Consider the following 288,358-nt stretch of genomic DNA (forward strand, 5'->3'; position numbering starts at 1 on the left):
TTTGGAAACAACAAACCCATTTCACGTGTGAGAGAGAAATTGAGCACAGCGAGATCGGGTGTTTACTCACGGTCAGTTCGCAGCAGGAGTCCATGGTAAAAATTTGGCTATCTCGAAAACACTCGCAAAACCTTACAAATACAAAAGACTGCGCTTCAAAGAAAGTTTAGACACAGATGTTTCAATTTTCTTTTAGAATCGTTCTTCAGCAAAAGAGTCGGTTCATTGTATTCGAAAAAGAGAAGGGAGAAAGGGTGAATTTATATTTTATGTGGGGGGTAACGTTGTAAGTAGTATAAACAATACATACCGCTTCCGACTCTGTACGCATACACTAGCCGCGGAGTTCACACACACGCACAGAATCAGAGTCCTCACACACCAAGGGTGAGAGCTGTGCCACTGAGTTAGAGCGGCCACGGGGCTAGGTCGAGTCCACTTTACGTTCATAGTTTCTTAGTACATAAATGTTACGATTATGAAATAGATTTTCCTTAATGAGCTGCATAAAAACAAAAGCTTTCGAAATGCATTAAACAATTAGCTCGATTTGAGTGTGAACTTAAAGTTATATAAGAGTGTAAATACGGATACGCACCAAAGCTCGAAAACTTAATACACTATTTCTCCTATATAGTCAGCATGTATCAAGCAATCATTCAGCTTTCATTTGAGAGGATGGAAATCGAAGGCCCCTGAACAACTATGTTACTAATGTGCGGAATGTATTTATCTTACAGTGAACTGCTTTCATGCCAAGTGGCCTAACTCCAAAATTGAAATTTTCCAGGAGTGAAAGTTGAAGTTCAATATCTCATGAACAATCCATATTTCTTTTATGTTGGGAACCAAAACCATAACTATTGTATGTAGTTCATTGTTTTATAACTTAGTGTTTACAAAAATCGTTTTAAAAAATACCTATTCATACAAGTGGATGGTACTTATCTGTACTAGTTCTTGGCATCCAAGCAGTCCATTTATTGTAATACTAGCTTAATATACCCATTCTTCGCATGGGGGACGTATTTGGAAGTCAACACCTGTGGAAGTATCACCATTCATTTCAGTGACCGCGAAAACTAAGGATTTGACACTAGTATCAATCAATATGGGCTATTTATACATGTCTCGGTATTCCTCACCCGCTGACACCCGGCCCGCATACAGTAGTAGCTGAATTTGCAAGTCATCGCTGATGAAAGTGTCACCATTGATCTCAGCGACCGTGAAAACTATGGATTTGACACTAATGTCGATCAATTTGGATTACTTTTACTACATGTCTCGCTAAACGCCCCCCTGAGACCCCCTGGTTCCAATTTTGACAAAAACGCTTCGTCTTAGACTGGGACCTGGACCAAGGTATCCGTGACCAAAATTTGGTAACTCTCGGTCAACTTGTCTGGTCCCCAGGTCGGACCCAGTAAACGTCCCCCCCGAGACCCCCCTGGTTCGAAATTTAAAAAAAAACGGCTTCGTCTTGATCTGGGGCCTGGACTAAGGTACCCGTGACCAAATTTTGGGAACTCTCGGTCCACTCGTCTGGTCCCCAGGTCGCACAGACAGACAGACAAACACACAAACAAACTCTTTATTTTATTTATATTAGATAAGATATACTACGTAAAATAGTCTCGTATCATAATATGTGATGTACAACAAATGTTACATTATATATTATCCGTAGCTCGTGATATGCTGCAACATATTAAAGCCTCAGAATAGTTGGGCAAGCGAATAATCCAGAAGTTACGTAACCCTATTGCGTTCATGGGAACGAAAACACAATAATTATAACTATGCTAAATTACTATAGACTACCAACTGCTCATTCAGAGAATTTATGAAGTTCACTTTATCGCAATAGTTTTATACAAACTAGATTTAGACTACGGATAATAGTTTTATACAAACTAGATAATCAATTATTATTATTATTATCATTATATTTACAGTACAACCAAATACAACGACATTAACTATTAGCTCTAATTAACTGAATTGAGCTGAAAATTAAATCTTGATCTTTAAAGATTAACTATTAATTTTATGCGTTCTGTACCTTTCTAAAGGAATAAAAGCTGGAATTGGTTTCAAGGCTGTTTCTGAGTGAATACTTTCTTCAAAATAATATTAAAAATTATAGAAAGATTTTCGAGACATTCGAGTCGAGTCGAGATTTTTAAAAGCCGTCTCGACTCGACTCGTGTCTCGACTCGAAAATTCGAGTCGAGAAATACGTTTGTCTCGACTCGTCTCGAATTTTACAAAGTGTGTCTCGACTCGAATCTCGACTCGAATTCGAGTCGAGTCGAGTCGAGATTCGAGACATGTCTCGACTCGAGCGCATCCCTAGTAACACAAGGAATTTGCAACAAAATATGTTAGATTATTACCAATAATTTACAAAATTATCAAATTAAATATTCTCTTATGATACTGAACAATCTATTAATAATGCACTCAATATACTTCAAACTATAGTGTTTGTAAATAGAAATATGTACTCGTAAATGTGATATATATACGTTCAGTGCATGTGTAAAATAATGTCTCTGCATTACATTGTATAGACATCTTTAACATCTAATAAAACATTCTTTTCATACTAAACGATAAGAAACGGACCAGGTAGTGGATGGTTCGCCATATTATTACACTTTCAGATATCTACCCTCCTAAATTGACAAACATTTGTTTTAGTCACTAGGTTCTCTATTTCCTTCAAAATGGCAGCAAGGAATATAGAGATATATGTTATAAAAATAGTTTCTGAAGAGCGATACTCTTTAGATTACAGTGATGTTGGAGGCATAGTTGTCATTCACTTTGAAAAATACTGTCACTTTGTTGTCCTTTTTACAAGGAAATAATTATTAATGTGCATTAAACACGTATTTTTATATTTTTTATTTTCGTTACTAAACATCTGACGGCTCCCTTTACTAAGCGTACCATAGATCTAAATATCAGCTACGAGAGCTTGACGTATAAGTGAGGTAAGGTAACATTTTCATTGCATTAAGCTAATTTGCGATTAGTGCATCAAAACATTTGGAAAGAAGCAGGGATTTGCTAATTGCAATGGCAGTGATTTTTTACTCATCATAATTTGCTAACTTTAGGACTTATGAGGTGATTTAAAACGAAAAGTAACGTACAATTTGAACAATCGACTTTATCTAATATGTATTTTACGTAAGGATCACAATTGATTAATATCTTAACAACATTATACCAATTTTGGTGAATTTCATTACAATTGAAAATAGATAGAGAAACTTTTGTTACATGAACTCTCGTGATTCAGGCTCTCGTGATTCTACGTTTAGACAATTTTTTTTTGTTCCAAATTAAATTCTTTTTCAATATGGTGTTTTCTCAACAACGTCTCTCTCAACGCGGTTGTGTGGTTCAGTGTAGATTTCCAAACTTTCATACTACTTATTGCATCAGTTCTACAGGAATCACCTGTAAGAGGGTAAATTAATTCGAAGATTTCTTAATGAGTTAGTTTGCATAAAAAGGGTCCTTTATATAAATGAAAAACTTACTGATTTTCTTATCGGCAGTAGAATAAGGTGACTGAAGTAAAAGAACCAAATCATTTTCTTTAACTACATATCTACCTTCTTAAGAAATACTATATTTTTCATTTCTTTTCTTGATTTCTTTTTCCTGCAAAAATCTTATATCAATTTATTTTTCCAATTTACGGGTTCATTTTCGTCATACTTGTCATTTATCACAATTCCAAAATGCTTATATAAGAAAACTGAGGCTTTACATTTACATGAACATTGACAGGCTTTCCTTCCAAACTAATGCATACTGAATAATTCAATAATAGAACAATTTGTGGTATATGTCCTTTTCATGCTACCTGGTCACCAATGCACAACAATTTAAGCAAACGATTCATGTCCCTATGTCCATGTCCCAAACTTTTAGGTGATACGGACTTACATTCTGAATCTTAAATTCTTACTCTTTCATTCTTTCTTTGAAATTAACAACCGCCGTTATCTACCAAAACTGAAAATGATACCTCGAGAAGTGGAAATTAATATTGGTTTAAACACTTTAGTTCAAACATAGTGGTAGCATTTCTAATCGAGAATGTTACATAATTTCTAACTTCTTTCTACTGTGTAAGGATACGCACAAATCGAGATATGCTTTGTTGAATTCGATACGAGGCTTGAGACGATAGACGCTTTGTGCAATTCGAGACGAATCATGAAGAATATCTGTCTCGACAATAATTTTCGTGTTGAAACGAGACTACTCTTAAAAATCTCGACTCATCTCGAAAATCTGCATAACTTAAAATTATTTCGAAGAAAGTATTCACTAAGAAATAACTATCTGCCTTGCAACCAATACCAACATTTATTACCTTAAGAAGGTAAGAATGTGTAATATTAATATTTAAGCTTCGAAAACAAACTTTAATTCAAATCTCATTTCTCTAATTTCGCTAATAAATTTATGTCGTGATGTTCGATAGTACCTCAAATATAATAATATATACTTAAGCTTTATCCACATACCTCGTTTATATAAAAGTATCGCGATAAACTGAACTTGATAAATTCTCTGAGTGAGCAATTGGCACTCTATAGTAATTTTATATAGTTATAGTTATTGTCTTCTCGCTCCCATGAAGGCAATATGCCTAAATAATAACTTCTCGACTATTCGCTTTCCCAGCTAGTTTGAATGTGTTATAGCTTTTCGTAAGTTATGGAACACGCATAATATAAAATATTCGTTGTATATTATTTTTATGATATAGATGTAAGACTATTTTACATAGTATATTACAATAAAGGGAGCGCTTGGATCAATTAACCTAAGTCCAAAAAATGAAAAATGGACTCCTTTTTACATTCATTTGGATAGATATGAATGGTAATACCTTTTCTAATAAAAGGTTTTCGTAAACAGTAAACAGCAACATAGGTATGGTTTTTGTTCCCAACATGAATATGGATTGTGCAGAGATATTCCTGGAAAATTTTAAATTTGGAGTAAGGCCACTTGGCATTCAAGCGGTGCACGATTAGGTGAATGCCCTGCTTACTTTACTCTAGTATCATAGTTTGTTCAGAAACTTGGAGATGTTGGACTTCGTTCAGTGTTTGGTTGAGAGGATTAACATCTCCAAGGCAACACTGCTATTCATTGAATCAAAACAGGGGTACTTTCAAAATCTGCCGTAGAACTGACAATTCAGTTCGTGATGAATAGCAATGTTACCGGGTGCATGTAAGTAAAAGTTTTATCATGATAATTTCAAAGTTTCTTTTTCATTGTTTCCAGGAAATCCATAATGTAGATAGATCCTTAACACACCTTTTGATGCACTGAAACATCAGCACTGTTGCCAATTCAGAATGTTAATTTAAGAAAACCACATTTTTCCTAGTTCCCCCTTACAGAGGCCTCATCCGATTAGTAATAGGTGGAAATTAAACATTCTTTTTGCCATTCCATAGTTTCCAAGTTACTCCAACTATACAAACTGAAAATTAACGACAGCACATCTATGCATATGAGTTACGAGTCAATTTACGTGACTTGTAAAAAAAAAAAATATTTACACCTTCGGTTACATCTGGCAACACTGTGTGGTTCCTAGTGTACTCTTGAATCGTTGCTCCCTAGTTTAAAAATATATGCATGAACAAGGTTTCATTTTGGTATAACCATTATTTGTGTATCGCTTCCGGTTCAAAAGTTCTACTATCCCAAACTCCGGGTTGCATTGTATATTGGATACCCTGTAGTATCAGGTTCAATTCCAATAGGTTATTGTGAAAGTCTTATATATGAGAGAGCAAGAATGGTACCTTATTTAACCAGTTTGATTGAGTCAGCCGATATATCTATGGAAGCCAGAACGACGATTGGGGATCCAACCATCGCATTAAAGCTATACATTGACTGGCTCTTTTACGGGTTTTCACCTTGTTTGGTCTCTCTGGCTTCATCAATCCCCCACTTACAAGTGAGTGCAACGAATATACACTGCTGTGAATTTTACTGGGCGCAGCCATATTGGTTACAAACAATCTGTTGCTAAGGTGGTTTTTAAGGCAGTTTCAATGGAGTTGTATGTGGCAGTTGTGAGTCTTGTGAAAGACGAACTTAAAATTATGAATATGAGGCTACATGTTTAACGAATAGCAGTGAATATATTTACTTTATACTTACAGAAAGGCCATATTTATCATAATATGAAACAAAATTGCTCTACTTTTTAATTCCTTCAATCGCCAATAACTTGCTGAACAAGAAGTGAGTGAGAATCCCACGCATGTATATGAGCGCCCCTTAATAATAATTTTAGATTGAGTTTAATTAAAATTATTGAAAATTGTTATGCTATATACTTCTGTCATATTGTTTGTTTAGCTTCAGTGAAAATGTTTAATATGGAAGAAACTTGATTTTTATAAAATTAGTGATCAGATATTCGGAACAAAGGAGTACAGCGCTAGAATAACCAACGCATTTTAAAGTATACAATTACGAATACATAATCTCAGAAACTTAACATCTTCGTGGAAATAATTTCCTAATTTATTCTTCATCCTTTTGTTAGCGGGTGTCCATTCTTTGTTTGGCACTGTTAAAGTTGAAATGCGTCACCAGAAGTAATTAAATAATTTAAAAGGTATAACTCTCTAACTATCCTATATAATGTTCTATGTTATCTGATTTTTTTTTTTTTTTTTTTTTTTTTGCGTTTACCACAAACGGCGTACAGATTTGTAACATTCCAGACTATACATGTATTAAAATTCATAAGGAGAATACGTACCAACTTACGCTGGGTGGTCACTTCACGTAACACTACATCTATGATGATTAAGGGCAGCTTGAAACTTAAGCGCATATAAGGATGCATCTGTAGGGATCAGGTAGATCAGTGAAGTTGGGTATGCGTGAAAGAAAGACAGGTACGAAAAGCGTCCACTAGCCAGAGCTAGTAATCACTACAAGTGGATTTGTATTTCAATTTCTTAGTAACCATGGCACATTTTTAACGCTGTCTCTATGTTCACCCTCGTATAATTTTCTTGCACAGAAGTATTTTCGTAGATTAGACAAATTTTACACATACTTTTCAAAAAAATGATCCTGTATTTTTCATGCATACTTAGCGAAGATCGATAGGATCGAGCAATTATGAACGGGATGAGACAAAGTAACAAGTCCGGTTTAAACTTTACTATATTACCTGTAATAACTCTTACCAACATTCATATGATAAGGTTAGGTTAGCTTGTGATTGCTTAAATGCGGTTGTCTTACATATATGTGTAACGCTATTTACCAATTTTAAGATCATCCATTGCCTGTAAATCTCAATTGTATCAAGAGTTTCAAATTTTTACACATACTGTATATGTAACCACACAAAGGTAATATTGTTATCGAACTTACGCTGGTGAGATTCGGAAAAAGCGGAGGCAGGCGAGTATCACATTCCATACTGGGGCAGGCATTGTCGAAGATTATAGCATGCCTTTAAAGGTGTGATTCAATTATCAGTTTACTAAGAAACGATTTTACAGTGTTCTGAGTATTAATATATATTAAACAGCGAAATTAGCCTTAAAATGTCACAAACAAACGAACAAAAAAGATAGAGCAAGGGGGCTTTTACTAAAAATGTGTGTATTTTAATTTTTTTCTGGCAGAATATGCAAGAAGAGAAAGTGTTCTTCAAAAAGATTGAAATCTGTTCGCCCAATAAGTAATTAATCATTATATCGCTTGTTGTACAATGTGGCTTTGTTTTTGTTTCTCTTTAATATGTTATATAATACAATATTTCTAATTTCATTCTTGAGAAAAAAAATGCATGTACCTCTTAAACTGTTATGGTTATATCCGAAAACGAAACAAATCATTTTCATAGGCGAGTACCGTGTAAGCTTCTTCATATAACCCGCTTAAAGCTGGTTTGTTTGTAACCAGCTAGCTCAGCAGGAAGCGGAAATGACGTTTACTTCACCAGCGTATTGCATCAACTTCGAGGAGCGATTGTCTATGCGAAGTAGAGTTACTTCTCTCAAGACTCATCAACTTTATAACACTCTCAATTCCAGTGATCGGATGATTTTTACCTCTATAAGCTATATTCCGATACTTCGCAGATAAGATGGTGTTATATACAATTACACAACCTCACTTCGGTGTGCTTTGTCTTAAATAATACTGAGAAGCGCAAACGATAATCTTTGATATTAGACATATTTTATTCACTGATATAAAGGATACACTTAATACCACAAGTAGCACATTTGAGTATAGAACAAATTACGGTATATAGTTATTTCATGGTCTTTGTCTTCGCCTCTACGCGGATAATTCGTACAAACACCACTAGAAACCATAATATTATTACATTTTAAACAATAGTTGGTTCTTTTTGACATGCTTTCTCATTTTAGTGTATAGTTGTCTATAAGATAGCCCTTTTATATTGAGAGAGCTGCGAAAATTTACGAGAAGATAACATCATGTATGTATACAACGATGATTTTTGCACGAAACGTGTCACTTTCCCTCCACTTGCTGCATAATAAACAGGAAAAGTTTGCTTCTAAAATGTTTGAAGCAAATTTTAATCTCATAAGATTTGGAGAAACATGCAGTATTAAACGGCGTGACAAACATCTTGGCATTTGAAGGTGGCGCTTCAAGTTCTCTTTAAATGCTGCTAGCAAATGAGAGGCCAGCGGCATTGCCACGTTTATTTTGTACACATCCACGTCTATCTTCTGCCACCTGATCGCGCTATAGTTCGTCTGCTTAGCCATAGCCACGCCCCTTAGCATTCGCCATCATCGCCCCAGAGCTTGCGTTTTATTCGCTTAGCTGAAATGCCAAGATGTTTGCCACAGGCTTTAACACAGCATGTGAATAACTTCATTAGGATTGTTCAAGCTTGCAAAGAATTCTTCGCTAAGGACTTATCGAATAACACTATTTTCTTTGTTTATTTTGCACTATGAGTTTTACACTTATAATCTAGTTTGAGATTATGTTGTACCGTAAGTCCATATTAGGTTATCTGCTTTATTTTCTTTCTAAACCGCTGAATCATCCCAATTCTTTTCTCTCTCAACACAACATTTACACAAAATGCTAGCTTTGTGTTTCTTTTTGCATACGCCAAGCCAAATCATTTTCGGTCATGATAGCAGGTCTGAGAGTGAGAAGAAAAATCACTGATTCACATCAGAATTTACTGTTTTTGAGAATTTTGTGAAGCAACAAACTGTGTAACAACATAAAATTTGATATCTGGACTTCTTTTAAAATAATAAGGCACATGTTTCAGTCCTTTTTCATGTTCCATCTAGAAGGGAAGAAAATAGGATTTGTAGTATTAAAATTATTATAGTAAGATGGTCATATCTCGGAATGTTAAAGATATGAAATTTGATTTTTGGACTTTTCATTAAAATAGTTTAACATGTATTTCTTTTCTTTCTTTTTTTTAAGGAAATAAAAGATGTAAGAGTGAAGAAAGGTGGTCTTGTAATTATTATAATAAGATGTACGCTCATGTCCAAAATTATTGTCGCATGTCTATAAATATGTTGTTCTTGAAATATAATTTGATAACTAATTCACTCAGTATTTCTCATAATGTTAGTTTGTGTATAATCGGCAAAGACATGTATGTGGCAAATTTCATGTCAAAAGAGCAGTAAATAAGAACAATAAAACGAAAATAAAACTTTCTTGTCCATTTAGCAACATTTTGTTTTACTCATCCTAATTTTCGTATTTATAATTCTTTTCCTATGAAATTTGCCACAAGTATGTATTTTCCGATTATAAACATAGTGTCACTATTAAAAGTACCCTGCAAAATCATTATCAAACGATATTGTTATAAGAAGATAGATATAGATATGCGACAATCATTTTGGACATGAGTGTACATATCTCGAGATCCTTTAAGGTTAGAGGCAAGAAATTTAGTATTTAAAACCTTTATTAAAAAAAAAAATTAAGTATATTTGTTTGATGTACGCACTTTTTGGCATTTGTTCTAGAAGAAAAGAAAAGGGGATGAGGTTTGCAGTTATTGTAATAAGATGTCTTCATCTCGGAATTCCATTAGGAATATTGGTTCCATAAGGAAAGAGACATGAAATTTAGTGTTTGAACTTTCCATTTAAAATGATTGAATAAGGATTGTTCTGATTTACTACGATGCCATATGATCTCAAATGAATTTAATATGAAAGACACAGGAAGAACGCCAAATATTGCCCACAGTAATACGTAGAAAAATTTGCTAGTAGTATACAGGGTATTACAAAAAAAAATTGTCACAATATTTGCTAATAGATTCTTCACATCAAAATAAGGAAAAGGTTCATGTGGACCTGTGATCGGAAATGTAGAATGTAGTTTCGTAGTTATAGGAAGCCGAAACCGTGAAAAATGAAACTTCAAAGCTCCATAGTTCGACTCTATAGGACCGATCGTTGTCGGGTCAAGAGATCACTGAGGTACTAGCATGTGAACTAACCCAATATCCATCTTTCAGAAAACCTCCGGTACTTGCACAGTCATTTTTAGAGAGGCTGTTTGGGAATACTTGATCACTCTCCACCTACCTCTCTAAAAATTGGTGTGCAAGCAGTGGAGCATTCTTAAACATGGATATTTGGATAGTCCACATACTAGTTCCTCAGTGATGTCTTGATCCGACTACGATAGGTCCCATAGTAGTGGAGCTATGAACTTTTAAAATTCACTTATTTTACGTTTTCGACACCCTATAACTCCGAAACTATCCACTTTTGAGCACAGGTCCATATGAACTTTTTTTCTTATTTTGATGTAAGGAATCTGTTCTCAAAATATTGTGGCACATTTTTGTAACACCCTGTATAATAACAGAAGATACATATTATCTGAGGAGATAATAGTTTATTCCAGAAAATCTTATATACAACACCATTTTCACGGAAGCATGTGCTGAATAGGGTATGTCTTTAATGTAACTAACCTATTTCATAAAGCTTCTTCTATCGCAAAATTGTTTGTTTAGTAGGGAAAGGTTATTAAATTCCCAACAAAATTCCTTTGGATGTTCGTTATTGATTTGCCAGCGTGAGGTTGCTCATGAGCTGAAATACTCATTAAAATCCGTTTCTTCACGGTGTACGGTGTGTAACGGCTTAAGAGTCTTCATCCCGGCGAAATTAAAATACCGCTAATTTTACAGTAATTATGTGATATCTTCAAATAGATAAAAGATAATCGAAATGTGGAACAAGAGCGCCCTAGACAATATTATTTTACACAAGAAACCGTTATCACGACTCACTTATCTGCTTTCGATTTCGAGGCATTTTGAAAATCGTCATTTATTTTCGCGTTTCTAAACAGCTGAAAACGGAAAGCCACTAGGTGACTTGTGATAACGGTGATAACCTCACGCAAAATAATATTGTCTAGGGCGCTCTTGTTCCATATTTCAATTATCTTTTATCTATTTGAAGATATCACATAATTACTGTAAAATTAGCGGTATTTTAATTTCGCCGGGATGAAGACTCTTAAATATGAATAACATTTAAATCCTATATAGAGACGGAGTTGGCGGCGGAATTTTTTTTATTATTATTATTTGTAACGAAAAACATAAGGAACAAGTATAAAAATATGAACATCTTTTTTAACATTAAAATCAATTTTGAAACGTATTTGTCTTCGTAATTGTTTCACCACCCACATATATTAGTTATTATAAAGCCAAACCTGTATTACATTTCACATATTAAGCAACTTCCTTATATTTTCATAATTTTAAATATATGCCATTTATGATAGACTTTTTTTTTTTTTTTTTTTTTTTTTGTAACCTGGTGCCGATGAAGTTAGTAGCCAGCAATGGCAGACAATCATTACCAAACGGCGGACAAAAACCTCAGTTTTAGAAACTGCCACTAGAGGCGGTAGTAGTAACGTCCTCATTCCAGAGCATATATCTTCGTATATAGGTAATGAATAGAAGTAGATTTACAAATTATTTCCATTTATGTGTCGACTACGTTACAGGTGACTCATCGGCCATATTTTCCAGTATCTGTAACGAGAAAATAAAATACACTGTGTAATACAATAGTGAGATACACTAGGAGTGAAATATACAACAGTTACGTTTTTATCTGCAATGAAATACACACATAGTGAGCACTTAACATGGTGTACATAGGTATTGGGATTTTCGGCTCAACTTATACATTACTTTACCTGGGATCCAATCTTTAAGCCCAGAACTGTGCGCCTGACCACAGAGCTAAAGAATTATTTTGTAAATTCTTATGGCAAGAATCAAAGAGGCGGCGGATTGAGTAAGCTTACAAATCTACATAGAAGAGGAAATTATATCGCAATAATTTTGTACGTGACTGTACGCCTTGGGATTTTCCTTCTTTCGTTACAAGTAAGAAAAAAAGCATAATGGCATATAAAAAAAAAACTTGTTTTGTGAGTTGTTTCTTTCTCTCTCTGAGAAGCCGCAAGGGAACTGGATGAGAAAAAGGAAGAAGGAGGCGTGTGTGAGAGGGATAGCAGGAGGGGGGCGGTTAATACTCGGTTGTTGACATCATGCTACAAACCAGCCCTTGACCATTGTCGTGACATCGCTAACTCATACTCGCATCAAACGTGGGAGCGGGTAGAGAGACTGTTGCAATGAGAGAGGGGGCAGGGGCAACACTTCTCTCACATAGTGACCATCATCTGCGTTGGGCTCTTGGGACGACTGGGGGGGGGGGGACGAAGAGCAATGCTATAATACTATTACAGTGTTGCTACCTACTTGTAATTATTCTTCAGTGCCATTAAGAAAAAGATCAGGAATGTGTTTGGAAAAGCTAAAAACAAGAAAAAAGAAAAAAAGACTCAGAATTATTGAGAGACGTATTACACAAGTAATAGTACGAAACAGGGAGCGAAATCCTAGAGAATTGGGGGATGCTATGTTAATATATATTAATATTTTTGGAAGAAAATTCCCAATTAATAAGCTATTGGCGGGTGCAAATTACAGTAATATCTCTCTCTCTCTCTCTCTCTCTCTCTCTCTCTCTCTCTCTCTCTCTATATATATATATATATATATATATATATATATATATATATATATATATATATATATATATATATATATATATATATATATATATATATATATATATATATATGTGTGTGTGTGTGTGTGTGTGTGTGTGTGTGTGTGGATCCAGGATATAATCAAGGGAGGGGCTAAACCATAGTTTGCCTCATCCAGTGTATACCTGAGCGTCATGGCGAACTATAGCCTTCCCCTTGGATCCGCGTCTGTATATATATATATATATATATATATATATATATATATATATATATATATGTGTGTGTGTGTGTGTGTGTGTGTGTGTGTATGTGTATGTATGTATGTATATATGTATGTATTCCATGAGATTCGTGAGATATATCACTAAGGAAGGATTTTTTGAAAATTCGACGAGGAAGGAGAGAAATGGGGTGACAATTATTAGAGTAAATAAATATATCTCCGACTCTCTGAAGAGTACAGGCATGAAATTTGGTGTATGAACTTCCCAGTTAAAATAATTAGACAAATGTTTCACCGTTTCTTTTTTATATTTTTCCTGGAAAGCAAGCAAAAGAAAAAAGAGCGAGGAAAAAAGGTGGGGCTACAAGTGTTAATTTCAAAATTTGTGAATTCCCTGAAACTATGGAATTATGCATACAATTTCAATGCCACAAGTCTGAAAGCCCTCCTTGCTGGTATAGTGGCCAGTAAGGGTGAGTGCACTTTGTGCATGGCGTTTCGAGTTCTATTTTCAGTGGGAAAGCATCCCGAATTCAATACAGTGATTCGGATTCCACTTTGAATTATATATTTTAAAAAGTGTTGAAACAATGAATTTGTCCACACCATTATCGTTGTATTCCAACACCAAGGCCATCGTCTTTCTAGCATATCATGGGCCTAAATATCTAAACAATGAAAATGTGCATGTTTTTTTTTTTTTTTTTGCCGTAAACAGTTTTGCATGCTCTATTTGACACGTATACCAATTAACGTAAAACGGATTATATTTCCTGTAATCCTTTTACGAAAATATTTTGTGAGTGTATGCATTTTCTAACATTTATATGGGTAGAAGTCCTGCCATCTGTTGTTCTTATCTGTGAAATGAACATGGAGCACTAGGAGAGTATCTCCTTATACTCCAGAATTTAGTAGTCCTAAGAAAAAATTAAATTGAAAATATGTTAATTTCCCAATGAAGTATGGTCACATCTTTCCTCTCCCATCTTGCAAAAAAATATAAATTTAATTACTAATGCTTGCTACAGGATACATTATTAAGAATCAAAAACCCACTTTGTACCTCGGACTGTTATCAATCCGACTTGCAAGGTTAGTTTTGACTTATTAAATTTAATGCAACGGCCAGTTATTAGGATTGTGAATGTGTTTCTTGCTTATCAATATAAAAACGTTCGTTTACAAGGATCAATCTTACAATGGGTCACTGAAAGAGTAACTACTTCTTATGCCAAAGGTCCTGTTCTAGCTTACGTGAATTTGTATTGGGCAACTTCGTTTTCATGTGTTTTCTGTGAGTATCGCCTTTCCATTCTGTCATTTCAGACTTAAAATTCCTTTAATCCCTCTCCTTGAAGACCTAATCTTAATAAGTTGAAATTAAAGACTTAATTTAATTTCAGTTCACTCTTTCTGCATAGGGATGCGCACGAGACAAGATTTGAGGCTGTCTCGTCTCGAAAATGTGCTGTAAAAGCGATGTCTCGACTCGAAAAATGTATATTTCTCTATAGGAAGAGCTGTGTCTCGACTCGAATTCTGTCTTGACTCGTCTCGTGCGCATCCCTATTTCTGCAACCAGTGGCGGTAATTGAACGTTAAAACTGGGTGGGTGGGGGCAAGACATGATCTGAATATTTGTATATGATTTTTACTTTTCCTCTTTGTCTCTATCACTTTGTTTGACGAAAGGTTGCATAACTAATAGGATACTATATTTTTCAATAAAAATACCATAGAGTCTATATCGTATTTCATATTTTATTTAGTAAATTGACAAGAGCAACACAAGTCGGTGCTAGCCCTTTGTACTCTTAAACAACAAAAGTGTAAGAAGAGATTTGATTCCTTGCTCATGAACATCTTAAAATTATGTCTGGAAAATTGTGTGATCAGATTATTTAATAACAAATTTGCAAAACAAATAATTAGAAAGGATAATATTAATCATAGTAATGAATAATGAGGCTTGTTCTGTAGAAGTTATATTAAAACTGGGGATTAATGGGAAACTTATATTTTCAATTCCACATGTAGCGGCCGACCTGATGCGCCTTCGGGCCGACCTAATTTTTTGCTTTTCTTACTGTTATTAAATTCATAATTACTATTTAAAAACCTTTTAATTGCTTTATTGCCATGTAATTATTGCAGGTATTAGTCAATGTTAAATTTCTCTCTTTATATTTTATTCTTTCTGTGAAATAACTAAGCCAGACAAATACTTAAAGTTAGCTGTTTTCTCGTAAGAGGAAACTCATATCTTTTTCTCCCCTCTTTGCATCTTGAGAAACAGATCTGAATTGGTAACCTATAACCTTCAATTCGCTGCACGTGCAAGGGAATATCTAACCCTTGTGTCTTATCTGAGAGTCTGATGTTATTTTCTGAATACTCTCATTGTCCTCTGTTTAAGCCCAGATGTTCTCAAAAACATGGTAGACGTATAATTAACATTTTGGCGCCGAAGTTGACACTTCGAAAATACTAAATATGTCTATTTTGACACCATATAAAATAAGTGTCTTGGGAACACTTGTATTTTTGGTATCATTGTGAAACGATTAAAAAACCTGTAAAATCTGGATAAAGCTTGATTTTCTTTGTAATATCAAATTAACCTTTAACTTTTAATTTGGATATTATGTACCAGATGACGCTAAAGCCTTATACTGTTTGTAATAACGCGCATGCGTGACTATTCTAGTTAACACCCTAAATAGTCGTTTAGATTATCAATACCCAATCTAAACGTAAAGACTAATTTCATTGCACACGAGTATCCGCCCTTTTTGGGAAGATACCACCCTACTATACTCCCACGTACGTAACGTGTGAATAAACTCCCTGAATACAAAATAGCTGTACAAGCTGTTCTCAGGGAAAAATCATTGTGTGTCTACGAGGCACGAGCTTCGTGCTCGTCGCCGGGGGCTCCGGCCCACTCTTCGGGCTCAGGCTTCTGTCCTTCGCCCGCCGGACTTGCGTTTCTTCTCTGACTTTGTTAGAGTCATAGAGAGAAGAACTTAGTGCATTACCAGAGTGTGTTATTACACTATGTTAGTGGAGAACTCCGTCATCTCCGTTCTCCTACCAAGGACCATCTCTGTTTTCATTTCGTGTGTACAATACAGCAAGAACTTTGTTACTGTGCTGAACATTGTTTCTAGTAAGTTTACTACTACTACTTGCAGGCAGTCGTAATTCAATCTCTTCATTGAACTGCCCTTGTTTCTCTTTTATCATTGGTCATATTCTGACCCCTCTCAAATTTCACGCATACGCCACTAGGCTTGTGCGTCATCTAAAATTATCTCTAATGTATAACAACTTATTGCTTAACAACTCTTCTGCGCTGTACAAAAGCAACTTACAATAAAACTCATACTATTCTAACTCGGCGTTCCAGTTATTTAAAACGCCTATCTAAAGTTTTCAAAGTACGACCTCACCTACTCATATTCTCTCAAAAAGTACCTCCGAAGAAGCCGTTCGTCAAAGTCATTATTATCACATCTCTTTCATTCTCTGGTTCCTACGTGAACCACTACACCAGTCACGCCTGTTGAGAACCAAATTCTTTATCTTCTGTAGTTGAGTAAACCATCACCCTTCTGTGTGTGTTCTGCGACTCCAGTACTATTCCTGCATTCGCCGTGAAAATTCCAATTGGAAAAAGAACTTCACTCTCCGTAGGAAGTGGAAGCATCTTGTTGGTTTTACCGCTCAAACCAATACAAACATCTTCTGGAAATTCTTGGTTGCAACGAACATCTTGTTACCACGCTAAGCTCAACTAAACTTATACAGGACTCGACGATATCTCCAGAGGCCACTTGGAACTCTTTCATCTGTGTAGGTGTTAAATTGCGAGGTGAGTGATTTAAATTGTTTTAGTGATTTTAATTGTGCATCTTGATTCCTCGCATCGACTCAGAATCACGTCTACTTCTTTGCACCCAATATCCGATTTCAGTGTTTGTGTAAAGTAATTCTACAACTAAGGTTGTTAGCAATAACTATCTCTTCCATTTTATTGTTTTATCAATTAAATTGTTATTAGGCTAAATTATTTAAGTATAGCCAAGCCTGACCTTGTCTTGTAAAGTTTTATGTATTTGAGGTCCATTAAGTGTGTTAATAATCCTGTCTCCATTGCATTAGCTTTATTTTTAAATTCATTGTTGTATAATACGTGCCTAATTATTAAGTTGTCGTCCCGCTACAAATATTTATTTCTTTGCACGAGTCCTAGTTGTCTATTATTTTGGAGTGCTAATTAATCTCGTTGTTGTGTGGGCTTCACGTTAACTAGTGACCCCCCTTTGGAGCCGCCACTGCCCTAAAGTGCTGGCAATTACCTGCGGGACATTCATAAATCAAGGCTCCCTTATAATCTCGTAAACTCGTGCTTAAACTTTGTAATTAATTATTGTCATACATAGGCACTCATCCTGTTCTCTCTCTCTCTATCAACTCACCTTGCCAACAGCCTGGTTAATCAAACATTGTTTAAACAGGACAAACCTCCTCCCTACCATACTAATAAATTGTCAAGCCCCATAAACTGCTCAGCTCCATTACATTTTAATGTCAAGCAACCCTCTAAGTCAAATATTCTTAAGACCTTTCGTAGTCCTTTATTAACTATTCTGTTAGCTTAATTTCGGCTACCTTTGGTAAAGATATTGTCACTAATAATCTCTTTTTATGTTCGTGACCTGTGGTGGGACTCCCTCACCAGTGGCCGCAAAAGTTCTGATCGCCTCCTGCCACCGGCCCCGACATAAATTTGGTGGCAGCGGTGGGATTCGATCATTAGCTCGTCATCTAATAATGTGTTAATTGATATTAATTATAGAATCCTATGTTGCTTTTGTAAATGACAAAGCAGGAGTTATTTATATTATTACTTTCATTTGTGTTAAGTAGTTTTCTTAGGGTCACATTTATATTCTAAATGAGTTTCGTATAATTTAATGTTTAAATTGTGTTAATTGAAAGGACAGGTTTCCTATTAATTTGCTTGAAAGTAAACATTTTGTGTTGATATGTTGCGTTGGGCAAATGCCCCCTTCTACCCTGAAAGCTTAACTATCATTTTGCTTGTTCTAGAAAAGTCAATGAGGGAAGGAAAAAGAAACAGTCCATATATCAAAAGAATAGTTCGTTCCTTTTTCTTCAACACAGAGAGAAAACATCTGTTCTCTGTTAGTTTCCCCAGCTGGGCAAAACAAAACAAAAAGAAAAAAAAAAAGAAAGAGCGAGAAAAAGGAAGTGTGTTGGTTAGCGTTCCTCGGTTGTGTAATGCGTTAGTATTAAAAAAAAAAAAAAAAAAAACTGTAGGGAAAAATATCAACACAATACCTTGAGAAGGTTTATGGCGCCAAATGCGGGACGGATACTTCCTTCTCCACCTATCAAGATGAAAGCTATTCCGTTCTGTATTCAAAGCTTCTCAACGTATTCTGAGTTCGATTCTTGCAATGGATTTTCGCGAGATTCATTTCAAGAATCATCAGTCGCAAGGCTGGTGTAGGAACTCCAAGTATTCAAATTCTGCTTGTGTGATTAATGAACAAGTCAGTCAAAACAAACATCATTGAAATTTTGAAATTTATTTCGAAATTTTCATTCTGTGAGTCCTTACACTCACGCGTTGTTAGTTCTTTGATTGTGGGTAAATTCTTGATCTTTCCCCGACTGTCTTCTCAGCGTTAGTGGTAAATTAAATATTATGTTAGGTGCTAAAGAGATTCCTTACACAAACTATGCGAACTAAAGCCTTAATATGTTTCGTTTCTCAGTAAAAGTTCATAATGAGATTCATTATTGTAATTTTGAAGTTTCAAATTATTTTAAAAATCTTCTTGGAGGCCAATTTAATTTTATTGTTTATAAATGGACGTGCTTTTTGTTAATTATGAGAAAATTAAGTATACCAAGATTAAAAGTTTAAAAGGGCAATAAATTCAATTTAGTAATTTGTTTTAAGTAGAGACCATTCTTAATAAGTTGTTGTAATATTAAGCCTAACTCGTTATTTTATTATTTTAAGTCGTGTTTAAATAAAGACAACACTAATGTGGAACACCCCTGAAGTATAGTACCCTGTATTCTAAAACCGCGAAGTCCCTTGTATTTTGATTAAATGATAAGAGCGTAAAGTATTAGAATATGCGTTATTGCTTTTTGAAGTCCATGGCATCAAAGTTTCATAATCTAAATAAAGCTCTTGTAAATTTTAATTGCCAGTGTAAGGCTGTTTTATTAAAAAAGAAATACGTAAACTTAATGTAGTAGAAAAACTAATCCTAACAATTCCGTTTGTGCTTAGCTATTGTTATTAATTAAAAAAACGTTTAAATAATTTATTAGTAAACATTATTAATCAATGAATCTTTTCTTATTCATTATGTTAAAAGTTAAATTATCAATAAATTTATCACTTTCCAATCACAATAAATTCAACCGTAGTCATTGTGTTAATAATTTCATTTGTTCAGAACGTAAAACCGTGCTCTATAGTATTGTTATTAATTTTGCTATTCCTTGTCGAGCGCTAATGCCTCGAGTTATATAATTATCTTGTAAATTTTAGCGAGCTATCTAATTTTGGAACGTATCGTTGGGAAACACCCTGTCGGAAAATATTAAAACAGTAAACATACCTCTCCCTTGTTCCAGCAGTAATTCATAAAGTCTAAATTAGGTTAGGATGTGTCAATTCCCTTTCCTAAAAAGAGTACCAATTCCATCAAACGTGATAATTAACTACAATTATCAGCCCCAAAGCGTAAATTGGTCGTTTCAGAAAATTGCCGCTTGTTTCTATCGCTTGTATTAGCTGAGAATCGCGCAATCTCTAATGTTAATCCTCTGTTATATCGACCTTATTGTATAATGGTGCGTCCGCGTAATTGTAAGGATGTTAAGCCGACTCTTTGAGAAGGCTTACCCCCTTAAATGTACGGGACCCTCCTATTACATCCCAGGTCGCTATGGACCCCTAGGTCCCGCAGCTGTTTATTATCGTTCTGTTTACTAACGAACGACCAAAAAATGTTTGGTTCTTTCGGAAGAAAGCCCAGTGTTTCGTTCGAAAGACACCCTATAATATTAAAGTTTTAACTATGTGCTTTTCAAGATAGTAATAATATGTATAAAAGCTAATGTTGTATTTAAATGGTCATAAATATTCTTGCTCGCAAGTGCCTAATCTAATCAAAGGTACGTTTATGTAAACCTAATCCTTTTGAGCACTCTTGCTCCCTAATGAGTCCAAGCACGAGTCCTTAAAAAAATCTAAGGTTGTCCAAAAAGATAATTAAATTCGCTTGTCCAATGTATCAAATATTGTTATGTTTTCTAGCTTCCGCGTAAATTAGTGATGTTATAATATCATGAGTAAAAAAAATGCTTTTGCAAGTCCAAAAATCAAGTTATTTTCTAGAATAAAATTCTTATCGGGCCTAAATGTCAAATACAGCCGCCCTGTTTAGTAAATAAGTGCATTATTAATCACTTTGTAATTGCATATAAACTCTTTCTTGTCTCCTATTTAAAATGATAAATCGTTCTTTTATGCGTATAGATATTCCAAAAAGTCTCTAAAATATAAATACGCGGTTAAATTCCTCAAAGTTAAAATTATAAATAAATGCGCAATAAATGTAAGTCCCAGGGTCATATAAGTTAATATTAAATAATAGGCTAAAAGTAATCCTTATTATACCTCTCTTGCCTCCTGCCGTCCAAGTGCCAACTTAATTTGTACCTAAGAGTCGACATCATGTCTCCTGTAAGGAATTCTCGTTAAATTGTATTAATTGTTCTTAAATGTATTTAAGTAATTATAGTCTATTCCCGTTTGATTGTATTTCTATAAGATTACAACACATTCTATTTTTATCATTTGGATATATTAATTATTGTATTTACCAGGAATAGACATTTTAAGCTGTAATTCTAATAATATTCTAACGTGAATATACATTATAATAAATATGATAATGGTATTTAATATATTATGCGTTATAATGCATATGATAATTGTATTCTAATATCTTCTATATATTACAATTAATATAAATTTTGGTAAATATCCAGGTTCAAAAATTAAAATCTACCAATTGAATAATATTAATATTTTACTGTAAAAGGTAATTGTTATCATAGTAAGGCAACAAAATAATTGCCTGAGGTTATAATTTAAATTCATTGTTAATTTCTAAACGTCAGTACTTCAGTTATATTGGTTCCTTTGTTAATAAAATAACGTAAAAGCAAAGTACCTCTGTGCAAAGAGTACAATTAAATATATGTTAATTTAAAATTCTATATTGTAACTCTACCTCTCTTATCAATTAACTATTTGTAGCAGTTCATTTTATAAATTAAAACGATTTATTTGATTAAGTTTATTAAGCGTCTGTTCAACTGCGTTGATTAATTATTTGTGGTAGTTCATTCTATAAATTAAGATAATTTATTTAATTAATTTTTGTTAAGCGTCTGTTCAACTGCGTGACAATAGTCACTAAACAATAATATTGAACCACGCGTTAATTGGCATATTGTTAAATAAAAATGTTGAAAGTCTAAACAATAATTAATCTTGTATATTGGTCGTTTGCGCCATATTATAATTTAAGTATTTTTTAAACATAACTATAAAATTGCCATTTAGTTAATAAACACCCGGTATTGAGTCGTGTTCCATATAAATGCTATTTAAAAAGAATTCATTTTAAAACATTCATACGCTGTCCCGTACTGAATTCTAATTGTTTAAGGAATGAATGTTATAAAGTGTTTAAAAATATATATATATATATATATGTTCTAATTATCCCTTTCGCGCTAAAAAAAGTCAGCCTTCATTTCATTCGAAAGCTTGTATAAAAACATAAAAATTCTTCTTTTGGCCGTTCTCTGTTTAAAAAAAAAACCAGACCCTTACCAAACAGGGCTGTAGTATAATTTCTTTTTCTTCACACCACCCTGACCTCAGCGTGGAGTGTAATAGCAAAAAAAAAAAAAAATAAAAAACATCTAAGCGTCAATTCCCAACTACCCTCCGGTAGTGGATAACCTTCGACCTCAGAAAGTCCCAGTAACCCAATTTTAGTAAAAACTAAAAAAGCATAAAAACAAACTGGCTCCCTTTCTTATCGTGTAACTAATGGTTTGTTTTGACAATTTTGGAGTAAATAATAAAATATAAATTTTTAATTAATATATCAAAAAACAAAACGTAAAAAAAAAAAAATTTGCATATAGTAATAATAATAATAATAATAATAATAATAATAAAAATGAATTAAATACTTCATTAACTAATATAGTTATACTCTGTATACGGTAGTCTTGCAATTCTATGTAATGTTTATAATCTCTAGAATTTTTAGGTAGTTAATTCTTGTACTTTTAATAATATAAAAATCATTCAAATCTTTTGTTAAATTTAGTAATTCTATATATATACCTAGTAAAAATTTCGTTTAGGACATATGCAGTCCTTAAATGTATAAAGAAATTAAAACTCCAACTACCGTAAATAATTGCAAATTAATAAAAAAAAAAAAAAAAAAAAAAAAATGCGTATAAATATTTGCTATCTATATATACTTCCTTTGTAGTTATAATTAATTTGTAAAGCATAATTGCATGTTACTTAAGTTTAATATCTAACTATATTATTTTAGTATAAATCATCCATCTCCTTTACATATAAATATATCCTTTGTATATATAAAAACTCGTATTATAATAATAATAACTATAAAAACTAAATAAAAAAAAAATTTATTTTAAATGTATACTGTACATAATTAAAATCATTTGTGTTATCCCTCGCTATAGTATTTTAATAGGTATAGTGTATTTATACAAAATCAAATTGTATTGGCCTTGTTAGTCTAGTTTTGTAAATATGTAAAAACAAATCGTATCAACTAGAAACTCTGTATTATACATATATAACCATTGGTAAAGCCATATAGTAATTTCTTAAATTTGTGAGTCACTCACAATCGAAATTTTATATCTAAATAATTGGTAGTCTAATAATAACTTTATTTATTAACGTAGTTTAATAATAATTTTGGGTTCTCATATTTAATTCTAGTTATAGAGGTATATATATAAACATTTCTTTAACTTTTTAATTGTTTGGGTATAACCTAGGTATTAGACCTTTAAATAATCGTATATCTTCTTATATAAAAAAAAAATATATATATATATATATACTTAAGCTATTTTGGGATTCTAGTAAATACTTCGGTACTACTAATATAATTACTTTTGTGTCATATTATTTTATTATGGTGTTACCTAATGCTATATAATTATTTCAATGGGTTTTTACTTTATGAATTTAAGTACTTCAATTATTTAGCTATAATTGTGTATAAAATAATATTCGCTAATATAAGCAACAAAAATGTTTTACCTTTATAAACTTTACTTAAAGAATTAGTAAGTGTTGCCAACTAAAACTAAAAAATTTTAATTAAATATATCTATGTATAAATATTAAGCAGTGTTGCCAATCCTAAAAATTAAAAAGTGTTGCCAACTCTAAAGTTTAAAAACAATATTGCCACTTAATATTTTTTTTTTCAAAAAAAATTTAAGCCCAAGTAGTCAAAAAAAAAATATTCCTCAGTTCCCTCGTCTATTTTTTTTTATTTTACGCGGGAGGACTGTAGCGGCCGACCTGATGCGCCTTCGGGCCGACCTAATTTTTTGCTTTTCTTACTGTTATTAAATTCATAATTACTATTTAAAAACCTTTTAATTGCTTTATTGCCATGTAATTATTGCAGGTATTAGTCAATGTTAAATTTCTCTCTTTATATTTTATTCTTTCTGTAAAATAACTAAGCCAGACAAATACTTAAAGTTAGCTGTTTTCTCGTAAGAGGAAACTCATATCTTTTTCTCCCCTCTTTGCATCTTGAGAAACAGATCTGAATTGGTAACCTATAACCTTCAATTCGCTGCACGTGCAAGGGAATATCTAACCCTTGTGTCTTATCTGAGAGTCTGATGTTATTTTCTAAATACTCTCATTGTCCTCTGTTTAAGCCCAGATGTTCTCAAAAACATGGTAGACGTATAATTAACATTTTGGCGCCGAAGTTGACACTTCGAAAATACTAAATATGTCTATTTTGACACCATATAAAATAAGTGTCTTGGGAACACTTGTATTTTTGATATCATTGTGAAACGATTAAAAAACCTGTAAAATCTGGATAAAGCTTGATTTTCTTTGTAATATCAAATTAACCTTTAACTTTTAATTTGGATATTATGTACCAGATGACGCTAAAGCCTTATACTGTTTATAATAACGCGCATGCGTGACTATTCTAGTTAACACCCTAAATAGTCGTTTAGATTATCAATACCCAATCTAAACGTAAAGACTAATTTCATTGCACACGAGTATCCGCCCTTTTTGGGAAGATACCACCCTACTATACTCCCACGTACGTAACGTGTGAATAAACTCCCTGAATACAAAATAGCTGTACAAGCTGTTCTCAGGGAAAAATCATTGTGTGTCTACGAGGCACGAGCTTCGTGCTCGTCGCCGGGGGCTCCGGCCCACTCTTCGGGCTCAGGCTTCTGTCCTTCGCCCGCCGGACTTGCGTTTCTTCTCTGACTTTGTTAGAGTCATAGAGAGAAAAACTTAGTGCATTACCAGAGTGTGTTATTACACTATGTTAGTGGAGAACTCCGTCATCTCCGTTCTCCTACCAAGGACCATCTCTGTTTTCATTTCGTGTGTACAATACAGCAAGAACTTTGTTACTGTGCTAAACATTGTTTCTAGTAAGTTTACTACTACTACTTGCAGGCAGTCGTAATTCAATCTCTTCATTGAACTGCCCTTGTTTCTCTTTTATCATTGGTCATATTCTGACCCCTCTCAAATTTCACGCATACGCCACTAGGCTTGTGCGTCATCTAAAATTATCTCTAATGTATAACAACTTATTGCTTAACAACTCTTCTGCGCTGTACAAAAGCAACTTACAATAAAACTCATACTATTCTAACTCGGCGTTCCAGTTATTTAAAACGCCTATCTAAAGTTTTCAAAGTACAACCTCACCTACTCATATTCTCTCAAAAAGTACCTCCGAAGAAGCCGTTCGTCAAAGTCATTATTATCACATCTCTTTCATTCTCTGGTTCCTACGTGAACCACTACACCAGTCACACCTGTTAAAAACCAAATTCTTTATCTTCTGTAGTTAAGTAAACCATCACCCTTCTGTGTGTGTTCTGCGACTCCAGTACTATTCCTGCATTCGCCGTAAAAATTCCAATTGGAAAAAAAACTTCACTCTCCGTAGGAAGTGAAAGCATCTTGTTGGTTTTACCGCTCAAACCAATACAAACATCTTCTAAAAATTCTTAGTTGCAACAAACATCTTGTTACCACGCTAAGCTCAACTAAACTTATACAGGACTCAACGATATCTCCAAAGGCCACTTAAAACTCTTTCATCTGTGTAGGTGTTAAATTGCAAGGTGAGTGATTTAAATTGTTTTAGTAATTTTAATTGTGCATCTTGATTCCTCGCATCGACTCAGAATCACGTCTACTTCTTTGCACCCAATATCCAATTTCAGTGTTTGTGTAAAGTAATTCTACAACTAAGGTTGTTAGCAATAACTATCTCTTCCATTTTATTGTTTTATCAATTAAATTGTTATTAAGCTAAATTATTTAAGTATAGCCAAGCCTGACCTTGTCTTATAAAGTTTTATATATTTAAGGTCCATTAAGTGTGTTAATAATCCTGTCTCCATTGCATTAGCTTTATTTTTAAATTCATTGTTGTATAATACGTGCCTAATTATTAAGTTATCGTCCCGCTACAAATATTTATTTCTTTGCACGAGTCCTAGTTATCTATTATTTTGGAGTGCTAATTAATCTCGTTGTTGTGTGGGCTTCACGTTAACTAGTGACCCCCCTTTGGAGCCGCCACTGCCCTAAAGTGCTGGCAATTACCTGCGGGACATTCATAAATCAAGGCTCCCTTATAATCTCGTAAACTCGTGCTTAAACTTTATAATTAATTATTATCATACATAGGCACTCATCCTGTTCTCTCTCTCTCTATCAACTCACCTTGCCAACAGCCTGGTTAATCAAACATTGTTTAAACAAAACAAACCTCCTCCCTACCATACTAATAAATTGTCAAACCCCATAAACTGCTCAGCTCCATTACATTTTAATGTCAAACAACCCTCTAAGTCAAATATTCTTAAAACCTTTCGTAGTCCTTTATTAACTATTCTATTAGCTTAATTTCAACTACCTTTGGTAAAAATATTGTCACTAATAATCTCTTTTTATGTTCGTGACCTGTGGTGGGACTCCCTCACCAGTAGCCGCAAAAGTTCTAATCGCCTCCTGCCACCGGCCCCGACACACACATGCTATTAAATGAATGTTATTACTCTTAGAAAATGAAAGACAGTAAATACGACATTTAAAGTAATATGCAATTGCAATAATAATTGCTTTGAATTGCAATTAAAACGCAATTCATGTAGCTTTCTTAACTCCACGGGAACAGAAATAACCACCACATACTCATGCAACGGCAAATATTATATGGCACCATTTTCTTCTATGAACCAGTAATAAATAATAATAATAATAATAAAAACTTACATTTCCAAATGAAATGAACAAGTGTTGCAGACAGGGGTCATTTTTTTAAAAAAAGTGCCGAGCAACTGCCCCCTCTTGCCCCCCCTAATAGTCGCCCCCTGTCTGCAACACTGAAGTATAACTTTATAGCTGCAGTCGTGTCTTTTTAAGAAACATACTGTAAGAGATGGATTAGTGGTTTTTATTCTTTACTAACTCCGAAGGGAATTTCATCAGAGGGAGATGCTGGTTGTTTGTCTTCCAATTAAAAGGATGTGGGAACAAATAATATTTTTGCCCACATTGGAAATGAATGGTGTTCTGAAAGTTAAAAGATAATATTTCGTACAAAAAAAAAAGTTACTTAACACAGCTAGCAGTTGCAGTGCAGAAACTTTTATTTTTACAAGTTTTTACTGTAGGTGATGTTGGCTTGGCTCGGTTCAACTGAGCCAACATCTCAAGCTCATGAGACATTGGATTGTTGGTTCCGCTCGGTTCGGCTCGGCTCAGGTGAGCCATCGGCTCGGTTGGGTGAGCTGTTGGCTTGGCTCGGTGGTGACTGAGCCGTGAGCCGAGCCGCCCAAGTCGTTGACAATACTATTGCGCTAGAAATAAACGCCCCATCTTTGAGCTACCATGCCCCTGTCATTATCACGATAAGAAATACAAGTTAATGTGTATATTATGGTTTAGAGTTGACATGAAATTCTAGAAAAAAGGTTTTAATACTACAATCGTATAACAAATTATTCTGAAATTAGAATAATTCGTGCTTTAATTTCAGTTTCACTAATTTATCTGTTGCAATTCATGAAGCAAAGAACTTAAAATCAGTATATGAGGTCAAAAACTCTTTGGAACTTTAAATAGGACGTTGGAACATTTTTTTATGGTTCTGCAGGCTTTCTAGAAAATCGTTTGATTTGTTAATCACTCAACAAATTTATCGAGCTACCTTATTAAAAGCAATACTTAATGACGTAGGCGCCAGAATTGAAGTCCGCGTCATATGAATACCTTTAACAAGGTTCAAACAACCACTCCAATTTTATTTTCTTATTATTACTTTTACTAATTTAATTTTTTTGTGGAATCGATTATTATTTTACATTTAGATTGCAACACTTGCTGCTTTGTAAAAAGAAAATAGCAACTTGTTTTTTTTCAGCAGAAGAACAGTGAGTGACAACGGAACACACAAGAGCAGCTGAGGAGTATTGTTAGCTTCGACTGACAAGTTCGGGCAATTTTATTTTTCTTGCTTCGTTCGTCTGAGAGAGACTAGGATCAACACTGGTCCAGAAGTGGCGTTTTATCCAAACGTCGCTCAACTTCACCGGTTCCTCAACCTCACGTCACTTCGTATCTCCCTAAACTACGCCACACTCACAAACTCAAACCTCACGTAACGATAGTATTGTATACAGTGGCGGACTTGTAACCATAGGGGGTCCATCCTGCTAGATAAAACTGAGGACTCACTCTATTAATACTTTAGCTCAGTGGTAGAGCGTTCACCTCTGGTGCATGGGGTCCCTGGTCCGATCCCAGCTCGCGCCAAGTAAATTTTGTGGTAGACAAACACCATGTGCGTGGGTTTTCTCGGGGTTTCCCGTTTCCTCCCATTTTCTGCATTCCACCATTTCATTCATTTCTCATAATCACCGTCTCCTTTAGCCTACCTGGCATAACCGTGAGACGTAAAACTCAAAAGATTTCTTTTAATACGTTAAAAAATATATTTGGTACTGTATGCTTGACAAATATCAGTTTGTCTCGTAACCAGTGTTTGAAGTGGAGAAAAAGCAGAGCCGGTATGTTTTATTACGATTTTGATTCGACATACCGGCTATCTAAATATTAAAATACAGTGAGGGTATCATGCCTAAAAGATTGCATTTCTATTTACCTAATGATTCAAAACTATGGAAGAGCTTCTCCGTAGTTATGTGGAGGGAGCTGGGAGAGGCTTTGCCTCCTCCCCAACTCTAAGAAAAAAATTTAAAATATACTCTCCTGTTGTATTATAGATAATTATCTAAAGCATTTTTCACAGTCCTTTGCACCTTTCAAAAACAAACCGCGTAACATGATGTTGTATCACTGCGCACACGACTATTTGCTGATTGGTGAAGAGGAAATTGTTTCGTCTGTTTCCCGCAATATTTCTGCTGCAGCACGTGCATGTATTTCTGCTACTGCGATGTGCATTGCTCGTCTCAATCTCACACCATTGCCGTGATATAGGGCAAAATACCCAATACTATATAATCCCCCCTCCTTTAATAGCAACTGAACATTGTTATTTTTCTCCAAACTGTAATTATAGATGAAATAACAATGAGTTATGTCAAATTATCAACTGAACGATAAAGAGATGGCGCTGGTATGTAACAGCAAGCATATTTATCATTATGGGAGATTATTTCTTTTTCATCTATTACCTACATCATTAAGCATATCCATGAAAGACAGATGGTACTTTTCCTCCTTTAGTTCAATGTGCTTTCTTAGCATGCGAACGTACAAATACTAACTTCAGTACTACAAAGGAAGTAAATAAATATTCTATGAGAACATGAAAATTAGCTATTATAGGTCTTCATTTTCTTCAAGTGAATTGAACAACGTTGATATCGTTTGCTAAAGTATTTGCTTTCCTTCTGCCCTTACAGGTTTGCCTTGTTTATGTTAAACAGAATAACTCGGAGCAGCAGGTTACCTGCTGGCTTCCTTGGGCGACATCTTTAAATTGTGGAGCGCACTTCTTGTGTTTTGTCATTTGTTGTAACAGTTTTCCCTTACAAATTCGATTTTGGTTCAAGATTTCGATCCCATATAGATACATACTTTGAGGCGAAACCTAAATGTTCTTACTGTGCCTTAACAATACATGAATTACCATAATACACTGCATTTGTTGTGTACTATTTGCTCATGGAAGAATAAGCAGTTATTAGTCTCATTTTCAATATTGCTAACTCATAGTTATTTTTCAGTTTTTCACAAAGAATGGTTGTCAAACAGTTGTGTCATTTCATGAAAATGGGCTAAGAAAATGAAAAAGAGAAATCAAGTGAACTCGCTGTTCTGATTGAAGATAATAAGTTCCTTATAGTATTTCAGATCTTTGTTTGACCTTGCATTAGAGATGAGTCAATTTAAAAAAAGAAAGAGAGAGCGTGAGGGGGATAGAGAGAAGTTAAAGAGGATAAAACCTGTTTTAGTGATTCACTACGAAGTAATATGAGGCTATTTTTTCAGTTATAATTTGTATATCGCCTTTTTAAAATGAGATCAGAATAAATGACGCATTTAAAAGATGCAAAAACCGAATATTCAGTGCCAGAAATGAAATAATGTACAAAGGAATCTTCAACATTTAAGAATTTTTATAATATTGGATAGGAATGTTAATAACTTTTGAGTCTTATTTTTTTTCTGGCTGCAGTGAAATTAAGAGGAGGTACTATGTGCATGTTAAATAATGTGTCTTTATTCCTATGTAGAATCTAAAAAGTTTCTTGGAATTTGTTGAATAAGATGTCGATAGAGTCTTCATACTTTCATGACTGATATTAGTTTATGGCGTAACTTTTCTGTTAGATATCAAATGAAAGGATAAGTCACGAGGATTCAAAATATATTTTATAGGTATTTTATTACATATAACAAAGGAAATAAAATAATAAATTCTCTATTCAATTAATAAGTAAACTCAGTAGTTTTCAAGTTCTAGCAGAATGAACAATTGCTTGTTCCAAACACTCGCTCGCCTATAATGGAAATGTACAAGGAGTTCAATTTTGAAATGAAATGAAATGACATTTTTCGAGTTTTACGTCCCACGTATATGCAGGCTAGCCTAAAGGAGACGGTGATGATGAAAACATGAATGAAATGTTGGAATGAAGAAAGTGGGAGGAAACTGAAGGACCCAGAGGAAACCCACGCACACGGTGTTTGTCTACACAAGGTTCACTTGGCGCGAACTGGAATCGAACCAGGAACCCCATGTGTCAGAGGTGAACGCTCTACCACTGAGCCACTGCGGGCCCCCAAAAGCTAAATTTTGAATAGAAGTCGTGAGTACAATTGTACATGTTTCTAGATCTGATAATTAACTCCTTTGTGGCTATATGATCCGCGTACTCGTCGTAGGGCGGGAGACCCGCGTTCGATTTCCGGAGGAAGTTCATGTAGTTCGGATCACTCGTTCGGCTATAGGTCCAAATCTTTTAGAACCTTGTTGTTGAAGGGGACTATAAACTTTAATCCATCCATCTAACCATAGATCTGCTAGTAGGAACACTAAGTCATCATGTAATAGTGGCTCTGAATCCTAACATTTTAGGTAGATTCTCAGTTAGAGGAAACGTTAGGAGTGGGGATAGTAAGTTTTAGTTGTAATTTACGCTGGTAGAAAAAATTCAACATTCTGTCCTCCTTCCTCGTGATGCGTGTATGCGTTTATATAGTAGTTCAAAGATTCAGGAGAGCAGCGCGTACGCCACTGCAAACGAGAGAAAATGGTTCCTGATTCTCTTATCATAAGCCCATGCCATTTTATTTTTAATCTCATTGTTTTTCCCCCTTCAGTTTGTTTATTCATTTCTTAGCACAAAATTACATATAACATTTTTTGTTTAATTAGTTGGCAACATTTGTGCACTGCAGTCTGCATTGTTTACAAGGAGTGCAAAGCTTCGTGAAAATCAGATTAGGTATATACGAAAATGCTCAAAAAACTACTTTTATATATAACAATTTTTAAACAAATTCCTATATGAGAACTCACGAACACTCTACTCGACTAAGGGACATTCCAAACCACCGGACGTTCCACCCCACAACAGAATAACTCTAAATCCACCCATTCTCAAAACATGTCATTTATATGCATTAAAGGAAGAAGACACACATACAAAATTTTAAAACAAATGAATATGGCACAACAAATTATAAAACAAGATATAAACTAGATGAACTTCTTTATAGACACCTCATTTTTAAAACAAAAGGTTGGAAAAAGATAAAAATGTCGGTATTGGCATCTTAGAAATTATTTCTACATAAGAAAGAGCATATTTTAATATGCGAAGCTATTCGTCAATTACTGTGTATAAAAATGGATTTATTAAAAGTATATTAGCATCCACTTTCCAGTGACGGTATGTCTTGATCACTGAATAACCAGAGGTGGTATGTCTTCATTAGTGAAAAACCAGAGACGGTATGGCATATCACCGTATACCGTCTCACTTCGACCACTGCTCGTAACCCATTCACGAGCATACCAGGGGCGGATCCAGGGGGGCGATCAGGGCGATCGCCTTCCCCCAGAAGAGGAAAATTTCTTATTTTATATATATAAATAAAACCCATCCCGAAGTTTGGAGCCTTTAAAAGTAGCACTATGACAACCCATCGCCCCCCCCCCAGAAGTCGGTTCTGCTTCCGCCCCTGGAGCAAACAAAGTTCTCTAAAAGGTTTTATTCATTAAAATTAAAGTTCAAGAATACTATCATTTTGGGCCGTATGTCATTAACCATATGTCGTCTTACAATTAGTTTCAAGTGGCCCCGCGTAGCGGTCCCGGGTTCGATTCCCGGTGGGGTTACTCGTTCGAAAAAGAGTAACACGCTTTTTCAGGCCATCCACTCTGAATGAGGTTTTCCTGGGTTTTCCTCATTCACTGCCGGGGTGGTACCTAACATACGGGTCCTAGGCCGCTTCCTTCCTTCCCCAATCATTTCTTCCTTCCCTTTCTCCGGATAGTGTGCTCGCCGAGGGACGTCATCCCTCAAAACGTGACGAGCTAAATAGCCTTAGATGCCGGAAGCCCAGAAATCTAAATCCTAAATCCTAAATTAGTTTCAAGCCATGGCATTTCTTGGCAATGAAAATATCTTAACAACATTAAGAGTCTTCCTCCCGGCGAAATTAAAATAACGCTAATTTTACAATAATTATGTGATATCTTCAAATAGATAAAAGATAATTGAAATATGGAACAAGAGCGCCCTAGACAATATTATTTTGCGTAAGATACCGTTATCACAAGTCACCTAGTGGCTTTACGTTTTCAACCGTTTAGAAACGCGAAAATAAATGCCGATTTTTAAAATGGCTCTAAATCGAAAGCAGATAAGTGAGTCGTGATAACGGTTTCTTATGTAAAATAATATTGTCTAGGGCGCTCTTGTTCCACTTTTCGATTATCTTTTATCTATTTGAAGATATCACATAATTATTGTAAAATTAGGGTTATTTTAATTTCGCCGGGAGGAAGACTCTTAAGAAACAGAATTGTAACAAAAACTGGTCAATTCCTAAGGAGGTTGGTTTACCAAAACTTCTTTAATATTTACCTGTCCGTCCAACCGAGAGACACATCTCAGCATCTAGTTTGATGGATCATCATCAATAAATTTTGGCCAGGATGGTACAGGGTCAAAAGGTAAGAATCGAGGTCGTCGATGGAGGAGATTTATCTACCGGAAGTAGTAGAAATCAACTGTTTCCTGTGTTATTGTTGATCATTAAAGAGCAAAGACACGATAGATAGCAAGAACACGTTTCCTGTAATCGATTAAGCGTTCTAGGGATAATTTTTCTCCATTTTTAACTCTCTACTAAAACCGGATATGAAAGAAATCTCATCACAACTTCCGGTTCCAATATTGATGTCGATAAGAATCGATAGAAATCGATAAGCGTTTCTTTGGAATTGATTTAACGTTCAAAAAATAACTACCATCTTCAGCCGAAGTACCATCTTCTAACCCTCTATTTAAACCGAAAGTGGCACCAAAAAAATCCGGTTTATAGAGTATAAAAGGTGATAGATAGTGAAAACATATCACATCATACAAACCAAGCTTCTTCACGTAGTGTACACATGAAAAGTGCTATTTATTAACATTCGAGTGTATTTCCTACTAATGATAACGAAACAATTAGTTTCTACTAATTCTTATATTTGACATAAAGTATTTATGATATTAGGACATAAGTAACTCCTCACTTTTTTTATTTTAAAATTATTTTTGGGAAATCTTGTATCGTCTTATATATATATAGGGCCGGATTTAGGGGATGCATAGGTGCACGTGCGCCCCCCCCCCTCTTTGTAAATATACACTATCTAAAATAAGAAGCTAGCAGTGAAAATTGCAATACTTTCCGAACATTTCTGCCATCATGTTTCCGTTTGGGGCTTAAAAGAAAGCAGAGATTTGCAAAAGCAATAGTTTAAGTCGATTTTCTAAAGGTTTTCACCAAGCAAAACAATATATTTGGTCTAGGAATTAATTCGTGCGGTTGGTACGCACACATTGAAGCTGTAGTACAAACACAAAATACATAAATACCTTAAGAAAAATATTGTCCATCGCTAGCCACCACTTTCGCCCATCTGTCAGGCAATGTACGGATTCCGTGGCGAAAGAAGTCCTCATCCTTGGAAGCGATCCAGTCAGAGACCCATGTTTCGATATCTTCTGAAGAAGTAAACCGCTGTCCAATCAAATCGTTGTTCATGCAATCGAACAAGTAGTAATCCGAAAGAGCAACGTCTGGTGAATACGGCGGGTGGGGTAAAACTTCCCATCCGACATTTTCTAAATAGGTTTTGACCGGTTTTGCGACATGTGGGCGAGCGTTATCATGTTGAACAATAAGTTTATCATGTCTGTTCTCCCATTCTGGTCGTGTTCTGGCCAGAGCTTGCTTCAAACGCATTAATTGTCGTCGATAACGTTCTCCATTCATAGTTTCACCCGGTTGCAGCGGCTCATAGTACACCACACCTTTCATATCCCACCATATGCACAGCATAACCTTTGCACAGTGAATATCTCGTTTTGGTTGTGATGGACCTGGTTCACCTGGTTTCACCCAGGCCTTTTTTCGTTTAGGGTTCTCGTAATGGATCCACTTCTCATCACCCGTAATAATTCGATGCAGAAACCCCTTTCTGCTCTGTCGTTGAAGCAGCAATTCGCAAATGGTTTCTCGTCTTTCAACGTCTCTGTCTTTCAATTCATGTGGAACCCAATGTGACATCTTTTGAATCATTCCCATGGCTTTCAAGCGTTTGGAGACTGTTGTTTGATCAACGCCTAATGCTGCTGCAAGTTGTTCCTGCGTTTGACACGAATCCTGCTCGAGCAATGCTGTCAATTCTTCGTCTTGAAATTTTTTGGCTGTCCAGCTCGCTCTTGGTCTGCCAAGCCGAAATCACCACTTCTAAACCGTGCAAACCACTTCTGACACGTTCGCTCAGCTAGAGCATGGTCACCATACACTTCCACCAAAATACGATGACTTTCAGTCGCACTTTTCTGCATGTTAAAGTAATGCAGCAGGACACCCCGCAAAAACACTTTATCAGGCACAAATTGCGCCATGTTCACTTAACTACAAACTGGTGTTGTTGACGCTTTAATCCACTGCCCTATATTGTCCGTTTACTGTAGCTTGGCGCTATGTTTTGACACAAAACCTGGCCAGCGAATCTTAGCAGTCCTTCCCCTACTTTCCCCTTATAGCAGTGGTAACAGTGGCACTAACTCATCAATTTTAGCACTAGTAGGGTTTGGTATTTGCAAGTTGCGTAAATTTCGAAAGAGTTTACTTCTTCTCTAATCAGGACAGTAACTTGTGTGGGGCAGGGGAGGGGCAACTGCCCCCCAGGGAGGTTCCCCGCCGTTCGAAGGGGCCCATTTGGAGACAAAATTTTCTTAATTCATATACAATACGAACATGAAATAAGAAATGAAGCATCAAACAGTTTCACTACATTACATAAAGCAGCGCACAAAAGGTAAATAAACCAAAAGTGAGCCGTGTGCCCACTTCAGTAAGAAACGTCTATTATTAGGGGCCCTAGAAATAACATTTATTCGTATGGCTTTGAGATTTGTCAATATTGTCCCCTTAATTAATTTGTGATGTATGGAACGGGCCCAGGGGCGTAAGTAACGGGCCCGTAGACCTTGCCGTGAGGGAGGGCCCACAGGCTCCGGGGGCATAAATAGTAAGAAAAAGATAGAAAGAGGGGGGCCCAAGAATGAGAAAAACAACTTTTTCTAGGAGGCCCAAATACACGTATTAATGCTTGCCCCCCAAATAAAATCTAAGTTACGGCGCTGTCTCTAATGTGAATTTATTGGTACAGTTCTGCTAATAGTTAACTATATCAGGTTGGTCTCTTTAAACCTTGGGCCGTGGAGAGAAACAATCTTACAGGAGGATAGTGTTCATATTTTAAGAAGGTGGGGAAAGGAGAGCGAGGATGAGAAAGATGAGAAGAAAGAAAGAAAGAGAATGAAAGAAACACTTCTACATTTACTTCATAATGAATTTAAGCCCATATAAACGAAAAAGGGATGTCGGAACCCACCACCATAATATTTGTGGAAGTGTTGGCAACATAATATTCTGAAGGAATATATTTCCGGCCAATTCTGGGGCCTCGGTGTTTGGCCCAATTCTGGCCTTGCAGCAGTGGCTGATCCAGGGGGCGATCATGGCGATTGCCCCCAGGAAAGGAACCTTTCTCATTTTATATATTTAAATAAAAACCAATCCCAGAGTTTGGAGCTCTTAAAAGTAGCTCTAAGTAGCAGTATTAAAACCCACCGCCCCCAAGAAGTCCGTCCTGGATCCGCCCCTGCCTTACAGAAGCTACCATCTAGGCATTCACCTCGTGGGACTGAGGAAAACCTTAATAAGGAATACCGGCCAGAGTCGGGTTCATGCCCACGCTCGATCTACCTATTTTAATGCCTTTTTTTGTGTTGCACAGTGTCTGGTAAGGGCACCCAAACAGGGCCAATGTGTACAGCTTTAAAATGTTTAAATGTTAAAATTCGCTTTATACTGTACTTTGAACACGTAATTCAATGTGTATTATATTCTTCTTGCAGCAGCATGATTTATTTCCTAATACTTTAGGTCTATGGTTGTTAGTATTTATAATTATTGCATCATACTAATCCTTCTCAAAGCTCGTTCAATTAGTATGGAATTTTACACTTAGCAGTTTGCAACATTGCAAACCTTCACCAACAGGCAATATGTAGCGAGAATATTTCCACCTATACTCGCATCGAAATTCCCAGCCGTTGTTTACAATCAGTACGATATGTTTCTGTCGCCTTATCATGAAAACAACGCTGTCCAGCGAACCTAACGGTCTTCGCTTTCTCTGTTTATTGTTTACAACACAAACTGCCATCTTCCAATATTGCCAGGCGTACAAGGTTTTCGCACACTTTCGAACAAGAACACGTGTACAAAATTGAGTGTGCATTATATGTAAGATTGTATCACATAATAACTTACTCGATTTGTCATAACGTTAATATCTCAGTCATCTCAAAAGCAGCAATTTATGTAGTAATAGCACTTGGTCCATGACTGTGCAGAAATAGGTACATTCGGTTCGGCGATTCATGTGCCTGGCAACCATGAATTAACTATGTAGGGGTGAGAAGCAAGGTTTTGACGCTCGCACTATAATTGTTGTTTGTAAACAATCTTCCATCCTAGAGTGAACGGACAATACTACGAACGATACGCGATGACAGGGGTTTGCAACACATGTGTGGATACACGGAACTGTGGGACGCTCCGTTCGTTGCGCCATCTCTTGTCCACCCGCACGAATTAATTCCTAGACCAAATAGTATTTGTCAAGTAGGGAAGAAAACAGAAACCAGGAAGAGAGAACAATTTTTCCTGCATATCATTTGCGACCTGCACTTTCCTCCGTTCTATGCATCAGCGTTGTCAGGGATAATGAATATTGTCACATATCACATATTCAGTTTGATTGGTTATTTTGGTAGGTAGTGATGCACCTCCCCTTAGACGATCCTGGATATATATACGTCAGATGTATGGGTTGGCAGTGGTGTCGTGGCACCCGCAGCGCCGGACCGCTGGTGGTGGTGTGTTAGGTCGGTCTCCATACTACGTCAGGCGCAGTGGAACAGCAGTGTCTAGTGGCTGCAGCAGACGGAGGTAGTGTAAAATGGGAGACCTCTCAGATTTTCAAAGAGGGCAAATTGTTGGTGCGCGGTTATGTGGAGTGAGTGTGACGGCAGTGGCTACTGTGTTAGGTGTGTCGCGTGGGACAGTGTCGAAGGTGATGACGGCCTACACAACACACGAGAAAACCACATCGGAGAAGCGGAACAGTGGGCGGAAGAAAATCATGAGTGACAGGTCACGCCGGGTATTAAAGCGCATTGTCACGCAGAACCGTCGTGCCACTGCGGAGCAAGTGACGGAGGAACTCAATCAGCACCTCCCCCACTCTGTTTCCACAATCACAGTCCGCCGCGAATTACATTACATGAACTTACGTGGTCGTGTTGCACGGGCCAAACCGCTCATCAGGGACCATAACGCTTTCGCACGCCGCAAATGGTGCCGCGACCATGCAACTTGGACCGTTGAGGACTGGAAACGTGTGATATGGTCGGATGAGTCATCCTTCATCGTATTCCCAACCACGGGCCGTGTTTATGTGTGGAGAACGCCCAAAGAAGCTTATGATCTGCAGTGTCTCCACCCAACTGTGAAACATGGCGGCGGCTCGGTGATGCTGTGGGCCGCCATATCATGGTTTTCATTGGGTCCTGTGGTCACACTTAGCGGACGAATCACTGCCAACGATTATGTCTCAATTTTAGGAGACCACTTGCATCTTATGGTCCGGATGTTGTTCCCGGACAATTACGCCATCTTCCAGGATGATAATGCACCCATTCACACAGCTGGCGTTGTTGCAGCGTGGTTTGAGGAACATCGGGATGAAGTTCAACACCTCCCTTGGCTCGTCCAATCCCAGATCTCAATATAATTGAACTTCTGTGGTCCGTCTTGGAAACACGACTCCGTCGACGATTTCCACCTCCATCCTCTCTTACAGAACTGGCCGATGCCCTGCACGAGGAATGGTGTAAAATTCCACTTGCTACCATTCACGACCTCTATGCCTCCATCCCACGTCGCATCAAGGCTGTTCTGAAGGCGAAAGGTGGCCCGACACCATATTAATCTGGCAAGTTGCAATGTCGTTCAGGTGTTTCCATTTTTCTGATCACCGTCTGTATGTATGTATATATATATATATATGTATGTATGTATGTATGTATGTATGTATAGGGTGTTAATGAACTATACCGACAAACTTTAAGAGGTGATTCCTCACATCAAAATAAGCCAAAAAGTCCCTATGAATCTGTTAGGAAAAGTGCATAGTTTCAGAGCTAGGGCTGCCCAAATTCGCGAAAAAGCCAAATTTCAAGAAGCCCTATATCGAATTCGAGAAATCATGTACTGGTGGTCAGGGACGTACGGAAGGGGGGGGGGGGAAACGGGGGTCCGGACCCCCCCCGAAATTTCGACTTTTTAAAAATTTAGCCTAATTTTAGGGGCAATTTTAGCAATTTTAATATAAAATAGCTTCATATTTAGTTTGAACCCCCCCGAAATAAATTCCTGGGTACGCTACTGCTGGTGGTCCTTATCAGCGTAAAGGAAGTCACGCATACACAATGCAAAAATGCATATTTTATTAATGTTCAATGGGTGTGCCGAGTATTCCCTGCAAGACGAAATTCCCACACATGCCATCAACCGAATTTTGAGATATACTCTGACTTTATGATTGGTCCAAAGTAGGCAAACGATAAGTCTTGATAGTAGTGAACTCGGAATCCTTTGGCTTGATGTCGGAAGTGTTAAGGATTGTCAACAACAGAGTCTCTCGTACTCGGGAAAAAGCATGTTGCGATGTTTTCTTTCACGATTATAAGTGAAGAAAACGTGAAATATACCGTGACGAAATACATATCATCACATGTTATTTCAAACACAAAAAACATGGAGCTACCTGTTCCTAACACTTCCGCCTTCCCTCCAAAACATTTTATATCCATTTTTGTCAAGGTTTACCTCCTGCCTACTTTGAACCCTTCTTGAAGTCAGGATATATCTGAAAACTCTATTGAGAGCATATTTGAGAATTATACCTTGTACACAATACCCTGCACATTCATTGAAAATTGACTTAATATGCATTTTTGGATTGTGTATGCATGACTTCCTTTACGCTGATGAAGGACCACCATCCACAGTTTCTGGAATTCGAAATTGGGCCTGTTGAAAATTACGTTTTTCGCGATTTTGGACAGCCCTAGCTCTGAAACTATGCACTTTTCGCAATAAGTCCATATTAACTTTTTCTCTTATTTTGATGTGAAGAATCACCTCTTACAGTTTGTCGGTATAGTTCATTAACACCCTATATATCTAGATTATTTAGGTCTATCTATCTATCTATCTATCTATCTATCTATATATATATATATATATATATATATAAATGAAAATACTATGAATATATGAATATGTTTATGAAAATACTTCAACGATTTATGAACGTCTACAAAAATAAGTAAGTATCGTTTCATACTAGGGCTACGAAACTAAGTCTTCCAAACTATTTGAAACAGTGCACGTATAAATACTTATAAGTACCGGTTGCAGTTAGAGTAATTAAGACCAAAGATACAACCTGTTCGTCGGACGCTGTATCCATATCAAAAAGCTATTACTCACTATTCTTTACTGTTTTTGTTTTATGGCGATAAAGGTTGAAGCCAAAGATCGTTATTTCGACTACTTCCGATTTGAATAGAGAGCTAAGAGGGGAGACAGAACCTATTTTGGGGATATTGAATCGATTGCAAAAAGCCAGTTCTTGATTTTTTTAAAGCGTTTTTGCTCGTCGGAGATCAGTATTGAAACCTGAAATATTTACCTCGTAATAGTAAATTTTAACCACTCTTGATTTCGGTAGAGTGTCACTTGGTTTGTCATGGTATGCTGCTGAATCGTTTGCAAAAGCCATACTCGCTATCTATTTCTGTTTTCGTTCTTTGGCGTTGAAACCGAAAATGCCGAATTCGAACACCTGGCCTGAATAGAAAGTTAACGGAGGACATGTAACCTATCCCTGGGACAATGAACCGAATACAAAAGAACGCATCTCGATATCTCTCAGCGTTTTTGCTCTGATACGTGTCGACAAACGAACAGTAGGAAGCACAAAGCTGTTCTGTAAGATTTCCAACAATTATGCATACCATAGTTTAGATGTCTAAAAGTGATCGCAAGGAGTCGTAAGTGTTTACCTATATCTACGGATTTCACCAGCCAATAGAGCGCGAAGGTGCGTCCCTGTTGTCAACTTCCATCCATTTGAAACCTGAAATATTGCGCTTGATCACCATCTCTTAACGGTACAGTATTGTAAGATTTCCAATTTCGGTTTGTTTATTTATGTTATTGCTGTTGTCATGGTTTTATATGTTTTATGTGTTTTGTATGTTTTATATGTTTTATATGTTTTGATGTTGTTATTGTTATCATTTAATTCGCATAATTGTTAGCGTTCGTGTTGTAGATCTTCAAGTGTTTTTTTATATATATACTCGTTCGACATGTCTTCTATGTTTGGCAACATTGTTGGTGCACTTCTGCTGTTTCACGTCTTTCACTATAGTTCTGAAATTTACATCAAAGAAATGATGAACATTGGAAAAGGAGAGTTACACACTTCCGTATCTCCTCTGCCATGTTATGCAGTAGTGAAGATCACACGACAGAGGAGCGTTTATTTATTGTTTGTAACTACTGAGTAACAGCTGACAGGTCCTTATGAAAAGTCTCAAGCCGCATGTTTCACGAGATATTCTCATTTTCTAGGTACTAGTGCCGGGAAAAAAATCATTCTGTAAGGACACTGGCGGTGTGCAATGGAATCACGTAGTTTCTACTTCGCCACAACGTCTTCCCAAGCGACAGCGAATTCCACATATACAGCAAAGATATAACTTATCGAAAATTTGGAAAAGTATACTTGCTGAAGGTTGTAGCTTTTAAACTATAAAGGTAACCAAGAAAGTTCTATCGCTTTTTCACCCACCATCTTCGAACATCGATATGTCATCCTTGTATCTGGAAGATCAAAACTAGTCCCCATCAGCATCGATGACCTTCTGTCAACGTTTTGGAAGGCCACGGATTCCATCGCGATAGAATTTGGTGGGCTGTGAAGCGAAGATGGTATTAAGTGCATTTTGCACCTCTACTAGGGATTTGATCTGGCGTTCTCTAAAGTGATTGTCCAAAGAATTGAACAGGCTATAATCGGACGGTGCAATGTCCGGGAGTATGGCGGATGCAGTAATGTTTCCCATCCAAGGCGTAGAATGGTGTCCTGGGTCATCCTAGCCACGTGGGGATTAGCGTTCTGCTGTAACAGGAGGACTCTCTTATGATTCAGGAGTTCTGGCTTCAGAGTTTTGAGTTTTTCTTGAAAGCTCAACTGCTGACAGTACACAGTTGCATACACTGAGTAACTGGTAACAGTTCCGATGCACGATGCTAAGAGCAGTCCAACAAACATACAGGAGGGCCTTCTTCTGGTGCAGTACTGGGTTCGGCTGTTTTGGAACTAGTTCATGGGATGTTAACCAATGATGACGGCGCCGTAGAGCTTCGTACAGGACCCACTTCTCATCACATGTCAACATCCTGTCCAGAAATGGCTCCTTTCTCAGACGGGGCAGCAAAAATACAGGTATCTGCTCGCGTTGCCTTTTGGCCCGGAGTCAAGTAGTGAGGAACCCATCGACCCAACTTGTAGTACTTCTCAAGTTGATGGAGGTCAGCCGAAAGGTTTCTCCACGCACACTGAATTCTAGTCTAAGTCGTTCACTGTCTGGCCACTGTGCGCCTCAATTGCTGCCTGCAGATCTTCATTTTGTACATGTGTTAGTCTTCCGGCACATGGTGCATCTTCGAGTGTTTCGTTACCGTCCTTAAACTTGTTAAACCACACCTGCACTGTCCGCGTATTTACGGCACCTTCACCAAAGGCCTGGCATATCCTCTGCCCCACTGTAGCGGTGTTTGACCCAGTTTGATCTCGTACAGCATACATGTCCTTATGACGCTCTATGGAGGTCCCATGTTCACTGTGTCCTTACGCAAGTTCACGGTGTAACTAAACTGCCCCAACCAGATAGTAGGTTGGATATACGCACACCAACAACTGACCTTCGCCTTATCTTCATTCGCATTCAACTAACGGTGTGAGAGCCAATGGAACACAGATCTCTACAAAAAGCCACAGAACTTTCTTGGTTACGTTTATATACCTTAAAATACATATTGATTGGAAATGCTCCCTATTTTTGTATATACTATTCAGTTACCATATTGTCGGTATATAAGACGCACTCGGTATATAAGAAAAATATTTTCACTGCATACTATGCACATAGATTTTTCTAAAGTACAAAGTGATATTTTAACCAAAAAGGAAATGTACTGTATGTGGAATTAACATTGCTTAATTAAATGTAGAATTGTGCCTGCGTCTGGAAAGTAGCACTGCGAACCCAAAGTAAGGTTGCGTAATAAAAATGGTAAATAAAGCGATTGTATCGAAAAAATGAAAATGAAATCTTTGAGTTTTACGTCCCACGTTTATGTCGGCTAGGCTAAAGGAGACGGTGATTATGAGAAATGAATGAAATGGTAGAATGAAGAAAGTGGGAGGAAACGGGAGAACCCCGAGAAAACCCACACACGCGGTGTTTGCCACCGCAAAGTTCACTTGGCGGGGGCTGGGATCGAACCCGGGACCCCAAGCACCAGAGGTGAACACTACCACTGAGCCACCGCGGCCCCCTCGGTGTTTAAGGAATATTCCAGTTTTGGACTTCTTGTGCGTATTTTGTTTTGTTTTGTTGCATCAGTGTAAGCACTGTATAAACAGAAATTTAAAGTCCTGCCTTAAAGAAAATCTCACTTGAACCACACTTTTTGCAACCCCCGTTATGCTACGATGTAAGATCTACAAGGATCCCGCTTATTAAAAATTACGTTAAATAAGGTTAGTTCTCTGTATTATACAATAAATCTATCTTAATCTTCTTGTAGTCGATGGGGTGGATGCGATAATATAAAATTGTACTATCGTGGTAATTATATTTTACTTCGTAATTGTAGTACAAAGCGAGAGAGCAATAGGGGTAAAACGACGTTTTAACTGTGGTCGCGTGTCGACCCGCACCTCTCATTCTATTGCAGCGATAAAACTCAATTCATGATGCAGGGCGAGGGAAGAACATATGGTGCAACTGGATACCCTTCGTAGCCAGCGTTTTAAACACATTACTATTAGTATCGCTATGACTTGCAAACGCATGCAATATTCAATTAAGTTCTGCAGAACCGTTCTCAATCGACGTTGCCAACTTAATAAGCAATTCTCTACTAGAATAGGGGAAGTTGTTCACCCCAGGGAGACATTCATATACAGGGTGTTTCAAAACAACAACGATAAAGTTTGGGAAATGATTCCTGAGACTAAGGTAAGAAAAAAAGTTCATATGGACCTATGGAGAAAATTGCTTAATTTCAGAGCTAGAGCCGTCTAAAATCGTGGAAAAGCTACATTCCAACACGCGTCACTTTGAACACGAGAAACCATAGAGTGGCGATCCATCAGCGTAAAGGAAGTCATACAGATGTCATCCAAAAGTGCACATTTCAACAATTAGCAGTATGTGCGCAAGGGATCCCCAGATATGCTCGCAAAATTCTCAGCTATATTCTGGCATAAAGGTGGATCCAAAGTAGGCATATTAATCCACAATATATTTCACTTTTTTTTTTTTCACACGTATAAGTGTGAAATAATACATCATAGCATACGTTGTTCTGAACACGAGGTACCGTGAAACTCTGCGTTTCCCAGCACTCACGGTGGTCTCTGATGGGGGGGGGAGGGGAGACAGGGGGACGAGTCCCTCCAATATTTTGTGTAAGGCGTCAAATGAATAAACGAAGAAAGTACTTACATGGAAGAAGTAAAGAAATAGAAAAAATAAAAGTCAGATCAGCATCTTGTAATGATGGAATCCCACCGAAAAATAAAGCTAAGAAGGAGATAGAAGAGAACAGTTTAGGTACTGCAAAGATAGAGATAGGGAAAGAAGTAAAACTAAATTTGTTTTAAGTTTCGAAGAAAAGTAAATGGGTTGAGAGGAAATAGAAATAATTATAGGAAGTAACTGGTAGCTGAGCACTTCGAACTTTTGCGAGTATCACGAAGGTAGAACTTTGAAAATAGGGAAAGAAAAGTATGGGGGGGAGAGGTTCCAACGAAAAATGTATGATAATGTATCCAAAGTTGAGCAGCGAATCAAGAAAGGAAGTCGAGAACGACAGAAATCCACAGTATATAAAGTTGAAAATCACTATGTTTGCGACTCTAAATCTCCTGAACCGCCTTACCGATCTCAATCAAATTTGTAACATGGATGAGGTTCAAGGCTGGGCTGGTTTTAGGCTATTCACTTTGATGGTAGAACTGAGGGGCGGGGAAGGGGTATAATAAAATAAATAAAACTTAATAACTCCTGAACCACTCAACCGATCTTGATCAAATTTTCAACATAGATAAGGTTCAGGCCTGGGATCGCTTTTATGATTTAAATTTGACGGAGCAACGTAGGGGAGGAGAAGGAAGGGGAGACATATAAAAATCAATTTATATAAGACTGAAACTGACTAGTTTTGTAAGTTAAAAACTCTTGAACTATCCGACCGATCTCAAGCAAATTTTCAAGATACATGAGGTTCGAATCTGGAAACATTTTTGTGATTTCACTTTAACGGTAGATCCTACGGGAGGGGTTTACCCCGCTACATCAACTATTTATTGATTTTAAAAAGGCTTACGACTCGGTTAGGAGAGAAACATTGTACAACATTCTTACAGAATTTGGAAATTCGAAAAAGCTAGTTAGAGTAATTAAGATATGTTTAAATGAATCCCAAAATAAAGTCCTAGTAGGAAAATTCTTGTCCACGAGCTTCCGCGTCGAGAATGGCCTGAAACAAGTAGATGCGTTGTTGACATTATTATTCAACTTTATTCTGGAGTATGCTATAAGGAAAATAAAATATGGCAACCATGGCCTAGAACTAAATGGGATTCACCAGGTTATGGTGCATGCTGATTATGTAAATCTGATAGGAGAATAGAAGGAAATGCAGAGGTCTTTTTAAACGCTTGTAGGTTTAGAAGTAAATGCAGAAAAAACTAAATACATGTAAATTCGCTGAGATTGTAATAGCCTACTGGAAATTATGGATATGAAATGAAATCTTTATGTTTTACGTCTCATGTTTATGCTGGCTAGGCTAAAGGAGACGGTGATAATGACAAATTAATGAAACGGTGGAGTGAAGAAAGTGAGAGGAAACGGGAGATTCCCGAGAAAACCCATGCGCACGGTGTTTGTCCACCACAAAGTTCACTTAGAGCGAAATGGGATCGAACCGAGGACCCCATGCATCAGAGGTAGACGCTATACCACTGAAACACGGTAGCCCCTAAATTATGGATATGTCAAAGTATCAAATAATACTTTAGATAAAGTGGATACTTTCAAATACCTAGAATCAAAATCATATCCACGAAGAAATTAAAAGTCGACTGAAAGCAGGGAACAGGAGCGTCATTTCAGATTTTGCTTCGGGGGGGGGGGGCAAAACCCCTTGATATAAGTAAAATTTCGCGTATTTCACTGATTTACTACTATTTTATTGATGAAATCTATAGAAATCTCAAACTAAGGGGGGGGGCAATTGCCCCTCCCTGCCCCCTAAATGACGCCCCCTGGCAGGGAATTCGTTTTATTATTCAGTTCAAAATCTTTTGTCGTCGCGAATTCTGTCGAGGAAATTGAGTCTTAAGATATATAAAACGATAATCATTATTGTTGTTCTGTATGGTTGCGAAACATAGGTCACTTACTTCAAGGGAAGAATGCAGAGTGAAAGTATTTGAGAATTAAATCCTGAGACGAACATTCGGACACAAGAGGAATGGGAATGGTCAATGGCGGAAACATCATGATGAGGAACTGCATAATTTATACCATTTACCAAAGATTGTTAGGATCATCACATCTAGGAAGCTCAAGGGAGCAAGTCATCAAGCGAGAATGGAAGAAAGTAGGAATGCTTTCAAAGCTTCAATTGGAAATCCAATCGGAAAACGTTCATTAGGAATAGCTAGGCTCAGATGCAGTGGTGTATTTACGATTTTGTTTCGGGGGGAGGCTTTGCTAACTTTCGTGGGGCTTTGCCTGAAAATGTGAAAATTCTGCAAGATATTTCATATACTTTACTATAGTAAGTAAAATTTCGGGGAGAGCTTAAGCCCGGAAGCCCCCCTAAATACGCCACTGCCCCAGGTGGAAAGACAATAAATATTAAGGTGGATCTCGCAAAAATAGGAATACACAGTAGAAACTGGAGGTCAGTTGGGTAAGCCTAGAAGTCATTGCAGAGGCTTTATTAACGCGATATTGAATCTCCAGGTTCCATGGGCCATAGAGTTAGTTAGTTAGTTCTTTTATGGTTAAAAAAAATGTAGAATGTAACGGAAATTCAGCAAGATCCTTCTTTTAAATTTCTAAATATTGATCGATGGAGGTGAAGAATATCTTTAATGTTTCTATTTAAAATCCAAGCTATACTTTGGCTTCTACATATGTTTGAAATTATAGTAGTTTCTTAATTTCTTAATGAACATTCAGTGGCGGCCGGTGATTTGTGGTTTCGGGTGTTGCAGTACGAACGATCGGAGACAGAAGATATAAAGTGGACTCATTGACTAATCAGCATAAATTTAGATGCAAATGCTATGTGACATGTTAAATTAAATAAAAATATATTTTTTAAAAAATAAAAAATGCAGAACATTTAATCCACTTAATCACCTTATTTAATTAGTAAGTTCATTCTTCTCTCTTTGATTGGAACAAATCTGCCTAATACATGCTGGTTGAACTCTAGTATTCTTATTGTTAGGTCTTTTTCGATGGAAAGTATAACCAATGGTGATAACCTTTCTTGGGACATTCAATTTCTTGAAAGTGTCAATTCTTTTTGATGTGAAAAAGAACTTTTCTTCTTTTACTGACGCCATAGGTACAGTTAATATTAATTTCAGAAGCTTTGTAAATTCACTAAATATTTTTTCTAGATTTTTGTGAACAATTCATTCTAGCAAACTCAGTCCCTGACAGTGATCCGAATTCCTCTTCAGTGTAGACTGACGAGAGTTCGTAGCAGAGATTAATGTTATAAAAAATGTACATTGAACACGCTTTATTCACAATTTATCTAGTAAAATTTCAAATAAATTGTGGAAACGAACCTAGTGCATACAACATTACTTCCATAAGGTGTCCTGTAAACTTAAACCGTTTTTTTTTTTCACTCTCCTGAATTGCACTTTGCTTGTTTTGTCTAAGCCTTAATTGTAAGTTTTTCCTCAGTTGAAAGCTGGGCAATTTTTTCTTGTAAGTTATTTACAGAGGTCATGATATGCAATTCATTCAGAATGTGTAGGTTATGTACAGAATTAAAGCACACACAATAAAATTAAATCTAATAACTAATAACCAAAACAGCTGATACAAAAGAGATTCTAGTATATGAATTGCGAATGTCACATATTCATACATAGGGCTGTAAACTTGCCGGCTTTTCATTGGTCTGGCCGGAAAAATTGATGTTATTTTGATTAAAGCCGGTGACGGGTACAAACTACTCACCAGCCCCTTTATAACCGTTTTTTCTTTTTCAAATTTGTATCTAGTTCGAAGTATAGATATTGAAAAGTAGCTGTCATTCTGTAAACTCAAAACTGTTACCTTTCACCATGTATCAACGATTAATATATTTTGTTCACCTGTTTAGAAAATTTTAGAGAGATGACAGGGCTGTATCAGGGAAAATTTGAAATTTACTTTCAAGGAATTTTATACATTTATTAAGAGTGGAAAAGGACTTCTTAAAGTAATTTCCTATAGTTGAAGTAGAGACTATATGATTAAAGAGTTAATTTCATTTTCCAAATCCAAAATTGTCACGTAAAGATTATTATACTTTTGTTCATCTGTTTCGATAATTTTAAAGGAATGGTAGTTATTGGTAAATACAATAAATTGATCAATGCCGATTGATCAATTTCAGTTTCTCATTTATAGCTCAATGTATCAATTAAGCTTATAAGTGAATGTTCTAAGGACATACAGAATATATGTGTTAATGCACTTTCGTTCACGATAGTACATTTCCTTTCCATGGATAGGTCCGAACAGAGATACTTCACGCTGAGACCTGTATCACAGAGAATTTTGAGGAAGTATAGTTTTTTTTTTTTTATTTTAGAGTTAGCAACCCTATTCATATATCAACACACACACACACTTGTGCGTAAAAGAAAAAAAGAACTACATTCCAAATCATTCGTCTTGGTTGTTACGCAATGCACGATGAACACAATATACTTCCACTAACTAACTAACTAACTCTATGGCCTATGGAACCCGGAGGTTCAGTGCAGCGTTAACAAAAGCTCTCCACTGACTTCTATCCTTAGCTAATTGCATCCAGTTTCTACTTTGTATTCCAATCTCTGCGACATCCATCTTAATATTGTCCTCCCATCTGCGCCTAGGTCTTCCTAATGGTCGTTTTCCTATGGGTCTACCAGTCAAGACTTTGAAAGCGTTTCTACTTTCTTCCATTCTAGCTACATGACCTGCCCACCTAAGCCTCCTAGACTTGACGACCCTAACAATGTTGGGTAAACCGTATAAACTATGTAGTTCCTCGTTATGAAGTTTCCGCCATTCCCCATTCTCGTTCCTCTTGGGTCCGAATATTCTTCTCAGGATCCTGTTCTCAAATACTTTCAGTCTATGTTCTTCCCTCAGAGTAAGCGACCATGTTTCACAACCATACAGAACAACAGGCATGATTATCGTTTTATATATTTTAAGCTTCAAATTCCTCGACAGAATTCGCGACGACAAGAGATTTTGAACCGAATAGTAACACGAATTTCCTGCTTTTAGTCGACATTTAATTTCTTCGTGAATATGATTTTCGTCTGTTAATATTGATCCTAAATATTTGAAAGTATCCACTTTATCAAAAGCATTATTTAATATTTTAACACCTCCACAATTTGCCGTATTACGGTCCCGACGCACTTCCATGTATTTAGTTTTCTCTGCATTTACTTCTAAACCCATGTCCCTGCAAGCGTTTAATAAGATCTCTGCATTTATTTCTACTGTTCTTCTATCATCCCCTATTAAATTTACATCATCAGCATATGCCATAACCTGGTGAATGCCGTTCAACTCTAGGCCCTGGTTGCTATCTTTGATTTTCCTTATGGCGTATTCCAGCACAAAGTTAAATAATAATGGCGACAACGCATCCCCTTGTTTCAGGCCATTTTCGACGTGGAAGCTCGTGGACAAAAATTTTCCTACCCGGACTTTACTTTGGGATTCACTTAAACATATCTTAATTAATCTAATTAGCTTTCTCGGTATTCCAAGTTCTGTAAGAACGTTGTATAATGTTTCTCTCCTAACCGAGTCGTAAGCCTTTCTAAAATCAATAAATAGTTGATGTACCGGGGTATTGTATTCCCACTTCTTTTCGAGTATTTGGCGAATGGTAAATATTTGGTCGATAGTTGATCGATTTCGTCTAAATCCGCACTGATAATCTCCAATAATTTCATCTGCGTATGGGGTCAATCTTGCTAACAGAATATTTGAAAGGATTTTATAGGATGTTGACAGAAGAGAAATGCCTCGATAATTATTACAGTCAGTTTTATCGCCTTTCTTGTGAATTGGAACAATGATTGATTCTTTCCACTCTTGTGGCAATTCTTCCTTGTTCCAGATAAGGAGAATGAGTTTGTGTATCTTGTTCCACAATTTTTCGCCTCCAGCTAAAATTAACTCAGCCGGAATTTCATCTACACCCGGAGATTTGTGTTTCTTCAATTTCTTTATAGCGGCTTCCACTTCTATTCGATTGGGTTCTGGAATATACGGTTCTGCGGTGTGTATCTCCTTTTCTCCACGCACATTAGTTTTTGGCTGCGTGTTCAGCAAATCGTCAAAGAAATCTTTCCATCTATTTAAGAGGCTATCCGTATCGGTGAGAACTGTTCCGTCAGATTTCTTTAATATATAAGCACGAGGTTGATAGCCTTTCTTAAATTCGCTGATCCCCTTATACATGTCCCGAATATTTTTATTTTTACTATTATCTTCAAGTTCCTTAATTTTAGCTTTCAAAATATCCCGTTTCTTTGTTCTAAAAGTTTTGGAAGTTTCCCGCCTGATATCTGCGAAATTTTGTGTAGTTGTTTCATTCGGATTTTGTAGCCACCGTAATTTTGCCTGTTTTCTCTTCTATGCTAGTTTGATGCATTCTTGGTCGAACCATGGTTTGTTCCTACGTATTTCCGCGTGTCCCAATTTTTCTATTGCTGAACTTTTAATGCTATCTCTAATTTCAATCCAAGTATCCTCAACACTAGTGCACTCCGAGTCTTCTAAAACCGCGAATCTATTCGAAACTTCAATCCGGTATTCCTCTCTTACCTGGCTCTCTTCTAATTTCTTTAAATTAAATCTCTCCGTTTTCGGACATTGAATATTACCTTTATTCAACGATAATCTCTCCCGTATTATCGCTACTACCAGGTAGTGATCAGTGTCACAATCAGCCCCTCTAAACGACCGGACGTCAATTATGCTAGATTGTCTTCTATCTACTAAAACGTGATCAATTTGATTATGTGTTTTTCCGTCTGGTGATGTCCAAGTATATTTATGAACGTCGCGATGTGGGAATTTTGTACTCTTCACGATTACGTTTTTGGATGTTGCAAAGTTCACGAGTCTAACACCGTTGTCATTACTTTCCTTATGCAAACTTTCGTTCCCTATAATCGGTTTGAAAATATCCTCTCGTCCTACCTTCGCATTGAAATCCCCTAATAGAATCTTCATATGGTATCGCGGGAGTTGGTCAAATATCTGTTCCACTTCTTCGTAAAAACTATCTTTTATATCGTCACCCTTATCTTCAGTTGGAGCATGTACATTTAAAACAATAATATCACACCACCGTCCCTTAAGAGTAATAAAAGAAAGTCTGTCAGTAACAAATTCAACCCGTTTAATTGCTGGTAATATTCGTTTGTGAACGAAAAACCCTGTTCCTAACTGGTGATTTTTATTTCCTTCCCCGTAAAAGAACGTAAAATATCCGGAATTCTCAGATCCATTTCCTTCCCATCTAACTTCCTGAACTCCTACTAAGTCCATCCTCTATATACTTCCACATGAGACGAAACAATGTTTTTCAACGTTCTGGAAAGCAACCTTGAAACCCGCCAGATATAGGAACAACATGTTAACTGGGAGGGGTTCAAAGTATTTGAGGATGGTCCAATACGTCTACGTAATAACGAACCTGTCTTTTACTGTACCCGAAATGATAAGTAATTCTTAATTACTGTCACCTATATTTTTAGAAAAAATGATAGAATGATTATTTCTATAAGAAAAGAAAGAGTACATGATGAGGCGTAAAATAAAATGTTTAGCTTACATCAATCATTTCTCTGTTAAACAAGTATAGTTCGTTAAGAAAGTCTACAAATGCTAGTCGAGTTTCGAAATTTTGGGGAGGTCCGGACCCGGTGGACGCCCCTCGTGGCTACGCCTCTGAGCATTGCTAACTAGTCCCAAATTCAATGTGGCGTTCCCCACCATACAGTTCTATCAAGAGTATAAAATATACTTATTTTATAAAAGAAATATGTAAATACTAAAATACTATCCACAGAGGGGGGGGGGGATTCTGAATATTGACTTATTAATATTTGGTTCACAAATTACTGTAGAAGAAATTTTCATAATCTATATAAGCTAAGAATTAACTTGTAAATGCGGATCTACTTTCATTTGATTTCTGCTCTACTAGATATTTTCTTTTTTATTTTGTAATTCTGCTATCACTTTTTTTTAATTGTCATTATATTGATTTGCTTCAGTATAAGTACCGTAATATAAAAATATGAATGCATAAAAACAAATTCCATTTGTTAACTGCTAGTGAAATAAAATTTAGAAATTTTATTTAGCGCGAAAAACCTTCTCGTTCAATGGAAACCGTGCTGTGTTGCAGAAGCACTGCAACGACCAGTCCCTTTAACTTCTGAGATAAGGGAAAGGAGACTTAACATTTGCTCCAATTCCAGCGCTGAAGGAATCTGGTCGTTGCATGCTCGCTGCAACACAATATAAATTAGAGACTCTGTGACGGATTATTTTTCGCTTTTTAAAACGGATTAACGAAACGGACAGTTAGAGAAGTAAAAAATATGTTATTTCAAGTATATATGGGAGTATTAGAAAGTATTTTTTCTGTTCTTTACTACTATTCCTGATAATATTTTTTCTTGAAATACTTTGATCGTTGCGCAACGCTGCAACACTAACATTAGCCGCCACTGATACATATATATATATCACTGATACATATATATATATAGATGATAGAGAGAGAGAAAGAGAGATTATAAATAAATGGTAAATATTTGGTTAGATAGTTGATCGATTTCGTCTAAATCCGCACTGATAATCTCCAATAATTTCATCTGCGTATGGGGTTAATCTTCCTAATAGAATATTTGAAAGGATTTTATAGGATGTTGACAAAAGAGAAATGCCTCGATAATTATTACAGTCAGTTTTGTCACCTTTCTTGTGAATTGGAACAATGATTGATTCTTTCCACTCTTGTGGCAATTCTTCCTTGTTCCAGATAAGGAGAATGAGTTTGTGTATCTTGTTCCACAATTTTTCGCCTCCAGCTAAAATTAACTCAGCCGGAATTTCATCTACACCCGGAGATTTGTGTTTCTTTAATTTCTTTATAGCGGTTTCTACTTCTATTGGGTTGGGTTCTGGAATATACGGTTCTGCGGTGTGTATCTCCTTTTCTCCACGCACATTAGTTTTTTGGCTGCGTGTTCAGCAAATCGTCAAAGAAATCTTTCCATCTATTTAAGATGCTATCCGTACCAGCGAGAGCTGTTCCGTCAGCTTTCTTTAATATACAGATGGTGATCAGAAAAATGGAAACACCTGTAGTTGGCAACACGTCAGATGTATGGGTTGGCAGTGGTGTCGTGGCGCCCGCAGCGCCGGACTGGTGGTGGTGGTGTGTTAGGTCGGTCTCCATACTACGTCAGGCGCAGTGGAACAGCAGTGTCCAGTGGCTGCAGCAGACGGAGGTAGTGTAAAATGGGAGACCTCTCAGAGTTTCAAAGAGGGCAAATTGTTGGTGCGCGGTTATGTGGAGTGAGTGTGACGGCAGTGGCTACTGTGTTAGGTGTGTCGCGTGGGACAGTGTCGAAGGTGATGACGGCCTACACAACACACGGGAAAACCACATCGGGGAAGCGGAACAGTGGGCGGAAGAAATTCATGAGTGACAGGTCACGCTGGGTATTAAAGTGCATTGTCACGCAGAACCGTCGTGCCACTGCGAAACAAGTGACGGAGGAACTCAATCAGCACCTCCCCCACCCTGTTTCGACAATCACAGTCCGCCGCGAATTACATGACATGAACTTACGGGGTCGTGTTGCACAGGCCAAACCGCTCATCAGGGACCATAACGCTTTCGCACGCCACAAATGGTGCCGCGACCATGCAACTTGGACCGTTGAGGACTGGAAACGTGTGATATGGTCGGATGAGACATCCTTCACCCTATTCCCAACCATGGGCCGTGTTTATGTGTGAAGAACGCCCAAAGAAGCTTATGATCTGCAGTGTCTCCGCCTAACTGTGAAACATGGCGGCGGCTCGGTGATGCTGTGGGCCGCAATATCATGGTTTTCATTGGGTCCTGTGGTCACTCTTAGCGGACGAATCACTGCCAACGATTATGTCGCAATTTTAGGAGACCACTTGCATCCTATGGTCCGGATGTTGTTGCCGGACAATGACGCCACCTTCCAGGATGATCATGCACCCATTCACACAGCTGGCTTTGTTGCAGCGTGGTTTGAGGAACATCGGGATGAAGTTCAACACCTCCCCTGGCCCGCCCAATCCCCAGATCTCAACATAATTCAACATCTGTGGTCCGTCTTGGAAACACGACTCCGGCGACGATTTCCACCTCCATCCTCTCTCACAGAACTGGCCGATGCCCTGCACGAGGAATGGTGTAAAATTCCACTTGCTACCGTTCACGACTTCTATGCCTCCATCCCACGTCGCATCAAGGCTGTTCTGAGGGCGAAAGGTGGCCCGACACTATATTAATCTGGTAAGTTGTAATTTTGTTCAGGTGTTTCCATTTTTCTGATCACCATCTGTATAAGCACGATACATGCCATTATTGTTCAATGCAATTTTTTTTTATTTATGTGGCTGTAATCTGTATTTGTTGCAGTAAATCACGATTGCACTTGTGTGACAAGGCTTTATTGCAAGCAGCACCTCTTTACAATTATGTTGGTGTTTTTTTTTTGTTTTTTTTTTGTTCCTTTCCCCAAATATTTTTAATATTGAGGCGCTACCAAAAATTTTCATTCGATTCTGCGAAACAGAATGGGTAAACTTGGCAACGTTGCACACTAATAAGGCACTTTGTGAAACAGGAAGTAACCGCAAGAAATTTGTTACTGCATGTTGAAAAAGTGTTGTATTTCTTCTTTTTCTTTTCTTCTTCTTCTTCTTCTTCTTCTTCTTCTTCTTATTATTATTATTATTATTATTATTATTATTATTATTATTATTATTATTATTATTATTATTATTATTATTATCCATTCTATATTCTTCTTAAGTTTTCCTCAAGTTTTCTAACACCATTTCACACCTAATATCATAACATCGAACCTTCGATAGAGATTCCATATCAACAAACAAGAGTTAGCAACACTTGCAAAATAAAAAAATAATAAAAAATCTTTAGCCATATGGTAGTTTGTATGTGAATTTGGCTCGTGATAACTTTTTAGAAAAAGAGTGAAAAGAAGATTAATAACTCCTCCGCTGGAACCGAAACGGTGATTCACATCTAGTTGACCGTTCCCACATGACACGTGCTGGATCATTAAGAGTTGTTATTAACAGACGTCGAGCTACTCAGCATTCAGTCCCCGTTGACTCCATTCTTCCCTGCTTCATGTGACATACAAAAGGGGATAAAACTAGTACCACCCCCTATTTTCTTTTCTATTTTATTGTAATTTAGTCGTAATTAAAAAAAAAAAAAAACGTCTCATGAAGGTATATTTGTGATTGAATTCAGAGGCTTTCTTATGCGGGTACGGGGGCTTAATGGTCGAGTATTCACCGAATAGTAGGAAGGTCCTTGGTATGATCTTTGGTAACGCGAGTTTGTAGTCGAAATCAGTGTTTCTTTCGGAAAGAATGTTCCAGCGAGGCACACTTAGTATTCAGTGAGGTACTGCTGTACTATTCTATTTATTATTTTATTGTAGACGTATTTTGGTCTTCTCCGGGGGGACACTTTAAGAGTGCCCCCCAAAAAACAAGTCTGGAAGAAATACTGGTCGAAATCATCACCATGGGCGCCCGAAGGGGAAGGCAGGGTGGGGCTCGGGCCCCCCTCTGGCTCAAGAAAATGTATACGTAATATAGCAAACCACGTATATTAAATACCAGACGTAATATAGCAAATATGGAGATGCCCTCCCTCTAGAAAATTTTTTTCAGGCGCCCCTGATCATCACGTCCGTATTTTTCTGCTTACTCTCGTTTTCTCCCACATTCTTATTTCACTAATTATTCATGATAATTTACTTTTCTTATTATCCCTCTTCTTTCACATAAAAGATATAATTGTAGGACGTAAAACAAGAATTTTCATTTAATTTCATTTTATTATATCTCATATATTCCTATTGTTAACATTTGGCGTGGGAGACCCGGGTTCGATTCCCGGCGGGAGATCATGTGCTTCGGATTCCACGTTAATGAGTAGGTCCAGTCTCATGTAGCCTCGCTGCTGAACGGGACTTTAAACTCAACTCAACCTATTGCTAATATTGTAGAATTGAATAATAACACAAATTTATATATATATATATATATATATATATATATATATATATATATATATATATATATATATATATATATATATATATATATATATATATATATATATATATATATATATATATATAAGACTGGATGTATCAAAAATTCGGGGCCATAGGCCAACTTTGTTGTGAGTTAGATACGTAAAAGCGAAAAGAGAAGGAAGTTATTGGAAATAGGCTGTTTTGTTTCTAAAATGGTGAAATTTTCTCAAACACAGCAGCCATTTGGGCTTCGGACTGGTAAAACGCCGTATGTTACAGTGGCATAGTTTGTAGGCTATGGGGGCTACTGGCGGTAGCCTAGAATATTACAAAATAAAGATATTAAAATAAGAACTAATTTATATGATAATTTTATACTTAAGTATCGTCTTTCAATGATACAAGTTTCTGAACTGTATGAATTTAGAAAAACCCACTAGTTTCTTTTGCACGCAGTCTGTTTCGCTTCTTGAGATCTTCCACTGGCCAACACAGTGGAAACCGATCTTCTCTTTTAGTAGGAATCGTGTAGTTATCAGCGTATTCTTTGCTCCACCTCCAACCGAAGCTTACGAACAAGCTGCCAGGTAGCACCAGTTGCCTACAGAATAATCGGTTTCTTGGGCGTGCGCGAAGGGTAAAGGGGAGTTATACGAGTAATAACAGCGCATTTTGGGGATCGCTGTAAATTATCTCGAACATCGTGAGCCTCTTTCCGTAGAGGTTTGCATCAATTCAAAACAAATTTTGTTTTACAGTATTTTGCGATAGTGGACATAGCTGTTACGATCTCGTATAATTACCTGTTGCTTATTTGCGTTACGTTGCGAAGGTTCTTACAAACTGAGGGTCCTTCGTTGGCTAATCACCTATTTCAGCGTTCTTTATTACTTGCACAACTTCCCATTTACTCTAATGAGGAGAGTTACCACCTATCCAAAGCAAAATGTAGGGACGCAGCACATAAAGGTAGAAATGTACCATCCTTTTTTCCGTAATAACTAATAAGATGAAATAAGTATTTCTAATGAGCAAATCATATTTATCTACTTGATAAAAGGAAAATATGATCTAAGGTTTTATGTTACTTTGAAAACTGTATAATAACGTGGAAACTAAATTCCATTATTATTATTATTATTATTATTATTATTATTATTATTATTATTATTATTATTATTATTATTATTATTATTATTATTATTATTATTATTATTATATACAGGTGTTAAAAAGCTTAGTGGTAGCCCAAACCATCAAACAAATATAAATATAGCCCACTGCTATGTTAAATGAAAAAGCAAGGTTGCCAGTTCAGCAAGCTGTTCCTTTGGGCTCTCACCATACCAACGATACATAATTGTTAGTAAAGTGATTTGAGTGTTCTAGGTTCCCTTATACAATGTGCACATTTTCCGTGTCATTTTTGCGTGGCCTTATGTTAAGTCCGAACAGCTCTTTAACTGAAAACATTGATGAGAACCCATGTGCCCAAACGCAGGTGTTAAAACCTAAAATAAAAAATGAAAAATAAAACATAAGAAAAAACGCATCTTCACCATAGCTAGCAGCTACTCGTCAGTTCAAAAGCTTAGAAAATATAAGAATAAATTGCAACATTGGGGATGTTGCGCTTAGGATTTTATAAAATTTATATGTAGTACAGCGTAAGATATAGGATTTGATTTGGGTTGTATTTAATTGAAATTGAATATTGATAAAATGAAATAGATTGTGATCTTGAGAGGGTAGATATTGGTAAGGGAAATATAATTGTTAGGATATATTAATTTATTTGTAAGTTTTGGTCGTTTTTTAATGGTTTTATTACTGGATTGGTGTTTGTTTATTTGCAATGTTTTATTTTATTCTTATTATTAATATTTTGTAGATAAATGATAAAGTGGATGGAAGCTAGTATTTAGCGTGATTTGAACAGCAAAGTTGGTGTGTTTTTGATTAACCCTCTTAAGGTCCTCGTTTGGAGTTTAGACATACGGCTCTTGGGTCCATTTGGACCCATTATACATTTTCTCCCCTTTTTTCATGTATATGCTTAAATGTGGGAGCAACAAACTGAGTTTATTTACTTACGTGTAAGACATCTTGACTTGTGTACTAAAATCTTGCACATTGTACAAGGGCGTAGGAGTGAAATGTGCACATCACTACTACGCCCTTGTACAAATTTTAAGTGAGTACTTTTATATATACTCACTAGCTGAACCTGCGCTCTCTACACAGCGCATCATTCGCATATGAGCATAAATCTCATTCTCATTCTTCATCTTCCTTCACAGACACAAGTGAAAGACGTCTTGATTTTTTTTAAAAAAAAATCGGCAATGGGTATCATAAAGGGGAGATATTTGCGATTATTTTTTCTCAATATCTCGCACCGTTTGCAAGATTTGAGCCTACTTCCGGTTGGAGTTTCTAATTCATGTATGACCAGTGTTTTCTTTCTTCTTGCATGCAGTATGTAATAAGCAAATACATTACATATACAATTAATTATAATGTCAGTTATATATGGGGTTCATTGGGCAAAACACTCAAAAAATAAAGATTTATCTTACAACTCGAGAAATGGTTATCCTTCCTTTTTCACTATTATTTGGCCATGGAACAAACGCCTGAGACATATACAACCCCAATATACAACATTGTGGTGTTGGAATGTATAACACACAGGATATGATGCTTTTTTTTAATTTCAACGCTTCCAGCATATCCTTAAAAAATGTAATAAAGAAATAATGGCCATGTTTTTTTTTTTAATATTCAATTAGAACTGGACAATCTACGCAAAATTTCCAATCGATCAGTGAAAACGTCATCTTTCATAAACTTTATGAAAAAGATATAGTTAACTAATTTAGACTACTTAAAGTACAAATACTTAAAATGTTCGTCTCTGTTAAACGTGAAATCACACATAACCGTAAATGAAAGATTTGAAAGCTAAAGTTATAGGTTGAAGCTCAGGTGCTTTTAATTGCTATTGTAGCATTTTAATAGATAGATACACAGGTTGTTAAGATATTGATTTATGTAATAAACTTTCATTTATATTTCGTTCGTAGTCCTTAGTACATATACTAACATAGTAGCTTTACGTAATTACTTGCTGAAAATATTTAGACTACAGTAAAAGAAATAATGTTATACAAAATGCGTTATACAAAATATTGATTCAATATTTCCCTCGGAGTACAAGTGCGCACACACACAAAAATACAATAAATCTTAAAGTGTATGTAAGTATGTTCATAGGCAGTTGCAATATTATGGTTTATTTTGCAAATGGAAGTATTTCAAACGTACCCACGAAAATATGGAGTACTAAAAGTACAGGCGATGGAGATGACAGCGACACCCCTGTTCACATGGAGACGAGGGAACAGCAGCGCCACCACTTTACCTGAGGCGCATGTATAACCGAGATTATTTCATGGACAGCCATCGGTTTCGACAGGTCAGATGCCCTTTCTTGGGTTGCACTGAAGCCTAGGAACTACCTTCTCAAACCCATAGGTTCTTTTCCATTGTGAAATCTTAAGTATGAAATATACCGTTTTGATGAGAACTGCAAAATTGCTAACACTTTATGCTGTAATAAACGACTTCAGTATAAGTTCTAACTCAGCAGTTAAAGGTATGAAGTAATAATGTTATTATTATGCATGTGTCATACCTTCGTTTACCGTATGCACGTGTAAGATATGGACAACTGTTAAAGAACGCTTTTCAGACTTTAGCAACTGAATAACAACAGAGTGGCCGGAAGTAGTATTTTGAAAATAATCAATCAGACTTTATAATTACAAAATTGTATTAATATTTTGGGTGGCATAGTAGCTAAGTGGCAGGCGCGCAAACACAGGGCCCCAAGCTTTGTTTGGGGGGGGGTCAGTATCAGGGTTTGCCCAAGTGGGCCCAGCCCGAAAAAGCCCACCGGGTTTTTTCGGGTTGGACCCACCTGAAAAAACCCACCTTAAAACCCACCTGGGTTTTTGAGCTTTTTGTTAATATATTATTGCTACAACTAAGTTGATCACATTGAAAGTGATTTTTATCAAATTTTGGACTTTCCTCGGGCGAATTAAATGCTTTCACGTTAAGGTATACAACAACATTCTACATAAGACCTTTATAAAGTTCTGAATGCACTGAATAAATGAAAAAACCTTACCTTAGCCTGAGATAATTATAAAACAAATTAATGTATTGATTATGCTTATAGCCTATTTGAAAAATAAAAAGTGCAATTTTATATTTTAGAAAATACTTTCCGTAAATAGTGTGCTCGCCGACTCGGCTATGCCGAGGGACGTTATCCCTCATAGGGGAGACTGGGACACATTGTCACAATTTTCACGTTTTATTTTCTTGTGATGCCCATGTAAGGCCGAAAATTGTAATTTTTAGTATGCACATACTTTGTTATCTTGTGCATAACATATATTTCTCTATCCAATGTAACTCGCTTTGAACTGGACTTACGTACTATGTTTTATGATCAATACAGTTGTGACATTGTACCCCATATTCGGGGTAAGTTGTCACAATATATGGGACAAATTGTCACTTGTTATTCTTGTGGCACTTCCCAGAAATTGGTAGGTATTATTAATGCAACTATTACTAATGCAAAAAGACTGTAAATGTTACCAGCATTAAATACTTAGCGTCTGAAAGAGAATCAAAACATAATTTAATGGAAGGGGAAACTATATTAGTTAAATAGGAAAGAAAGTAGGGGAACCTGTACCTTATATTTTCTCAACCTAAGAGATTTATTGTTACATCAAGCATTGTAGGAAAACCAAAACTGTCATGAAAACAGAACTAACTCATAGCTAAGAAATCAAAACTACAAACTGAAAGGTCAGACGAAATTATCAAATCATAGCCTACATCTCCAATAGGTCTACACAAAATTAGCCAATTGCATTTAAGTTGTTTCTGATTGTAGTTTATGAATTGAAAGAATTCCTCTGATAGGACTACTGTATAGCTAGAAGAGGAGTAAATATTATTACGAAGTTTAATTGCGTTTTATTAGTACGCACCGCAAACTAGTTTGAAAATGTTTATCCTTTTGCTTCTACAAAGTACCATACTTGGAGATCATCGTCAGTCACAGTTAATACACACGTAAAACAAGTTCTGCTTCCCTCAGTTTTCATAGGCTGATTCCGTACATCGAATGCACTGAATCCACTTCTCGCTGTATGGATCGCCATAAACTAAACACAATTTATCGTCGTCCTCTAAGGAAGAATCGTAATCTTCTTTGGACCTTCGTTGACATTGTTTATAGGTGCAAAACTATTTGCTTGGGGAGTTCTTATAGCAAGATCACCATGTCTTTTCAGAAATACCGGATACCAGTCTGGGCCAGCAATGGCATTTTCATTCCACGACTCTGGATATTCCAATCCTAGCGCTTTTGCATAGTTGTAAGCCAAATCGCGAACTTCTTTTGTAGTGAGTCCAAATTATATGTGCGAAGCTTGTTTTAGTATGATACTAGTAATTCTTCCTAGTATTAGTATTACGAAGAGTAACCTAATGTAAATAAGCATTGGCCGAACTGCAGTTCGCCATCTGTAACACGTGCACAAAATTTTGCCAATGTTCTGTTGTGGACATGAAATTCTTTAGCAGCTTTAGGCCTACGTATTGATATGGGGTTGTTATTTCTTTTCATAGCTCTTGCTGCAACCAGTAGATCTTCCATTGGTGGTGCTTTCCTCTCTGTCTTTCTTTTGTATATTCTCACCATCTGCGAAACCGAGATAACCCTATCGTTTGTATCATACATAACACACAGTGGGGCACATTGTCACGGTGACAACATGCCCCGTCTTATTTGTGACAACGTGCCCCACGCGTCGCCATTACTCTTTTTACCAAATATCTATACCAAACGACAAGATTAGGTGCATTCAAAGTAGCAAATTATGAAGCTCTATTTGTTGCCTACATAACACACACAAAAATATTTGCTTCTACCGCTTTCACGAACAAACAAAACAGCAATTTCAGGACTCGGAAAATTTACATTCCGGCACTGAAAACAGACAAAGTTCAACTGACGCAGCACCGTTGTTCCCGTGCATCTCCAAACGAGTACAGTTAGTAGTGACATCTAGTAAGTAAACAAGAAAGCAGCACCGGCGCGCTAATGTTTTCGCTTTTTTCAGAATTGCTACTGTGACAAGGTGCCCCGGTCTCCCCTACATTTGACGAGTTTAAAGCCATATGTGCCGGTATTACCAGTAAATATGTAGTGCATTAGTAAAACTATTAGTATTATTTCTTACCTTTGAAGGTAGTACAAGTATTCTTCAGTAAAATTTAGTTTTCCAACAATAACAGTTTAGTTCAGTTATTTGTTGGTACTCTTCAAATAAGCATTCTTTAGAATCAACACCAACAACAGCGTAAAAATTCTTGTCAAATTTAAGAAGCTTAATGCTCAGAGTTCCGAAAACTACGTAACACTTACTACTTCAAGTGCTGAATTCAAACTTCAGTACTAGTGGAAGTTTCGATGTACAGTAAAGAAAGCTGCATTTTCGAGGGGGGAAAAAAAGTCGCGAAAGAAATACTCGGGAAATTCCCGCAATTGAACGCACAAAGCATCGGAACTGAATACTTCATCAATAAAACTATTTATTTTACGCCGGAAGATATATAATTTCATTTAAGACATTTTGAAACATTTACTTTATAAAATATGAATTATATCTTTGTTAACAGTTTTAAATTAATTTTCTGGAAAGAAACGTCTTACAACAAATGCTCGGGAATTTCCCCTAATTGAAAGTGACGTACAAATAAAACCATTTATTTTAAGCTGTTAATTTAATATATTTGGCGTTCATATTTGGCAAACGTCACTGAGGCTTCTGGGATGAATCGATATACATTTGTTCGTTCGTCTGCCTGTACCACACATACTACAGGGTACCACCTTCGATGTTTTAAGTTTAAATTTTCAGGGAACAACCACGAGACACATTAAATTTCCAGTATAGATTTTGGCGGCATACCAACGTACAATTTCAAAATGGTGGCTTAAAAAAAATAGCGGGTATCCACGCTACAAAGTGCAATTTTCGGTCTGTTAAGTTGAAATTTTTAGAATATAAGCATGAGACACACTAAATTAGCTGTATATATTTTGGCGGCGATCTAACGTAAAATTTCAAAATAGCGGCCATTTTTTCAAAACAGCAGTGAATAGCAAGTTGTTGCAAGTTGTGACAATGATAATCTTGAAATATAAATCACATTTTAACACTTTTACCCCAAAGACATTGAAATATTTCGAAAAAAACCAATTAAACCCGAAAAAACCCGATTAAACCCGAAAATACCCGAAAAAACCCACATGGACCCAGGTGGGTTGGGCTTTTTCAAAAAAACCCGGTTTTTTTCAAACCCTGGTCAGTATTACAAGCCAATACGTCTATGTAGTATTGAACGGGTATTATTCTGCACCTTACTCGAAAAGAAGACGATAATTAATTGTAAGATACTTTTACTTGTATTTTCAGAAAAAGTGATAGAACTAGATTGTTTTTATAAGAAAAAGCGTACAGATCAGGAGCGGACCCAGAGGGGAGATCGGAGCAATCGCCCCCCCAGAAGACGAAACTTTTTTTATTTTATATATATAAATAAAACCCATCCCAGAGTTTGGAGCTCTTAAAAGTAGCTCTATCTGACAGTATGATAACCCACCCCCCAGAAATCGGTCCTGGATCCGCCCCTGGTACAGATGAAGTGAAAAAATCAAATTTTCATGCTACATCAATCATTTCCCTGTTAAACAAGAATAGTTTTAACGAGAAAGTGTACAAATATATATTGAGTTAGGAAATTTTGCGGAACTTACGGTAAAACTTGGTATAGGTTTACTTTTATCAATGTTTGGAGCGTGTCTTCTTCTTCTTCTTCTTCTTCTTCTTCTTCTTCTTCTTCTTCTTTTTAAGAAATGCGGAAAAATTTACACCGAACGAGAGAACTTCTATCCGTCTTGGTTGGCATCACTGCAGAACACAGCATGCAAGTTTCTACAACAGCGTTTCCCAACCGGTGTGCCGCGAATGGACCGCTGGTGTGCCGCGAGGAAATCGAAACAAAATTATTAATTCTATAGCAACCAAATTGCAAGACATAGGAAGAAAATGTATATTTTTGTATTTCATATTACTATGAATTTCTACCATGCAAAAAAATTACTGTAATTGTAATATATTATTCTACATCTACATATTACTGAGTAGCAGACAGTATGTCGGCTCGTACACATTTCCACGGTTAACTGCTATGTTACGCTTCTTTTGAGAGTCATACTAACACTGAGAAATGGAAGCACTTGTACGGTACGCGTCATGTGAACGTTCGTAGAACACTCATTCGCACGTGAATGACAGAACAACACTTTGTTCAACAGCTGTGTTTTGACTTCGACGCATCGCAAGCTGTGTGATTGCAATAATATGCACCGGTTTTGGCTAAAACAGCACAGTTAAAAGTAAAAGACATTTGTTTGTTCGTTCGTTATTTAGTGATCTTCCTTCTTAGTGAAAGGTTGGATACAGGTTTCGAAAAAGAAAGCATATTTTTAAAAATCTGAGTCCTATATTTCATTGCAGTTGTTTTCTATTTTAAAATTAGAATAGAAAATAAGCATAATGGATTAGCATAGGGAAAAACCAGTAATCGAGCTTTCATCTCTGTGAGCAGATCAGTAATCATAGGGAAAAAAATACCATGGTATTTTATATTTGCAAATAATAATAATAATATCTATGAGTGTGCCGCGAGAATTCAAGTTACACCCGTAGTGTGCCGCAAGTTGAAAAAGGTTGGGAAACGCTGTTCTATAACATTAATACATTACTATGAAAATATGTGGGTCTATGCGCTTCGAATTAGCACTGAGAAACCTATGGTAATGCTTGCAATGACACAAAGGATTTACGGACCATTTATGATATATTATTACAGTGTGGACGTGCTAATGGATTTAAGCTTACTTTTTTCAAGGAATTGCAGTTAGTTATATTTCCTGTCTTCACGGAGGCAGTAATTGACTTACAGGTTTTAGAGACAAAAGTAAAGAATACAATTGTTACCAGTAGGGAAGCATGCACTTTTTGGGAAATTAACTAATTAATTTTAAAAATATTATAATTACTTCACTGCTACGAATTACTTATTTCCATTGTTATCTAATTCATTTTTTCAAGGTCTTAATCAACCTGTCTTGTCTAGTTGTTAATTGACACAGAATGCCCATGAAGGACAACAAGCACAAATACTCCTTCTTAACCAAGGATTTATAAATAGAGGATCTGCTCATAAGTATCTTGATCCTATTAAATCGATGAAGCCAAAAAACACCGAGCATCGGCACGTCTGATTGGCTACTCTCGTTTCTGCCATCGTCTGATTGGCTACTTTCGTTTCCGCCATGATTGTTGGCTCAAAACATTGCGATTCTATTGAGCGGAGTGGGCAGAGTAGGGGTGGCGAAATTATGACGTATGGCTTCAAGATTTTGTTGTAAGGGTATATATATCCTCTATTTTATAAGATCCTTGCTCTTAACAGTGTTCGTAGATTTTCTTAAGAATATTTCCATCGACTGTCACAAAATTTTCCCTTTTCTTTTCAAATTTCTCCTAGTTTGTTGAGAGTGCAATTCCTATGACTAGTGTTGTAAAAAAGTGTTTCTTTTCTGTGAAGTTTTATTTCAATAAAAAACTTCTTTTTCATGTTTTTTTTAAATGCTTTTTTTTGGCAACTATTAATTATTGATTTATGTTGCAGATTATTGAAATAATCAACAGACTTTGAGTCGAAGCCCTCGTAACTTACAGTTTGTTTCTTTGTACCTATACAAGCAAAATTGTGTGATTATCCCTTTCGGACCTAGGTCATTTTTGGCGTTTTCCTACATTTTCAGTTAGTAACGAATTGCTCAAAAACCATTTAACCGATTGACATAGTTAAGGCCTTGTTTTCTAGAAAAGGTATGTGGCTATTTTTTGGCGTAAGTTACATTGCAGTGTGGCCAACGGGTAAGAAATTATTGAGGAAAATGTAGAGGTGAAAATTTACAAAAAAATTCCTTACCGAATTTCAAGATTTTTTTGTATCTAGCACCACTGTTGCTATATGGGCCCAAGTCATCTAAAAAATTATTTGATGTGTAGACAATATACAGTGAAAACCTGAAGTCACTGACTTCCATTCAAAGAGAGAAAGAAAGAATTCTCTGTCATCTTACTCAAGAAATTTTGGCACTTCTTACGCCTTAGAAGCAAAAATCAACAGATATGCCGGGACTACAGCTTCTCTAATTGAAAATTTTTATGGTGCGTTCTGTAAGACAAAGAGGAGGCTTTCAAGTAGTGGTACGTTTGTTCCAATGTAGCCAGAAAGGGGGAAATAATAGAGGGGAAAAGGATTTTTTTTCTAATTTTTCACCTAAAATATGGAAATAATTGTTTTGGCTGGAAACACTGCGATCAGACAGACGCATACTATCTGAAAATAAACCTTGGTACCCAGGAATATATCCTACAAGTATCATAGCGATATCTAACAAAGTAAGCATATAATTTTAAAAAATCTCATTCTAGCTCAGAAATTCACCATTTTCTTACCATTTACAGAACATAGTTTGTTATAAACCTCAACTGTACTTCCCCTAATAAATCTACTGAAACTTTTTATGATGCGCTGTGTAGGATAAGGACGAGGCGTGAAGACAGTGGTACGTTCGTTCGAATGTAGTCAACAAGAGGGAAATAATAAAGACAGAAAAGGGAATATTTCCAAAATTTCCCCCTAAAATCGGGAATTAAAATTTTCTGTAGCTGGCAACACTGCTATCAGATACACACAAACTACCTTAAAATACGCTTTGGTATGCCTCTAATATATCCTACAAGTATAGTGACGATATCTAATAAAGTAAGCATGTCATTAAAAAATATCTCAGTCTACCTAAAAAAAATCACAGTTATCTTTCCACTCAGAGAACAAGGTCTAATGTAAACCTCAAGTGTGCTCCCCCTAATTATCCTATTTCTATAGTGTGGTGTGTAGGGCAAAGATGAGTCTTTCAGATACTGGTACGTTTGTTCCGATGTAGTCAACAAGAGGGAAATAATAGAGACGAAACAGATAATTTTCTCAAAATTTCCCCCTAAAATCTGGAATTAAAATTTTCTGCAGCTGGCAACACTGGTACCAGACAGACGTAAACTCTCTTAAAATAAACATTGGTACACCATTAATATATCCTACAAGTATCATGGCGATATTTAAGAAACAAAGCTTCTAATTACCAAAAATATATTACGGTAAACAGAAAAGTATGCAAAAATTAGAAAAATTAAGGGTTAGAACCTAATTACCCCATTGTAACTATCTCTACCCGCGTTTGTTCAGTAAGGACAAATGTTTGACTGGCGTAAGTTCACTTGCTCTCGGACGTTAGGTACGGATTTATAAACGAAAATCTCAAATTTTCTGCCCATATTTGGGGAAATTTTAATTTCCTAGTTGGCAACACTGCATGCAGGCCCGTTTAATTGATGTCAACAATTAGGTACCCATCCGAGGTATCAACCTGACAAGTCTTAAAGAAGGTATCTCTATAACGAAGGAAGCTACAGGAGAAAAAGAAATAAAGAAAATTCGAAAATTCTCGAATTTTTGGCTGGGGTGAAATTTGAGAAGGAAATTTGACACCCAGAAGAAAAAGAAACTAATATGATAAAGTATGGTCCAACCATATTTGGCAAAAAAAAATCCCGATATTTTAATTAGTTTCTACACAGGAGCGGATTAAATAAGTGACATACCTGTGTGTACCACTTTGGCCACCTGGGTTCGAAAGGATTATTATACATTTGATTACATTTTTTGACTAGTAACTCGTGTTGTTGTAGTAGATATAGTCTCGACTAATAATAATTTCGTTGTTATAAACAAGAACTTCATAAGGAAAGTTTTCTCTCCTTTTTACATCTTAGTTCCAATACTGTTGCTGAGAAATACAGGGTGTTTCAAAATGAATATCAAGGTTTTAGTCTTGGTAGTACTTATTACATTTTACGTACAATTATAAACAATACATCAAGTAAAAGAGCATCTCAAACAGTTTTTGCTACAAGTGTTCGATGTGAGCTTCATTTGTCACACGGGACACATGCAGTCGATAGGCGAGAAAAGCCCATAAACTTTCCGCCATATGGCACAAAACACATTCAATTTAGGGGTGTCTCGTTTCAACTGTACCATCTCATGAGGATAAGCAGACCGCTAGATGCGAGCATTATGAGTGTTCACATTAGCACTTAGGTGAAATGTCTATTTATCACTGAAGACGACACGAACTCTTTATTGTCATGCAGCAATATTTCATTTGCGAAATTGGCACGTAAACCGTAGTCTGTAGGCTTTAGACCTTTAGCAACTGCAAACAATAAGGACGTAGTTGTAAGTATCTCCTTAATATTCTTCACACAGACAGTTGCACTGTAACTACAGATTCAGTCTTTGCATCATTAAAACACAAAAAGCTTTCTGTTCACTAATCTCCATCTTTGCTGCTAGCTCTTTCTAACGGCAGACAGAGGAAACAATGCATGGCATGCGTCCGTACAAAACTGTTTGAGTTGCTCTTTTATACGTAAAGTTTCAAAACCCTATTATTCATTTTGAAACACCCTGCATTACTTCAAACTATGCCATCCCATATTCATGTCTTGTATGTACACTCATGTCCAAAATTATTGTCGCATGTCTATAAATATGTTGTAGGAATATAATTTGATAACGAATTATGTTAGTATGTGTATAATCGGCAAAGACATGCATGTGACAAATTTCATGTCAAAAAAAGCAGTAAATAAGAACAATAAAACGAAAATGAAACTTTCTTGTCCATTTAGCAACATTTTGTTTTCTCATACTAATTTTCGTATTTATAATTCTTTTCCTATGAAATTTACCACAAATATACATTTCTCGATTATCCACATAGTATCAGTATTAAAAGTACCCTGCACGTGTCCCGCGCCAGTAAGTATCAGCTTACTTGCATAGATTTTTCATTTTCTGCCTTTTCCTGGTGTTTTTGTGGTATAACTCGCCACAGCCTCAACCCGGTCACTGCTTAGTATAGGGGAAACCGGAGTATTCACGAACACTGGGGTAATGCTGAACACCCAAGTTTACGCTCAATGAAGCTTGTTAGAAAACAGACGATTTTGTTGCACGCTAGGGAAAAGACCTAGAAAAGTGTAGCATAAATTTGGTGACAGTCAGTTGAGTGATTTGCCAGGAAGAAGACGTTTTGTTGTTTTTGTCGATTCACTTATAAAGTTGATTCAATAATCTGGGCAAGATAAGTTGGCTCTTATCATATCTATATTGTTACAGATAGGGCTATATATTCCCCTGTATGTGAGAATTAATTCTTTGTAATCTTACTAGCTTGTATGCAGTTAACAATTAGTTTCAACCATAACAATAAAAAGGCGTCTCACGGAGTTGCCATTACCTGGGAGTGTTCGTGATCGCCCATGGTGTGAAATAAATTATCAAAAATCTTTAAATAGTAGTTTTTATTGTTAATAGTAGTTTAAGTAATAAGTTAATGACTATCGCCACGATGATTAGCGATCCACAATTAGTCAGGGTACCAATTTTCATAAATATCTAGCTGTCACGGTTTGCATATGTCCCTTGTAACGTAAGTAAACAGGAACAAATGAAAAAGAAAGGGAAATGAAGGCTTTGAAAGTAAAACGTAGACAAATTCACCAGTGTTCAGAAGATACTGTCTATAATGCAGTGAGCGAGTGGGTCAGTAGGTCAGAGTAAGTCGGTGGGTCGCAGTGGGTTATGGCGGGTTGTGGGTCGCAGTGGGCCACGCTGGGTTGTGGGTCGCAGTGGGCCACACACTGTTGACCCACTCAGAAAACTTGACCCAATGACCCACTCCATCTCTGACTCACACACCTTCACCCAACTGTCTACTTCAAGTACAGCAACAAAATTATACTAAACTTCATTTACCAATGATTGAGAGCAATAGATTCACTAAATAATTATTACTTGGAAGGCGTTTAATCTGACTTTAATTATATAGGCATAGGCTATATATACATCTTCTTGCAATTTTTTCATCTTCCGTAGGCCTATATAATTTTCGTCCAAAATCAGGCCCTAAAAACGTTGCGTCCATAGAAATTCAGTTAGTGGAACTATGGTAAATCCGGAGTAGGCATATATATGTCCGTTGGTTTGAGAGGAATATGGTGGACATGATGTTCATATTCAGTAATGCTCAGGCTGATTATGAGCGCACCGACAGGGTATTCCACCCGGTTCTGCCCCGCCCCCATTACTTCCTAACTCAACATACATTCGTACACTTTCTTTTCTTTTTTTTTTTTAAACTATACTTGTTTAACAGGGATATGATTCATATAGCATCAAATTTGGTCTTACACTTCATCTGTACTTTTTCTCTTAAAAAAACAATTTAGTTCTATCATTTTTTCCCCTGAAAATATATGTGGAAGTATTCTACAATTACTTGTCGTCTTTTGGAGTGAAGAATAATACCCGCTCAATACTACTTACAAGGAGAAGGCACACTTTGGTAAGTGAACTTCGGGGACATTTTTTGTGAGGTGGTAGTGTACATTTAAAGAGTCAATATTACAAACTGGGAGAGTGCAATGGCCAAAAATGACGGAGAAAAACCGTCTTAAAGTTTTCTACTCGACGCATATATCGTACGACGCGCAAGTTACCAAGTGACGGCGTGGCAGAGGGAAAAGAATCATCAACTCAAGTGCAAAGGGTACCGGGTTCGATTCTCGTTCGAGTCAAGCTTCTTTTTTTTTTCTTGTTTTTGCTTCAACCAATAAAGTAAGCATTTGTAACTATAAGTAAAATATTAATTCACCATATGTTTATAATGAATAAAACAATAGAAATTTTCAATCAGTTGTAAATTCTTTTGATGTTCCATGTTAACTAGGAACAAAATTTAATCTCTTTCGTAAATATTATTGTTACTGCAGTTATTGTGTAAAAAATGTTCTTGAAGCTTCGTGTCTACATCTGTTGACAGTGTGAGAATTACAAGGGGAATGAGGGGGAAATCTGCTTTCGTTATAGCAACATCCAGTATTAGCAAAGGGGATTTCCCCCTCAACTCCTTTGTAAATCGCACACTGTCAACAGATGTAGACACGAAGCGTCAAGAACATTTATTACACAACGACTGTCGTCAAGGGCGCCGATCATGGGGAGACGGGGGGCCCGTCCTCCCAAGCTCATGTGGGCCCCATGTATTTTTATGAATATGTATTTCATATGTATTTTTTATTGTTACATGTAGGCTTTTGTTGTATGTACTTTTTTATGAATGGACCCCCCAACTTTACAGAGAAATAGGCGCCGTTGACTGTCGTAACCATAATACAACTCGTGATATCAGTACATTTACGGAATAGATTAAATTTTCTTGCTAGTTAACATGGAACATTGAAAGATTTTACAAGTAATTTTAAAATTTCTATTGTTTTATTCATTATAAACATATGCTGAATTAATATTTTATTTATACTTACAAATGGTTACTTTATTAGTTGAAGCAAAAAAACAAAACAAGGATTGACTCGAACGGGAATCGAACCCTGGACCCTTTGCATATGAGTTTTACCCATTCTCCCACGCCATCACTTGATAAGTTTGCGCGTCGAACAGTAGGCCTATATGTAGAGAGTAGAAAACTTTTGAAGACGGTTTTTCTCTCTTATTTTTGCCCATTGCGCTCTCCAAGTTTGTAATATTAACTCTTTAAATGTGCACTACCTCCTCGCAAAAAATGGCCCCGAAGTTCACTTACCAATGTCTGCCTTCTCCTTGTTAGACGTAGTGGCTTGTACTAGTATTGGATTATCCTTCCCCCCCCTGTAGAGGGCCGATGCCCGTCTACATCATCTGCATATCAAAATGCAGATGAGGGGCACATTTGCATATGTATATGTAAATATGATAATTTGTGATTTAATTATTTGCTTAATATTAGTATATTCTGTGCATATTTATTGGATATTATTAGTAATGAAGTGTGAAACACCTAGCATAGTACGTAAATATTAATACAATATTGTAGTATATTGTATTTATATTATTGTGTTTTATTCCATTTATAGGCTTATATAATGTATTCATGGGTTGCATGTAATTACATCGTTGTTGCATAATGCATAACTAACAGGGGATAATGTAAGATAATGAATTAAAAAGCAGAGATGAGAATTAATTAAAGAGGAAATGAGCAGATTCTATAAGAATCATACTTGAGATTTTTCTGAACGCTTGGAAGAGAGCTAGAGCTGAGAAAAGTTTTTTTTTTCTTTCCCGACTGACTGTCGCCTATACTACAGGTTGGGAGGTCTATCTCAACTCAACACGGAAAGAAAGACCCAGAATAGAAACCAAATAAGTATCGTATACCCAGGAAGTAGCCTAGAGACTTCCTTTGGTGAATTTACACTGGGTTTGATACAATGTGTTGAAACATGGAGTTCTTATTGTTTAAAATGCCATAAACTTTTTCACGTCTACATGTGAAAATTTTGGTTTCTATACGTGTGACTTCCTATGCATCTAGCATCAGCGTCTCTTCCTCCCCCCTTGTTCACCAAAAACCAGTAACCTGACTAGCGAGCCTCTTGCTAGGTTCCCAGTATGCAACACCAATTTGAAAATGTATACTCTAATTTGACTCATTTTCAGTGTTTAATATTAATATTTACGTACTAAGCTATAATCGTTCTTGGAAAGACTGCATAAAATTCTGTTTATTTTTAACAGCGTGTTTCCCTTATCGAACAAGACACTTAGATCTTGTATTTGTGAAAATTAAATAATTTACAAAGATGTTTCCTTCAATCTCTCTCCAAGAAAGCATGGCTGCATTAGTAAGCAGACGGTTTGAACGACTGCCACAGTATTTGGGTAGAATGCTGCTTCTGAGGGAGATGACAGTTAATAAATTGTATATATATGTAATCTTTGTATCTTTAACGTTAATTTTATGTGTAATATCATATGTTTCTATGCTTTATTTGTATGTAACTAGCAAAGGAAAACAAAAGTAGGCGGAAATCATCCATAGTTTCTGCTGTGAGCAATAAGCTTCCGTGTTGTCCGCTATCAGGGTAGGGGCAGCACGTATCAGCCAAGAAAGGTAAAGTTGGCTATGGATGGTAGCTGGAAGAAGGGCATTGACACGGGAGACCACCCGCAATATTCGCCGCAAGGCATGAACCCTTTGTCAAAGGGTGCTGGAAGAAGCGAGTTTCTTCGTTTCCTGTGTTTTGCCCGAAACATATACTCGTTTTCCGTGGAGAACGAGGTAGTTGAAGCTAGACTTGTGAAGTAACAAGAGGTAGTTTTGCAGTGTTAAAGGAAGTCACCTGACTTTCAGTACATAGTTCGAGACCCAGGACACGGTGAGAACAATGTTCGGTTCCCCGGGATTTGTCCTGTGAACAACAGTATCGCGAGTGAGTTAAACAAAATTCATCAAAGAGCACGAAATAGTGCAGTGACAAACAGTGTATAACTTAACTTAATTTTAGTTATACGTCAGTGGTGCTGTTATATTCAAGTGAAAATGGAAGTTTAACATTTAAAGTCAATATTAGATATTCTTCAGTCTCTGAGTGCGTAGAACACTCAGTAGAGGTCAGATAAATTGAAACGTATTCGTAACTCCCAGTGTTAATATGGGAAAATTGCAGTTTGCCAAAATATGGGAAAATAAATATCCTTGCATATCTCAAATAGAGATATAACACCAAGGCCAGTAACGCTATTATACTGGGCCTGTCCTTGGACATTTCAGCACAAGGCTTACAAGTAACTACTTGCTTGTTTAAAATTGGATCTACTAAACATTCTTTCATAGAATGTTTGAAATTCAAGGTGATATATTTTCTAGCAGAACATTTTCGTGTGGTGGAATGAGTATCTTGGAGGACACTGTGTCATCGAATTGGAACTTTGTGTACGTCGAGTAACGTTTGGAACAGTGTATCAGCATATAAAATTTCTTTATTTTATTTTCACTCTGTGTTGTTAGTTGAAAAATAATAGTGAAATATGTTTCTTCAACAGTTTAATACATCTCTCCTCTAGAACTGTTAGAGACGAGAACTAGAAAATTATGAGGAGATAAATATTCTGTAAATATTTCAAATAAGTTTTTTTTTTTTTTTTTTGTATTTAAAGGTCAGACAGACCTTTTCAAGTTATCAGTTTATTCTCATTCATTTTATTCTTTTTTTAAGTGTGTTAAATATCAAATATATCAAATAATAAGTAACGTGTCTCATGTGATAGTGCACTACAAAGGTGATAAGAATTAGTGTATAATGAGTGATATTATCTCATCTACTATGGTTGAGATGCCTGTTTTCTTCATGGAAAATAAATCTGTCAGCTCTTACCGGAACAACTGTTTATTCAATTGCTGTAGGGTGAGTACCTGCACTAATGACAATTTTGTTTCAGGAGTGTGATTCAAGGAGACATTTTCCCCTTGATTGTGTATGTTGACCATCTCTCTGCATGGGGCTCAGAGAGAGAATACTGCCCAAAAGAACAACTAACAGCCATGAAATAGTGATATCATTTACAGGCTGCTACCTGTAAAATTTAAATTATAGATTTTTTTTTTTTAACATAAATTGAAACTTATCACAGACTCACTATTTATAGCATCCTTGAGCATGGTTGTTATGCAGATGGCCCTGAGATCTGCTGTTCTACAGAAATAAATTAATATTTGCTCTACCGAATTCATAAGGGAGTGGCGGCCCTGACAGGAGAGAACCTGATCTCCAAGAGGGAATAAATAACTACGTTTATTATAATTTTTATATTTGCATTTTATGTAAATACGTCAGTTAATTAAATATTCCCAGCCACTCACCTTCAACATTTTTTTTTATTTATTGTGTTGGTGTCGTTAGGTAAATAGTAGCTTCGGCTCTGGCCACCTAGCACCTCACAATAATAAGTGGCGACCCAGCTATCGGGCTGGAACTTCACGTGCTGTGTTAGCCACAATAAGTGGCTACCCAGCTGCAGGGCACGATACTTCACGTTTTTGCGTTAAATGGTCAACATACGGCTTGTGTAAAATTTCGGTATATGTTTTGTTTTATCTCCCCGAAAATTTCCAAGAACGTAGGTGTCTTGTGTTTGAAATTTATTTATGTTTGAATATTTTTGTCTTAACATTAATAGAGAATTCAGTTATTTTGAACTTTGGGGGGAAGAAATCTTGTAAGCCCGTTTGTTTTTTTTTTTTAATGGTGGTAACGCGAGCACAAGCTCGAAGAGAAAGAAACATGGATAACGAGTTCGTTTTTGAAGAGTTCGCTCAGAGAGCTGGGGAGCTCTCAGAGGAGAGTAATGTTATTGACGCGCAGAGCGCTAGCGTGCGTCCAGTCAGCGTAGTGGGAGACGCTGAAGCGGTGGATACGGTTCCGCCAGTTCACAGTCGGGAACCGGAAGTACCATTGCGGGAGGACAGGGAGGTGACCACAGAAAATACAGAACAATGCGAAGCTAGCCCAGCCGTTATTGTAGGTAGCTCTTTGGAGAACATGAGTACCATAAATGTAGCTGCTATTTTAGGTGAACTTGTCAAAAAACTTGAAGAAAGTACGAGGAAACAACTTCAGGAGAATGCAAGTCAGTTAGAAGCAAAATTAGAAGAAAGTAATAGAAGTTTGAAGGAAGACTTGAACTTGAAATTAGGAGAAAGTTCCAAGGGATTAGAAAAATTAGAAAGGAAAATAGAGGAAAGCAATAATACATTAGAATCAAGTTATCTGAGACTAGAACAGGCAGTTGAGTCCAGTAATGCTCGTCTTGAACTCCAGATGGAGGCTGTGAGTTCAAGACTGGAGCAGAGTGAGCGTCAGCTGACGGAGCGTCTTGAGCTCACGACTGCAGAGCTTAGGGGGGAAATACATCAGGCTAGAGAAGAACTGTCTGCGCGTGTGACCGAAACTTCTAGCAGGATTGACGAAGTTCAAGAGAATGCTTCTAGCTTAGCCAGACAGTTAGACGAGAATTACACAGAACTTGCTGACAGTGTGAGACAGGTCTCGTCTCGCGTCGAACAGACCACTCTTACCTTAAATAATCAGGTCAGGCGAGTGGAAGTGAATTTCACTTCCCAACTAGCAAGGATCCGGGGGGAATTAGAGCAGGAAACGCCACTCGATGAGATAAGGTCAGAATGTAACGGCAGCATCCAACAGATGCAAGAGACCGTTCATGACGTGTGTGCTCAGCTCGAGAAGAAAATGGAGGAGTGGAAGAGCTCCATCCAGAAAGAGACCAGTGAGGTGATAGAGGGGAGACTCGCTAACATCTCTGTCTCCGGCACACAGGAAAGACCAACGTCACCAAATGACATCTCGAGTCGCGATCTGCCTGGTTCTCAACCGGGGAACCTCGCTACATCCCGCGAGACAGAACCTGTCCCGTCGACGTCTCGCTCATGCAATCATGAGACGAGACAACACCTCGCAACAGCCTTTGGATTAATACACAGGGATGTCACCTTACCAGTGTATTCAGGGAACGAATCTGAGACCGAAACATACAACTTCCTCCAAGATCTTGACCGGTACTTTGAGGTTACTGGAGTACCGGATGAGATGAGGCTCAGCTTCATACCGCGAGCGATCCGGAATACTTGCTACCAATGGTTTCAAGTTAACAGGAACAAAATTCACAGCTATGAAGATTTTGTGCATAACTTTAAACAGTGCTATCTTAGTGAGGAGCGACTCGCAAATCTAAGGGCAACGATCCTTACCTCCCACTTCGACACCCGTGTACACAAATCCCCCGCAGAATATCTGCTGGATTTGTTACATAAAAACAGCATATTAGAGCCGAGGATGTCTGACGCTACTTTATTAAAGGTACTTCCGCGTCATTTCCCGAACTGGCTGTTTAGGGCGATAGTCTCTTCTCGCCCGAAAACAATAGCCGAGCTATTAAATCTTGTTCAGGAACTGCAGTCGTCGATGACGAATCGCGACCAGTTCTTCCAGGGTAACCAGAGGAAAGGGGTCAACATGCTCCAAGTGAGCATGGAAAACGAGGACAATAACCCCTCTGGCCACAGTGGTAAACACGCTGCTCGTAAAAAGAATAGAACGAGAGAAAACCAGCGTCCTTACCAGAGAAAGAGACAGCAAATCACGAATCAAAACAACAACCACCAGCGATCCCCGCATCGCCACCAGAGCAGCGGAAGTGGGTCGTCTGGCTGGTCACGTGGGGGGAACTCCCACTCCTCTCACAACAACAACGTTCGTGGAGCCCGAGGTAGGAGGGGAGGGATGCGCCAAACGGATAGACAGCAGGGAAATTCCTTCCGTCACGAGGACCAGGAAATCCAGCTGTTGGAGCACTATGACCGGGCGCCTCCTCCTACCAGTCAGAATCATAACATGACCAGGAGTAACCAATCCTCTTCTTCTGTTCCCAGAGAATGAGGATTGTCCGCATGTACTTTGGACAACGGTAAGATGACTATGGAGAACACGAGTACATCTGAGTTGACAAATAAAAATTCCAAGTATGTGCGTAATTTAGAAGAAAATGTAGAAAACATTCATTTACATGAAAATACGTGTGAAACTGCAGTGAAAGAGATTTTTGATAATGTAGTAGAAAAAGAAGAGGAAAATTGTAATATTTGTTCAGATATAATAGCAAAGAAGCATTTTAGTGAAGGCATGGTCAAAAATAAGTTAACCTTGTTAAGTAGGACAGGAGAACACATCGATTTAGATAGGGCTGTATACGAAGAGGCCAATGGCATTTTTAAGAATTTATTTGAATCAAGCGATGAAGAACTACCAAGTAATAACGTCATCTCACTACCAGAGATTAATGTACTTTTGTTTGGAAAGGAAGTTCATTCATTATTAGATACAGGAGCTACTTGTTCTGCTATGTCTAAAGAAATTTGGGACTCCGTCTCAAATAGCCACCCCACACCCGCATTTTTGAGTGCTAAGAATATACGGGTTACGACTGCTTTCGGAAGTAAATCAGCAACGATCATAGGCCAGACGCTGTTAGTCATTCAGATACATGGGAAGGAATTTCATACATTAGGCATCATTATATCAGGTCTGAACAGATCTTTGATTTTAGGTTCCAACTTCTTCACAGAATCTCGTGCCGTGTTAGATTATGATACTGGCCTTCTACATCTCAAACATCCTCATGATGTAGAAGTCAAATTTAGATCTGTAGATTGCGAGACTGAGGATCTAGTAGTTCGATGTTTAGAATTGAATGGTGAGTGCGAGAAACCATATAGTTTCATTGAAGAGTTAGATAATTTTGAATGTAATTTTTCCCCGTCAGATGAAGGACGGAAGGCCATACGGGTTAGTGCACAGAATGAGCATAAGACCTGCAGAGAAAAGGCTGCTCGTGCCCCGAACTTGGATGATGGTAGATTCCCAAGTGCCCAAGAAATGGCAGTTCATGTTTTCCCACCAGAAGAGTGGCTTAAAGTGAACACACGTGCCTCCCATTCAGATATTGAAGATTTTGTCGCCAACTACTCAGATCTCTCAGCCTCACAAAGAGAGAGTTTGAAAGCTGTACTTTTAAAGCACCAGGCGCTTTTTGATATCAAGCCAGGTTGCATAACTAACTACGAGCACGAGGTTGGAGTAACGGACGAACGTCCCATAAAAACTAAATTGTATCCTTACCCAAAGAAATTCAGAAATTTAGTATCGAATGAAATTTCGCGTTGGGAGGCCTGGGGTGTGATCAAGAAGATGCCTACCGCTTTTATAAACCCTCTGGTAGTGACACCGAAGAGTGATGGACGTATTCGTGTCTATATAGATGGAAGAGCTTTGGCTAAAATTTCAGGGGATCTCTCCGACAGACCTATGCCACCCCTATCTGTTCTCCAAGATATTTGCGACAACTCTTGGTTCAGCTGCGTGGATGCAACTGAGATGTTTTTACAAATTAAGGTCAAAGAAAGTGACCAGAAATATCTTGGGTTCCTACATGAAGGCATTTCATATGTTTTTCAAAAACTTCCGTTTGGGACAAAACAGAGCCTTGCTTCTTGCGTAAGAGCATTAGATATGATAATCGGATCAGAGGCTAGAGAGTACTGCGGCGCTTATGTAGATGATTTAATTTTAGCCGACAGGAGCTTTGAAGATCACATGGTACACCTCGACAGAGTGTTGGGTTTACTCACTGAGGGCGGCCTAACTCTCAGGCTGAAAAAGTGTAATTTTGCGAGAAAATCACTGAACATACTTGGTTTCCATCTTTCGCAATCCGGTATCGGCAAAGATCCGGCGAAAGTGAAGGCGGTGTTAGATTTTAGGACACCACGGAACGTGAAGGAACTGCGTTCCTTCATTGGCTACTGCCAGTACTATCGTTGCTTTAGTAGGAAGTACTCGGAAGTTCTCCATCCGTTGTTCCAACTGCTAAAGAAGAATGTTAGATTTAAATGGGAACCAGTACACCAGGCAGCTATGGACAGGATTAAGCAGATCTTCCAGGAGGAAGTAGTTCTGAAAACCGTCCTGCCTGACAAGCAACTGATTCTCGAATGTGATGCGTGTGATATTGCGTGTTCTTCGCTATTGTACCAGCGTGATGACAATGATGACATCCGTGTCATTGCTTTTACATCACGGGTGTTCAATGCCGCACAACGCAACTATTCTATAACGGAGAAGGAATTTTATGGACTCATAGATGGCGTTGTTAAGTTTAAGCAGTACTTAGTTGGTACTAAGTTCATAGTACGCAGTGACCACCTTGCTCTTAAATTTATTCTCTATTGTAGACTTACAAACCAGCGCATCACCCGGTGGGCGATGTTACTTTCGAATTTCAATTTCGAATTCCAGTTTGTCAAGTCGAATGAGAATCTGAGTGATTATCACTCTAGGTACCCTCCTCACACAGAAGAAGACCTCAGTGTTGCACGGAAGCCTATCCTCCAGGAGTCGCTGATGTCCATCCTGACGGAAATCCCATGTGAGTTGAGGAAGATGATAGCCATACTACCGGAGATGCAGTCTTCAGATCCTGTCTACGGCAAGATCAAGAAAGACGTCGAAGAGAAAACGGACTCACCAAAAGTGAATGGTGCTTGTCACCGTTTTGAAGTATTGAACGGGCGCTTATGCAAGCGTGACCGGGAAGGAGTCCGAATTTGCATCCCAGAAGTGTTAGTAGTTCCACTGCTCGATTATTACCATTCAGATCGAGGGCACATGTCGGCCAGTAAACTACTTCCGCTTCTAACAGAATTCTTCGTATGGCCAAAGATGAGAGCAAGTGTGAGGCGTTTTTGTGCTTCCTGCGAACTGTGCCAGAAGAGCAACCCCCCTCAATGTTATCGTCCGGGACCACTGAATCCCGTGGTAGTTCAGAAGCCAGGCTATTTGGTCTGTGCTGACTGGTTAGGGCCTCTAACCAAGGGAATTGGGGGAGTCCACTACGTTTTAGTATTTTATGATGCTTTCTCCAAACTAATAGGCTTGTATGCATGCAGAAAGGCAAACACTACCACGGCCATAAGGAAACTCAAGGAGTATCTGAAGGTTAATCCTAGTGTGGAACTAGTCTTAACAGACAGAGGGTCACCTTTCCAGTCTAACCGCTGGAAAACAGAATTAGCAGATCTTGGTATCAGGCACATCACATCGACGCCATATTATCCGCAAGGGGAAATGGCAGAGGTAGCTGTCAAGGCTACAGTACGTTTGCTACGTAAATTGTGCCATGATAACCAAAGATTGTGGCCCAAATACTTGGAAAAGATAGAGAAGTGCTTAAATTCCGCCAAACACCTGACCACTGGCGTGTCAGCCTTTGAGTGCCACTTTGGGCAGTCTATGTCTAGAGACATAGCCAGGCTATTTGATATCCCAGAAGTGGATAAGCGCCATGACGTGCAGTACTATGTAGAAATTGCTAGAAAGAACCATAAAAGGAATGCTGCTGCACGAAAACGCAACTTTGACAAGTCACACCGTACCGTAGAGTACAAAGTGGGTGATCTTGTTCTAACTAGAGTTTTCCCCAAGTCGGATGCTCTAGCAGGTGTATCGAAGAAGCTCTTGCTCTTGTACTCGGGACCGTGGCAGATTGTCGCCGCCACTGGTCGAAACATGTACACACTAGGGGATCCAGCGACTAAAGAAGTGAAGATGACAAGGAATGCGTTTCTATTGAAACCATACATCTCTAGAGACGAGAAGGATCAAAGTGGTACTGGTACATAGAGAAGACACAGATCACACAGTGATATGCATCACGCAACCGGAAGTGACATCGAGTGTATATAGTGTTAGTGTTGTGTATATTTCAGTGTATTAGTGTAAGTGTATATATTGGGATCTTATGTCATTTATGTTCATGTAATTCAGGGAACACTGAATTCTCTTATTTAGCTTTTGATTATTGATTTGCATTTATTATGTTTATTGTGTGTATTACATTGATTTTTTTTTAACCTTGGATGTATTGTGAAATTCGAATATTTCTAGAACAAAAATGTGCCCTCCGTATGATCTACGTCCTGTACTAGAAAGTACAGCACCTAGAATCATAGGGGGGAAATTTATGTAGAGGGCCGATGCCCGTCTACATCATCTGCATATCAAAATGCAGATGAGGGGCACATTTGCATATGTATATGTAAATATGATAATTTGTGATTTAATTATTTGCTTAATATTAGTATATTCTGTGCATATTTATTGGATATTATTAGTAATGAAGTGTGAAACACCTAGCATAGTACGTAAATATTAATACAATATTGTAGTATATTGTATTTATATTATTGTGTTTTATTCCATTTATAGGCTTATATAATGTATTCATGGGTTGCATGTAATTACATCGTTGTTGCATAATGCATAACTAACAGGGGATAATGTAAGATAATGAATTAAAAAGCAGAGATGAGAATTAATTAAAGAGGAAATGAGCAGATTCTATAAGAATCATACTTGAGATTTTTCTGAACGCTTGGAAGAGAGCTAGAGCTGAGAAAAGTTTTTTTTTTTCTTTCCCGACTGACTGTCGCCTATACTACAGGTTGGGAGGTCTATCTCAACTCAACACGGAAAGAAAGACCCAGAATAGAAACCAAATAAGTATCGTATACCCAGGAAGTAGCCTAGAGACTTCCTTTGGTGAATTTACACTGGGTTTGATACAATGTGTTGAAACATGGAGTTCTTATTGTTTAAAATGCCATAAACTTTTTCACGTCTACATGTGAAAATTTTGGTTTCTATACGTGTGACTTCCTATGCATCTAGCATCAGCGTCTCTTCCTCCCCCCTTGTTCACCAAAAACCAGTAACCTGACTAGCGAGCCTCTTGCTAGGTTCCCAGTATGCAACACCAATTTGAAAATGTATACTCTAATTTGACTCATTTTCAGTGTTTAATATTAATATTTACGTACTAAGCTATAATCGTTCTTGGAAAGACTGCATAAAATTCTGTTTATTTTTAACAGCGTGTTTCCCTTATCGAACAAGACACTTAGATCTTGTATTTGTGAAAATTAAATAATTTACAAAGATGTTTCCTTCAATCTCTCTCCAAGAAAGCATGGCTGCATTAGTAAGCAGACGGTTTGAACGACTGCCACAGTATTTGGGTAGAATGCTGCTTCTGAGGGAGATGACAGTTAATAAATTGTATATATATGTAATCTTTGTATCTTTAACGTTAATTTTATGTGTAATATCATATGTTTCTATGCTTTATTTGTATGTAACTAGCAAAGGAAAACAAAAGTAGGCGGAAATCATCCATAGTTTCTGCTGTGAGCAATAAGCTTCCGTGTTGTCCGCTATCAGGGTAGGGGCAGCACGTATCAGCCAAGAAAGGTAAAGTTGGCTATGGATGGTAGCTGGAAGAAGGGCATTGACACGGGAGACCACCCGCAATATTCGCCGCAAGGCATGAACCCTTTGTCAAAGGGTGCTGGAAGAAGCGAGTTTCTTCGTTTCCTGTGTTTTGCCCGAAACATATACTCGTTTTCCGTGGAGAACGAGGTAGTTGAAGCTAGACTTGTGAAGTAACAAGAGGTAGTTTTGCAGTGTTAAAGGAAGTCACCTGACTTTCAGTACATAGTTCGAGACCCAGGACACGGTGAGAACAATGTTCGGTTCCCCGGGATTTGTCCTGTGAACAACAGTATCGCGAGTGAGTTAAACAAAATTCATCAAAGAGCACGAAATAGTGCAGTGACAAACAGTGTATAACTTAACTTAATTTTAGTTATACGTCAGTGGTGCTGTTATATTCAAGTGAAAATGGAAGTTTAAAATTTAAAGTCAATATTAGATATTCTTCAGTCTCTGAGTGCGTAGAACACTCAGTAGAGGTCAGATAAATTGAAACGTATTCGTAACTCCCAGTGTTAATATGGGAAAATTGCAGTTTGCCAAAATATGGGAAAATAAATATCCTTGCATATCTCAAATAGAGATATAACACCAAGGCCAGTAACGCTATTATACTGGGCCTGTCCTTGGACATTTCAGCACAAGGCTTACAAGTAACTACTTGCTTGTTTAAAATTGGATCTACTAAACATTCTTTCATAGAATGTTTGAAATTCAAGGTGATATATTTTCTAGCAGAACATTTTCGTGTGGTGGAATGAGTATCTTGGAGGACACTGTGTCATCGAATTGGAACTTTGTGTACGTCGAGTAACGTTTGGAACAGTGTATCAGCATATAAAATTTCTTTATTTTATTTTCACTCTGTGTTGTTAGTTGAAAAATAATAGTGAAATATGTTTCTTCAACAGTTTAATACATCTCTCCTCTAGAACTGTTAGAGACGAGAACTAGAAAATTATGAGGAGATAAATATTCTGTAAATATTTCAAATAAGTTTTTTTTTTTTTTTTGTATTTAAAGGTCAGACAGACCTTTTCAAGTTATCAGTTTATTCTCATTCATTTTATTCTTTTTTTAAGTGTGTTAAATATCAAATATATCAAATAATAAGTAACGTGTCTCATGTGATAGTGCACTACAAAGGTGATAAGAATTAGTGTATAATGAGTGATATTATCTCATCTACTATGGTTGAGATGCCTGTTTTCTTCATGGAAAATAAATCTGTCAGCTCTTACCGGAACAACTGTTTATTCAATTGCTGTAGGGTGAGTACCTGCACTAATGACAATTTTGTTTCAGGAGTGTGATTCAAGGAGACATTTTCCCCTTGATTGTGTATGTTGACCATCTCTCTGCATGGGGCTCAGAGAGAGAATACTGCCCAAAAGAACAACTAACAGCCATGAAATAGTGATATCATTTACAGGCTGCTACCTGTAAAATTTAAATTATAGATTTTTTTATTTTTAACATAAATTGAAACTTATCACAGACTCACTATTTATAGCATCCTTGAGCATGGTTGTTATGCAGATGGCCCTGAGATCTGCTGTTCTACAGAAATAAATTAATATTTGCTCTACCGAATTCATAAGGGAGTGGCGGCCCTGACAGGAGAGAACCTGATCTCCAAGAGGGAATAAATAACTACGTTTATTATAATTTTTATATTTGCATTTTATGTAAATACGTCAGTTAATTAAATATTCCCAGCCACTCACCTTCAACATTTTTTTTTTATTTATTGTGTTGGTGTCGTTAGGTAAATAGTAGCTTCGGCTCTGGCCACCTAGCACCTCACACCCCCCAGAAATTCTGAGTGCGCTCCTGATCATTATTCATTTGTTTCCATTAGTCTAAAAGGTGTATAAGTGAGGAATTGACCTATTGGAATACATTGAAGATAAGAAAAAAAAAAAACTCTAAAGAAATTTTCACCTATGTATTTAGCTACAGAAACACTTCAGTACCCTTCAAGGGAACTTGTTTTCATTGATCACAATCTTATTGAACTCCGTCTACGTTATGGACGAGTTATAACTAGACAATAAACTTAATTGAAAAACCAGTTATGCTGGTTATATATTGATTCGTTTTAGCTATTTCGAAATAAATGAGGTTGTAATTCATGAAACTGAAGCGAATTATTAGTGTTATCAGTGTCGCCATCTGTCTGCTTAATAATTAATTAACTAGATACTGTACGTATTAATGATTTGTGTACATTCTTCGACGATCATCTCAGTACAATGAGCCTTTGCATATAGTCTACATCAATACGCAATGACATATATATGAAGGAAACATAATAAGAGCAAATTGTGTTTTGAATTGAATTGAATGGAATAAGGCTTTATTCAAGCGGGCGAGGTTCCGCATATTGCTGCTCTACCACCTAACCCTTGTCAAGGAAATACATTTACGATAGTTATACAAAAAAGACACACTCAATACAAAAGATATGGTGATATAAAACAAAAAATACAAGTATACATTAAGATGATAAAAAAAAGAAAAGAAAAAAGCGATACTTTTAAAAACACACACAAGTGAAGAATGAAAAAAGCGATAAGGAAAAAAGCATACAAATACAAACATGAAAACGAACACAAACCGATAAATAACAGACAAAATAAGGTATGCTTGTCATTGACAATGGAGGGAGTGGGTGATGAAATATTTCTACAATGCATATTATTATTATTGTTATTATTATTATTATTATTATTATTATTATTATTATTATTATTATTATTATTATTATTATTATTATTATTATTATTATTATTATTATTTTTAAGTGTGGCAATTCAAGTCTGGTTTCAGTTACGTGTTTGAAGTGATAGAATACAAATCATGGGTACCTGAACTTAAATTTTATTGGCTGAGTAAATACATTTTTATTTTTTTCTTGAAGGAATTAAATGTTTTAGCTTCTTTTACTACATTGCGTAGAGCATTCCATGACTTTGGAGTTAATACTGAAAATGCGCAGTGGTTTGCTTGAGTCTATGGATGTGGGTGTTTTACTGATATGTAAAGTGTATAACATGCATGTGCATTTTGTCTATCCACTTTTTAATGCCTCTTTCCTATCATTTGATAAGTTTCTGTATAGAAGGTGTTTCAAAACAACACCGACATTTGGGAGGTGATTCCTGACACAAAGGTAAGACAAAAAGTATAGACCAACCTGGGTGTACAAATGCTTCCTTTTGGAGTTATAGGCTGCCGAAAACATCAAAAATTAACTTTAAAGGTCCATAGCTCTAAAGCTATGGGATCTTCGTAGTCGGGTCAAGACTTCACTTAGGGACTAGTGTGTGCGCTATCACACTCTGCAATAACACCCTGCAACTCGCCTGAGGAAAACGTAATGACTCACTTTCACAATAGACCAATATAGCTGCAACAACACCTTCTGTGGGTGGAGAGGTGATTTAGGAAACCGTCCTGGACGTTAATCACGACCCAACGTTGCCTTGACTCTTTACGATTCTCCTAGCAGATGTATTTGTCATCTGAAGTGACAATCCGATGCAGGAAATTTTCCTGGTTATTCCTTACACTCAGAGAACTACAAACCCCCAAACGGCAACCTTTGCTTTCCGACGTCAACTCATATGACACTCATGAGTTCAATCCTTTCATATTACTGATTGCACAAAATCTGCTGAATTAAAGTGGTATATCGTATACCTTAACTTGATTGCAATGGCACGAATACTTTTCTGATCTATTCCCAAGAATTTCATCCGAACATGAGAATGGGCGGTGCCCAACAGACTCATTTTGCAATGCTATGTCACCGGAACGAAATTTGACAAAGCAACGATGAATGGTGTGCTCATTAGCCATTCGTGACCCAAATGTACTATTAGCGTTTATTTTTTCGGATTTGTGCAGGAAACATGGCACTCATCATGCAGATGGTAATCATTTTAATAACTTAGTCTAATAATGCTATGCCCACTATGAGAGGATAGGTGCTGACTGCTACGGGTGCTGACTGCCACAGCCAATTATTGGTGCTGACTGCCACGACTGTAGCTGATTGCAAATATGAAGGTGCTGACTGCCACGACTGCGTGCTGACTGCCACGACTGCGTGCTGACTGCCACGAGCCTGAGAGAAACTGTATTTGGAAAGAGAGGAATTAATCCCTCATACTAAATTTATGATTATTAATTAATTTAGTAGGGATTAATTTAGTAATCATCACAGCAAATCTATGTGGCATCCTATAAGTTACAAAGTTGCTCACTAAGTGGAACGACATACACTTGGATGTTTATAAACGGATTGTTTTTTTCTGTTATATGTACAATTTGCACATTTCATTGTTTATATTAATTGTTTTATTGTATTATTTAATGGATATGATGGTCTGAAGCCAGCTGACAAGGGAAGTTTGGGAGAAGCACTCGCCTGCAGAGAAATAGGCATGTCATTTGAAGGAACAATTCATGATGATTACAACAGGTAATAAAACTCCTGTACGTTGAGAACTGTTCGAGATATTCAGCTTGGAAATTTATATAAGAAAATGAGTGGATGCACGTTTCAATGCGTTAAGTATTCTCACCCATGGCGAAGCCTGATGATTTGAACTTGCTATTGCTTGATCACTGGGGTCCATTCACAGACAAATTGTCCATTACAAGTAGCATTACGGATGGCAAAGACCTAATGGTTGAGAAGATACCAAAGAATTGCACACGATTTGTGCAACCATTTGATGTGTTTTGATTCCGATCAATCAAAGATTATGTCAGGAGATTTGTACATAGTATGAATCTTCTTCATCTGCACGTTATAACGTACCAACGAAACAATCAAATAAGGTTCGTGTCCATACGAATCACTTCCGATCACCGCAATACATTGGATTGTTTCAGTTTGCGTTCTGTAAGACAGGTTACGAACAAATTATACGCCTATAACTTTTGAATCACTTGTCGAATTTGCTTTCTGCTTTGGTTCTGCGAACTGTTCTCTTGACGGATGCAACACAATTGCACATATAAAATGTTCATGGTGCAAGGGAGTATTTTGCCTGCGTAATTTCTTCATAAAACAGAAGAACAACAGTGATCAATTTCCATCTCTAACCTATGATTATTGTGAACAATGTAATGACTAATTGTATCTAACAAACCCGTTAGTTATTGCGAAACACTTTTTTTTTTTTTTTGTTACTTCCGATAGCTTTCAATTCGTATGTCAATATTCGTTACTAATTATGTACTTAACGCGTATAAATGCGTATAGCCTCATTTTCTCATATAAACTTCCAAGTTGAATATCTCGAACCGTTCTCAACCGTACAGGAATTTTATTAGCTTGTTATAATCAACATGAATTGGGACTTCAAATGGAATGCTTAGTTTCTCTGCAGGCGAGTGCTTTCTCCTGAACTTCCCTTGTGAGGTACAGCCAGCAGTGCTTTTTTGATGGAACTTTCAAGAGCTGCTCGAAACAATTTGCACAGCTGTAAACAGTTCATGCTGACATAGAGAGTTCAAGTGAGAACACATAAATCGTACCAATGTTGTACGCATCGCTCCCTGACAAAACTGAAAGTACACTCATGTCCAAAATTATTGTCGCATATCAATAACTGTCTTCTTGTAAGAATATAATTTGATAATTTTGCAGAGTACTTTTAATACTTATATTATGTGTATAATCAGGAAATTTATATTTGTGATAAATTTCATAGGAAAAGAATTATAAACACGAAAATCATAATGAGTAAAATAAAATGTAACTAAATGGACAAGAAAATTTTATTTTCGTTTTATTGGTCTTATTTACTGTACTTTTGACATGAAATTTACCACATACTTGTCTTTGCCGATTATACACATACTAACATTATAAGAAATACCGGGCGAATTCGTTATCAAATTATATTACTAGAACAACATATTTATGATCACGTGATAATAATTTTGGACATGAGTGTACATACAGAGACCTGTTTACCTTTGTTAGGTGTTGGTCTGAACAACATGATCCTAAGGATCATCTAGTTTCTTTCATGCTTCTTGGCGTCCGGTAATGTTACGTCTAGCAACTTTCTCTTAGGCTCGTGGCAGTCAGCACGCCATCGTGGCAGTCAGCACCTTGATATTGGCAATCAGCGCCAGTTGTGGCAATCAGCACCAATAATTGGCTGTGGCAGTCAGCACCCCACCCTATGAGACAATGTCCCTTCTTCCTCCCGAAAGCCATATATCATTCCCAAGGTTCCATTACCTAAAGTTTCCTGCTAGTATTCGTATTCATTATTTTATCCCTCTTAACTACACCTGCGACTCGCTGGTAACTGTTTCCTGCATATCAACAAGTCTCATAGGCTCACCGATAGTTCATCCCCCTCTGCTTCCATTTCCTGCGGCATGTGTCTGTCTCACCCTGTATATCTCCGAAACACCGCGATATCTCGTTTATATTGATATAGGCTTTTTTGTTTCCTGTACTTAGAGAGCATTTACCTATTAAAATTTGGGGATGGCTTTTGGAATTACCCTGTATACACATTTTTTTTTAACTATCTTGCGAGGCCGCGGTGATTCGGTGGTAGACCCGTTCACCTCTGGTGAATGGGGCGGAGCCCCTGCTTCGATCTCAGCTCGCGCCAAGTGAACTTTGTGGTGGACAAACATCATGTGCATGGATTTTCTCGGGATTCTCCCATTTCCCCCCACTTTCTTCATTCCACCATTTCATTCATTTCTCATCTTCACCATCTCCTTTAGTTTAGTCGGCATAAACGTGGGACGTAAAACTTGAAGATTTCATATTCACTTCATTTCAAACTACCTGTGCGCAAGTTTATTTATTTATTTATTTTTTAAATCCCCAGTCATCAGTAAAATACACAAACATGGTTGCCATTTCCAATCTCGACCTTGCTAAAAAGTTTTGACATGTCTTGATGATCATGTTTTACATTTAAAACACCGCCACTTCGGCACCATTTCAAGCCACTACTTAAAAAGATGATTATTTGTGTGATGAAGAGAGCGACAAATACTTGTATTTTCTTTTTTAAAAAAATATATAGAAACAGACATTTTAAACAGTTGCATGTAGCACGAAATTGCTACAGATTACATTCTTCCTTTGTTGGAACGATATTGAAACAAAATAGTATTGTAATGTATACTCACTCAACTGAGAAACTGAACCAGTTCGTACAGAAATGATAAATGATGTGTTTTCATTACCAGTTATTTCCTTGTAAAGTGATTTTTAATTGCTTGAAATTAAAGTAAGAAAACAATACAAATGGACATAAAAAAAGAAGCAGCAAATCCTTTGTTATTTCTTTTAAAATGAGTCTAGAATAGTCATTCGAAGTCGATTTTCTGTGACACCATTGTATCTCTTATTCTCAGCAAACCTATAGATAAGTCATTTCTTTGGAGTTAGTTTGCCACTCCCATTCAGTAAGCTCATAGTCCATTCATTGCCATCTCGATGCCCTATGACGTCATAGCTTGCTTGTCTCATTCTCAGTAAATCTATGGATAGGTCATTTCCAACTCTATTCTTTGTAGTTAGTTTGTCACTCTCATTCTCAGTAAGCTCATAAATCAGTCATTTCCCACTCGATGCCCTATGATGACATAGCTTACTTTCTCATTCTCAGTAAATGTTTTTGGACTTAGTTTGCCACTCTCATTCTCAGTAAGCTCATAGATCAGTCATTTTCAACTCGATGCTCTATGATGGCATAGCTTATTTGTCTCATTCTCAGTGAACCCATAGATACTCTAAATCACTTCCAACTGATGATTGATTCGTGGTGTCATATTTTTCTTCTCTCATTCTCAGTAAAAACATAAATCAGTAATTGTTAACTACATGTTCTGTGGGGGGCTGCGGTGGCTCAGTGGTAGAGCTTTCATATCTGGTGCTTGGGGTCCCGGGTTCGATCCCAGCCCCCGCCAAGTGAACTTTGTGGTGGACAAACACCGTGTGCGTGGGTTTTCTCGGGGTTCTCCTGTTTCCTCCCACTTTCTTCATTCCACCATTTCATTCATTACTCATCATCACCGTCTCCTTTAGCCTAACCGGTATAACCGTGGGACGTAAAACTCAAAGATTTGCATGTTCTGTGACATCATAGTTTGCTTATCTTACTCTCGATACATTCTAAAATCTGTTGCCTCCAGCTCGATGCTATCTGACACCAGAGTTTATTTCTCTCATTCTCAGTAAACCCATAGATCAGTATTTTCCAATTGTATTTTCTGCTATGTTTTCTGCATAGTTTGCTTCCCTCATTTACAGTAAATCCATAGATAAGTGTGTGTTAATTTTATGTTCTGTGTCGTCACAATTTGTTTCTCTCATTCTGAGTAAATACATATATAAATCACTTTCAACTCGATGTAATGTGACGTCATAGTTTGCTCCTCTCTTTCTCAGTAAACCATTTTTAACTCTATTTTCTTAGCCATCAGAGTTTGCTTCTCTTATTCTACGTAAATCAATAGATGAATCATCTACAAAAATATGCTCTGTGATGTCAAAGTTTGTTACTTTCATTCCCAGTGACCACATGAACAGAGAGCAGGCAAAGAAGAGAAAAGTACGCATCCTTGTTTCTATATTGCTCGCGCCAAGTAAACTTTGTAGTGGACAAATACCGTGTGCGTAAGACTCCTTGGAGTTCTCCCATTTCCCCCCACCTTCTTCATTCCACTATCTCATTCATTTCTCATCATCACCGTCTCCTTTAGCCTACCCGGCATAAGCGTAGGACGTAAAACTCGAAGATATTTGTTTCTATATTCCTCATTGAAACTCGAGTGCATCAGGCTTCACAGCGAATAGCCAATCAGGTTCGGGTAAGGTCGAGACGGAATGGTGCTATTGTTGGTGTTTCGCTTAACGTCACAAGCAGAGGAAGAAAATCGCATTTTTATCAGGTTTAGCAGCTTTCGTGGGAAAAAGTAAATAAAAAATCAGAAGAATGTAATAAGTGTATTGAGTTATCTTAATAATCTGCAGTGGCGGATCCGGGGTGGGGCGATCGGGGCGATTGCCCCCTTCCTCCCAGAAGAGGAAACTTATTTTATATATAAATAAAACCCATCCCAGAGTTTGGAGCTTTTAAAAGTAGCTCTAAGTAGCAGTATTACAACCCACCGCCCTCCCCAGAAGTCCGTCCTGGATTCGCCCCTAATAACCTGTCATATTGTGTATTTCCAAATAGATATTTTCAAATAGATTGTATGAAAGCACGCGTTTCTTTAATTTAATTCAAAAGCATATTAGGATACATTTTTTGTTTTGTGCTCATATGAAGATTCTCCTGCGACTGCCAAATCTGCACAATGATCTTGTTAATCTACGTGAATGATGTCCTTCCGGTTCTGGTCTGGGATTTTGTCAGTTTACATTGTAATATGTCGCTATTTGTATTTGTATCACAGCGCATTACACGACATTTTGTAGTTGTGTCAGAGTGCATTTCGTGATACTCATTATTATTATTATTATTATTATTATTATTATTATTATTATTATTATTATTATTATTATTATTATTATTATTATTATTATTATTATTATTATTATTATTATTATAATACTGAATATAAATTTTGAGTTTTGAAAATTTAGTTGAAGTAGGTAACAAGTACTTTGGTCTGTATCCCAAGATTTCAATAAAAAGAAGAAAAGTTTTTCGAATTAATATAACAAAACAAATTATTGATTGGGGATAAGGAAGAGATGGCGCTGTAAACACTAAGTGTTGGGGATGTTTGCTCTCAGTTTTTATTCAATTTTTACTATTTACATTTCAATATTTTTGACAATTTTGTTATTTGTTTCAATTTTAATATACTGTGATTCAATTTCAATATGCTCATGCGCCGATTATCCTTCCTTATTACATTAACAGTATGAAAAACAATTATAATTAAAACAGGCTAATTCGGCCGTTTTGTCACGAACCATCTTAATACATAATGTTATTTCAAACATTTTCCATTTAAAACATTAGTGAAACAGTCCACAGGGCTCTAAGGCCGGGACTTCCTTTACATAAATCTCCCGTAAGGGAGGTAACTGGAGTGTATAAAGTGAGTAAATTTAATAATTTTCTGCGATTTCAGCAAAACATAATATGCTAGAGGCATAGTTGAAGTAAGATCTATAATAGGTAACACATTATGTATACACACACAGAGAGAAAGAGAACCAGTTGTCAAAAATTAGAATAGCACCACTGCCTATAGCCCTTATCGGAATTTGCGGATGAGTAGCAGGTTCTTCCTTCTTTGTTTTGGTCATGGATTTTACATTCTCTGATCACTGACCTAGACGACCTGAGCAATAAAAACAATAGAACATACTTTTATGCTGAAATACCGTATTTTTTTTTTCATGTTTACATCTCATTTTAGTCTTTATTTCGGGTTTCTCATTTTAAGTCTTTTTTTTTTTTTCAATTTTTCTGTACATTTTACAATTTGTGGATCCGAATAGTAAAACTGCACCAAATTGTGTTTGAAAACCCGATTATATTTTATTGATATTATGTATACGTTTTCTGGATCCTCGTATCACAGGATGCAAAAAACTATAAAGGAAGCATGTATTTTAATGTTAGAAACTATTTAGAAATCATAACTGCATAGAGCAACCAACTTATAGACCTATACATTTGCTCTATCAATATCTGCGGCTCCGGATAGAACGCAGCGGATGCAGTGCTGGTTCACATTTGATATTTTACATCCGCGCATACCTCTAGCTATAGCTGACAATGGGTTTTTAAATAATATCGCTTCGTTACTGCAAACGCGCTAAGATCGGGCTTCTAGATCCAAATTTTTCTCTTTCCTCTACACCCTGTATATATTATATAGATATTTTAATAAAACGTTTTTCAGAACATCCTGCAGTGAGGTAGTCAAAAGTCAGCTTGAGTACTTAATGTTATTCACGTAAAGCTTTTTAAAATAAAACTAATAAACTTCCTTGTTTCTATTCGTACAAAAATCTCCTTTCGTCAGCTGTCATTTTCAATCACGGAAGTACTTGCCATACACATACACACAGCACACACAGCTAAACGTAACATGGAAATAAAAGCTGAAAACTTAGTTATATATTCAGCAATTCTTCAAACTGAAAACGAAATATTTCACATATTCGTTTAAATTCCAATTTAATGTAATGATTGCCTAATTAGAATGTTTTTATTAGATACATTATCCTTTGTCTTTGTTAAAATCGAATCTCAAATGTAACATATTTCCATATTCACTAGAGTTCTGAAGTTTTATACAGATACGTAAATCCTATGACAATATTTTCATATTATTTTCTCTCTAGCTAATTATTTTATTAGCTTAATCTTCTGTTTGATAAAGTCAAATTCAGGGACTGCTTTAGGATTTTAATTTTGGGAGGCCCGCACCCTAGCTTATGAATATACATACATATTTGATTGATTAATGACAGTAGAGAATTACTTTTACAGTAGTGGTTGGTGCTATTTGTTAAATAATTATCTACGATTAATATAAATAGTGGAAAATATATCCCTAGTAGTAGAGACAACTTGAAAACCGCTTGCTTTAAGCTTGCATTGGAAGTCGATAAGCTTTCATCCGGCTTGATTGGAAATCATGCAAGCATGCCGCAAGCTGGATTCCAGTAACGACATGGGCGTCTCTGGCGGGGGGGACGGGGGGACGCGTCCCCCCAATATTTTGAAGTGACACAATCTAAAATTCCACTGAGATACTAGCAGTTAGATCATTTCCTTTGATGTCCCCCCCCCCAAATTTTACATGCCAGAGACGCCAATGAGTAACGAAGTTACATGGGAGCAACCTTGCATTCAGTGTTTCAGTCAAGCTTGACGCAAACGTTTTACGCTGGCGATAAGTCAATAGCCAATAAACGGCCAGTGATGCTATGACTGCGAAGATCTAAAGTATCGATTGCAAATACAACAAAAGGTAGATTGTATGAAAGCACGCATTGAAAAGGCAAGCGTAGAAAGCGAAAAGCCAAGCACGCGCCAACTGGTCGAGAGCTTTCTTGCTACTTGGGACATATTTATTCTTTATTGTATCTTTTAGCGTTGATATATTTTTCAGAATTTTTGGGTAGGCCTGTGCCTACCCGGTTTATCCACTAAAATTGCCATTGGTCAAATTACAGTAATTGTTCATAAGTCTCTACCCTCTCCTAAAAAGTGTTGTCATTAGGGCTCGGATTTCTATGACCTAAAAACTTTGCATGCAAAATATGGCTCAAAATATAACCAGAAAAAAAAGGAGTCTTTGGGACTGCAGGAGTGGCGGTAATGGAATACCTTCGTGAAATAATAACTATAATAATTTATACTAACGGAAAACGAGAAATTCTACTTATAACGGATCGACATCCCTCAAACAAATGCTGAAATGGTGCTACTGTTAATAAGACACACAACTTTCTCAACTATACTCAGTGCTGACAGGTTATGTGACAAAAATCATTGCAACGTTTCTCAAATATCCTTCCTTCCCGAAAAATCTCCGTACACTCAGTATATATAAAAAAGACGGATCTTATAATCAGGGTCTAGGTCAAAACCCCCACAGCCAAAACCACCACACTCAAGAAATGTCAAAACTCCCACACGATCGGTCATAACTCCCACACAAATGGACAAATCTCCCAAACGCACGAACGGTCAAAACCCCCACAGCCAAAACTCCCACACTCAAGAAATGTCAAAACGTCCACACGATCGGTCATAACTCCCACACAAATTGACAAATCTCCCAAACGCACGAACGGGCAAAATCCCCACAGCCAAAACTCCCACACTCAAGAAATGTCAAAACGCCCACACAATCGGTCATAACTCCCGCACAAATGGACAAAACAGCCACACATAGCAACTGTCATAATCCCCACATAAATGGACAAAACTCCCATACAAATGGTCAAAACTCCCATACAAATGGTCAAAACTCCCACATGCAGAAATTGTCAAAACTGCCACACAAATGGACAAAACCCCCACACTCTGAAATGATCGTGATTGCACGTCTTTGTTGCGGCTCTTTATGACGCCACTTTAGTGTTTCTGTCATTAGAAAACAGTGCAAGAAGAATAGTTGCAACATCAGTTTAAGTGGAATAAAAAATGTTATTAAAAAGTACAAGGGCAAGACATGCAACCAGGATCATTTCAGAATGTGGGAAATTTGTCCGATTGTGTGGGGCTTTTGTCCATTTGTGTGGCAGTTGTGACAATTTCTGCATGTGGGAGTTTTGTCAATTTGTGTGGGGTTTTTGTCTATTTATGTGGGGATTGTGACCATTGCTATATGTGGGAGCTTTGTCCATTTGTGTGGGAGTTATGACCGTTGGAGGTTATGACCGATTACCAGTGTGGGGGTTTTGGCTGTGGGAGTTATGACCGTTCGTGCATTTGGGAGATTTGTCCGTTTGTGTGGGAGTTATGACCGATTGTGTGGGCATTTTGACATTTCTTTAGTGTGGGAGTTTTGGCTGTGGGGGTTATGACCGTTCGTGTGTTTGGGAGATTTGTCCATTTGTGTGGGGGTTATGACCGTTTGTGAGGGCGTTTTGACATTTCTTGAGTGTGGGGGTTTTGGCTGTGGGAGTTTTGACCTGTTCCCTATAATCAGTACAAATATTGATATCAGGAATTTCCTCCCCGGGGTCATATGATTGATTGTGTTCAATGTCAATTGCCAGTATTCTTGCATGCTACCTTCCTTCCCTGTGTATTAAAGTCTCCTTCGTAGTGGGTGGTAATATTTTCCACCAATTCGCATCCAAATAAACTGGCCTTGAGATATCTTTGTAGAGAGGAGAAAGAGATATAGGCTTACGTGTCATATTCTGTTTTAAAAGTGATTGATGCTAGGACAGGATACAGTGTACAATATTTATTGAAATCCTGTTACACAAAGCCAAATACTTCCGAGCAATAAGTGGAATTCGTCTAAAATATGATCAAAATATGTTTTTAACCACTTCGCGCCCAAATATAAGCTAAATCTAAAATATGGTTCAAGTATGCATTCATACGAGGGTCGATCAGAAAAGCAATGTCTTCCTCACTATAATTTTGTTTCTGTTACAACTACTGGACTATCTATGCATGATATTATAGGGGTAACCTTACTCTACTAATGTAGTCTTTCCTTTTTTAGATTGACTGGCTACAACCATGGATCTGAAGCAAAAAAGAAAGAGTCGTCATTGAATTTCTGGTAAAAGAATGTCCACCTAAGGAAATCCAGAATATCTTCAGAGTATTTGCGAGGACGTTGTTATGGACATTACCAATATGCAACGTTCGGTGAAGAAGTTTCGAAACGAAGAAACAGAAATTGCAGATAAACCGAGAAGCGACCAGCCGACAACATCAGTCAGAGATGCAAATTGAGAACGTGCTCATGAATTGAATTGAGGAGACAGGTATATTACAGTGGAGAATGTTCTGATGCATTGGACGTTTTGTATGTCTCTACTCAAGGAATACTTGATCACAAACTTTGTGCTTAACAGCTTTAAAATCATGGATCTAGAAGCAAACCCCTGATTTTTTTCCAAAATGGTTTTGATTCCTGGGTTCGACGATAACGGAAATGTGTTCAAAATCATATAGTCTACGTTGAACAGCATATTTCTGTAGAATACAGTTCAGGCTATGATCTGTAAAAAGTTTTTCTGTTATATATTCATTAATGCATTTTTTATGCCACAGGAGGCATTATTTTTTTTTTTTTGATCCGCCCTCGTATGACCACAAAACCCATATTTCAGGATCACAAGAGTTTGAAATGTGTTTGTATTTAACTAGACATAAGGAAAAAAGTCAGTATAAAAATATGAAATGTCGCAGAAATCCGACCCTTAGTTTATCACAACTCGCATAGACCCTACTCGCCAGATCTTCCCTTGTGACCCCAACTTAAAAGTACTAATGAAGGGTTGCTATTTTGACGATGTTTCCACCATTTTGATAGCAGTGAGGAGAACCTTAAGCCCCATTACAATCTAGGATTTCCAGGGGTCATTCCATGGATTGGGCAAGGTTGTGTATGGATAAAGGATGTTCCTGCTTTGAATGATACGAGGTAAGTTGATTTGACATATTATTCACTTATTTTTTATAGATACAGTCTCATTTCATAATTGTTTTACTATATTATTATTATGTAAGTTTTAAAATAAATAAATAAATAAACTTAATGCAAGATACCGTTTCCACGACATAGAGACACTGAAACAGTATCTTTGGAGATTCTCATCTCTTGATCTTTCTCCTTTCTTGCATTGCATCTCTGAGGAGACTACCACCTTCTATATCTTCTTTCTTTCTTTTTCTTTATTTTTTTTTAAATTCCTCATCATGATAATAATCTCCAGTCCTACGCGGAGAAGTAAGATGTACGCATGCGCCGACTCCTCCTATAGCCAAAACAGCCTCCATAACCGCACGCTGGAACATTATAATCAGTCCCTATGTTATGCACGCACGCAAGGAAAGGCTATTTGTTCAGAGCAATACCCTCGTCTTAACGTGAAAATGTAATTACGAAATTGAAGGTCGAAATTCGGAACTGATTCCTCTACTCCTGTTAAGAGGGAGCTCTTCACTATCTCTCCCGCGTTCACTACATGGATTCTCAATTCATAATTTAATGCAAATACACTGATAAAAATCCGGACAGTACAAATATACGGAATCCTTACATTTACTACGGAAATCAGTACGGAGTGTACTTTATCCAAATGGTACATACTTTTCACGCTTAGATGTTACATCATGCCGCCGCAGGATGTATGACATCTAACAGTCTTCTATATATTACACACATATACGTTTGTTACATATGCCAGCTATATGTAACATACACAACAGTATGTTGTATATTTTTACTTGTAAATTATTACTTAATTGTAAATTTGGGCCATAATGCATTTTAAATATACTAGGCTGAATCGGCTATTAGAAGAAGAGAAAGAATAAGAAATAATATAGTTACAATGTTAATATAAAAAGATATTCAAATGTTTTTTTAGGTAATCTAATCCTGATGTCGTCGTCATGACAACGTATTATAAATAGAATTATTCAGTTAAGCATGTAGACATCTTGAGAAATTTGTGTAGAAATAAAATGTACACTCCTCCATTAGATTTATTAAATCAAGTGAATGCAAGGTAATTGGTGTATTTTAATGGCTCAATATTAATGTGGTTAAGAACCAGTATCGTTATAAATTGGTGCCGAAACGCCGAGAGTGAGAAAATAAGTTGTATCGTTTAGAAGAATAGTAAAACGATCAACATTGAGCCCAACATCAATTTCACTATTTTGAGAAGTGGCAAAATAATAAACAGAAATATCATGAGTGCTAGGGATAGTGAAGCGACTGATAATCACACTGTCCAGACTGAAAGAAATTCTCCAGAGAACCTGATAGACGTCTTAAGAGAGATATCACAACAAATTAAGGACCAAGCTCGAGATCAAGCTCGAAGAAATGATGAATAGTTTGAGAAGTTAGACCAAAGAATGAATCTATAAGTACAACCTTTTGATGAAAATCTAGAGCAATTGCAGCAACGTAACGACGGCAAATGAGACCAAATACAAGAACAATTAAATCAGGTGAACTAGCAAATCGCAGCCAAATTTGGACGTTATGATGAAGAAATGGCCATGATAGTACATAGGTTACCCGAGATTCCAAATTCTGCAGAAGTTGAAGTTACAGTTAATGATCATACAGAGCTGAGTGCAATGGATCAAAACAGCGAGAATGCGGAGAACGATGGTTGTTCCCAAGAGAATCAACATGACTCCAGAATTTGTCTCAATATTCCATCCAATGATAGTTCACAGACAAACAGTAACTTACAGTGCTTTGATTCTGTTCCAGTTTTGCAAATCCTTGAAGCAAATGGAAGCAAAGAACTTACTTCTGATAATATTGCGAGGCTAACTATGGGAAGCAGAGATGATGAACACGATCGCAAACGGAGAGATAAGCTCCAAGGAAAGAGAACGAGGTACAAAAATGGAAATCAAAACGATCGGCGAAGAGAAGAATGGGTTGACAGAAAAGGAAGCAAGTCAGATAAAAATCATTCGCCTGACAGCGATGAGGTTATTTCTAAGAAGCAGGACAGAGAGATATCAGATGACCAGAGGAAGACTTCATGGAACAGAAACCGTGGTAGGACAAATTACCGTGAATATTGGGGAAAAAATAGGTACAGCCCTATTAGAAGATACGATATTTCGTCACCAATCAAACGGATGAGAACTGAACCAAATTTTACCGGTAAGATAACCAAACCTAATCCTAGTAGCAATAGTAATAGTAATCGTGTAACCAAACTTAATCTTAGTAGCAACAGTAATAGTATTTGTACTACATTTATGAAGCATGTAATCATTAGATCTAATTTCATTCGAATTGGATTTCATAGAAATTTCACAAATGACAAAAATTCTCAAAATAGGAAACAAGGAACTGTAGACGCGCAAGACTGTATTCTGGTTTATGACTTTAGAGGCAACTTAAACGAATTCGTTGGTCACGTAACAACCTAATGTAGGGGCGTCCGAAAGAATATATTCAATTGATTCTTATTTCATTTCACAGTAAATACCGTTAAGATTTCGTTTATTATTTATACTTTATTTGAATTCTATGAAGATAATATAAATAATCGTAACACATTTTGGTATCAAACAAATTAATCCTAAAGTATTTGAACTTATGGATATAAGAACTGGGAAAATTTTAGGATTACGAAATATTGATGAAATTAAGTTATGGCACCCTACCGAAAACACTAGAAAACGGTGGATGGATTTAGTCAAAACTTTAGTTCCTCCTGAAGTTATAACGAAAGCTAATGTAAAGGAAACTTCACAGAGGGAACTTAGTATTCAAAAGAGAAAAACGAAATATTTTATGGGTATGTGAGTTGATTTAATGTATTTTACTTTATGTTATTTTATCTTTGAGTTCATGTCTATAATAGTAATTACTCAATCTGTATTAACATATGTCTTAATGTTGTGTGTCTTCTTTGATATTCGTATTTCATACTATTTGTATGTTTTCTTATGATTGCGAAATGCAATGTTAATCGCATTATTCGTGTTTCATATTATAAGTATAGTATATTTGAAAGCATTTTGTAATACGAGAATATATATTGAAGATAATAATTTATGTTTTCTCTAAGAAATTGGTATTTAAACAATTCTTACTTTTATGTTTTTGTTCTATTCGAATTTTATGCAAATAATATAAATATTAAAGAATAAAAGAGGATATTTTTAATGTAAACGTATGATAGTAATGACAGTTATGTAAAATTGATGTTACATATTTTATGGAAAAATTACGAGTAATGAAAATCAAATTTATACGTTTTTCAAAGAACTTTGAATTTAAATATTATTACGGACTTAGTCTTAATTTATATTTTCTTCCATATATTCTTATTAACCTTTTTTTTTGGCCCATAATGGACTTGAGTTATGATGTTGACCGTATTTTTTTGTGCCTTGTAATCGATGATTATGAAGAAATATAGTTAATAATAATATTTGTTGTGTAAAAATAAGGATATACTTGTATACTATGATATGAGAGATATTGTATATATGAAGGGCACTTAAGAAGTATATAAAGGTTAACGGTCCCGAGTTCTTTTTCTTTTTATTGAATAATGGAATAAAAAGAAAAGTCCGTCGAGCGCCACAATATACAACAGTATGTTGTATATTTTTACTTGTAAATTATTACTTACTTGTAAATTTGGGCCATAATGCATTTTAAATATACTAGGCTGAATCGGCTATTAGAAGAAGAGAAAGAAAAAAATAATATAGTTATAATGTTAATATAAAAAGATATTCAAATGTTTTTTAGGTAATCTAATCCTGATGTCGTCGTCATGACAACATATAATAAATAGGATTATTCAGTTAAGCATGTAGACATCTTGAGAAATTTGTGTAGAAATAAAATGTACACTCCTCCATTATATTTATTAAATCAAGTGAATAAAAGGTAATTGGTGTATTTTAATGGCTCAATATTAATGTGATTAAGAACCAGTATCGTTATACATACATCCATCTGTATGTGGGTTCCAGACCGCCTATATACAGTTCTTTCGTTCATACGGAAAGTACGTTTAGTCGGAACACTTATACGGAAAGTACGCAAAATATATATACCTATTCAGTTATACGTTTGCTGTACGCTAAGTGCAACACTACAAGATTTACACATGTAACCTACGTTTTTACGTACACCACATACGTTTTATTTTTCTCAGTGCATGTGTTTTCGCGTTCCATTCGTAGCCAATTCTTTAAATGCTGTCAGATATACTGCAGGGCAGGATTAACTATTAAGTCAAGTAAGTACGTGCTTAGGGCCTCAAGGGAAGGGTACCACAGCGATTTTCCATAGTCAAATTTACGATGGTCCCATTGATCATATGGTGCAATGCTGCAAATGGTGTAGCTGAACTAGAATCCGCAGAAGGAGCTCCAACATTAAATTATATATATATATATATATATATATATATATATATATATATATATATATATATATATATATATATATACATAAGGGCGGATCCAAGGGGAGCTATATCCCCCCCTTGACCCTCAGGTATACACTGGATAAAATGGAACTTCAATCCTGTTTTACACTGGATAAAGCGGCAAACTACGGTTTAGCCCCTCCCTTGATCATATCCTGGACCCGCCACTGTATATATATAGTCTCAAAAGTCCCCTGACATAGTGTAACTTTGTTATTATGAGTTACAACAAAATGTATGGTAGGAAACCGTCTTCAAATATGACGTTTTCAATCTAAAGTGAAGGATTTTTTTTTTGTTTTGTTTTGTTTTGTTTTTAATCTGACGAGCCGTTTGGGCTGTACACTCTTTATGCGCCCAATGTTAACTGAAAATGCAACGTTTACTTTTACCTGGACTCACAACATAAATGAATTAAGTTACTGTCTTTTACACTAACGTGTCGATGGCCAGACCCCATTTCAAATAGTAACTTCATTCCTAACACCAAGATATGATAAAAAGTATAGACCAGCCTGAGTGCACAAATGCTTCCTTTCGGAGTTATTGACTGCCAAAAACATGAAAAAAAAATGAACTTTAAAGTTTCATTGCTCCAATACTATGGGACCTACAGTAGTCGGCTCAAGACTTCACTTAGGAACAAGCATATGTTTCATCCAAATGTCCATGTTTCAGAATCCTGCTGTATTTCCGCAACAATTTTTATAGAGGTACTCGTAGATAGTGAGTAATTATATGCCCGTACCCAAACTCTCTTTTTAAAAATTGTTACGTGAGTACCGCAGGATTCTGAAACATATATTTTTGGATAGCACACATATTAGTTTCTAAGTGAAGTCGTGACCCGACTACGATAGATCACACAGTTTTGGAGCTATAGACCATTAAAGTTCATTTTCCCATGTTTTCGGCAGCCTATAACTCCGGAAGGAAGCATTTGTGCGCCCAAGTTGGTCTATACTTTTTTGTCTTATCTTGGTGTCAGGAATCACTTCTCAAACGTTGTCGGTGTTTTTTTTTTAACACCCTGTATATATAGACCTAATATCTTTTACCTTGGAATAAGCATGTTTGCTAGTTACAACCAATAATAAAATAATAAAACGAAATATTCGGGGAAGCAAACTACGTGCTACAAGTAAAGTTTAAAAAAAAAAAAAACTATATAAAAGAAAGTTCAAACGTACTGGATTAGCATGTTTTAAGGTGTCCCAATTTTCATTCCAGTTTTACTTTGCAAAACACTGGCCACAAACATATTTTTCTCCACCTTTCACGAGACACATTTCGTGAGACCATCTTTTACAAACTGGACATTTTAACCAATCTTTCTCCCCTGCATTGAGCGACCACAATTTACTACAATGTCCACATTCCTCATTATCCTCATCATGAGTAGGACCACTTAAACTGTTACGATTTTCGTTCAAGTCTAGTGTTGTAAAAAAACGTTTTTTTTTCTGTGAAGTTTTTTTTCAATAAAAAACATCGTTCTTTTTCATGTTTTTTTTCAAATCTCTGTTTTTTTTCTGGCGACTATTATTTATTGATTTACGTCGCAGATTATTGAAATAATCAACAGAACTTGAGTAGAAGCCCTGGTAACTTACAAATCTTTTGTTTATTTGCACCTATATACTAGCAAAATTGTGTGATTATTCCTTTCGGCCCCAGGTCATTTTTGGCGTTTTCCTACATTTCCAGTTAGTGACTTATTGCTCAAAAACCATTCATTCGATTGATATGGTTAAGGCCTTGTTTTTTTTAGAAAATGGATGTGGCTATCTTTTGGTGTAAGTTGCATTGCAGTGTTGCCAATGGGTGGGAAATTATTGAGGGAAATGTAGGGGTGAAAATTTACAAAAAATTCACTAACTGAATTTCAAAATTTTTTGTATCTAGTACCACTGCTGCTATATGGGTTTAAGTCGTTTTAAAAAATCTTTGGTGTGTTGACAAGGTACAGTGAAATCCTGAAATTGCTTGCTTCCATCCAAAGAGGGAAAGAAAAAATTCTGTCATACACGAAATTTTGACACTTTTTACGCCATACACAAGCAAAAATCAAATATGCCGGGGCTACAGCTTCTTTAATTATGCTATTGAAACTTTTTATGGTGCGTTCTGTAGGGAAAAGAGGAAGCTTTCAGGTAGTGGTACGTTTGTTTCAATGTAGTCAGCAAGAGGGTAATAATAGAGGGGAAAAGGGAAATTTTCCGAATTTTTCACCTAAAAGCGGGAATTAATTGTTTTGGCTGGAAACACTGCCATCAGACAGACGAAAACTATCTGAAAATAGCCCTTAGTACTCCAAGAATATATCCTACAAGTATCATGGCGATATATAACAAAGTAAGCATGAATTTGTTTTAAAAATCTCATTCTACCTCAGAAATTCACCATTTTCTTACCACTTACAGAACATGGTTTATTATAAACCTCAACTGTACTTTCCCTAATTATTCTAGTGAAACTTTTTATGGTGCGCTGTGTAGGCTAAGGATGAGGCTGTTAGACACTGGTACGTTTGTTCGAATGTAGCCAACAAGAAGGAAATAATAGAAATAAAAAAAGGGATTTTTTCCAAAATTTGCCCTAAAATCTGGAATTAAAATTTTCTGTAGCTGGCAACACTACTATCAAACACACACAAACTATCTTAAAATAAGCTTTGGTATCCCTCTAATATATCTTACAAGTATTGTGACGATATCTAATAAAGTAAGCATGTCAATAAAAAATACCTCATTCTACCTTTAAAAAAATCACAGTAATCTTCCCAATTAGAGAACAAGGTCTACTGTACTTCCCCTAATTATCCTATTGAAACTTTCTATAATGCGTTGTGTAGAGCAAAGACGAGACTTCCAGATACTGGTACGTTTGGTCCGATATAGCCAACAAGAGGGAAATAATAGAGACAAAACAGATAATTTTTTCAAAATTTCCCCCTAAAATCTGGAATTAAAATATTCTGTAGCTGGTAACACTGCTACCAGATAGACGCAAACTATCTTAAATTAAATATTGGTATACGACGATATTTAAGGAACAAAACTTCTAATTACCAAAAATATATTACTGTAAACAGAAAAGTAGGGAGAAACTAGAAAAATCAAGGGTTAGAACCTAAATACGAATTTTTCGTGCGTTCCCTAATTACCTCATTGTAACGATCTGTACTTGCGTTTGTTAAGTAAGGACAAATGTTCGATTGGCGTAAGTTGACTTGCACTCAGACGTATAGGTACGGATTTATAAACAAAAATTTCTAATTTTTTCCCCAAATTTAGGAAAATTTTATTTTCCCTAATTGGCAACACTGCGCGCAGGCCCGTCTAATTGATGTCAACAGTTAGGTATCCATCCGAAGTATCTACCTGGCAAGTATAAGGAGGTCTTTCTACAACGAAGGAAGCTACAGGGAAAAAAAGAAGTAAAGGAAATACGAAATTAGAAAATTCTCGAATTTTTTACTGGGGCGAAATTTGAGAAGGAAATTCGACACCAGAAGAAAAAAATAATATGATAAACTATAGTCAACCATATTTTGCAGGAATAATATCCCGATATCTTAATTAGTGTCCACACAGGAGCGGATTAAACAAATGACACACCCGTGTGTGCCACTTTGGCTACCTGGGCCACCGAGTATACATTTGATTACATTTTTTTGACTACTAACTCGTGTTATTGTTGTAGTTATAGTCTCGACAATGGGTGCCCATCCCCCCAAAGCTGATGGCGCACTCCCCCCCAAAAAACTAATAATCTCTTCCCTCCTCAAAACTCAAGTCCTCTAAAAACAATAATTTAAAAGATTTCGCTCCTCAAGATTAAAAAAAAAAAAAAAAATCGCATCGTGTTCCAATGTTAATCTGACGGCAGCAAAATTACTTATTCGACATTAGAGTAAAATTCTTCCCCAATTTTTTTTATTCCCCCCAATTTTTTTCTCGATGGCACAACTTGCTTCATCCCTCCTGTGGGCGACCCTTCTCTCTTAAAACGAACCAACCTTTCCTTTCATACGGCTACTTGCGCGGTACTTCATTCATCGAATATCATAGCAGGGGTATGGGGGTTCACCCCGGAAAATTTTTGAAAATTAGCTTCTCAAAATCGTGTTTTAATGCTATTCCGACAGTAAAATTGCTAGTTCGAAAGTAGAGTAAAATCCCCCCCAAAATTTCTCTCAATGGCGCAGCTTGCGCCATACATCCCCCCTGTGGGCGGCCCTGTGTCGATCTATCTTTAAAAGTAAGGGAGCTAGTCGAATTTTCGTGATACTAGATGTGCAATTTTTGGCACATTATTCTGAGATGCCTGCTATAACGGTTTCATGTGCACTCACATGTGTCATCTATTTGACTTGTGATACTTGCTTAAGGTTATTAGAGCATAAAAACATTTAGTCAGATGACCTGAATATGTTCAGTAAGTCCGCCAATTTGGATTCAATATAGCGTCCAGATGAAGAGGCCAATGTAACACTTAGACAGTAATATCTTATTACAGAAGTAAGGTGGAAACTTCGTTCTTGCTAGTGTTCGATCTTTGCTACAAGTGTTCAATGTGAGATTGGAAACTTCGTTCTTGCTAGTGTTCGATCTTTGCTACAAGTGTTCAATGTGAGATTCATTTGTCATACGGCACACATCTAGTCGATAGGCGAGAAAGGCCCATAAACTTTCCGCCATATGGCACAAAACACATTCAATTTAGGGGTCTCATTTCAAGTGTACCATCTCCTGAGAATTTGATGACGGCCAGATACAAACATTTTGAGTGTTCACATTAGATCTTAGGTGAAATGTCTATTTATCACTGAAGACTACACGATCCAGAAAATCTTCATTGTTATGCAGCAATATTTCACTTGCGAAATTGGCACGTAAACCGTAGTCTGTAGGCTTTAGACCTGTAGCAACTGCAAACGATAAGGACGTAGTTGCAAGCGTCTCCTTAATATTCTTCACACAGACCGTTGCACTGTACAGATTCAGTCTTTATTAAAACACAAAAAAACTTTCTGCTCTCTAGTCTACATCTTTTCTGTTTGCTCTTTCTAACGGCAGACAGAAGAAACAATGCATGTACATGCGTGCGTACAAAACTGTTTGAGTTGCTCTTTCATTTGATATAATATTTATAATTGTAAGTTAATTGTAATAGATACTACAAAGTTTCAAAACCCAAATATTAATTTTGAAACACCCTGCATTACTTCAAATTGTGTCATCCTATATTCATGTCTTTTATATACATGTCATCAGGGCCGGTCCTAGTCAATTTGTCGCCCCATGTAATGGCATAATTTGCCGCCTCCCTCTTTCTCCAGAAAGAACAAATCTTAAAAGTTATGATTTTAAGTATGCTACTCCAGCATGAACAACAAAGGTGAGGGTAAGTGCAGTTGCGCTCAGAAAGGCTTAAATACTTACTAAAAATGCAATCCCGTTGTGCCTTTTTTTTTAAAAAAAAAAAAAATATATTAATCTACTACGTTAGTGAAAGATAAAGCAAACACACCTGCAGAGGAAAAATGGTAATCCTTTTTATAGAATTCACTATCGAGCTTCAATCTCAATGTATCAGTTTGCAATTCCAGTGCAACTAGCTCTTTTATCTTTATTTCTTAATTTCATTTCAATATCTGTTAACATTTTTTAAAAAAACTTGTTTCTATCTTCAATGAAAAGGAACTTGTTTCTGACAAAAACAAGACTAGTTATCATATCAAAACTGTGATAACTTACTAACTGGAACAGATATCCACTACTATTCGAGAACTGAATTCTCGCATTTGGCAACAATCAAGCAATTTGTGCTGGGATTTTTTTTAACCATTTGCTTTAGCATTGTCCATGTGGCCTTGACAAATGCAAACTAAACATAATTTATGAATGTAGTATTCAAATAGAAGGTCAGCTTAGTAAATGTAACTACCATCATCATGAAGTCTGTTTCCAACAAGAAATATTTAATTTAAATAATATACTTATGACAGATTTTACCGGACCATCCAAACTTGCCGCTCCACGCAAATGCACGTGTTGCATATATGGTAGAGCCGGCTCTGCATATCATATATATCTAGTCGACAAATTATTTATATATGACATTTAGAAAAATACTATTAGGCAAATTAGTATTAGTTTTTACCTTTAGACAAGTTATTTGAATTTTATACTGTTCGTGACATTATTTTCGTACTTATTAAAGGCCTGCTTTCACGAAAAAACAAAATTTCATTTCTACTTTTATTTCTTAGTTGATATTGATGAAAACTGCTGAAACCCGAATTGTTAATAGCTATGGCATTCATGTAAATTGTAAAATATTTGTAGCGTATTAGTATCTAGCGTTTAATTTATGTTGCATTTTACGGTAATTATACCTACATAAAAATATTTATTACTTAAACAGACGTAAGATGTATTAGAAATGACTATTTGAAAAAAAAACGAAATTTAGAAAAAAAACGAGAGGCAATGTTTTTTTTTCTAAAAAAACGAACATTTCTGAAAAAATACGAACGGTTTTTTTTCTATTTACAACACTATTCAAGTCACTCACTGACTGTTCGGATTTACTTTCTGACTTGTAGTCGCGTGATGTCTTTTCATTGGCTGTTTCGATTGGATTTCCTTCTGCGGGGCTTGGAAAGTTAAACTTTTTTTTAACTAGTTGCAATAATGGGGTAAAGGCCCGTTGTGATGAGGTAGAAGCAGCTTCTAAACCGTTTATGTGTGTAGTACTTGTAACTACTTTCGTCTCACCTGGCTTTCGACCACGTGTGAAGTGATGTTGTGGCTGTAGTTGTGGTAACGAACTCGCTACTTTAATCAGTACTGTGGTGCTGTTCTCTTCACTTTGCACTGACGACACGGTAGTTGGGACATTTGAACCAATAAATAATTAATAGAAAATAGGTAATGGAAAATTGTAATTTTGGGGGAAGTATGATAAATTTCTGAGGAGTCACGCCCAAGCCTTTGGGTGGAAGGGAACCTCTGAGGTTCATGACCATTTAAAAGTAAGTTTTGTTGGTGGTATTGCAAATTATAACTATAAACTAGTGCATTAACATAGAGACAGTAAGTTCTACAAACAATAAAAATGCAACGTCAGGCCACTAGGTTTCCATTATTAGATTTTGTCTCAAATGTTTTGTAATATCTCTGCACAGGGCTGTAGTCGAGGGTACACGCCGTATACCCTCTGCTTAATCTTAGTCATCAGAGTGTACCTTCTTCTTCAAAGCGTATATACTTCCTACTTTTGTTTCGTTTATATTTATATGTTGAATTGGGCCGTAAGTCCAATGATAACCCGGCGTCGGGATGTGGCGTCCCCATCACCCAGATCTTCGGAACTGCAGTCAGCTTCGGTCCTCTAGGTTGGGGGTTGTGTCGGATGGATTACCCGGCATTTAAAACATGTGATCGAGCACAGTAGAAAGATAATCCTCGGATATGGAGTACTTTCTTTGGATGCCAACCTTGCTATGGCCTGTTTATGATAAGTGGATTTGTGGTTTTAAGACGCATGGACCCGGAGTCATGGAACGTAGTAGTGGAACGCATGCATACCCAGCGGGAATGGAATGGATGAAATGGGTGCCGTGAATTGTTGGCGGGAGTTTTGAGAAGTGGTGATTTAAGTATTAAAAATAAAGTAACAAGTGTAAAGAAAATAGTATGTAATGCTTTTAGATTATAAAACAGTAAGGTATCCATTATATTTCAATTGAATTAGTACATGCGTTTTAATTGTTCATTAAAAAATCCTTCTATGTCTTTTATGACAGTCATAGATGATCACAAAACAGCGTATAGGCTACCCTCTGAAAATGTTAGGACTACAGCACTGCTTTACTATTTATCAGAGTTATGTGAACACGAGGAAGCCAATCCGAATGCTATTCGCAGTTTATTCTACAGGATGAATCAAAAGTCCCGTTATCTTCGAGACTGATTTGTTCTTCAGCTGCAAGCTCGAAGACATCAATTCAGCATAGTTTCTACAAATGAAGCATCATCATATTGTTCACTTGCATTGACAGAATATCATTACTAAATATTTTCTAACAGATGACTTGGCTGTAGCTCTCCTCAGCTACCAACACCCCTGGACAAGCCCCGGTCCAAATCGTGTGATAATTCATTGTAAGAGAACATCAAACTGAAAGTTGGTAGCGCTCGATACGACACAACAACTGAGGAACTTAGAGAAGCCATTCGAAATGCATTTGCTACGATCACTCCATAAATACTGTGGAGAAATTCTACCATACTTAGAGGCGAATAATTCTCTATTATGAAAATTATGATGTACACAGAAACAACCTGCAATATTGTTGTCTATAGCCTTATCGGATAACATGTATATTTTGTTATTATATTCTATTATTTTCAGATCCATCAGCATCTATATACGAACCACGCTTAGCGAGTAAATGGACTTTCGGCTCACCCTGTATACATCTGTGAACATAGAAAGACAATTACAAAGTTCGGTTTATTACTATGCAATTATACTGCAAAGCTAGCTTGTAGTGACCATCTAGCACAGATTGGTACTTGTTTGCATTACAAAAAGAAAACGATTGGCATGAAGCGGACCGAATTTCCCGGCAGGGAGATATTTATGAATTATTTATGAACATAAACTCAAGTCTCACTAAATCCTGAAAGTGTCTAGACAACAATATGAGACATTATTGTACTTTCTTTTTGTGTGTGTTCCATTATATATATATATCTAATGGGAGGTTAATATTTTCAATGATTTGCCTTACCGCATTTTTCAATTCATACTTTCTTCGTTGCCTTCCATGTTTCATCGTACAGTATTTCAATGCCAGCAGTAATATTAAATTATAATCTCATTGATATGTTCCTGAAAGGGAAAAAAAATGTTTATATGCTCCTCTAGTTAAAAATTTTGACATCTTTATCTATACTTACAAGTTAGTCTCAAATTTTATTTTCTGTCAGATATTGTAAACCTTTCATGTACCCTGAGGGAAACATTTAGTCGTAGAGTTTATTCTTGTTCTCTTTAATACGACATCGAAAGTGAATTTGGACATACTTTAGGATAGGAACAGTAAAAAACCTAAAATCTGTATTTTAGCATATTCTGCAGTGTTTTAAAAAACCTCCTGATCGGGCAGTATAGAGTTGATGACATTTTTACTTCATTTTCAGAATCAAGTCGATCTTGATAGAATCTTGACCTTCAGCTGAGCAATGCGAGATTGAAATCACACTGCATCGCATCGCGTCATAGCCACCACGCTCGCTTGCGTGTGGGGAAAGGGAGTGATATAGATAGACCACTTCCTGCTCAAGTCGCTTTCTTGGGAACAATTCTTCCTTTTTATATAGTAATGGCGGGGAGAGAGGGCAGTCAGTTTCTTTTCCCGTGAGTCATAGACACATACATGCACATAAGGGACCGTCTTTGTTGTAGGGGAAGGAGCAATCCAAGCATATGGGTGTGTTCAAGTTTCCTGTTGCAAAGCCGTCTGTGGAACGCAGACAAAAGCTTTTCTTTTTTTTTTATTTCCTACCTATGAATATTAATTAATCACCCACTCATTAGCGTTCTTTGAGACTCCTAGACACACTACTCTCCCAGCGAATAAAAGGAAACAATTATTTTATTAATTAATTACTACAGGACTTTAACCTTTGTACAGACATTACAATAGCAACAAAATTGTACTACGGAACACACAACATACAGATGACGTTGTTGTGTCAAACTGGTTGGTATATAGTACTCACAAAAGTGGAAAATTACAAGAAACAATAAAACGAGGCAAATAAACAAAATTAGATTATGACTATGGCATCAACATCGAAACAACTTAAAAAAAATAAAAAAAAAAAACTTTCTTAAGTCTTATTCATTAGTATCGTCTAACATGGTTTCTAAAAGGCACCGTTTTAAATTTTAACATTTTAAAATTGTTATTTTAAAGGAATTTGGTTTATCTAAAACTTCTTATACTTACCATCTCTGTACCTTGTGTTTGTCTGTCCGGGAGATTAAACCAAGTCTATTTGTCCGAGAAATAAAACCATGTCTATTCGTCCGGGAGATAAAACCATGTCGATACGCCCGGGAGATAAAACCATGTCTATTCGTCCGGGAGATAAAACCATGTCGATTCGTCCGGGAGATAAAACCATGTCTATTCGTCCGGGAGATAAAACCATGTCTATTCGTCCGGGAGATAATATATGTTTATATGTCCAGGAGATAAAACCATGTCGATTCGTCCGGGAGATAAAACAATGTTTATTTGTCCGGGAGACAAAAATCTCAAGAACTTTTAAGGTTCACCGTTAATTTTGGCCAGGACGTAGAAGCTCAAAAGTTTGGAATCGAGTTCGTTAATTGAGGTGATACTCAAACCGGAAGTGGTAGAAATCAAGTATTTCCGGTTTTAACATTGATCATAATAGGCCTACTAATGGAGCTACTATGACAATAAAACGCAGACGACCAACAGATGAGTCAAATATGACTGACGTAACTTTCTTAGTACTTCCGCCACAATAGTGACGGCAACGATTGGTGAAGCCTGGCCTCTACACCAATCATACACCAATGTTTTGAATCATATATGATACATCGGAAGATTTCCGTACGATTCGTAAAGCTGCCTTCTGAATGCACACTTGTAGAACACGTCAAACAGCAGAAGTGCATTAACAATGTTGCCAAACTTTGAAGACACAGTGAACGAGTGACCAAAAAAAAAAAAAAAAAAAAAAAAAAAAAAAAAGAACTAAAAGAACTGCAACACGAACGATAGCAAATATTCGAATTAAATGGTAACAGTCATAACAAAAATATAAAACAACTACAATAATAAGAAAACGAAACCTGACAACAGTGCACCCTCAGGAGATGTTCTTCGTACAGTGCGAGAGACAACACTGGATGATGGTTAACGACTGGGACACACTTTTGCTTTCTATTTGGGGGTTGAAATTGGTAATCTAAGTCAAGCTTCACGACTATAGTTGAGGAATTTCCGGGAAAAAAAATCATAACTTCAAAAAAATAGAAGAGTTCTAGGTGGCATCATATCTGTGCAAAATTATGCACAGGATTAAACAACCTATTTTGTCAAAAACAACACATGCTGTACTCTAGAAGCCGGCGATTCGAAAAAAAAAAAAAAAAAAAAAAAAGTATGGAACATTTCTAGCGAGAATACCACTAGTCATAGTGCTTGATGCAGCTGCCGGGACCGTTCTGCTCAACACGAGGCTCTTGGGACGACTCGATCTACATTTTTGTTCGTTTGTTTGTCTATATGCCTGTACCAGGCTACGGGACGCAATTGTCAGTCGTTTAACTTGAAATTTTAAGGGTGAAAGCAGAAGACACCCCAACTTTGCTGTATAGATTTTAGCGGCAATTCCGCGTGCAATAAGCAAATGGTAGCTATTGTTTCAAACTGGCGGGCATCCACGCTACAGAGCGCAATTTTCAATCTTTGAACTAGAAATTTTGAGGGTAGTAGGACAAGATGCTCTAAACTTGCGATATAGATTTTGACGGCGATCCGACAAACATTTTAAGATGGCGGCTTGTTTTCCAAATGGAGGACATCCACGCAATAAGATGACATTCTCGAACTTTTACTTTCCAATTTTCAGAGTGGAAGAAAGGGCACTCTAAATTTGTTGTATACATTTTGGCAGCGATCCAACGTAAAATTTCAATATGGTGGCCAGTGTTCTAAATGGTGGCATCCACACTACAGGGTAGGATTTTCGTTCTTTTAACTGACCATTTTGAGAATATAAGCACGAGACACTCAACAATTGTATAACTTTTGAGAGCGATCTGACAGAATTTCAAAACGGCGGCAATTTTTCACAATGGCGGGCAACTAGGCTACAGGAAGCCATTTTCTGTATTTTAACTCTAAATTTTGTGGGAAGAAGCATGCGTTATTCTAGATTTGCCTTATAGAGTTTAGTGGCGATCCGACAGATAATTTCAAACTGGCGGATTGTTTTCAAAATGGCGGGTATATATGCTCCGGGACACCATTTTCAGTTTGTTAACGTGAGGCATGTAGTCAGTAGGTCTACTAGTACTATATGCATTGGATAATGGAATTTTTATTTAATTCCGCAAAAAAACCCACTAGTTCTATACATTTTCCATCCTCACAGCCAGAGCATATCATTTGGTATCATTCAATGCATTATGATAAAATTACTGATGCCTACAGATTATTTAGACGCAACATCACAAAATTTGGTACTTATGGGATGAATATATGATTTCTTTCACTTTCCCAACATTGTGATTTTCGTCGTTATGGGTTTTTTGCAGGAAACCCCTCAGTTGTTTTCGGTGATTCAAAAGAAATTTTCACATATCGAGCTTATAATGCTGCTGACCTATTAACATTCCGGTGAAAAAGAAATTTGTAATTTTTTGTTGGATTACCAAAACAAGAGACTTTAAACAACAAATCGATTAAAAACAAGGAACGTAAGAATGAAAAGCATACCTCTATAAAAATAAATGTGAAATGCATATTAGTCTATCTTTTATACAACAGGCAGCCATATTCTTGCACTTTTGTTGACATCAGAAGTGACGAAATTACTTGACTAATCCATGGGTTGTAGGCAGTGGCGTATTTAGGGGGGTGGCTTCCGGGCTTAAGCCCCCCCCGAAATCTTACTTAGTATAGTAAAGTAAATGAAATATCTTGCAGAATTTTTACATTTCCAGGCAAAGCCCCCCCCCGAAAGTTAGCAAAGCCCCTCCCGAAACAAAATCGTAAATACGCCACTGGTTGTAGGGATCAAATTCAATGATCTCCCACTGTGGCCTTTATTAATTACTGGAAAAACCCTTTTACGAGAAAGAATTCCCTTTCAGAAAAAAAAAAAACATAAACGAATCCTTTTCCAATAAGTACTACCTATCTTGTGCAAATAACTATTTTAAAAACTATTGCATGTACGATCGTATACAAGAATTATCAAAATAATGAAAATATCTGTTGTCCTATAGTTTGCAACATGTTAAGATCTGTGAGGTGGTAACACGAAGGATGAATGTGTAGCGCGTGGCCATTGCAACTGGGAGGTTATGTGATCATCTTTATAGTGATCGTACGGAGTCGTGAAGCTTGACCTAGATTTATCAATTTCACCATCTAATAGAACGCGAGGGTGTGTCTCGGTCGTCAACTCCTCCGCGAAATTTTGTCAGTGTTGTCTCTCACGTTTTACGAAGAACACCTCCGAGAGAACGGTGTTATCGGATTGCCCCTAAGTTTCGGTTTGTTAATTTTTGTTGTTATTGTTGTTGTCTTTGTTTTACAATTTTGCTATATTATTGTTAGTGTTCATGTTATAGTTCTTTAAGTGTTTTTTTTATCGCTCTTTCACTATATTTTCTAAGTTTGGCAACTTAGTTGGCGCACTTCTGTTATTTCACGTTTTCTCACATGTCTATTCGGAAGGCAGCTGCACGAATCGTGTCGAATTCTTCCGATGAATCACACGTAAGGGAAAGCAGTTCTATGATTGGTGTAGCCCAGGCTTCACGATTCCTCGCGATGAGTATAGTATGTCAGTACGGACTCATGTGTTGAAGTGGGCAAACAGTTGTGATGTAGAAGCTAAATAGTGGATTTGTGTTAGCACAAATGTATCTAAGATGGCCAATGTGTTAGCTGTATCAGAGCTGAGTTTCTTGCAGATACAATACTTTGCCGAAGGACTTACACACACACATGCACTTACGCATTATTTTATTATGATCACGTAATGGCGTATTTAACAACATATACTTATGTAAAAGAACACATTTGTAACAATAAAGGACTGCACAGTTATATTTATTGTTTTAGACAAAAAGCTACAGATTTATGATGGGGTTGTTTGCAGTTGTATGTTCCAATCTAAAGATGTTCCATACAAGTTGATTATTTTAATAATAGTATTACTTTCGTGCACTTTCTACTAAATACAGAATCGTCATTACATGAGAGCTCTAATGAGATCTACTACAACGTTTGAGTAACGATTCTTTGGAAAAGACTAACAATAGAATGCTTCTGTCTGCAATTAATTTTCAATATTCCTGATTGTTTTGCGTGTTTCTTTGTATGTTGTGTGTGTACGAATGTCTTTGCTTAAGAGCTTCCGGCCTTTGTTACGAATAGCAGAAAACAGTTCTCGGCAAAATAACAAAAGAAAGATCATGGCTTCGTGTCCGCTGTCGGCCATGTTACGGAACGAAGGAACTCTGCTGGATTTACAATGTTACAAGCTTCAGGTTCTTATTACTATACGTGGCGGTCCTTAGTAGAGTTTTATACAGTAGAATGGTTAATCATATGCATACATCCTTCAAACTACTACACATTCCCTCATGGCTACACTGTGTACGAAAAGAAAGAAAGAAGAAGAAGAGAGAAAGAAAAGACAAAAATAAAATTAAAGTCAAATTAGGACAATTTTGAAAGACCAATATGAAGCTAAACTATTTGTTGAAGATGTGTTGTAACTTTTAACAAAGGCAGAATTGACGGAGAAAATTGAAGTTCTGTTGAATTGGCAACACTTTTTTCAATTGCTACTGAGAATAGGATATATGGTAACAAGCTAGGTCTTTGCACTTGTCACACGTTATGAGTTCGACCCCCGTGCTAGGTATCGTGGGAAAGCAAAAAACAAGAAGACAAGTTCGAAAGAGAAAAACTACGTAGTGCATATAAGAACTCTGTCGCCAGTAAAGTTACGAGGCCTTGAACCTTGTTCGGGAGCTGTCTTCTCATACTCCCCCCCCCCTTCAATTTCAAGAAAGAAGGAGGAAACAACGCTGTGACAGGTGTACAACATCATGAAATTAAAAAAAATAAAAGTTTAGTATGAACACTGTTAATGCTCTGGTTACGTGCAAATTTCGCACGAAACACGTCATTACTTGAGGGGAGCATATAGACAAAGTAGTGGGGAAGGGCAGACAAGAAATATAAATACGTAGTAGGATATATGTTGAGATATGCAACAATAGTCAATGAAGAACATAGAAACCTCCTCAGAAGACTCAAATAAAGTAAACGCATATTCAGGTCCGTAGCTAGATGATGTCCAGGTCGGAACTTTGTCCCTCCTGACATTATTATTATTATTATTATTATTATTATTATTATTATTATTATTATTATTATTATTATTATTATTATTATTATTATTATTATTATTATTATTATTTACATAAACATATGTTCAAAAATCAGTTAATAAATTATTATAACTTATTTCGTTGCATAAAAACAAAATCAATTAGTTGTGGGGCTTAGAAACTTTACTTGCCTTACCAAATAGTTTTACAGCCCGGGGTGGGTCTTGGCTTCTTCAACGATACGCCTCCATTCCTTTCTATCATGTATTTTCCTTCTGCATCCTTTCACATCCATTGCTGCCACATCTGATGTTATGTCATCTATCCATCTTCTTTTCGGCCTTCCATTGCTTCTTCCTCCATACATTCTCTCCTACACTGTCCTCTTTGGCATCCTATCCCGTTCTAGTCTTTCGACGTGTCCCAGCCACCTAAATATTTCCACTTTTATTTACTCCACTATGTCTTGTCCTTCTAATATCTTGTTTATTTCCATGTTGTTTCGTAATCTTCAAATGCTGTTTTCTTGTATCGGCCTGCTTATTCTCCTGATGGTTTTCCTTTCAAACTTGCTCAGTTCCTCTTCATCTGTTTTATAGTATTCGCGCCGAGTCATGAAGCTTGACCTAGATCTATCGATTTCACCACCCAATAGAAGGCGAGGGTGTGTTCCGGTCGTCAACCCCCACCCATCAAATTTTGTCAGTGTCGTCTCTCGCGCTACACGGAAAACATCTCCCGAGAGTACAGTGTTGTCGGATTGGCGCCAAGTTCCGTTTTGTTAATTGTCTTTTGTTGCGTTATATTTTCGTTGTTACTATTCGTGTTATTGTTACCGTTTTAGAATAATAGTTACAGTTGGTTATTGTTGCGCAGTGTTATTATTGGTAATTTTTTAAATACTTTTTTAAATACTCATTTATTATCCCTTCAAAGTTTGGCAGCATTGTTGGTTAATTTCAGCTGTTTGACGTTTCCCCAAGTGTGCGCTTGGGAAGCGACTCCACGAATTGTACCGAAGTTTTCCGATGCATCGGAGCTCAAACAAAATATTACTGTGATTGGTTTAGAGCCCAAGCTTCACGACTGGGCGCGAGTACTATAGTCATTGTTCATACCTCGACTCCTCAGATTATTACTGGTCTCACAAGGGTCTTAAATATTTTAATTTTTGAATTTCTTGACGATAGCTTTTTTTCGCAATAACATGATGTTTCTGAAGTAAGCCCTATTGTCTGCCTGTACTCTGTCTTTAATTGTTCCGGTGATTCTATTTTCGTTGTCTAGTGTCAATTCATAGTACATCACTTCATCAACTATCATTCGTCTGTTATTCAGAATCAAGGCACGAATTCATTCAATAATGTCATCAGTTGATACTGTAGCTGGATGCCCTGCTCTTTCGTCATCTTTCGTGCTCGTTCGACCACTTTTGAATTGTTCAATTCACTAGTAAACACTTTGCGGTGGCAACACATTGTCGCGATATTCTGCTGAAAGTCTTCTGTAAATTTCCGCTACGGGCACATCTTCAGATCACAAGGAAATAAAACCGGGTGACAGAATGCTGTTCTTCTTTGGTACACATACACACAAAGAGTGGTGTGCTCATCTTTTACTTCGCAGCAGCGTAAAGCAGACTGATGTGATAACGCTGTAACTTACTGCAGGCAAAACCAACGGTGACACCTAGCGTACGCGAGCACACAATGCCGTAGAGCCAACCTGAAAGAAATAGAAAAGTAGTGGTTAGTTATTGACTTGCCCTCGTATGTATCACAGTTAGAAAAAGATGAACAACAGATAGAATGTGTTGATTAACAGTTTACTTTTAAGCACAGTGGGACATCGATAACTCGAAGCTGAAAGGAATACACAATAATTTGAGTTATCGACTTTTTCAAGTAATCAAGGTTCGAGTTGTCAAGGTAGCCACAACAAAAACGCGAGATACCAAGATTCCACGTTCCTCATTAAAAGTGACTACATAATCTCTAAAAGTTTTATTCATTCAACCTCTATAATTCGAAGTTCTAAAAGTTCCAAGGAAGAAGAAGAGTTATTGACCTAGAAACAGGTAGAGGAGGGCTTTCAAGCCTAGACAGAAGTAAGACATAATTACAGTACACATTAGCAACAATGACGGAACTAACAATAATGACAATTAGGTAAAAGCATAGAGTTATAGACTCGAGTTATCCAGGACTCATCCAGAGAAAACCGAATTATAGAGGTAAACTTTGACTTGTAAAGGTTCGCAAATACGAAAGTTCGGGTTACCGAAGTTTTTAAATATGATTATGGAACCCTTAAAATTCGACTTATCGATGACCAACTATATATATAAAACCAGCTGAAATACCCGTTCTTCCCACTGGGGGAATAGATTTATGGAAAATGTTTTAGCTTCCTCGCCTCCTTAGAATACGCATATCAATCAAAGTGTAATAATAAAGATCTCAAATTGCATTTTTGGCATAAATTTTGAACCTTTCTATCACCTTAGGATATGTCATTTAATCAAAGTTACATGATAATTTCCCATCTTGAGGTAGGTAACAAAGATAGAGTGGGTTGTGAGTTGAGTGAGTTAGTGGGTCTTGGTTCAACAGGACGTGAAGCACTGCGACCCACCACGCACCATAACCCACTTTGACCCACCAACCCACCATGACCCACCGATCCACTCTTCTGAGTGCATTGTAGACAGTATTTTCTCAACCCTGGTAAAGTCTACTTCTATTTTCAAGACCATCATTTTTCTTCCTTTCTCATTTGTTTCTATTTACTCACCTAAGATGAGTATATCTAAGTGAAAGAAGAACTTTAGTCACTTTTGGATATTGATATTTGTAATTCTAATAATCCCAATAGGATTTACTACTTGACTTTCGAGAGAAGTCGAATTTTACATTTTTTCCCCCTTTACGTTGGCCTATTTTATCTTGATTTGAGACTTTCAAATTTCATCCCATTTTCCACCGAAAGGTATCTGCAATTCATCAAGGAAATAATTATATATGATAATTAAATTGAAATTAATCATAATATGGCCCACACTAATCATAATAATCATAATAGTCAATTAATCATAATATGACAAACACTTTACCATTTTATATCGTAAAAATCAGATCCACTGGTATTGTAACAACTGCGGTATTTGAGTGATTGACCGTAGAAATTCAAACTCTGATTAGTGATAATTTTTATACCGTAGTTTTATTACAAGCGTAAACTCTTTAATCAATGAAGCGGAGGACGTGGATCATGGGTCAGGATTGATGACGATGAGTTTTGGTGGGTGGTGGGTCAGAGTGGGTCACGGTAGGTGAAGAGTCAGTGGGCCATGGATCAGGTTTTCATTGACCCACGCCATCTCTAGTAGGTAGTAAAGTTCCACTTATTTTTATTGAGAAATTTATATACCGAGTTCATCTTCCTAACTCGAGGAATTCGTGAGATATTGTATTTTTGGCTCTAAATTTTGAATCCTCATTACCCACCTTAGGATGCGCCTTTTAATCAAAGTAAAATAACAAAAGCCCAGTTCAAGATGGGTAATAACTGTGAGCCAAAACATTTCAAACTGTTTAGACTATTTCCTCATAATGCGATCACAAAAAAAAAAAAAAAGTTTTAATGTAAAAAAAAATTACAAAAATGCCCCCTTTTCTTCTTTAAAACGGAAACTATCAAAAACGCTGGGAGATAGTTCACTTATTTTTAATAAGGAGCTTTTATACACCAGGTTTTATCTTCCTAACTTAACAAGATCGTGAGATACTTTTTTTTTTTTTTTTTTTTTTTATAAATATTGATTCCCGCTCTCACCTTAGGATAAGCATTTTAATAAAAATTAACAGTGTGGAAACCAGTTCGAGGTACGTCATAACTATATCCAAAAATTCATTTCAAATGATTTAGCCGTTTTCTCGTCATGCTATCACAAACAACATCATTTTAATTTTTATATAATAACTAAATAAATAAACAGTCAATTCGAGCAGAATAAAAATCATCAATTATATTTGACAACGAACAACAAACGTTTTCTCAAATTTGTTGGAAACTACCGGCCAGACAATTTGTTCTCAAGCATCCAATTTAATTAAGCTCGGTGTCATTATCGACCGATACACTCATGTCTCATCTTGTCTCATGTCTCGTATTTCCCAAACTACGTACTGTCGTCTTGATTCAGTGTCATAATGAAAATCTCGGATGAGGGTATATATACTTCAGTATCAATTCCGTCTTAACATTTACCATGGATATTATATAGGATCATTTTTTTAAAGTTTACGTGGAAAAAATAGTTTTTGTCGATTTACTCGAAAATTATGCATGAAAATTTACAGCACTCATATAATTTTAATTAATTCAATGACATCTTTCGATTGGTGTGCATTGTATGTTTCGACACTGATTATAATAATGATACTACTACTACTACTACTACTACTACTACTACTACTAATAATAATAATAATAATAATAATAATAATAATAATAATAATAATAATAACTAGCTGAACCTGTTCTGTCTACACAGCACTTTATTCATATATGAGCATAAACCTCCTTGTCATTCCTCACATCTGTACATGTCCGTTTACATATAGAAGTGAAAGACGTCTTGATAAAAATCGGCAAAGGATACCACAAAGGGGAGATTTTTTCTCGATTATTTCTTTTTCAGTATCTCGCTCATTTGCAAGTTTTTAGCCTACTTCCGGTTGGAGTTTGTAATTCATGTATGACCAGTGTTTTCTTTCTTCTTGCGTGCAGTATGTAATAAGCAAATACATTAAACACACAATTAATTATGGTGTTCATTGGGCAAAATACTCCAAACAATAAAGATTCATCTTACAAGTTAGACTGGAGAAATGGTTATCCTTAGTTTTTCATGGTATAATTTGCCCATGAAACAAACGTCCAAGAGTTATACAACCCCTTTACACAAATATGCGCTATTGGAATGTATATCCCGTAGGATATGATGCTTTACTTTTTAAAAAAATTTTAACACTTTCAGTGTAGCCCTAAAAATGTAATAAAGAAATAACGGCCATATATATTTTTTTAAATATTCAATTAGAACTGGACAATCTACACAAAATTTGGAATCGACCAGTGAAAACGGCACGTTTCTAGTACATGTGGTTTTCAATATTTCATTGTCGAACATCTAAACAAACATATAAACTTTTCTTTGGAGACAAACATATAAACCTAGCTAGGGCTAAGGAGGCTCAGGTGGGCATAGTGTTGTAAATAGAAAAAAAACCGTTCGTTTTTTTTTCAGAAATGTACGTTTTTTTAGAAAAAAACATTGCCTCTCGTTTTTTTTCTAAATTTCGTTTTTTTTTTCAAATAGTCATTTGTAATGTATCTTACGTCATTTAAGTCTGAAGTATTTTTATGTAGGTGTAATTACCATAAAATGCAACATAAATTAAACACTAGATACTGATACGGTACAAATATTTTACAATTTATATGAGTAGCGTACCTACTAATAATCTGTGTTTCTGTACTGTTTCACCAATATCAACAAAGAAATAAAAGTATAAATGAACATTTGTTTTTTTTTTTTTTCCGTGAAAGTAGGCCTTTAATAACTACGAAAATAATATCACGAACAGTATAAAATGCAAATAACTTGTCTAAAGGTAAAAACTAATACTAATTTGCCTACTAATATTTTCTGAATATCATATAAATAATTTGTCGACTAGATATATGATATGCATTGCTGGCTCTACCATATGTGCAACACGTGCATTTGCACTGGGCTGCAATATCTGTCATAAGTGTTTTATTTAAAATAAATATTTCTTGTTGGAGATAGACTTCATGATCATGGTAGCTAAATTTACTAAGCGAGGGGGGCTATGACGCAAATTGCGTCATTGAAATATTTGGGGGGATTAAAAATCTATATAAATATGCTTGAGGGTGTGTAAAAATTAATCGAAAAGATTTTTTTTCATGGAAGAACATCTACGGATAGACAATTGAGGGGGAGGGTGTGTCATGGACATGAGGGGGGTGGGCACCACTGACTAAGCTGACCTTCTATTTGAATACTACATTCATAAATTATGTTTAGGTCGCATTACTTTAAGTAACATGATCAGTGCTATAGCAAATGGTAAAATAAATCCCAGAATAAATTGCTTGATTGTTGTCAAATGCAGGAACTCAATTCTCGAATGCCTGTCCCCTTTGGTTAGTTATCAAAGTTCTGATACGAAAGCTTCTCTTGTCTTTGTCGCAAATAAGATTGTTATCATGGAAAGTGGAAACACTTAAAAAAAAAAAAATAACAGATGTAGAAGGAAAATAAAGAAATAAAGGTAAAAGAGCTAGTTGCACTATAATTGCAAACTGATATGTTGAGATTGAAACTCGATATTGAATTCTATAAAAAGGATTACCATCTTTCAGATGTATTTGCTTTATCTTTCACTAACATAATAGATTAATATTTAAAGAAAAAAACAGACACAACAATATTGTATTTGTAGTAAGTATTTAACCCTTTCTGAGTGCGAGTGTAGTTTCCCTCCCTTTCGTTGTTCATGCTGGAGTAGCATACTTAAAATCGTGACTTTTAAGATTTGTTCTTTCTCAGTGTTGGGTAAGTTACTTGTAAAAATGTAACGCGTTACAAGTTACTTTACTTTCTCTTAAAATGTAACGTGTTAGTAACGCGTTACTTGCCTCAAAAAAGTAACTGTTACTTTACTTCGAAAGTAACGCGTTACTAACGCGTTACTTTTAGGTCCGAAACTTTAAAAATGTGAAAAAAATTATAACTTCAATTTTCCGTACTACTATTACTACCGCTATTATTATTATTATTATTATTATTATTATTATTATTATTATTATTATTATTATTATTATTATTATTATTATTATTATTATTATTATTATTATTATTATTGCACGTTCTGAATCGCTTTATGTAAATGCAAGGACAAATTTTTACTTGATATATAAACATTTTCATATAATGTAACATTGATAAAATGCCATACTGGGTTACTCGTAGGGATGGACACGAGCGAGTTTTCTTTGACACTCGATTCGACTAGAAACAAACATCTTTGAGCTCGACCCGAGAACTCGACTCGAAAAATTTCCTCCAGCTCGTAGTTTCGAGTACATTCTTCAAGTATATTACATAGACAGTATAATTATTATCAATGACACTACTACTACTACAACTTATATTATTTGTTGTAGAGAAATACAATTTGTTATTATTACTTAATACATAATACAACTTATATTATTATTATTATTATTATTATTATTATTATTATTATTATTATTATTATTATTATTATTATTATTATTATTATTATTATTATTATTATTATTATTATAACAACACTGTATATAAAGAGAAAGATAGCTGTGGTTTGTATTTGAATACTAAAAAACTAGTTGATTGCCAACCTCGGTAGTCGTGAAGTCTAGGAGTCAAGGACATTGTTCACGAGCTTCTGAGTTTGGGTTGAGGGTCTAGGTTGAGTATTCGGGCTCGAGCCAAACACTGTTAAAAGTTAAAGGGCACTGGCCAAATATCTTCAAAACTGCTCGGCCCCTGTTTAGAATTGTCAACGACTCGAGCAGCTCGGCTCACAGCTCATTCACTATCGACCCGAACCGAGAAGTGAGCGGAGCCAACAGCTCACCCAACCGACTCGGCAAGAGCTCTCGGCTCAGTTGAGCCGAACCGAGCACATGGCTCATCCCCACCAAGCCAGCTCGAGCCGATGGTTCACCCCGAGTGAGCCGGCTCGAGCCATCTTCTCAGTTGAGCCGAGCCGAGCTGAGCTTGTTATAAAAGATCTCTTGTGGTCTCGCTATCGAGGCGAGACGAGATCCGAGCCGTGTCCCCTCTCGTGAGCAACACTAAAAGTATTCCATATTATTGTTTAGCTTACATTTCTCATGGCTTTCGTTTTCCAGTGTAATCAGACCATGATTTCAAGACGACTTAAAACGAACGAGCCATTTATCAAACTCGACTGGACTCGAAACTCGACGCGAAAAACTGAATCGGCTCGGAACTCGACTCGAGGATATTACCCTTGACTTTACTCGAAACTCGACTTGAATTCGAGTCGAGTCGAGTTTTAGCTTGACTCGTGCTCATCCCTATACGTTAGGAAAAATGGTTGCTTATTATTATTCTGTTAAACTAATTATATAATAATAACAATGTTGTTATGTAAAATTAAAAATAAAGAGTATACTGTAGAGAAACATTACACTACTCTATAATCAACGGAACTCAAGGATAAGCAAACTGATCTGAAATAACTCGAATATTACATACCATCAGCAAACTATTTTCTAGTAAGAAAATAGGCCTGCTCATCAGAACACAGTTTATTCATATTAACACCTTACTGTAAATCGTTAACTATGCCACCCTAGTTTTTGATAAATATTATCCGCCGGGGCACTTCAGACACTTTACTTTTAAATTCTGTCCACCATCATCCTTAGCTCCTAAGAAAAGAGTATTCTTTCAAATGTTCGAACGGTAAAATATTTTAGTTCTCCATCTTTATAAAAAAACAACACCAATCAAAGTAAAATAGTTGCACTCCTAGTTCACTCACTGAATGCATTGATTTGGAGCTGTCAAAATCTACAACAAAATCTTCCAGGTGCTTGCAATCAGTACACGTTGTTTCCCTAAGGCTGTCCTCATCTTCAAAAAACAGCAAGTGGCACTACGAACTTATCTGTTTCTCTGTGTGTCTGTGACTGTCGGTCACTGACATACGTAGTTCATGCTCGATTGTTTCATTCTGAAAATTCACTTACAGGAAAGAAACATTTGTTTCCGAAAAAAAAAAAATACATATATTGTAGTTACTCATCCGAAATGTAACGCGAAAAAAGTAACGCAAACTAGGTACGTTACTTAAAAATTTGTAACGCGTTACCGTTACAGTTACTTTGGAAAAAATGTAACGCGTTACTAGGAAACGTTACTTAAAAAGTAACGCGTTACAAGTAACGCGTTACTTGCGTTACGTTACTTCCCAAGACTGTTCTTTCTGGAGAAAGATTTAGGCGGCAAATTACGTCATTGCGCGGGCGACAAATTGCCTGGGGTCAGCCCGATGATATGTACATTCATGTCCACAATGATTGTCGCATATCTATAACTGTCTTCTTGTAAGAATATAATTTGATAATGATTTTGCAGGGTACTTTTAATATTACGTGTATAATCGGAAAATGTATATTTGTTGTACAGCGGTGGACACTTCTAAATGGTACACCTTAGCCGTAAATCTCCATATGGCTGTACCATTTAGAAGTGTCCACCGCTGTACATTTCAAAGCAAAAGAATTATAAATACGAAAATGAGAAAGAGTAAAAGAAACTGTTGCTAAATGGAAAGAAAGTTTTATTTTTGTATTATTGTTCTTATTTACTGCTGTTTTGACATGAAATTTGCCACATACATGTCTTTGCCGATTATACACATACTAATATTATAACAAATACCAGGCGGATTCGTTATCAAATTATATTCCTACAACAACATATTTATAGACATACAACAATAATCTTGGACATGAGTGTACATACAAGACATGAATATAGGATGACATAATTTGAAGTAATGCAGGGTGTTTCAAAATGAATATTAGGGTTTTGAAACTTTGTAGTATCTATTACAATTAACTTACAATTATAAGTATTATCAAATAAAAGAGCAACTCAAACAGTTTTGTACACACGCATGCCATGCATTGTTTCCTCTGTCTGCCGTTAGAAAGAGCAAGTAGCAAAGATGGAGACTAGAGACCAGAAAGCTTTGTGTGTTTTAACTTTGCAAAGACTGAATCTGTAGTTACAGTGCAACCGTCTGTGTGAATTGAATGTTTTGTGTCATATGGCGGATAGTTTATGGGCCTTTCTCACCTATTGACTCTATGTGTGCCATGTGACGAATGAAGCTCACATCGAACACTTGAAGCAAAAACTGTTTGAGGTGTTCTTTTATTTGATGTATTGTTTATAATTGTGCGTAAAATGTAATAAGTACTGCGAAGACTTAATTCCCCGATATTCATTTTGAAACACCCTGCATTTCTCAGCATCAGTATTGGAACTAAGATGTAAAAAGGAGAGATTGTGATTGTTTACAACAACGATATTATTATTAGTCAAGACTATAATTAATACAACAACACAAGTTAGTAGTCAAAAAATGTAATTAAATGTACACTCGTAACCCTTTCGGACCCAGGTGGCCAAAGTGGCACATACGGATATGTCAATTTTTTAATCCGCTCCTGTATGGTCACTAATTAAGATATCGGTATATATATATTTCTTGCCAAATATGGTTGGTCCATAGTTTATCATTTTAGTTTCTTTTTCTTCTGTGTGTCGAATTTCCCTCTCAAATTTCACCCCAGTCAAAAATTTGAGAATTTTCGAATTTTCTTTATTACTTTTCCCCTGTAGCTTCATTCGTTGTAGAGAGACCTCCTTAAGACTTGTCAGATAGATACGTCCGATGGATACCTAATTGTTGACATCAATTGGACGGGCTTGTGCGCAGTGTTGCCAACTACGGAAATTAAAATCTCCTTAAATTTGGGCAAAAAATTCGAAATTTTTGTTATAAACCGTACCTATACGTCGGAATGCAAGTCAACTTACGTCAGTCGAACATTTGTTCTTACTGAACAAACTCGGGTACATATCGTTACAGTGGGATAATTAGGGGAAGCACGAAAAATTCGGATTAAGGTTCTAACTCTTGATTTTCCCCTACTTTTCTCTTCATCGAAATATATTTTTGGTAATTAAAAGCATAGTTTCTTAAATATCGCCATGATACTTGTAGGATATATTAGTAATGTACCAGTGTTTATTTTATGATAGTTTTCGTCTGTCTGGTAGCAGTGTTGCCACCTACGGAAAATTTTAATTCAATATGTTAGGGGAAAGTTACGTGTTTTGTCTATTATATCCCTCTTGTTGGCTACATAAGAACAAAAGTGCCAGTATCTAAAAGTCTTGTCTTTACCCTTCACAACGCACTATAGAAAGTTTCAATAGGATAGTTAGGGGAAGTACAGTTAAGGTTTACAGTAGATCTTGTTCTCTAAGTGGAAAGATAACTGTGATTTTTTTTTAGGTAGACTGAAATATTTTTTAATGACCTGCTTACTTTATTAGATATTGTCACGATACTTGTAGGGTATATTATAGGGATACCAAAGCTTCTTTTAAGATAGTTTGTGTGTGTCTGCTAGCACTGTTGCCAGCTACAGAAAATTTTAATTTCCGATTTTAGGGAGAAATTTTGTGAAAAAATCCCTTTTTGTCTCTATTATTTCCCTCTTGTTGGCTACATTCGAACAGACGTACCACTGTCTGAAAGCCTCGTCCTTGGCCTACACAGCACACCATAAAAAGTTTCGGTAGAATAATTAGGGGAAGTACAGTTAAGGCTTATAATAAACTATGTTCTGTAAATGTTAAGAAAATTGTGAATTTCTGAGGTAGAATGAGATTTTTTTTTTTAAAAAAAAAAAATCATGCTTACTTTGTTAGATATCGCCATGATACTTGTAGGAAGTATTCTTGGGGTACGAAGGTTTACTTTCAGATACTTTACGTCTGTTTTATGACAGTGTTTCCAGCCAAAACAATTAATTCCTGATTTTAAGTAAAAAATTTGGCAAATTTCCCTTTCCCCTCTATTATTTCCCTCTTGCTCGCTACGTTGCAACAAATGTACCACTACCTGAAAGCTTTCTCTTTAGCCTACAGAACGCACCATAAAAAGTTTCAATAGGATAATTAGAGAAGCTGTAGCCCCGGCATATCTGTTGGTTTTTGCTTCTGAGGCGTAAAAAGTGTCAACATTTCATGTGTATGGAAACAGAGAATTTTTTCTTTCTCTCTTTGAATGGAAGCCAGCGACTTTAGATTTTCACTGTACCTTGTCAACCACCAAAGAATTTTTTTTAGGTGACTTAGACCCATATGGCATCAGTGGTGCTAGATACAAAAATCTTGAAATTCGGTTAGGGATTTTTTGTAAATTTTCACCCCTACATTTCCCTCAGTAATTTCCCACCCACTCGCAACACTGCAATGTAATGTACACCAAAAATAGCCACATTCCTTTTCTAAAAAACAAGGTCTTAACCATATCAATAGGGTAAATGGTTTTTGAGCAATAAGTCACTAATTGACAAAGTAGGAAAACGCCAAAAATGATCTGGGTCCGAATGGAATAATCACACGATTTTGCTCGTATAAGTACAAGAAAACAAACGATTTGTAAGTTACGAGGGCTTCGATTCAAGTTCTATTGATTATTTCAATAATCTTCAAGATAAATCAATAAATAATAGCTGCCAGAAAAAAAAACAGACATTTGAAAAAAAACATGAAAAAGAACGATGTTTTTTATTGAAAAAAAACCTCACAGAAAAAAAAACGTTTTTTTACAACACTAGGTGGGCAGGTCATGTAGCCAGGATGGAATAAAGTAGGAACGCTTTCAAAGTATTAACTGGAAGATCAATCGGAAAACAACCATTAGGAAGACCTAGGCGCAGATGGGAGGACAGTACAGGGTGGCCCAAAAGTAGGTATACAGTACCGTACTGATCACCTCATTGCATTTTATATAATTGGTAGACTTAGTTTTTTTTTATTATTATTATTTGTTCTTAATGTGTTTTTACTTATATCTTAAGGTTGGAAGAGCCGAAGCAAATAACTAGACTGTTATACTTGATCAATGCAAGGGTGTACTTTTGGGCCACTCTGTATTAAGATGGATCTCGCAGAAATAGGAATAAAAATAGGAACTGGATCCAGTTGGCTAAGGACATAAGTCAATGGAGAACTTTAGTGAACGCGGCATTGAACCTCCGGGCTCCATAGGCCATAGAGTTAGTTTAGTTAATAATAATATGGTAAGAACGTTGCTTATCGGTAGTTTCCCTTGATATTCTAGTCAGCTCTTATACACCAACCGACACACAGTGTTCCTTATCCTTTAGCGTTTCATCTTAAAAGAGCCCGTATAAATTGAAAGAACGTTGGCTAAGGGTCAACTTCGTCTGACCCCTGTTCATCATCATCTTCATCTATTCCTTCTGGCTGCTGGTTTGTTCCTATCTCAACACATCACAGAGGAAATCAAAGGCAGCAGCTTCTCTGATATATATATACCTATATATATATATATATATATATATATATATATATATATATATATATATATATATATATATATATATATATATATATATATATATAAAATGAACACTACAGGATGGTTGTAAACTGAGTACCTATTTGTAACAGTGAATATTTCAAAAAGTAAACAACCTATCACAGTTTTATTTCCATTGAATACATTATTACGGTGTAGCATTTGGTTAATAAGTTATATTTCAACGTATGCAGCCGCATTTACCACATATTTCTGGAATCTTTCAGCTTCAGGAACAGAATCTACGGTTCTTCTGACATTTCAACTAGAAGATTTACAAACACTTCACGGGTATTTTGTTCAAGTGTGTTAATATTGAGTGAGTGTTGCTCTTAACTTGTACACTTGTTCCATAGCCCAACCCCAAAGGAAGAAATTGCATGAGGTTTGATCGGGGCTGCGTGCAGGCCATTCTGTCGGTTCCCGCCGGCCAATTCATCTGCCAAGAAAATTGTCATTAATCTTAGCTCTGTCTTCTATGCTGTATACACCAGTCATTTTACGGTTTTCACTCTAATCAACTTTTGCTATCATAAGTGGTAAAGCTTACATTAATAAACAGTAGGCCTATTACACGCCAGCTACAGCTGATGCTAGTTTCTAGGATAATCTAAATTAAAACTAGGTATTGAATTTACAATCCCTCTGTATATTCCCGTTCTTGTTATAGAGTGTATTGCAATTTAAAAGAAAGAATAGCTCTAAAAAAGCAGAAAATAATTCATAATTATTTCTTAAAGTTACTCATAATTTTATTTAATAAAATTGATATTTTGCGATTAGTGTGCATTGTGTTTAGACGCTGGTTAAAATAATAATAATATAGGGCCTTATGCAGAGTCGTTTTGAAACGTGATTAGTGCTACATTAAAGAGTTCAACTAACATAAGTCTCCTGCAGTAGTCGGTTGTTTAGTATGACGCTAATCATACGTCGAAACGACTCTGCATAAGGCGGAATAATTTTACAGAAAAATATTAATTATTTAAGTAATAATTCCAGAGTCAACAATGGAGGGAGCCAACATGTTTCATGTTTCCACTTTTTCGTTACCTCAGTAGTTTAGGTAGGTACCGGTTCATGCATCTGCTGTTTTTTTTTCTTTCTTTTTTTAAAAAAATAAATTGCAAGAATGAGATATGCACACAGTTCTTTTGAATGTACTGTGGTCAACGGCGTCGACTTTCCAAAATTTATGTGGGTACATATCAATGGCGGGACGTGTTAGCCTATATGTTTTCAGGAAAATCTCGGTATTTGATTTATTTTTATTTAAAATCTTTTATGAACACTGTCATAAAGAGCTGTGCTGTATTAAAGTAAAATATACCGGTATTATAAGAATAAGTTGGGGCTGCCCTAGCTCAGTCGGTAACACGACTGACTTAAAGGAAGAGAAACGGGTGCAAACCCGGGTCCAAACTTGAAATCTTGTGGGTGCCGCGCACCCACAAGATTATTTGTGTGGGTGCTTGAGCTCTGGATCACCCACGTAGTCGGCGCGCATGACTGTAGCACTGGTCCGTAAGCTCCTTAAATAAGATAATCTCAATTTTGACAATTGTTATAGTGTTAGGTGGCAGGTTTTCCAGGCACCTTATGGTTATTAAAAAGTAATCATTTATTTTGTTTTCACCCTCAATTCATGTCAATACATGTGCTTGTAAACATGACAGTTCACATTACATACACATACGATTGTGTCTTTAAATAATTCGAGGAGGATATATAAGACTTAAGAGTCTTCATCCCGGCGAAATTAAAATACCGCTAATTTTACATTAATTATGTGATATCTTCAAATAGATAAAAGATAATCGAAATGTGGAACAAGAGCGCCCTAGACAATATTATTTTACATGAGAAACCATTATCACGACTCACTTATCTGCTTTCGATTTCGAGCCATTTTGAAAATCGGCGTTTATTTTCGCGTTTCTAAACTGCTGAAAACATAAAGCCACTAGGTGACTTGTGATAACGGTACCTCACGCAAAATAATATTGTCTAAGGCGCTCTTGTTCCATATTTCCATTATCTTTTATCTATTTGAAGATATCACATAATTAATGTAAAATTAGCGGTATTTTAATTTCGCCGGGACGAAGACTCTTAAGCTGATATAAAACTTTAGAAATACAAGGTTTCCGATCAAGGGTGACCATGTTGTGGTTTCCAAGGGGAGGCAAGTATAAGCGACATTTCAAATATAGTTTCAAATTTTGCTGTAACTATTCTAAAAATTCTATTGGGTTTTCGATATTCCGAAGTACAATTTCTTCAAGGGGGGAGAGAGTCCCACCTTGTCCCCCTAATGGGCACCCTTGTTTCCGACTATTAAACCAAGTGACCCTCTTATATATGAGGCTTCTAGTATCAAAATCCGCCGCATCCATTTCGCTTAGTTTCAAGTAATCTCTCAGTGAAACTGTATATACACATATTAAGCTTTTAAACAAAATTCTGTTTCCATGGATTTCCTTTAGATCAAACATATAACAAGCGATATATAATTCAATTTCGGTTTTAAAAATGGATTTGGCGGCTTTTGATACTAATTAGGCGTCTCATATATATATATATATATATATAAAGACAGGCATCCAACTCTTGACCCCCTCAATATTGTCGTCCCTACACATCTATCATGTGTGAACGTGAATCATCAACTAGTATTATTCGGGGCATTGTTTTTTTTTTTTCTTATCTTCTGACGGATTAGCCCGAAATATTTCCTCGTGATAACATATAAATAATTGCACAGAGCGACTCTTTGCACTCGATTGAAACATATTACATGTAGTTCGTTGAGCCTCTGGTGTGTGGTTTTTTTTTTTGTTAGATCCTCGGCTAACAAGTAGACCTCACCACTTCGCCGTTGCGTTAGCAAAAATAAACAACTACTGTCCTAATGTAGGGTTGAATATAAGACACTGACAAAAATTTTAGCTGCTAATGAGCACTAGAAACTTAGGAAAACGAAATAGAAACATGAATGTGGGAAAGCCATATTCAATATAATTTGATAGTTGCAAGACCGGTTCTTTTTTTCGAAATAGATGGAGGAACAATAGTTATGATTTCAACTATGTAAATCGACTTGGAGGAATGTTTCTATGGCATTCCGGATCAGGACCGCCATCTTGAAATCCGCCATATTGGATCAACGTCAACTTTTTCAAATAGAAAGAGGGCCATGTGAGGTATCAAACAACAATGATTTTTTCCACCCAATCGCATGCATTAATTAGTTTGTCCATATCTAGAACGGTTTACAACTTACAGTTCTTTGAATGTTGAAAAGTTCGTTGTTTGTAGGAGATAACAGATAACTACAGTGGCAATGAACATAGCTCCAGAGATAGCATTCTTACAGAACAAAATTACGGCAATACAAGAATTGCAAGTCCTCAGCTTTCATAAAGTGCTTTTGACCTAGCCACTTCGTATGTGCGTTTGTATATACATTCAAACTGAAACTACAAGCAATATGGGCAGCACTATGAAGAGAATAGAAATATTGGCTACCAATGGTACTCCTGGTCGTAACAGCTACGGTATGAGGTTGGAACATAGTGGCGTGCCATATGTGATTATGCAATAAAGGACGAACATTTCCACTCAAAACTGCATGACAGAGATACTATTTTCACTCTGCATTCCCTTGTGTACAACCAACTTCAGCCTTCTCGCTTCACAGGAATGATTCAATATACATTTTGCAAATCAGGATATATTGATGATCCGATCGAATGGTTCGAGGTGCCGAAGAAGTATGCCTTCAATATTCCTGGCGTTAACTTTGTGATATTTGAAGACTTTATTTTTTATTAGGTGCTCATGGTGCTATGCAAAATTCTGGTTTGGCCATTATATGAATGCACAGGACTTGAATTTCTCGCATTGACGTAATTGTGTCCTGTAAGAATGCTATCTCTGGAGCTATGTTCATTGCCACTATAGTTACCTGTTATCTCCTACAAACAACGAACTTTTCAACATTCAAAGAACTGTAAGTTGTAAACCGTTCTAGATATTGACAAACTAATTAGTGTATGCGATTGAATGGAAAACATCATTGTTGTTTGATACCTCACATGGCCCTCTTTCCGTTTGAAAAGTTGACGTTGATCCATTATGGCGGATTTCAAGATGGCGGTCCTGATCCGGGATGCCATAGAAACATTCCTCCTAAGTCGATTTACATAGTTGAAGTCATAACTATTGTTCCTCCATCTATTTCGAAAAAAAGAACCGGTCTTGCAACAATCAAATTATATTGAACATGGCTTTCCCACATTCATGTTTCTATTTCGTTTTCCCATGTTTCTAGTGCTCATTAGCAGCTAAAATTTTTGTCAGTGTCTTATATTCAACCCTACATTAGAACAGTAGTTGTTTCCTTTTGCTAACACAACGGCGAAGTGGTGAGGTCTACTTGTAAGTAAGTTTGTGGTGAACAACATCTTGTCCATGGGTTTTCTCGGGATACTCCAGTTTCCTCTCACACTCTCATTCTACCAACTCTTTTATCATCATTCACTTGCCTTAACGCTGATTCACATATCGTGCCGTTCCCTTGCCATGCTCCGTGCGTACCACAGCCGCTACCATTCACATATACTATGCCGTGCCGTGTCGTACCGTTGCTGTTTTCTACTTCTACACCATTTCTCAAAATGGATTGCAAGGAGGAAAACTTTGTCGCTTTTTCGTGTGTTCCAAACAAAGCCGAAAGATCGCGGCCGACGAGCCACGACCGGGCTAGTTTCTCTTCAAGGCTGCCTGTCGGGGCACGACATGGGAACAGCACACTATGTGGATTAAACTTTAATCATCCGTCTCCCCTTGTGGGAATTTAAATGAAGAATTTCATTATATTTTCACCAGGTAAGGTTGTGTTGATATTGTAACAAATATCGTGTCAGGTGTCATTCTTCAGTGTTATGGCAGACAGGAAGCTTAACGTCGCCCTTTCTTTGTCGCAGATTAATAAATGTACTTTTGTTTGGTTTCTGTTCAATAACAAAATAATACCTAAAGAGTCCTATCAAAAATAGCATACTTTTTCAGAGCATATTTTATTCTAGTCGTGTAGTTCTTGTACTATTGTGCCCGAAATAACTCGGAACAATCGAGAATAAAGTTTTTTTTTTCTTTTTTTTTTTAGATGTTACAACCATTTCAATTTAACTCGAAATGAAAATTAGAGTTGGTCATGGAAGGAGATAGACTTGATTTAAAATATGAAATTAAGAAAATATGACTTTTTCGGAACCTTTTTCTGCAATAAAAGTTGATCTTAAATGGTTACATTTTTCTGTCTGTTAAAAAAAAAAAAAAAAAAACGAAATCGATAAATGCAAGTGAATGATTCGATAGAATGAAATACGTGAAAGGAAACGAAGAGAACACGAATCCAGACAATGTGTCAAGGTTGTCCTCTACAAGCTCATACGATCAGAGATCGAAACAAGAACCCTTCTAACCAAAGATCATGACCACTGATGAGGGTGAATGTAGTTCACACTATCCTTCCAACTATAAGGACCGATACAATCACTTAAGAAGCCCCATCACGACGAAATTAAAATACCGCTAATTTTATAGTAATTATGTTATATCTTCAAATAGTTAAAAGATAATCGAACAAGAGCTCACTACACAATCTGTTTTCGATTTCCAAGCATGGCCGCAAACGGAAAGCTACTAGGTGACTCGTGATAACGGTACGTCATGCAAAATAATATTGTCTAGGGCGCTCTTGTTCCACATTTCGATTATCTTTTATCTATTTGAAGATATCACATAATTACTGTAAAATTAGCGGTATTTTAATTTCGCAGTGATTAGTCCTCTTAACCTTATAACTGAAAATAGGTAAAATTCCAGAAATCCGGGGGGAGCTCATGTGGTTCGGATTAGACGTTAAGCTGTAGGTTCACGTCTCATATAGCCTTGCTGCTGAAAGGGACACTAAACTCAAAATCGTATCGAATCGAATTTCAGAAATGAAACAAACCACAACAGATTTGAGGAAAGTCCAAAAGATTTTTTTTTCCTGATTTAAAGTTAACGAACTAAAATTTACAAAATACTACGAAAAAAAGACAAAATATAGTATTCATGTTTCTTATTACAGAGAACCAAAGAAAGTCTTAGGATACATATACTTAAAAAAAAAAAAAACTTCCACATGCATTATTTTTTTTTCTTTTGTATTCCTGTAGCAATGAACCAGAAGCAAATTGGTTTGTATGATGTTCCGAAACCTCATCTTCCCGGAATTACATGATATGGTAGGTCATATTACGGTACCCTGCGTTTACGTGTATGTTTCTCATGTCATTGACCTTCCTCTCCTCCCACCTTTCTATGAGATTTTGTTTTTTAGCAATTACAGAAAAAGAAAAAAAAGAGGAACATTTGCCATGAACACTAATTGCTTCGTGGAATTGCATTTAGCTTGAAACTACACGAATCTTATTTACCTATTTCGCGGTTATGGAACGGATACACTTCTAAAAGAAACTTACGATAGTTGTTTGGTTAATATATTAACAGACAGGGTGATTCTGTGCAGCACAATGGTTAGAGCACTTTGTGTATGTGGTCTTGATAGGCACAGGGAAAGTGTGGGTAATGAACATCCCTTCAGGAAAATCTTATCATTCAGCAGGGCCGGATTAAGGGAGTCTTAGGGGGGCTATAGTCCCGGGCCTCCACTGTGATTAAAATCTCAACTGGCTATCTAAAAAGAATCACAAACATACAATCATCATCATAAAATAAAATTTGACCAAAAATATGCAACATATTCCCTTAACTTTCCTACTGTAATTTTACAGAAATGTATTGGGTGAAGGCAACAGGGGCTACATAATTTTTCTAGCTCCAGGCCTCCAGATGGGGAATGGGCCCTGTCATTCAGGAATCATTTTTTTTAAACATGTAATCTCAATTATTTATATTGTTATAGGAACCTTCTTTTGTCTTATATACGCATAAGATACGATTCAGATTCACTAAAAGATGGCTACTCTGAAAGAAAAATAAATGACAAAATCATTGTTCATCCTCTTTTCCCGCACTTTGAAGTAATTGGGATCATTAATAATCCCACAATAATAACTGCTTCCTTTTGTTAATTTACTGTAACATACTAGATAAAGTTACGGATGTTGAAACAAATAAAGCCGTTTGTCTATATTATATATATGATATATAAAATGAAGACTGCATTTCCGTAGGAGGTAGAATGAATTAGGTGGATATAGTTTGCAGATGATACAGCGCTTGAGCAGAATCTGAAGAAAGGGCTGTGAAGAATGTGGAATGAAAATAAATGTTAGAAAGACAAAAGCCATGGTGATTGGAACGAAGTGATCGATGTCAAATATAGAAGGGGAGAAAATAGAACAGGTGACTAGTTTTCGATACCTGGGTAAGTAATTTTAGTGATGATATGAAGTGTGAACGTGAAATAAAATCAAGCATAGAAATGACGAAAGAAATGTTTAGAAGGAAGAAAATAGTACTATTTTGTGGGACTTCGAAAAGAGCTGAGAAAAGACTCATAAAATGCTTCGTGTAGAGTATTGTGCTATACGGGGCAGAAACATGGACATTACACAAAAATTATGAAAAACGACTGAAAGCTTTTTAAATGTGGGTGTAGAGAAAAATGGAAATAATTAACTGGGTCCAACGAAAAACGAATGAGACATTGTTAGAAATGGTGGGTGAGAAAAGAACAATTTTAGATATTATTAAGAAGAGAAAGATAAACTGTTTCGGATAATAAGAACCTGAATCATGAGGGACATGCTACAGGGTATGGTGGTAGGAAAGAGAGGGAGGGGAAAATAAGACTACAGTGAACGATAATGGACGATAGGTATCAAAATGAATCAATCGTACGTGAGGACGAAGAGGTTAGCGGAAAGCTGTGGAGCAAGGAAGCTTCTCAGTTGCAGCAAGTAACCTACCAATAATGGCAGAATACTGATGATGATGATGACATGCAGTGGTGTATCTGGCACAAGCAGTACCCACGGCTAACGGATAATTTGCGCCCCCCACCTTTCTCCACTATCTTTCATTACAACAGCCATATTAATTTCCTTATTTCAATCCATTATTTCAATTCTATCTTTTCGATCTAGTTCTTGTTAAACTTCGACTTTAAAAAGAAAAAAACTTTATTATTGAAAATATTTTATTCAGTTTACGGCAATCATTTACAAAATCCAAAAAATTCAAACGATTGAAGGAACTTTAACATTATCTCTCTTTCCACTGTGATTAACATATTTTTATAATATATGAATTACCCTGTTCTTTTTTCTGCTGCTATGCCCTCAAAAGTTCATCTTTTCAACTTCTTTCCTCAAAATTTAGTAGAGGAAGACCCCACTGCTATGGATACTTGAAAGTACGAAATAATTAGTTTTAATTTGCTAAATGATTTTTCATAGCACGTAATAAAAACAACAGTGATTAGCAATATTTTTGGTGGCATTCCGCAGATTGGGAAATATAATAAATATCATCTTCAGGGGTATCGGGTTATTTTCTCAAGTACGTTTTCCTCAAGTCGAGAAAATGTGGGACATTTCCTCAAGTGCCTTATCTTGATATTGATCATGAACTAGAAATCCAAGACAGAGATACAAATCTTGGCCAACAACCAGAATGGGGGGATATGATTTCTATGCGTGATAAAATAAATACAATATTGCCACTGGTTGGTTAGATAAAATTTTACTATTAAATTTTAAGAATGAAGGTCTTTTATATCAAAGGACATCTGAATATTCCTAAATTATATAGACTACACAAGCTTTCAATGTAGAATTCAATCATAGCAGTTTCCACGTTTTCAGTATCCCATTTGAATTACGAAGGCAAAACCCTGCATCTGAACCATTCAAAACAAAAGTTTCTTTAAATACACAATAAATAATCACACGTGATATTGTTTTAAATAAACTGTCCTATACGCACGATTGCCTTAGTAAATCATATTAGTTTCTTGGATTGTGTATAACATAATTCGAATAAGCTGATTGAAGAAAACTATAGTAAATTTTCCAGTATTGAAAACAAAACAATATGGTAATACACAGTGGTCGAGGTGAGACGATATACGGTGGTATGCCATACCGCCTCTGGTTTTTCAGTAATGAGGACACACCGTCTCTGATTTTTTAGTTACCAAGACAATATTTAAATGACCAGAGGCGGTTTGGCACTCAACAGGTATGCTGAGTCAAAATCATAATAAAACATACCGCCTCTTTTTTTTTTTTTTTTTTTCACTTCGAACACTGGTAATACAGATCTCGATAAAACTGAGTCACACTATTATTTTTAAAAACATTTATCATTGTTTTGACCAAATAATGTACATGCATCACAAGATCTTTTGGTCTAGTTGACAGAACGAGATACAGGATAGATTTCCTGTAAATAAAACCCTAGGATTGCTACCCATAAATTATTTATTATTATATGTTTAATAATAATGTTATGACCTCATAAATTTATCGTGTTATGCTCAGCACCTAAATATACCATATCAAAATTCTTACTATTCTATTTCTTAGTGCTTCCCATGTTCTAGATTAGTGCTATTTAACCGGGGGTACGCGTACCCCTGGGGATACGCGAAGATGTTTTTGGGGGTACGTAATGCTGCCTCTGGGGGTCTGCTGGAAATGTCCTTGACAGTTCACTGCAAATGAAATTGGATAACTTGTCAATTTGTGACTTTTGTATTTATGCTCGAAAAGAGTAAAATGAAATTAGTGACAGTGCTGTTTGACAACTTCTTCCATTCCATCAACATGTGTGTGTGAACAGTGTTTCTCTGCATTAACATCAATAAAAATGAGTCAGAGAAATTGCTTGAATCCAAAATCCGCTCTGATTCTCGCACTCTCGAAGATTCGACCAAGAATAGAGTAGTTGGCGTTCCGGAAACAAGCTCAGTTATCTTATTAACAGGCTAGGTCTAAAGTTACTTTTAGTTTTTGAATTTTTAACATTGTCTTCAGTGTACGAATTATCAGGGAGGATGAGGCGAAAATCCTCTTCAGTAGAACTGGATGTCCCCCATGTATTTTTAAATTTCTCATGTTAATTTTTTCGGATGTGCACTTATCCTCCTATAAATAGTGTTTTGATTGGCCCACAGATTGTCATTTTGTTGGGTCTCTCTTTGTCCCCCTTTTTAATCAACAAAACGTGTATTAAGTTTAATAACTTCATTTTGATTTAATTTCTCTTAAACAGCTTCAGGAGTACACAATTGAATGGCGAATTGTGTCTAGGGGTACCCGAGAAAAAAGGTTGAATAGCACTGTTTTGGATCACTATGTTCTATACAGCATAATAATGCCTTATTTTAGATTTATTTGACACACACTCATAGTCAACGTCTTGCGAATAAAATCAGAAAAATAAACACACTGCTGAACAAGACTGCACTTATTTAATATAAAAACACATTTACACGTGACGTTTCGATCTTCTAGCCAAGATCCTCATCAGACGTACACTCTAAAGAACAGTGTACGTCTGATGAGGATCTTGGCTAGAAGATCGAAACGTCACGTGTAAATGTGTTTTTATATTAAATAAGTGCAGTCTTGTTCAGCAGTGTGTTTATTTTTCTAGATTTATTTAAAAATGTAGAATATCATCAATTCTACGTCGAATGGCTTTTAAAAGAAAACTGTTAATCTCACTAGAATTTGTCATGTTTTCAAATGATGAAAATAAATTTAAATAAATAAATAGGTATTATGGAACTTTTGGGGTACTACACAACTGTAAGTTCCCGACAGTTACAGCTTTAAATCACTGAAGACATAAGCGATTTTAATAATAAAAATAATGTTTCTTGTAAGTGCAAGGTTTTAAGCGCTCAAGGAAACTTATTTACTTTCAGTTCAAGATACAACCGGAAAGTCTTTTCACTTTAAAGATTAACAAGTAAAAGAAAATTTGGGGAAAAGCCAGCCAGGAAGGTATCATCGTGTTAAGACTGAGAAAATTAGCCTGCCTAATCAGGATATACAGACTTGAAATTTGAATCCAAGATCTCACGATTGAAAAGAGCAGCGCAAACTATTTACCTCACACTCTTTTAACTTGATCTTATACAGAACTACTAGTAAGCTTACGTGTCAACAGAAAGTTTGACCAATGAAATAAAGTTTGAATTAAAATAGATCATTTCCTTCAAAAGTGATAATAATATCTAATTTATTCAACAAATATTGGAGGAACATGGTTCCAACAGTGTCAATAGAAACTCGGCAATTGATTAATGTAACTTCTCATTGTCCGTGTGACTTGTTCCATATCACAATACTTTACCCAGCACTTTTAGATTTAAGGGATTTAAAGAATAAATCCGTGTAGTGATTCTGCCTTGAGATTTGTTTCTAAAGAACAGTTCAATGAATTCATTGTAAAACAGACATTTCATACTCTGCAGACATACCTTACGTTCATTTTCAGTTGGATTAATATTATAAAACAAGTAACATTATATGCAATTTTGTTCGATAAAGTATGATTTTATTTGACACCCTGCAACCCTAGTTATCAGCAACAGCTCAAATAGCCAGCAACGAAGTACCACCCCTCTTCTTTCTTGTATTAGTTAAGAATTTCAGAAGTTGTTCTCCTTCTTTTGGTTAATGATCGTCAGATTAAGAAGAAAGATAAGCACTTGAGGAAATGACACCTTTCTGGAAAGTTGGGGAAATAGACAGTTGAGGAAATAACCCTATTTCATCTTCAGGTCAGGCCCTAGGCAATTTGCCCCCCCCCCTGTAATAGCATCATTTGCCGCCTTCCCCTTTCTTCAGAAAGAACAAATCTTAAAACCCAGGCTTTTAAATATATTACACCAGTGGCGGATCCAGGATATGATCAAGGAAGGGCCTAAACTATAGTTTTCCGCTTTATCCAGTGTAAAGCAGGATTGAAACCCATTTTATCCAGTGTATACCTGAGCGTCAAGGGTGGGCAATGGCCTCTAAGCCCCCCTTGGATCCGCGCCTGTACAACACCATCATGAATAACAAAGGGTAGGGAAAGTGCACTCACACTCAGAAAGGCCTAAACACTACAATCTCATTCTGTCTGTTCTTCTTTAAAATTAATATCTATTATGTTAGTGAAAGATAAAGCAAACACACCTACAAAGGAAAATGGTAATCCTCTTTTATAAAATTCAATATCGAGCTTCAATCTCAATATATCAGTTTGGAATTCCAGTGTAACTAGCTATTTCTTGATTTTCCTTCTACATCTGTTACTTAAAAAAAAAAAATGTTTTCACCTTTAATGATATGAACTTGTTTGAGAACAAGACTAGATTTCATATCAGAACTGTAATAACAATGTTCGAGAATTGAGTTCTTGCATTTGACAATAATCAAGCAATTCATGCTGGGATTTGTTTGAACATTTCCTTTAGCACTGTCCATATAACTTTAAGGTTATTTTTCACGTCCGAAAAGTTTGTTTCTAACATGGTAGATGGAGCAACCGTCACCAATGTTAACATATACAACTAATAAAATAAAAACAATCAAAAATGAAATGAATACCTCAAAAACTAAGCAAAAACGGATACAGTCTGATTAATGGACGTTTCAAAATCTAGGGAATGGTGCATCCCGATTTCACATATTGTTGTCAGTTTCATTGTTGGAGGCCACCATTGATAAATAAACAATTGATTTTATTGGCTAACACCTTCTACCAGAAAGTAATCAAACTTGGCACACCCATTTACAATTAAAATCTCTATGGAATGGTAAATGTCGATTTCACATATTGTTGTGTTTCATTGGGGTCCACCATTGTTAAATGAACAATCAACTTTATTTTCCAACTTTATAAACAATCGACTTCATTTATAATTGAAATATCTAGGCAATGGTGTATGTCGATTTCACGTATTATGGCTACTTTCATTATTCGACCCTACCAGTTTTGAGAATCAACTATATCTCCCACAATTCCAATCAGAAACTGACCAAACTTTGCAAACCTATTTACAATTGAAATATCGAGGAAATGGTACAAGTCGATTTCATATACTGTTGTTAGTTTCATTGTCGGAAGCCACCATTGTTAACTAATCAACTTTGTCTGCCATACTTTCTACCAGAAACTGACCAGACTTGGCACACCCATTGTATTACGACTGCAATATCTAAGGAATGTTACTTGTTGATATCACATATTATTGTTAGTTTCATTGTTGGAGTCACCATTGTTAAATAAACAATCGTTGGAGGCCAGCATTGTTGAAAGAACAATAAACATTATCTGCTATATCTTCTACCAGAAACTGACCAAATTTGGCTTATCCATTTACGATTAAAATTCTTATGGAACCATACATGTCGATCTCCTATAATGTTGTTAACTTCATTGTTGGGGGCCACCATTGTTAAATAAACAGTCAAGTTTATTTTCCATACTTTCTACCAGAAACTGACCAAACATTGAACACCCATTTATGATTGAAACATCTAGGGAATGATACATGTCGATGTCACATATAATTGCTTTCATTGTTCGACACTATCATTTTTGAAAGAGATAATCAACTTTATCTACCACACTTTCCACCAGAAACTGACCAAACTTTGCACATCCATTTATGAGTGAAATATGTAGGGAATGGTTCATGCTGACGTCACATATTGTTCCGGATTTTTGTCTGACTGCCACAAAGGAAAGTGAGATGAAACCACTGGCGGATCCACGGGGAGGGCGGAGGGGGCGACCGCCCCCTCCAAAGGTCTTTTTATATATATTTACTTCCAGCATTCATCATTGGGAAATAATATGGTCTATTCCCGACTAATCCAATCTACGTGATAAGCCTAGCAGAGTTTAATCAAAATGTGTGGTACTTAATAGTACATAACACAGACATATTTGAATAGTAAATACTTCTATCCCTAGTTTCCTTGAGGCGGTCACTACAAGCCCCATAGGAGTGAGAATATGATTCATTTGTTGGACCAACACCTGTAGAAAGGAGAAAAAGACGACTCACTCTTTGAACTAAAAATGTATATTTTAAAATTGTGTCCTAGAAGAAGGATATGGAAATGGAATTCAGGTCCCGAAACTTCAATGACTTTCATCTTGAATAAAGAGAAATATAGAATCTTCAGCGCTCTGTACCGAAAAGCTCTCTGAATCTGAGATGAGACTTTTCGGTTGGTTGATTAATTGATATGTATTTACGTCGTTTGTCAAAAGCGATGCTTTACAGAACAAGAACTAGAATTTAAAGTTGGATTTGAACCACTGTAGTGCGTTTGATGGTCACTTACCGGGAATCAAAGTACTCATGCATCAAAGATCAAAAGTACGTTCGCTAACTACTAGATCAACAAAGAGAGCCGTGACTTCTTGGAATATGTGGAAGGAACCAAGGATTCATTGTGGCTTTTAATGGCATTTCATCTTTCTTGGGAAATAACAGAAGATACAAGCTGTTATTGTAATTCATATATAAAATATGAAGTCCTGAGTGAATAACTTATCTTCGCACAGGCCAAACCGCTTAAGCTAGAAACTTGAAATTCAGACAGTAGAAAAGAATTGTGGCGTAAAGTACCACTAAGGAAGGATTTTTTGGGAATTCCAAGAAAGGAACGGTGAATGGGGTCGAAATTATTTTAATAAGATAGCCATCTCTCCGAATCCGTTAAGGCTAGAGACTTCAAATTTGGTATTTGGATTTATAATTTAAAATAATTTGACACGCGTTTCAACGTTTTTTGATAGTTTAGTAAAATGGAGAAAAAAGAGGTGGAAAGAAAAAGGGACGGGGATTGCAATTATCATAATAAGATATTAATATCTGAGAATCATTAAAGGGTAGAAACATTGAATTTTATATAGACCTTCTACTGATTTCTCACTTAAAATAATTCAATACGTATTTCAGCGTTTTTATATTTTACCTAGAAGGGAAGAAAAGGTGTGGGAGTTATTATTATTATTATTATTATTATTATTATTATTATTATTATTATTATTATTATTATTATTATTATTATTATTATTATTATTATTATAAGACTCCCATATCTCGGGATCCCTTATGGTTAAAAACATGGAAGTTGGTAGTTTGAATTTTCATTTAAAACAACTCAACATATATTTGAGTGTTTTTTGCCACTTAACGTAGAATGGAAGAAAAGGAGGGGGTGGTTCTCTAAAATTCCTTACAAGGTGTTTGAATTTCGTGACAGAGTTTTAGCTCAATGCAATTCTATATGAAAGACATAAAGAAGAACGCGAAATATTGTGCCACGGTAGCACGTAGGAGCATTTGCTGTATTGTGCGAGGCCGCATGCGGAGCAAATTGGAGATCTGGGGCCGAAGGCTAGTATAATATAGAGTCTAACTTTATTGTTGTTGTAAGCATACTGTGTTTCGTAGACCCCATACACATATAGGGATAGATGAATTTTCTTTATTCTTTATGCATGTTTACTTTTGTTATCTATTTTTGCGTAGACCGAGCCTTTTTTTCAACTATTGTCCCGGAATTGTCATTCAAAATATAAATGATTAGAGCAAATTCTACACTCTTTCGTTAAAATGAATGCCGTCGTCAATACAGTATTTTCTTTTGTGCAAGTACTGTGCAAGACAATGAATCTATTATATTGTGGTAGCCATGTGTGAAGTGAATCATGACATCACTGCGCCTCCAAAACGAAAGTGCATATTTCATTTAAATCTACAGAAAGAATATATTTCTATTAAAGAAAAAGAAAACTTACAAGTTCGGGACTCCAAAGGGAATCTGGGTATCAGGTTTACACCCCTCCCCCTTGCAGCTCCGAATTCATATGAGTCCCATTGTTGCAAATTAAAATCCTGGTCACTTTAAGGCTACGCTCATTATCCAGGAAGCGAACCGCCCCTCCCAAACGATCCTTCTGGATCCGCTAGTGGATGAAACTGATGAAAACTCCTCCACAGCATTGTTTTTCAACTTCATAAATATTTTGAACATCGCTTTAAAATATATATAGGAACGGTCTTACTCGTCTCCCCAATGTTGAAAACATTTGCGCCGCTGGTCTTACATACCATTTCGGATTAAAAATGATCTTTAAGATCTTTTAAATCTAGAGGGCATCATGTAAGTTCATTTCAGGATTCTGGAGTCACTTGAGAATCATGGAATCATTTTTGAACTCGTTTGACTGAAGTAATACGTACCTTGTTCCAAAATCAACGAAGTTGGAAATCTGTAAATAAACAAGCTTTCGTACAAGTTCTTGTTTCACTGCTTTGTTTCATCATCCACTATGATCTTAAGAACTGGAAGAACCTACTCCAGTTAGTTTCTGACTCCGACTTTAGAAACTTTAAGAACAGCAATATCCAGTTTGTGTCAGCGTTGTGTTGCATGAACGAAGAAGGTTTAGAGGACTTCGATGGTTCAAAATAAATAAATAAATAAATAAATAAATAAAATAACTATGATCAATTGGTCGTGTTTTTGTTACATGTAAAGCCACCAACTTAAGTCAGTGAGTGTCACAGTTTACACACATTCCCAGATTATATTTGAAGGGTGTGAGGCAACAACATGGTAACCCACAATTTTGCAATTGCTGGTTTTGCAGCACCCGATAGAGTGCAACTTCGTTTCACCTTGTCCGTTTAATCTTTCATGTATAGTCTTATGTGAAAAATCAACTTTCCGACTTTGAAAAGGAATTGTGCAGGAGAAAACCTCTAATTTCTTAAAATACTAAAATTGTGGGTTACCATGTTCTTGCCTCACATCCTTCATTTCTTCTTAATTCTTTAACTCTACAACAGCGGTGTCACTACACTGGGACCGACAATCCTTTACCTTAATTTCACCAGCCTCTAGTTGCTTCATAGACTTCAATCAAGCTTTCCGCATCTTTTCCTTCATTCCTCACCAAAATCTAATTAAAATGTGTATTTGTTGTGGCTCTTAAAGGGTGAACGCGACCTTTTCTAGATCAGGTTGATATCTCTTCATTCTTGCGCAAAAGGAAGGTAGGTTCGGAGAGACGCAAATCATTACCTGCTATAACATTTGAGAATATTAATTAGTTCGTACTAACCATAGGTTGAGACCAGATAATTGGTCTATTATATTGACACACACACACACACAAAAAACTGTCATCTCGTCTCAGTGAAATAATACAAAAGTTACATCGGATGGCATTTAGTCTCTCTCCCAAATCCATTGATGGCTCCAGAGTCGATACTCTGATTCAGGGGCGGATCCAGGGGAGGGACGATTGTCCCCCACAGAAGAGGAAACTTTATTTTATGTATAAATAAAACTACCCCAGAGTTGGAGCTCTTAAAAGTAGATCTAAGTAGCAGTATTAACCCCCCCTCCCGAAGTCCGTCCTGAATCCGCCCCTGCTGTGATTTATGGTGAGCCGTTGTAAACGACTTCGTTCATGGGTACACTCACCATCACTGACGCACCCTTTCGCTACGGCTCGGGCCCCCTTGCTTCGCTCCTGCCCTGACTGTTGGATATAATTCGTGCTTTTTAGTGGCCACCTAGCACAAGTTGGTTTGTGTTTTATGCACTGTAGTTTATATGCAATACGTCTATACTGTATTTATACTCATCACAATTACACATAACGAACCATAATCACTATTAAGTGCGCTAGAGTCACTACCAAGTGATTTGGGGGAGAAACTAAATAATATCCGTTATATCTTCACTTCAGGGAGCGTCCCCTTCTGCATTTGCCACTGGTAGATATGCAAAACGGGTTGGAATTCTTATATTCAGACGTAAGGTATTGCGTCGTGAAAAAATATGAACTTTCAACAAAACTGCGCTAATTTTACAGTTTTATTTCGATAAAGACGCAAACGCTGCGCAGACCTATGAGTAAATTTGTGCTGTTATGGGAAAGATACGTTATCCAAAAAACAACAGCCACAATATGATTCAGTAGCTTTCGTTCTAGAAATTCCGAAAATACTACTCGCAGTAGGTCAAAACTACAGTAAAAGTGGATGGTATTCTGGCAGAAGTCGAGCAGGAGTGGTGTACTGGAAGGTCATAACATCGCCAATGACCTTGACATCCATCATCAAACAGTATAAACTATTTGGAGACTGCTGGCTACAAAGAAGCTCGACGTTTGGGTGCCATATGATCTGACTCCAAAACACTTACTCGATCAAATTTCTATCTACGAATCTCCACTAAAAGACAACGTACTCGAGCCATTGGTCATCAGTGATGAAAAGTGGATAACCTAGAACAATGTGCGAAAAAGATTGTGGTCGAAGTGATCAACTTCACGGTCTGTGACAAAGCCCATACTGATGTCCATCAAGGTTATGCTGTTCGTTTAGTGAAATTGGAAGAGTATCGTATATTACAAACTGCTACCACCGGGAAGAATGATGGACCTGTACTGTGGACAACTAGCTTCAGTGCAATTCAGAACTGGTCAACAAAAAGAGCTGGAATTCAAAAGAAACTGACGACAGAACTGGTCAACAAAAAGGGCTGGTCTACTGGTCAACAGCTATATATCATGCCGACACCAGACCGCATATATCTTTAACGACCCGTCAGAAGAGGCAAGAATTGAATGGGAGTTCTAATGCATCCACTGTACATCCCGGACCAGGCACTGTCACACTATTATTTGTTTCGGTCTCTGCGAAATTCTCTGAATGGTGTTGAGTTTATAGAAACAACGCGTCACATTTTTTTTTTTTTTTTTTTTTTTAACCAGAAACCACGAAGTTCTATAACGACGGGATTATGGTGTTGGCGGACCAATTGCAGTAGATCGAATAAAATGGCGTATATGTGGTTTCAAAATGTTGTTTTTAAATTACAATAAATCTCTTCTCAATTTTGACCTCGAAATGCTCAAATAATCTTTAGACAACCTGATATTGCCAAATCCTACCTTACATTACTCTATCTTTCCATAACTCATAGTACCATATTCGTTACTTAAGGGTTTTCACTACAGCGAAATTAAACTACCGCTAGGCTAATTTTAGAGTTTTTCTGTAATATCTTTAAAACAAATAAAAAATGTTCGAAAAGCAGAACCGTAGAGAACTAAAAAATATGGTTTTCTATGTGATACCTTTACTACAATTCACCTATCTGCTTTTGGCATGCCGCTATTTACAGAACCCGCAAAAAATGTTAAATCTATCTACAGATGTAAATCGAAATATTACATTAAAAGATATTACAGAAAACTCTATTCTGAAAGGTATTCTGAAGATATTACAGAAAAACTCTAAAATTAGCGGTAGTTCAATTTCGCTGTAGTGAATACCCTTAAGTTGATCGGTTAATTCGTTGGGATTGAATGTCCATTGCACTATATTTCTTTTATGTGTGTGAACTTTAAAATTACAACACAAAACAGTACAAGAATTTTAATTGGAGTTAACCTTTAAACGCCCATTGACGCAACTGCGGCGTCGGGGCTTTAAACCTAATTAAGGCAGGAAGCCCCTAACTAAGGTAGCTCAGCCCCTAATTAAGGTAGGAAAATTATTTTGGTACCAATGTATTCCTGAAGTATGCAGCTTTCCGCTGGTGTGCATTTTTATGTATGTGGGGATACCACGGTGGGGGAAGGAGGTCATTTTTTGTTTTTTCAACAGGTTTTTTGGGGTCATTTCTTCCCTTACGGGTACACTCAAAAAATTGGTGTGTGAAGCAATGAAGTAGGCCATTACATGGTAATATCCTGTATTTGAACTTCTTGCTTATATGGGGGAGTAGGGAGGGGCAAATTTAGTCTTTTTTTTTCTTTTTTACGTAAATTATATTTACTTTTCAAGACAGTTCCTTCAAGTTTCTTCTATAAATGTCGGAAACTGCACGAATGTTACGTCGTTGGAATCTATGGTCTATACGCTTTCCAACGGTGTATAAATCATGACTGTGATGGTGACATGAAGGGAAGGTCACCAGAGCCCTAATGTGAGAGAGTACAATTTTGTTAAAATCCCTGGTGGTCGTCTAAAGGTTAAGCATCCTCCTTCCACAGAAATCGTGTTATACATTGTAATTATAACAATGGAATATTTCTTCATTCATTTCCACAAAAGTTGTGATTTTCCCCGTTTCAAATGTATAACAAGTGAACTATTCTATTTGCTAAAAAGATCTTGCGGAATTATTTTATGTTACAAATCAGATAATAATTGTATAGAGTTCATAGTCCCTTTCATTAGGGAGTCTATATGAGACGTGGATTCACAACTCAACGTGGAATCCGAATCACATGCACTTCTACTGAGAATTGAACCCTGATCTTCCGCACTTGAGAGGGTAACAAAAATAGTGAACATACCTAATACTTTGTTTTCAGCTATGTCATTTTGCATATTCATTTAATATTGTTTTCCAACCGAATTTAAAAAGAAAAATTGGATTTCAACACACGAACACATGATTAAGAAACTATTCACGCAAATCACTCGAGTATTTCAAATTTGTTGTGTAAAGTGGTCTTCAGTTCCACACTAGAATTTTGTTTACTATCAGATACGACTGTATTTACGGCGAATAATTAGAAGTTACTTCTCTTGCAATGTACAAATATATTTTTCATAGAAGTAATTTCCTTTTATGTTAGAACAACTAGCGTAAAACAGGTTGAAACTGAATTATAGAGTTGAAATGACCGTCAATCATAATAAAAGCATTAGCGAAATTACAATAATTACCTAAACAATAGAATTTAATGAAGAATATCAATTAATGATAATCTCTTCACACAAGCCTCAATAGCTCATCTAAATTTACATGAAAGGTTTTAAACGCGCTGTTTTTTTTTTTTTTTTTTTCTTCAACATTAAGTGATCGGCGTAGGTAACGCATTGGATTTCTATCAAGGCAGCCTGCATTCGAATCTCCACAGGTCTGAACTTTCTAAAATGCTTCAATTTCAATCCATACTCAGTATGATAAGATCTCCTGTGTAGAAGTAAGCTGGAAGTGGCCGGGAACTGGAGTAGGTCCATTGTCCATGAATGGAGAAAGATTTACAAACTTATTTCTTTCAATTGTTTGACTTGTAACTTGCAGTTAATTTCAACGATTTTTAACGTATTATTTTTTCTCTTCTTAGACGTAATATGTAGTGAAATAATACTGTACATTATACACGCAATAAATTATAAATCTCCTTTTGAGAAAATTTAAGAGAAAACATGATTGTGTATGAGCAATCTGATTCCGTTATCCAAGTTGATAAAGAACGAATCATACTGATAATCCTTTTTAAATTTCCTCAGTTGAGTCAAATGAGGATTTTAGCGCACTTCTCCGCATTTCATGTAGTACTGATTTTATTATAAAAGAATTAGCAATGGTTAATTGTGATATTCCTTTTGTACACAGGCAGATATTCAAATCCCGATTTGAAATAACTGAATTGAGTAAACTACTGACACATTCACATGATCATCCGGCACACAAATCATATGGTATTACCTGGTACAAAGAGAACTAGAATATTCAAATCTTCATGATGTACTTGATATTGTGATAATGCTAGCACTATAATTAAGGGAAAAAGCGGTCAAAGTATTCTGCAGCCAATTTTACAGGAGAATGTTACAAATTTCGAATATTTGGAAAGCGTCGGGTTTGGAAAATATAGTTGGATGTTGCGGAATACTCAACAGTTTATTCACAGTATTATAGTGAACAAAAGCACGGATCTATACAAAAAAATAAAATCAGGTTTACTGTTGAATACTCAGTTTAATGACAAAGTGACAAGTACAAATGTGAGTAAAATATATCAGATTGATAAACTACCTGTGACTGTGCAACCATCGACTGGACTTTTTAAAATTTGGATAGATCTGTTTCTCTTAGATTTTACTGGGCCTATGTATATATATAAAAAAAATCGACTAGGCTGTTATTTTACTACGCTCACATCGATTCCAATACAAAAACATTTTAAAATAAAAACAAATATATTTTATAAATTTAGAAGCTTACCAAGAATAGGAATTGTGGATATTTCGCATTTTTTTTAATTGTATAAGAAAATAATATTTTCAAAAACTTTTAAATTTGTTTAATAACAAAAATATAATTGTACAAAATCATCAAAAATATTAAAAAGAAAAATGTAAATCAGAACAAAAAAGTTTAAAATTTTGTTTCCTTTACAAAATACTTACAATTCTTTCCATTACAAAGTTTTTTTTTTCTTTCTTTCATAAACATGGATAACACACCAGTTAATACTACACGAGTAACACTGTTCTGAATTACGAATAGCACACACTGATTTTTTCAGAACACTTTTGTTGTTCTTACTATCAAAAGAACACGTAAATCATTAAATGCATAAGCACGTACTGCATTCAGTTGTTAACTTTCAAGATCTATAACAAAAATATTTTAATCCAATTTCTCTGCACCTTCACAATAAAAGGTTGCATCTTGCTTCCATAATTAATATTAAATAAGATTGCATATATGTATACACTGACGCTTTCATTGTTCCAGCTTAGAACATGTAAATTCATAGTTAACCTATCAATTTGTTTTTGACACCCTAACGATAATAAATTACCTACCACTGGTGATTTTACCAAACAATACAAATTTACTATATCATCACACGCACTCAAACGAAATTCATGAATGATAAATTCTATAAATTCGTGAATGATAAATTCTATTCTTTAAGAATTCACTAGTTTCATGCACAAAAATGGGACAGATTCCACGTCTTCGTTCAAGCAATTCAAATAATTCAAGAGAACCTTTCTCATTTGACAAATACTGAACGACATAAGCACCAATGTTCTCAAGACTCGCCATCAATGGATTTTGATATAAGTATTTTTTTTTTTCAGTTTTCATTGTCTCCCCATTACACAAAACATTTTCATTATATGTGCACAGTAGGTAGCTTCCAAATAAAAACTCACATTTAGTTATTCGCATCACCTAATGATAATTTCTTCCAATTGGACACAGTCTATATGAAATATTAAACTGTTCCCGCGTCTCTTCACTTATTATATGCGTGACAACACAGATGCAGAAAATTTCTTCTTCAATGGCAGGACACATTGAAGCACCAACTCCAAGCGAATCATAGTTTAATTAATTTGATATATGCGACCACCTCAAAAAAATCAGGTTTGTAACAAGCATCACACAAACCACACTCCGCCTTCCTTTTTCTATACTGTTTTTTACACATGTGATTCACTGCAAATTACGATGCACTTGGTAGCAATAGTAGCTGCAACAGGTGATTACGACGACTCCACCTGCAACAAAAAATTAGTGATGATTAAAAATAACATGAATCTATTGTACACTCATGTTCAAAATGATTGTCGCATATCTATAACTGTCTTCTTGTAAGAATATAATTTGACAATGATTTTGCAGGGTACTTTTAATGCTGATACTATGTGTATAATCGGGAAATATATATTTGTGGTAAATTTCATAGGAAAAGAATTACAAATACGAAAATTAGAATGAGTAAAACAAAATGTTGCTAAATGGACAAGAAAGTTTTATTTTCGTTTTATTGTTCTTATTTACTGCTCTTTTGACATGAAATTTGCCACATACTGTACATGTCTTTGCCGATTATACACATACTAACATTATAAGAAATACCAGGCGAATTCGTTATCAAATTATATTTCTACAACAACATACTTATACACATGCGACAGTAATTTTGGACATGAGTGTACATATCACATAAAAACCTTTTTACTAATGACAACATATTTCTAATTTTTTGATTCTACTGTTTACGATGGTCTCTATGATCATCTAATATTTCAAACTAATTCAAAGAAGTGAGTAAGAATTCCTGCATACAGTTGCGTTATTTTTTCTAAAACGATTATTTTAATTATTGTAAAAATTTCAACCCATGTAGCTTCGCTGATTTTTCTGTCAATTTTACCGCAAACAGTTTACAACTTAAACTAGTACGAAGTTTATTTTTTCTTATTACTTTATTCGTTTGATAAAAAAACCTTCTGTAGAAAGAAAATATGGTATAACTAGTTGCAAATTGGTAACTTGCATGCTTATAATAAAGTGTAGGCCATTATCGTAGTAGAGCATATAAAAATGTGTGTGTAACTGTGGTCTACAAAAATGTAACTTGTGCAAATGTTGCATGGAAAAATGCAAATGACCACATGGCTAATAACTAACATTTTGTACGTTATCATTCAAAACTCTTTTTTGTATCTTTCTTTTATAGCATCTTAAAATAATTGATACAATTTTATTTAAAAAATAAACGTTTCTAAAAAGGCACATTTCATTTAGTTATTCTAAAAATTGTCTTGTCGATAAATGTTTAAACTGAAAATTTCGCTTAAGTGGCTAATAACTATATGGTTTCCCTTATGCCAATAAACTGCATTAAATGACTCTTTACATCAAAATAAAAAGTTCATAACCTGTAGGGAAGCTAAAATTTAACATGCGCTATTTGGAATTCGAGAAATCGTGGAGTGGCAGTCCAATATCAGCATAAATGCATATTTCATTAATGTGGAATGGATTCTCTACAAAGTCGAATTCCCCGACATCCTCAACAGAAATTTCAGATTTGCTCTGATATCAAGGTGGGTCCAAAGTAGACAACCTTGACAATAGTGGAGAAGGAAATGCTTCCAAGGGAAGTCGGAATTTAGGAACCGCCAGCTCATCGGTCCTTTGGTTCGGAATAACGCTTACTGCTGTGTATTTGTCACGGTATATCTAACGTTTTTCTTTATTTTTTGCTCACATAAACCTGAAGCAAAACCTTGCAGCACGCGCTATTCCGAACACGAGGGTCTGTGTGGCGCTGGTAGTCTCTTCCGACTTTCCACCAAAGCACTCACGAGGAAGGTCCACAAACCGTGAGAGTTGAATTTTGATGAAAATTTGTGACAAGCTTCAGTTCGAGTTGCTAAGTAACGTAGTAATAGTCACTCGATGCGCAAATGCTTCGTTGAGCTGCTACACCGACGCCATCTTGAAATCCAGTAGGCAATGTCCAAGAATACCCTTTTGACACAAAAATGAAAAAGCTTTTAATAGATCTGACTTCAGTATTGTAAACCAAGGTAGAGCATCTATATATGGGAGTACTTCCAGTGCATGATCGCCATTTTGAAAGGCGCCATATTGGATCACGGTCAAATATGATAAATGGTAAGAGGGTCATGTGGGTATCAAATAGCACTGGAATTTACTCCTGAATCCATTTCCGTAACCAAAGTTTATATATCTGTTTTCACTTCAGAGTGAAGAGCTCTCTCGCTCACAGGAATATATAAATACTGCAATTAAAATGTGTGTTATGAAATGCAGTCGTGCGAGCACTTGCAGGGTTTTAGCTAATGCAGTAGTTAATGCAGTACAATAGCCACTATACCAATCAGATCTTGAGACTAGTGAGAGAAATCGTTAATTAAATTGAAATGCCTGTAGTGAAAAATGGAATAGCAGCATGCTACGAGTTATACCTATTTCAAAGTGCGATGAAATAGACTGCTCGTCGATGAAACACATGCCTAATAGTACTGACGAGCAGAGAATACCAAAGGGATTGTTCGGATATATATTAGAAAAATGATATAAACTGGTGAATATTAGTTGAACGACCAAAATGGTTCGGATTCCACTATAATCAGTAGGTCCACGTCTCCTTTAGCGTAGCAGGCATAAGTGTAGGACGTTGGACTGAATCAAACCAAAAATCTATTTTAGGCAATTTTACGTGGTCCGTTGTAGTCTGTTAAGTTTTCTTCTCCAATCTTGAAATCTTAGGCAAAGACCATCATTGTTGCAGAATATTGCGTTCTTTTCGAATACTCATACTTGACAACCTATAATTTACCGTGCATATTACGAAGTTAAAATACTTTAATGTATTTATTGCCAGTTTGTCTAAATACAATCGATTTATTGCTGACGCATTGAACAATTAAGGGGATTTAAATTATCAGTTCACAGCCAATTCTTACAAGAAGATACACCTGGAAACTTAGAATTCAGTTCTCTTGTGTCTGTTCTGCTATTAGTGATACGGGAATGCATACACACCTGCTAAGAATAGATGGCAATAAAGATTATTACAAGATTCAATACCAAGTTGCAATCCATAAAACAAGCCTCTTTCTTGCTTTTTCTTCCATATCAAATATTTAAATATCTGCAACTTTCCACCTTTAACGATAAAACACTTGCTTATAATAAGGGCAAGACTAGTTTTCATATCAAAACTGTGATAAATAACTAATTGTAGCAGGTGTTCACTTGTTCGGTGTACAAGTTATATGGCAGAATTTTCATAATGAAAATGCATTCTGTTGTGTATCATCAATTTTGTGCGCCAGTCCTAAAGGACATGCTTGCATATGCATGGCAGAAATGTGGGTACGTCACAGGAGCAATAGTTGGTTCATTTACAAATGTTCTGCAGCAGCGTCGGATTTACGTATAAGCTAAACAAACTATAGCTTAGGGCCCCATATTCATGGGGGCCCAAAAAATTCAAGGAATAAATTGAATGTACATATTCAAAATATAAGAAAAACAATAAATGAAGTAACATCTACATATAGCAACAGTGCTTCGTTTGTATGGGCCCCTATGATGTAAGTAATGGGGCCCCTTCTGCTAGTCTGCTTCGTAAAATATCACTGGTTTCTTTATTTCTGTTTATAGGATCCTACGTTCATCTGGACACATAAAGGGTCCCATTATCTTCAGTAGCTTAGGGCCCGACCAAACCTAAATCCAGCTCTGTTCTGGAGACTAGTAGAAAATAGTGTCTGTGGTCATGAAGATTGTGACGAAAGTGCATTGCTCCACGATACTGTGTGCTAATCACTTCGGTTTGGATCTCCATCATCAGAACTGAAGAGCAAAAGGTTAGTAGGTTAATATTTGCTTATGTGCATCGGTTTATATTATTTTTCTATTAATTTTCTAATAACTTCAAGATATATTCTTGTAAAGTCATGTGTGCCGTTGCACCTAACTTATATTAACCCTTTTAAGTTTTTTCGGTCGTTTTCGACCGATATTGTAGTGTCTTAAAGATTCAATTAAAAGAGAACCAAGAATGCTATTAAGTTCCGTTTTTTTTTTTTTTAATTTTCCAAGAGAGGAGGCATTCAAGAAAGCCTTGGAAGGGTCTATATGCTTCCGAGAGTCAGAACATAGGGGGGTATGACGTCATCAATTTACAAATTCCCTTTTTTTTAGGGAGGTCTAACTTCAACATTTTTTGGTGAGCTTCTCTTTAATCCTAGAATCCTAATATTTTCCATAAACAATCAGTGGACCCATTGGTTTTTATGAGATTTTTTTTTCGGATATCTTCGTCAATATAGAAGGGGAGTTCAAAGGGACAAAATGGTAAAAAAGGGATATTTTTGACCAAAAATCCCACTTTCGCGATTCTTGCTCCACTCGGCTACATGATAGGGACATTTGAGTGGTACTTTCTAAAAGCCTACTTGATTCTGAAGAGAACGACGTATGAATCATCATCCTACGATAGTTAGGGACGTGTCAGGAAATTTTTGAAGTTTGTATAGTATCCTTGGGAAATTTCGGAAATATTCGCAGAAGAGGAAAATATTTTTTTCGCCCTTAGTATTGAATATAGGAGATTGGTATTTGGCACACGTAATTAGTACCATAAGTAACATTTTTTACAGTGATTTTCAGATCTCTATGTTAACCCAGGGCCGCGCCAGACGGCCCCAAAACGGGGAAAAGAGATTTTTTCTCCAAAAATCCCTATTTTCCTCACTTGTAACCTCCTTAGGAACGTCCTAGGGACATGCTGGTGATACCATCTGAAAGCCTACTCTATTCTAAAGAGAACGACGTATGTATCATCATCCTACGATAATTAGGGCCGTGTCAGGAAATTTTTGAAGTTTGTATAGTATCCTTGGGAAATTTCGGAAATATTCGCAGAAGAGGAAAATATCCTGAATTTTTCCCGTCCTTAGTATTGAAGATAGGAAATTGGTATTTGGCACAAGTAATTAGTACACTACATAGTATTTTTGAAAGTAGTTTCCATATCTCTATGTTTACCCAGGGCCGCACCAGAGGGCCCCAAAACGGGAAAAAAGGGATTTTTAAGCAAAAATCCCTATTTTACTCATTTTTTCTCTCCTTAGGGACGTCCGAGGGACATGAGGGAAATACAATCTGGAAGCCTACTCTATTCTGAAGAGAATGGTGTATGAATCGTGATCCTACGATAATTAGGGACGTGTCAAGAAATTTTTGAAATTTATATAGGGTATCCTGGGATATTCTGGGAATATTCGCAGAAGAGGAAAATATTTTTCCCGTCCTTAGTGTTGAAGATAGGATATTGGTATTTGGCACAAGCAATTAGTACACTACGTAGTATTTTTGAAAGTGATTTCTGGATCTCTATGTTTACCCAGGGCTGCGCTAAAGGGCTCCAAACCGGAGGAAAAGGAATTTTTTCAACAAAAATCCCTATTTTCCTCAATTTTTCCCTCCTTAGGGATGTCCGAAAGACATGCGGGTGATACCATCTGAAAGGCTACTCCATTATGAACAAAACGACGTATGAACCATAATTTTACGATCATTAGGGACGTGTCAGAATTTTTAAAAAATTTGTAAGGTGCATTGTAGGGAATTTTTGGGTGTTTTTTAATGCTCTCCCAACATCGGTAAAAACTTTTCCCGCCCTTACTATTCAAGACAGGAAATTCGAATTTGTCACAAGTAATTAGTACACTACGTAGTATTTTTCCTAATTTTTGGAGATTTGTGCGCGGACCCGGTAGAGCCTCAGGGGGCCCCAAACTTTCAAGAAGTTTTTTTTTTGGGCAAAAAATCCCGATTTTCCCTCAAATAATTCCCTTCTGATACGTCATAGGGACATGTAAGTGGTACCATTTGAAAGACTGTTCTATTCTGAGAAAAACGAGGTATGAACCATGATCCTAGGATAAATAGGGATGACGCTGTCGCTGCTTATCTGAGACTCAAGAAAAACGCCGAAGAAGGCAAGAATTTAAAAGGGTTAAAGCATTTAAATGTTATGCATAATTGCAACACACATAGACTCATATATATAGCACACTTTGAAATAGATATAATTTGTTACAGTGCTGCTATTCCATTTTTCACTACAGGAATTTCCAGTTAACGATTTCTCTCACTAGTCTCAAGATCTGATTGATATAGTGGCTATTGTATATCAAGTGACTACTACTGCATTAGTTAAAATCCTGCAAGTGCTCGCACGAGTGCATTTCATAACACACATTTTAATTGCACAGTTTTTGTATGTTCCTGTGAGCGAGAGAGCTCTTAACTCTGAAGTGAAAACAGATATATAAACTTTGGTTACGGAAATGGATTCAGGAGTAAATTCCAGCGCTATTTGATACCCCACATGACCCTCTTACCATTTATCATATTTGACCGTGATTCAATATGGCGCCTTTCAAAATGGCGATCATGCACTGGAAGTACTCCCATATATAGATGCTCTACCTTGGTTTACAATACTGAAGTCAGATCTATTAAAAGCTTTTTCATTTTTGTGTCAAAAGGGTATTCTTGGACATTGCCTACTGGATTTCAAGATGGCGTCGGTGTAGCAGCTCAACGAAGCATTTGCGCATCGAGTGACTATTACTACGTTACTTAGCAACTCGAACTGAAGCTTGTCACAAATTTTCATCAAAATTCAACTCTCACGGTTTATGGACCTTCCTCGTCAGTGTGCACTGTTATCAAGGGTTACCCTTTGCCTCCTTTGAATCCACCCTGAAATCAGGGCATATTTGAAAATTCTGTTGAGCGCATGTCTGGGAATTATGTAGCGCATCCTACAGGGATTTCCTTGCACACACATAGGACACTGATGAAATATACATTTTTGGATTGTGTATCTACGACTTCCTTTAAGCTGATATCGACCGCCACTCCAGGGTTTCTTGGATTCGAAACAGCGCATGTTGAAATTTAGCTTTTCCACAATTTTAGATAGCCCTAGCTCTGAAACTATCCACATGTCCCCACAAGTTGGTTTGAACTTTATTATTTTGATGTGAGGAAATCATCTGTTACAGTTTGACGGTAGAGTTAACATCCTATATATTACACAAAAGTGTATCAATATGGTGAATTTGTCTGAAACCTTCAAGTTTTTGTGCAGCTAATTATTAATATTATTTGTAAATTGCAGATACCACGGTAAGGGAAGTCTGTTGGCAATTACAGCCTTCTATGCCAACCTATCTAGTACCTGGAGCAATTTAAAGATGGCGCAGTGACTTGAACAATACTCCGAGGAGGAGGTACGTGATGTTATTGGTTTTTTATGGGCTACGGGACAGAAACCAGCTGACATGCATCCAGAATTGGAGGAGGTCTACGGTGAGAATGTTAGGTAGCATTAACACGTGTATGTGTGGTGCAACTCATTTGCAAGTAGCAGAAGAACAGACAGACAGTTGACAGAAGTGACACTAGCAACGTCCATCACCGACAGGAATGTGTGTGACATCGATGCAATGATTCGTCTAGGGATGGGCAAAAACAGTTTTTATAAAAACCGGAAACCGGTTTCTAGAAAAACCGAAACCCGAAAAACCGGTTTCGATGAAAACTTTTGGAAAACAAAACTATTTCTGTGGAAACAGATTCGGTTTCCGGAGAACAACAGAACACTATTCTGGTCAGAAATGGAACACATTTTGGAGAAAAAAAACTGAACCGGTTTTGAAGAAAACCGAATCCGGTGAAAAACCAAACCGGTTTTGGATAAAACCGAAAAACCGGTTTTTGTGTCCACCACTAGTCGTCAAGATAGTCACACGCCGTGAAGTCTCTTTGCACGGGGAGAATTAGCTTCATGGAAATTATTTGAGTCTCTTCTTCTCAGAATACATATCAATGAAAGAATAACAGTACGAACTCTCTAATATATTCTATTTTTAGCATGAATTTTAAACCCCCTCTCCCCTTATGATACGCCTTTCAAACAAGGTTACATGATGTCAGCTTGAGGTAGATGCTATTTACCAGGGATGGCCATTTCCGGAAAAAGAGTTTTCCGGTTTCCGGAAATCACATTTTCCGTTTTTCCGGAAAATTTTCCGTTTTCCGATTTTCCGGAAAATTTTCCGTCTTCCGATTTTCCGGAAAATTTTCCGTTTTCGATTTTCCGGAAAATTTTTCGTCTTTCTAATTTTCCAGTTTCCGGAAGAATTATATTCCGTTTTCCGTTTTCCCTGAAAATGTGGCTATCCCTAGTCTGTAGGAAGTTTAACCTTTTAAAGAGTTCTGGTATATTTATATACCATGGCGTACTATCGTCTTTGACCGCTTATTTAGGTTCTATAACAGGTATTTAAGCGTCTTTGACCGCTTATTTAGGTTCTATAACAGGTATTTAAGCCGGGATTTTTTTTTTTATTTTTCAAGTCAAGGATGGACCAAAGAACAGCGCAGATGCGTTTTGGAACCGGATGGTCAACTTGGCGGCGCCAAGTGGTGCGAAGGGACGTGACTTTTTTTCTTAAGGCAAATTTCAAAACTTTTTCACGCCTTTAGTTTTCAAGATATCAGATTGAAACTTGCATAAGGATTGTGTGTAGACCTACCTTTGGGTATTTATCAATTTTTTTAGATCCCTATGTGAAACCGGGGGACGGGCCCGAGGGGTGCAAGTGTTACGAAGGGGTGATTTTTTCAGAAAAAATCCGTTTTTTTTTCGATTTTCCGGTTAAGGTTTATGATACAGACACGTGGTACCGTTGGTAAGTATGCTCTATCGTGAGAAAAACGAGGTATGAACCATGATCCTACGATAAATAGTAAGGAAGCAGTAGCTGTTTGAGTGAAAGTCTAAAATTTTGGACATCCTTAAAGGGTTAAACTTCTTGCAATCTGACGTCTTTGTTACATTTCTATCTGATAATTCATTGTTAAGAGCTCTTCTTTGTTCTATCAATCTCTCAAGCATTTCATGTATGCTGTTCCACCGAGTTTAACTTGCTGTATAAGGAAATGTACTTCCAATCCTAATAACCTTTACTGTTTTTCCAGTTCTGACGTTGCCAACGTACTATGTTTAAAGTGGGAAACAATCCGATTAGCAACACTTAACATTTTCTCGATTTTCTCTATTGCAAGTCCTTTATTTATAGAGAGTTGTAGGGTCTGAGCAAAACAACATATGCTTGCATACGGAAGTTCTCGTACCGTACTTGTGATATTACTAGCATTGTCATAGACAATTGCATGTATTTTATCTAAAATGTTTCACTACTCTGCAACATGTGCTAAGTGCTGAGTTAGGTTTACCCTTGTGTGCCTCACTTCTATTTCAATTATTTGAAGGACTGAACTTATTGAACTTAGATGGAAGCATATAGTGGGCTGTGATTGTAATATAACTTTCCGTAGTCTGCGAAGCCCAGCTATCTGTTGTCAAATCAATCGATTCCGCAGCCACACTTCTCCTTAGAAAACAAGGCCTCAATACGGCGAGTCACAGTTTGCCTGGATGGTGAGTGGTAACTTGGTTCTACTTCATTCATAAATTCAAGAAACCGAATTGCTTCAACAAAAGGCAAAGGAAGAAGATCCTTTGGTACCATATTACTTATTTTACTATGAAGCACCTCTGCTCTTGCGGAAGAACAAGGTTTAGGGTCTCTGAGATAACACAGAATTCTTTTCTGTTTCTTACGTACTACTATGTTCCCTTATTTGTAAAACATTTTTTCTGGGATCTTTCTGTTACTTTAGATGCATTTGAGCGTGCGCCAGGTAAAGCGATAATCTGAGATATAGAGGTAGCAGCACCTAGATTATCATCTACGTTTATATAATAATAATAATAATAAAACACTTTAATTGCATTAGGAGTTCACAATTTAGTAACAAAACATGAATGTAGAATAATAAGTAGAGCAACCCACATTATGCTTTATTTTTTTTCCAAATTATGCTTTATTATTAATTTCAATCATTGTTTTACATTAATCGTGTATAACGTATAATATTTACTATACATTAAATATTCTAAATATCTTGATCTATTTATTAATATTTTATGCAACCAGTTTCTTTCATATTTAATTAACTTTCTACCTAATGCACTGTAAAGAGAGGCTTTACTCGAGTCAGTTTTTTTTTTTTTTTTTTTTAATCACTTGTGTGCGCCTTAGAGGTGCATATATACAGAAAGGGAAAGTAAAAGACGCCACCAATAAGTACAGAAAGTGCTCAACTTCAAGAGGTACACATAACAGTATAGTGTTGAGTTCTTGTGTACTATTCATTGTTGGTGGAAGTTTTCTTCTTTTTGTCCTTTATTCTTTTCTCCACGTCAAAAGATTAGACCAAAAAGTCAGAAATAAAAATAAGCTTTTCATTGTTGCATTGTTATATTCTCAATGATTTTGCATTGTAAATATTGTTTCTTAAAAATATTAATACAGTATGTTAAACTTGAAGTTAAAGAGATTTTTTAAAGAATTGTGCTATATCTTTTAAATTATGCTTTATGCTTTATTTTCTAAAATTATGCTTTTAAAATTAGTTTCTTCTGGACCCTTAGACAGCCACAACCATGTTCAACGTGCCAACCATATGTGTAAATAGATGTTATGCTTTTTATGCTTTGTATGCTTTTGGGTTGCTCTAATAATAAGTAAAACTTTCAAATGCATACAGAAACATAGATAATAAGTCAGCATTGAGAACTGAATTGATGTATCGATGACTAGGTGGAATCGTCCTTCAGTTTAAGAGAAATTAGCGGAAAAAGTTACGAAGAGAATTATGTGAAATATATCATTATATGAATAGCTGGTGCTAGTTTCAAGTAGTGCTACATACTATGGTATTTATAGTCAATAATACCGGTATTTGGAATTCGTGACGCTTATAGTTGCTTGAATTACATCAGTACAATTGAATTTATCTTAGGGTTAAAAAGTCTATGGCACAGGTCGGATGTAACTGAGTAATAAACTTACAGAAAAAAAAAAAAAACATCGGGACGATAGTGCTCGAATCGAACATCGGCCTTCTGAATGTTAATCCGATGTTCTAACGCCTGAGCTCCGTTGGAATACGTAGTGTACTCCCGCCAATACTACTGCGTGTGGATTCTATAGAATCAATCTAGGGCGCCGATTTCTCTGTAACTTTGGGGATCCATTCAGATGCAGAAGGTATATATGAGGGTTTTAAGACAAACTGAATTCAAATTGTGCAAAATATTGTATATTTATAAATAGAATGCGGGGTCCACATGAACTTTGAGGGGGCTGCCCCCGGCCCCCCAGGATCTGTGACCTTGACAGATCACCGTGATCACGATAAGCAATGAAGAAATGGTTGGAATATAAACATACCAGTTGTATTAATAACACACTGCCAGCTCTACTGCCAGAGTTCTGCGCTCAGGTACACGCATAATCGGGGATTCCCCGAAACACATGCATGGTGGGAATTTCCCGGTGCAAACGAATGATCTGCAAGCCCTCACGCAAACAAAAAAAGTACATGATTAAGCAAGTGTACAAATAGATGTAGGAGGAAGGAATGTTTCGTCGCTGATTATCTCGACCTTTTCTCTCCTATCCACTGTTAAGTTTGAGTTGCGTTTCTTTAGCACTAGATGGTGAAGAGCATTGCCTCATTTACAGGTTGTTTTCGCGTAGCATTTTTCGTTATATTTCTTAACGTAAGACGACCAATGTCACTATTCCAAGTGAACATTTTCATTTTCCGGAAAATTTTCCGTTTTCCGGAAAATTTCCGTTTCCGTTTTTCCGGAAAATTTTCCGCCTTCCGATTTTCCGGAAAATTTTCCGTTTAGTTTTTCCGGAAAATTTTCCGTTTCCGTTTTTCCGGAAAATTTTCCGTTTCCGATTTTCCGGAAAATTTTCCGTTTTCAATTTTCCGGTTTCCGGAAAAAATATTTTCCGCTTTTCCGGAAAATGTGGCCATCCCTACTATTTACAGCTATACTCATAAACTCATTTCAAACTATTCAACCGTTTCCCCGTGACACGATCACAAATGAAGGCGTCATTGGAAACTTCCAAAAACTGGAAGAGATGTGTCTTCTTATTTTTGAGCCCTTTAATCAACGTTACTTCGTAACAAACTGTAGAATGTACATAGTACTTCGTAACACCAAAACATGTAGTACGAACAAACCCAGCTCAATATAGATAATAATTATGTTCCAAAAATACATTTTAAATTCTTCAACCACGAGATGCAAAAACAACAAACATTGCTTTCAATTTGAAGAATGGAATTATAGAAAAAAAAATCCTCCTAAAACGAAAATTTTCCAAAAGCTAGAACATGTCAACATTTATTTTTAGTGACGAGTTTATATAGGAAATATCATTTTCCTAACTTCGCAAGATCGTGAGATACTCAATTTTTCGCATAGATTTTGGCTCTCCACGCTTCTTAGAATACGAATTTAATCAAATTGACATAATAACCAGTTCGATATACGTAATAACTACATCCAAAAATTCATTTCAAGCGGTTTAGCTATTTTCCCATGATGGGATAAGATATTTTAGCACAAACAATTCATTGTGCATATTTCCAGACTTTTAAAATAGTGTTCTGCTCTAATGATGCTCTCTCGATAAATACATATTTTAAGCCGATTCTCAAAAACCAGCCGTGTACTAAGGAAAACGATTGAAGAAAGTAATTATTATTACATTAAGGTTATTATTTCAATCCAAGTTTTAAAGTATAATTTGGGAGGAAAGTTTATCTAGGTTTTACCCTCCCTCCCCCCCCAAAAAAAAAGTCCACGGGGATTGCTGGGCTGGAGAAAATTCCAACAACCCTGCTTAAGAGTCTTCATCCCGGCGAAATTAAAATACCGCTAATTTTACAGTAATTATGTGATATCTCCAAATAGATAAAAGATAATCGAAATGTGGAACAAGAGCGCCCTAGACAATATTATTTTATATGAGAAACCGTTATCACGACTCACTTATCTGCTTTCGATTTCTGGCCATTTTGAAAATCGGCATTTATTTTCGCGTTTCTAAACAGCTGAAAACGGAAAGCCACTAGGTGACTTGTGATAACGGTACATCACCCAAAATAATATTGTCTAGGGCGCTCTTGCTCCATATTTCAATTATCTTTTATCTATTTGAAGATATCACATAATTACTGTAAAATTAGCGGTGTTTTAATTTCGCTGGGATGAAGACTTAAAAGTGTTAACATATTTGCAATGCTCCATAAAGATGATTTTGTCTTTTTTTTTCGACTATATTAGGAAGGAAAGCTAATTCAGTGCACTAGAAAGTCTTTAAACACTTCATCCTTGAGTTCATACACACGACCAAGTATTCGCCACTGGACTTCTTCTGCACGAGGGAGACTATTGTGTGTGTCAATACTCGCAAAGTTAAAATACCGAGTAATCTGATAGAGCCAATATACAGCACTCGCAGAATTCCCATTCTTCGCATGGGGAGAATACAGTACGTTTCGTTTTGGACATAAAGGGCGCCAAAACTTTCACCAATCAATAAACTTATGGACTCCAAAGACTATAAATTCGACACAGATATAAGTAATTTTCAATTTTTACATGTCACCATCCCTGCTTATGTGTACTAATGGAAGCGCCACTGTTCGTCTCAGCGACTCCGAAAACTACGGATTCGACATTAATATAGGTCATTTTTAAATATCTCCCCCTCTCGTAAGTTGCCGGCCTAAATTTCGATGTTTAGAGTACATATCACAATGACATTTACGATCTCCTCCATCCCTATTTCCCATCTACATTTGTTGCTTTGGTTATAATTTATGGGGTTTACCACTTACTCGGGTGTTGCCACATTTTTAGACCACCCTACGCGGTAAATCGCAATGATGTGTCCAATCAATGTTCCCTCCCAGTTCACGAATTATCCAGGGATGAGATCACATGATCTGGGTAGCCAGTTCATTTCCCTACAACTCAACTGTGGAACTAGTTCCTTTAGTTGCACGTCCCACGATTATGGCTCAAGACTAAGGGAGACCGCGATAATACTGAAGGAAATGGTGTAATGAAGAAAGTGGGAGATAAAGAGAGACCACAGAGGGAATACAAGCACGCGGTGTTTACGGACCATAAAGCCAAGAATTTCCCGTGCAATAAGCCCTGAATATTTCACCTACCGAAGCTCGTGTCCGTCCAAGAGACGAGACAAAGTATTTTCGTCTCGATTCTCGGAAAGCTTTTCGTCTTGTTTTGTACGGTTTATGTACTGTACAAAATTCATGGCATGATTATTTTTCTTAATTGCAAGTTATTAGAATCCTCCCGTGTCATGTGAGGTCTACGAAGTCAGATATAACATGTAAACTAAATTTGCTATTGGAGCATTAATGACTTTTGTATCTTTAAATGTTAATAAATGGTCTTCATTATGTTCGTGCAACCACTCAACTTATAGATTCTATACGAGGCATGACCGGAAAGTAAATAGTTTCATTTAAACGCCACCGCAGCGCTAGTGTCGGCGCTCCGCGCTAATTTCACTGGTTCATCGACTCTCCAATCACGACAATACGGTTGAGTTGTCGCGAGTGTAAAGTGTATTCCATCTATACATGTGCAGTTTGTACATAAAGGATGCCGCTTTCTACGTGTGGCGGTTAGTGCCATAAATAAGTCATCGTCCGCGGGAACTTGTGGAAAACACCCCCGATAACTAAATGGCCAACCAGAACCCTCATTTCTAGCATTTGACAACCGCTCGTCAAGTTCTCCACGTGGAGTACTTAGTTGCCACAGTTCCAAACGCTGTCCTTTCAGTCAGTGATTAGGAGATTGTTGTTCAACATATATAGTTTTCTTTGTTCGCGAATTTTTCTTCCGTCAACTTTTCATAGTTCGTATAAGCGAACATACCGAACAGCTGATCACAGAAACACACACATACACACTCATAATTACAGATGCACCTTAGAGAGTAATGAATGAATAATAATTTGTTCGTTTATGTCAACTGTCTATTGAAACACTTTGCAAAATGAAATTTTAAAACAAAATAACAATTTTGTGTAATTGAAATAGTTTCAGAAAGGTGTTTGTTTATATTTTGTCAGTGATCTCAAGTGTTTATTTTGCATGTTTTATATTGTGAGTTGAATACTTGTGACTTTAGTAAACATGGATTTTAGTATTTTAGAACAACTTCAAACATGGTCAAAGGACCAGTTAGCACAGATTAGACCAAACTTAGAAAACAATACTTAGAGGGTGGAAATTAATGTTAAACACTTAGAATATTCCAGAGTTTAGTTTCGAGTTCTTGTAAAAAAAAAAAAAAAAAAAAAATCATGAGGTCGTTTAACGTAACGATAGACGGAAATTTTTTCGATATATATTTAGATAAGAATGAAGAAACCAATTATATCACTTGGCGTAGGGTTAATCAATTCGAATGTTTTGGTTCACCAGACAGAAATAAAAATTCGAATATTCCGAAAGAAGTTACTTTCACCGTACAAAGGCGGCCGTTTACATTTGGCGTTACGGCAGAAGTGCGCACAGATGACAGACGACGAATTATAGTCATAGGTAGACGTACGATGCAAGAATTGCAATTTATTTTAGAACAGTATCAGAAAATAGGAGACTCGAGGTATGATGAATACTTGCATGAACAAATTGTAAGAGAACTCGAAAGTGAACCCGGTAAGCGTAGGAAACACAAAGCTAAGAATAAGAAATCAGCTGATACATCCGAAGTAGATTCAGGCAAGCAGCTGTTGTGCAGGTCAGCATCACCTACTCGTTACATAACTTTAAGCAAATAGAAAACCTGGAAGAAACACGCGTTTCATGATTTTGAATATGTAGATTTTGAAAAATGCGTGGAATTAAAATCATTGTCGAAAGTTGAACCGCAGTATGCACGCATAGTTACAGTAGACAATTTATGTCAGGAAACACACAAAATTTTACCTTCTGTTGAAATTCAATTACCACCGTTGAGTGTCAAGCAGTCAAATAGTTGTGAAATTAGGCCAATTGAATTTGAATGTTTAGAAAGTAAAAATAGTCTAGTGGAAAATTATGTAGATCAGTTACGAGCTAACGTCACCATTGTAGAAAATGAATGTATAGAACGATGTCAGATTTCTACACCTATAGTTATTGAACCACCACCATTAGTTTTACATCAGTCTAGTGTTAGTGAAACCAAAGTAGACTTTCAAGAAGTAAGCATAGTTGACATCAATCAGGAAGCGTTTGAAATAGTGACACCATTGATTAGCTATGAAACGAAGGATATTTGCGTCAATAATATCCGATCTGAATGTGTTAGTTGCGAATTACCACCTTTAATAGTACATCAGGCTAGTGTCAGCGTAGTTCCAAGTGTAGCATACGAAGTGCAAGGCTCATTAGAAATCGAAAAAACCCTTGAGTATGCACAAGCCCAGGTTACGGAGGAGAATTTTGAGTTTCTTGATAATCATGTTGTATTTGAAGATATTTGTTCGTTTTCACCGGAAATAGTGGTCAGGAAAAGCAACATTAGTGAGACTATTGACTATGATTTTGGTCAGCAACTTTGCGCAGTGGCGGATGAATTGTTTTGTAAGTTCGAACAAGAACTCAATGTGTCGTGTAAAACGCTTGAAGGGAAGTCGATTATAAATACATATAGAGAAAAACAGGAGGATGTTAGCGTCCAGAGAAAAGAAATAGGCAATACCGAGACAGTAATTATACATGGCTTGATGCGAGTATCCGTAGACAGACATGTTTTAAATGTAGTTGCGGCGCCGGCGAGAGATGCCGATAAATTGTATGAAATGAATGGTAGCGCAGTGGTAGCGCGTACCCCTCCTCTCGGAGAAGCCAGGGAAGGCTTGAGAGTTGAGTTATTATTTCTGTGCGAGATTGAAAATTTAATGCTGTTACATTTGTATCGCGAACAGATTGTTCTGCGCGATTTCACAACTACATATGCGTCTATAGTACCGTACATGTCGTTTAGTATGAGTTACGTCTTTCTATTGCGATTCGATTCTGTCCTTATCGACTTTGAGCATAGTGGCATAGGTCAACGACTTCAAGTGAAGAGTTTGAGATGCAAGCCCGCAAAGAGAATTGTGCTTTATGTAGTCAATAGCTGTTGTGTGATTAATTGGTCAGGACTATTACCCGTAACCAGACACGAATGTAGGCCGAAAAATAAGCATACACTAGCGAAGAGATTAAGATGTAAGAATAAGGCACAAAGGAAAGATAAGGTAGTTCGAAATGGTCAACCGATTTTTCCTAGCATACTAGTTCGAAACAGAAAGGTGTCACGACGTATAGCTAGTAAGATCAAGATTCATAGGCGTAAGAATAGCGATAGACAAGTGGGTCATGAGTGTAGTAAATTTGATTCTTTCGCACATGCAAATTTTAAAATTAGTGTCCCACCATTGCGAACGTGTAAAAAGGAAAAACTCGATCGTGCAAGTAGACGGAAGGCGAAACAGCTGATCGCTCTCGGTAACAATAATATTCGTCGATCTAATCCCAGAATGTACGCGCAATGCAAGCGAATAAATGCCAAACATATGCTAGATAGTGAGTTAAGAATAAATGAAAAGCGCGCTAGTAAGTGTAATCCGAAACAAAGTAAATGCAATCGCAGACAAACTAGATATCAATCAAAGTTAAAATGTAGGCGAGATTATTTTGGACCAAACGTGCAAATTCTGAAAACATCAACCCAGAAGAATTTTAAGAAACGCAAACGCGGAGAGCAATTTGTGCAAAACATCGTGATGCATCGCAAATTCAACCACCGTAAACGAAGACGCGTTATTATGTAAATTTAGTAAACGCGCCGCGAAAAGGAAAAAACTCCCGCAAATCACAAAAAATAACTGGAAAAGCACTCGTAAGCGTATGAAATTAAAGGCGTACAAGTGTAATCGGCACCGGTGGAAAATGAAAGTTGTAGCTTAACCAAAGCGCGAACTTTGCCCGAATTTGGACTGAATCCCGGAAGAGACGAAAAATCAAATACGGAATATGACTTTTAGGTTTTTATAGAACACGAAAATAAAGATTATTACTCTTTTATTTTAATCATTCCCCTCGAATCTCGAAAGTTAGGAATTTGTTTTTCAGCTTCAAGCGTGTGCATGCCGTCACTGACGCGCCCATCCAGAGGAAACACCAGCATCCATTCATAATCAGGTACGTTCATTTATATATCATGTTTTATTCTTTCTTTGCAGCTTTTGGAGATGAGAGATGAATGTGGAAAGCAGAGGAAGGACAGCATTGGAAGTTTTAAATAGGTAATTAATTTAGATCGCGATTTCGGATTTTGGAAATTTTAAAATTGCCCCACCACTTTTGGACTTATGGTTATCCCGTTTTGGATACAGAATTTCTGTATTGAATTTTGTTAGGATGTCTATGTTTTGTATGTCTTATTTCTTTTCAGGTGCCTCCAGTCTTGGGAACCAAATGTCATTAATAAAGTTTTACTATTTTATTTTCTTTGAGTTTTTATTCATTTACCTTGTATGTTTATACAAATATTTAGTTGTCCCTATACCATCAGGCATTTAGAGAAATGTTAGGCAATTAGAGATACTTAAAATTCAATTAGAGAAATACTGACGAATGTTACAACTAATTGTGAAATTTGGACTTTTGAAAAAAAAAAAAAGGAAAAGAATATGTGTTCTTCAGTTAATGAATCTCTCCATCCGACTCTGTCATTAAGCAAGTGTAAGAACATATTAAATTTGTAATATAAAATCAGTTAGGCGTTGAAATATTGAAAATTAAACCTTGTTTAGTATAATTTCGAAAGTAATTGAAAATAATGTTGAATTTAATAAATTTGTTTATGAAACTATTCACACATAATGTTCGTTATGTAGTCAGTGGGTATTAGTGAAGTTTGAATTTAGTTGAATTTAATTGAAAAAATTGTTTTACAAGTTAAGAAGAGGCAAAAGGTTGAAAAATATAATTCAACCCTTAGAGGCGTCACTACTATTCTCTTTCAAAATTAAAGTGACGAAATCGGGGTAGCATCCGATTGCGCCTCAGCTAGTGTGTGATTTGGCAATTATACACACACACCTCAAAATTCTATTTCGACTTTTGATTGTTTAGGTATTTGATATTTGGTATAGTTAAAGTGAAATATTTTATTAATAATTTCGCATCATAAATAATTTAATGTTGAAGTATTCTCGTTATTTGTTTAAGTTTGCATCAGAAACTTGTTTCAGTTTAGTGAAACGATTTGGCAATCAGTTTTGTTCAATTTGAAATGCTTTGAAACGAAATGAAAAAAAAAGAGAGAAGAACGTATAGTGGCAGTGAGTAACTGGGATATGCAAGGCAACAGGGCAGTTGTAACTTAAGAACTATACTTGGGCAAGAATGGATTAGGCTAATAAGTAGCTTCCATGTTGCGGGTTAATGCCGGTGTCAAAGGCTAATTGAAGAGCGACACCGATGTTGAATTTCAGGATGTTAGCAATGATATTCGCATACAGGGCGATCATAGCGTATAAGGCCTATAGAGAGGCAGACGCTTATATTGAGGACCATGAATTATGTATATTGCGAAGTGTACACGATGCAAAGGGCAATGAAAGACTGCATCTGTGTTACTCGAGGTTGATTTTTCCCTCGATGTTAAGTTCCCAGCCAAGGGTGCTGGAGGAGGCAAGAAGCCTATATTTTTGTGCGTTTATGTTACTAAATGACAATGGTCCATAAGGTTGATATGTACATCCTTTTATGTTCGATGCTGTGAATGCTTAGAAAATATTTCTAGAAACGCCCATGCTTTGAGGTGAATTTATCCCTCTTATGTTGTGTAAACTGTTTTTTTAAAGACAACCGCAATATGAATTATTTTAGCCCAGTTTTGTAAGTGCCCATAACCCAGTTAGTTGCCATTAAACGTCTATCACAAAATTGTTGTTAATAAGTTGTTATAGCCATTTTAAAAATAAATAAATAAATAAACTTAAGATATTAAGTTGGGATTTTAGGTAATGTTTTTCAGAATTAAATTTATGTTATGAGAATACATCAACTTTATTACGGAACAGCAGGTGCTAAACTGTATTAACGTTTAATGAACAAGTTATAAAACATTATGGAAATTTGATAATTGAATTTATCATTAGCTTTGAATTCATTAACATTATTGGTTTAATTTTGGGCTAAATTTGATGAATATTGTTTTAAATTTTTGAAATGAGTGTATTTTAGAGATTGAGGAAATGTGAATAATAAATGTTATAAGGTGAAATTAATTGAATAACGAATATGACTCTCGATCGTAAGTGATATGGTCAAATGTATTGATTTATTCCCGATTGTGACTTAATCCCAGATATGACGATATTCCTTGAGTTGATACGTGCACTTTGCCAGTAGGCCGCACATTTAGAATCGGCCAGCGCTCTTTTAGTGGAAGAACACTTTGTAAACCTACTAATTTTTGTAGGTATGAGCGGGCCTAAAATAACTAATAGTTATTGAATGGTTAATGATATTGAGATGCAGGGCTGTAGTATCGAACTTCCCTCCCCAGGGTATTCTTATTGTCCTTTTCATATGTTTATTTTCTTGAAACACCTTCTAGAGGTCTAGATACTGACAGTCCAATTGGGGTTGGAAAAATTTACCCGATTATGACATAGCTGTAATGCGCAAAGCATTCAGCTGGGAGGAATTAGGATTTAGTGCAGGAGCGATTTATTCAAATCGTCGGGGAGTTCAACGACCCCGCACACTCCAGTTATGTGAGATTGTAAGTTGGTGCCTTTTGGTCTTCGGGACCAATTCATAAACCTATATTTTTGTTTAATTAATGACTTACAACCTGTGCTGTCAACCAATGACACGCAGGATGGCACTACGTAAGGCTTAACCGCCGTTTAACTCATGTATATATTAAAATGTTTTAAAGTTTACTAGTTATGTTATGTAATGCAAATATACAGATCGATACTTTAATCATTTTGCATATTATGATATAATACGTAAAAAAAATGTTAGTATATAGGAAAATTTTGTTTAGTTTTGAACTTTACCAGTTTTATGAATATACTTTGCATATTTAGTGAGAAAATGTAATCAGAGTTTGAATTTCATTCACATATTGTATTACTTTTATATATTACGTTCGTATATTCGAATCATTATTTCGGAAGATAGATATTTAAAATGAAGAAGTAGTTTTAATGTGAAAAGCATATTAAAAAAAAAGTTTGCTCTTATAATTTTTCACAAGTTTATCTATTGCTCAACGACTCACACCAAGGAGAGAATACCTAATTTAGTTTCGTTTTGCCTTAAATAACTCATACAGGTGGAAAAGTTTAGTTTAATTCACTTTATTAGTTTTATTCATTTCAATATGAGAAAAGTATTAGTTGGAGCTTTCGCTACAGGCTTCATTTGAATAACATGATTATAATTAACGAATTATTTTGTTGTTAACCGATTATTCTTATGTTCGAAAGCTTGCAAGGAGAGAAAATACCGTTTCGAATCAGCACTTGTCAATAAACTCACACAACTATAACGAAAATTTAGGTTGAATTTGAGCATTTTAAGAATTGAGAATTTAAAAAATAAATAAATAAATAATGGAAAGAAATTGGTTTGTTGTATGATTTAATAGTAACTGATAGATTCCATTGCTTATAGTATGTTGAGGCAATCAAGTTTAAATTTGCTAGTCACGTTGATATTGATAATGGTCATCGAGCGAACAAAATGATTGTATGCAAAGTATTTTGAGCTGTATACGTTTTTCAACCGAATGGCAATTGAGCATTACGAGTAAGTTAGGGCTATTTTTAAGATGCCAAAGGCTGTATAGAGCGGCATTCTTATATGAATTTATTGTTACGGCGTACGTGTATTTTAACGTGAAACCAAAGGCCATTAAAGGGCGGTGCACGTTCGGAGATGGATACTCCTTGTCACTCCTCGAATACCTAGCTTGGGAATGCTAGAAGAGTAGAGAGAGTTTCTTTTAAGTGTTTAATGCGTTTAGAGGTGGATTGTAAATCCCTCTTATTATGTGATATGTGTTTGCGATTAATGCCCGTAAGATGGAGTTGTATTTTGCCATTGCCAATAAGGTGTTCGTTGAAAATAAGAGTAAGTAATAATTGTGTCAGCCAAAAGTTAAGAGTTCGCTAATATTACTAAAATCCGTGCACTAGTGTTGATGCCTACATACCTATTGAAATTGATAACTTGATAAAAAATAAAAGTTTACGTTTGTTGTGAGTAAAGTTGATAATTAAAAAAATAGAAAACTGTGAGTTAATATTTGATTCTAAATTCATTTGAAGCAATCTAATAGAGCTTTTGTTTGTTGCTTGAGCAATATGATTATTGAAACTTCATAATATATTTGATTTTGAATTCTTTTTAGTATTTTTGATTTTTGGTAAATTGAAAATATAGTATTTTGAATAATTAGTATGTGATTTATGTCACAATCATTTTACGAATTCCTGTTTTGAAATTTCTTTTGGAACTATTAATGTTTTTGCATGTATGAATATATATTAGTTGATATAATCATTTTGATGTTATTTTAGAAAAGTTAAGTATTAATTAAGTTTGTTGTAAAAAGGTGCATATATACACACATTACACTACACAAACTACATATTAGGAATTCCGATATTACCGTTCATTACGTTGTTAGGCTACACTTTCGAAATTGATATACACATTGTCATTATTGTCTAGTGGTTAAGTATTTCCTGTGTCAATGTTCGTTTGTACATTTATCTGGCTTTGTATGCTTGAATATATTATGTGTTTAGTGAAAAATAATTGAAAGGTATATTAAAGTACATTGAATTATAGTGAGAAACCAATATTAAAAAAAATGAATAAACAAATAAAAGGAACTATAAACTGAAAATATAAATAAATGAAATAATAATGAACAATTTACTAATGGTGGCATAAAAGTGGCTTAATCAGAACTTAAAGGTGGCTTTATAAACATAATAGGTGGCTTTAACACAAAGGTGGCTTATCGTCATACAGGTTGAACAACCTGATAGTTATCAAGTGAAGTGTGATCCGTTATATACAGTACAGTCCCAAAATACCGAATTTTCATAGTGAGTCCCCAGTGACATTAGATTTATATACAGAGTGTTCCGCAACATAGTGATTTTTCCAGTGACATTTCAACATGGACCATTAACCCTTCGACGGCCAGGATTCTCATCGCAAATTGTATTAATTTGCTCGGAGCCCTGCGGGCGCCATAGGTTGTTACGGATTTTTTGGCGCTCATTAATCGTGTTAATTAAGAGAAGAAATACAGTCAGTTTAAATTTCAAAATTAATAAACAGACCTCGTATAGAAATTTTCCAAGAACTCTCTCTCTTCTCAAGCATATACATATATGTTTGAATGTGTGTGTGAGCAACCAACTTCGATCGAATCGCCCAGCAGTCCTTTTATGGTTAAAAAGAAAGAGAATCGCTCCACAGAACATTCCAGCAAGAAGTCTCATCGCTAAATTTAGCCATTGCATCAGTTGGTTGCGTTTCAAGTTAAAACCGGGATTTTCCCTTTGGAAAAGCATCATAAGAGTTTGGCGAAGAAAGCAAGTCAGTCTATTGAAGAGACTCGGTTAGGCAGGGGTGCCTTCGCACCTGTTGTGCGTCCTGCACGTAGAGTAGGCTTTTACACGGGCTCGCACCCAGCCCATCGACTTGATTTTAAGTTCGCAGAGCTTTGTGCCCGTCGTTGTTCCTAAAAGGTGGAAGTAAAAGGAACCAAGTGTCGGTGTTACGTGATTATAGAACGAGCCTTGAATTTAAATTCATTTTGTGATTTTATGAGTTGTTGTAGCCGAAAAGATAAAGGGCTAGCAAGTTAGTTTTAAACGTTCTTCGATGCAGTCAATGAATCTTGGCAGGAGAACCTCCAAACGATGATCCTATTGTGAGCAGCATGATTGTTGGATGCTTTCTTTCGTATGACACATGAACTATTGGATTGGATTTGAGAACCAAATTTATGTGGAGAGGATAGCGCAGAAGAGGAAATTGCGGCTGACTTAATCCCCACCCTCCTTGTGCAGTGCATAGTGAAACGCGAGTGTTATATAAATTATTCACTACTCTCATTCCATGCCGCCAACGCAAACTGTACGTAGAATTGAGAAAGAATCATTCTTACAAATTGAAAAAGCCACCTGATTAAAGTAAATGATCTTAAGAAAATAAAAGTTAAATTGAGAGTAATCATTTTGAGCGCTCAGGTTGTTAAATATATAATTTGCTTGTTGTTTACTTATTGTATATTTTTTGTTTAATTACAATACATAGTACTCGCAATTTTAATCTCACGTTTAATTCTCAGTCGTAATTGCTTATAGTTTTACAGGGCGTTATAACAATTTATAGATTATTTACATTAATTTGTTTTGTTCATCTATCTTTACGGCAAGCACTCTTCTCTCCCCCGATATCATTCCAGCGGTCGGTGGAGACGAGGATTGCTTGTATGGTTTATGACAACCTTTTGTGGGCGCTGGAAGCCATGAAACCAAAGTTTGGAGCAAGTGAAACAAGAGAGAGAGAGATAATATAGTTTTATTTACGATAAACCCACAAAGGTCGGTCATAGTCTCGATTCTCGGAAAGCTTTTCGTCTTGTTTTGTACGGTTTATGTACTGTACAAAATTCATGGCATGATTATTTTTCTTAATTGCAAGTTATTAGAATCCTCCCGTGTCATGTGAGGTCTACGAAGTCAGATATAACATGTAAACTAAATTTGCTATTGGAGCATTAATGACTTTTGTATCTTTAAATGTTAATAAATGGTCTTCATTATGTTCGTGCAACCACTCAACTTATAGATTCTATACGAGGCATGACCGGAAAGTAAATAGTTTCATTTAAACGCCACCGCAGCGCTAGTGTCGGCGCTCCGCGCTAATTTCACTGGTTCATCGACTCTCCAATCACGACAATACGGTTGAGTTGTCGCGAGTGTAAAGTGTATTCCATCTATACATGTGCAGTTTGTACATAAAGGATGCCGCTTTCTACGTGTGGCGGTTAGTGCCATAAATAAGTCATCGTCCGCGGGAACTTGTGGAAAACACCCCCGATAACTAAATGGCCAACCAGAACCCTCATTTCTAGCATTTGACAACCGCTCGTCAAGTTCTCCACGTGGAGTACTTAGTTGCCACAGTTCCAAACGCTGTCCTTTCAGTCAGTGATTAGGAGATTGTTGTTCAACATATATAGTTTTCTTATACATATATATTATACTCGATTATAGCAAAATGTGGAGGCCTGACATCTGTTTCACATTAGCGATAGTATTGGGAGAGAGAGAGTAAAGCCACGTTTCCACTTTACATGAATCTTGTAGCTGTCATAAGAAAGATCTTGCTACCCGATCTTTCTATCTACTGTTTAGATTTTACAATTTCTTGTAAGCAAGAAAGATATCACCACCCATGCAGCACTGCAGTCTAGTGGACAAACAATTAACCTCTTCAGTAAAAACGTGTATATTGGCGCACTCCCCCTCCTTGTCCAAAAGAATCCGTTGTTTCGGAAGCGCGAAACTGTTTTTTCCTTTATGTCAGCGGGAGGGCGATACCAGGTAGCAAGCAAGATGTCCCAGAAAGTTGGACCGACTCCTTGCAAGATGGAAAAATGTTTTATGACCCTTTCAAAACTGTGTGTACACGGTGAAATATGGTAGGGTTTCAAGCTTTTTTTTTTTTTTTTTAACAGCTACAAGTTCTGACGTGGCAACTCATCTTAAGAGCACGAGACAAAGTAGATGCTGCGACATTACAACCCCGCAAATGCGGTCAAAAGAGGGATAGGGGGAGGAAGAGATACTGTTGTAAAATCAAACAGGGGAAGTTTAAAGAATTTGCCGAACTGCCCATGTATACAAGAAATACACTTTACTATGTTCTGGGATCGTTCACAATTTTTAAAACAATTGCTGAACGCGTCGACTGCGATTTGTTGGGTTCCGTTATCCGGTTTTTGAATGCAAGGAACGTTACGAAGGCCAAAATTCATCGTCAAATTGTAGAGACTTATAGTAAACATGAAGTAAGTGATGGAATGGTAAGGAAGTGGGTAAGGCAGTTCAAAGAAGGGTGGATAAATGTCCATGACGAACCACGAAGTGGACGGTCTTCTATTGTGACTGATGAGTTTCTTCAAGTTTCGAAAACTCTTTTGCATAAGGTTATTGCCGACCGCTTAGATTATGGTTGTCTTCACCGGCGGAATGTTTCTTCGAGGAAAGTTTGGAGAAGTTGGTCACCTGCTACGACAAGTGTTTGTACATTGCTGGAAACTTTAAAAAAAAAAACTTAAGGTATGCTACTTTATTTAAAAATAAATTTGGCCTGAACAAACCTGTTTTGGTATTTACTTTTCGGATACGCGTCAAACTATCACTCGCGTAAAACTAAAACAGTGTTATATCTAACTTAGGTGACCTATTCTTGCCCATGAGAGTTGAGAAATTTCTAGTCTCGCATCGAATTTGCCTGTCCCCACTAATCTTGTAGGCAATACAACTGGAGCACATAAGAATATTTGAACATTATCTTCGAAAACAATGCTATTGATTGCTTTTAATAATAATTAGAGCAACCTACATTATGCTTTATATTTTGTTTAATTATGTTTTATTTTTTTTCCAAATTATGCTTTATTGTTAATTTCAATCATCGTTTTAGACTAATCGTGTATAATGTATAATATTTACTATATATTAAATATTCTAAATATCTTGATTATTTATTAATATTTTATGCAACCAATTTCTTTCATATTTAATGAACTTTCTACTTAATGCACTGTAAAGAGATATCTGCTCGAGTCAATTTTTCTTATCACTTGTGTGCACCAGGTGCGTATATTAGAGACCTGCACGGGCCGGGCTTGGGCGGGCCGACACTGATTTCTCTTCCAGGCCAGGTCCGGGCCAGGTCGGGCCGGACTGGGGCCGATCAATTGCAATTCTTTAATAATTATTGACTTTCGTTAAACGATAATTGGAATAAAGCCAAACGTTGAAGAAGTGTGTCCGTGAAAAATGTTACAAAGAATGTAATAGCAATTTACAGTTTGTGTTGCTTAGCGGCTCCACTTTCAGTATAGAGGGTTGCAGGCATTATGCGGTAAATTGAGCTCTGACCTTGACCTTCACTGAACTCAAAATATAAAAAGAAGGGGTGGGAATGTTTTGCCTGTCGCTAAACAATATTGCCATCTTCACGTTATGCTAAAAATCAATGAAGTTAGATTTTTGTAACAGGGAATGGAGTTTTTGTTCTCTCGATGACAGGCAAAGTTCTAGGAGGCAATGGTACCATTCGGGAGGCAACCGTCAGGTTGTGAACCAGAGTTTAGAAAATGTTTCTGAGGGTTAGGTCAAATTTAGTACTAAATTTTGAGAAAGATTCGGGCTCGAGCTAATTTTTTTAAAAAATTATCAGGCCGGGGTCGGGCCAAGAATTTTGAAAAACCTATTGGGCCGGGCCGGGCCGAAAAATTCGGCCCGTGCAGGTCTCTAGCGTATATACAGAAAGGGAAAGTAAAAGATACCACCAAAAAGTACAGAAAGTGCTCAAGCTCAAGAGGTACACAACAGTACAGTGTGGAGTTCTTGTATACTATTCATTGTTAGCGGAGTTTTCTTCTTTTACTTTTTTTTTTCTCCACATCAAAGGATTACACCGAAAAGAAGTTTACAGGAATAAAAATAAGCTTTTCCTTGTTGCATTGTTATGTTCTCAATGATTTTGCGTTGTAAATATTGGTTCTAAAAAAATATTAATACAATATGTTAAACTTGCAGTTAAACAATTTTCCAAGAATTGTGCTATATATTTTAAATTATGCTTTATGCTTTATTTTCTAAAATTATGCTTTATTATGCTTTTAAAATTAGTTTCTTCTGGACCCTTAGACAATCACAACCATGTTTAAGGTACCAACCATATGTGTAAATCGCTAGTATGCTTTTTATGTTTTGTGGTTGCTCTAATAATAATAGTATACATAATAATAGTACTATTCTCTCATTTAAAAGTTATTATGTTCTTATCGGTAAACCGTATAGCTACTAATATTCACTCTCCAGATGATAAAGAGGGCAGGAGAAATTGCTCTTAGATCACATTCACTGCTCAAGTATAGTGATCATAATACGACTGTCAAGTTAATATTCAAACGATCGTTTTAATATGCGTTCGTATTTGTAGATATGATAAGACCAAGAAAACAATGGAAATAAATCCCATTATTAACACACAATATACAGTAGGTTAGTTAAGATCTCGCACATGGACAATTAAATATTACGAATTGAACATCTTTAAGTCTCCTTAAAATTATCTTTTAAGCAATTATGCTTGTAAAGCTTAGTTCAATGAAGTTAAACCAAACTTCATAATCCCTCATTTCTTAAATCAAAAACATTCAATGAAAGAGGATTTTTTTTTCTGAATGGACAGCACAGCAGTCATTAAAATTCATGAAATCGTTCGCAACGGTAAATTTATTGCAGACACCCGTAGATAATGATAGATATTTCATTATTATTTCCATAAACAAGAACGTGATATAATGCTAGAATGAATCTTCACTTGCTTCAGGGCATTACCTTTTTAATAAATAACCGGCTTTACCACTCAAGGAATTCATAATTCATAAAGCACTTACAAGAGACACATACACACCCACTGCTGTTTTGCAATGCTTATATTCAATATTCATGACGCGAACTATCAATAAATTATGGAATCTTACGCGCGAAGAAGTGTAAATTTTCTTTGCATGAATGCCCCTGTGCCATATTCAATTTCGAAAGAATTTAATTGGTGGTGCAAATTTTCTAATAAATATTGATACTTGCAATCACTAGCCTATCCCAAAAGCGAAGAAAAAGCTAATTATCCCGGGGATGTGTGCTGTCCAGTTCCCCTAAAGCTTAAAAAAATCGTTGATTTTCAACTAATTTAAAAAGTTCGTTACTGAAGTCTCTCTCTCTCTCTCTCTCTCTCTCTCTCTCTCTCTCTCTCTGAGTGTGTGTGTGTGTCATTTTCATTTTTTTATTATTATTATTATTTATTAATTTTGAGCCCTCAACGGAGCATCAAAAAGTATCTGAGAAAGTGATGGAATTTTTCAGGAAAGTCATTCTTACAGTTTCCGAGATATTGGCAACCAAAATGGCCGATTTTCGGAGATTTAAGGATCTCGGGAACCGTAACTCATAAAGAGATGCTATTGGCGTTGATCAAAATCTAAGAGGATGGTGAACATTTTGGTAACAAATAGCAACCAGCGGCCACTGGCTAACTGGCCACCGTTCCTCAGATATTGGACAAAAAAAAGTGCGAATTTTGGGATATATAAGGAGCCATATCTCGGAACCATAAGTTATAGAAAGATTATATTGGTGCTGATCAATATCTAAGAGGATGGTAAATATTTTGGTTACAAATAGTAACCGGTGGCCACCAGTTAATATCGGTACCATCCTCTTAGGCATTGATTAACACCAATATAATCTCTCTATGACTTACCGTTCCCAAGATATTGGCCAAAAAATACTTCGATTTCGGGAGATTTAAGGAGTCATATCTCGGGAACCGTAAGTTAGAGAGATTATATTTTGCGAATTTTTGCGAGAAAGAGAATGTGCGGATAAAAAGGTTTACACGTAAGAATAAATCAGTTATCCTTCCCGCTCCATATCTCCATTCTTTTTAAGTGTTCTTAAGGATGCGCACGAGACAAGATTTGTGGCTGTCTCGTCTCGAAAATGTGCTGTAAAAGTGATGTCTCGACTCGAAAAATGTATATTTGTCTATTGAAAGAGCAGTGCCTCGACTCGAATTTTGTCAGGAAAATCCTGTCTCGTCTCGTGCGCATCCCTATTTGTTCTGGCAATGCTCTTGGAGCATTCTCAACTGGTTAAGATCTCTATTGTAGAGATCTTAACACTACTTTCTACCCTTATCAGGTTTGCTAAGTCCAAATCCTGAATTTTCCGGCCAATAACTGAGAAACCAAATGTCTCCTCTTGATCAAAGGACTTATTCAGTTGCAATGATGTGAACAGGTTTTGGGGAGATGGATAAAATTCAGCTCAGATGTAGAAAAAGCTATGTAGATTCTATATTCCAAAAGTAAATGGTCCTAAAATGGATGGAACATAGTCAAAAAGCAAGAAACATTAAGAGTAATGTCAATGAAAAATAATTCCTCCAATTATATCAAAAATCAAAAGACAGGGTGTCCCACGCAAAGGTTACGTGCTTTAAATCTTACATCTGGATTTGGAATCTCCACATTCGATTTAGCAAGCAACGTGACTTTTGACCTGATGACGTCCTTATGGCAAGCCGGACAGGCCCTTTTAAATATTAGCAGACTGATAAACATAATACGCATACAATATATTGTGTGCAAGTCTTTGGTTCTTGAGTAATTAGTCATTAAAATTTGGAATCTGAATTCAGGTTAATTCCAAACTCGAAACTTAAACGGTGAATGACTCGATAACAAAAGATTGCACACCATAGCATTTAATAAGCTTACTAACCTCAAATTTAAATTACGATGCCAAATTTGGTCAAAATTTCAAGAGTTCTAAAATCATTCCGATTTTGGAAAATAGGATAAGTTATCGATCGTGTACGATACATACTATCGCTGTGATTATTTTTAGAGAAAATAAATGGACAAAAAAAAAATATTATGCAAATGAATTTATGGAAGAATTTGTTGAGGATGCAATAAACCAAATACAGCAAAAGTACATATTGTTGACCAAAAATCTAGTCTAGAACAAGGTACCTCTTCCAGAGGTGAGCATTCTTACCAATCAGCTACCATGCTTCTTTCACATCAATTTCTGATGTTCTATTAGTTCTTTTTAGGGTTTTTTTTTTTTTTAATCAAATGGCACAACTTATATAGAATGTGTAGCAAAAGCAATGCACGTTAAATTTAAAAGTTACTTCGAAAATTCCAGCATTGTTGGCAAACTGAAGTTACAGGCAAGCAATAGAAAAAACTTTTTTTTTATTTTTTTTATTTTTTTATTTATTTTTTTTTATATGAACGTTACTATCTTAGCTTGGTTACGAACATACTGAGTTTACTTGCATTCTGACAAAATTTGTTTCTAAGCCGAGATGCAAGTGCAGAAAATGTTAACTTTAAATTCGTGTTATATAAGCAAGTCGGCGGTTTGGGGGGAATTGTGTTGACAATATTTGATTTCAGAAAAATTGGATGATAGCTACAAACGTATAACTTGCTGTACTAAGCCATCTACAGTACTTAACGTCTTTCCTTAAGAGAGGTTGACTTACTAAAAATACAAAATTTACCATTTTTCTTTTGCTTATAAGTGAAAGGAGATAATGAACTGCAACTTACCACAATCAGAGTTATTCTACAACAGAAAATATGAACCTGAAGAATTTTCACTGTTGCCATTCATACAAATTAGTGTTGCCAGAATAATTTCCACAAAATCTAAGTTAAGGCACCGACTAAAGGAACGAACTAGACGACTGCATTTGATTACGTATCATGTTTTGGTATCCTGAACTACTTCTTAAATAACATTATTTAATTTTAATAACTGTATGTTAAAATTATTTTGTTTATTACAAACTAAATTATTTTGTTTATTACAAACTAAATAAACTATTATTTAAAAAGTAGTTCAGAGGATTCCAAGACAACATGATACGTAATCAAATACGGTTCAGTTCGTTCCTCTAGTCGCTGCCTTAACTTAGATTTTGGGGGAAATATTATTCTGGCAACACTGAAAATTCTTCAGGTTCATATTTCCTGCTGTAGAATAACTATCTGATTATGGTAAGTTGCATTTTATTATCTCCTTATAAAATAAGCAAAAGAAAAATGGTAATTTTTTATTAGTTTTAGTATGTCAGACTCTTAACTACATGAATTAGTCACGCAAGACTAACTTCCGGCATGGGTTCCAAAGAAAACTTCAAGTTATCTTTTGAATTGATTTATTATTGTTATAACGAAAAAAATTTTACTTTTGTGTCTGAATTTCCGAAACTCGAAACTTGATAATCAAAGGTAAAAAAATGTACTGTATGACAAACAAGAATGATATACCTGCTTTAAAAACTAGTAGACACTAGTAACTGTACTAGACTACTGTCTGCACCCGAATATTACCTTTGGAACATTGCACTTCTGTTGTCAAATATGAAACTGACTCTTGCATCGTCCTACAAGGTGTGATTGAAAAGTACCGGAACTTTTCCCGCCGCGCGGCTCCCTGGCGTTCGAAAAATGTGAGGGGTGGGGGGAAATGTGCTCGGGACCTTCCTCTCAGCGCTGCCAGATCTAGCATAATGATGCTAGATCTAGCATAATTTTCATGTCTTTAGCATCTAGCATCTTGCTTTTAGCATCCTGCTCAAACCTAGCATAATTTCAGCAAGTTTATCAAAAAGCCGTAAAACCTGGAGATGAGAAAGAAGTTGGTCGTGGGAAGAAAAAGAATGGCAGAAATGTATCCTCTTCCATTGATTCATACAGTCGGTAAACCATACAGCCAGTCTTATTTTCCAAAGTTAGAAACGGCTTTGGGCTTCTTTTTTTGCTGGCTCCACCCAGGGTTTTCTGATCTTTAACTGCGAGGCATGGGCGGAGCTATGGGGGCCATTCTCCCCCACCATCTTTATTTCTGACTTCATGACCATCTTTATTCCTGAAATAAAAGACCCGAGACCGACCAAACATCTGTCCCCCCCACTTAGCAGACAATTGTCAACTCCGCTTATGCTGCGAGGTAATTTTCTTTCAAAATATGTAAACAAACACTTTGCATTCATTTATACGATATATACGCCATTGAGTCTGGCAACGACTGCACTAGTTTAGTTGAGTTAAAGCTTTGGTGCGTAAAGTATTGAGTTCTATCCACGCATTCTTGCGCTCTGTGTATTTTAAGTTACGTTATCGTATCTCAACTTCGTTTTCTTTTCTTATTTTAAAACTCCTGAAGTAATTATGAGGATCTAGCATAATTTGACCGAATCTAGCATAATTTTGATCAGGTTTTGGAATAATTACGAGCTGTGAGTCTGGCAACGCTGCTTCCTCTTTCAAGCGGAACTTGGCCCAGTGCGCTGCGAGCAGCAGTTGAGAAAGCATCGCTGTCCGCGCGAACGTAGTTTTGGTTGTCGGTCACGTTTTTTGAGCGCCGAAAATGGAGTCAAAGATTGACCAACGCTACGCCAAAAGACGTTCACCGAGGGGTCGTACTTGTAGCACCATGTTTCATCACCACTGATCACACTGTCTAATAACTCTTCGTCGGCTTCCACACAATCCAGCACTTCACGACTCATTTTCAGTTCTTTTTGCTCCTCGGTCAACACCTTGGGGGCCAGTTTGGCGCACACCTTCCGCATGTTCAATTCTTCAGTCACAATTTTTTGCACTGCATAGTATGTCAAATTAAGTTCTTCGGTGATCTCCCTAAGGGTTGTCCGACGGTCCAGTTTCAGGTATTCGCGAACTCGGTCGACGTTTTCATCGGTTTTCGACGTCGACGGCCTCCCAGAGCGTGGTTCGTCATCGGCGTCCTCCCGGCCTTCCCTGAAGGCTTTGTGCCACTCAAAGACCCGAGTACGGGACATCACATCTTCCCCAAAGGCTTCCTTGAGCAGGTCCTGGGTCTCGGTGAACGTCTTTTTTAGTTTGACACAAAACTTGATTGCGTAGCGTTAGTCAATCTTTGACTCCATTTTCGGCGCTCAAAAAACGTGACCGACGACCAAAACGACGTTCGCGCGGACAGCGATGCTTTCTCAACCGCTGCTCGCAGCGCACTGGGCCAAGTTCCGCTTGAAAGAGGAAGGTCCCGCGCACATTTTCCCCCACCCCTCACATTTTTCGAACGCTAGGGAGCCGCGCGGCGGGAAAAGTTCCGGTACTTTTCAATCACACCTTGTATGATGTAAGGTGACGGGACATCCCATTTTTAAATAGGATTCTGGTCAGCTTCCTCCACTGTAATATAGGGTGTTACAAAAATTTGTCAATATTTTTGGAATAGACTCCTCACATCAAAATAAGAAAAAAGTTCATATGGACTTGTGCACGGAAGTGCATAGTTTCGTAGGTATAGGAAACGTGGGGAAAAAATAATTTTAAAGGTTCATAGCTCCACTACTATAGAACCGATCGTAGTCGGGTCAAGAGATCACTGAGGAACTAGTATGTGAATTATCTAAATATCCATCTTTCAGACCATCTGGTTCTTGCATAATCATTTTTAGAGAGGCTGTTTGGGAGTACTTCATCACTCTCCTATCTCTTTAAAAATTGGTGTGCAACTACTGGAGCACTTTTAAACATGGATATTCGGATAGTTCACATATCAGTTCATCAGTGATGTCTTGACCCAACTACAATAGGTCCCATAGTAGTGGAGCTATGAACTTTTAAAGTTCACTTCTTTCAAGTTTTCGGCATCCTATAACTCCGAAACTACCCACTTTTGAGCACGGATCCATATGAACTTTTTTTTTATTATTATTATTTTGATGTCAGAAATCTGTTCCCTAAATACTGACATTTTTGGAACACCCTATATAATATAAAAGTTCTGAATTACAGCTATCTGTAGTTCGTGAAGAAAGAAAAAAAAAACGAAGAGAACAAAACGTAGCATCAATCTGCAATCAACATTTGAGTGCTTCAGAAGTATTTACAATTTTTAATATGCACCCCTATTACGTTATTAAGTAATCTTATATTGATGGTAATTTGCGTACTCACCAACTTGTTAACGCAGACATTTTAATGATTATTTCTCAAAATAACTTAAATACCAGAAGGAATTGATCAATATCACAGTTTCTATCCCTCACTTCTATCTTCACACATGATTTAGAGCCCAATCTTGTTCAGATTCTAAAATTACTAAATTCAGGAACTCGACCAATTGTATTTTTCTTCTGACTCACAAAATACAAACGCACACAACAAAATGTTCTGATTGTTCAGAGCATTTTATGCCACTCAAGTCTATAAATTTCTCACGATGAGGATTCTAGTGAATGATATTTTGATATTTAATATTATAACCCAAACAAAAGTGTTTTCTGGCCTCATTCTATCGCCATTCGGGCTTAAGGAGCAATATTGATTGTTGGATTCATTTAACACAATATAAACAACTGTACAATGTTTATATATATCAAAATGATAGGTTTATGTTTGTGGTCAAGAAAAGCTTTTATGTTTGGGGACGTATGTTTGTAGACAATTCTTTTGACAGTATCTCGGAAACCACAAGATCTAGAAAGATGCCGTTTTCACTGATCGATTGCAAATTTTGTGAAAGTTCAGTTCTAATTGAATATTTAAAATATGGCCGTTATTTATTTCATTTTTTGGGGGTACACTAGAATAAAACATCATATACTACGAGTTATACATTCCAACACCACACATTCGTATACGGGGTTAGTATCTCTCCGGCGTTTGTTTCATGGCCAAATGATAATAACCATGTCTCCAGTCTAGGATGAATGTCCTGTTTGGAGTGTTTTGCCCAATGAACACCATATATCACTGACATTATAATTGTGTGTGTAAAACACATTTGCAAAATGTGTTTACTTTGCATGCAAGAAGGAAAACACTGATCATATATAAATTAGGAACTCCAACCGGAAGTAGGCTCAAATCTTACAAACGGTGTGAGATATTGAAAAAAATAATCGAAAAATCTCCCCTTTACGATATCCTTGCCAATTTTTTACCAACACGTCCTTCACTTATGTCTGTAAAGGGACATGTACAGATGTGAGGAATGACAAGGAGATTCATGGTCATATGTGAATGATGCGCTTGTAGAGAGCGCAGCTTCAGCTAGTCATGTGTAAAATATTCTATAAATTTTGCAAGCAGTACTTCTAATTCCAAAATACCTGCACCACCAAAAATTATTACAGCATAGAACTGTAGAAAACTGTTTTGAAATCAGAATACAGATATACATTAGCATATTTCGATTTAATTCCTTATTTAACAATTTCTTTTTAAAACAGTAAAAGAGCAAATAGGCAAAAACTCCTTAGGAAGAGAGATTTTCAAAATTTACCTCTAGATTTTGGGGTATATTCTATTTTCACGATTTTCACTACCAAATGTAAAATTTGCTAATAGGGTTGTCGAAATTTTCCTCAGCCCAAAAATCACGTTTTTTTTGGGGGGGGGGAATAATAAAACAAAAAAAATAATACTTCAAAATTTGTAGTGAAATAATAACCTCAGTGTTTATAATTACTCTTGAATCTTGTTTCTTACTACGCGCCTAATTTCAGAATTAGCTTCAAATATGTTTTTATTAAAAGAATGCCGTGAGAATACATGTAACAGTGTTCAACTGTAATCTTATATAAAAATGAAGAAAAAAATCTTGTTTGAGATTGCATCACGGGAAATAACAGTTTGGAATGAATTTTTGGATGTAGTTGTCACGCATCTCGAACTGGAGTTTTATCATGTTACTTCGATCAAAATGGGTATACTAAGGAGAGTGAAGGGGTAAAAATCTATGCGAAAAATTTGATTTCACAATTTTGTCAAGTTACGAAAAGTGGACCTGTCCCCTCGAGTCTGGGAATTCCCATTTTAAGGGGGAAAGGAAAGTAGCATTTTCCATAATTTCTTTCGTCCCACTGAAAATTATGTTGAGTGTTGGTTTTTAAGAATGCATCACGAGAAAACGGTTGAACAACTTCTTGTGAATTTTTGAGCAGGGTCTTTATATTACCATACTTTGATTTAAAGAGTGCAGAAGGGGTTCAAAATTTATGTAAAATAAGAGTATATTGCGAGCTTGCCAAGTTAGGAAGATCGAACTCTGTAGCTCCTCATTTAAAATAAGTGGACACTTGCTTCAAAGGTTTTGAAAATGTTCAAGCGGGGAAGCATTTTTCTATAATTCCTCTCTTCACACTGAAGCGGTGTTTCCTGTCATTTGTGGCCGCATCACGGGGAAAAGTTTGAGCTGAACAGTTTGAACTGAACCTTGGAAGAAGATAGTACCTACCTTGAGCTGGGGTATCATTATGTTTACTTTGACGCATCCTAATGGAAATTGAAGGGGTTCTAAATTTTAGCCAAAAATAAGGTATCTAATGAGCCCGTCAAGTTGGAAAGATCAAATTCGATATATAAACTTTTCATTAATAAAAAGGTACGGGCCACCGCACTAAAGTTTCTCACTATTTTTTAAAACTAAATCGTTGTGCTGCAGTTATTAATGGAACATTTTCTTGTGAAATACAAACAAAATTACAGTATGAGAAATTTTCGAAAACTTTCAAAGAAAACTCATCTCCAATAGAAAATTACTCCTGTTGATCTTTTTTCGTAAGAAACAATTTACACAATAGTATAGTTATTAATGAAATATGACCAAAATAGTATGACTCATTGAGAAAATAGTCCAAAAAAAATCTCAAAGAATAAACAACCACTTTTTACCATATTTTTCAGGTCATTAATGAAATATGAACGCAATCGCAATTTTTTTTTAGAAAATCGTAAATAAAATAAAATAAATAAAATAAAATAAATAAACTACTTCTCATTTTTTTAAGCGCAAATGAATTATTCATTGTCAGATCAGTAATGAAATATTTATGAAATACGAAGGGAATCACATGAGTCATTTTTTTAAAGAATAATTTTTTAAAAAATCTTGAAAACTTATTCCCAAAAATAAACTACCCCTCGTACATTTTTCAGGACAAATGAGTTATGCCATATCATGATATTATAAATGAAATATTAATTTATGAAATACGTATGAACAAAATTACCTGAGCCGTGTGATTAAAAAAAAAAAAAAAAACCTAGAATAAACTCCTCTTTCTCGATTTTTCTCCCACAAATGACTTACACTACATGATCGGGTTTCACAGATTTCCTTGTACGTTATATCTTAAATTCAGTTCAATGACTGACTATTACATACAAAGTCTTGAAAACGTGACTGATGAAATGGATAATTGACATAACGAAAGTGGGAGGATACGACAAAACTCATGAACACAGCTTTTGTCCACCACAAAATCCACTCGATGGCAGCTGGGATCGAACCAGGAACCCGCGCCAGTTGAACCACTGCGGCCCCGAAATGAATTCCATAATTTCATAGATGCGGTAGAAAATGAATGCTTAAATGGTATTTTAGAGGAGGAATATGGCTTTAATTATACGTACAAAATTTAATGAAACCCAAAGAAACTCAGTGCTTCGTTATTCACAACCCTGTTTATAAATGAACTTCGCCTGTTTTTCTCAATCAACGAAACGTCCCTTCACACAAGTCAATGTAAATTTATTTTAACAAACTTTCCAGTACTCAAGTGAAACCGTTAACGGACACCTGTATAATATGCACTTATGGGTCAGAATTCTGTCTTGTAAGAACATTTATTGTAACCAGCCAGTTAACTATTTGTGTTGTACTTTAGTTTCAAATTTAATTCTTAAAAATACACAAAATTCCTCTACATAAATGCAAATCAAACATCTATAATAAAAGGTTAAAAATTATTATGTAATTTGTTTGCAAATTCATTTTATATGCTAAAAACAGTTTAGCTTACATAATAAACTTCCTCATTATGTAAATCTTGCGTTAAATTTCTTCGTCTAAACCAAATTCCAACTTGTACATAAACCCAATTTTCTAAATCATGGCCTGATTCTACGTCACAACCTCAATAAACAAACAAACCAATATATATAACAATATTTCCAACATAAAAAGTTTATAATCTAACATTATATCCTTAACAATTTCAATGTAACTAAAATATTAAAAACACATTTTATCCTAAAACTCCAAACATCGTGGTCTTCATCCAATAAAGTTTAAAAAAGTTGCTGTTTTTTCAATCCCAACCAAATTAAAAACTTATACTAAAATTAAACCTCAAGTAACAGTCATAAAACAATATTTTCAACAAAAAAACTCAGGTATGTGCTTAAAAACTATCAACTGCCAAAAATGTCTCTACACATAAACCAAATCACAAACACCACATAACTAATCTAAAACATTAAAATCAATCACATATTTAAAACTTATATCTTTTATTCACGTCTAAAATTTCCTAATTTAATTATTATGTATATCTCTTCTATCAACAGTATAAAAAAATGGTTATGTTTAAAACTGGCGTACGGACATACAAGCAAATTGTGCAGAAGAAACAATGGAAGATTTCAGCTCATAATGCGACCACTGTACACGTGTCCCGATGTTCCACTCAGCTTTGCCCAAACAGAAAAGTTACAGTAACTACTGAAACGCAATAGGAGCCTAAATTTGGATATTGTACTGAAAATTCACGGTTTCCTTAAGTTGACCCTCGTTTCGTAGTTTGAACGCACATCTCAATTCTATACGTAACTTGCTCTTTCAGTTGACAAACTCATCTCGCTTTAGGCTTGCAATTTCAAAAATAAAGGAGCAGTTTCTTTTACGACAAAATTTCAATTATTATCTACCTATATTTTCAGGTATTTAAAAATGTTACAGGTTCATATTGGCTTAATTTTACTTCTATTAGCTAGAGCCAGTAGAAAAAAAATAGGATGGTATATACTTCATAACAAAGTTACTATACATGCAGTACATATTAAACACACACCCATATAAAAGAAATTCCAGGAGGTACTTGTTTTTTTACAGAAGGGAACTAACTCAGCCAGTAATATAAACATTGCACACATTATTTTGTTATTAGCCTATATTTACACAATTTCCGCACGAGATGTGATTAACCTTAATCTGTGTAACCTATATAATGGACAAATGATGTTCATTACATGCTTTTACTGAATATCAATCTTAATAAACTGTTTAGTGTTGTAACGTCTGTGTTCGAGAAATAATTCTAAAAATTATCAATACGGGCTAGTATAACAGTATAAAAATAAGTTTCCATTCACATATACTACTGTAATGAAATCACGAACTATGAATGAAAACAACAAAGTCATTAATTTTATACATGAAAATCATGTTAATTCTGTGGGTGAAAGTGAACGATTTTTGTAATTTCTTAAATTTTCTATGCGTGTATAACATTTTTCAAATCACAAGGACAGGATTTGCAATATTTCTCAAATCGTTGGAAGCAGAAGCAAAGTGTTTGCAAATAGTCAAGAATCACCTGTAGTAATATAACAATGTTTGTAAGTAGTAAATAACATTTCGGATAAAATCATGAAATATTGAAAGCAAATCTTAATAGTAAATTAGGCTTTAAAATACTTTTTTTTCCATCATTAGATAACAATGTTTTGTCATTATGACTTTCCTAAGATTTTATAAACTTCAAATACAATACAATGATCTTTTTAGAAAGTTAGTTAAACAAGGACAATAATTCATATAAAAATAATCCTGCACCAAGTCTTCCAGGCGCAAAGAAGTTTCCACGAACGCAAAATTTGCAATATAGAAAGACCACTGACTGGCCAAAGCTAAACTTCGCCTTAATACGTAAAATATGACAATAGAAAACTTAAAACTGTATTTTCATGTAACATGATTTTGGGAAGTCTCTAACGTAACTGGTGGATTTCAATACTTCAGCTTATAATCGATCTAGTATTAAGTTTATAAATTATCTGTTATGTAACTAAGCCCACATAGTGATAATGTGTCATATGTAAAACAATACTCAATACTATTAACTGTTTCCAGTTAAATGACTACATTGTTACAATAAAATATCCACTATACTACTGTTCTTTTCTACATGTACACTACCAGTTTCTCTGTAAATCATTTGGTTCATCAATAAAATATTGTCATTCATGAACAGAAATTCTAACCACTACTCGTTTAATCTGACTTACTGATTCTCTGTTATCTTTTTAGTTATTGATATAATTTGATCATTATTTCTTTCATATTTTTTATTCCTTTTTGTTCCTATGCTACCAGGGAATCGAACCCCGGTCTCCCGCCTAAGAGGTGGGGATACTAACCACTATACTACCGTACTTCCTTTGTACAGGTACCAGTTCCTCTAAGTCATTTGGTTCAGCAATAAAATAATGTCAATCATGACAATAAGAGATTGTAACCACCACTCGTTTGATTCTTCAACTTTGATTTACGAATTCATTGTTTCCTGTTAGTAATTGATATAGCACAATTTAATTGATCTTTATTTTCTTAAAGTTTTAATTCTTACCAGGTATGAGACACTACAGCGTCAAATGAAAACTTATTCGATCTTTTGCCTATAAAGAACAATGAAAATGCAGATCAGCTTTTAATGGCCATTTTGGAGTATGAGAAAACGCACTGTCCAATCCATTGATCGTGCTTTGTTACCTGTTGCTAAAACTGCCACGCGAATGTGCAGCTACTATTTCAATACGAGTTTCAACTGCACCATGCCTGACAGTAGCTAAGGCACATGAATATATGATGGAAAAGACTGCATCGAGGCTGGAAGTTCATTCTTCACGCTGACGATTAGACCCAACCGCCCTGGATGAGTGTGGATCTAGTCATGAAATTACTTTTAAAATGAACATGGCTAGAAGCACAACCATCTAAGGAGAATGGAATTATAACAGAAAAATCTTCTTTGGATTACAAACTTCTTCAGCATCATTGGTTCCATCTTATTTCCATTCTTCTTGCCGTTGGTAACACCAGCAACCTTGAAGTAGAGCCTACGCTGCCAGCAGTCATTAATGAAGGCTTGGGAAATTCCATAATTTGTATCCTTACATCAGCTTGATCCGTCTATTACCTAGTCATATTGTTTCTATATCCTGTTGTACAAATATTACAGAATAAACTCATAAAAACTGGTTAACATTTATAGATCACCAACGTATCCACAGAAATTTAACAAATACAGAAATAAATCAGAGTAAATTCCACTAATCACCTATTGAAATTTATACCTAGTTCCCTTAGTAATGAAATGCTCTTATAAAATTTCTCAATGCCATATATAACGACGCATAGGTCGATATAATGGAAACTCACTTTGAAATAATTTGTATTTTATCCATCACTGCATTGGCTGTAACTGCGCAAAAGAAACCTTAAGTTAATAATATTTATATATTACGAACATCAACGTCGTAGACCATAAGCTTAAGAATAGAGGTACCTACGGGACCAGATTTGGTGCTGTGTCGTCCCGGAAAGGTGCTTTCTGCCTCGAAAAGTGGATTTTTTTTTTTCTAGCTCAGTCTCATCACTGAAATTCTATTCGGCTTATCTCTTCAACAGTAGTATTCGGGAATAGATAACTTTTTTTTCTTTTAATTGTTACTTAAAACGTAGGGCATAAAACTAGCTATTGACGATATATACAAATGAAATATCTTATTAAACGCTTGCAGGGACCTGGGTTTAGAAGTAAATGCAGAGAAAACTAAATACATGTAAGTGCGTCGGGACCGGAATACAGCAAACTATGGATGCGTTAAAATATTAAATAATACTTTTGATAAAGTGGATAGTTTCAAATACCTAGGATCAATATTAACAGAGGAAAATCATATTCACGGGGAAATTAAATGTCGACTAAAAGCAGGGAATTCGTGTTACTATTCTGTTCAAAATCTCTTGTCGTCGCGAATTCTGTCGAGAAATTTGAAGCTTAAAATATACAAAACGGTAATCATGCCTGTTGTTCTGTATGGCTGCGAAACATGGTCACTTACTCTGAGGGAAGAACATAGACTGAAAGTATTTGAGAACAAGATCCTGAGACGAATATTCGGACCCAAGAGGAACGGGAATGGGGAATGGCGGAAACTTCATAACGAGGAACTACATAATTTATATGGTTTACCCAACATTGTTAGGGTTGTGAAGTCTAGGAGGCTTAGGTGGGCGGGTCATGTAGCTAGAATGGAAGAAAGTAGAAACGCTTTCAAAGTCTTGACAGGAAGACCAATCGGAAAACGACCATTAGGAAGACCTAGGCGCAGATGGGAGGACAATATTAAGATGGATCTCGCAGAGATTGGAATACAAAGTAGAAACTGGATGCAGTTAGCTAAGGATAGAAGTCAGTGGAGAGCTTTTGTGAACGCGGCATTGAACCTCCGGGTTCCATAGGCCATAGAGTTAGTTAGTTAGTTAATATACAAATGAAATACATAGAAATTAAACAGTATAAAACAACGTTAAGTAAGGCCACTACGAAGTGATGGGATGTGTTTTCTTTCTATTTCTTCTGAGAGTAAAAGATTTTCGATTGGGTTTTAGAATTTATGTTCATTTTAACAGCACCATCAATTATAGCTCTATTAATGAGTTCCGCAGGATAAGTTTCGCAACATTTCAAACAATACAGTGATAGAAAATAACATTTCCTATTGGAAAATTTCATTCATCTCATTCATTGGATCACTTGAATCTACGATTTTTTGTCATTCGACATTGTCAACACTGTCCATGGTTTTGGATTGGATAATGTAACAAAAAACACTGACTCAAGATTCAACACACACTATTTTAAACTATAGAGTGTAACGGTTTTGGATATATAACATATCCTTTATCAAACGCTACAGAACATAAATTAAGATACAGACATGTAGTCATTCTTATGGAAGTCTAAATTCTGTTGGCTGAAGCCTTCAGCCAATATAATTTAGACTTTTTCATAATACTATATACACAGGGTGTTTTAAAACAATACTGACAACGTTTGGGAGGTAATTCCTGAGACCAAGATAAAGCGTATGGACCAACTTGGCTGCACAAATGCTTCCTTTCGGAGTTTAGGCTGCTGAAAACATGAAAAAAATTAACTTTAAAGATTCAGAGCTCCAATGCTATGGGACCCTACCGTAGTCAAGACTTGACTTAGGAACTAATACGTGCCCTATCAAAAAAAATAGTTTTCAGAGTCCTAATGTATTCACGCAACAATTTTTATGGAGGGAGTTTGGTTAAGGCATATAATTTGAAGTACTTACCAACTACCTCTACAGAAATTGTTGCGGAAGTACCGTAGGATTCTGAAACTTGGATATTTGGATAGGGTACATACTAGTTCCTAAGTTAAGTCTTGACCCGACTACGGTAGGTTCCATAGTTTTGAAGCTATGGACATTTAAAGTTCATGTTATTCAAGTTTCCGACAGTACTCCGAAACGAAGCACTTGTGCACCCAGGTTGGTCTATACTTTTTGTCTTATCTTGGTGTCAGGAATTACCTCCCAAACGTTGTCAGTGTTGTTTTCAAACACCCTATATATAGTCTTATAAAAAAAAAAAAAAAAACTTCTAAATTCTATTGGCTGAAGGCTTCAGCCAAAAGTATTTAGACTTCCATAAGAATGACTATATACATGTCTATCTTTATTTATGTTCTATAGCGTCTGATGAAGGATATGTTAGATGTCCGAAACCGTTACAGCGTGTTGGGGCTTTGTTTTTCTCTCTCTCTCTTTCTTTCTTCAGCTACAGTTGTAAACGTGCTATGTCCAGTTCTTTCCCTTTGAGAGTTCCGCCATAAATTCACTCTTGACCCATATGCCTTATAGCATGGCTGGCCGAACAGTCGTTCAGGTTAATCAATAGCCGCTAAGCAACGGGCAGATTCCAGAACGTTAGAAAAAGTGACATTATCTGACACAATCACATTTTAAGTGCATTTCAATTAAGATAAAATAATTTCGAATAAAAGTACGAAAATATGCCATTCCCACGAATGACAACACTATTTTCTGCTATATACCAAAGGATAAATTACTTTGTGGAACGTTTGTGTTGCTGATCACAAGCAATTTGGAAAGGGATTACTTTGAACAAACAAACAAACAAACAAAAAACTTCCTCCCAGTGAATTAAGAGAAATGAAAGTGCAATCAGGATCAGTGGCAATTGGACATAGGTAAAGTGCCACAATTTTTAGTGTACGGTAATCAAAAATTTCAGTCATTCCCCTGTTGTAGTGATACCATTTAAAGAGTAAGAACATTATATATATTGGCCACTCCTGTTGTATAGTAAGTGATACCAGTAGTAGTAGTGAGGAATTAAGAACATGATATACATTGTTCACATACAACTACGGAAAAAACTCAAATATTAAAAAGAAAATTTCTACAACTTTCTTTCAACTGCCAGGAATTAAAAAGATACAATAGTTAATTGTACAGCTTGTTACATTATCATTTAAACTGACAGTATTAGAGATACATTCACTATCAATCTACCATATAACTACTTTGCAATCTATGTAGTTCCGAATATCGTTTACATGGTCGCCACTCTTTACACCAGAACCTTAGCTTTATACCAAACACAAACTTATAGGAAAGGTGAAATAAACCTGTGCGTATTAATCTGTAACTGGAATACAAACTGTCAAAAACTGGTATTCTTTTATACGCAAACCATGACCTTATAAAAATCTCTTTCTTTGGTGAAGAAATGCTTACTAAAACATCTTGTGTTTTAACACCTTACCATAAATACCAATGATTCTACAAATCCAATACTTGATATTGTTTGAAAAATTGAAAATAATACCACTCTCTTGTATCTATTGTACTTGACAGGCAAAGCAATCAACTATACTTTAAATTACATTTTGTTGGAATTTAAACACGAGCGTGCATTCTGCCCATGTTAGTGATCTTACAAAATCTCTCATATTCCTACACATCGTTGGCTAAAGTTCCTTTTTAGGGGAGAGGGGAGGATGAAGCGGCGAAGTCAATATAAAAAGGTAATTTACTCAAATGCTATTACATTCAAACTAGCTTATTTTCTTTTTTTTAAATGAATTATTTTATACCTGAAAACTCGTAATATAGATATATAAATATGACTGATCATATTCCTATCCTACGATCTCTTGAACAAATTGTCCTAATTTATCCTAATAACTTAGTTCTTGAATAATACATTTGGTAAACAAGTCCTTGATCAAAATGTTATGACTTTTTTCTAAGGATGACTAGCAACAAAAGAGACTTGTTCAAAAAAATAACAGGCATCCATCTCTACAAAGCAATTTCTTTGGTTATTTCCGAGGCAAAATATTAACATTTTCTTCCCATAGTTGCGAAACTGGGGCTTTTCATGATACGCTGCATGGCTTTGCACAAGATTATACGTAAAAGAGGTCAAAATAATTACAAGCTAATTGATATAAAGATCAACAAAATTCAAAATAAAACTAGAAATTCTTACACCGCCAGCTGATTTGGATTCAAAAGTACTTCAACAGTATTATATTAGAAATAGAAGTTTTCAGCATTACGTCTTAACACGAACATTACCATCAACAAAAACACCAGTAATACATTTGTTATGAATGTTCTGCAAATTACATTCACGTTATTTACTGCTGTTTTGATATGAAATTTGACACATGCATGCCTTTGCCAATTATACACATAATAACATTATAAGAAATACTGGGCGAATTCGTTATCAAATTATATTCCTACAACATATTTACAGGCATGGGACAATAATTTTGGACATTAGTGTACTTACTTCTCAAACACTAAATAGCGTTCCATAACCCTTTCGTGAAGAAAGAAAATAATGCACGCACTATTGTTCAAGCAATATTCAGGAAAAGATAGCTCAATCACACATACACTTTCCACTATTCGAAGAATTTATCTGTCATTCATTGCACTTATTTTCCTCATGCGGAAATTGCCTTTAAGTCAATTACACTATAGATAGGGCTATAAAAATGAAATGTAACGTAAGAATTCTAAAATTTTTATAAGTTTTCATTACAGACTTACTACCAGTATATAACGTTAAAACAATTATCTTGTCCCTGGAATGAAGGGAGCAAAAGCTTTTAAATTATTTTGAATACTTTCATCGTGAATACAGCTTTGTTACTCCATTAATTTATATGAAACTTTTTTGTTTTTTTCAAAATTAACCCGAATTTTAAAGATGCTATTTTACTGATTTCTTTAAGTCCATTGCCTTTACAAAATGAATTTATATTATTTACAAATTTAATATTACTTACATTTATTGAATATTAAAATTATGTATAACAATTTTCACGAAGAAAGGGACATCTAGATCTGAAGAAATTAGTAACATCCTAGAAATTCTAGTTCATTTTAAAACAGGAAAAGGATTCCCCCATATAAATCAACTAGCAGAATACCAGTTCTTCGCACGGGAGAATTAAGTTTCATTTTGGACAAAGGGATGAATGGATCTAAATGGCATCTGAAGTGCCACTGTGTATCAGCGACCCATAAAATGATGAATTCTACGCTAATATCGCCCATTTCCGATAATTTGTATATACTATATATATATATATATATATATATAAAGGGTGTTAATGGATTATACCGACTAATTGTAAGAGGAGATTCCTCACATCAAAATAAGAGAAAAAGTTCATATGGACCTGCGGGGAAAAGTGCATAGTAGTTTCAGAGCTAGGGCTGTCCAAAATCGCGAAAAAGCCAAATTACAAAGAAGCCCTATTTTGAATTTGAGAAACAATGGATGGTGGTCCTTATTAGCGTAAAGAAGTTATGCATACGTAGTCCAAAATTGCACATTTCATTAATGTTTAATGGGTGCACAAATTATTCCTTGCAGGGTGAAATTCCCAGACATACCATCAACCGAATTTTGAGATATGCTATGACTTTATGATTGGTCCAAAGTAGGAAAACGATAAATTTTGATAGCAGTGAGTGCGGAATCCTTTGGCGCGATGTCGGAAGTGTTAAGAATAGTCAGCAGTACGGTCTTTCCTACTCAGAAAAACGCATGCTGGGATGTTTTCTTTCACTTTTATAAGTGAAGAAAATGTGAAATATACCGTCACGAAATACATCGCATCACACGTTATTCGGAACACAAAAAACATGGGGCTGCCGGTTCCTAACACTTCCGACTTCCCTTGGAAGCATTGGATGTCCAATGTTGCCAAGGCTTACCTCCTGCCTACTCTGGACCCTCCTTCAAATTAGGGTATATCTGAAAACTCTATTGAGAGCATATCTGAGAATTACATCCTCTACACTTAATGAACATTGATGAAATATGCACTTCTGGATTGTGTATGCGTGGCTTCCTTTACGCTAATAAGGACCACCAACCATAGTTTCTGAAATTCGAAACAGGGTCTATTGAAATTTAGCTTTTTTGTGATTTTGGACAGTCCTAGCTCTGAAACTATGCACTTTTCGCCATAGGTTCATATGAACTTTTTATCTTGTTTTGCTGTGAGGAATCACCTCTTACAGTTTGTCGGTATAATTCATTAATATATAGGGTGTTAATGAACTATACCAACAAACTGTAAGAGGTATATATATATATATATATATATATATATATATATATATATATATATATATATATATATATATATATATATATATAAAGTTGTGAGACAAATTTAAACGGCACTGGAAACGTCACTGTTAATACCAGCGACCCAGAAAACTAGGATTTGGTATTAATACCGGTCATTTTTGATCATTTTTAAATATCTCCCCCTCCCGCAAGATGCCCCGTCAAAATGAAATAAAAACCATTCCAGGTCCTACCTCATCTATGTTGAAAACCTGAGCGATATCGGCCAGCTAAGTTGAAGAGTTAAGTCACACACGTAATCACTTATTTTTATATATATATAGGTAAGCAAAAAATTAACCTTTACAGGACGGACGGCGATTTCAAGAAAATCGTAGATCTTTACGTCGGCGGCCCTAGTAACCCTTCTAATCGTCACAGGCATCTGTTGTAAAGGTTACGGAACACAAATTCCAACGAGCTAACTTCTGTGACCCCCGAGAAAAACCCGTAGACTTATTTTGTAAAAAATGATTTTTTCTGGAAATTTGTGAAACGCTGGAAACACTTACTTGCACGCAGGAAAAAGTATTTTCACGTATACGCCAAACATTGGGTACAATCATGGGTACAAACACTTACTTGTCAGCGGATGCATAAGAGAGAAAAAAAAACGAACTTTCTATTTGCGATCCCATAACAACGTTGAGAAAACTACTTCCTATTACGCAGACCATATGTACACTTGAAATAATCTTCAATCGCTTTGTTTCGTAAACTGGTTGAAAACGAACTGAATTTTTCTGTTACACTCATGTAACAATCCATAATGAACCTAACAATGGTAATCTGAACTAATATCTCGCCTAAGACATACAAAATACATGACGCGCTACAAGGTCAAGGTTGGCGAAACTTTACGAATGAAGTCAAATTCCGTGCGGAATGGTTAAGATAAAAACAGTATGGTATAGCAAATTGAGTATAATAATTACATTCCAAACCAGCCTTCTTTCTTTGTATGCTTAATATTTTGGGGCAGTTAACCGAAAGGAATACTTAAAAATGTCAAAGTACAATATAATGAAAGGTTGGGTGCAAGTAGTACAGACAGCCCTCTTTATAAGAGTACATCGGTTTCTTTTCGGAATCCTATGTTCAGAAAAATTAATGAGAAAGTGACGTAATCCTTCATGAAGGGATATTACTATAAAACTTTTCTGTCCATTGATCTGTCATGTAATATCAGTTATGTGCAGGAGTTTTTTTTTTTTTTTCTTTCAATTTCTTGAGATGTGTAGCAGCACTGGGCAGCCAAGTTTAATGTGAAACAACTGCATACTTTCATACCGAGAACCCAACCCAGGTCTCCCCTATTACAGAAAATTTGCTGTGTAGCCAGTAATTAATATTTATGGAAGATTAGTAGTGTGTTAGTCTTTTGGTTCAAAGTTCCGCTAAGTTTTTAAAATTCAGTCTTCACGTCTTACTTTTGTCATTATGCACTGACCTTTAACAGAAACATTTTCAGTCTGCAAATCTGTTTCGCAATAACCGCCATCCTGTCTACTTGTTGCAATTTACTCTGTTCTATACTACTAGGAAAGTATCTACGAGAGGACCAATTGATTGGGTCTATTTGTTTAACACATTTGATGGGCTAATCATCTCTAAATGTTCCATGAAGGGATCGTGAAGCGCATCTCTCTCTCTCGAATTTGATATACTGCTTCAATATAGAATTCAAGACACCTGGGTTTAAAACCTCGCAGTCCACCATTTGGGAGATTTCTTGATGCCATGGATAAGGAAACTTTAGTTTCAAAATACATTGCATCTATAGATAAGAACTATTCTAAAGTCTACATTTTCAAAGAGCTTTTGAACGATGCGGAAAACCCGGAAAATCAGGAGACCGGCAACACTAGCTGACATTCCAGGAATACCCATCCGCAAAAATGATTTCAGCTCCCCCCCCCCCCCCCGGGGGGAATTTCAATACACTGGGAGGTGAAAATAGTACTGCGGAAATACTAGATATCCATATTGAGCACAACAGATCCCCTCCAAGCCGCACCCTAAAATCACTGGTTCGAATTTAGTATTAAATTGCACGATTTTCATAGAAAATTTGTTGTGAAAACTGGCCTTCATGGAATTTCAGGAATGCAAATTACTCCTTAGATCAGTGGCCCCCATGACCGTCCAAACTGTGATGCTTCTTCCCCAATGACAGCATCGTTGCCAGCTACTTATAAAATTAGCCACGTAAAAGTTAAAATATGCTTCTTCCATTACTTTTCTATTGTTTTAAATTTAAAATCTCAATTAACCTCTAGGGAAAAGTATCGCTTGAAATTTAAAAGTTGAGAAAAGATCACACCTAGAAAAAGGAAACGAAATATTTTTTTCAGTCACCCCCTCCCCCTTCTAATGAGTGGCTCTGCTTAAACATACGAAGGAGGCCAAAAATTAATATAATTATGATAAAACAGAATATTATATGAACCCTAACCTATAAATAAAACTTCTTGAAACTCCAATCATTGGCTTAGAAGGAAAGGAAAATTGAGTCCAATGAACACAGGATTGTCAGATTTGCAACTTTTAAACCGATTCAACACCAGCTAATTACCAGGTGTGCAAGAAAAAATTTCAAGTTAATGGCAACAAAGAAGAAATTACCGTAATCACTCCCATGTGCCTATATGTATATGTATTTTTAGATCAAGAAAGACAGAAAACTATTTAAAGACTTTTCAGATGACGTTTTTGTACCAAACTTACTGTAATGTAGTATTTAAAGAACAGTACCATATCAAGTTTCATTTTGTAGTTGGTCTTTATTGTGTATTTTTTCAATTTATTGTACGTACGTACATACTGCCAATTTATGTACGTATTTTATGCTTGTTTCGGGTTTTTTTTTTTTTTATTATTATTCCTTAGTAATCCGGACTTTTTAATAGTCTGAACAGCTCAAACAAATATTTGGATTAACGAGGTTAAACTATATATATATATAAAAAAAATACGACACTACAAGTGAAAACGAAACAAGCTCGTTTTCCTTCATTCAATTTATCGTTTGTTTACCTTCAATTTATCAGTCCAATCGTTAACTGCCAATCAAGGAGACTATCGCAATATAACGCATGCTCCCTCCTTTTTTCTTTAATGCTTATCTTATGAATGGAAATCATTTCCTGTACCGAAGGCTACATATCTATATACTATCTAATACTAACAGTAAAAAGTCACCAATTGGTAATAGAAAATGTGTGATTAGTAACAATGCCTTAATTCAGTTATTTCCAACCAGTGTGTCGCAGTTTCTAGAATTTAAAAATTATATCAAGTCGCTACTTTATACAAACTTATTGCAGTCTTATACTTCAAATTTATATTATTATTCATAAAATATCAGACAAATGTGCCGCTATGTTGCGGGCATTCAATAAGAGGAGTTGTCAAACAAGAAAAGGTTACGAACCAGTACCTTATTCAATAGTCAACTTAATTCAGTAAAGTTTTCTCCTTCATCGCACTATGTATATTTTAAAATGTATTAAATTGTTCAGGAAAAGGAGACATGCTAGGTCAATTGTAAAACGCTTAAGCTCTGGTGTGAGGGATTCTTGGTGTGAACCCGGCCATGTGAGTTTCCTCACTGTTTTCATTTTACCAATGTGCAAGTCAAATGATTTTGTCACTTCTGTCAACCTAAGTGCAAGGCTCCAAAACTAACATTTTCGGTCCCAAATAATACGTCTGCTACATAAGGAAAGCATACCCTCTTGGTATGTTTTGTTTTATTTTCATGTAAATAAACTTCCTTCATTATCTTTGATCCATTTGCTGATTTAAAAGTTATTGCTTTCGGAAATTTAAATAAAAACCAATCCTTTCACTATATCTATGAGTCAATATGAAACATGGAAGTTCCACATAGCCTATAACATGTTCATGCTTGGAACACACTGGAAATAATGGCAGAACCAAATAAGTCATGCTTAAGAGTCTTCATCCCGGCGAAATTAAAATACAGGCTAATCTTACAGTAATTATATGATATCTTCAAATAGATAAAAGATAATCGAAATGTGGAACAAGAGCGCCCTAGACAATATTATTTTACATAAGAATCCGTTTTCACGACTCACTTATCTGCTTTCGATTTCGAGCCAAATTGAAAATCGGCATTTATTTTCGCGTTTCTAAACAGCTGAAAACGGAAAGCCACTAGGTGACTTGTGATAACGGTACCACACGCAAAATAATATTGTCTAGGGCGCTCTTGTTCCTATTTCAATTATCTTTTATCTATTTGAAGATATCACATAAATACTATAAAATTAGCGGTATTTTAATTTCGTCGGGATGAAGACTCTTAATGCATCTAGATATTCATTCCATAAGCACTCACCCGTCTCTAACCTACAGCATAATTGTGGCACATCAAGATACTAGAATCTAAAAAGGCACTACGATTTAAAGCAGTGGTCTACAACCTGGGACGTTAAGAGAGCAAGCGAAGCCCAAACTGAGAGAAGAAAGAAAAAAAAGACAGTCATAATTACAAATTTTACGAATGTTGGAGCGAGACGTTAAATGGAAAAAAGAGTAAGACAGCTGAGAGGCGAGGAGGGAGGTCGCGTGAAGTACCCGAGGTTCCTGAAGGGGGACACAAAACAAAACAAAAGATTGTGAACTAGTGATCTAAGGAATTATTTGCATTCCTGAAATTCCATGGGGGTCAGTTTACAAATAATCTTCTATGAAAACCGAACAGTCTAATACTCAATTCGAACCAGTGATGTCGGTGCGGCTCGCAAGGAGGGATCTTTCCGCATAACTATTCTCACCTTACCTTACAGTGAAATTTCCCGGAAGGGGGGGGGGGGCATGAAATGATCACTGCCTCGAACTCCTTTCACCAAGCAAGAAAGGTTTAATTCTATACAAGATTCTATTACATAGGACGGTACTCCATAAAGGGAAAGCATATTGATACAATTAATCCGAAATTTTGAAACATTCAACTTTCACCCCCCTTAAAATGAAAAATAAATGCACATACAGATGAGCATTCCTGGAATATCATGGGCTTGCACTGTCTAATAAGAACTTTAAAATACAAGTCAATACAACGAACCATACAAGACTGAAAATTGCTATAGATTTAAAATCATTCTGGCCACAAAACAGAAAAATGGCGGGAAATCAAACAGGTGTGATTATGAACTGAATTTAGTATATCCTACCGTGCTAAACCTAAGGAAAAAGCCCTGGATGAACACACAGAATAGCCAATCAAAAACTGTACGCTACGTATCGAGGTTCCTGAACTGTACGCTACGTAATCCTCTAGAACTTAGAAACCCAAAATCCTGAAGAAAACTAGTACGAAATTAAGTACGTTCTTTTGATGAAGATTGTAGCATATGACATCTCATACAGACTTTAGTATCACAATATTATCCGGCTCTGACTGGAATTGAGTGAAAACATTCAACTGTTGATGAAGCGAAATGTTAAACCAAACAATAATGTATCGCACTCTCGTTTATTTTATACAAACTATGCACGTTTAACATTGTATAAATAATAATAATAATAATAAGTAAGAGCTTAATGTCTTGCTCCCTCCACTTCAAAAATTACAAATAAATATCTTCAAACATATGCAAAGATTAGCAACTTTCAGTTGCGTTTGAACCTACAATCAGACACACACACACACACACACAATGGCTATACAGCTATGGGGAAAGGTACTAGAACACAGGTCCCTCCACCCCATATAGGTTAGCAGCTACGTTGGTTCCTTTCTGTACCAACATTTAATATTTAATTCACATAGTATCGCCAAACGTACGTTAGCGAGTGAAGGCGGGTTAGAGCTCCGCAGGGCACGTTTTTTGTCCTTATTACAGCTAAATGGGAAGGAGGACCTGTGTTCTAGAACCTTGTCCAGTTACGGCGGAGTTGCTTTAAAAAATATACCACATACTTTGACAGGATCCTAGCACACCGCCATGCATCCCCCGAACTAACCCGCCTTCAGTCGCTGTCGCTCGCTCGGGATTACTATGTGAATTGAATATTGAGCTTTAATATAACAAGGAACCAACCCGGCAACTAACCTACCTTTATTTATATATGCGGGCCAGCATTCTAGTCATCTTTCCACATACTATTACGAAACTTCTTAGAAAGCATATGTACACAGAGAAAATTACCAATACAATTTGACATTAAAATACTTGTCATACTTGACTTAAAATCATACGATAAACTGCTGTGAAATTTAAGTAAAAAGATGTTACGTAATTGGAATAACTGCAATCTATTTTTTCCCCTCATTGTCCTATAGACAATCAAAATACATTAAAACAAACATCAATTTAGTAACTTTTTCTACTCAGCAAGAATAAAATTAGCTGCACTACAGAACTTACAATTAAGAGTAACTGAAAACAAAAGCATTCAAAGCTTACCCGGCTGTCTTGCACAAAATCACGGATTTAAATGCTGTCAATTTAAGCATGTTCCTTCCATCCCAACGGACCCCTCACTTGGCGGCAGATGGGAATATCCTTGAAGTTGCTCCGAAACTGCTTATTAATGATTAAGCAAGTCTCTTTTCAACGTTCAAATCCTGTTGCTGAGAAACACCAAAATCCTGCCTCCTAGAATCTTCCAATAACATAACCACAAATTTACTCAAAGAATTCTTTATTTTACCGAAAGTATTGAAGAATTTGTAGCGAAAAATTGATTACAGAAGACTCATATCTCAGTCGCCTTGATCTGCGTACAAGGTCATTATCTGCTATACTGCTTCTCGTATGACGACACCAAACGTTCCCCGTACCCCACTGCAATTTTCTTTTTCTTTATCCTCGCTAGCAGACAAAGAAGTTCATTGACGCTCACAAAAATTCAGTCACAGTCCGATGCTTTTAGAAAAGAAGCACTTAGCAAAATATATTTCCAAATTAACTGAACTATCAAGAACTCCTATCACTCGAAATACTTCTTGAACAACTGTTGAGGAAGGAAAGCGCCACCAATTCCCGTAGACACCCTAACCGTCAACTGAACAAACGTCAGTCACTCAGATCGCCATGTGCAACAACCTGTTGTTGTAACGCGACGAGTCCCGGCAGATTCAAATCTGTGCGTGTATGAGCATAGATTCTGCTCCGCTCGAGCGCGTCACTTGGTCGACAGCCAATCCGGGGTCGCCATCCCCTCCATGGGAAGCGTCGTGCCTAGAGGAGAGACTAGCCTCGCCTGCAGCCTGGTGGATTCAAACGAAGAATTGGAATTCCGACGAAATTGCTTGCAGAAGTTCGTGAGAACACAGTGTTGCCAACGAGAGTACTACATACCTAAAATTTTATACAGGGATTTGGGAGGGGAGAGAGATACTTGGAATTGCATGCGTTGGCACTGAAGCGTAGCACTGAAATTTCGTATTCAAAAAAGGTAAATACAGAAATACGTATTTGAAACATGAAAATGCTTATGATGTAAAGAAACCGAAGAAAATACAAAATAAAATCATTTGTAACTATGGAATTTTAGAAAACTTTTATATTTTTGTGCAGTATAAATTCATAATCTGAAAATTATCTTAAATACTCTCCCTTTACAATATTTACAACGCTGTATCTCATAGTTTACCTATCTTATTTTTAATAGGTGCAATGTACACTTTTAACACCATTATTTTAAAATGTACTTTGTTAGCTTCTTGTTTGAAAGTTGTGAAAGCATGGTCAAGTCCACTTCCCTAACTAGCTGATAGAGCCAGTTACAAATCGAGTGGCTATTCCCCCGCCGTGGTTTCAGGCGAGCCGGATTCAAGTTTTATTCTTTTGTGTGTATTTTTTTTGGGGGGGGGGGGAGAGGATCAAAAGTTGATTACCCACCTTTTCTCACAAACCTTGATTGTCGTTGTCACTATACATACTATATTTAACTTTATAGGCCTGTATTACATCTTAATTTTGTTCTCAATTCAAAAAGTGGAGGGCATTGTTCCTCCCACAAAACTATGAATGCAACTGCCGGGCCGTCCCGTGGGTGGGGCAATTGTTCCGTGCCGTAGAACATGTTAGGCCTTTCCGGAAAAGTAACAAGTTGACTATTTCTAATTTATTCTTGAGATTCAAAATGTTTAAAGAGGGACTGACTTCATCGAGGGAGTCGAGGGACTCGAGGGAGTCGAGGGAGTAAAAATAATTACTAGAGGGAGTCGAGGGAGTAAAAATATTCACTCTAGGGAGTCGAGGGAATAAAAATATACACTCGAACGAGTCGAGGCAGTAAAAATATACACTCGAACGAGTCGAGACAGTAAAAATATACACTCGAACGAGTCGAGGGAGTAAAAATATTCACTCGAGGGAGTCGAGGGAGTAAAAATATTCACTCTAGGGAGTCGAGGGAATAAAAATATACACTCAAACGAGTCGAGGCAGTAAAAAATATACACTCGAACGAGTCGAGGCATTTAAATTATACACTCGAACGTGTAGAGGGAGTAAAAAGATTCACTCGAGGGAGTCGAGGGAGTAAAAATTTTCACTCGAGGGAGTCGAGGGAGTAAAAATATTCACTCAAGGGAGTCGAGGCAGTAAAAATATTCACTCGAGGGAGTAAAAATATTCACTCGAGGGAGTCGAGGGAGTAAAAATATTCACTCGAAGGAGTCGAGGGAGTAAAAATATTCATTCTAGGGAGTCTAGGGAGTAAATATATTCACTCGAGGGAGTCGAGGGAATATTTTTACTCCCTCGACTCCCTCGAGTGAATATTTTTACTCCGTCGACTCCCTCGAGTGAATATTTTTACTCCCTCGAGTGAATATTTTTACTCCCTCGACTCCCTCGAGTGAATATTTTTACTTTCTCGACTCCTTCGAGTGAATATTTTTACTCCCTCGTGTGAATATTTTTACTCCCTCGACTCCCTCGAGTGAATATTTTTACTCCCTCGACTCCCTCGAGTGAATATTTTTACTCCCTCGACTCCCTCTAGTAATTATTTTTACTCCCTCGATGAAGTCAGTCCCGTTTAAAGATGATAAACCATCATTTTGTAAGATATTTTACGTCTACATAAATGTCGCGAAGTGCACTTAAAATGTCAATAATAGTTACATTGAAAATAACTCTGTGATGGTACCCGACTAAATCTTTAACAGGAACGACTTTGTGGTTGTGGGGAAAATATTAATTTGTAGATCATTAAACTCTAAACCTGGATTCAACATAGATTGCTGTGCATCAAAAGCTCCGAATACGCCGATCAAACAGTAGATTCCGGATTATCGAGCAGTGTGACCACCCAGCAAAAATATTTCATACTAAACCATGCAGAAAAAAGTACTAGATCAGGGGGAAAAGAACTAAAATTTTACCTGCTCCCATTTCACCCTCTTTACGACATTTTACAATATTAATATCTTATTAGAAGGTTTCTGGCAGGTCCCCTTCTCTGTGGGTGGGGAGTCACGCCAACATTCTTTGAAGAACCACCAATTTTCAAAATTCGATACCTAGATTCGAACCTCCGAATTTCAAACTTTTTTACAGTCAAAATTCGATACAAACCATGCGAACCACTTACACCCTCCCAATTTTTACTTTATATCCCCAAACTAAAAATTCTGGCGGAATCCCTGCTTAATTGTCGTATTAGAACGCACTATAAAACCACTGAAGTAACACAAGTATGACAAATTTAGAGGATGTCGGGAGAAAACAAAAAATATACAATGGGCTTATTGAGAAAATCGAGTTTTAATTCCTTAATAGCCTACTGTTTAAACGGATCATCAAATATGTAATATTGTTTACTGTAGTCATTTATTAGCTGGAGGAGGCGACCGGATGGAAACTATGTCCCACTTCCGGTCTTGTAAATACCACTGTTTAAAAAAAAACGAAGAAAAAAGTTACCAGGAAAAGTGAAATTTCCCTACATTGACAAATTTTCATGAGATTTTTTCTCTTCTAAATGTATAATTATGAGAAAAGAAGAGAAGGACAAAAGTACTAGATTTGTTGGTGAACGAACTAGAACACTAAAATATTATAAAAGGTACTAGATCTAGTACGAAAGTACTAGTAGTGGTCACTGCTATCGGACTTAATATGGCAGAAGGGCACTGGGTACACTGGAGTTCAGTGATGTCAACCCGTGAGGGAAATCCCATATTGTGAGATTTTTTGACAATTATCTCTCGAAATGGGATAAAGGGAATTTTCGTAAAAATTTGCAGGATTTACGGGATTTTTCATATACAGGGTGTTTCAAAACAACACCGACAATGTTTGGGAGGTGATTTCTGACACCAAGATAAGACAAAAAATATAGACCAACCTGGGTGCACAAATGCTTCCTTTCGGAGTTATAGGCTGTCGGCAACATGAAAAAATGAACTTCAAAGGTCCATAGCTCCAAAACTATGGGGCCTACCGTAGTTGGGTCAAGACTTCAATTAGGAACTAATATATGCGCTATCCAAAAATACATGTCTCAATATCCTAAGGTACTCATGTAACAACTTTTATAGTCAGAGTTTGGGTATGGGTACATAACTTTAAGTACTCACCAAGTACCTCTATAAAAGTTGTTGCGGAAGTACTGCATGATTCTGAAACTTGGATATTTGGATAGAGGACATAGTAATTAGTTCCTAAGTGAAGTCTTGACACGATTACGGAAGGTCCCATAGTTTTGGAGATATGGACCATTAAGATTTTTTTTTTCATGTTTTCGGCAGCCTATAACTCCGAAAGGAAGCATTTGTACACCCAGGTTGGTCTATACTTTTTGTCTTATCTTGGTGTGAGGAATCACCTCCCAAACGTTGTCGGTGTTGTTTCGAAACACCCTGTATGTATTACATTGACGCTAAAAAAAAAAGTATACTTGCGAGAAGTACACGAATGAGTCTTCAATAAATTTGAAGTTAGTACTAATTATCAAATTTTCCTTCTGTAGAATGCGTGTTAGCGTTAAGGTGATTTATGAAGTGACTTGTGAATCTCAAAAAAAAAAAAAAAAAAGTCCCCGGGTTCGATTCCCGGTGGGGATACTCGGTTGTAAAAGTATAAATGCTTTTTCAAGCCAGCCATTCTGAGTGAGGTTTTCCTGGATTTTTCTCACTCACACCAGGCAAATGCCGGGATGGTTCCAGACCGCTTCCTTTCTTCCTTCTCTTTCCTCGGATAGTGTGATCTACGAGGGACGTCATCATGCCATAGACGGGGATAGATATGGAAGTGTCTGGCTAACATGGCCATAGATATCGAAAGGCCAGAAATCTAAAGCCTAATCCTAATAATAATAATAATAATAATAATAATAATAATAATAATAATAATAATAATAATAATAATAATAATAATAATAAAAGTGGTAAGGAACGTTAAATGTACTTTGGTATTAAGAAAAAGAGAGAAATGAAAGAAAGGACAGAATTAACGGAAGAAAATAAAACGAGGAAAGTTCAACTTCCAAATCGTTCCATATGAAACGAGGTTGTTGTTGTTATTGTGGTTAAGTTTAACGTCCTGTTCAGCAGCGAAGCTATATGAGACGTGGACTTACTGATTAACGTGGAATCCGAACCACATGAGCCCCCGCCGAGAATCGAACCCGAGTCTCCCACGCCATCCCATATGAAACGATTAAAGAAAGAAATTTATTTGGTTTTTATTACATTCAGTAGAAGATTATGGCACAAAGCCATTACGGTGATGGAAATACTAAACTCTCAACAAAATGTACTTATTTTCATCAGCATTTTCAGTTCTCTCTGTCAATGAAAGAAAATACTTGTTCATAAACTATTTGATAAACGTAGACGATCGGAATTTTTGAATAATTCACTCATATATTGAAGAAAATATACACTAATTTCACTGTTTATTTTTTTTTAAAAAAAAAGAGCAGAAAATTTTGTTATTATCATAGTATAGCGTGGGAAATTTAAGAACAAAATGGGAATTTCTACCACTCGAGATTTGATTTTATAACATTTCAGGTCGGCATCACTGCCGGAGATCTATAATTGCTCACTACTTGTTCCATTCATATCATTGAAAACATTCTTTTTGTATTTAAAAGAAAAAAGCTCTTATATATATCTATATCTATCTATCTATATCTATATCTATATCTATATCTATATCTATATCTATATCTATATCTATATTTATATCTATATATCTATATTTCTATATATCTATCTATATATATAGGATGTTTCAAAAGTCCTTACCACTCCCTTTAAAATCCGTACAGATGTGTTTATATTGAACTTGATGTAGGAAATATACAATAGGGCTAGGAGCAAATCTTTTCAATGATGGTTTGCGGACGCTCGCCATTTTGAATTTCATTTTTTTTTTTAAATTTCAAACGACAGGTGGATCATATGATACATGACCTTAGCCTAGAATTTACTCAGGATGTCAAATCTGAAATCAGATTTCATGTATCTTGATTTGGTGCGAAGTTATGGACAACTCAGTGTGATTATTCCTCTTTTTGCAGGTGGTGAACCATGCCGTTAACAATTGAGGAACGCCATTGCAGTAGCAACTGATTTCAATCAACGTCACCCTGTGTCTCATGATGCATTGGCACAGTTATTAACCAAATTTGAGGAGACAGGCACGGCCGCGGACAGACCGCGGACAGCAACGGACGACGCAATAGCTACTGCAATGCTGGCCTCCTTCTCGATTTCACCTCAGCGGAGCACACGTTGTCTTTCCATGTAATGTGATGTGAGTCCCAGTTCAGTGTACAGGGTGCTACAGAGGCACAAGTGGCATCCATATAAGGAGCAAATGCAGCAACACCTATCCGAGGACAATCCAGATCGCCGCGTGCAATTTTGCGAGTGAGCAATCGAGCAATTACGGCTAAATTCAAACCTCGCGATGGAGATACTCCGGGGAGGTGAATAGGCAGAACATGCGCTATTAGTCGCCTGAGAAAGCCGCATGGACAGATCCCTCCAAAATGGTCGGTGCGGAGAAGATTATGATGTAGGCGGGTATATGGGGAATACGAATTTATCGGTCCTTTTTTTCAATCATGAAACTTTAACTGCGGAACGATACCTAGAGATGTTACAGGATCAAATACTGCCAGTTCTGCTGTCGGAAGATGGTACATTTCCAGTTTTTTTCAACAAGGCGGTGAGCCTCCCCACTTTGGCATCCGGTTGCGTCAGTACCTGGATGGACAATTTCCTAGGGCATGGTCGCTGTGGATCAGTTGAATTGCCTGCCCGATCACCAGACCTCACTCCAATGGATTTCTACCTTTGGGACACATTAAAAGTATGGTGTATGGTCTGAAAATTCGTGATTTTCGCCATCTTAAGCAACGTATCATGACTGCCTGTAAGCAAATTTTCTCAGCTACCCTACTCTGTGTTCACAGTAATTGGGAGAGGCGTCTGCACACGTACATTGCCCTGCACATGTGGAGCACATTGTGTAACAGGTAAGCATCAATTGTCGTTGTGCATAACTGTTCACCAAACAAAGATACATTTAATGTGATTTCAGATTTGACATCCTGAGCAAATTCTAGCCTAAGGTCATGCATCGTATGACCCACCTATCGTTTGAAATTTAAAAAATGGAATTCAAGATGGCGGCCGTCCGCAAACCGTCCAAAAGTTTGCTCCTAGCCTTATTGTTTATCTTCTACATCAAGTTCAATATAAATATATTCGTACGGATTTTGAAAGGTGTGGTAAGGGACTTTAGAAACACCCTATATATAATTCCAATAGATAAGTCTTGGCCTTATAGATAAGTCTGCTAGTACAGGGAGTCCATAAAGTCCTGAAGGAAACTAAAACTCCAAAACTTCGAAACCATTACGTTTAAGTGTATAATTTTTTGGGGTTGGAAGAGGGAAAGTTTATAGTTTTGTTCTGGCCACAACGCTCGATGACGTTTGCCTGGTAATCACGTGACTGAAGATGGCGTCCATTAAAGAAAAGGTACAATGTGTTTTGTGGTTTGCGGAATTAAAATCTTGCGTTTCAGTGCGGAGAAAGTTCCCAACAACGTATGGAAAAACACCCCCAGCAGAAACAAGTATCAAGAGGTGGTACGAGAAGTTCAAAGAAACGGGAAGTGTGTCAGATTTACCACGCAGTGGAGGGCCAAGAACGAGTGACGATGTGATTCACACGTTGCAGGACAGCGTAGCCAGGAGTCAAATGAAGTCGCTTAAACGTAGGTCGTTGGAACTGGGAATACCGAAGTCAACGTTACACAAGATCGTACGCAAGAATTTGGAGGTCTGGCGCTATAAGTTAAAATTTGTGCACGAGGAAGACTGTGACATGGGAATGGAATTCTGTGAGTCAATGCTTACCCGCTTACAAGAAGATGGTGACCTTCTGTCTCGATTTCTGTTTTCAGATGAAGCCACATTTCATGTGTCGGGAAAAGTGAACAGACACGACTGCCGAATTTGGGGGGATGGAAAATTCACGTGAATTCGAGGAGCACAAGTGGGGTAGTCCCAAAGTCAATGTGTGGTGTGCTGTTTCAATGGACCACATTATCGGCCCTTTTTTCTTCGAGGAAGAGACGGTAAATGATAACAATAATCTGAACACGTTACAGACATTCCTTTTGCCAGAACTTACTAGGTTAGGCATCCTTAATGAGGTCCACATGCAACAGGATGGGGCACCACCGCACTATGCCCTTGAAGTTCGACAGTTTCTTAACAAAGAATTTAAGGAGAGATGAATTGGCCGGAGAGGACCCACACTTTGGCCTGGAAGATCACCAGATTTGTAGCCTTGTGATTACTGCCTGTGGGGACACGTGAAGACCAAGGTGTATTCGTAGAAGTCAGCTAATCTTCACGATCTCAAGAACAAAATAACTGATGTGATTTTGAACATTCCAGACGAGCACCGCCAACACGCAATTCTTGGTTTCCCAAAAAAGACTGCAAGAGTGTTTGGACGTGAATAGTGCACAATTGGAGGTTTGGCGATGAATCTTAACTAGCTGAAACAAAACTTTGAACCTTTCTGTAAGTACACCAAAAAGTATTTGTTAATACATTACGTAGTTTCCAAGTTATAGAGTTTTACTTTCCTGCAGGACTTTATGGGCTCCTTGTACATCAAAATCAATTTGAAAGCACGTCTCGATTGACCAGAAAAGTTCATATTGTCTCCCAAGAAACTGTGACGTGTATCGCTGTCTGACAGTTAACTAGATGTCAGTATTACATAACGTTATAGCACAATAATGTTTAAATAATAAACTATATTTACGTATGGTTTCATTAGGATAGCTAGAATATTAATAGTCAATTCTGCCATCTCTGATAGACAATCTCAGCGAATATTGAACTTGCTTCCGTATTTCTGCCAATGGACCCACTTGAGACTTCGTGTTATAATTGAGTCGGTGAAATAAACAAATAATAAACACACACACACAATCAGGAAAAGGTCGTAGAATGTCAATAACTGATAAATCATAGTAATGTAATAATCAATTATTAAAAAAAAATTCTCTGTGGGTCCAATGTGCGCACCTAGGAGTCCTAGGGTTAAAAAAAAAAAGTATTAGAGGGTTTGGTAAAAGCTTATAATCTTTTCTTCTTCGGAATTCCTGGTTTTGATTTCCGGTAGAAACACATGTTGAATCCAGGGGCGTCATTTCACACTTTGCTTGGGGGGGGGGGGGCAAGAGCACAACCGACATAAGAATTTCACGTTTTGTACTAATATATTAGTGGACAATTGATTAAAGTATATGTATATCAAACTCTTGGGGGGGGCAATTGCCCCCTCCTGCCCTCCCTAAATGACGCCCCTGGTTGAATCACACGCTAAATTATGGCTCCACTTGACAAAGTTCGCCAACCAATCAACGGAGTATCATTAAAATTTTGATATGAGTTTGCAACACTTCCGATGGTCAGTCACCCTTGAAAATTCAATGGAAAGGAAATACTATGGATTTTTTTTTTCGTTCAGGGGAGTGGGACAACATATATCCTACTTATAGGTAGAAACAAAATGAGAAGACTCAATGGTCAATAAATGAAGGGCGGTGGTTGAAAAAAAAATGGCGGCTACATATTTTTCGACAATTTGGTTGGTAGTAAATGAGAAGCTGTCCCTATGGCGATGGATAACCGCGAACCATCCATTGAAGCAGGTAGTACTATAAAGCCGTTGAATCATTCTAGGTCAGCAGGAAAATGCGATTTTTGTCTTTCATTTTCTTGATTCCACGTTAAAAAGAAAAACCTGAAACTGAAGTTTATGGGCTAACAGCCAATGTGACTATAATCCAAAGAAAGCTTTTCGTTTCAGTGAGTTATCTTTGGTGGTATGAACGCATAGAAGTTACATTTCACTAACATTTATTATGACTAGAGACAAAATGCCTATCGCTTAATATTATATAATATCACTTAATATTACAAATAAACGTTCTAAAGTTAATTTGTGGAAGCTTTGTTTAAATTCCAACAATATTTATTTTGCCTGTTTCACTTTGTATTGTTCATACTATAGGGCACAATGTAGTCTAGTAGTTACAGCGCTGGATTTATATCTGTGTGGTCTCGGGTTCGATTCCCAGCCGCAGCTTCCCAATTTTCGACGTCCACTCCAGTGTCGTGAGGCAAATTGGGGAGTCACGTGAAAAGACATGACAACCCCATCTCCTGATACGCCTAAGAGCGAAAGGCGCGCTAACCATTTGTTCGTTGCTAGGCTCGAGATAGTTCAGTCAATCGCTAACAGATGGCGTTGGAGCGGCTCAGGGCCACAAAGAACTGTTGTGCCAAGTTATTTGGTTTGGTTATTGCTCATATTATCCTCTAATGCCAAATATTTTATCCATTTTCTTCAAAATCAGGATCGTATTGAGATATTATATCTTGTTTCAAGCAAGGTTTCTCCGTCTGTTCAATCAATAAATAAACAATAAGCACTAGCAAATGTATAAGTCAGGGCAATCGCCAGGGAGAAAATGTCACCCTAGCGACTTATTTCGGCTAAGGAGGACTTCGACAAATTGAAGGCAATTGCACAAGTGCTCAAAAGAGAATTTGATCCATAATATTGTTGCATGCCTTAAGTATAACTCCATCACTAACACCATCACTAAGATTCACCTTTGGTGCGAGGAATTTTTCGTGCGATCCCAAACCATGAGAGTTTTGTGGTGGCGTGGGTTTTCTCACGATTTTTCCGGTTTCCTTCAACATTTTCTTTCCATCAATTATTTCATAATCACTCACTTTCATTAAGGACAGTGTAAAACGACAAAAAGTTTACATCTGTGGAAAGAGATGGCGTTTCTTTCGCCCTTCCTTTTCAATATAAATAATGTGTACGAAAAATGATAAATATCTTCTATGAATGATAAATATCTTCTATAAATGATAAATATCTTCTTCGCTCTCAGTCTATTTGAAGATAATGACCCATCGTACATAGCAATTGTTCCGTACAGATTTTCTATTCTCCACGCAACAATTTTTATGGAGGGAGTTTGGCTACGGGCATATATAATTTGAAGTACTCACCAACTACCTTTATAAAAATTGTTGTGGAAGTACCGCAGGATTCTGAAACATGGATATTTGAATAGGGCACGTACTAGTTCCTAAGCGAAGTCTTGACCCGACTACGATATGTCCCATAGTATTGGAGCTATGAATCTTTAAAGTTGATTTTTTTCATGTTTTCGGCAGCCTATAATTCCGAAATGATGGATTTCTGTACCCAGGTTGGCCTATACTTTTTGTCTTATCTTAATGTCAGAAATCACCTACCAAACGTTGTGTGTGTTATTATATATTTTTCGCTTTATTTTGACAGAATAGTTTTCTGTATTCCGTGGGCACCATTTTTAGAACACCCGATATATATAGTTTTGGGATAATAACTGTGTAATGTAAAATCCTATGGCATTCCCTTTTCTTTTTCTTTTTTAACAGCTAATATCAAGTTACTTTGTTCTTTTCATCATTAAAAAGAAAAATACTTACGGAACTACAACAACCTGACTACCAAATAATGAAACATAGTTATTGTTACCGTTTTGAAAGATTAAATAAATAATTGTTTAGTTTCAATGACCTAACTTTCTCATGACACAGTTTGAAAATTGCTGCCGTAGAAACTAGGAGAGAAAGTCCCAATAAAAGTTTACGAAACTTTGAGAAGCAAGAGAAACAATCGTGATTTTATTAACGAATGGATCCAATGTGGCCCCGTGCTTTATTTCTGATTAGCCGTAGCAAGAACCTAGCAGTAAACAATATGTCGAAGTGGAATGATTTAGATAAAGTTAGGGAATATATAATACCTTCTGCACCATTACTAAAAGTTACAGGGGTGAAGAAAATATTGGGAGGCTGTGTCTCCTAGCGCCATACGCTCAGGTCTGATTCCGAATTCTATTATTATGAGGATTCAGAATTTTCGATATCAACGCAATATCATGAGGCGTTGGTGAGTTACTCGATGCAGTCCACCAATACTAATAAAGATGAAGTCCTGACAACGCAATACTAAATTGAATGTCCGCTATCTAACCGGCCCATTACTCTTTTTGTGAACAATTGCGACAGGAACGTCGGTTAAGAGGCTTCATCCTGGCGAAATTAAAACACTGCTAATTTTGCAGTAATTGTGTGATATATTCAAATAGATAAAAGATAATCGAAATGTGGAACAAGAGCGCCCTAAACAATATCATTTTACATGATATATCGTTATCACGACCCACTTATCTGCTTTCGATTTCTGGTCATTTTGAAAATCGGTATTTGTTTTCGCGTTTCTAAACGGCTGGAAACGGAAAGCCACTAGGTGACTTGTGATAACGGCACCTCACACAAAATAATATTGTCTAGGGCTCTCTTGTTCCGCATTTCAATTATATTTTATCTATTTGAAGATATCACATAATTACTGTAAAATTAGCGGTATTTTAATTTCGCCGGGATGAGGCCTCTTAATGACAATGTGAACGTAAGCGCGATTAAAATACTGCAATAACTCACATGTGTAAGTAAACATGATAATTATCATATTAAAAGCGATAATTCCCTCATGGCTATACGAGTAACATACGCACCTGCGATGTTGGAAACTTGAGTTCCATTCCCGGTGGCAGATTGACAGTTCACGTTTCGTATAGTATCTGTATTGAAAGGGACATTAAACTTGAAATCAAGCATAAACTAAGCATGTCAAAAGGACCCATCATCTCGTTTTGCTTTCGATGGACTGCCAGTCGTAAATCTAAAAAGATGGATATTCTGTTTTTCACTAGTAGTTCCTAATAGATTTCACGGTTGTTCTTCACCCTTTTGTTGGTTTGAAAAGAATGCGGTGCACATTCCGGAGCTTCCACTCCAAAATTCCTTTTCCCTCTTCAACAAGTCAGCTAGTTAATTAACGCAATAGAAATATCCTGACTCACTTCCGGCTGTCTTTTGCTGACACTCGTTCCTCGGAACAGAACAAAAGTCTACGGTTTTGCTGACACAATAGTACGTGCCAATGTCGGATAAATTGAGGTATCAAAGAGTTCAGAGATATGACTTTTGCTTACAGATATCACCTTCGCCTCATCTTTCTCTAACCTCAATATGTTTTTACAATAAGTGAAGCCGATGCCTTTCAAGGAGTCGAACTCGGGATGACGAAACACCAAATGTAAACATGTTAACCATTTGTCTATAACAGAAGACATTACAATGTTAAAAGTTCCAAACTGTGCTATGCATAAGTATAAAATAGCCTACCTTATAGAGGTTCTTGATATCTTAAATAGATATCACCTACCTCCACTGGCGTCTCTGGCATGTAAAATTTGAAGGGGGGGGGCATCAAAGAAACTGATTTAAATGGTACTACCTAGCCCAACCTGTTTATTATCTTTGATTCCATGTGTTGCCTTTCTGCTTACCTTCACGGACTCCCTGAGGTATATCAGGAACTCTGTTATCTATTATATTGCAAATAAATAAAATAATTATTACGTATATGTAGTTCTGTCGTTAGTAAATAAATTAAATTAGAATAAAATATTTAATATTTTGTACTCCAAAATATTGGGGGGACGGTCCCCCCGCCAGAGACGCCCATGCCTACCTCGAACTGGGGTTTTGTCATCTCAATTTGATTAAAATGTATATCCTCAGGGGGAGAGCGGGAGTCATAATATAGAAGAAAAATTCAAAATGAAATGACCTGGAATCTTTTTGTTTAACGTCCTACGATTATGTCCTTTAGGCTAAAATAGACGATGATTAAGGCAAGTGAATGATGATGGAAGAATTGATGAAATGAGAAAATGGGAGGAAACGGGAGTACCCCGAGAAAACCCACGGACACGATGTTGTCCACCACAAATTTACTTGGCCGGGGATGAACCAGGAACCTCACGCATAAAGAAAAACACAGCTTTCCTACAAGGCTGGCTAGAATTTATTATTATATAAAATTAAACTAGAAAAGTAACAGTTTTGGAAATCGGAAGTATAGCACTTCCTTCCTCACTACACTTTCCAGACCACACTCTACAACTGAAATCAGAAATAAAATTATATAGATCTCCTTTCTTTATTGTATATACTTTTATTTCTGATTTCAGTTGTAGAGTGTGGTCTATAGAGTGTAGTCTGACTAGTGAGAAAGGAAGTGCTATACTTCCGAAACCGTTACTTTTCTAGTTTAATTTTTTATAATAAATATTCTAGCCAGCCTTGTAAGTGATCTGTGTTTTTCTTTACTCAAGATGGACATAAGGCCATATTGTCATAATATCCATGTTGGACCTCACGCACCAGAGGTAAGCAGTCTACCACTAAGCCACCGTGCCCTTCCAGCTTTTCGATCGCCCTATAAATAAAGAGGACAAGCAGAACAAACATCAAATTATTCAGCTCCAGTATATACGGTACAGTCCCCGTCCTGATCAACAGTGCTATGATTCCAATGCAACCCTCTGGACAAAATTTTCTGAAAGAAAGCCTGTTCAGTTGCATGCTGGGCTTGAGAATGATTTTTAGAAGCGCCTCTGCTGAAACAGAAGTCGCGCCAGAAAATTCTGAAAGGAGGTAACTATAAATAGTGACAATTGCATGGTTTTCTCATAACTTGGGTTTCACAGCTTCTACAGAACCTCAATATAATTCAATTGAAATTGCTGAGTTTTATTGAGTTATTTATATTTAATATGTATGATGGGAAGTATGAAAAGGTTTATGTTGATTTTGGTTCCGCAGATGGCAGAGCACATCATCACATAAACAGTCTCGAACAAGTTTTTATAATTATTTTTCAGTAAGTTAGATAATTATTCAGTTCAGTATAATTATTTTTCAGGTTTATATCTTTTCATTCTTACACAAGAGGATTGTAAATTCGAGGAGGCACAAAATATTGCCCTTTGTAGTCTAACACTTGGGGATATGAGCTAGTTTGTACTAATTATAGATTGAGAACATATTATTGGTGTTTATCTATATATTAAAATCCTAGGTTTATATGTTTGTCTCCAAAAAAAAGTTTATATGTTTTGTCTCCAATCCTTTCGACAATAAGATCTCGAAAACAATTAAGTGCTAGGAACGTGCCGTTTTCGCTGGTCAATTCCAAATTTTGTGTAGATTGTTCAGTTCTAATTGAAAAATGAAATGAAATCTTTGAGTTTTACGTCCCACGGTTATGCCGATTGGGCTAAAGGAGACGGTGATAATGAGAGATGAGTGAAATGGTGGAATGAAGAAAGTGGGAGGAAACGGGAGAACCCCGAGAAAACCCACGAGCACGGTGTTTGTCCACCACAAAGTTCACTTGGCGGGGGCTGGGATCGAACCCGGGACTCCAAGCACCAGAGGTGAACGCTCTACCACTGAGCCACCGCGCCCCCCTTCAGTTCTAATTGAGTAATATATATATATATATATATATATATATATATATATATATATATATATATATATATATATATATATATATATATATATATATATATATATATATATATATATATATGACATGGTCGTTATTACATTTTTTAAGGGTACACTGGAAGTGTTGAAATTTTTAAAACAACATAACATGCGAGTTATACATTCCAACACAACATAATTGTATACGGAAGTACTATATCTCTCAGGCGTTTGTTTCATGCCCAAATTATAATGAAAAACGAAGGAATATCCATTTCTGCAGCCTAAGTTGAATCTGTATTGTTTGGGGTGTTTTGCCTAGTGAACACCACACTGTATATATCACTGACATTATAATTAATTGTGTATGCAATTTATTTGCTTATTACATACTGCATGCAAGAAGAAAGAAAAACACTGACCGGAAGTAAGCTCAATCTTGCAAACGGTGCGAGATGTTGCAAAAATAATCAAAAAAGTCTCCCCTTCATGGTACCTCTTGTCGATTTTTATCAAGACGTCTTTCACTTGTGTCTATAAAGAGACATGTACTCTACAAATGTTGTGGGGAATGACAGCGAGATTCATGCTCAAATGTGAATGATGCGCTGTGTAGAGAGCGCAGGTTCAGCTAGTATTAATATAAAAGATAGGCCTACCTAGGTTTCGTCTCGTCTCGTTGAAACAACACAAAAATAATTATTGTTTCCCTTTAGGGCGGCGAGCCTTCTTCTGTGTCCGCCACTGGACGGTAGAGCAAAAAAATATTTGATAAGGGAGCAAGATTAATTGAACTTTCAGGGTTTAAGAGAAGTCTTCCTGAATATTTGAGTAGTTTACTTTATTTCTTCCTAACTTTCCAGTTTTATGGATTTGACGGATTAGGATCTAGGCACAATATTAGTTGTTGGTATAATGTCCCGACAGTTTCCAACGAGCTTTTGTTTTGTCCTATTTCGCGCTTCTGCTTCTTCCAGTTCACTTCCTCTCTGCTACTACAGTTGAACTATGGAATGCAAACATATGCAGTAAGTTGAGTCTTGAACATTGCACCCAAGCCATTCAATATGACCTGTATGTATATATGTTGATGACGCAATATCCGATACCTGAACTCGGCTGCATTTTGCAATGTGTGAGTAATTTTATGTGTGCGTACAAATTTCTTCTTTCAATTCATTCAGTTTCCTTTCACAGTTGCCAACTGCAGATACAAATAACCAATGATTGAAGTGAGACGGTAGGCGGTGGTATAGGGTTGCCAGATTTGTAAAATTAAAAAGGAGGACAGTTTGACTTTTAAAAAAATCACTAAAAAGTTGCTCTTACTAAAACTTAAGTTTGCTTCCAGATTATATCAAACAGCACATTGCAAAGAAAAATAAAAAAAATATATATTATAGAAAATAATACATTATTAAAGTAAACTAATACAAAAAGTACAACTACAAAATGATGACTGACTAGCAGGCAGCAATACTTATAATATCTTAAGTCGTGGTATTTAATAAAGTCATGATACTAATAACTTATTTATCCTATCTCCATTCTGGCAATATTTTATGCATCTTGAAAACATGTTTCATTGATTCATCTCCTGAATCATCCCTGTTTCATTAATTAGTCTCCAAACTCGAAAAGGAGAACGAAAGCGCCTCTGGCTTGGGAGGACAAAAGCGCGTCCGGTTGTCAACGTTGATCACCATCCAAGGTGATCAGACGTCTCGTTTTAGCCGGGACAGTCCCTTATTTTCAACCGTTATCCCGTTTTGTTCTGATTCTCAAACGGGACGACTAAATGTCCCGTTTTTAAGCAAACATGACCCAGGTGTCCTGTAATTATTCAAAATATAGATTACCAATGCTAATTCTACACTCTTCCGTATCTACACTCATTGGGAAGGTTCAGCCGTGCCTAGAACTTCTGAATATTCAAATGAGAATTCAGTGTTCTATGGTTCAAGTGGGAATTGAGTGGGAATTCTGAGTGTTGAAGTAGTTAAAAGTATTTTTGGGTAGGCTAGTACTTAAGTTAGAAACGCTGTTATAATTCTTACTTGTGTATTTTGTAAATTGAAAACACTGCATAGTCCCAAAATGCAATGTGGAAGTCACCCCCTCCCCCGTCGCCGATTCGTATGCGTCCCATTTTTGAAAGTAAAAAGTTCTGGTCACCTTGTATAAAAAAAAAAAAAAAAAAAAAAACGGTACGGTAATGGATAGTGAAAAGCATTTTTTTATCTTCCAGTTTGAATATTTATGTCCATAGTACAAAAAATAATGAGAGCATGCAACAAACATATGTTTCGATATGAATTTAGAATCCCAAGAATATATTTCATCTTAATCTTTATTCCTCTATTGAAAGCTTTCCCCGCTGGTTTAGTGACTAGAAATGAGTCTCTGGTGTACGTGATCCCACGTTCGATTCCAAATGGGAGAGCACAATAGATTAAATTTCATAATCATTCATTTACATTCTATTAAAGCGAGAAATAGTAATAGTGCAGTCTAGTGGATAGAGCGTTAGACTCACGTCATCGTGGTACTGAATTCGATTCCCGGACGGTAAGTCCACCCAACGTCGTGAGGCAAACTGGGGAGCCACATGAATGAAAGACGTGACGGCCACTTGGTCTAGAAACCTCCTAATATGCCTGTCAGAGAAAGGGCGACGCAACGCATTGATCACGTGTTCGTCCCTATTCCAGGGGCGTCATTTAGGGAGGGCAGGAGGGGGCAATTGCCCCTTCCAAGAGTTTGAGGAATACATATACTCTAATCGATTGTCTACTAATATACTAGTACAGAATGTAAAAATCTTATGTCGATGGTGCTCTTGCCCCCGTCAACAGAAGTCTGAAATGGACGCTCCTGCGCTATTCTGAGAGTAATTCAGCCGGTTGCTAACAGATGGCGTTGTAGCGGCTCAGGCCCACAAAATGGGCTTTACGTCAAGTGGTTTTTAATAGTAGACCTAATAGTAATAGGAATAAAAATAGAAATATAAATAGTAAATAGTAAAAACTAGTAGAACTTCTGATTTCAGTATTGATTTCCATACAGTAGCTAATAATTGTCTTTTTTTAATAGATAAAAGCACCCGAAGGACAGGTTTCAACTCTAGCTTCATATTTCTATTACAAACAAAAATTAGGGATTCATTACTTCCGGTTTCGATATTGAAAAACCAATATAGTTTAGAAGTCTGAAAATAAAACTCACTTGTGTAAAATTTTGTCCGAATATGTGGCATATACCAGTACATACCAAATTGAAAGACCTCACAAAGCTGAACAAAATGAATGGCATATGCTAGTGTGAAAACTCATGCGTAATTTCCGAAAAAAAAATCGAATTTTATGACACTAAAAATATCATCGCCTGTTTGCACACTTAATAGTTTTAATTCTGCTGGAAGAGAATATTTATTTATTTATTTACTATATATGAAAACTATAGCTTCTAAAGTGACGTATACACTATTTGTAAATATAGAATCAATTTTGAATTTCAGGACTATTTTATGATTTGTAGTTTATTTACGACATACAAGGTTACCCTCAACTTTATTTATTGGTTTAGAAAATCCTCATTGGTCGTGTTCCAACCGCTGTCTTGACCGTTTTCGATTATCATAGCTTTTTATTTTGATTTCATTTTAGGTTTAGCATCTATTTCAACAGCGAGGCTATACGGGACATGGACTACAGTTTAACGTGCGATCCAACCAACGGAAGTTCCCGCGAGAAATCAAACCCGGGTTTCCCACTGCAAAGGCGCGTACGATAACTGCTTAGTTACGAAGGAGCTCTGATTGTCATTGGATATCTAGTTTTCATCCGAAGTGATTAATCCAATCCAGGAAACTTTTGTGATGTTATGCGTGTTATATTAGTCTATTTATCCCTGTGTTGTGTTGCTCAGGTGAGTTTTCCACCAGACGTCAGAACGCATATTTCATTCGCACCGATCTACTTATATGCATTTGTTTATAAGACTTTTGCGCTTATCTTCATTATCAAGTTCTCCCATAACAACAATAATGTCCTGGCGAATTTTGTTAGGATCCGTTATGATGATGTCAATCAGATTTTATTCGGTTGCAATTATCACTATTGCACGAAATCCTTCTCCTTACGAATTAAGTACTCCTTACTATACTTAATTGTTATAAGAGAATAGTTTGTTTGAGAGATAAGAAAGTCAGTAAAAGGTAGAACACACTACTTCACCATTTAGTTGTTTCTTCTGTCACTGAAATGGCTCATAACTTTTCAGAAAATGACTTTCTTTAGTGCATGGATTATTATAATGTCAAGTCAAGGGCACTTTATAAATTAGGATTTAAACCATGAAATGAAGTTTTGTCCAATGAGATTACGCTTCTTGAGCTTTTTTGCGGTTCTTCTTTTTAAATGCTACTATGAAGTTTAGTACAGACAATTTACAGAATGATTTACAGAAACCGAAAAAGAAATGTCTTTCTACAGATGACAACACTTGTGACAAAAGGGTGTAAGTAACCTTGGGAGATGGAGATTCATGCTGTAATGTTTTGGGTTAAAGGTTAATGCCCAAGTACACAGGATTGCCAGCTTTTTCTTAACAAAAATCCTTTAGGAATAGGAGAACCGTGTTTTGCTGCATTTAAAATATGGGCATTACAGAGAGCAATGAAAGATTACAGAAAGAATTAGAAACTGTGTGGATGGAGAAGAATCAAGAAAATTAGCTATTATTCATTCCATGTAAATTGATAAGCAATCAAAATAAACTTCCCTACCTTTCCCAATTTGCTATGGCAGACAAGTCGCTTATCAGTCAGAAAGAGAAACTATTGTAATATATAATATTGTATTATTTCCACCAGTACAACTATTTATACGAATACCTAGGTATATATATACTGTGTTCGAAGTGGAAAAAAGCAGAGGCGGTATGTTTTATTATGATTTTGACTCAACATACCTGTTATTTAAATATTGCCTTGATCACTGAAAAAGTAGAAGCGGTATGGCATACCATTGCATACTGTCTCACTTCGACCACTATATATATATATATATACAGGGGCGGATCCAGGATATGATTAAGGGAGGGGCTAAACCATATTTTGGAGTTTTATCCAGTGTAAAGCAGGATTGAAGTCCATTTTATCCAGTGTATACCTAAGCGTCAAGGGAGCGGCTATAGCCCCTATAGCCCCTCCTGGATCCGCCGCTGTATATATATATATTCGATGCATCCGTGAATATTGACCAACCATCGTCTTCAAAATTTGGACGCCGTTTCATACACGAATGTCAATCGGTGCATGGGTATTATCAGGTCACCGAAATTCATCCGTTTCTGTACAAACTGCCATCCTGGAAAATTCATAAGGGCACACACCAGAGAACTGCAGGTTGACGAGACCATCATCCGACATGTGGTTCATAAGGATCATGGTTGTAAGACGTACATGATGCAGGGGGTTCCTGTCGGAGAGAATCAGGGTGAACCGGCTGTTCAGAGTCAAGCGTCTCCTGAGCAAGCTGAATCTATCCGGAATGCTCTGAATTTTCTCCGATGAGAAAAACTTTGTCCAGAACCAAAAGATGAAATACAGAATTCGTTCTTCCTAACGAAAGTCATTGATTAGGAAAAAAAAAAAGAAATTCATGAACAAATAAAAAATAATAAATTAATAAATAAAATAAAAATTAAATCCTGCCAGATGTATTGGGCGTGAACTAATTCAATTTTTTTCCCTGGAGGGACCGCGGTGGCTCAGTGATAGAGCGTTCACCTCTGGTGCATGGAGCCCCGGGTGCAAATCATGCTCCCGCCAAGTGAACTTTGTGGTGGACAAACACCGTGTGCGTGGGTTTCCTCGGGGTTCTCCCGTTTCTCCCACTTTGTTCATTCCACCATTTCATTCGTTTCTCATCATCACCGTTTCCTTTAGCCTTGCTGGCTGGGACGTAAAAAAAAAAAAAAAAAAAAAAAAAAAAAATCATTTCATTTTCTACTTTTTTCCCTCTCATTTCACGAATATGAATTAGAGTAACATAATTAATGCACTCTTTATGTTGCTACCGATAGAAGATGGAAATTTTATAAAGCGAGTACAGGCGTACGTGTGTAATTTGATTCTTAAAGCGAGTTGCACACATTTTAAATTCTAAAGTTGATGACTGTATGCAAACTGAACATATTTGGATTAAAAAAAAAAATCTTATGAGGTATTACTCAATTTGTCGTGTGTTTCTTAAGAGGCCTTCTCATTTTACAAGAACTCGTAGCTATCATTAAAAAAAAAAAAAAAAAATCTCGAAACCCAAACTTTCTATTTACTGTGTACATGTTACAACTTCTTGAAAGCAAGAAAGATATTTCCACCTATGCAGCACTGCACTCTAGTGGACAAACAGTGAACCTCCTCATTAAAAGCGTGTATTTTTGGCGCACTCCCCCTCCCTGTCCAAAAGAATCCGTTGTTTCGGAAGCGGCGAAACTGGTTTTTCATTTATGTCAGCGGAAGGGCAATAGCAGGTAGCAAGCAAGACGTCCCAGAAAGTTGCACATTGTTTAACTCCTTGCAAGATAGAAAAATGTTTTATGACCCTTTCAAGACTATGTATACATGGTAAAATATGGTAGGGTTTCAAGATTTTTTTCTATGACAGCTACAAGATTCATTTAACGTGGCAATGTGGTCTTAGGAACGTTGTGCAATACACACAGATTTATTCGTTGCAGTGAATAATGCATGTATTACGTATAAATAGAATAAGCAATAGTAGAATTGCATTTTCTTTAATACTGATAGAGAACTGCTATAACCTATTATTCAGTTTGTAGTGTGTTTCTTAAGCTGGGTTGTCACGTTAGAAAAACTTGTAGCTGTCATAAAAAAAAACTTGCAACCCGATCTTTCTATTTACTGTTTACATATTACAACGTCTTGAAAGCAAGAAAGGTATCACCACCCATGCATCACTGCACTCTAGTGGACAAACAGTGAACCTCCTCATTAAAAACGTATATTTTGGTGGCGCACTCCCGTCCCTGTCCAAAAGAATCCGTTGTTTCGGAAACGGCGAAACTGTTTTTTTCTTTATGTCAGTGGGAGGACGATAGCAGGTAGCAAGCAAGACGTCCCAGAAAGTTGCACATTGTTCAACTCCTTGCAAGATGGGAAAAATGTTGTGTGTCCCTTTCAAGATTATGTTTACATGGTAAACTATGATAAGGTTTCAAGATTTTTTTAAATGACAGCTACAAGTTCTTGTACCGTGACAAGGCCTCTTTAGGACCGTTGTGAAATAAATTTATTTATTGACGCACACACACACTCACGCACTTAGCGCAACATCCCATTATGTAAGCCTAAGCCTGCTCCAGCGCCATCTGCTAGCGACCGGCTCCTGAGCTACGTCCAGCCAACCTAGCAGGGAGCAGGTGTCCAGTGCGCTGCGACGCCCTGTTCCTAACAGAGGCATCAGGAGCTTTCCAGACCTAGTGGCTGTTATGTCTTCTTTTCACGTGACTCCCAAGTTTGCTTCACGACGCTGGGTGAAATCCGAAAATTGGGTAGCACCGGCCGGGAATCGAAACCAGGACCACCAACGCTCTAGCAACTAAACTACCGTGTCCCTTTATTTATTGGTGCGGTGTATTTTATATTTCGCCGTATATACATATATAATGTTCGTACAAATTGTAAATTCTCTGTATGAGCATTTTTGGAACTTAAATTAGAGTTTTGAATTAAATTTGAGTATTATTCTTCATGAATTTTTTTAATACAGATTGATGATCTATTGTAAATCGAAATTATTATCATGTACGAATTTAATTCCATCATGTATTAGCATTCTGTAATTGCCTCAATAGGACTAATAATGTTAGTTCACACTACTGCACAGTAGTGGGCCGTGGTGGCTCAGTGGTAGAGCGTTCACCTCTGGTGCATGCGGTCCTTGGTTCGATCCCAGTTCGCGCCAAGTGAACTTTGTGATGGATAAACACTGTGTGCCGGTGTTTTCTCGGAATTTGCCCGTTTCTTCCTGCTTTTGTTCATTCCACCATTTCCTTCACCGCCTCTTTTAGTCTAGCCGGCATAACTGAGAGACGTAAAACTTAAATATTTCACTCTCCGATTACTTTAAAGCACAGTAACTTCACGATGACACTCAGAGTGTCAGATCACGAAATTCAAATAACTTTTCTTTTTTCTTTTAAGATTTCAAGTTTTATTTTAAATATTCTGAGAAAATTAATTCTCTCTTTTTCTTAATTTCGAGATTATTCCTTACGAGTATGCAATTAATCCTCTTTCATATTGCTACTGTCACTACTCATTTGGTGTTACTTGCTTTAAAACACAATAAAAGGATTCATATATCACGAGAATTCTAGGGCCATTTTTTAGACATAATGACCCCTTCCCTCCCTCTCCCCTCCCCCCAAAAATCTGCAGACACTTGTATACTATTTTTCTAAAGATGAAACCTAGGTGAATCGCTTTCTCTTACCTGAAAACTGGTTTTCAACCAAGGGCGCCGATTTCTTGTAAATTTGGCGGGGGGGGGGAGAGGAATTCAGATACAGAAGAGAAATATGAGGATTTTAAGACAAATTGCATTCAAATTATGCCAAAATATTGTACATTCACAAATACAATGAGGAGCTCACATGAGCTTTGGGGGAGCCCGGGCCCCCCTGGGATCAACGCCCTTGTTTTCAACTAACTTCATTCTATGCCGTTGTAATAGAAAGGAACGTTAAAATCGAAGTAAACCAACCGATTAATTTAAGTAATCTTAAATATAATTTTTATGAAAATTAAAGCATAATGAATTTAATGTATGAAGTTATGACCTGAACTGCATAAAGTTGCTGTTTACGGTTTCTAAAGAAAGAAAAGGAGGAAAATGCTTCGCAATCTTATCTATATATATAAAAGAGAACGTACAAATCCTTTGTCCGCTCATCACGCTAATACGGCTGAACCAATTTCTTTTATTTTTGGGGGGTTATTAGGATTTGGACCCTAGATGGTTTTTATCATATCACTTTAATTTTCAATTACCAGTGTCTTGAGATAATTGACCATTCAGGTGTCCATTACGTACAAATCCTTTGTTAGTTCATCATAGGTATAAAAATAAACGTATGTATATGCAACCCGCATGACCGTGTCACTCGGCGGGTTAACATAAATGACAGGCGTTATAATGGTTTTTATCATATCACTTGAAAGCGAAAAAGTAAAAATTATCTAAGTAACAAAGTTTATTGCGTTCGGGGGTGACCGCAGCGAAGCGGGGCGGGTTAACATAAATGACAGGCGATATAATGTTAACATTTACTGCAATCTTCTATGGTTTTTATCATATCACTTGAAAGCGAAAAAGTAAAAATTATCTAAGTAACAAAGTTTATTGCGTTCCGGGGTGACCGCAGCGAAGCGGGGTGAACGCTGCTAGTTTTACATACAACACAGATCTTCCCCGTCATACTAAATCTTGGCGCACTACACGGCTGATAGGAATCTAATGAGGGGGCTGGACCTTCCCGCCATTTTTCTCAAAAACTTTGGCGTCTGGAGGCTTGTTTCAGCGTTGCCACTTTGGTCATGAAACGTGTATGCAGAATAAATTGTGGAACTAGCCCACTGTAAAGTTTACAGAAGTAAGCAATCTACACTTTTATAAATTTTCTGAAGATTAACATTATTCCATGGTAAAGAAGGACCTTATTTCCATTGTGAGTGATACTTTAAAAAAAAATCACAAGAGGGAGAAAACTCCAACAGGTAGTTTCTGAAAAAAAAAAAAAATCATGAGAAAACTTGCATGTGGCAACAAGCGTGACCACGATGCCTGCCTTGTACCCTCAAGCAATCTTTGAGGTTCAAGCCATCTCTAGCCTCGTCCCAAGTCACGGTTTATTCTTCTCAGGAAGGACGGGAGGAGACGGACATTGGCTAGGGTTAGGGAGGGGAGAAACTCATCACAGGAGCCTCTCGTTCTTTCATGCATTTAGCCAGAGCACAAAAGAAGAGAAAGCGAGAGAGAGAACCAAGCCCCCCTAAAATTCCGAACGTAGGCAGTCTGAAAAGAAAATGAACTATTGAGGGTGATTCTTGGGCGCAACTTCTGCATAATTACTAGTGTTGCTAACCTATACGTATAAATAGTCTTTAAATTTGGTTACTTTACCTTAATATTCAGAAAAAAAAGTAGAGCTATTTCTTTGGGCACAGTCTTAAGATTTATTTTACTTTTAAGAAAGGACAAGCAGAAAAAAGTTCCTTTTCAGTTACCGGTAGGCCTACTTACTGAGGTACACTCAGCATTCCTTTATCGTAATGCTGCTACAGGTAACTCTTTAGCACAATGTGTGAAGTGCTCTAAAGCACTTGGAAACTTACTCGTGGATAATGGTTAGAATTTCAGCCTTAAAAAAAAAAAAAAAATCCTAATTCGATTCTTGGTAGGAGTTCACATGGTTCGAACCAGTGACGAATGCAGAGAGAGGGCCCACAGATTTAAGTTTCGTAGACCCATAGTTAGTGAGTAGCTAGGGTGCTTCAGTTTCCTCTGTTACCACCTTCAGCTCTCTCTTGAACTTGCAGTTATTTGTTTAGTTCAGTGATGACCAAATGGTGGCCCTCGGGTCTGCCTTGTGAATAAAAGTGAAAACTGTAAGATTGTATATTCCTTTCTTGCATCATCCGTAACAAGTAGAAATTAAAAAAAAAAAAAAGAGAGAGAGAGAGAGATCTAGGTTTTTTCATATAAAAAGCGACGTTCTTTAAAATGAAAATTACCTTCCTTTCTTGCTTTTTATGATGTTCTTATTTCACTATTAGGTATGTTTTTATGCAGTTCATTCTACAAAAATGTCTTCACAACATTCAGTACTCGAATGCTTTGTTCAGTCCGGGACTGACTATCTTGATTGGTGAGACCGCGGTGGCTCAATGTTAGACCGTTCACCTCTGATGCATGGGGTCCTTGGTTCGATCCCAGCTCGCGCCAAGTGAGCTTGGTGGTGGACAAACATCGTGTTCTTGGGTCTTCTCGGGGTTCCCCCGTTTCCTTCCACTTTCTTCACTCAACCACTGCCTTCATTTCTCATCATCACCGTCTCCTTTAGCCTAGCTGGCATAAATCTGTGTGACGTAAAACTGAAAGACTTCATTTCATTTATTTTATATTGATTAGTTATTAGTAAATATGAGTTATGCAACCTTGCATATCATAAGTGCCGTTTTATTTTCCTAACGATCTTTAAAATGGCTGGAAGTTATTAATATTTTCATATACAGGCATCTTAAACTTAAACAAGGAGGGAAGTAAAACGTACCATAAGCTAAGAAATATTTCAAGCTACGTCCATTTCTACTTCGATACAAAATTTGGCTTACATTTAGTTGTCCATTTGGAAAACATTTTGTTATGGGCTTCAGATATCTTATTAGTACCTAATATGAGTGTTTACAAAGTCATAAACAGTCATTTGGGCGTAATGTTTAGCACGGTCATAAAATTTCCATTATACATTTATCCCACGTATTCTCCTACATAAAATGTTTCTCTATATCCAAAATATGGTATTGACTGAAGTATTAGTTTATGTATAAGATGTAAGAGATAATTATTATTATGTTTTCTGATTAGTTTTGTGCTAACATTATTAATTAAACATTTTATAAGAATACTTTTGTTTATGATCGTTGCTCTAACAGATCTATAAACAATCGCTGCAACTATAAAGATAACCAAGAAAGTTCTGTTGCTTTTTGTGGAGGTCTGTGTTCCATTGGCCCTCACACTGTGAGTTGAATGCGAATGGAGATAAGGCGAAGGTCAGTTGTTGGTGTGGGTATATCCAACATACTACTCGGTTGTGGCAGTTCAGTTACACCGTGAACTTGCATAAGGACAGAGTAAACACGGAACCTCTGCAGAGCGTCATAAGGGAGAATATACTGTACAAGGGTACTGTACTGTACAGGCGTTTCGGTGTAAGGACGTTTGGGTGTGAGGTTGGTTCGGTGTAAAAGTTTCAATGTTTACACCGAAACGTCCACTCTTCAATAAATAATAGTAATAATATTTATTTGGAATATAATATTCAAGCTGTGAAACGATTATAACAGTTCTTGATATACCTTAGGGGGTCCGTGAAGGTAACAAATGGTATCGAAGAATTTAAAAAAATATGGATTAGGTAGTACCATTTAAGTCACTTTCTTTGATGTCCCCAAATTTTAATGCCAGAGTCGCCAGTGCCATAAAGGGAGATTTTTTTCATATCTTGCACGATTGAGCCTACTTCCGGTTGGAGTTTCTAATTCATGTATGATCAGTGTTTTCTTTCTTCTTGCATGCAGTATGTAATTAGCAAATACATTACATATACAATTGATTATAATGTCAGTGCAAAACACTCCAAACAATAAACATTCATCTTAGACTGGAGAAATGGTTATACTATACTTCGTTTTTCATTATCATTTGGGTGGCCCTAACTAGTCGCTATAACGCTCTCGCCTTCTGTGCGAGCAGTCCCGGGTTCGATTCCCGGTTGGGGCACTCGATCGAACAAGTGTAAAAACGGTTTTTCAGGCCAGCCACCCTGAATGAGGTTTTCCTGGGTTTTCCTCATTCACACCAGGCAAATGCCGGGTTGGAACCTAACTTATAGATCCCAGGCCGCTTCCTTCCTTCCCCCATCCTTTCTTCTTTCACTTTTCCCCGGATTATGTGCTCGCGGAGGGACGTCATCTCTCAAAACGTGAAGGACTAAATGGCCTTACATGTCGAAAGCCCAGAAATCTAAAAATCCTTTTTAAAAAATCCAATTCATTATCATTTGGCCATGAAACAAACGCCTGAGAGATATCCAACCCCTATGTACAACTATGTTCTGTTAGAACGTATAACTCATAGGATATGATGCTTTAGTTTTTTCAAATTTCAACACTTCCAGTGTACCCCTAAAAATATAAGAAAGAAATAACGGTCATGTTTTTTAAATATTCAATTCGAATTGGATAATCTACACAAAATTTGGAATCGACCAGCGAAAACGGTGTTTCTAGAACTTATGGATTTCGAGATCTCATTGTCGAAAGGATTGCAGACAAACATATAAATTTTTCTTTAGAGACAAACACATAAACCTAGCATTTTAATATATAGACTAGCTGAACCTGCGCTCTCTAGACAGCGCATCATTCACGTATGAGCATGAATCTCCTTGTCATTCCTCACAACATCTGTACATGTCCCTTTACAAACACAAGTGAAAGACGTCTTTATAAAAATTGGCAAGGGTACTATAAAGGGAATATTTTTCCGATTATTTTTTCAATATTTCGCACCGTTTGCAACTACTTCCCGTTAGAATTTCTAATACATGTATGGCCAGTGTTTCCTTCGAGCATGCAGTATGTAATAAGCAAGTACATTAAATACACAATTAATTATAATGTCAATGATATATGGTGTTCATTGGGCAAAACATTCCAAACAATAAAGATTCATCTTCAACTGTAGAAATGATTATCCGTCGTTTTTCATTATCATTTGGCATGAAATAAACGCCTGAGAGATACAAAAACCCCGCATACAACTATGTAGTGTTGGAATGTGTAACTAATAGGATATGATGCTTTACTTTTTTAAAAAAAATTTCAACACTTCCAGTGTACTTCTAAAAATGTAATAAATGAATAGCGCCCATGTTTCTGCCAGTCATAATGATCTTGGTGTCATCTTTGATTCGAAACTCTCGTTCTCAGAGCACATCTCCTCAATAGTTAAGAAGTCAATGCGTATGCTGGGGCTTCTTTACCGATTCACTGAACTACGTACTGTGGCATCATTAACAACATTCTATAAAACTCTTATAGCACCCAAGATCGAATACTGCTCTCCCATATGGGCCATGGCCGCACCTACACATCTCTCTAGACTTGAGTCTGTTCTCAATTTCTTTATTGCAATAGTACGTTCTCGTGTTCCCGCACTTCGAATATTACCTAAGGAGGAAATTTTGCGATATCTTAATATCCAGACGCCGGAAGTACGCAGAAATAACTCTGATTTGAAGTTTCTCCATAAGATTGTAAATGGGAACCTAAGATCAGAAACCCTAATTCAACAACTATCTTTGCATGTCCCTTCCCGCAAAACCCGGAATACCCACCTATTCCATCTTGCACGCCCTAGGTTGACAATTATACAGAGGTCTCTTTTTCACCGACTACCAAACTATTATAATAATCTAACTAGTGAGGTGGACATTTTTTCGAGCTACCCGGTATTTGAAAGAGCAATAAAACGCGTGCTGGCTAAATAATATTACTTGTCCACTCTTTGTTAATACTGTTGATATTACTGTTGTTGTTTATTTTTTAATTCTTTTTCTTTTTTCCCGCTTGTTGATATTTCCCGCTTGTTGATATTTCCCGCTTGTTGATATTTCCCTGTGTAAAATGGCACAATTATGCTGTATCTGGGAATTTGTTCAATAAATAAATAAAATAAATAATATATATATATATATATATATATATATATATATATATATATATATATATATATATATATATATATATATATATATATATTCAATTAGAACTGAACAATCTTCACAAAATTTAGAATCGAGCAGAGTAAACTGCACGTTTCTAGCACTTGTAATTTCGAGACCTCATTGTCGAAAGGATTGGAGACAAACATATAAACTTTTCTTTGGAGACAAACATATAAACCTAACATTTTAGTTTCGGCCTGCAACAATGTTAATTTTATAGGCTAAAAACGACCCCTAAAATGTTGAATAGAACAATGATGGCATGGTTTTTGAAAATTTGAATGAGAACTGGACAATCCACACAAAATTTGGAATCGATCAGTGAAAACGGCATGTTTCTAGCACTTGTGGTTTTCGAGATCTTATTGTCGAAAGGACTGCGGACAAACATATAAACTCGGTATTTTAATATATAGGCTAGCTGAACCTGCGCTCTCTACACAGCGCATCATTCACATATGAGCATGAATCTCCCTGTTATTCCTCACATCTGTACATGTCCTTTTACAGACACAAGTGAAAGACGTACAGAATTGATAAAAAAAAAGAAAAGAAAAGCTAAGGGGTATCATAAAGGGAGGATTTTTTCTATTATTTTTCTCAATATCTCGCACCGTTTGCAAGATTTGAGCCTACTTCCTGTTGGAGTTTCTAATTCATGTATGATCAGTGTTTTCTTTCTTCTTGCGTGCAGCATGTAATAAGCAAATACATTACATACACAATTAATTATAATGTCAGTTATTTATGGTGTTCATTGGGCAAAAGACTCCAAAAATAAAGGTTCATCTTAGACTGGAGAAATGATTATCCTTCCCTTTTCATTATTATTTGGCCATGAAACATACGCCTGAGACATATACAACCCCTATATACAACAATGTGGTGTTGGAATGTATAATGTGTAGGATGTGATGCTTTAGTTTTTTTTTTAAATTTCAACCCTTCCAGTCTACCCGTAAAAATGTAATAAAGAAATAGTGGCCATGTTTTTTTAAATATTCAATTAAAACTGAACAATCTACATGAAATTTGCAATCGATCAGTGAAAACGTCATCTTTCTAGAGCCTGAAGTTTCCAAGATCTCATTGTCGAAAGGATTGGCCACAAACATATAAACGCCCACAAACATATAGTTTAAAAGAACTCCGAAGATGGCAGCACAGTTCATTTGCCTTGATTTTGAAGAAGGTTTATCTATGTATTAAAATGCTACAATAGCAATAAAAAGCGCCTGAGCTCGAACCTATAACTTTGGCTTTCAAATCTTTTATTTACGGTTATGTGTGATTTCACGTGTAACAGAGACAAACATTTTGAGTATTTGTACTTTAAATAGTCTAAATTAGTTAACTATATTTTTTTCATAAAGTTTATGATATAAAATTATTGTTCAAAGCCTTTGTATTTTAATAAGCCTTCTCTAAAATCAATGCATGTGAATTGTGCTTCCATCTTCCGAGTTCTTTTAAACTATGTTTATGTTAAAAAAAACATGGTCATTATTTCTTTATTACATTTTTTTTAGGGTATACTGGAAGCGTTGAAATTAAAAAAGAAAGAAAAAAATTAAAGCATCGTACCCTATGCGTTATACATTCCAACACCGCAATGTTGTATATTCGGGTTGTATATGTCTCAGGCGTTTGTTCCATGGCCAAATAATAGTGAAAAAGGAAGGATAACCATTTCTCGAGTCTAAGATAAATCTTTATTTTTTGAGTGTTTTGCCCAATGAACAGCATATATAACTGACATTATTATTAATTGTATATGTAATGTATTTGCTTATTACATACTGCATGCAAGAAGAAAGAAAACACTGGTCATACATGAATTAGAAACTCCAACCGGAAGCAGGCTCAAATCTTGCAAACGGTGCGAGATATTGAGAAAAAATAATCGAAAAAATCTCCCCTTTATGATACCCCTTGCCGATTTTTTTTTTTTTTTTTATCAAGATGTATTTCACTTGTGTCTGTAAAGGGACATACATATCTTGTGAGGAATGAGAAGGAGATTTATGATCATATGCGAATGATGCGTTGTGTAGAGAGCGCAGGTTCAGCTAGTTAAAATACAAAGGCTTTGAACAATAGCTTTAAAACATAAACTTTATATATAAAAAAAGATGTTTTTAAATAATAATTTATTTAAAGTACACATACTTTAAAACACTGTCTTTGTTAAACGTTAACTCACAAATAACCGTAAGCAAAGGTTTGAAATCCAAAGTTAGAGGTTGGAGTTCAGGCGTTTTTAATTGCTATTGTAGCATTTTAATAGATAAATAATACACCTTATTGAGTAACTACAGTTATGTTTCATTATATTGGTTTGTGTATTAAGCCATAACGAGACTAAGCCATAATATTTATTTTATGAAACTGACTTTTAAAAGGAACTCTAAATTCACTGTTCAATTATATAATTTTTATTTGAGGTATATTGGCAATATGAAGAAACGGTTTTATGTAAGGCACAAATACATACCTTACCGATGAGAGATTCAGTTGGGGAAAGTATTAGGAAAATCCCATAACTATAAAATAATATTGTGAACTTATTTATATTTTTTTCTTATTATTCCTATTGTGTAATTTCAGGGCGGTAAGATCGGTAAATAGTTGTCCAGCTCCTTTGCCAAAACTAATGAAGTACATTGCTATACCTGAGAAATATCAAGTGACGAAATCTGGGGATACTTTCTTGTGGTTTGGTTCTGGTACAGACGACGATGAACGGTTCTTGATTTTTGGAACTAAAAGAGATATGGAGAAATTGGAAAGAGCGTCATATTGGTATGCCAATGGAACTTTTAAAGTGATTCCCCCTCCATTTTTTCCAACTATTCACCATACATGTCAATCATGATTCGATGGTAATACCAGTATTCTATGCACTACTAATAAGAAAGACTGTACGAGCCTATACCAGGTTCCTAGAAGGTGTAAGCTATCATGCAAATTATTTTATCTGCCGATCCCGAGCACAGTGCAAAATTCATATCTGTTTTTTTTTTCATCTTACGCAAAATGTATGCAGGGTGATTCAGGCTGAAGGTTTCCAGGGACAATGGTGACGCAGAATTCGCCATAAAGAGCAGAATGATACCTGTCCTTGCATTCGTACCAGAAGAGGACGTTTCTACTGCTTTCGAAGTTTTATCTGGATTTTTAGAAAACACGTTGCAGCCTATATTGGACTATTTTGAAGATTATTATATTGTACGACCGTTTGGGAGGAGAGAAGACTAAACCCAAAGTAAGTGGATGTGTAAGTGTAGTCTACATAAATTAATTGTCACATTTTGTTCGATTTCGTCTTTCATTGAAGGACTAGTATGTAATTTTGTCACATACAATAAATGGCAAAAGCTAGTTAGATGCCTTTATATGTTCTTAAATTAAATAAAACAGAAAAGTGTGAGGTAATATACAGTAGATACATTAATTAACGCTGTGTGTATTTTACAGTGAGTATTGTAGGCTTATACAGACAGATTGAAATACTGAGATGTACAGAAAAAATATAAATTAATATCGCACAATCAGTATATGCTGTTTGACAAAGTACACTGTTCCGTTGAATATGCAACGGAATAAGATATTATTTTCCTTTTATATGTATATACTAAGTTTGTACAGTCGGCAGCATAAACCTGCAACATGAGCATGTAAGTTTATTGTGAAACGACGAAGTCTTTTGCTCCAAACTAAGTGTGCAGGGGAGGACGTCGAGGTTTTTTCTGGCATGATTCGTGCCACTTAGATGTTACGTTGATTCCCTGCGCTGTTAGGCGTAGTTTCACAATAAACTTACATGCTCACGTTGCAGGTTTTTTGCTGCGGACTGTACAATAGGCATGTTTAGTAATATATAGATGAATGTATTTTCAGATATCCAATACACATGTGGAATCAACAGAAATCAACATTTTGCAGCTGTGATGGAAGTATCCAGAACGATCAACAGCATAAAAGTTTGGCATCGAGGATTCGAGTCGAATGAAACAGCTGCGTACCCTTCGTTATGGAAGTTCTTAGAAGTTCTGTAAAGAGAGGAATCTCTTACTAGAGCTGTTCGAATGGAACAAATGACTGGCGGACATAAAGTCAGAAATAAAAGTCGATGTTACGAAGAGATTGAGTAAAGTTTGTGAAAATTACAAATCTGATGATGTAATTACATTCTTAAAAGGAATTCCATACAATTTTAGATTCTGAGTTGAGTGATTCTATGTAATTTTAATTTTTTCAAAAAATTCCTTTGGGGTATTATTCACTTTGTAAATATTATTACTGTGCCTCTGGAACTTTCTGCAATATATTTATTTGTATTCAAAAATGATGCTGAAAGCTTTGCAGTAAATTGGAGTTTTAAATTAGATTTGATTACTGTTGTTCTATAAAACTCGCCTATGCACACCTCTCATTCGATATTATTGTTACGAATGCATTGGCGTTGTTTACACTATTGCAGAGTAACTACATTATAAAACTTCATGATTGCTCATTTCAAGCATATGATTAATGCTCTCAAATATTTTATACACTGAAACGTCCTTTACAGCCAGGTCTTCTTACACTGAAACGTTTTTTACAGCCAAGTCTCCTTACACCGAAACGCCTGAACACCGTAACGTCCGTACACCGAAACATCCTAGACAGCTGTACGAGTTCAAACTGGAGTCAAACGCCGCTGCAGCGAGGCGAAAGATATGCCAGGCCTTTGATGAGGGTGTCGTGACTATGCGGACAGTGCAGCGGTGGTTTAACAAGTTTAAGGACGGTGACGAAACACTCGAAGGCGCATCACGTGTCGGAAGAATAACACATCTACAAAATGAAGATCTTCAGGCAGCAATTGGCTGGGACTATAATTCAGTGGAGAAACAATTCGGCAGCACCTCCATCAACTTGGGAAACATTACAAGTTGAGTCGATGGTCCCACATGATTTGACTCCGGGCCAGAGTGAACCGCGAGCAGACATTTGTGTTTCTTTGCTGTCTCGCCTGAGGAAGGAGCCATTTCTGGACAGGGTGTTGACATGTGATGAAAAGTGAGTCCTGTACGAAGCTCCGCGGCGCCGTCATCATTGGATAGCATCCTATGAACCGGTTCCAAAACAGCTGAAACCAGCACTGCACCAGATGAAGGTCATCCTGTGTGTTTGGTGGACTGCTCGCGGCGTCATGCATCGGGAACTGCTACTAGCTGGTTAGAGCATCAATGCAACTGTGTGGTGTCAGTAGTTGAGCTGCGTTAATGAAAAACTCAAGACATTGCCAATTTTTCTGAATCGCAAAGGGGTCCTCCTGTTACAGGACAACGCTAAGCCCCACGTGGCTAGGATGACCTGGGGCACCATTCTACGCCTTGAATGGGAAACACTATTGCATCCGCCATACTCATCGGACATTGCATCGTCCGATTATCACCTATTCCATTCCTTGCACAATCACCTTAGAGGATGCCAGTTCAAATCCGTAGTAGAGGTGTACATGCACTTGATACCTTCTTCGCTTGACGGCCCGCCAAGTTCTACCACGATGAAATCCATGGCCTTCCAAAACGTTGGCAGGTCATCTATGCTGATGGGGACTATTTTTTATATTCCAGTTATGTCTTATGTGACATATCGATATTCAAAGGTGGTGGGTGAAAAAGCGACAGAACTTTCTTTGTTACCTTTATAAGTTCATTGTGTTCACGAAAAGGATTGTAGCATCGAAGCCAGTCGACCAACCTCTTAACATCGGCATCGTCACGAGCTTTCCTTGAATGTTTAAGTTCTACGTGTTGCTCACCCAATTTGTATTAGACATCACAAACGTTTTCGAGGCTGTTGCTAATTCTAGTTGTGGCTGGGATACTCAAAATCCATTTTATCACAACACTGTCTGACACTTTGCGACCGTGAGACAGAGCTCCAATACTCTTAACTGACCGCATGAGGCATTCTTCTATAGTCAAGTCGGTCCACAAACCACTCAAGAATTTATTAGCTCTTCTGATGGTAAAATACCCACTATCATAATATTTCCAGTACTCATCTGGGGACTTTTTTGCTTTGGAGGGCACACATTTCCTGAAGATACTAGTGGCATGACTTCGCATAATTTAAATGTCCTGCAGCGTGGGAAGCGTGCTATTAATACACTGAAGATGTAATGCCCAGTTTCCACTTCTTTCAGCATGTATAATTGCTCCAAAAGTTGAACATGACGAAAATGCTGAATCCATAAGTAGGCCGTTTGGTTGTCCTATATTGAATCTAGAAACTGGTTGAATATCTCGTACAGCGTCATCAGGGCCGACTCTGAGTAGTTCGTCTTCAACTTTGGTGATTGCTGAGTCCGAGTCCGGGCCCAACAGCATGAACTGGTTTTGCTCTTGAGAGATGTGAATGGATAATGATAGTTGAGTCAGCAAATGAGCCCACGCTGCTCGTCAATACATGGATAGTAAAAAGACGAAATTGAAATATGAATATATCAGTGAGACAGGTCCATTTATCTTTTTAGACAGACGAAATAGCTACCCACTTAAAAATTTTTGTATTAACTTTTACATGTTATAAAATTGTTATTCCTTTTCACACATTGCTGCTAATTCACAGCTTTCTAGTGTGAAGCTGGTGGCGGCCATTTTCCAAGAGGTTGCCGAAACTCCACTTTGATTTCCAAGGACTTTCAGTATGTTGATTGGACCAGTATTCCACACAGCTGTACCGATTTTTATATATATATCTGACGATTTTCTGGCGTTTTGTGTGCCGAATAATGAAAACGTAGTTTTACGGCATCGACGCGACCATTTTCCAAGATGGTGGCCGGAGCTCCATTCGGATTTCCTGGGACTTTTCGTATGTTAATTGGACCACTATTCCACACACATGTACCGATTTTTTTATCTATCTCTGACGATTTTCTGGCGTTTTGTGTGCAGAGTAACGAAAAACGTAGTTTTACGGCATCGGCGGAGGCCATTTTCCAATATGGCGGCTGAAGCTCTACGGGAATTTCCCGGGACTTTTAGTATGTTCATTGGACCACTATTCCACACACCTGTACCGATTTTTATCTATCTCTGACGATTTTCTGGCGTTTTGTGTGCAGAGTAACGAAAAACGTAGTTTTACGGCATCGACGGAGGCCATTTTCCAATATGGCGGCTGAAGCTCCACGGGAATTTCCCGGGACTTTTAGTATGTTCATTGGACCACTATTCTATGCATTTCTGCCAATTTTTATCTCTTAATGAATTTTTTCCATCATTTTGTCTAATTTGCCTACTCTATTCTTTTTCCTTTCTTTTTTTAAAGCCAGGTTCCAATGGAGTTAGTCTCGATGGGAGCAACTAGATTGCGCACACTCTAGATCCCAAATTGCGCACTAATCTCTGTTGGCCTTTTTGAACACAGATTTTTGTCCATCGCTGCCATAATGGTAGCTTTAAAATCTGTGCGCAAACAAGGTTTTTCTTCAAGACTAGGCTAAAAACAGAAATTAGAAATAAAAAATAAATTATATTAAGCACTAACTAAATCTAATTTGATCAGTAAATCTAGCAAGTCAGGATACCTCTAAAACCAAGTTTTTATATTTAAAATCCACATGCTAAAATTTTCTTGGTTGCAATTTTAAACTTACAATTTTTAGAAATTAAATCCTCCTTGTCTCATACTCTGAATATGTACCATCTTTAAGCATCTCATACTGCTTCAATATGAAGTTATGTCTCTTTAAATTTTTCTTTGTTTGTGTATTTGTATCTCCTTTCCCATCTCATACTGCTTCAATATGAAGTTATGTCTCTTTAAATCTTTGTTTGTGTATTGGTATCTCCTTTCCCATCTCTTACTGCTTCAATATGAAGTTATGTCTCTTTAAATCTTTCTTTTTTTGTGTATTGGTATCTCCTTTCCCATCTCTTACTGCTTCAATATGAAGTTATGTCTCTTTAAATCTTTCTTTGTTTGTGTATTTGTATCTCCTTTCCCATCTCATACTGCTTCAATATAAAGTTATGTCTCTTTAAATCTTTCTTTGTTTATGTATTGGTATCTCCTTTCCCATTTCATACTGCTTCAATATGAAGTTAAGTCTCTTCAAATCTTTCTTTGTATATTGATATCTCGTTTAGCAATTGAACTTAATTTCAATTTTGTTTCTGATTGTGTCTTCAACAAAGATGAAATCATCTGATAAACATATGGATTCGGTGAATAAAATTGTTCATTGTAATGTTTATGAAATGTTTCCACCCCATTCGTCGTTCAAGGAGCCACTGAGAGTTCTGAAGCCCATATTCTAGGTGGAAACATAAATAAAACGACATTCTCAATGTTATTACGAGCAATAATAATAATAATAATAATAATAATAATAATAATAATAATAATAATAATAATAATAATAATAATAATAATAATAATAATAATAATAATAATAATAATAGTAATAATAATAATATAGTACTCATATTTCCCACTACTAGTGTTATGGAAGAATTGACAATTGAAAATCAAAATTAATAATGTTTTCCGTTGTATTATAGCTTTGCTTTTGTAAATTTAGTAACGTCTGTTTATCCCCGGTCATATAATGTACTTGTTACAATAATATATGAGATACAATAAATTTAGATTAAAGTACTTTTAATACAATACAACAATGTGAGTAATTCACTTCCTCATATAAATTATACTGCATTCCAATATAATCCTTGCAATATTACAATTTACTTATTAGTAGGTCTAATACGAAATCTGACAATATATGTTAATCACCTTCCTAAATTTAAAGCAAAATATTATGTAGCCACCTGCTAGTTTCGTCAATGTAATTTTCGAGTACTTAGTCGGAGAAGTGAAGACCTTCATTGTCCGGTGCAACTGATATCAAATCTGCAAACGCATCGGATAGTTCCGTTGGATCGAAAAACGACTTTGACCAAGCGAAAAATCGCTGAAGTGATTGTGCTGTCCTCTTTCTTTCCTAAACACCTTTGACTTGTCAATAAAGTCACACACATATACAAATATAACAGAAGGGAACATATTCTCCGCCTGACAACATTGCTTAACTTTTTTTGTGCGCAATCCTGTACATTATGACAGCTCGTCAAGAGTTTATCAGATGAAAGTGGTAAAACCGGAAAAGTGTGCGCAATTTCATTGCAGTCATGTGTGTGACTATTGACAAGTCAAAAGTGTTTGCAAAAGTGATGTGCAAAAATGTGAGTTCACATCATGGTATCTGATACCACATGAAACATGCTGATTGAGTTCAATACCAACGATTTTAATGTTGAAAGATACTACTACAAGTATTATGAACTATATAAATCCACAAGATAAAAGCTGGAACAAAACTAGATGTTGCACAATATTCTAAATCTTAAACTGTACGAAAACACTGGATAAATGTTAAATGTCTATGTGTGCATCCATGCACTATGATCTTACATTCTCACTTCTTCTACCTCTTCTGATTTTTTGTCAGTGTTGCCAATCTTCGAAAGCTAAACTAGTTACAACTAAAAAAAAAAAAAAAAAAAAATCCTAACAGTATCCCTGAATCAAGACTTAACTTTTAGCTGTAAAAGTATTTTCTTTAACCTTTTGATTACCAATCCTATTCTGTAAGTTCAGATCATTGCTACAGGACCGATTTTTTTTTTTAAAATGCCGATTGCAAATATTTATTTTCAAATATTTATCCTGAGCCCTAATTGACCTAGTGATATGAAACTATGTATGCAATAATTAAGAATTTGGAGCGAAGTGATAGACCTTTATTGTTATATTTATAGAATTTTTTAGTTCATCAATTGTTTTCGTGTACGAACACAACATACAAATAATTGAATTTGGCATATCAACGAAAAGCATAATGCCTTTGAAAATTTGTGTTCGCAGAACAAAACGAAAAGAGCTTCGCCCTATTTCTAATGCTGAAAATTCTATTTTCCATTGTTTACAATGAGAATTCGTGCGTCAAATGCTTTTTCAAGCTTAAGTCTATAGGTATCCCGTATTTCAGTGATTATTCCTCAACGGTAAAGTTTATTTCTTCAATAGATGTGCAATTTGGCAAATTGTTTGAACTTCCCCTACTGCATTTTTCAACATTGTTCCTTCCTACCCTCATCCTTCTTTTGACCGCATTTGCGAGTTGCAATGTCTCAACACCCACTGTGTCTCTGTCTCTCTCTCCCTATACCATCGCTAATGTGAAACGGATGTCAGGACTCCACATTTTGCTACAATTAAGTATAATAAGAAAACTATATATATGATGAACATCAATCTTCCCCTAGTAGCAGAGACAACTTGCAAACCGCTTGCTGTAAGCTTGAATTGCAAGTCGGCCAAGCTTGCGTCTAGCTTGATTGGAAAGCGTACAAGCATGCTGCAAGCTAGATTCCAGTAACGAAGTTACATGGGGCAACCTTGCATTCAGTGTTCCATTCAAGCTTGACGCAAGCGTTCTACAAGTCAAGTCAAGTCAATAACCAATGAAAGGCCAGTGACGCTATGACGCCCTGCGAAGGCTGTAAAGCATTGCTTACAAGTACAACAAAAGACAGATTATATGAAAGAATGCATTTCAAGTGCAAGCGTAGAAAGCTAAAAGCCAAACACGCGCAAAACTGACCGAAAACTTTCTCCCTACTGGGATCTAATCACTGACTGAAAGGACAGCGTTTAGAAGTGTGGCAACTAAGTGTCCAGCTGGACTTGCCGAGCGGTTGTCAAATGCTGGGAATGAGGATTCTAGTTATCGGGTATCTTGCAGAACCAGAATTTAGTTATCGGGGGTGTTTTACATAAGTTCCCGCGGACGATGAATTATTTATGGCACTAATCACTATAGACCCACGTAGAAGGTGGGATGCTTTATACACAAACTGCACATCTAACATGCGACCCCTTACTACATTCAGCACACTCTCCCGAATCACTGTGTCAAATTTGGTCAAGAACGATTCAGGTGTACAAATGAACGATTCAAGTCAAGTAGAGCTTCGCTCCAACAAGAAGGAATACACGTACAATAAAACAACTATTGAGGAAAAGACTGACTTATGCACATTCAGTGAATCTTGCAGGAGGGAGGGAACGAGGAAATGGAATATGCCTCCAAATGTGTGTTCTCATTTTGTGTTGACGAGCAATTCGTTATAAATTTTCCGTTATTTGTCTAATGTCTTTCTTTAAAGTATTTCTATAAATGAGCCATAGGAAAAATCAAGATATTGGAATTATAATTATAATCCTGTCCTCTATTTATTAATATATTTTGTAGAACTAGAAGCAATTTATTCCTTTGCAATTTTCTTCGTCCTTTGCAAAAACTCATCACGAACTTAATTTTTACTCCTTGCAATTCCCGTGTTCGAATTATAATTTTCTTGTCTTTTTTTTTTTCCTTTTTCTTAAAGCATAAGTGGTTTCCGAGAATCATCATAGTAGCGTGACAAAATCTCATTTACTTTCCCTTGATTTTTTTTTGTTATTTCTCTTTATTTTTGTGTATTTTTTTTTCAAAAAGGAATAAGTTCTTGGAAAAGATAATTTTCTGTGGATCGTTCTTCATTTTCTCTTTTCCTCTCCTTATAATAGTCACGTGTTGCCAATTTGTTTACAATAATATTTTCCTCTTCTGTCTAGATGGAAATATTACATCTTGTTTTCTTTTCTATGCGTTTTTCCAAAGAAGAATTCATTAATTATTGTCTCCTTAACATTTTGTATCTTACGGAAGTTGCGGAGTTAATTTTGAATTCTAGGATAATACAGGCCCATATCCAGGGGAGTCTAGGAGAACGGGCCCCCTTAAATTTTTGCTGGCCCTCTAAAATTTTCACAGTAGGCTTGCAAATGAACTATAATATGGTGATGAACTCGGCCCCATAACTTCAGCCGGGCCCCCCTTTATTTTTGGGCTGGCTACCGGCCTGGAATACTACATATGCCAAATGATATTTTCCAGTCTCGTCTCTCGTACTCTACGGAGAACATCTCCTCAGGTGAGGGTTCAGTGTTGTAATGTTCATAGTTTGAGGGAAATTTCAATTATGTAGGGAAATTTCGTAGATAAATTTAGTAAAAAAAAAAGGGGGGAAAGGGCAATTTTCGATAAAACGTGAAAATCCAGGGAAATTCTCGCGCTGTCAGAGTGACCAATACAAATGTTTAAAATTTTCTTTGTTCTTCAGAAATAAACTAATACAATAGCAACAGTTTGTGTGTGTGTGTCAGGGGCGTACGCAGGGGGTGGGTCCTGGGGGTCCGGGCTCCCCGAAATCCCGACTTTTTTGTAAATGTAGTCTATTTTTAGGGGCAATTTTAGACATTTTCATATAATGTAACCTCAAATTGTATTTGGATCCCCCGAAACGCTTTAGACCCTCCCGAGATAAATTTCTGCGTACGTCCCTGGTGTGTGTTCAAAGTAGTATAATTTGTGTGGCCATTGTTGACTGGGTAGGCTATATTTGTGTGTATTTGAGGGGGGGGGCAAGGTGGCTCAGTGGTAGATTGCTTACCTCTACTGCGTAAGACCCTGGTTCGATCCCCGGTTAAGTAAGTTTCTGGTGGACAACATCGTGTCCGTGGGTTTCCCTCGGGGGTACTCTCGTTTTCTCCCACTCTTTCATTTCACCAGTTCTTCCATCATTATTCATTTGCTTTAATCATCTTCTCCCTTAGCCTAAAGGGCATAAACGTGGAATGTTAAACTAAAGATTTCATTTCAGTTTTTGTATTTTTTCCAAAAGAAAGAAACAAGAGTGAAAGAAAAAGCAAAGAAAAAACAAAGCAAAAAGCAGATGAATAAAACAAATGTATTTAGTACTTTCTTTAATATGGCTAAATTAATCTTATCAGATAACTTCTGTCATAGGAATTGGACATTCAACACACCAGGGAAAATTTGATAAGAAAAGGGGAAATTTTGTGTCACTCGAAGGAAATTTTCTTAAGGAAACCTACGGACACTGCAGTGTTGGCAGATTGCCGTTAGGTTTCGTTTTGTTTATTTTTGTTGTCGTTGTTTTATATTTTTGCTGTTATTATTACTTTTGCTGCTTGTTCACCACTTCTTTAGTGTTTGGCAACGTTGTTTATGCATTTCTGATGTTTGACGTTCTCTTAAGTGCTTAAGTTAGACATTTCCACGAAGCTTACTGAAAACTTCCGATATGTCACGCATAGAACAAAACAGTTCTATGATTGAAAAAATGAAATAAAATTTTTGAGTTTTACATCCCACGGTAATGCCGGCTAGGCTAAAGAAGACGGTGATTATGAGAAAGGACAGAAATGGTGGCATGAACAAAGTAGGAGAACCCCGAGAAAACCCATGCACACGATGTTTATCCCCCACAAAGTTTACTTGGCTTGAGCGGGGATCGAACCAGGGACCCCACGCAACAGAGGTGAACGCTCTACCCATGCACACGATGTCTTGTTGTCAACTGCAATAAAAAGTACATGTTTTGCAAAGAGCACTATATGAAGTGAGTGCAATATTCAGTGTCATGTAGAACATAAGATATGACGTGTATAATCAGTGGTACAATCTAACAAAAGAAAATAGAAAAAACAGAAGTACGAAAAATACGGAAAAGAGGAGTTGGCCATAATGCGCCACATTTGATCACGAGCTGTGCATATTAGAATGAACAAAACAAGAAGTACCAACTATGCAGGAAACCGACGTACCTAGAGTCGAAAAGAAAAACGAGTTCCAAAGTTGGCAGCACTGGCCATGAAAATCGAGACAAGTCTAATATAGTTAGGCCACTCGCTTCACAAAAAGAAAATTCGGGAAAGAGGCATTAGCCTTCGCATCATTCGTACATGCTCGTCCACATTGTACGTGCAATTGTTCGATGAGACAATGGTCCAAACAGAAGATACATTTGCAGTGAGCACAGCAGAATACTGCCAATCCGTCATACATGGTACAATGATCGCCTGTGAATGTCTTGAAACAGTACTCTAGAGGTGTCGGAACCTTTGGTGGTCTTTATATCACATATCCACACCTGTAGAAAGCAAACATAATCAAAGGCTTGATCTGCTGTGTGTTGCTGTCTGCAGCACTATCACCGCCTATATGATATATCCAGAGTGTCCCATCTAACTCTGCAACTGAAATAGTTTCAAAGCGAAAAAAATGTGACACACCCAGTTGTGCAGGAATGTACCCATGTCAGCGTGCGAGAAACTTCTGTCAGACGCAAGTGCCCCCAAGTCCCCCATCATAGGGATCCAGGGGCCAACTTCAAAATTTCAAAAAGCACCATCGGTCGAGTTATATTTATTTCGATAAACCATGGAATATGCAACAACGCATATCAGAAATATTTACTATATGGGATTTCAAAATGGCCGCCAAAAATATCTGCTCGGTGCCAAGAACAACGTGCACTTTTGGCGGCCAGTTTGAAACCCGTGCTTCATATGGCAAATGTTTCTTATAGGCGGTGTTGTATCTATCCAGAGAAATATCATCCGCCCCCTGTTCCCATTTGCAATGTTGCAGTTGACCCCTCGAGCCTTATGATGGGGACCCTGGGGACTTGCTTCTTACAAAGTTTTTTTGGCCCTCGACAAGAGTACATTCCTGTGCAATTGGATTTGCAACATCTCTTTTCGCTTCGCAGCAATTTGAGATCACAATGTTTGATGCCTTGTTAAGACACAACATATATTTGTGGCGGCCATTTTGAAAAACATGCTTCATATAGCAAATGTTTCCTATATGTGTTGTTGCACATTCCATGATCTATCGAGAGAGGTACCACTCGGTCCCTGTTGCCATTTGAAAGTTTGAGGTTGGCTCCTGAGGCCCAATGATGGGGATCCTGGGGGCACTTGCTTCTCACAGACTTTTATCACCCCCTGACATTGGTACATTCCTGCACAACTGGATCCGTCACATTTTTGTTCGTTTCTCAAATCTTTCAAGTCACAAAGTTTGGTGGGACACCCTGAATATTCCCACATACGACCCAACCATGACATAATGTTTACTTCTATTATAGGTTGTTGGCTCAACCCAACCATTTCATGTTCCCCGACTTGGCATTGCCTCAATCACTCTAGCATTGATGCATTCCAAGTGATGCCTGTTGCCGGAATTTTCTTTTTGTGAAGCGAGTGGCCTAACTATATTAGACTTGTCTGGATGTTCATGGCTAGTGCTGCCAACTTTGGAACTCGTTTTTCTTTTCGACTCTAAGTACGTCGGTTTCCTGCATAGTTGGTACTTCTTGTTTTGTTCATTCTAATATGCACAGCTCGTGATCAAATGTGGCGCATTATGGCCAACTCCTCTTTTCCGTATTTTTCGTACTTCTGTTTTTCTATTTTCTTTTGTTAGATTGCACCACTGATTATACACGCCATATCTTATGTTCTACATGACACTGAATATTGCACTCACTTCATATAGTGCTCTTTGCAAAACATGTACTTTTTATTGCAGTTGACAACACTGTTAACCCCACTGGTGGCCTCCATTTGTTCCCTATTGTGGCAAGTCTCTTTCTATACATCACTTGTCAGCATTGTACTTTGCCGTGCCCCCCCTTTTTTTATTTTTTTGCGGAATTTGCACTTTTCCCCCTTGTCCAACCTTGCTGTTTCCCGAACTTCCACCCCTTATATTTCTTGAACCTATTGCTATGGGCAGCTAATTTTTGGGGAATGATCATCTCTATTACAGCTTTTTCAATTGGCATAGGCCATATCTTTCACTGCAACTATCATTTTCGGAAGGTTCCCTTATGAGAGATTTGTTCCGACCACTGTTTCTCCTTGCTGATGTAAATTTAGAGCAATTTTGTAGGCTATCATCACTTCAGACACTGTCCTCGCGACACATCCAACGCATTGTCAGTTTCGCCACGCTGGCAACACTTATCCGAGCGCCAACAGTTTGCCCTCTTTGGAAATCAGAGAGGTCGCCCATTTTACGCTGTCACCACCTGCTCAGTTCACTGGAGACTACCGTTCTACTCCTCTTCACATAGTACAGAGTTTGACCTAACACACCACACCAACATCTGGCGCTGCGCTTAATGCTTGACTGTTACTATCCCAGACGTCTAACGCAGTTCCAACTATAGTTGTTTCTATTATTTTGATAACCATATGCGCTTTCTTTGCTTGGATTCCTAGTACAGGTCTGTTGTACATGTGCTAAAGGAAACGAGTACTTGCCATGGAAACTCCGAGCTCATAGCGGCAGTTGTTGGTGTGTCAAAAGAATTATCAACTAATTATGCACTATACTCTTCGCTAAATTGGTTGTGAACGTTGGAGACGGTGTAGGTGAACTCATTTATGCAATTAACTAAGTTTGGGAGAGGATGTATGATAGTCGGGTGATTATTCTGCACAATTGCACAATACGTTGTGCGGGAAGTGTCCAATCTGCATCAACGTAGGCGACATTAGCATGAGAAAGACACTCACGTCAGCTATGCTGTGGATGAGAACAAAACATGTATGGGTGTATGCCTGGACACCCCACAACAGACAACCTGTCATTGCAGATTGCATGGTGACCGCACAAGCAATGTCACATCCAGGGTGCCAACTAGAACCAGCGGCAATCATTCTTTGGTCACAGCACAACAATTATGGCGGTGCTTCTCAGATTCCCCCTCACGCCTTACCATCGTGAAGCATGCCTTTAATGATATCACGAAAGAAGGATAAATGTCACTACGTTAGTTATGAGTTGGTTCTGCTTCGGCGCTAGTGATGATCATTTGAGAATGAGCAACACTTTCCAATGTGGCAGCGATGCGTGCAGTAATAATAATAATAGTTATCATTGTGCAGATGACATAGCTTATAATCACTGTTCGCCCTTGGTGATTATTTGGGGAACATTGGCTATTCACCGTACATCCAGAACATCATCCAGGCCGTTCTCTTGCCATTCCCGCAACATCATACTCTTTCAATATTACAATACCCACCTACACATTACTTGTGTTATCCAACGTTTGCTTAAAGGACTTTGCCACCTTGCCTGGCCTGTATGATCACCAGATCTACAATCCATTGAACATGTCTGAAACTCGATTGGAATATACTTGGTCCAGCCTGTAATCCCAACAACAAAGCTTGACCAATTGCGCCTCACGGTGAAACAAATGTGGAAACTATCTTCCAGGATGATAATCCTGTATCTGTATACTCCTCATATAAGCTTGTACTGATTGCAAAGATAATTCTTTTCTGAGATACCCTGTATATTCTGTTCATAGCTGAAAGATTGTATGCGCACTATCATGTACAATATACAACACGCATATCAGTATAGCTGATTGTGTGTTTGAAATTTTATTTGCTGGGATCAAGATTTCTGTATTCATTTTTAAATTTCCAATGTATGTAGTATATCTTTAAAAGAAAAAGAAGCTAAAATTATAAGTGCTACCGGGAAGACCGAAAGACAGGAAGATTGGTTTAGTGAGAAAATGCCCTTTTCACTTCTAAATGTTCAGGGAATTGACAGTTTATTGATGGATGCTGCACTAGATAACAGTTACTAGGGAATAAACAAATACTATTGGGAACACGATCCGGGTACATCAAGTGACTCACATATAGATAAGAAAGCGTCAACATGCTAGTCCAACTTTATTGTTAAAAGAAGATTGCGATTCTCAGACACGAAAAGAAACAGGACATGATAAAAGAAAAGCAAAACAATATGGAGAGAGAACATGGCCATTAGTAATTAGTGGACAGAACTGATCAGATCGATAAGGTGTATGGTCATCACGGACAACACAGCATTGTGCGCATCTGTTAGGCATTATGCCATTAAATATTCAAAGCTTGTAATGTTGTCATATTCTTCTTTAAGGCAGTTTTGAGAACCTAGAAGGTCCAGAGTAATGGATTTCTCTGTGAAACTTTCTTCCGAAAGAATCTCAGACATGTTTGATAGGATTAAAATCTGAGGAAAATGCTAGCAAATCTATACGGTTTATATCCTCATTCTCCATTGTCTCTGTAACTTGGGAAGTTCTGAGTGGATGCGCGTCGCAATCTATGTAACTAAATCCGGACCCATTGTATCACTGTAACGACGAGCCTAAATATTCTTTCAGGATCTCAGTAGAATATTTCTCCAGTAACGGATCTTCCGAAGAGTACGCGGTTCTATTCTATTTTTCATTATGCTAGCTCTTATCACAAATTCAGGAACACCATATTTATCACATTCAGGTGTGCTGCGAATGATAATGTACTCCCCATTTTTTCTAATGGAGCGGGGACTTGAGAATGATTTACTCAGTAGCTGCAAACGGTACGGCAGAAGTCGGTTTTGTCTTGAATAAGATAGGGCAGAAAGTCATAAGCAGTTGGAAATACAATGAAAGGATAATAATGTCGAAGATAGCAACCGAACCGAAAAATATGACGATAATCCAAGTATATATGCCTACATCAAGCTACACAGATTAAAACTGGAAAAAGGGGGGGCCGTTGCCACAGCAACCACTGTTGCCATAACAACGAATCCTGTCACTGCTTGTCAATCTAAAACTGTTTGAAGAAAAGAATAAGTCGTAAGTGGGAACCCTTCACCCCTGGTGGGGATGTTCATGAAGCTATCAGCTTATGTCTAATTACGTTGGAATATATTAGCCGTTTCTTAATTTTGAACATACTAGATTCGATCGAAACGAGAAAACTTTTTATCGGACTTCTAAAGAAAATAAAATCAAATAAATACATGACCGTGTTTATTACATATAGAATTCCCAGTCACGACCCCCCTTTCAGTTTTATTAAAAATAGAAGAAGAAGATGAAGAAAGGAAGAGGAAGATAGAAGAGGAAATAGGTAAAGTAAGAAGGTGATAAAGAGGAAACTGTTACTGGATATTTTGAGGAATATGGTAAAGGAAAGTGAATAATTATCTAATGGTGATCATTTCCAATAGCTATTGGGTAAATGTCTGGTATCAGGGTGATCAAAGGTAGACACATGTTAACCCATACATCCCCGATCTAGATCCATTTGACCCCAACTACCGAATTATCTCAATCTAGCTCGGAGATAGATGAGAAAGTTTAGTTTTACCGTTTATTTAATATTTCCAGAAGTTTTAGACTAATATTCAATATTTGAAAAATGAACGACGCAGTTGATGGCATGTTAGAAACGACCACAGTAAGAAAAAAAAAAATCAGAGTATCACATATGTGTCGAAAATTTTGACTTTCACAGTTCTCTCATGATGATCATTCGTTCAGGCTACTTCAGTCCTTTTTTTACTTCCTTCATAGAGCCAACTTAAGTTAGTATTAACATTCAATGAGTTCAATTGATAACTACCAATAATTATAATAAATTACACATGTATGACAAGATAATTGGTGCACTTAATACTAAACCTACATTTCACTCACACACACATTCATACAGGACAATGTATACTTCGGGTTGTATTTGGTTGAATTAAACTAACCTAACTACATTGCTATAGACATTTATTACATTTCAATAGAAGAAGATTTAGTTTAACATAACAAAAAATTTAATACATGAAAAGAATGTTTCATAAACATGCACAGAAATTCGCTACTTGCAACAAGATCAAATAACACATTTCCCTTTTTATATATATATTAAAAGTTGAATTACATGAAAAAGAATTAAACCAAAGACGAAACAAGAAAAAAGAAGAAAAAAAGAAACTTCAAGGGTCAAGATATATTTAAAATTCAGTGCAATGAATACATATCGTTGCAGGCAGAAGAGAAAAAATAATTGGTTAATCATTCAAAAAAAAAAACTTTAGTAATATTTTATTGAGTCTTTGTCTCAATAGGAGACATATCGACAGTTTTATGAGTCTTTGTTTTTACGTCGATAATAGCTCCTTTTTTTTTTTTCTTAACTCTCTTTACGCACTGTGGTTTGTGTCCATGAGAGTATTCAATTGGTTTTGTTTTAACTATAGACAACTAATTGCTTCATATCACATATATGTTTATATTTTTCATTTTGTCACTCGACACACTTGATCTAAAATTTCAAAGTTTGTTAATATTAGAGAAAAAATTATCAAATCCAGTCACAGATATTGGGAACATATTTCCATATTCCGGTATTCATATTAACTTATTAAACAGATTTCAGTTCGTTGAATTTAAGATCACTAATTTTTTTCCTAATATAGATCTTATAGTCAAAAGATTCTAAATATTGAATAGTTTGGTTTCCGATCGTAGGGGAAGGATTTGTTTCATGGTTCACTAATGGAAAGATTCGTTGGAGGGGCGCACTGTTTCGTAGGTTGCTAATTTCACTCGCAAAGTAAATTTGGGTAAGGATTAGGGTTATTCTTATTTATCTTACGACCCGCTACTTGTTTTATTCACATGCAGTAGTTAACATTATATTCCACTTTAATAGTTACAAAAATTAATAACAACTCAACAAAAAGTAATTTATGACAATTTACGCGGGAATACTATATATCACAAATAGTTAGTTAATACCGGGTGTCTAAAATCTATGGCAACCTAACAAGACCAGGGTAAATATCGAGCCCATTACATACATACTCGTATATATATATATGTATTCATATTAATCAATACAATAAATTTCACTTTAATATCTATCTTAATATTTCATCGACGTTTAAATTCTACATCACCGTTCATATTCGACAAGTATTCATATTTTATAAATATTTATATTTATTTGGCTCAAAGACAAAACAAAAACCCTGACTATCAACATTCACCTTTTTCCTTCATAAGGTTGCAACATTGTATTTCATATGAATAAACCCGATAATCAATAATCATTTTCAGTTTACTAAAGATCCGCGTATATATACAAAAAACAAAATAGCTGGTGTTATTTAATGAGTTGACATAAGAGGTGGAAAATGCAACAAATAGAGCAGGCACGTAACTTTTAACACTATGTAAATACATATATAGATGTATATACAGGAAAAAAAATCAATGTTATTCGAAACTAGTGGGCCCAAACTATTAATACATACACACTATATGACCAATCAATAGAAATAAAAACCAGAAATCAGTAATCAATTGATATAAGTTGTATGATCAATGAATAACGAAGGTTTCTAGGAATCCGAAAGCATAGTGTACCTTCTCGTCAATTTCTCCCGTGGTGGATTAAATATCGCGAAAATGGTCCTGAGATGTGCTGCAATACCTCCACGAATTGCATCCCTTGATGTCTCAGTTAGTACATACGATCGAAATAAGTGAAATGAATATTGTATGTTTTATGAGTTTCAGAAACCGGGGGGGGGGGGCAAGGTTGAAAAATTTGAAAAAAAAAAAATCTCTAAGTAATGAAGACAGAGAGAGAGATAGAAAAGAAGGAAGACGAAGAAATAGTGGCGCCAAAGACTTAAGTGGGAAATAACTAACGCTACAAAGACAGAAGTCGAATTTCACTCTCAACAAATCCATAGCCAAAATATTCTTAACATGCCAAAAGGGTGGTCTACTCAAATACGTAGACTCAAGGAACGCCCTGCTGCCAAGGATGCAAGTTCTGTGTCCATCAGATCCCAATCCCACAAGAATTTGGTTGTAAGATTGAAATCCGATCCCCGTATCCGGCCCAAACCAGCAGGTTCCCGGAAATCGTCCGGAAGGTTAGAGAAGGCGCTAATTTAGAATTTCAAGAAAAGAAAAAAAAAATCATCCGACCTCTTGGAAACTAGAAGATTCCAGAATAGGGATGAAATTAGAGTAATAGCTAAGGTATCCCTAATTAGTAATTCGCCAAAAATAAAAAAAATTAAATAAATAAACTGAATTTTGGATCGGTGATTTCAATTACCGAAACATCACCGATGGCTACCCAGCGCAGACATGCCACCGTCTGGGACGTCGTTAATTTCCCTCGTCTAATTAAACTAAGAAAAGAAATGAAAATACTTAAAGGGGACTAGGGGTCGACGTCCGGGTACGCTATCTCATAAATATTAATTTAGTAGCAGTTGATTTAATCGGATAGTCCGAACTGAGTTATATGAACACTGCACAATAACTAAATAAGGTAAGCAAAAAAAAAAAATCTCGGAGAGGCAATGAATGCTAAAGGTACAAATGACCGAAACCTGTACTTTTCGATGATCACAGGATATAGCAGTTGGTTTTCTTAATTATCATTTCTGTCAACCTTTAGAAGTAATTCCCACATGATGCTACTCTATCTATTGAAAGGCTTAAGATCTGGGGCTGTTGTTAGGAGGTACATAAATGCAAAGTAACACACAATTCCCAACTATAATTTACTATCCAAGTAGCAAACTCGGTTGGATGAATGCACTGGTGTGGAAGTCAAAACGCGAGAGATTTTTTTTTTTCTTTCTTTCTTCGTAAACATATTCATATTTTCACTATATAAAATTCACTAGGCCTATCCATTTAAATATAGGGGTCATCATCTCATTCGTATTATATATCATATTATTAACATATCATTACATTCATTCATTATCTACTAATTTTCGCACGAAGTAATATTTTATAAACACCCTATTTCGTACATTTTACACGCAGGCCATACACATATTTACGTTACGCAGTAATAAATATATATATATATAACTATCACAATCTATCACGCTCAAACCACCACACGATCACATTCATCGAACCACGTACTCTTTATTTCGAAGCACCCAAATTGTATTTACCTTGCAGGTTTAAAAAAAAAAAATCATACATGTATTTACGGAAAGTTAAATTGTCAACGATTAATCTATTTCTGATTTGTTGATAAAACTGAAGCAACAATGGAATTTTCTACAGCCACGGGAAAAGAGAATTTAATCCTACATTTTTAAACGAACAGTAACAGCATATGGACTTTACTTCTATTAAGAAAATAGGTGTTCTTTATTTCAGCTGATTATTCATTAACTACTGGACCTAGCAAGCTGAAATTTTCAGTACAGTAAGATCTCATGCTATTTTATACGAAGGTATACTCATCCGAACCGAAAACCATGTCCACGGGAAGTAATTTGAGAATAACTGTCCAAAATCAAACAATCTAAATCACTAAGTCATGCGATGTCGTAATGTCAACAAACAATTGACTACCGAAAACTGACGCTATAGCGCTGTAGTGGAGGCATAATTTACCGTGTACTGAAATGTATACTTGTACTCATTAATCAGAAATTTAATATTTACTCTGGTTTATTTATGTTAGAAAAATGGGACTAAATTAAAGCATATTTATACACTGTCCAAATCGAAAATTCACACACTCACACAAAACTACTAACTACATACACCACTGTTAGTATTATACATAAAGACAACTAACTAAACTAAACATGCACCATTTAGTTACATGCATGTTGACGAAAATAACCTAACACATTAAATTTAAAATACATTACTCCCTCGTCGATATATACAGTCGGCTCTATTTAATTTAAAGGGGGTCAAAAATGAGAAAGGTAACACTAGGTCTAATTGACCTGACCAATTGTTTACATAATGATTGCCAAAAATTGATGCCCTGGGGGCACCTTAACGAGGTTTATGGAGGGACCCTTCCCCTGAAAGGGGAAAAGGCCCTAAAACGAACAATAACTAACCCATTCCCCCGCTAAAACTGGTTCAATTCAGAAAAGGGGATAGGAGCCCTTTTAAGCTAACTTAAGCTGCCATTATTATTATTCACTTTACAACCATCAAACCTACGTACATGCAATTACTGAATAAATAATAGAAAGTCACATTTACTTAATACACGAACAACATGCACCAAACAGGTCGTAATTTCCCTAATCCCTACTTGAGTTTGAAAAGATAAAAAAAAAATCACTTTCCTATACTGTCTATCCTATCTGGGCAGCAAACATGGCTTCCTGCAAACCGAAATCCTGAATCAGATATTTTCCCCTGATTTTACAGTTCTTTCAACAAAAATATGGATTTCCTGGCTTCTGATTGATCACACGACATTTATCTATGCAAATAAGTTAATGTTACCTGGATTTTCCTTAACATGTCAGCTTCTTCCCATCAAAATGTGTCAATCAACGTCACAAGCTACGCCTCTCATAGCGTCTTCGATTATTCTGATAATATTGCGCCGAAAAAGCCAGAGGTAGGAGAATTCCTCCAATCAGAACGAAAACGTTAGCCGCGGAAATTACAAAGCAAATAGAAATTTGGCAAATCCAGATATAACCGGATCTGAAAGCTACTATGGACTAGTGAGAGGGGGTGAGGGAAAGATTAGGTACCTGGCCAAAATCTACATTGGTCTGAAATTAAGGAAATTTATATCCAATAACGGAACTATGTTTCGGTATGACGTCAGAATGGTAAACCTTGTAACTATTCAAGTTATATATCCGAAAATGGGATTTACACTTAATCAAAATATAAATAAATATATTATACAGTGGGAATATGGTTACTAACGAAACCTTTGGGTTCATTATATTTAATTCGAAGTAGAGAGAGTAAATAAATTGTGTAACTAAACCGAAATTGAATTAAAAAAAAAATTACTAGGTACAGGGTGCGTAAAAAAAATTGCCATTACTTTCAACTGTAATGGTATATTACAGTTTTCCCCGGCCCATTAACAAAATTTTGTTAGAATAACAAAATTTTGCTAATTGGGAATACTAACTAATGATGCTTGTTAAATTAACACACTCATTCATCCCATTCACACGTTACCAGTCACTCTAGGACAGTGTATTATATCTACTTGGGGTATTGCGCAAGTAATTCACTACGTTTCTCTTCTGTACAATTGAAAATCTTTAAATTTCGAAAATTGTGAGTTCCGATACTTTCACCTTTGAGATTATACAAAACAGCGCAGTTTTTTAATAATTTTTTCACGATAAACGGGCCAGTGAAAATTTTCATCCATTTGGCGGATTCCTGCTTTATTATTGACGATAAGTTGTGTAATTTCAGCATTACTAGTTGACCTTCCTCCAGAGTAACAGAATGTGTTGACCGTTTACTAGAATTTCGTGAATTTATATCTATCTCCGTAAATTTAAACCTATTTTCAACGGAATCTAATTGTTTTGGCCATGGGAACACCTTCCGGTAGTTGTCAACAGCAGAGTAACTCAGAAAGCGTTCCGCCGGCGTGCAACCAATACTTGAGCAATAAGAATTATTAAGAAGGTCCTGTATTTTTACAAGATATCTATACCAGGTGGTTTGATCTTCATTACACCATAACCGAACTAACCTATTGAGCTCTTTATGGCTGCGCTCTGTTATGCTGTTACCCTGAGGAGAATAGCTAGCTGTTTTCTTGTGTTTAATTTTATACTTAGCACAGAAATCCTGCCACAGTTTGGACTGGAACTGTGGGCCCCTGTCGCTTAAGAATTCTTGAGGATATGGTAAAAGGTGAAAATATCTTCTCTCTAGTACCGTTATTATTTCTTTGGTATGAGCTTTTCTGAGCGGAAGAAAAGTAACAAAACGAGAGTAAATATCTATTAATGATAAAATATAATAGTATCCCTGGCTAGGTGGTAATTTCCCAATAAGGTCCACCCCCAGAGTCTCATGGGGTACATTTGCTCTTATGTGATATTCTTGCTGAGCTATGGTTCGGTTTGCGAACTTTGTTTCCGCACATTGGATACAGTTTCGGATGAAATTTTTTATGGTAGCTTTTTGATTTTTCCAATAAAAGATTGCGCGACAAAAGCGATAACATTTTTGAACTCCAAAATGACCTGTGGAGTGAACAATACTGATAATTTGGTGAATACAAGCCTGAGGTATTACTAAAAGCCATTTTTGAACTCGCAACGGTTTTATGTACATTAACCCACAATGCATTGCGATTCTACTCTGATTACCACTATTTTCATATCGCTTTAAGAACGTTTGACATAATTCATCAGTTTCCTGATTTTTCTTGATATGATGTAAATCAATGTCAGCATATTGTGTTTTCGTTAGGAAATGCACATAATGGGTTTCGGGTTCAAGCAATACCTCGGGCGGATACCTACTAAGTGTATCGGCGATAAAGTTCTCGCGGCCTGGACAGTGCTGAAATGTTAAGTCAAATTTTTGTAATTTAAGTAAGATCCTGGTGGTTCTTGGTTCAAGGTTCTTCTGAGTGAAAGCATGAGTAACTGCTGCATTGTCGGTATGAACATACGTGATACGACCCATAATATATTGTTCAAAGTGCTCACATAGGAACAGAACGGACAGTAGTTCTAACTGAGAGATCGACAGAGACAACTCGTAAGGCTTTACCCGTCGACTAGCATATCCGATGACATTAGGATCTTCTTGACCTGCTGGATATTGTGCAAGATAGCCAGCCAGATTTTCCATACACGCATCACTGTGTATGTGAAATGGCAGGGAGAAATCTGGCTGACTTAGAGCAGGCGGATTGCTAATAAGCTCTTTTAACTTATGGAAAGTTTCCAATGTTTCATCGTTCCATGTGAATTTTTGATCCTTTTTTAGTAGTTGATATAATTTAGCGGTAAGTCCAGAAAAGTTTGGTACGAACTTTCTCCTCCACCCTATGAGGCCTAGGAACTTTTGTAATGCCTTCTTTGATTTCGGAACCGGAAAACAACGAATGGGTTCGTTTAATTTAGGGTCGACTCTTATCGTTTTGCCACTAATGATATGACCTAAAAATTTTATCTCCCGTGCGAAGAACTTACATTTTTGAAAATTTAAGGAAAAATTTGCCCTCTTGAAAATTTCAAAGGTTCTTTCTAAATGAGATAAGTGTTCTTCTTCCGTGACCGATTTTACCATAACATCATCAAGGTATAAAACTACAAAAGAACGAGTTGAGTCGTTGAAAAAATTAGTCATAACGGATTGAAAAACAGCAGGACTGCTCTTCAATCCCTGTGGCAAAACGGTAAGACAATATTGCCTTCCTTTATACACAAAGCTAGTACATTGATATGATTCTTTGTGTAAACTGATCCCATAATAGGCACTAGATGCATCAAAAGATGAGAACCAAGTGGCTTGTGAAACACGATGTAATAAATCGTCTATTGGTTCAACCTGTGCTTGTGGAGAAATAATTTTTGAGTTGGTAGCCCTGAGGTCCAAAACGGGACGTACGCCCCCAGAGGCCTTTCTGACAACATGAATAGGATTTCTGTATGGGGACATCTGTTCTATAGCAATTCCTAACCGTAACCACTTATTTAATTCGGCCTCAAACTCGGGTTGCATTGCTTGTGGGACAGAATAGCAAGGTCCCACAACTGGTTCGTTATCTTTTAGTTGAATTTTGTATGGAGGCGCATTAACACGACGTGGGTACTCGGAGAAGAGAGATCTGTACTGTAATAATAGTTTACGGAGACCTGATCTAATTGGTGGTGGTAAATCATCCCGAGTAGTAATGTAAGTGTCGATGTCTTGTGGAGAGACATTGCATTCGGCATTCAGGAATGGATCCAGCTGATCGTCCCTGTTAACCTCTCCCCCATTGAGAGGCGTCACTGCACAAGCAGCTTGACAGATAAACCTGGGGTCAAGCATGGGCTGATCCATCACTGGCCGCCCTGACTCACCGATTGCAATCTCTCTTTCCGGTATTCCCACTAACATTACATTTGGTTTATCAGTTGAAACAGTAACTGCATTCCCGAGACTATCTTTCATACGAATTTCTTTCTTTTCACGGTCGATGATACAATGGAACTTATCTAAGAATGGGCAACCCAAGATTAAATCCGTTCGCAAGTACTTAATAACAAAAATAGCTATTTCAAAAATATGGTTTTGAATATTAAGATTGAAATTTTGAACCCCTTGAACTGAAAAACTTTCCTTCCCAGCAAATGCACCCAGTGTAAGACCCGTGTACGGCCTTAATTTTGCAGAAGGGAAGCGCTGTTTCAATCTTCTCCACACCTCCCAGTCCATTAGGCAGAGCTCCGAACCACTATCAATGGTAGCAACAAGTTCAACGCCACCGATACTTCCTTTTAGGCTGGGAGATGCCGAGAAATAACGTTCTTCCCCCACCGCAAATGGCTCTTCATCGATTACGAATTTTATTATAAATTCTAAGGAATTTGGTGAGGGGTATTCTTGTATCTGAAACTCGGATTTACTATTATTAGAATATTGCATTTTGTAGTTAATGGGGTGTATGTACCCGCAGTTATCCTCCCCCATTCCATCAGGTAACTGCGGCGTTAGTTTGTCGACTTTACCGCCGTTTCGCGACTATCACTCCCATTTAATATTGTTCTAGGCTCACCGTTACCACGCACCTGCGAAGGGACTGAATTCTGGGGTCGATTTACATTATTGTTACTATTATTGCTATTATTATTGCCCTGACTATTACCGTTCTCCCTTCTTCCGTACGTCCTGTTAAAATTCCTCCTGGTGTTATCGCCCCTATCCGGGTTCGATGCCATGTTGGTACGGTCATAGGGACGATAACTCCGGCGATTGTTGAACATGGGCCGATTCCTAAACAGTCGCCGGCCATTATTGTTGTTTTCTGAGCCATACCCACTAGGATAACGAGATCCAGCTTGGGTATAACTCAGGAAATCTGTCTGGCAACTTGCCGTTACCTTCGTCTTCGTCGGTTTTAGAATCTTTGCCTGTCGGGCGAAGTATCGTTTTGGTGGACCACCAACTTCCTTACCGCACAAGGCAGCTAAACGTGAGGTGACTTCTCGCACCGTTTGGCACAAGTGGGACGCTATGGCCCGGGACTCATCGGGTGGAAGAGCGTTAACTATAATATCTACCAGTTCGGCCTGAGAGGGATGTTCAGCTATCTGATAATATAGTTCGATAATTTTCCAAGCATAGTCCAAGAGGGATCCATACTTGGAGCGATCATACCGGAGTGATTGTAAGTTTCTCTTTTGGAGCCGTTCGATGTGCTCATTACAATATTCTTCTTTAAAAAGAATCAAAAAATCACTAAACGTCCGGATTTGGTATTTAACTGAAGCAAACCATGCGCCCGAAGCGGCGATCAAACATTTTTCAACTATCTGTAGGCGTTCCCCATCTGTAAGTTTGTACATGTCTAAATATTGCTGCAGTCTCCGCAGGAAAACTCGAGGTAACCCGTTAGTAATGTTCCCATCGAAAGTGGGAAAACGTTCAATATCCCGGAGGGAAACTTTAGAGCTCATACTATGCGGGGCAGGAAAAGAATCCAGTGGAATCAACGCGTTATCCTGAGCAGTTGGGGTTGTCACCGGATTTGCCACCGACGGAGTGGTCACTGAACTGAACGCTCCCATATGACCAAGAGAGGTTTTATAATTAGTATTGACCATGTAAGGTTCGAATTTAGGACCCACCACTGCAGTAACTGACGGTCCGGCACATCTCCTTTCCCCTCCTGGCAGCACACTGTAAGATTGTACCATTCCAAAGGTAGAGTGAGCATTTACGCTAGTGACTGTTGTAGTCACAACACTCGACTGCATCGGTACATCGAAATTACTCAACCATGATTTCGAGGTTGGCTGATGCGGGGAGCAATACATTGCTGTGTCCCGTGCATCAGGCAACACTTGACTCTTACCCGGGAGGACATTACTTGTTTCTGGGAAAATTTTCCCTGGAGAATCGCCATCAGGAAAAGGATAGGAGATATCAGACTTGGCGATTTGCAATTTAGTAATATTCCCCTTAATACTGTCTACTTCGGTTTGAATTCGACTAATTCTTTGATCAACCGACTCTAGTTTAGTTTCTATTGATAGGTCGGATATTACAACATTCAATCTACTTATTTCAGTCTGCTGCTGTTCAACTTTTTGTTCGATGTCACCAAATCTTTTGTTCGTACTCTCAAACCTTACATCTATTTCGTTGAATTTCTCATTTGTTTCGTCTCTGAGCTGCTCGGTAGACTGTTGGGCCCGGTATCTAACCTGCTCCAATTCAGTAGACGTTTGCTCTTTCAGATTACTAATCGAAGAGGCAAAGTCTAAACAAATCTGGTCGAATTTATTGTTTAATACCTCGAATCGAGCGTCGGTCTCTCGTTTCGAGGTATCAAACTTCTCATTTATCTCACGCCTTAAGTTTTCACTATTCTGATCTATTTTCTGATTTATCTCACGCCTTAAGTTTTCACTATTCTGATCTATTTTCTGATTTATCTCATTTATCTCACGCCTCATATCTGCACTATTTTGTTCCATGTTAGAAAATTTTTCATGCATCATTTCCATCATCTGGCGAATTAATGCAGACGTGTCAGACCCTCCAGATGACATTCCTTCCTTCGGGTTTGCCGTCTGATCCCGAGAATCACTGTGATTTTCATTTTTTTCTTCATCGTCGAGGTCAGATATCTCCGCTGGAGATATTTGGCCTCGGTCCTTTTCACAGTCCTCACAATATTTTTCTATTTCGCCGGTTTGCACCTTTTCTGCATTTTCAGCAGTGTCATCTAAATTGGAACAAGCAAAGTGGATCCATTTTTGTCCACAACCGGTGCATCTAATTAATCTTCGCGGGGCGCGAGATCTTTTCTCTTTTTCATTTAATGTGCATTGAGTGCACGTGATTTCACACTCGCCCTGTGACACCACAACCTTTTTTGTTGCCATAGTTTCGAGACACTTTACACTTTACAAAAGACAAGATATATATAGCAAAAATACACATATACTATAAAATACTTATTTGCTATCCAGACAAGTATTATTCATGACTTAAAGGACTCCCATTCTCTTTCCTTCCTTGAAACCCTTCTAGCGTTTAATTCTAATTTTAGAAAAATTTGGACACTCCTTCTCTTTTTCCCCCTTAGAAAAGGAAACAAAAATGACAAAGTAGCCAACGACTTTACTTATTTCATTTGACTATAAAATTTCTCTTATTAATTTCAATGTTGTAATCAATTCAACATGCCTTCAACCTCACTCTTTGACATTCTTAAAAAAAATTTCAAATCTATCGGTCGCCATTTAAACTGAGATCCGTTGCCATGGAAACAAACGTTGCCATGACAACCATTCTTATCGCGATTCACCAATTCAAACTGATTGGCATGATAACTGGTATTATTCAATAAGCATTTTCAGATCCGTTACCACAGTAAACATGCGTTACCATGGCAACAGTCCTGTCACGTGTCGCCACTCTAAAACTGGAAAAAGGGGGGGCCGTTGCCACAGCAACCACTGTTGCCATAACAACGAATCCTGTCACTGCTTGTCAATCTAAAACTGTTTGAAGAAAAGAATAAGTCGTAAGTGGGAACCCTTCACCCCTGGTGGGGATGTTCATGAAGCTATCAGCTTATGTCTAATTACGTTGGAATATATTAGCCGTTTCTTAATTTTGAACATACTAGATTCGATCGAAACGAGAAAACTTTTTATCGGACTTCTAAAGAAAATAAAATCAAATAAATACATGACCGTGTTTATTACATATAGAATTCCCAGTCACGACCCCCCTTTCAGTTTTATTAAAAATAGAAGAAGAAGATGAAGAAAGGAAGAGGAAGATAGAAGAGGAAATAGGTAAAGTAAGAAGGTGATAAAGAGGAAACTGTTACTGGATATTTTGAGGAATATGGTAAAGGAAAGTGAATAATTATCTAATGGTGATCATTTCCAATAGCTATTGGGTAAATGTCTGGTATCAGGGTGATCAAAGGTAGACACATGTTAACCCATACATCCCCGATCTAGATCCATTTGACCCCAACTACCGAATTATCTCAATCTAGCTCGGAGATAGATGAGAAAGTTTAGTTTTACCGTTTATTTAATATTTCCAGAAGTTTTAGACTAATATTCAATATTTGAAAAATGAACGACGCAGTTGATGGCATGTTAGAAACGACCACAGTAAGAAAAAAAAAAATCAGAGTATCACATATGTGTCGAAAATTTTGACTTTCACAGTTCTCTCATGATGATCATTCGTTCAGGCTACTTCAGTCCTTTTTTTACTTCCTTCATAGAGCCAACTTAAGTTAGTATTAACATTCAATGAGTTCAATTGATAACTACCAATAATTATAATAAATTACACATGTATGACAAGATAATTGGTGCACTTAATACTAAACCTACATTTCACTCACACACACATTCATACAGGACAATGTATACTTCGGGTTGTATTTGGTTGAATTAAACTAACCTAACTACATTGCTATAGACATTTATTACATTTCAATAGAAGAAGATTTAGTTTAACATAACAAAAAATTTAATACATGAAAAGAATGTTTCATAAACATGCACAGAAATTCGCTACTTGCAACAAGATCACATAACACATTTCCCTTTTTATATATATATTAAAAGTTGAATTACATGAAAAAGAATTAAACCAAAGACGAAACAAGAAAAAAGAAGAAAAAAAGAAACTTCAAGGGTCAAGATATATTTAAAATTCAGTGCAATGAATACATATCGTTGCAGGCAGAAGAGAAAAAATAATTGGTTAATCATTCAAAAAAAAAAACTTTAGTAATATTTTATTGAGTCTTTGTCTCAATAGGAGACATATCGACAGTTTTATGAGTCTTTGTTTTTACGTCGATAATAGCTCCTTTTTTTTTTTTCTTAACTCTCTTTACGCACTGTGGTTTGTGTCCATGAGAGTATTCAATTGGTTTTGTTTTAACTATAGACAACTAATTGCTTCATATCACATATATGTTTATATTTTTCATTTTGTCACTCGACACACTTGATCTAAAATTTCAAAGTTTGTTAATATTAGAGAAAAAATTATCAAATCCAGTCACAGATATTGGGAACATATTTCCATATTCCGGTATTCATATTAACTTATTAAACAGATTTCAGTTCGTTGAATTTAAGATCACTAATTTTTTTCCTAATATAGATCTTATAGTCAAAAGATTCTAAATATTGAATAGTTTGGTTTCCGATCGTAGGGGAAGGATTTGTTTCATGGTTCACTAATGGAAAGATTCGTTGGAGGGGCGCACTGTTTCGTAGGTTGCTAATTTCACTCGCAAAGTAAATTTGGGTAAGGATTAGGGTTATTCTTATTTATCTTACGACCCGCTACTTGTTTTATTCACATGCAGTAGTTAACATTATATTCCACTTTAATAGTTACAAAAATTAATAACAACTCAACAAAAAGTAATTTATGACAATTTACGCGGGAATACTATATATCACAAATAGTTAGTTAATACCGGGTGTCTAAAATCTATGGCAACCTAACAAGACCAGGGTAAATATCGAGCCCATTACATACATACTCGTATATATATATATGTATTCATATTAATCAATACAATAAATTTCACTTTAATATCTATCTTAATATTTCATCGACGTTTAAATTCTACATCACCGTTCATATTCGACAAGTATTCATATTTTATAAATATTTATATTTATTTGGCTCAAAGACAAAACAAAAACCCTGACTATCAACATTCACCTTTTTCCTTCATAAGGTTGCAACATTGTATTTCATATGAATAAACCCGATAATCAATAATCATTTTCAGTTTACTAAAGATCCGCGTATATATACAAAAAACAAAATAGCTGGTGTTATTTAATGAGTTGACATAAGAGGTGGAAAATGCAACAAATAGAGCAGGCACGTAACTTTTAACACTATGTAAATACATATATAGATGTATATACAGGAAAAAAAATCAATGTTATTCGAAACTAGTGGGCCCAAACTATTAATACATACACACTATATGACCAATCAATAGAAATAAAAACCAGAAATCAGTAATCAATTGATATAAGTTGTATGATCAATGAATAACGAAGGTTTCTAGGAATCCGAAAGCATAGTGTACCTTCTCGTCAATTTCTCCCGTGGTGGATTAAATATCGCGAAAATGGTCCTGAGATGTGCTGCAATACCTCCACGAATTGCATCCCTTGATGTCTCAGTTAGTACATACGATCGAAATAAGTGAAATGAATATTGTATGTTTTATGAGTTTCAGAAACCGGGGGGGGGGGGCAAGGTTGAAAAATTTGAAAAAAAAAAAATCTCTAAGTAATGAAGACAGAGAGAGAGATAGAAAAGAAGGAAGACGAAGAAATAGTGGCGCCAAAGACTTAAGTGGGAAATAACTAACGCTACAAAGACAGAAGTCGAATTTCACTCTCAACAAATCCATAGCCAAAATATTCTTAACATGCCAAAAGGGTGGTCTACTCAAATACGTAGACTCAAGGAACGCCCTGCTGCCAAGGATGCAAGTTCTGTGTCCATCAGATCCCAATCCCACAAGAATTTGGTTGTAAGATTGAAATCCGATCCCCGTATCCGGCCCAAACCAGCAGGTTCCCGGAAATCGTCCGGAAGGTTAGAGAAGGCGCTAATTTAGAATTTCAAGAAAAGAAAAAAAAAATCATCCGACCTCTTGGAAACTAGAAGATTCCAGAATAGGGATGAAATTAGAGTAATAGCTAAGGTATCCCTAATTAGTAATTCGCCAAAAATAAAAAAAATTAAATAAATAAACTGAATTTTGGATCGGTGATTTCAATTACCGAAACATCACCGATGGCTACCCAGCGCAGACATGCCACCGTCTGGGACGTCGTTAATTTCCCTCGTCTAATTAAACTAAGAAAAGAAATGAAAATACTTAAAGGGGACTAGGGGTCGACGTCCGGGTACGCTATCTCATAAATATTAATTTAGTAGCAGTTGATTTAATCGGATAGTCCGAACTGAGTTATATGAACACTGCACAATAACTAAATAAGGTAAGCAAAAAAAAAAAATCTCGGAGAGGCAATGAATGCTAAAGGTACAAATGACCGAAACCTGTACTTTTCGATGATCACAGGATATAGCAGTTGGTTTTCTTAATTATCATTTCTGTCAACCTTTAGAAGTAATTCCCACATGATGCTACTCTATCTATTGAAAGGCTTAAGATCTGGGGCTGTTGTTAGGAGGTACATAAATGCAAAGTAACACACAATTCCCAACTATAATTTACTATCCAAGTAGCAAACTCGGTTGGATGAATGCACTGGTGTGGAAGTCAAAACGCGAGAGATTTTTTTTTTTCTTTCTTTCTTCGTAAACATATTCATATTTTCACTATATAAAATTCACTAGGCCTATCCATTTAAATATAGGGGTCATCATCTCATTCGTATTATATATCATATTATTAACATATCATTACATTCATTCATTATCTACTAATTTTCGCACGAAGTAATATTTTATAAACACCCTATTTCGTACATTTTACACGCAGGCCATACACATATTTACGTTACGCAGTAATAAATATATATATATATAACTATCACAATCTATCACGCTCAAACCACCACACGATCACATTCATCGAACCACGTACTCTTTATTTCGAAGCACCCAAATTGTATTTACCTTGCAGGTTTAAAAAAAAAAAATCATACATGTATTTACGGAAAGTTAAATTGTCAACGATTAATCTATTTCTGATTTGTTGATAAAACTGAAGCAACAATGGAATTTTCTACAGCCACGGGAAAAGAGAATTTAATCCTACATTTTTAAACGAACAGTAACAGCATATGGACTTTACTTCTATTAAGAAAATAGGTGTTCTTTATTTCAGCTGATTATTCATTAACTACTGGACCTAGCAAGCTGAAATTTTCAGTACAGTAAGATCTCATGCTATTTTATACGAAGGTATACTCATCCGAACCGAAAACCATGTCCACGGGAAGTAATTTGAGAATAACTGTCCAAAATCAAACAATCTAAATCACTAAGTCATGCGATGTCGTAATGTCAACAAACAATTGACTACCGAAAACTGACGCTATAGCGCTGTAGTGGAGGCATAATTTACCGTGTACTGAAATGTATACTTGTACTCATTAATCAGAAATTTAATATTTACTCTGGTTTATTTATGTTAGAAAAATGGGACTAAATTAAAGCATATTTATACACTGTCCAAATCGAAAATTCACACACTCACACAAAACTACTAACTACATACACCACTGTTAGTATTATACATAAAGACAACTAACTAAACTAAACATGCACCATTTAGTTACATGCATGTTGACGAAAATAACCTAACACATTAAATTTAAAATACATTACTCCCTCGTCGATATATACAGTCGGCTCTATTTAATTTAAAGGGGGTCAAAAATGAGAAAGGTAACACTAGGTCTAATTGACCTGACCAATTGTTTACATAATGATTGCCAAAAATTGATGCCCTGGGGGCACCTTAACGAGGTTTATGGAGGGACCCTTCCCCTGAAAGGGGAAAAGGCCCTAAAACGAACAATAACTAACCCATTCCCCCGCTAAAACTGGTTCAATTCAGAAAAGGGGATAGGAGCCCTTTTAAGCTAACTTAAGCTGCCATTATTATTATTCACTTTACAACCATCAAACCTACGTACATGCAATTACTGAATAAATAATAGAAAGTCACATTTACTTAATACACGAACAACATGCACCAAACAGGTCGTAATTTCCCTAATCCCTACTTGAGTTTGAAAAGATAAAAAAAAAATCACTTTCCTATACTGTCTATCCTATCTGGGCAGCAAACATGGCTTCCTGCAAACCGAAATCCTGAATCAGATATTTTCCCCTGATTTTACAGTTCTTTCAACAAAAATATGGATTTCCTGGCTTCTGATTGATCACACGACATTTATCTATGCAAATAAGTTAATGTTACCTGGATTTTCCTTAACATGTCAGCTTCTTCCCATCAAAATGTGTCAATCAACGTCACAAGCTACGCCTCTCATAGCGTCTTCGATTATTCTGATAATATTGCGCCGAAAAAGCCAGAGGTAGGAGAATTCCTCCAATCAGAACGAAAACGTTAGCCGCGGAAATTACAAAGCAAATAGAAATTTGGCAAATCCAGATATAACCGGATCTGAAAGCTACTATGGACTAGTGAGAGGGGGTGAGGGAAAGATTAGGTACCTGGCCAAAATCTACATTGGTCTGAAATTAAGGAAATTTATATCCAATAACGGAACTATGTTTCGGTATGACGTCAGAATGGTAAACCTTGTAACTATTCAAGTTATATATCCGAAAATGGGATTTACACTTAATCAAAATATAAATAAATATATTATACAGTGGGAATATGGTTACTAACGAAACCTTTGGGTTCATTATATTTAATTCGAAGTAGAGAGAGTAAATAAATTGTGTAACTAAACCGAAATTGAATTAAAAAAAAATTACTAGGTACAGGGTGCGTAAAAAAAATTGCCATTACTTTCAACTGTAATGGTATATTACAAGATGAGGAAGTAGAAGAAATTTATGAGCAAATAGAAGAAGTATTGATGAAAGTTGAAGACCAGGACAATTTAATCATCATGGGTGACTGGAACGCAGTAGTCGACGAAGGCAAAGAAGAGAATGTAACTGAGAATTTCGGCCTAGGAGAAAGGAAAAAAAAATGAAATGAAATCTCTGAGTTTTACGTCCCACGGTTATGCCGGTTAGGCTAAAGGAGACGGTGATTATGAGAGATGAGTGAAATGGTGGAATGAAGAAAGTGGGAGGAAACGGGAGAACCCCGAGAAAACCCACGAGCACGGTGTTTGTCCACCACAAAGTTCACTTGGCGGGAGCTGGGATCGAACCCGGGAGGCCTAGGAGAAAGGAATGCGAGAGGTACACGATTAATTCAGTTCTGCAAAAGCCATAATTTGACTGTAACAAACACTCTCTTCGAACAACAACTAAGAAGAAGGTACACATGGACAAGACCAGTAGACAAAGAAATATATCAAATAGACTATTAGTCCGACAAGCATTTAGAAATAAAGTGAAGAACAGTAAGAGTTACCCAGGAGCAGACGTTAACTCAGACCATAATTCAGTTTTGATGAAGAGCGAACTCCGACTAAAGAGGAAACCAGTGGTAGCACCAAACAAAAGATGGAACACAATCAAACTAAGAAGAGATGAAAACATGAAAAAGGAATTTGCAAATGCGATAGGCAAAGAGACGTCTAAGGTAGCTTTAACAGGTGGTGATATTGACTCGAAATGGGAAGCCATGAAAGCAGGGATTACAAAAGCTGCCGACGAGAACATAGGAAGAGAAACGAGAACCCAATATAAACCCTGAATAACAGCAGAAATATTGGAAATGATGGAGAAAAGAAGACAGTTCAAGATAACAAAGAAGAGGAATACAGAAGATGGAAAAATCACATCAACAGAGAAATAAAGAAGACCAGAGAAAACTGGATAAAACAATTTATGCAAAGAAATTGAGGAAAATATAGTCAAGGGCAATACAGAAACGGCATATAGAAAGATTAGAAACAGTTCGATGAGAAAAAGAAACGCTCAGACATTATCATAGACAAGGACGGAACAACGCTAATAGAAGAGCAGATAACAAGCAGATGGAAGGAATATATTGAAGAACTCTACAAAGGAGACAGAGTGAACGAAGAAGAGATAGAGAAAGAAGAAGACATCGATGAAAATGAATTAGGACCATCAATTTTACAGTGCGGATTTGACAATGCTTTGGAGAAAATGCAACATGGTAAAGCCCCAGGAATAGATCAAATACCAACGGAAGTGATTAAGAATCTCGGAATAGCGACAAAGAAGAAGCTATTTAATCTTATTAATGAAATGTACATCTCGGGAAAAATACCAAGAGACTTCGAGGAAAGCATATTGGTACCTATCCCGAAGAGGAAAGACGCACGGAAATGCGAAGAACACAGAACGTTAAGTTTGCTTTCCCACGCATCAAATATACTGTGCAAAATTATCGCACAACAAATAGAGGGGAAGATCGAAGAACTGTTATCAGAGGACCAGTTTGGATTCAGGAGGAAAAGAGGAACAAGGGAAGCAATACTGAGTCTACGGTTGATCATGGAACAGCACATCAGAATAAACAAACCAATTGTGATAGCATTTGTAGATATAGAGAAAGCTTTTGACAACGTAGATTGGAATATCAAGTTCAGAGCGTTGAAGAATTTGAAAGTAGATTACAGAGACAGAAGGATAATATACCAATTTTATAGGAACCAGACAGCTGTTATAGAAAGAGATTAGAAGGAAGCAAGAATGAGTAAAGGAGTGAGGCAAGGATGTGGACTTTTACCTCTCCTGTTCAACGTCTATATAGAAGAGGCTATGAAAGAATTCTTGGATAAAAACGAGAAAGGCGTAAAAGTAAATGGTCGGGTTTTCAGCACAATAAGGTTTGCTGATGACATAGCATTGATAGCGGAAAACGATGAGAACATGCAGGAAGCACTTTCAAACTTGAACGACCAACTGGAAAAAACATGCAAAATGAAGATAAACAATAAGAAAACGAAAGTGATAAAATGCATATGAGCAGGACAAGAAGGAGCAAACGTATGGCTAGATGGAGAGAAAATCGAAGACGTTAAGACATTCCCCTATTTATAAAGTATAATATCCTCGGACGGAAGAAGTGAAAAAGACCTAAGTTCCAGAATAGCACAGGTTAAACAAGCATTCAATAGGAAAAGATGACTACTAACGTCAAGAAATGTGTCGCTGGACGTTCGTAAACGAATTATTAAGACGCTGGTATAGAGCGTGGTGCTGTACGGATCAGAGACGTGGACATTGAGAAAAGTTGAAACATTCAAGCTGGAAGCATTTGAAATATGGTGTTAGCGCAGAATGCTGCGCATATCATGGACCGAAAGGAAAAGGAATGAAGACGTACTAAAGGAAGCTAATGAAGGACGACTGATCATGAAGATAACAGGAAAAAAGAAGAAACAGTATGCTTGGCCATCTTATTCGGCACTCCGATTGGATTACTGTGCTGATAGAGGGAAAGGGAGAAGGAAAACCAGGAAGAGGAAGACCAACGATAAAATATATAGATGCAGTTACGAAGAAGAGGCTTTATCAAAGTATAAAATAGCTCTCCCAAGCGAGAGAAAAGTTTTAAAATTTCCATATTGTCCATTAACCTATGGTTGAGGTGAATAAGAAAAAGATAAGTTCAGAATTACTTGTTGTACAGAACTGTCATCCATTTGAGAACATCACATTGGAACACGTCCCTTGCTACTAGTCATGATATTCCCTACATTACTGCCGGAAAGACAATGGGCGGGAGATAATAGAACACACTCTACTAGCTCCGGGACATACAACCAAACACTATTCAGTCACCGTGAAAAGTTCTGGGAGACACATGAAAACCAGAAGCACCAGTAAGCTGATTATAATTGGGTTGGAGTGGCAGAGCAATTCCTTTTGTCACATTATGTACCGATCATTTCGAACTTTGGTACACCTTTCATGAGCTCTATCAGCAGCGTTTCTTTGGAAGTGGTTCGTGCGGCTATTGACTGATAACTCATTTAGTTATGGGCTTATGTGGTGGCCGCGGCGAACATTTTGAATAGCATGTACCTGTCGAATGTTCACGAGACTATAGCCAATAAATCTTTGTATAAAGCATAATTATCATTACACTTGCTTGTGTGTATCATCTACCAATTATTTTTTTTTCTTTTTTAGTTGTCTGGACTAGGTACTATACATACTCTTACAAATTCCGTCTGTTAACTACATAATAAGGAAAATTTGTCTTGTCAGGAATTTTATTAAGAATGTTAAACTGTCACTCTGTTAGTTCATGATTTTGACTTGTTAACGTAATGAGCTTGAATAACATTACACCATTTAAGTAATAAAAAAAAGCAAACATAATTACAAAAAGCTCGGAAAATTGCTTCTTGTACTAGAAAGCAACGGACATTTTATATTCTCTCTTGTATTCATTATGACACTAAGATTTTCTTTTTAAAAAAGTAAAATGAAGATCGGTGCAGCGCAACTTCAAAATTACCGCACGTACTACTTGTTTCGCTGGTATGTAAGATACAGAAAGCAATTGACTACACGAATAACAATAATACATGTTTTATTTATTTTTTTTTTTTTAAAAAAAGAAGAAAGCTGTCACTGCTGGTTTCTAAAATTAAGGAAGTTTTTCCAGTTGATTTTTCTCTGTCGCTGTGTTCTTTGCATCGTAAGATTTTCTTCATTACTTTACCTTGTATCTGAGCCTCTGGGATCGTGCAACCTAGCATCAGTTGGGTTTGGTGCGGGCCTCGAGGGGCCAAAAGAAGTAAGATGGTGGGAGCAGTAAATGACCAGTTTTTGTGGTAATCGTGGAGGAGTTTGAAGCTGCAATCATCAGTGGCGTGTAGGAAAAGAGGGAGAAGGAAGAAGAGAGATGTGCAGTGCACGGGAAAAAGCATAAACCAAAAGGAAGCTATTTAATGTTTAGTTGTCTGTGGCTATTTCCTTTCTTTGACTTGTCTTGTAGTTGCAACTCATACTATAATTACATCCTGTATTATTTGGTATTACCAAGCGTTATTTTAACTTTGAACGCTATGAACTAAACGTATATGTACCTTAACACGCCACTTAATGGAGCATACGTAGCGTAATAGCTTAGAATTTGTGATTGTAATAATAAAGCTGAAAAATACATTGGCCCAGCGTAGTTTGAAGGATTTATTGGCCAACCAAAAATTTGCTTTTGTTTATCCTAGCAAACGTAGTTTAAAGTGTACATTGGTCAATCAACAATTTACCGTTGTTTATCCTTGCCCAACGTAGTTTAAAGCATATGTTGGTCAACAAACAATTTGCCGTTGTTTATACTGGCCAAACGCAGTTTAAAGCGCATGTTGACCAACCAACAATTTGTCGTTGTTTGTCCTGGCCCAACGTAGTTTAAAGCGTATGTTGCCCAACAAACAATTTGCCATTGTTTATCATGGGAAAACGTAGTTTAAAGCGTATGTTGGCCAACCAACAATTTGCCGTTGTTTGCCCTGGCCCAACGTAGTTTAAAGCGTATGTTGGCCAACAAACAATTTGCCATTGTTTATCATGGGAAAACGTAGTTTAAAGTGTATTTTGACCAACAATTTACTATCATTTATTAAACAATTTCAAAGCTTGCACTCAGAACCGCAAATGCTCTGCACAAAGTGGCCAATTTTGTGGTGGACAAACACCGTGTGCACGGGTTTTCTCGGGGTTCTCCCGTTTCCTCCCTCCCTTTCTTCATTCCACCATTTCATTCATTCATCATCATCGCCGTTTACTTTAGCCTAGTCGGTATAATCGTGAGACGTAAAACTCAAAAATTTCATTTCATTTTCAAAGTGGCCAATTGACGTTGGCAGTTGCCTAGTATACTGTTGGGCCTACTATTTGTACTCTTGGTGTAATAGAGCACAAACTTACGGAAAGTGCCAAGCAGAGACTTTTTTAAAACTTCACTCGATCTTACACTCAAATTGAGTTTTCGATCCTAAATAACGATTAAAACTTTCCATTTTCCCCATAAAGCTTACTAATAGGTCCCATGCCTCAACTGCTCTGAACAATTTAGTTAAAAATTGATGCAGTGGTTTGAAATATTACTAATAGAAATTACGCACCATAAAATTTCAAAATAATTCGAATTGATTGAAATTTAAGGCCAATTTTTAGTACTAAGACTACGAAAGAGTGAACCTAGTGTTGAAAGTGAGATGGAAACCAGTACCGTCATTCCAGATTTTGCCAGGGGGATTGCTCACAGACATAAGAGTTTCACGTTTTTAGTAGTACAGGGTGTTTCAAAATGAATATCGGGGTTTTAAGGCTTTGTAGTATATATTACAATCAATTTACAATTATAAGTAATACATCAAATGAAAGAGCAACTCAAATAATTTTATACGCACACATACGCATACACTTGTTTCTTCTGTCTGAGGTTAGAAAGCGTTAGTAACAAATATGGCGACTAGCAGTAAGTACGCCAGAAATTTTTACTTGGGGGGGGGGTGTTCAAAATAAAAGGGAGGTGCTCTCAGAATAGTGATATATATTTTAAAACAAACTCAAAGAAAACAGTATGTTTTGTTGTGCAACTATTGTAATACTACTACTACTATTACAACAACAACAACAACAACAACAACAACTACTACTACTACTACTACTATTACTACTACTACTAATAATAATACCAGCTCTTCGCAGTGGTAGGTTCAATAAAAGAAACTCATACACTTGATCATTTATTATTATTAAACTAAGTAATACCGTGAAACCTCTCAAAACGGACATCGATGGAACACGATTATTTGTCCGTAAATGAGAGGTGTCCCTAAAACGAAAGTTTTTTTTTTAACACCACACCACACATATTTATGGCATGTTTGTCGAATCTGAAAGTTTGTCCTCTTATGGAGGTGCCACCACTATTTTACCCAGTAATTACACATGAATTGATTACATACGAATTATTGTAATTATTTTGCAAAATTCTGCCATTATTTCAATTTATTCACCCCAGCAAGTTTTAGTGGGTGATTTTTTTCCCAAAATATTAATTGGGAACAAATTCCCTCGTCCCATGCTGAAATCACATTCGCTTAGTAATTAATACTGTACATACTTGCGATTTCCTTATTTTAATATTCTAACCCTGTCGTTAACATTAATGGTTGTAATATTATTTGATCTCTTAATCTTCCCTCCTGCCCCTTTCTGGCTCTGAATATCTTTCATAAGAAAATTATTCATTGATTTATTTTCCAGAAATCCAGTTTTTCAATTTACAAATATTTTGTATCTTTCTGTTTTGTCTTTTTCTTAATATAGCCTAATTTTAATAATCCGCTCATTGAATTTACGTGAATAAAAACATACTTTACAAAAAATTAAGCTAGCGACAAATGCGTTCCTGCATAACACTAAACTCAATCTAAAATATATATATAATTCTTACTTCGATCGATCTCTTCATTTCTAAAATCGCTTTGACTACACCCTTCTAACTTCCGTCCATTGATACACCATTTGCAGAGTAGCACTTACCAACTCAATCTGTATAGGCTTATTATTATATTCACATTTTTCCTTATTGAGGAGGAGGTAGGTGAATGACCGCTCAAGACGATGCCAATTTCAGTCATCTGCATCTGTCCATCAATCTCTTTTCTCGGAAACGACCGCGGAGTCCAGGAAGGTAGGTATGAGCGGGTCTGTTTTGTCAATTATTTTGATCGAAACACCTCCCGAAACAATGAGGTCATGTGGTTCTCGAAGCCGTACATGAGAACGAGGTCGCTTCGTATTTTGAAGTGAAATAAATACGAATATTGCCTTCTTTCCTAAACGCTAAACCATTTTTAACTTGATGTAATAAATAACCCATATGATACTGATTGATACAATTGGATTTGGGGGAGTATTCCTTTTCCATCCAGGGGTGTGTGTATAGAAATTTGGAGGGGTGTTGGGGGGGTGTAGATTACTCCCTGGCGACTAGTGAGCAAAAAGTTTTTTGTGTTTTACATTTTGCAAACACTGAGTCTGTAGTTACAGTGCAATGCGCTTTCCGTATATATTTCAATTGCAATCCATCAAATAATAATAAGATCCGTAAATGGTATCATTAGTTTGAAAAAACAGGCTGTCTGTGCAAAGGAAAAAGTACAAGATGAACAAGAGTGACTGAAGAACGTGTTGAAAGAGAGTCTTTCACGCGTAGGCCTCAAGAAATCAATTCGGAAGGTTAGTCGTGAATTAGCAATTCCAGAGATGTCTGTTTGGAGAATTTTAAGGAGATTGGGGAATTTAAGAAAGAGGGTTAAAGCAGTTGTTGCAAAAATTACTCCAAACATCTGATCAAGGTTTGGAAAGAACTCGCCTATCGACTTGATGTGTGCCGTGTGACGAATGGTACTCACATTGAACACTTTGAGTTGCTCTTACATTTGATGTACACTCATGTCCAAAATTATTGTCGCATATCTATAACTCTCTTCTTGTAAGAATATAATTTGATAATGATTTTGCACGGTACTTTTAATACTGATACTATGTGTATAATTGGAAAATCTATATTTTGTGGTAAATTTCATGGGAAAAGAATTATAAATACGAAAATTAGAATGAGTAAAACAAAATGTTGCTAAATGGACAAGAAAGTTTTATTTTCGTTTTTTTTTTTCTTATTTACTGCTCTTTTGACATGAAATTTGCCACACACATGTCTTTGCCAATTATACACATACTAACATTGTAAGACATACCGGTCGAATTCGTTACCAAATTATATTCCTACAAAACATATTTATAGACATGCTACAATAATTTTGGACATGAATATACGTATTAGTTATAATTGTATGTTAAATGTAATAAATACTACAAAACCCGATATTCATTTTAAAATACTATGTATATTAGTACACAATTTACTAAAAAGTATTTGTTTTACAATTTATTAAGGAACTTCGTTGAGAGCAATTGCTTCCCTGTCCACCCCAAATGACGGGACGCCCCTTGATGGGAATCACTAGTTGGGTTTCTATCGGAGACTTATACCTCTATTAGAAATCCGCAACCCGGAACCAGGTTAGCCCCTTGGCCATGAAGATTCACTAGAATAATCCAGGGGCGTCATTTAGGGGGGGGCAGGGAGGGGCAATTGCTCCCCCTAAGCTTGAGATTTCTATAGATTTTATCAATAAAATAGTAGTAAATCAGTGAAATACGCGAAATTTTACTTATATCAAGGGGATTTGCCCCCCCAAGCAAAATCTGAAATGACGCTCCTGGAATAATCTTGCACAGTTGTAGGTATTTTCGTGGGAACAACCTAAGGTGGAAACATAGATACCGCACAATGTACTAACTCGTACATACAGTATATTATATGAATAGGATCTAATCAGATAGTTACAGTTGCTTCTTTTTTTAAAATATAAAAATGTTTCATTTGAAATTCAGCAACTGGTAAGAGACAAATAGTATTGGAAGAAGTTTTTTGTACACTTCGAGGTGAGACTTGATAAAGTTGAGAAACATTGAAGTAAATAGTAAACTTAGTAGAGTTAGAGCTTGGATAAGGGATTATAGCTAGCTGGACGCCTTTTAGTTGCAAGATGTATGCCTAGTACACTGGCAGTCATCACTGTTACTCCTGGCTCTTTAGACTATAATTCGCTATCTTTTAAATCAGAGGTTGTTAACTTTGTGTGTGTGTGTGTGTGAATACAAAGTAGACTTTGTTTTGACTTTACGGACAAAATAATTTCAGACTATCTAAAAGTGTTTAGACGTTCCTAAAACAACATCACGAGAAAACGCAAGATATGCTTCAAAATTTGAGATTTTATTTGTATTTTCATCATTAATATCGCCATTTTCCTCCTTTCTTTAACGCAGGATATTTGAGCTTCCGGATTGAATTAAATCCAGAGACCGGGTAAATTTTAAAAACGGTATCAATTACGGGAGCTTGCGTATAATATGGAAAAGTTTGCAAGCTTACTGCTGTAGCAGATGCTGGGTTAACATCGAAAGTTCTATGCCTACCACAAATCGAATCCATGACTATGCACATAAAAAATAAACTCTATTAAAGACAGTAAAAGGGATCACGTCTAGAAGTTTCAATTTGCTCCGATAGATGTCAACCGTTGGAGGGTGTTGCTGCTATCTAACGGCGAGACGAGTAATTTCAACGACGTTTACTTGAAAAGTAGGAAATGAAATATGGATAGCTTCCGTTAAAGTTACTTTTGCCCTTCAAGATGTTAACCAATTGACTTCATTAACGAATTCAGCCGAGATAATCGTCCTAGCTATATGTTGCAAACAATAGAATTCAAAAACTCGCTTTCATTCAAGAGTTATCGTGTGGAGAAACGGACGTACTGTATGTACTAACATTACAATCTTTTATAAGGCCCACTAGCGTGATCCTAATAACATCACAATTTTATGAGGCTCACTAACGCGACGCTAATAGATGTCTCAATCATTCGATTACAACCGGAAGTATAATTACATCAGCAACAAACACAAGAATACTACTAACAAATCCTCTTATTAGAGTGAACAAAAAGTTTGTTCGATTGTCATATTGTTTATAATTCGCCCTCTATTTGGAGAGGTCGCTACTTTAGTTGAGGGTATCGACATGTATGCTACTTAGAGGAGTAATTTTCTGTTTCCTTTGTTCATTAAAAGAAAAAAAAAATTAAAAACAAGAAAATGGAGGGAAAAAATCTTACAAGCATGTTCCTGTAGTAGGTAAGTGCAGTGGCCGGTGCGTCAGAGGTCGGTAGACTCTGTCTTCTTCAGACCGTGAAAAGTACTTCCCCTTCTCCAGCTCCCTCTCCTACTTCTGCTTCACCACCTTTTTAAACTATTTAATAATTTTTGAACGTAGTAATAAATGGCAAAGAATGTGCTCAGGAAATGCCACGATAAATATCGTCTATCCTTCTCACATTTGTATACCGTATACAAAACACTTTTAGTTTTGAACATCAAGTTCTTTATCTTCTTTCATTTTTTTCTTTTTTAAATCGTGTCAGGGAAGAACAAATTTTCCTGAGCCCCGTCATTTTTTATGCTCGGTATCAATTCTTCAATTAGTTCCCCAAATTAAAACTTTAAATTTTCGTTACTTTAAAATTGAGAAAGTGTTCTATTGTTTTATTTG

At 36.4% G+C, this 288,358-nt stretch overlaps 2 long non-coding RNA genes across 2 annotated transcripts; both read right to left on the reverse strand.

Moving 5' to 3' along the window:
- Positions 1 to 11,725: 11,725 nt before the first annotated feature.
- On the reverse strand, positions 11,726 to 119,971 carry LOC145692019 (uncharacterized). The gene is made up of 3 exons (XR_014132607.1): positions 119,387 to 119,971; positions 112,802 to 112,902; positions 11,726 to 12,136 (listed from the first exon to the last, which is right to left on the reverse strand). It is a non-coding gene; the product is annotated as an uncharacterized LOC145692019 (long non-coding RNA).
- A 34,667-nt stretch (positions 119,972 to 154,638) lies between these two features.
- On the reverse strand, positions 154,639 to 211,406 carry LOC145693629 (uncharacterized). Its single transcript, XR_014132811.1, has 2 exons — positions 210,625 to 211,406; positions 154,639 to 155,874 (listed from the first exon to the last, which is right to left on the reverse strand). It is a non-coding gene; the product is annotated as an uncharacterized LOC145693629 (long non-coding RNA).
- Positions 211,407 to 288,358: the final 76,952 nt, after the last annotated feature.

The sequence above is a fragment of the Thermobia domestica genome, chromosome 8 (assembly GCF_964235325.1).
Source record: "Thermobia domestica chromosome 8, izTheDome1.hap1.1, whole genome shotgun sequence".
Lineage (NCBI taxonomy): Eukaryota > Metazoa > Arthropoda > Insecta > Zygentoma > Lepismatidae > Thermobia > Thermobia domestica.